The sequence below is a fragment of the Schistocerca piceifrons genome, chromosome 10 (assembly GCF_021461385.2).
Source record: "Schistocerca piceifrons isolate TAMUIC-IGC-003096 chromosome 10, iqSchPice1.1, whole genome shotgun sequence".
Taxonomy (NCBI): Eukaryota; Metazoa; Arthropoda; class Insecta; order Orthoptera; family Acrididae; genus Schistocerca; species Schistocerca piceifrons.
The window spans coordinates 40,386,410-40,674,767 of NC_060147.1; the positions used below are offsets into that span (position 1 = coordinate 40,386,410).

The following is a 288,358-nucleotide window of genomic DNA, read 5'->3' on the forward strand; positions in this document are numbered from 1 at the left end:
GAAATGGAGAAAACCAGAATACCAAAATTGATACTGGAGTGGGAACCAGAGGGGAGAAGAAGAAAACGACCTATGACCACCTGGCTCCAAAATATACAGCACACAATGAGGAGAATGGACGCAGAGGAAGAGGACACACAAGATCGAAACACCTGGAGGAATATTTTGAAAATCCAGTTTAAGAACGTTTATTCTTTGTATAGTTATTTAGGAGTACGAGGGTCACTCCAAAAGCAATGCGCACTATTTTTTTTTAAATCCATCTTTTATTCTACATGTTTGAAAGTTTTACAATGTATAGATACATCCCTTAGGAACAATATTTTCATTTCTCCACATAATTTCCCTCCCTCTCAACTGCCTTAAGCCATCTTGGAACCAGAGCCTGTATACCCGCACGGTAAAATTCTGGACCAACCTGTTGGAGCCACTGTTTGGCAGCGTGCACAAGGGAGTCATCATCTTCAAACTTTGTTCCACGAAGAGAGTCTTTCAGTTTGTCGAAGACATGATAGTCACATGGAGCCAGGTCAGGACTGTAAGGCGGGTGTTTCAGTGTTGTCCAGCCGAGTTTTGTGATCGCTTCCACGGTTTTTTGACTGACATGTGGCCGTGCATCGCCGTGCAACAGCAAAGCATCCTGCTTTTGCCGATGCGGTCGAACACGACTCAGTCGAGGATGAAGTTTCTGCAGTGTCGTCACATATGCATCAGAATTTATGCTGGTTCCACGTGGCATGATGTCGGCAAGCAAGAGTCCTTCGGAATCGAAAAACACCGTAGCCATAACTTTTCCAGCAGAAGGTGTGGTTTTGAATTTTTTTTCTTGGGTGAATTTACACGATGTCACTCCATTGATTGCCTCTTCGTCTCTGGTGAAATATGATGGAGCCATGTTTCATCACCTGTCACAATTCTTCCAAGAAATTCACCTCCACCATTCTCGTACTGTTCCAAAAGTTCGCTGCATACCGTGTTTGTTGTTTCTTTGTGAGCCACTGTCAACATCCTGGGAACCCACGTGGCACAAACCTTTTTTAACGCCAACGCTCTCAGTATTCTGTAAACACTTCCTTCCCCTATCCCAACGTAGCGTGACAATTCGTTCACTGTGATACGTCTGTCAGCAGTCACCAATTCGTTAACTCTCTGCACATTGTCTGGAGTGTGTGCAGTACGAGGCCTGCCGCTGCGAGGACAATCCTCAATATTGCCGTGCCCGCTTTCATCACGTAACCTGCTTGCCCACCGGCTAACTGTACTGCGATCGACAGCAGCATCTCTGTGCACCTTTTGCAACCACTTGAGGATGTTTCCCACTGTCTCGTTTTCACAGCACAAGAATTCTATGACAGCACGTTGCTCCTGACGAACGTCAAGTGTAGCAGCCATCTTGAAGACATCTTGTGACGGCGCCACTCACGGGAACAGGTTGAACTAACAAGGGGAAGGCCTCAGACACGGCTAACGGATTCGGCTCAAATTTGGCAGGTCGCTTGTGTACAACCTAAAACGAAGGAATCTAAGTTATTTTGGGTCAACACCCCCGCGTTTTTGAAAAAAATCACCCCTAAAGGTTGTGAAGAGCAATCGACTCAAAATTGGAGGGATTGATAGATAATTGTAAATAGAGCACTTTTCATCATCGGGTATGAGGTCCGAAAACGCAAACTTTTCCAGAAATCGAGGAAAGAAACTTTTATAACTGCCGCTTCTGTACCCACATGGTAAACGCTATTCGGCGACAGCACTGATAGTGCACCGGCCAAGGTAACTGGCTGGGTCTCGAAGAACCCGGGTTTGAATCTCGAAAGATACGACACAACAAACAATAACTAGTTACTACAGCATAAACAGACGAGCTAATTACTACAAACTACGTACAATACTCGTCATATGTTACTTACGGAAGGGCACGGTATTCATTCACAAAACGTATTTCATTTGGTGCATTAACGATGGAAAAATCACTACATGTATCCGCGAAGTTCGCGGCAGCCTAATGACGGAAAACAACTCTTTCCGAATGACTTCTATAAGGCTCGTGATGGACACCTTCACTCTTCCAGGTTCACAACTATGATATGACGAAGAGGCAACCGGGACAACTTAACTCTCCGCGCGTGCATTCCGTCCCATGTCTCACTGTAAACAAGCGTCGCGCGGTTGGCTAACTGTGATCCCTCGTGAGGAATTGAGATATAGAAAGATACAAACGAAAAGAATAACATCCGCTAGGTTTCTTCGAGATTCAAACTCGGGTTCTCCCATTCCGAGCCAGTTACCTTGGCCATTGCGCTATCGGCGCTGCCGGCGAAAACCTTTTTGCATGTCGGTACAGAAGCGGCAGTTGTAAGTTTCTTACTCCCATTTCTGGAAAAGTATGCGTTTTCGGACGCCATACCCGATGATGAAAAATGCTCTATTTACAATTATCTATCGAACCCTCCAATTTTGAGTCGATTGCTCTTCACAACCTTTAGGGGTGATTTTCTCAAAATCGCGGGGGTGTTGACCCAAAATAACTTAGATTCCTTCGTTTTAGGTTGTACAAAAGCGACCTGCCAAATTTGAGCCGAATCCGTTGGTCGTGTCTGAGGCCTTCCCCTTGTAAGTTTGAAAACAAGCGGGAAGGATGTATCTACGCACTGCAAAACTTTCATACATGCAGAATGAAAACTGTATTTTTACAAAAGTTGTGTGCATTTCTTTTGGAGTGACTCTCGTAATTGTACGTGGGCGGTTGCGCTAGGACATTGCGTTTTTCGCGTTAATAAAGTGTGTTCAGCTCGAAATCTGTCGCTGATCCAGCGAGGTGGCGGGAGAGAGGGGGGGGGGGTGCGACTGACTGCACAACCCCTCACAGTCCGGTTTATCTTGTTACATCTACTTGACACGCTAGCTGTCAATCGCTGTGAGGCTGGTAACAACGGTGTCGCAAGAGAGGGCGGGAGAAGAAAAGACGGCGTATCCGCGAGGAAGAGGGAAGAAGGATGGGAGGGGGGGGGGGGCGGTTGAGGGGAGCAACGGCGACACATTTTCCGCACCTTGGGAACCAAATTGCGGTTCTCTCTTAGCCCCTCCCCCTCCGACACACACAGACCTGGCGCAGCCATAAATATTAATGTTCCGCCCTCCACCCCCGCAGCTCCCCACCCCCATCCCCGCTCGTGTAGCCGCCATGAATTCATAAGCACCCTCTGGCAGCCTGCGAGGCTCCAAATTGAAGGAAGCACATGCGGACACATCCAGAGCCGGGGTGTGGGGGGGAACACAACATTTCGTTTTAGATGCAAATCCGCCACGGCTTCCTTTCTGCGCCTTTTCCTCCGCCTTTCACGTGCCGACAGGCGCGGCGGGGGCGCTATTCGATTGAGTCCGCCGCCCCCGCGCTGCACCTCGCAGCTGGAGGCGGCAGCTGTCATCGTGCGTGCGGGGACGAGCACCAGGGCCGAGGTACGGACAGCGGTAGCTCCGTCCCCTGTCTGCCGTGCTTCTGCTTTCCTTGTCCTCTGATCCGCACTTCGCCCAGTTTCTGCCAGTGACGGCCTCATCTCTACTGTAGCCCTCAAGCACTTAAAAAGAAAACCCCAGCCCGGACAGAAGGAGACATTGTAAATTCGAAAAACGTTGATATTTCCCATACTCTACAAACTAGAGTGAGATTTTCACTCTGCAGCGGAGTGTGCGCTGATATGAAACTTCCTGGCAGATTAAAACTGTGCACTGGACCGAGACTCGAACTCGGGACCTTTGCCTTTCGCGGGCAAGTGCTCCACCATCGTAGAGCCCCAGGGAAGTGTGGTAGGTCCGCTGTTGTTTTCTATCTACATCAATGATCTTTTGGGTAGGGTGGATAGCAATGTGCGGCTGTTTGCTGATGATGCTGTGGTGTACGGGAAGGTGTCGCCGTTGAGTGTGTAAGTAGGCTGTTTAGGTTTTTATATTGGTAACGCCACGTAGCGCTCTGTATGAAAATCACTGGCTGTGCTGTGTGCAGTCTGTGGCTGGTTAGCATTGTTGTAATATTCGCTATTGTAGTGTTGGGCAGTTGGCTGTAAACAGCGCGTAGCGTTGCGCATTTGGAGGTGAGCGGCCAGCAAGTCGTGTGAAGTTAGCACCCCTTTTTCAAGAAATATACATTTTTTTCACAGTTCTTGATAGATGTAGCATAGTTCTAGAGTTCTTTGTACAAATTTTCAATAGTTCTGCAGAATTTAGCGACGAAAACAATAATAATCGAAAAATTTTCGTATCGAAAACATTCTTTGGCAATTTCCGCAAAATGTAAATAAGTACAAGAGTTCTGCAAATAGTTCTGAACAGAGTCCCAAGAGTTCTTTCGAAAATCCAAGTAACATTTTTTACTGCAGCTACTATTTTACGAGATAATTGCATTTTAATGAGAAAATCTTTCCACTTTCTGTGAAGTTGGCACCCTTTTTTTCAGAAATGTATACTTTCTTCAGAGTTCTTGATAGATATGCCATAGTTCTAGAGTTCTTTGTACAAAATTTCAATAGTTCTGCAGAATTTGGCGAGCAAAACAATATTCGAAAAAATTTTCGTATCGAAAACATTCTTTGGCAATTTTCGCAAAATGTAAATAAGTACAAGAGTTCTGAGCATAGTTCTGAACAGAGCCCCTAGAGTTCTTTCGAAAATCCAAGTAACATTTTTTACTGCAGCTACTATTTTACGAGATAATTGCATTTTAATGAGAAAATCTTTCCACTTACTGTGAAGTTGGCACTATTTTTTTCCGAAATATGTATTTTTTTCAGAGTTCTTGATAGATATGGCATAGTTCTAAAGTTCTTTGTACAAAATTTCAATAGTTCTTCAGAATTCAACGAAGAAAACAACAATACTCGAAAAAAATTTCGTATAGCAAACATTCGTTATTAATTTTCGCAAAAAGTAAATTCGGACAACAGTTCTGAGGGCAGTTCTGAACAGAACCCCAATAGTTCTATCGAATATCCTAATTACAATTTTTTGTGCAGCAAACATGTTACGAGATAATTGCAGTTTAAGGAGGGAACCTCTTCACATGCTGTGAAGTTGGAATCCTTTTCTTCAGAAATATATATTTTTTCAGAGTTCTTGATAGAAATGCTATAGTTCTAGGGTTATTTGTACAAAATTTGAATAGTCCTGCAGAATTTAGCGAAGAAAACAACAATACTCGAAAAAAATTTCGTATCGAATACATTCTTTGTCAATTTTCGCAAAAAGTAAATTCGTTCAACAGTTCTGAACAGAACACCAAGAGCTCTATCGAAAATCCTAATAATATCTTTTTGTGGCGATGATAGTTTATACGGTAACTGCTTTGATGTTAGACCCACTTTCTCCACAGAAAAAGTAAATTCGTTCAACAGTTTTGGTGAACAGTTCTGGTTAACACCTCAAGACTTCTATCGATAATCATAACAACATTTTTTATGGTTATAATAGTTTGTATGGTAATTGATTAATTGTGGGGCACACTTACTCAAAAAAAATTATGTCTGTTCGTATGTTCTGATACCAGCTCTGGGTAGCATTGTAAGAGTTCTATCGAAAATACTAGTAACATATTCTGTGCAGGTAATTGTTTACGTAGTAACTGCCTTTATTAAGGAATGCTTATGAGCATTTCCCGTGAAGTTTGAACCCCTTTTACGATAAATATACATTTTTTTCATAGTTCTTGATATACAGGGTGATTCAAAAAGAATACCACAACTTTAAAAACGTGTATTTAATGAAAGAAACATAATATAACCTTCTGTTATACATCATTACAAAGAGTATTTAAAAAGGTTTTTTTTTCACTCAAAAACAAGTTCAGAGATGTTCAATATGGCCCCCTCCATACACTCGAGCAATATCAACCCGATACTCCAACTCGTTCCACACTCTCTGTAGCATATCAGGCGTAACAGTTTGGATAGCTGCTGTTATTTCTCGTTTCTAATCATCAATGGTGCCTGGGAGAGGTGGCCGAAACACCATATCCTTAACATACCCCAATAAGAAAAAATCGCAGGGGGTAAGATCAGGGCTTCTTGGAGGCTTTCATCACTCGTTCTCGGCCATCCAGAACTTTTCCCTTTGCACAAACACCCATTCTCTGTAAACTGTTTATACCAACGTTTAATACACCACCTATCAGGAGGTTTAACACCATACTTCGTTCGAAATGCACGCTGAACAACTGTCGTCGATTCACTTCTGCCGTATTCAATAACACAAAAAGCTTTCTGTTGAGCGGTCGCCATCTTAGCGTCAACTGACGCTGACGCCTAGTCAACAGCGCCTCAAGCGAACAAATGCACAACTAAATGAAACTTTATAGCTCCCTTAATTCGCCAACAGATAGTGCTTAGCTCTGCCTTTTGTCGTTGCAGAGTTTTAAATTCCTAAAGTTGTGGTATTCTTTTTGAATCACCCTGTATATGCAGGAGTTCTAGATTTCCCTGCTCAAAACACGAATAGTTCTGCAGAATTTCGGGAAGAAAACAATAAGTCGGCAAAATTTTGGTATGGTAAAAAATTATTTGTCAGTTTGGAAAAAATGAATTTGTATAACAGTTCTGTTGGCAGTTCTGGATAGCACCGGAAGAGTTGCATTGAAATTGATAAGAACATTTTTGTGGCGATAATAGTTTATATGATAATTGTTTTAATTTGATACTCACTTTCTCTACTATAGCAAAATTCGTAGAATAGTTCTGATGACAGTTTTGAATATCACCCACAGAGTTCTACCAAAAACTATAATAATATTATTTGTGATGATGACATATGAGATAATTAATGTGGGACTCACCTTTGTCATGTAAAATTAATAAATTCGTACAAAAGGTCTGATGGCATTTCTTAATACGACCCTAAGAGTTCTACCGAAAACTGTAATCACATTTTTTGTGGGGATAACAATTAATGAGATGATAGCATTTTCGAGAGACCCACTTGGTCTACATTATAATAAATTGGCACAACCCTTTTGCTGACAGTTCTGGATAGCACCGAAAGAGTTATTTTAAAAACCCTCATAACATTTTTATGGTGCCAGTAGATTATGAAATAGATTGTGTGTTCACTCTGCAGTGGGTGTGCGCCGATGTGAAACTTACTGGCAGACAAAAACTGTGTGCCGGACCGGGTCTCTAACCCCAGGCTATGACGAAGGAATATCGTCACAATATCCTTTCGTCCAGGAGTGTTTCGTCTGCAATTTTCGTAGGACAACTTCTACGAAATTGGGAACGCAGGAGATGATGTACTGCTGGAAGTACAGCTATGAGGACGATCGTAAATTCTCACTTTTATTTTGGAAAACCGAAAATCGAAAACCCGGATGTATATTCTACTAAATACAAAAAGTCTAAATGTTCAGCACTATACAGATGCCAGTACACCTTCTTAAGACTGACTGTAGTAACTGTAGGTGGAAGCGTGGGATGTGCACGCTTAGATGATTCAAGGAGAGAAGGCTCGTCAGCGCAAAACAAACAGATGGCTGAGAGAGCAGATACATTCACACGCGCCACTAACCAGATGGTGTCACACCTGTCGAGAATCGCACCAGAGGTACAATGAGCTGTGGTGGAGTGCTGTTGGCGTGGTTACTATGCAACTTACTTGATGGGCATCAATACACCGTTATATTAATGTACAATACTTGAGAAACAATGTCATTCACACACTCCGAGTTCCTTATCACTCAGTACTAGACTAAATTACCGGCCTAGTGATAAGCAGCCTATGTACCTCACCGACTACACATCTTCGTGGTACAAGAAAAAAAGAGAAAAATACCAAGGACACAAAATATGAATCCGGATAAACCGGAAATCCGGATTACTGAGGACCAAATAAACGAGGTTCTTATTTACAAATTTCTAACTTCTTATTAACTTTAATACTGTATTCCCTCAACATAACACATCTATCAGTCATGTATTGAATTAGGATTTAAAGATACTACTTAGTTCGCTTGTACAATATATTCAGTAAATATACTTACATTTCTATACATTGTAAAGACTTTTAACTCTCGCTGTAGTGTAACTCATCAAACTTCCACACTTCCTTTCTAACTAGAACAAATGATTGCAACAATATTAACGACAGCAATTTCAAATTTATTCGTTACACACAGCAGATGTTTTTATGTATCCTAGCGTCTGGTGATGTTGCCACATAACTTTCATCCATGAGGGTCCTGGGCATATTTTTAGCTGTTAGTGGGTCCTGGATGTCATGAGAGCTCAAAACAATTACTGTTTTACGTAATAAAGTTCATCTGGCTCTTCCTAATTCTAAAAATATACACTTCATGTAAAGTACCTCGTAATTCTAGTGCTTAAATGTCATTTTGTTTAATTTGGCGTGCCGCGCCGTATTAGCCGAGCGGTCTAAGGCGCTGCAGTCATGTACTGTGCGGCTGGTCCTGACGGAGGTTCGAGTCCTCCCTCGGGCATGGGTGTGTGTGTTTGTCCTTAGGATAATTTAGGTTAAGTAGTGTGTAAGCTTAGGGACTGATGACCTTAGCAGTTAAGTCCCATAAGATTTCACACACATTTGAACACTTGAACATTTAATTTGGGCGCCGCAGTTTCCGTAGAACCTCGTTTATGTAATACCTTTGAAGAACCTGTCGACTGTCGTATGTGCAGGAAAAATGTTTACATGGCATAAAACAAAATCAGAATGCGTTTCAACAGTTGCAATACGTTTTAATGGTGGAGTAAAAATGGTTCAAATGGCTCTGAGCACTATGGCACTTAACTTCTGAGGTCATCAGTCCACTAAAACTTAGAATTACTTAAACCTAACTAACCTAAGGACATCACACTCATCCATGCCCGAGGCAGGAATCGAACCTGCGATCGGAGCGGTCGCGCGGTTCCAGACTGTAGCGCCTAGAACCGCTCGGCCACTCCAGCCACCCTGATGGAGTAAAGATTAAAAACAATGAGCAGAACAGGCATCAAAACTAGGAACAACACGAAAATTGTGCTGGTATGGGCGGACAGGCAACATGTTACATAAACTGAAAAAGCTGCTAAAAGCATGAAAAAGGAGGCCAGAATAACAAAGAAAAGAAGCAAAACTAAAGAAAATGAAAAGGACATGAAAGGTATCAACAAGATTATGGAGCAGGAATGGTTTGCAATGACGTCATTGAGAAGAAAATGACATACAAATTTTTAGTTTCAATTTTCTGCAATCAACGTGTTTGCATACAGAGATACTGTTACCCGTATCTCATCCACTATTAAAGCTACATAAACAAAGCTATGGATGAATAATAATATAGAGCTTGCCTACACACTGAACCACATTATTCTAGAATGGATTAAATATTTTAAGCTGCAGTATGTCATATTATGTTCTAAAATTATTCGGAGAAAAAATTTTCTCTTAAAATACATTGTTTTTAAAATAATCAAAACATGAAACTGAAAAATATTACTGGTTTGCTGTTTCAACAAGGTAATAATTCAAAGAATAAAATTTGTTTTTTATCTTTTATTTGGAATAGCGTGTAAGTACATTGAACCTAAAATAACAATTACGTATAGTTCTGTATGTAAGAAAAACATCAATATTCACTCCACAATGTATTCCACAGATTTACAATGTATTTCACCTAGAGCTCACAATATACCAATTCTTTGATAAAAGTTTCATTCCTGAATCTATTGACAGTCTTGCATTATTAAATTTCAAAGTACCAGGAAAAACTACAGGCCGTGATATACAGGTCCCCTTAACAGCTCTTCTTCAGGATACACTAAAACCCAGAAGGAAATACATATGTAGGGAATCCAGTAATAAATAAGCATAGAATTTATGAGGTGTGAAACAACTATGAAAAATAAGTACAAAAAATATATAAGTGACATTTCGGGCATAAAATGCTCTTATGCTAGTAACTAAAACAGGAGGGCTGTGGTTCCAGAAACAAAGATACGAAGAACTAACATAAGAGCTGTATTTGTAATATTTACATATCAACTTTTAGCAATTGCTTACCTTTTAAAGCAAAGTTCCTATGTAGGAACTACTTGTTTCGTCTCGTCGGTCTTGTAGCTGCCATTTGAAAATTTTCATGTCTTGACATACATGAACAGGTGTGGAGAAATTATCGTTTCTTTTGAAACTCTCTGTACTTCTTTATACAGGTCATCGTACTGCTTCCAGTAGGTTCCATCGAAGATATATGCCGTGTAGTGTTTGATGGAGCTATTATAATGAATGGCACCAATGAGAGTGTACTCTTGATTGTCGACTACGATTTCTTTCGTGGTCGTTTGCAACACACATTTCTTCCTTTGATTCGGTGGAAACTGATCTTCAGTTAGTGGACAAGTTGTTGTACTAGTATCCATCATCAAGTAGCATCCGAATTTCTTTTCTTCGACTGCTTCTCCTTTACATTTCTTGCATTTTATAATAGTCTTGAGACCTCCGTTTGTTGCATCTACAGCCTCTTGTATGAAATTATAACCAAGTCTGAAAAGCACATACGTATCAACGGAAATATAATGTAGTTTCACATAGCGTGAATTTAGGCACGTCAGACACGATATCTTTTTGTTGCAAATCGGGTTATCTTTTAATATTGTCTCGTATAATTCCCCAACATTCGACTCTGCATTCAGAGACAATATTTTTCGAGAGATTACTCCTTTTTTTAGGAACAGTATCACATATAAAATATCAAATATCTGGTTAAAATGCTGGGAGTTTATAATTTTTTTGTCCAAACATCCAAAGCCAGATCCAAAAATGGATGGCTCACCATTTGAATGGTACTTTTGAAATCATCACTGAGTGATATTGCTTGCATGAATAAGGTTATCAAAGAATCGAAACCGCACGTTCCCTTCAAGTTGTAGGTAGCAGATTTGAATTTGCTTGAGGACCCATTTAGGAAAAGTGGCAAATTAATGTCTATGAATTTCTTAGTCGAATTCCAGTTTGGGCAATCATCTAAGTAGTTTTTCTTGCTCTTAGTTTGCATGCTTGATGTGACAATGATTTCATTTTGAAGCTTTTTCAGCATTGCACTCTCCTCCATTTTATTGTTACAGGTCTCTCGATTTTCTTCTGTTTTCGAGCCACAGGATGAAATTTCATTGACATCCCTGGTGAAGCATGATTCTCGGTAGTCTTTTGTGGAATGACATATCTCTTTAGAGTCCAAATTCGGCAGTAAATTATTATCTGAAGAGCGCTGAAAACACACACTCTCACTATTGATTCAGACACAGTTCTTCTCCGCATTCATAACAAGTGCGCTCGAAGTAGGAGAAAATCTGTGTTCAAGACTATTAAAAATTTTGTTTAACTTTGTCTTATTGGCATCATCGAGTTGTGTCTCACTTCTTAAGGTATTGTTCAGTGTGCTCTCAGAATTATCAAGGATATGATTGCTTTTGGGGTTTGTTATCTTCAGCTTCTTATTTTTTCCTCTCCAGTTTTCTTCTTCATGGTAAGGCAACGATGCTTCAGTTGGTTTGTGCTTCACAGCTTGCTTTGAATCTTGTTTTTCCATCATAAGTGGCGCTAACAGTTTCGTTTCCTCACGTAGCCACTTCAAATGTTGAAAAATGAATTTGTCTACTCGTAAAGGCAGCTTGTCAAAGCCCATTGTCTTTAATTTTGAAAATTGTCCTTCTGTCGCTGCTGACGAACGAATAGATAAAGGAATATGGAAAGAAGGATACATCATAGCTGTCCACAGTGGTATATAGTACATCAACTCTTTCAGCATCTCTGCAGCATTAGGAATGTTGTACGGATTCACATCAAATAGATTGTCATCCTTAGTCTGATTCGCAATGACTTCAGCTTCATTGTAGATACGTTTTGCCCTATCAATCCACCCGTTTGCAGTATATTCCTTAGAGTTCAAAACTGATTCCAAAAGAGAGTCATCATTGTTTTCAACATCATCAGTTTTCTTGTCATCATCTTTCTTTTCGTCAATATATGAATGACGTGGACCACCTCTGATAATGTTATCAAGGTGGCGCTGATGTTCCATTGATGCATATTCTTGACTGCACTCATCAATACCAAGATGTTCACTTAACGCAACAACCAAAAGTGAGCGCAAAGCACTTTCAATATCACGAAAATCAGTCATCATGTAAATATGGGCCAAAACTCGAAGATAAAGTTGTTTGACTTGTGATTTAACTCTCGAGAAGCATTTCCACCTCGAAATCATAACCATAAAATGGTTTAAATCTATTCTCAAACAACACGAGGGTAGAATTACTCTTTCATGCTAAACAATATGACTATAACACCTATTCAAATAATCTGTTAAGTCCGAGCAATTGGCTATTGCTCTAGAAATGGCAACCAACAAAGCCTTACCAAAATCAGTTACCATGATTTTTGGTCTGGGAGCTCCAGATCTGACGATTTCCATAAAGAAAAATGACAAGAATGATGCGTCATGCCTAGAGGATATCATCTGATAAGTTGGGCAACTGATTGATGATCGATTGACGATATTTGGATCTTTACTAGTGACGTTTACTTCGCAGATGCACATGTACTGATACAGGTATATGTACTTTGACTTAATTTCCACACAGTCAACCCTGTTTGACAGATCCCCAAATCGTGAAATAACTCGAAATGCAACGCCACCTGTAGCATCTATTGAATCGTATACACTGCTATTGATTTGATGACAATATTTGTGCAACTGACTTTGATCTTTCAGCCAATATATACAGAAGAATGGGTCCAATCCGATTGCGTGAATTTCGTCCCGATGGGTTGTATGTTTTGCAATTTGCAGGTTTTCAACAGGCTTATTGGTTGTTATACCAAAACGTTTGTCCCTTTCCTCTTCTTTAGCCTTTCTCAAGACATCAGCATTTGGTAAATTTGGAGGAATCATATCTCCGAAAGACATATTTTTCGCTTCATAATTTCGCCAAAGAGCTGCAGGCATCCTGTTAGCAACCAATTTAGCAGCTACTTGTTGTCTTCTCGTGCCACGAAGTTGTCTTCTTTTAAGGTGAATACTATCGTCTGAAAAGTTTGAAAGTCTGCAGTTTATAATAACATCGTTGTCCTTTTTTGGCTTCTTCAGAGCAATCCCTTCGAAAGTGGCTCCGCATTCTGTGCATCTTCCTTTGATCTTCAAGAGATACTTTGAACTTCAACTTTCACATACTTTCGCGTATTTGAAAGAAAAGGCACATGGAATTTTGTGATGTTCATAAATTTTATCAGCCATCAAATCGGTCCATTTCCCTATTTCCAGTCTTGAAGGCTTTCCAAGTTTCCTCTTTGTTGGTTTTATGGTAGACTATTTTTCTGCTGACAGTAGTAAGTCGAATTGCTTTGTCATGTCCTTGTTGCACGAAGAACCAAAACATTCCACGACTCATCTTTGCTGTTGTCGTCTTTTTCTTCAACGAAACATTCCAGCCTGAAAGTGTTTCTAACAAAAGCAAGCAGATCGTGACGATCTTCTTTAATTGTTGTGTAAATATGTTTCGAAGACGTTTTCGAGCTGATGTCGGCCATGGCATCGGACAGTTTTTGGAAGACCGGATGAGACGGAGTGAATTGAATGCCTCTATCATCGATTACTTTAAATTCCTCCATGCTGAGAAGACGTTTCAATTCTGGTAGATTGTACATTTTTATGGGTGTTCTGGTTCATAAATATCACTTACACAACAGCACCGGCTGCACAACAGGCAACGACTGCACAAGAGCTCTGACAGAACGAGCATAACGATTATTCCATGAGAGTGAGCAGTATTGTTACGTTTAGTCATTAGGGGCAGATCAAGGAGCGAAATGCAGCGCTGGCGGGCGGCTTCACACGACGCGGCGCGCGCCACCCAAAAAGTGCAGCTGTTGTTGTCATTAGCTTTGAGGCCACCTCTATTGTAACTACTACACTGACGTCATTTGCCGATTGTTTAAAAGACGCAGTACACGTGTTCATTGTTTCCAGATGTAGTGCCACGACTTTTGCATTGTTGTTGTGCATTGTTTATTATTTTTTGGTCTTGAGAGGTCTCAGGGACCTATCATAGTTTTCATTATCCTTCCATCGGGCGCAGCTGTTCAGATTGACACGTGTCGAAATTTTCTGTAAATTACTTTTCAACAATTTGCAGTATTGGCGCTGCTTCGTTAACACCTTCCCTTCTCCGTATGCTTTTCATTGATGTGTGTTGTGAAATACGAAAGGGCGTAGTGGATAAAAACAAGCAATTACTTGTCAACAATTGGCAACACTGGCGCCTTTTCGTTATAGCTTCTTTTCTCTGTATACCTTTCATTTTCTTTGATTCAGTATCGACGTTAATGCTCTCTTGATGAGATATGAGCCGATTGCTCGTTTTTATCCACTGTGCCCTTTCGTATTTCATTTCAGCGATTAATTTATTTGTTTATCAACGTAGTGAGTAGTACAAAGCAAATCCAGAATGCAAACTGCACTTAAATTCTGTTTGAACTGTTTAACCATCAGTGTCCGCTGTCTGAACGTCAAATATCAGATTAATACAGTGCACCTGGTTGCGTTATTTTATAGGAATTTTATTATTTTAAGTGGGAAGTACTAGATAATGTTGAAGAAATCCAAAGCATATTGTTCGAAGAGCATAATATTATTCGAAATTTACCTGTACCAATAGGTGAAGCCAAAACAGCCTTTGTGATTGAATTGAAAGCCTTCATCAGTCTCTTGTTTTTAATTGTTGTTAACAAAAGTAACAGATAAAGCCTGGAAGATCTATGTGGAACTGATGATGATGGCATTGAAAAATTTTACCTCGCAAATGAACATAAAACGTTTCAAATTTATTCTGGAGAGCCGTAATTTTACAGTCGCGCTATTCGTGATGAAAGGAGACAATTAGACAAGCTAACAGCTATTCGGGAAATATTTACTGTGTTTGTACGCAACTACCACAAATCTTACACCCTTGGAGAAAATGTTACAGTAGACAACAAGCTGGAAGGATTCTGTGGAAGGTACAGTTTTCGCCAATATGTATCAATCAAAACAAACGAGTATGGATTCTTAAGTGTGGATTCTTAAGTATTTTACCTGTACAATTTGGAAATATACTCTATGTTGCAACCAGAAGGATTTACCAACTGAGCAATAAACATTTTGATGTTGTTCTGTGACTGCATAAACCTATATATCAGTCAGGTCGAAATGTGAAAGCGGACAACTGGTTTACTAGTACTGGAATGATAATAGAGCGATGAAGGGAGAATTTTTCTTTTGTTGGCATGATGAAGAAAAACAAGCGTGGAGATTTCTCTAGAGTTTGCTATCAGTAAAAGAAGGGCTGCCCACATATCCTTTTTTGGCTTCCACAAGACTGTGCTCTAGTTTCCTCCGTACCTAAAAAGGGGAAGAGAGTGATCCAGGCATCACGTTTGTACGAAGATAATTCGATAGATGCTGACATTGTAGATGAACGGAAGCCATCCACCGTAAATTTTACAATAGCGTTAAGTGTGGTATTTTCACAGCGGATCAGCTGAATGCTTTGTACAACGCTGCAAGAAATGTGCGTCGCTGGTCAATGGTTATATTTTTGTAATGATCAGTACAGTTGGAATCTATGCACAAGTGATTTATTGTGGCAACAGTAAGAATTGTATCAGAAGGAAAGGGTTCCTGAATCAGCTATGTTATACAATGTTGTTTTCTTCGCTAAATTCTGCAGAACTATTGAAATTTTGTACAGAGAACTCTAGAACTATGACTTATCCATCAAGAACTCAGAAAAAAATACATATTTCTGAAAAAAAGGGTGCCAGCTTCACAGTAGGAGCTCTTATGGGGTTCTTAATTAAGTTGCAATTACCTCTTAAACTATTACCTGCACAAAAAAATTCTACTAGGATTTTCGATAGAACTCTTCACGTGGTGTCCAGAACTGTCATCAGAACTGTTGTACGAATATATTTATATTGTCCGTAGAGAAAGTGTGTCCCACATTAAATCAATTTATCTCAAACCATTATCGCCATAGAAAAATGTTGTTGGGATTTTCGATAGAGCTCTTGGGGTTCTGTTCAGAACTGTCCTCAGAACTGTTGTACAAGTTTAATTTTTGCGAAAATTGACAAAAAATGTTTTCGATACGAAAATTTTTTCGAGTATTGTTGTTTTCTTCGCTAAATTCTCCAGAACTATTGAAATTTTGTACAAAGAACTCTAGAACTATGGCATACCTGTCAAGAACTGTGAAAAAAATATACATTTCTGAAAAAAAGGGTGCCAACTTCACAGTAAGTGAAAAGATTTTCTCCTTAAATTGCAATTATCTCGTAAACTATTAGCTGCACAAAAAAGTGTTACTTGGGTTTTCGATAGAACTCTTGGAGTTCTGTTCAGAACTGTGCTCAGAACTCTTGTACTTATTTACAATTTGCGAAAATTGCCAAAGAATGTTTACGATACGAAAATTTTTTCGAATATTGTTTTCATCGCCAAATTCGGCAGAACTATTGAAATTTTGTACAAAGAACTCTAGAACTATGGCATATCTATCAAGAACTCTGAAGAGAGTATACATTTCAGAAAAAAAGGGTGCCAACTTCACAGAAAGTGAAAAGATTTTCTCCTTAAATTGCAATTATCTCGTAAGCTATTAGCTGCACAAAAAAATGTTACTTGGGTTTTCGATAGAACTCTTGGAGTTCTGTTCATAACTGTGCTCAGAACTCTTGTACTTATTTGCAATTTGCGAAAATTGCCAAAGAATGTTTCAACACGAAAATTTTTTCGAATATTGTTTTCCTCGCCAAATTCGGCAGAACTATTGAAATTTTGTACAAAGAACTCTAGAACTATGGCATATCTATCAATAACTCTGAAAATAATATACATTTCTGAAAAAAGGGTGTCAACTTCACAGTAAATAAAAAGATTTTCTCCTTAAATTGCAATTATCTCGTAAACTATTAGCTGCACAAAAAAATGTTACTTGGATTTTCGAAAGAACCCTTGGAGCTCTGTTCAGAACTGTGCTCAGAACTCTTGTACTTATTTACATTTTGCGGAAATTGCCAAAGAATGTTTTCGATACGAAATTTTTTTTGAGTATTCTTGTTTTCTTCGTTACATTTTGCAGAACTATTGAAATTTTGTGCAAAGAACTGTAGAACTATGGCACATCTAACAAGAACTGTGAAAAAAATATATATTTCGCGAAAAAGGGGTGCTAACTTCACATGACTCCGCCAGCAGTGGTGGATGTGGGGAGAGAGATGGCAGAGTTTTGAGAGCGGATGATCTGGATGTGGGTCCATCAGAGACAGTAGATTTGTAAGACTGGATGTCATGAACTGATATATATATTATGACTTTTGAACACTATTAAGGTAAATACATTGTTTGTTCTCTATCAAAATCTTTTATTTGCTAACTATGCCTATCAGTAGTTAGTGCCTTCAGTAGTTTGAATCTTTTATTTAGCTGGCAGTAGTGGCGCAAGCTGTATTGCAGCAGTTCGAGTGACGAAGATTTTTGTGAGATAAGTGATTCATGAAAGGTAAAGGTTAATGTTAGTCAGGACCATTCTTTTGTTGGGATTATTGAAAGTCAGATTGCGTTGCGCTGAAAAAATATTGTGTGTCAGTTTAGTGTTGATCAGAATAAGTAAAGAGCGAAATGTCTGAGTACGTTCAGTTCTGCTCAGCTGTTTGAAAATCAAATAACGTAAGGGGTTTACCAGCACAGTAATTCATTAATTTTTCTAAGGGGACGTTTCAAGTGACTGTAGCAGGATACAAGAAGGCTTGCACAGGATTTGTGATTGGTGTAAAGAATGGCAGCTAACTCTAAATATAGATAATTGTAAATTAATGCAGATGAATAGGAAAAAGAATGCTGTAATGTTTGAATACTCCATTAGTAGTGTAGCGCTTGACACAGTCACGTCGATTAAATATTTGGGCGTAACATTGCAGAGCGATATGAAGTGGAACAAGCATGTAATGGCAGTTGTGGGGAAGGCGGATAGTCGTCTTCTGTTCATTAGTAGAATTTTGGGAACATGTGGCTCATCTGTAAAGGAGACTGCTTATAAAACACTAATACGACCTATTCTTGAGTACTGCTAGAGCGTTTGGGATCCCTATCAGGTCGGATTGAGGGAGGACATAGAAACAATTCAGAGGCGGGCTGCTAGATTTGTCACTGGTAGGTTTGATCATCAAGCGAGTGTTACGGAAATGTTTCAGGAACTCGGGTGGGAGTCTCTAGAGGAAAGGAGGCGTTCTTTTCGTGAATCGCTACTGAGGAAATTTGGAGAACCAGAATTTGAGGCTGACTGCAGTACAATTTTACTGCCGCCAACTTACATTTCGCGGAAAGACCACAAAGATAAGAGTGATTGGGGCTCGTACAGAGGCGTATAGGCAGTCATTTTTCTCTCGTTCTGTTTGGGAGTGGAACAGGGAGAGAAGATGCTAGTTGTGGTACGAGGTACCCTCCGCCACCCACCCTATAGTGGATTGCGGAGTATGTACGTAGATGTAGATGAGGCAAAGGTCCTGACTTCGAGTCTCAGTCCGGCACAGAGTTTTAATCTGCCAGGAAGTTTCATATCAGCGCACACTCCACTGCAGAGTGAAAATCTCATTCTGGAAACAACCCCCAGGCTGTGGCTAAGCCATGTCTGCGCAATATCTTTTCTTTCAGGAGCGCTAGTTCTGAAAGGTTCGCAGGAGAGCTTCTGTAAAGTTTGGAATGTAGGAGACGAGGTACTGGTAGAAGTAAAGTTGTGAGGACGGGGCGTGAGTCGTGCTTGGGTAGCTCAGATGGTAGAGCACTTGCCCGCGAAATGCAAAGGTACCGAGTCTCGCTCCGGCACATAGTTTTAATCTGCCAGGAAATTTCAGTGTACAAACTCTTAAGTGACCGATCGATGACAGGATACGGAACAAAAATGTCTAATGAACTTAATCCTGAAACGCACGGTGTCCATGCTAGAGACCATTCATTCAATCATTACAGAGACTGCGTTCTAATACACGCTGTACCATGCAGTCCGCAGCCCGTGGTCGTGCGGTAGCGTTCTTGCTTCCCACGCCCGGGTTTCCGGGTTCGATTCCCAGCGGGGTCAGGAATTTTCTCTGCCTCGTGATGACTGGGTGTTGTGTGCTGTCCTTAGGTTAGTTTGGTTTAAGGAGTTCTAAGTTCTAGGGGACTGATGTCCATAGATGTTATGTCCCATAGTGCTCAGAGCCATTTGAACCATTTGTACCGTGCAGTCACACATTATCGATGCTTTCCTCCTAGAGGGTGATACTGTTCCTCATATGCCATTCCGTAGCGCCCTCTCCTGCCGTAGTCATTGGTAATGTTGTCCTGGTTCACTTCTCTTGATGACTCATCTTGTAGTGGATGTGATACAGCGTTGTACACAATGGTTGTGTATTCGAATCAAGAGCTTGCCGACATGGCGTTTACTTACAGAGAGGCAAATCGCAACGGGCGTCGGGCAGCAAGGTTGTATCCGGAGACGTATCGCCGCCAACAACAACCATAGCATTCAGTTTTTGCAACAGTGTTTCGCCGTTTGAGACAGTGTCGTATCTACATCTACGTGTTTACTCTGCTATTCACTATAAAGTGCTTGGCAGAGGGTTCAATGAACCACCTTCATGCTTTCTCTCTACCGTTCCACTCTCGAACGGCACGCGGGAAAAACGAGCACTTCAATTTTTCCGTGCGAGCCCTGGTTTCTCTTATTTTATCATGATGATCATTTCTCCCTATGTAGGTGGGTGCCAACAGAATTTTTTCGCAATCGGAGGAGAAAACTGGCGATTGAAATTTCATGAGAAGATCCCGTCGCAACGAAAAACGCCTTTGGTTTAATGATTGCCATACCAGTTCACGTACCATATCTGTGACACTGTCTCTTCTATTTCGCGATAATACAAAACGAGCCGCCCTTCTTTGTACTTTTTCGATGTCTTCCGTCAGTCCCACCCGATGCGGATCCCACACCGCACAGCAGTACTCCAGAATAGGGCGGACAAGCGTAGTGTAAGCAGTCTCTTTAGTAGACCTGTTGCACATTGTAAGTGTTCTGCCAATGGATCGCAGTCTTTGGTTCGCTCTACCCACAATTTTATGTATTTGATCGTTGCAATTTAAGTTATTTGTACTTGTAATCCCTAGGTATTTAGTTGAATTTACAGCCCTCAGCTTTGTGTGACTTATCGCGTAATCGAAATTTAGCTGATTTCATTTAGTATGCATGTGAGTAACTTCGCAGTTTTCTTTATTCGTTGTCAGTCGCCAATTTTAGCATCATACAGATATCTCATTTAAATCATTTTGCAAGTCGTTTTGATCATCTGATGACTTTACAAGACGGTAAATGACAGCACAGTCTGCAAACTAAAAGGACTACTCAGATTGTCTCCTATGTCGTTAATATAGATCAGGAACAATAGAGGGCCTATAACACTTCCTCGGGGAACGCCGGATATTACTTCTGTTTAACCCTTTCATGGATAAAATTCATTTTTTACAGATTTTTTAAAATATTAAGGTGGTAACAGTTTCTTTTCAGTCCCATTATTATATTTTGACCACCAAAATATTTTTTTAAGTTCTCCATTTTTTCACAACAGGAAGTGGGACACACGTGTCCCATGAACCAACGCAAGATACCTTTTCTGCTGACTGACTGATTTTGTAATTTTTTTTTTTTAGCCGTAAACAGGATTTTGCAGAGAATAAAATAACTACAAATTATACATGCATGTAATCTTTTTATTTGTGTAGAGCCAGTGTAAAAAATATGCATTACACTTCAGTTTTCATGATACATGATCAATACTTACAAAACTTTATATGCCATGAAACTTGGAAAAACATGGTGTGGTACAGAGTGCTACACAACAAGCAGGGAAAACAACTTTTGTTCTCTTCTCTTTAGAGTTTGTGCTGCAGAATTATAAGATAGTACAGTCGCTGAGAAGTACATTCCACACTGTATTTGTACTAAAAAATGATTATTAAGTTAATAATAAGATGAATTACTTACTTCAGACATCGCTGGAAAGTGAGAAATGATGAAAACTGAAGAATGACACAAATAAGTGGCGTTGCAGCGGCCGTATATACACGCTAGTCAACAAAAGTAGTCACCGCTTCTCTATTGCCTTTGCAGTGCAGTCCCGATTTTTTTCTTAGGTTCAGTACAGTCGTCCCTAGATGGCAGCACCGTGCAGAGCTGGGTAACATATATCCCGACACTCGATCTGGCGCTCAAAGTTAGTGCGACATGTACAGGGTGTTTCAAAAATGACCGGTATATTTGAAACAGCAATAAAAACTAAACGAGCAGCGATAGAAATACACCGTTTGTTGCAATATGCTTGGGACAACAGTACATTTTCAGGCAGACAAACTTTTGAAATTACAGTAGTTACAATTTTCAACAACAGATGGCGCTGCAAGCGATGTGAAAGATATAGAAGACAACGCAGTCTGTGGGTGCGCCATTCTGTACGTCGTCTTTCTACTGTAAGAGTGTGCTGTTCACAACGTGCAAGTGTGCTTTAGACAACATGGTTTATTCCTTAGAACAGAGGATTTTTCTGATGTTGGAATTCCACCGCCTAGAACACAGTGTTGTTGCAACAAGACGAAGTTTTCAACGGAGGTTTAATGTAACCAAAGGACCGAAAAGCGATACAATAAAGGATCTGTTTGAAAAATTTCAACGGACTGGGAACGTGACGGATGAACGTGCTGGAAAGGTAGGGCGACCGCGTACGGCAACCACAGAGGACAACGCGCAGCTAGTGCAGCAGGTGATCCGACAGCGGCCACGGGTTTCCCTTCGCCGTGTTGCAGCTGCGGTCCAAATGACGCCAACGTCCACGTATCATCTCATGCGCCAGAGTTTACACCTCTATCCATACAAAATTCAAACGCGGCAACCCCTCAGCGCTGCTACCATTGCTGCACGAGAGACATTCGCTAACGATATAGTGCACAGGATTGATGATGGCGATACGCACGTGGGCAGCATTTGGTTTACTGACGAAGCTAATTTTTACCTGGACGGCGCATATGGGGAACCGAAAAGCCCCATGTTGCAGTCCCATCGTCCCTGCATCCTCAAAAAGTACTAGTCTGGGCCGCCATTTCTTCCAAAGGAATCATTGACCCATTTTTCAGATCCGAAACGATTACTGCGTCACGCTATCTGGACATTCTTTGTGAATTTGTGGCGGTACAAACTGCCTTAGACGACACTGCGAACACCTCGTGGTTTATGCAAGATGGTGCCCGGCCACATCGCACGGCCGACGTGTTTAATTTCCTGAATGAATATTTCGATGATCGTGTGATTGCTTTGGGCTATCCTAAACATACAGGAGGCGGCGTGGATTGGCCTCCCTATTCGCCAGACATGAACCCCTGTGACTTCTTTCTGTGGGGACACTTGAAAGACCAGGTGTACCACCAGAATCCAGAAACAATTGAACAGCTGAAGCAGTACATCTCATCTGCATGTGAAGCCATTCCGCCAGACACGTTGTCAAAGGTTTCGGGCAATTTCATTCAGAGACTACGCCATATTATTGCTACGCATGGTGGATATGTGCAAAATATCGTACTATAGAGTTTCCCAGACCGCAGCGCCATCTGTTGTTGAAAATTGTAACTACTGTAATTTCGAAAGTTTGTCTACCTGAAAATGTACTGTTGTCCCAAGGATATTGCAACAAACGGTGTATTTCTATCGCTGCTCGTTTAGTTTTTATTGCCGTTTCAAATATACCGGTCATTTTTGAAACAACCTGTATGACCCATCAACCACGAAAGGGTTAACTCGATGACTTTCCGTCTATTACTGCGAACTGTGACCTTTCTGAAAAGACATCACGAATCCAGTCGCACAACTGAGGCGATACTCCGTAGGAAGCAGAAAATTGTGAAGAACGTACCCGAAACGTTCGGATACCAGACTTGGAGGAAAATATGACTATCAGTGTGGAAGGCGACCCCCGTATCTGTGCAAGTACAACAGACGACTGCGTGGAACATTCTCCATGAAAATTGTTGCTACCCTTATAACTTACAGCGTGTGCAGGGCGTACTAGCCACAGAATTTCCGCATCTGGAGCAGTTTTGTACTCAGATTTCTTGTTGTAGAATGAAGGCTTTCACGACAGGATGACATGGCTGTTGATATACTTTCCGGGATGTGAGGTCGTGGTCCAAGAACTTTTCTGCTCCTTACGTTTCGTCCAGGACTGCGCTGGACTTCCTCAGAGGCGCTGCTCCGCTGAGTCTTGCCGTCTCACTGGTCGGGTGTCTGAGATAACAGAATACCTTTCTTGAATGTCTTAGTTATGAGACGGTCCGATAGAAGCTTGGAATATAAAGTTTTTCGGAAGGCAACACATACGGACAGATATTTACATAAAAATTCTAATCATCATCCTCAACAAAAAAGAGGTGTCATAAAAAGTCTTGTCGATCGAGCGGAACCGATATGTACACGTGAACATTTGGATGCTGAAGTGAAACATTTGAAGCAGGCTTTTGAAAAAAACGGCTACTCAAGAAAAGAGATAAATAGAATTTTGGGTCCAAGGAAGAGAAAACCAAAAGATAAGAATGAACCACAACGACAGAAAAATACAGTAGTTCTCCCTTTTATTAAAAAAGTAACAGATCGGATCGGTAGGATTTTACGAAAACATGACACAAAACCGGTCTTTAAACCAACAAAGAAAATAAGTCAAGTACTACGATCTGTGAAGGGTAAACGCCCTCCCCTGTCGACATGTGGTGTGTATAAAATTCCATGTACGTGTGGTAAAGTTTACATTGGTACTACCAAAAGAAGCGTAAACACGCGACTGAATGAGCATAAAAGTCTTTGTCGACTTGGAAAAATAGAAAAATCAGCTGGAGCGGAACATGCTCTTCAACCAGGCAACCACCAAGTGAAGTTTTCGGATACCGAAGTTTTATCTACAACGTTAAATTGCTATCCACGGCTATATAGAGAAGCTATTGAAATTTATAAACATCAGGATAATTTTAATAGGTAAGAGGAGGCTATGAAACTTAGCGATATATGGACAGTGGCTCTACAAAATTGCTAACAATTTTTATCTTTGACAAGGTGATAATCGATAGTCAACCATATCTTTCCTATGGATTATCACTGCTCATCACGTGTCACCTGAACCACGCCCCCCCATTCACACAATATACAGGGTGAGTCACCTAACATTACCGCTGGATATATCTCGTAAACCACATCAAATACTGACGAACTGATTCCACAGACCGAACGTGAGGAGAGGGGCTAGTGGAATTGTTTTATACAAACCGTACAAAAATGCACGGAAGTATGTTTTTTAACACAGACCGAAGATTTTTTTTAATGGAACCACGTTAGTTTTGCTAGCACATCTGAACATATAAACAAATACGTAATCAGTGCCGTTTGTTGCACTGTAAAATGTTAATTACATCCGGAGATATTGTAACCCAAAGTTGACGCTTGAGTACCACTCCTCAGCTGTTCGATCGTGTGTATCGCAGAGCACTGCAACGTACACCGCGTTTCTACAGAATGATCGGCCAACGTTGCTCGAAAATGTCCCACTGGAAACGTGTCGACGTATGTGGTATCAGCATGATGGTGCACCTGCTCATTCCGCAGTTAACACTAGGCTCACCCTTGGCAGGATGTTCGATGGGCGTTTCATAGGACGTGGAGGACGCATAAATTGGCCAGCCCGTTCTCCTGATCTTACACTTCTGGACTTCTTTCTGTGGGGTACGTTAAAGGAGAATGTGTACCGTGATGTGCCTACAACCCCAGAGGATATGAAACAACGTATTGTGGCAGCCTGCGGCGACATTACATCAGATGTACTGCGGCGTGTACGACATTCATTACGCCGGAGATTGCAATTGTGTGCAGCAAATGATGGCCACCACATTGAACATCTATTGGCCTGACATGTCGGGACACACTCTATTCCACTCCGTAATTGAAAACGGAAACCACGTGTGTACGTGTACCTCACCCCTCATGCTAATGTACATGTGCGTCAGTGAAAAAGACCAATAAAAAGGTGTTAGCATGTGGACGTAATGTGCTGTTCCAGTCTCTTCCGTACCTAAGGTCCATCACCGTTCCCTTTGGATACCTACGTAATTCGGTGCTCTCTGATACACACGATCGAACAGCGGAGGAGAGGTAATCAAGCGTCAACTTTAGGTTACAATATCTCCGGATGTAATTAACATTTTATAATGCAACAAACGGAACTGATTACGTATTTGTTTATATGTACAGATGTGCTAACAAAACTAACGGGGGTCCATTAAAAAAACGTAGGTTTGTGTTAAAAAACATACTTCCGTGCATTTTTGTATGGTTTGTATTAAACAATTCCACTAGCCCCTCTCCTCACGTTCGGTCTGTGGAATCGGCTCGTCAGTATTTGATGTGGTTTACGAAATATATCCAGCGGTAACGTTAGGTGACTCACCCTGTATAAGTCGCTCTCAGACACGCGACCAGTCAGTCGGCAAGACTCAGCGGAGCAGCGCCTCTGAGGAAGTCCAGCGCAGTCCTGGACGAAACGTAAGGAGCAGAAAAGTTCTTGGACCACGACCTCACATCCCGAAAAGTATATCAACAGTCAGATTTCTTCACCAGGAAACCACAATTACCGGATTCGTGTCACCCATCCTATTCACAGATGAGGTCACCTTTATGCACTTCGGTAAGAGTCATCTGAGGGATAGTATGCAGAACCTCGATCGTATGGTGACAGCGGATCATAAGCTTCGATTTAGCCTGAATGTGTGGACCGCGGTAATTGGTGACAGTATCCCTCCCATGTCGCTTAACAGGCCGGAGCTATCGGCTTTCCTTGCGGCTGACTTTGTCTCCCCTGCTGGAACAAATGCCATTCATGATTAGAAGGGTTATGTGGCTGCTACATGATGGCGCTCCAGCCCACTTCGCCGTTAACGTCCAGACGCATCTCAGTCGTGTCTTCCCTGGTCGATGCATCGGACGAGGGGGTCCAGTTGTATGGCCTGCTCGTACAGCGGATCTCAACCCCGTGAGATTTCTGGTTATGGGGCCATCTCGAAACTGCTGTGTATGCAGAGCCCATTCCATATGTGGAGTCACTGGAGCAGCGTATTCAAACTGCCTTTCGACTTTTCGGATGCAGCCCGGCCGATGTTCAAAATGGTTCAAGTGGCTCTGAGCACTATGGGACTTAACATCTGAGGTCATCAGTCCCCTAGACTTAGAACTACTTGAACCTAAATTAGCTTATCACACACATCCATGCCCGAGGCCGGATTCGAAACTGCGACCGTAGCAGCAGTGTGGTTCCGGACTGAGGCGCCTAGAACCGCTCGGCCACAGCGGCCAGCTGGGCCGATGTGAACGTGCGAGACAGAACATGCTACGGCGCGTACACGCGTGCTTTGAGGCACATCGTGTCCAGCACATACTATAACTGCGGCTGCACGGTACAGTTCGCATTAGACTGCAGTCTCTGTAACAATGTATGACTGAATAAATGGTGCCTCAGCATGCAAACCATGCATTCCTGGACAGAAGTTGATTACACCTTTTTTGTTCCATATCCTCTCATCGATCAATCGCTAGAGTTTGTACACCGTGGGAAATATTACCCTGTATGTTTCCAAATGATGATGATGACGAGGTCCCATACTCCTTGACAGAGCGTAGGGGACAATGCGGGAGACACACGCCGCCGTTATAGGTAAGGTCCTAGCGGAGGTGGTTTGCCATTGCCTTCCTCCGACCGTAATGGGGATGAACGATGATGATGATGACGACACAACAACACCCAGTCAGCTCGAGGCAGGTGAAAATCCCTGACCCCGCCGTAGATCGAACCCGGGAGCCCCTGCTCGGGAAGCGAGAACGCCACCGCGAGACCACGAGTTGCGGACATGTTTTCAAATACTGCAGGAAAATTCAGATGCTTTTTTTATCTAATACGGGACGGATTCCGCAATTCGAGGTTATTAATAGTTCTGACTCCATTGCCAGTACCATCTCATAGAGCCGGGTGTACTGCCGGTGGTCCATGTCTTTCCAGCACGACATTTCATCACGCCTGAGAGGATACTCTCAGGCGACGGCCTGTTTCAGGCCTCCCTCCTCACACTTTAACTGAATTTGCATGTGAGACACTTTTGCTTCACTTACTTTCTCATTCAGTTTCTACTTGCCAACTTTTCACGAAAATGGTTGAAATGGCTCTGAGCACTATGGGACTTACATCTGAGATCATCGATCCCCTAGAACTTAGAACTACTCAAACCTAACCAACCTAAAGACATCGCACGCATCCATGCCCGAGGCAGGATTCGAACCTGCGACCGTAGCTTCCAGACTGAAGCGCCTAGAACCGCTCGGCCACAGCAGCCGGCTAACTTTTCACTAGCATTGTGCGGTGATTACATGGTTCGTTACTGGTAGGTTGTAGCAACTTGGCCGACCGGAGTGGCCGTGTGGTTCAAGGCGCTGCAGTCTGGAACCGAGCGACCGCTACGGTCGCAGGTTCGAATCCTGCCTCGGGCATGGATGTGTGTGATGTCCTTAGGTTAGTTAGGTTTAATTAGTTCTAAGTTCTAGGCGACTGATGATCTCAGAAGTTAAGTCGCGTAGTGCTCGGAGCCATTTGAACCATTTTTTGTAGCAACTTGAGTTACCCTCCTCTCTGTACCCAACACTTCATTCCTTTAGTAGTTTTTTCCAATTCAATGCAGTTGCTCTTGACCAGCAGAACTCCCTTAGGTCAGGTGAAAACAGCTTGTCACTAACCTTTGGGTGGATTCTTCAGCTGTCCGCTTGCCGCCACCCTGCTCTGTACAAGGTCTCTAGACATGCTTTCTCGAGCAAGATAAGTAGCCACTCGTGCGTATGCAAATTTCCAATCCTTCCTGTGGAAAAGATGAGCGGAGCCCAACAAAGTTACCAGAATCTCCGACAAACAAGTCTGTACACGGGAACGTGGTGAAACTCATCTACATCTACATCTACATGGATAGTCTGCAAATCACATTTAAGTGCTTGGCAGAGGGTTCATCGAACCACCTTCACAATTCTCTATTATTCCAATCTCGTATGGCGTGTGGAAAGAATGAACACCTATAGCTTTCCGTACGAGCTCTGATTTAACTTATTATAAATTGGTGATCGTTCCTCCCTATGTAAGTCGGTGTCACCAAAATGTTTTCACATTCGGAGGAGAAAGTTGGTGATTGGAATTTCGTGAGAAGATTGCGTCGCAACGAAAAACGCCTTTCTTTTAATGATTTCCAGCCAAAATCCTGTATGATTCTATGACACTTCCTCCCATATTTCGCGATAATACAAAACGTGCTGTCCTTCTTTGAACTTTTTCGATGTACTCCGTCAGTCCTGTCTGGTAAGACTCCCACACCACGCAGCAGTATTCTAAAAGAGGACGGAGAAGCGTAGTGTAGGCAGTCTCCTTAGTAGGTCTGTTACATTTTCTAAATGTCCTGCCAATAAAACGCAGTCTTTGGTTAGCCTTCCACAAAACATTTTCTATCTGTTCGTTCCAATTTAAGTTATTCGTAATTGTAATACCAAGGTATTTAGTTGAATTTACGGCCTTTAGATTAGACTCATTTATCGTGTAACCGAAGTTTAACGAGTACTTTTTAGCACTCGTGTGGATGACCTCACACTTTTCGTTATTTAGGGTCAACTGCCACTTTTCGCACCGTTCCGATATTTCTTCTAAATCGTTTTGCAGTTTGTTTTGATCTTCTGATGCCTTTATTAGTCGATAAACTACAGCTTCACCTGCAAACAACCGAAGACGGCTGCTCAGATTGTCTCCCAAATCGTTTATATAGATAAGGAGCAGCAAAGGGCCTATAACACTACCAAGGGGAACGCCAGAAATCACTTCTGTTTTACTCGATGACTTTCCGAACTGTGATCTCTCTGACAGAAAATCACAGATCAAGACACGTAACTGAGACGATATTCCACAAGCACGCAATTTCACTAGGAGCCGCTTGTGTGGTACAGTGTCAAAAGCCTTCCGGAAATCCAAAAATATGGAACCGATTTGAAATCCCTTGTCAGTAGCACTCAACAGCTCATGTGAATAAAGAGCTAGTTGTATTTCACAAGATGTTTTCTAAACCCATGTTGACTGTGTCAATAGACCGTTTTCTTCGAGGTAAATCATTATGTTCGAACACAATATATGTTCTAAAATCTTGCAGCATATCGACGTTAACGATATGGGCCGGTGATTTAGTGGATTACTCCTACTACCTTTCTTGAATATTGGTGTGACCTGTGCAACTTTCCAGTCTTTGGGTACGGATCTTGTATATGACTGTTAAGTATGGAGCTAATGCATCAGCATACTCCGAAAGGAACCTAACTGGTATACAGTCTGGACCAGAAGACTTGCTTTTATTAAGTGATTTAAGTTGCTTCACTACTCCGAGGATATCTACTGCTAAGTTACTCATGTTGGCACTTGTTCTCGATTCGAATTCTGGAATATTTACTTCTCCTTCTTTTGTGAAGGCATTTCGGAAGGCTGTGCTTAGTAACTCGTTTCTCTTTCTCATTTCCTTACACACGTATCTCAATCGCAAACACATCTTCAACTTTACGGTGGGAGCCAACGAACGGACTTCCAAATTCCAGATTGGAATAGTACTTAGGCCCTTTCTGGGACTGGCTAGAGCTGCGCGGTGTGGCCGCGCTGTTTGAGGCGCCATGTCACGGATTGTGCGGCCCCTCCCACCAGAGGTTCGAGTCCTGGGTGTGTGTGTGTGATGTTCTTAGCATAAGTTAGTTTAAGTAGTGCGTAAGTCTAGGAACCAATGACTTCAGCAGTTTGGTCCATTAGGAATTCACAAACATTTGAACATTTTGGATTGGCTAGAAAGGCTGTGCGGCGTGCCTTTCTGAGGTGTAAAGGAAGGCTGCTAGAAACAGAGAGAGGCATTCATAGTTGTGTTGAAATTCGTATGGCTATTCTGACTGTAACTTCTGCTTGGTGAGGCTACTCTGGATTCTGCGCTCGTACGTGTCTCTCTTGACTTCGGTCCTCTGCCGAGACCGCGATGTTTCACTTAGAACTCACACACATCGGCAGCGTCGATATCAGTAACCTAGCACGATTGAACATGAATGTTGGTCAGCTTAGAAGCTGCATGCTCAGTTACTGAGCATTATTGGAGAAGAGGTCACAAAAAGGATCAAGGCTCAAAAGAGGGCTGACCCTCCAAAGGTGACATATGCGTCGCAACCCCAATAACTGTAAAGATTGTCGCCAGATATAATAGATGGTATGACATGATGTGTTTCGTCAATGGGTACTTTTACTACAACTACAAGGCCTATCAGCGTTTCGAGAGCAATGAAGAAAAGTTTGATAGCTAGGATCAATCCCAGACAGTGAAACGTCCCCTTAGAAAAATTATACATGACTGTGCTTAAACTGACACACAATATTTTTAGCGTAACGCAATCTGACTTTCAATAATCCCTACAAAAGAATGGCCCTGACTAACATTAACCTATACCTTTCACAAAACACTTACCTCACAAAAATCTTCGTTACTCGAACTACTGCAATACAGCGAGTGCCACTACTGCCAGCTAAATAAAAGATTCAAACTACTGAAGGCACTAACAACTGATAGGCATAGTTAGCAAGAGAAAGATTTTGATAGAGAACAAACAACGTATTTACCTTAATAGAGTTCAAAAGTCATAATATATATAGCAGTTCATGACATCCAGTCTTACAAATGTACTGTCTCTGATGGACACACGTCCAGATCATCCGCTCTCAAAACTCCGCCATTTCTCTCCCCACATCCACCACTGCTGGCGGCTCACCTCCAACTGCGCAACGCTATGCGCTGTTAACAGCCAACTGCCCAACACTGCAATAGCATATACTCCAACAATGCAAACCAACCACAGACGGCACACAGCACATCCAGTGACTTTCATACAGGGTGCTACGTGGCGTTACCAATATAAAAACCTAAACCGCCTACTTACAACAGAACTAACAAGACATTTGTTGACAATCAGCAGTACATCGTCTTAGCGGAAGAACAACTGAAGGACAGGGCCCAAAGTGTTGGGAAAAAGAGACATCCCTGCATATAGAATGTTTTGGTCATATGCCATATTGTGAATGCGAATATAACAGGAGCCGACAAGATATCGCACGTGATGAAGGGTGTCAGAGAAGAAATGTAAAATGCTCTTTTGGTAAAAAGTGTCATAAAATCGATGAATTCGTCAAGTGTTGGAATGTGTTGAGGAAATTCTACATAAAAGAGCCGGATGAAAAAAGTATGTCCAAATCGCGAATGTGGTCCAATGCGACCTCGGCCCCCTCATATGCTAGGTAAATAAACATGGGCACCTGCAGGAATTTTTCCAGGCATGAGATCCGCGATTCGCATTCACGCTGTGGCGAAACAAGCGCTGTATCATGTGAGAGACACGGGGGCGAGCGAGTGTGCCGGGGATTACCTCAGTTCACTGCTACGTCAACATAACGCGGCTGTGCGTAGCACACAAAATATTGCGCCACAATATGAGAATAAAATTAGAAATTAAAGTAGCTTTTTCCGAACTTTGTCGATGTATGGTTCAGTGAATTAATGTTTAAACTGTTATGTTTCAGAGTGATCGGATTAATACGTTTCCCTAAATACAATGTTTAAAAGAAACAAGTAGCGCTAAATAATAGTGCTACAAAGCCGAAAATTGTTCCGAATGTGCTAATGTATGTCAAAATCAACTGTTACAAGTCTCAACTTGATAGAAGGAATATTTTGGTCAAAATCGGCGTTTTTACGAAAAATTTAAGGCGCTAAAATATTGGACTTGGAAATTGGTATGGAGCGTCAGTCCGACATAAAAACATTAACTATGTGACCGCATTTACCTATCACTCAAGTAATTTATTGAAAACAAAATGTTGAACAAAATCGTCCTTATTTGTAATAGATTAAGTATTATTTATATTAAGGGGGGTTAGGACGTCAAACGGGCCGACTTGGAGCAGGAGAGGCACCACAGGACATTTTAATTTCTACTGTCTATACTTTTACAAATAAATTCATAAAACTTTGTCAGCATGACCAGGAAGGATTCAGGATTCATACTCATAGCAGTGGAAGCTCACAAACGTAACAAAATACATTTTTACATGTGAAATTTCATCACTTTTTCACTTACTACTGGCTGCATTTGTTGCTATAGGTACACTTTTCTTCCTAAGTAAGAGAGATCCTTTGATGAATTTTGCACAGCATACTAACTATAGTTACATGTGTATGACACTCTACAGTTTATTTAATTTATGAAAAAATGAATGAACTGTTACATTTTAATCTTCATGTTTAGAAAAAACTCAAATTTTGTAGTTAATTATCTCAATTTTTACCACAGTTTTTCATAGATTTGGAAAATTCTAGAGTTTCATTCACATGTAAGCACTGGTTGTATGCTGTGCAAAATTCATCGAAGAATTTCTCTTACTTAGTAAGAAAAGTGTACCTACAGAAACAAATGCAGCCAATAGTAAGTAAAAAAATTATGAAACGCCTAGACGTAAATGGCTCTCACGTGCTACGGAGACCCGCTCGCCTCGGTCAGCCGGCGATTTCAGTTCCCTCAGTAGGAACAAAAAGAAGTTTTGTCCTCGTTGCTTTAATGCTCATACTCGCTCTAATTGTCCTTGTCTGAGACTTGCTTTACATGTGGCAAAGTGGGCCATATTGCTACTGTATGCTTGCAGGCTTCTAGGTCGCCGCCCCGTGCTCACATTCGCTGTAAGAAGACACTTAAGTCGTGTAACCATATTAACACTATAACAGGGCATCGACACTGTTGTGCCGGCCGCGGTGGTCTAGCGGTTCTTAGCGCACAGTCCGGAACCGCGAGACTGCTACGGTCGCAGGTTCGAATCCTGCCTCGGGCATGGATGTGTGTGATGTCCTTAGGTTAGTTCGGTTTAAGTAGTTCTAAGTTCTAGGGGACTGATGACCACAGCAGTTAAGTCCCATAGTGCTCAGAGCCATTTGAACCATTTTGAGCCAAACTTTCAGGAAACATTCCTCACACACAAAGAAAGAAAATATGTTATGTGGACATGTGTACGGAAACGCTTACTTTCCATGTTAGAGTTCATTTTATTACTTCTCTTCAAATCACATTAATCATGGAATGGAAACACACAGCAACAGAACGTACCAGCGTGACTTCAAACACTTTGTTACAGGAAATGTTCAAAATGTCCTCCGTTAGCGAGGATACATGCATCCACCCTCCGTCGCATGGAATCCCTGATGCGCTGATGCAGCCCTGGAGAATGGCGTATTGTATCACAGCCGTCCACAATACGATCACGAAGACTCTCTACGTTTGGTACCGGGGTTGCGTAGACAAGAGCTTTCAAATGCCCCCATAAATGAAAGTCAAGAGAGTTGAGGTCAGGAGAGCGTGGAGGCCATGGAATTGGTCCGCCTCTACCAGTCCATCGGTCACCGAATCTGCTGTTGAGAAGCGTACGAACACTTCGACTGAAACTCCATCGTGCACGAACCAGAGTATCCCGTATGAAATCATGATAACGTGCTCCATTGAGCGTAGGTGGAAGAACATGGTGCCCAATCAAGACATCACCAACAATGCCTGCCCAAACGTTCACAGAAAATATGTGTTGACGTGATTGCACAATTGCGAGCGGATTCTCGTCAGCCCACACATGTTGATTGTGAAAATTTATAATTTGATTACGTTGGAATGAGGAAGTACAGAACATACTGGCGCCGTCCGTAGTGGCCGTGCGGTTCTAGGCGCTACAGTCTGGAACCGAGCGACCGCTACGGTCGCAGGTTCGAATCCTGCCTCGGGCATGGATGTGTGTGATGTCCTTAGGTTAGTTAGGTTTAATTAGTTCTAAGTTCTAGGCGACTGATGACCTCAGAAGTTAAGTCGCATAGTGCTCAGAGCCATTTGAACCATCTGAAGTACATACTGACGAAACTAAAATGAGCTCTAACATGGAAATTAAGCGTTTCTGGACACATGTCCACATAACATCTTTTCTTTATTTGTGTGTGAGGAATGTTTGCTGAAAGTTTGGCCGTACCTTTTTGTAACGCCCTGTATACCTAATATGTTTTGGAACAGTTAGTTTAATTCTGAAGACGACGCTTATAGTAGCGTCCAAACCTGGTCAGTTTTGACTTAATATTTGTCACAGAGGGCTTATTTGTTCTAATATAATTCTGACACGGTCACTGAACCTTAGCAGCTATGTTCAGAGTTTTTCACCGCATAGTGTTTCGCACAGTGTTTCCGACTCCAGTAACGTGTCCACACGCACACAGCACAATGACGTTACGTTGCTACTCATTTCCAGTATCTCTCCAGTGTGCCGTAGTCCTAGAACATTTTACATTTACCTAACTGTTTGTGATAAAGCTGTTCAGCTTCAGCTGGACACAGGCGCTACCGTATCACTGCTCAATTATTCTACATATCTGTACTCAGGTTGTCCTAAGTTAGGGAAATCTCAGACAGTGCTGACTACCTACAATGGAGACGAGATTAAAAGTTTTAGTTCTTGTGTTTTGCCTGCTATGTATCTCAATATGACGAAGTTGTGTTCAAATGTGTGTGAAATCTTATGGGACTTAACTGCTCAGGTCATCAGTCCCTAAGCTTACACACTACTTAACCTAAATTATCCTAAGAACAAACACACACACCCATGCCCGAGGGAGGACTCGACCCTCCGCCGGGACCAGCCGCACAGTCCATGACTGCAGCGCCTGAGACCGCTATGACGAAGTTTCTTCTGTTTCATATTGTCCGTTCTAAGTAGTGTGCAAACATTTTTGGTATGGACTTATTTAATATTTTCAATCTGTCTATCCACAATTTAAAGAGACCTTTGGAGAAAAGAGAACGACTTGCATGAATATCAAGTGCTCAGATGGAAACCCAGTACCAAAAAGAAGGGAAAGCAGAAAGGTGGAAGGAGTATATAGAGGGTCTATACAAGGGCGATGTACTTGAGGACAATATTATAGAAATGGAAGAGAATGTAGATGAAGATGAAATGGGAGATATGACACTGCGTGAAGAGTTTGACAGAGCACTGAAAGATCTAAGTCGAAACAAGGCCCCAGGAGAAGACAACATCCCATTAGAACTAATGACGGTCTTGGGACAGCCAGGCCTAAAATAAACTCTACCATTTAGTGAACAAGATGTACGAGACAGACAAAATACCCTCAGACTTCAACAAGAATATAATAATTCCAATCCTAAAGAAAGCAGGTGTTGACAGATGTGAAAATTACCGAACTGTCAGTTTAATAAGCCACGGCTGCAAAATACTAACACGAATTCTTTACAGACGAATGGAAAAACTGGTAGAAGCCGATCTCGGGGAAGATAAGTTTGGATTCCGTCGAAATATTGGAACACGTGAGGCAATACTGACCCTACGACGTATCTTAGAAAATAGATTAAGGAAAGGCAAACCTACGTTACTAGCATTTGTAGACTTAGAGAAAGCTTTTGACAATGTTGAGTGGAACACTCTCTTACAAATTCTGAAGGTGGCAGGGGTAAAATACAGGGAGCGAAAGGCTATTTACAATTTGTGCAGAAACCAGATGGCAGAGTCGAGGGGCATCTAAGGGAAGCAGTGGTTGGGAAGGGAGTGAGAGAGGGCTGTAGCCTATCTCCGATGTTATTCAATCTGTATACTGAGCAAGCAGTAAAGGAAACAAAAGAAAAATACAGAGTAGGTATTAAAATCCATGGAGAAGAAATAAAACTTTGAGGTTCGCCGTGACATTGTAATTCTGTTAGAGACAGCAAAGGACTTGGAAGAGCAGTTGAACTGAATGGACAATGTCTTGAAAGGAGGATACAAGATGAACATCAACAAAAGCAAAACGAGGAAAATGGAATGTAGTCAAATTAAATCGGGTGATGCTGCCGGAATTAGATTAGGAAATGAGACACTACAAGTAGTAAAGGAGTTTTGCTATTTGGGGAGCAAAATAACTGTCGATAGTCGAAGTAGAGAGGATATAAAATGTAGACTGGCAATGGCAAGGAAAGCGTTTCTGAAGAAGAGAAATTTATTAACATCGAGTTTAGATTTAAGTGTCAGGAAGTCGTTTCTGAAAGTATTTGTATGGAGTGTAGCCATGTATGGAAGTGAAACGTGGAGGATAAATACACTCCTGGAAATTGAAATAAGAACACCGTGAATTCATTGTCCCAGGAAGGGGAAACTTTATTGACACATTCCTGGGGTCAGATACATCACATGATCACACTGACAGAACCACAGGCACATAGACACAGGCAACAGAGCATGCACAATGTCGGCACTAGTACAGTGTATATCCACCTTTCGCAGCAATGCAGGCTGCTATTCTCCCATGGAGACGATCGTAGAGATGCTGGATGTAGTCCTGTGGAACGGCTTGCCATGCCATTTCCACCTGGCGCCTCAGTTGGACCAGCGTTCGTGCTGGACGTGCAGACCGCGTGAGACGACGCTTCATCCAGTCCCAAACATGCTCAATGGGGGACAGATCTGGAGATCTTGCTGGCCAGGGTAGTTGACTTACACTTTCTAGAGCACGTTGGGTGGCACGGGATACATGCGGACGTGCATTGTCCTGTTGGAACAGCAAGTTCCCTTGCCGGTCTAGGAATGGTAGAACGATGGGTTCGATGACGGTTTGGATGTACCGTGCCCTATTCAGTGTCCCCTCGACGATCACCAGTGGTGTACGGCCAGTGTAGGAGATCGCTCCCCACACCATGATGCCGGGTGTTCGCCGTGTGTGCCTCGGTCGTATGCAGTCCTGACTGTGGCGCTCACCTGCACGGCGCCAAACACGCATACGACCATCATTGGCACCAAGGCAGAAGCGACTCTCATCGCTGAAGACGACACGTCTCCATTCGTCCCTCCATTCACGCCTGTCGCGACACCACTGGAGGTGGGCTGCACGATGTTGGGGCGTGAGCGGAAGACGGCCTAACGGTGTGCGGGACCATAGCCCAGCTTCATGGAGACGGTTGCGAATGGTCCTCGCCGATACCCCAGGAGCAACAGTGTCCCTAATTTGCTGGGAAGTGGCGGTGCGGTCCCCTACGGCACTGTGTAGGATCCTACGGTCTTGGCGTGCATCCGTGCGTCGCTGCGGTCCGGTCCCAGGTCGACGGGCACGTGCACCTTCCGCCGACCACTGGCGACAACATCGATGTACTGTGGAGACCTCACGCCCCACGCGTTGAGCAATTCGGCGGTACGTCCACCCGGCCTCCCGCATTCCCACTATACGCCCTCGCTCAAAGTCCGTCAACTGCACATACGGTTCACGTCCACGCTGTCGCGGCATGCTACCAGTGTTAAAGACTGCGATGGAGCTCCGTATGCCACGGCAAATTGGCTGACACTGACAGCGGCGGTGCACAAATGCTGCGCAGCTAGCGCCATTCGACGGCCAACACCGCGGTTCCTGGTGTGTCCGCTGTGCCGTGCGTGTGATCATTGCTTGTACAGCCCTCTCGCAGTGTCCGGAGCAAGTATGGTGTGTCTGACACACCGGTGTCAATGTGTTCTTTTTTCCATTTCCAGGAGTGTAGTTTAGAGAAGAAGAGAATAGAAGCTTTCGAAATGTGATGCTACAGAAGAATGCTGAAGATCAGATGGGTAGATCAGATAACTAATGAGGAGGTATTGAATAGAATTGGAGAGAAGAGAAATTTGTGGCACAACTTGATTAGAAGAAGGGATCGTTTGGTAGGGCATATTCTGAGGCATCAAGGGATCACCAATTTAGTACTGGAGGTAAAAAATCGTAGAGGGAGACAAGAGATGGGTACACTAAAATGATTCAGAAGGATGTAGGTTGCAGTAGGTACCGGGAGATGAAGAAGCTTGCACAGGATAGAGTAGCATGGAGAGCTGCATCAAACCAGTCTCTGGACTGAAGACCACAACAACAACAACAACATCAAATTTATTCCAAACGCAGCTCAAGTCGCAGCTCCCTTGCATTGACTTCACTGAAAGATTGTGCCTTTCGTGTGGTCTTCAGATTATGACATTGCTTTCTGCAAGTTAAAAGACGCTCTGCTGAGTAATCGATGCTTTTATCCGTCCGACGTGTCCAAACCGCTTGTCTCAGTCACACACGCATCCTCGTTTGGATTTGGTGCGGTTCTCTCCCATATGACTGGTAATGCAGATGGATCGACTGCTTTCGCCTCCCATATCCTGACGAAGACACAGTGTAATTACTCTATCATTGAGAAAGAGGCTCTTGCAATTATTTATGGAGTTTCGAAGTTCCACCAATACATCTATGGTCGGAAGATTTACTTGGTTACCGATTACAAGCCTTTACAATTCCATCCGGCGAAGCCTATCCCTAACCACCCCGCTCAGAAACTTCAACGTTGGGCTCTGCTGCTGTCTAATTATCAGTACATCTACAGGCCGACATCAAAGCATGCCAACGCAGACACGTTTCCCGGCTTCCTTCGGGTCCTGATTCTGATTTTGATTCGTCTGAAGCTTCCTGTTGCTATATCGACGTTCAGGATACCGATGTGCTCGAACAGTTTCCGCTGGATCACAGAAGGACCGCGCAAGCCACAGCTTCCGATCATCATCTTCAGATTTTGTCTCGGTACGTTCGTACTGGTTGGCCTCGTACCTTAAAGCAGATGTTGTTGTGGTCTTCAGTCCTGAGACTGGTTTGATGCAGCTCTCCATGCTACTCTATCCTGTGCAAGCTTCTTCATCTCCCAGTACCTACTGCAACCTACATCCTTCTGAATCTGCTTAGTGTATTCATCTCTTGGCCTCCCTCTACGATTTTTACCCTCCACGCTGCCCTCCAATACTAAATTGGTGATCCCTTGATGCCTCAGAATATGTCCTACCAACCGATCCCTTCTTCTGGTCAAGTTGTGCCACAAACTTCTCTTCTCCCCAATCCTATTCAATATTTCCTCATTAGTTATGTGATCTACCCATCTAATCTTCAGCATTCTTCTGTAGCACCACGTTTCGAAAGCTTCTATTCTCTTTTTGTCCAAACTATTTATCGTCCATGTTTCACTTCCATACATGGCTACACTCCATACAAATACTTTCAGAAAAGACTTCCTGACACTTAAATCTATACTCGATGTTAACAAATTTCTCTTCTTCAGAAACGCTTTCCTTGCCATTGCCAGTCTATATTTTATATCCTCTCTACTTCGACCATCATCAGTTATTTTGCTCCCCAAATAGCAAAACTCCTTTACTACTTTAAGTGTCTCATTTCCTAATCTAATTCCCTCAGCACCACCCGACTGAATTCTACCACATTCCATTATCCTCGTTTTACTTTTGTTGATGTTCATCTTATATCCTCCTCTCAAGACACTGTCCATTCCATTCAACTGCTCTTCCAAGTCCTTTGCTGTCTCTGACAGAATTAAAATGTCATCGGCGAACCTCAAAGCTTTTATTTCTTCTCCATGGATTTTAATACCTACTCCGAATTTTTCTTTTGTTTCCTTTACTGCTTGCTCAATATACAGATTGAATAACACCGGGGAGAGGCTACAACCCTGTCTTACTCTCTTCCCAACCACTGCTTCCCTTTCATGCCCCTCGACTCTTATAACTGCTATCTGGTTTCTGTACAAAATGTAAATGGCCTTTCGCTCCCTGTATTTAACCCCTGACACCTTTAGAATTTGAAAGAGAGTATTCCAGTCAACACTGTAAAAAGCTTTCTCTAAGTCTACAAATGCTAGAAACGTAGGTTTGCCTTTCCTTAATCTTTCTTCTAAGATAAGTCGTAAGGTCAGTATTGCGTCACGTGTTCCAGTATTTCTACGAAATCCAAACTGATCTTGCCCGAGGTCGGCTTCTACTAGTTTTTCCATTCGTCTGTATAGAATTCGTGTTAGTATTTTGCAGCTGTGGCTTATTAAACTGATAGTTCGGTAATTTTCACATCTGTCAACACCTGCTTTCTTTGGGATTGGAATTATTATATTCTTCTTGAAGTCTGAGGGTATTTCGCCTGTTTCATACATCTTGCTCACCAGATGGTAGAGTTTTGCCAGGACTGGCTCTCCCAAGGCCGTCAGTAGTTCCAATGGAGTGTTGTCTACTCCGGGGGCTTGTTTCGACTCAGGTCTTTCAGTGCTCTGTCAAACTCTTCACGAAGTATCGTATCTCCCGTTTCATCTTCATCTACATCCTCTTCCATTTCCATAATATTGTCCTCAAGTACATCGCCCTTGTATAGATCCTCTATATACTCCTTCCACCTTTCTGCTTTCCCTTCTTTGCTTAGAACTGGGTTTCCATCTGAGCTCTTGATGTTCATACATGTGGTTCTCTTGTCTCCAAAGGTCTCTTTAATTTTCCTGTAGGCAGTATCTATCTTACCCCTAGTGAGATAAGCCTCTACATCCTTACATCTGTCCTCTAACCATCCCTGCTTAGCGATTTTGCACTTCCTGTCGATCTCATTTTTGAGACGTTTGTATTCCTTTTTGCCTGCTTCATTTATTGCATTTTTATATTTAAAGCAGATAGTCAGCCCTATTGTTCGCCTATACTTCGCCCGTCGCGATGATGTTTCAGTTCAACGTGGCGTTATTTTACTTTGGACTGATACGGACACTTCCCTTGTGGTGATTGCACGGGTTCTTCAACAGCACGTGTTAATGCTACTTCATCAGGGCCACTGCGGTGCTGTTCGCAACAAGCAACTCTCTCGTAGCCATTGTACTTGGATGGGTTTAGACAGCGACATTGGACAGATGACTTCTAAGTGTAGAGTTTGTAACACAATAGCTCTAATGCTCTACTGATTTATTTTGCTTTTGTTTCATTTAATATTACATCGTTAAGCTTCTGTAAATATTGTTTGATTGAAAGATAACACAAAATTTTTTACTCCTTTCCTTGTTAAAACTTTGAAGTCATGATTTGATTCTGTGCTGTATAGTGTATCTGTCATTTAAATTCTTTGTCTCAACTGGAGGGAACAAATCCTACTGTACATAATTGTAATTTCTGTGTGAATAATTATTCGTAGAAATGTCAATATGCGCAAATGTTCTGTTTCATTTAATGTATTTGGTTGCTGTTATGTAAACTGCTGATCCTCACTTAGGATTCTTAGTTCTTTAATGTATAAAAGGTGTAGTGGTTCCCCTAGGGAACGGAACTGTGTAGCGCGCGCAAATTGTGGTTGGCCTATGTAGAAAAGGTGGAACTGATAGTCAGTCGGGGACGAACTACGAGTCGGGGACGAGCTACCAAACCGTATACTGCCATGTAAAAGATGCATATTGTGCTGGTTCCGAGAGAGGCTTTTTCTGCTTCTTTCCAATGCCTCGGATGGTTGGATAAATAGCTGGAACTATTCTGGAATTTGTATCCATCATCGCCACCAAGAAATGACAGAGTCCAGAAATTCTGCCTGCAATTCCACCTACCAACATTTAATTGCCACCACATTGCGCAATCATTGCATCGGAATGCTATAATGATGTACAGTGAAGGATCAGCTTAATGGATGTGTTAGTGTGTTCAAATATAAGGTAATTTATATCTGAATTTATATACCAACCTTGATTTTTCTCCTCATCATAACACCTCTCAGGTTCCTCTCCGTTTGAACTAAAGTGATTTCCGAGTGTCCTTACTGAAAGAAATTAAAGCCTAGAGTTTTGCTAATTGATGCCTCTTGAACATAGTAAAAAGAAAGCTAAAGTTAATGTGGCAAGAGAGTGGGTTAAACTTAATGATTCCAGAATGAGATTTTCACTCTGCAGCGGAGTGTGCGCTGATATGAAACTTCCTGGCAGATTAAAACTGTGTGCCCGACCGAGACTCGAACTCGGGACCTTTGCCTTTCGCGGGCAAGTGCTCTACCATCTGAGCTACCAAAGCACGACTCACGTCCGGTACTCACAGCTTTACTTCTGCCAGTATCCGTCTCCTACCTTCCAAACTTTACAGAAGCTCTCCTGCGAACCTTGCAGAACTAGCACTCCTGAAAGAAAGGATACTGCGGAGACATGGCTTAGCCACAGCCTGGGGGATGTTTCCAGAATGAGATTTTCACTCTGCAGCGGAGTGTGCGCTGATATGAAACTTCCTGGCAGATTAAAACTGTGTGCCCGACCGAGACTCGAACTCGGGACCTTTGCCTTTCGCGGGCAAGTGCTCTACCATCTGAGCTACCGAAGCACGACTCACGCCCGGTACTCACAGCTTTACTTCTGCCAGTATCCGTCTCCTACCTTCCAAACTTTACAGAAGCTCTCCTGCGAACCTTGCAGAACTAGCACTCCTGAAAGAAAGGATACTGCGGAGACATGGCTTAGCCACAGCCTGGGGGATGTTTCCAGAATGAAATTTTCACTCTGCAGCGGAGTGTGCGCTGATATGAAACTTCCTGGCAGATTAAAACTGTGTGCCTGACCGAGACTCGAACTCGGGACCTTTGCCTTTCGCGGGCAAGTGCTCTACCATCTGAGCTACCGAAGCACGACTCACGCCCGGTACTCACAGCTTTACTTCTGCCAGTATCCGTCTCCTACCTTCCAAACTTTACAGAAGCTCTCCTGCGAACCTTGCAGAACTAGCACTCCTGAAAGAAAGGATACTGCGGAGACATGGCTTAGCCACAGCCTGGGGGATGTTTCCAGAATGAGATTTTCACTCTGCAGCGGAGTGTGCGCTGATATGAAACTTCCTGGCAGATTAAAACTGTGTGCCCGACCGAGACTCGAACTCGGAACCTTTGCCTTTCGCGGGCAAGTGCTCTACCATCTGAGCTACCGAAGCACGACTCACGCCCGGTACTCACAGCTTTACTTCTGCCAGTATCCGTCTCCTACCTTCCAAACTTTACAGAAGCTCTCCTGCGAACCTTGCTGAACTAGCACTCCTGAAAGAAAGGATACTGCGGAGACATGGCTTAGCCACAGCCTGGGGGATGTTTCCAGAATGAGATTTTCACTCTGCAGCGGAGTGTGCGCTGATATGAAACTTCCTGGCAGATTAAAACTGTGTGCCCGACCGAGACTCGAACTCGGGACCTTTGCCTTTCGCGGGCAAGTGCTCTACCATCTGAGCTACCGAAGCACGACTCACGCCCGGTACTCACAGCTTTACTTCTGCCAGTATCCGTCTCCTACCTTCCAAACTTTACAGAAGCTCTCCTGCGAACCTTGCAGAACTAGCACTCCTGAAAGAAAGGATACTGCGGAGACATGGCTTAGCCACAGCCTGGGGGATGTTTCCAGAATGAGATTTTCACTCTGCAGCGGAGTGTGCGCTGATATGAAACTTCCTGGCAGATTAAAACTGTGTGCCCGACCGAGACTCGAACTCGGGACCTTTGCCTTTCGCGGGCAAGTGCTCTACCATCTGAGCTACCGAAGCACGACTCACGCCCGGTACTCACAGCTTTACTTCTGCCAGTATCCGTCTCCTACCTTCCAAACTTTACAGAAGCTCTCCTGCGAACCTTGCAGAACTAGCACTCCTGAAAGAAAGGATACTGCGGAGACATGGCTTAGCCACAGCCTGGGGGATGTTTCCAGAATGAGATTTTCACTCTGCAGCGGAGTGTGCGCTGATATGAAACTTCCTGGCAGATTAAAACTGTGTGCCCGACCGAGACTCGAACTCGGGACCTTTGCCTTTCGCGGGCAAGTGCTCTACCATCTGAGCTACCGAAGCACGACTCACGCCCGGTACTCACAGCTTTACTTCTGCCAGTATCCGTCTCCTACCTTCCAAACTTTACAGAAGCTCTCCTGCGAACCTTGCAGAACTAGCACTCCTGAAAGAAAGGATACTGCGGAGACATGGCTTAGCCACAGCCTGGGGGATGTTTCCAGAATGAGATTTTCACTCTGCAGCGGAGTGTGCGCTGATATGAAACTTCCTGGCAGATTAAAACTGTGTGCCCGACCGAGACTCGAACTCGGGACCTTTGCCTTTCGCGGGCAAGTGCTCTACCATCTGAGCTACCGAAGCACGACTCACGCCCGGTACTCACAGCTTTACTTCTGCCAGTATCCGTCTCCTACCTTCCAAACTTTACAGAAGCTCTCCTGCGAACCTTGCAGAACTAGCACTCCTGAAAGAAAGGATACTGCGGAGACATGGCTTAGCCACAGCCTGGGGGATGTTTCCAGAATGAGATTTTCACTCTGCAGCGGAGTGTGCGCTGATATGAAACTTCCTGGCAGATTAAAACTGTGTGCCCGACCGAGACTCCGCAGTATCCTTTCTTTCAGGAGTGCTAGTTCTGCAAGGTTCGCAGGAGAGCTTCTGTAAAGTTTGGAAGGTAGGAGACGGATACTGGCAGAAGTAAAGCTGTGAGTACCGGGCGTGAGTCGTGCTTCGGTAGCTCAGATGGTAGAGCACTTGCCCGCGAAAGGCAAAGGTCCCGAGTTCGAGTCTCGGTCGGGCACACAGTTTTAATCTGCCAGGAAGTTTCAAAGTTAACGATGCTTGCTGAAAATAATTTTCCTAGTAAAACTGCTTATTAATGTGTTGTTGCCAACTTCAAATTAAAAGTTCTTAAGACTGAGGCTTATAAAGTTTTGCTTAGTGAATGATCACATTACTGCCTGTTGTAAATCGCAGAAGGTGAGTAAGTATCTTACGTATATGTTAATTTTGTGTTTCACTGTAGTAAAAATGGAAAACTGCAGTTGTGAAACGTTATATACTTATGTTTGCTATGTGTATGTTTCCCTTGTGTATAGGAAGTGCATATTAATAACATAACAGGATCCACAGTTTGTCTATTGTATTAATGCTGGGTAATTAGTAATGGAAAGACCACTAATTATAAAAAACCATGATTTCTTTAAAGCCTGAAAGTAATACGGTGTTTCGGTATCTCTTATAACTTTGCAAATAGTTTCTGCTGCTCTAACTGTTGGTTTCAATTTTACCGTAAACATATGTATGTGTCAGAGTTCATTGCACTCGCGTGTGACAAAGTAAAGGTTGTGTTTATTCGTTAAAATTACTAATAACTATTTTCTTAAACGAGAATGTTAATCATTCTCTCGCCTAGTTAGGCTGGCGACCGTTTTCTTTATCAGTTGAACAGTACAGATAGGCAAAATTTTGTTCGTACTGTTCAAATATTTACGTAATTCTGGCTTTCATTTTCGATAAGCCATTCCCGTTAGGTACAGCACGGTCAACCTAGCAAAATTCCTCTCAGAGGGTAACACTGCTCTGTTGCTTTATACTATAATTGTTTTTACTAGATAATTATATTTCACGACCTGCCTCCTACTTTAAGGTTATGGTGTAGCAGTAGCAGACAAGAGTGTTATAAGTTTGTGCTGAACATCTGTCTAATCCCCCGTCACGACTTCACGATTGGCCAAAGGCCTCAGGCCCTTGGCAACGTGTCCATCTTGACTTTGGTGGACCTTTCTGGAATACAAGATGGTTAATCGTATTTGATGCGTACAGAAAGTTCCCGTTTGTCATTCTTATGCCGTCCACCTCTAATCGCGTCTTCTATAATTGTCAACCAACAGATCATGGACTACAGCGAAGTTCAGTAATAAATACTGTCTTATTTTGTACTCCTGCTGATTAATTGTGTTTTCCTGTTGTAGCTACCAAGCAGTCTTGGTATAGTAGCCGGTCGCTGTGGCCGAGCGGTTATAGGTGCTTCAGTCCGGAACCGCGCTGCTGCTACGGTCGCAGGTTCGAATCCCGCATCGGGCATGGATGTGTGTGATGTCCTTAGGTTAGTTAGGTTTAAGTAGGGGACTGATGACCGCAGATGTTAAGTCCCATAGTGCTCAGAGCCATTTGAGCCATTTGGAATAGTAGAACCCACATTTCCACCTCCTTGGCTACCTCATATTTGCCACCTCATGTTGATGTACTCGAATATGGTGGAAGATCGAGAGCCATCATTTAGTGCCAATTGCCATCTTTCGCTAAATACAGAAATCTCTCTAGATCATTTTGTAATTGGAATTGATCGTCTGATGATTTTACTAGACGGTAAATTACAGCGTCATCTGCAAACAACTTAAGGGGGCTGCTCATATTATCACCTAGATCATTTATATAAATCGGGAACAGCAGAGAGCCTATGACACTACCTTGCGGAACGGCAGATATCACATCTGTTCTAGTCGATCTACTACGAACTGTGACCTCTCTGAGAGGAAATCACAAATCCGATCACACAACTGGGACGATACTCCATATGCACGCAATTTGATTAATAGTCGCTTGTGAGGAACGGTGTCAAAAGCCTTCCGGAAATCTAGGAATATGGAATCGATCTGAGATCCCTTGTCGACAGCACTCATTACTTCATTGAAATAAAGAGCTAGCTGCGTTGCACAACAACGATATTTTCTGAATGTGTGTTGGTTATGTATCAATAAGTCATTTTCTTCAAGGTGAGTCATAATGTTCGAGTACAGTATATGCACCAAAATCCTACTAAAAATTGAGGTCAGTGATATGGGTCTCTAACTCAATGGGCTACTCGTATTTCCTTTCTTGAATATTGGTGTGACCTGTGCTACTTTCCAGTCTTTAGGAACAGATGTTTCGTCAAGTGAGCGGTTGTATATGACAGCATACTCTGAAAGGAACGTGGTTGTTATACCATCTGGACCGGAAGACTTGCCTATCTTAAGTGATTTGAGTTGTTTCGCAACACCTAAGATATCTACTTTTATGCCACTCATGCTAACAGCTGTTCTGGTTTCGAATTCTGGAATATTTACTTCGTCTTCTTTCGTGAAGGAATTACGGAAAACTGTATTTAGTAACTCCCCTTTAGTGGCACCATCATCGGTAACATTTCCATCGCTATCGCGCAGTGACGGCATTGATTGTTTCTTGCCACTGGTGTACTTTACATACGACCAGAATCTGTTTGGGTTATGTACTATATTTTGAGATATTGTTTTATTGTGGGAACTATTAAAAGCATCTCGCATTGACGTCAGCACTAAATTTCGAGCTTCCTTGGAACTTAACCAGTCTTGGGGATTTTGCGTTCTTCTGAATTTGGCATGCTTTTTCCATTGCTTCTGCAACAGTGTTCTCACGTGTTTTGTGTACCGTGGTGGATCAGTACCGTCTGTTATTAACTTATGCGGTATGAATCCATGTATTGCTGTCGATACTGTATCTTTGAATTTGAGCCATATCAGGTCTACACTTACATAATTAGCTTGGAAGGAATGGAGACTCTGTCTTAGGAAGGCATCAAGCGATTTTTTAATCTGCTATTTTAAATAGATATATTTTGCGTTTGTTTTTAGTGGTTTTGGTTGATATGGTTTTGAGCCTGACGTGTGGTGAATGCTTTTCGCCGATTTCGTGATGGTGTTCCTTGCGCAATCGGAAAAAAAGTCAATATGCATGTTTAATAACTTTTGTCCTGCATTTCCAAAATCAAATAAACAGTAGGTTCGAATCGTCCCCGGGACATGTTTGTGTGTGTGTTGTCCTTAGCGTTACTTTAAGTTAGATTAAGTAGTGGGTAAACCTAGGGATCGATGACTTCAGCAGTTTGGTCCCATAGGAAATTACCACCACACCAAATAAACAGTTTTCCCGCCAAATAAAAGAGAGACCCAGTATGGAAACCGAATTTTATAAATTAACAATATATTAGTGTTACTACCGATGTAACTGAATTTCCTGTCATGGGATCGTTCCACTCCGTTAGTTCAGCGACTTTTTCCGCAAAAAGGTTCTGTCATTGGTGAAAGCTAGATAACCTCGCTATTCTCTGACAAAGGTACTTACTGCGGCTCCAAAGGCGTAGCCATTAACTAGTATTTGTAATTTAGACATTCACCGTCGAAGTGCGTGGATTTGTTTCTTAGAAGTTTAAGGGATCGACGTTACCAGCAGGGACCCACTAATAAGACTGTCAGATGAAATACAGAAGATCCAAAGAAGAGTTGCGTGTTTCGTTACAGGTTCATTAAGTAAGTGTGAAAGCGTCACGGAGATAATCGTCTGATTTCTTTTGACAGGCGATGCAAAAAAGGCGCTCTCCAGCACGCTATGGCCTACTGTTAAACTTACCAGAGTGTACGTTTCTTGGAAACTCAACTCCTTCTACGCGTATGCCACTAAAACATCACGAACGTAAAATTAAAGAGATTCGACACCACACGGAGGCTTGCCAGATGTCGTTCTTCCCATGAACCATTCCTTACTGGGGTAGGCAACAGAGCGGGTGGGATGGAGCGCCAGTAATACACGATGTACTCTCCGCCATACGCCATAGGATGGCCTGCAGAGTACATATGTAAGCGTAGATTACAGGGAATGTTGTGTCATTTCAGTCATGTGCAGTTCTTCTGACACTAATGTCGACGGTGTTTCTATCTCTGTTGATCCCTTGTATAAAGGGTGTAAATTTTAAGTTGTCAAACCAGAACAACTCGAAAAATAATCTTCACACGAATAAATGTGAAGAATCCAGAGTTGATTATTTTTGAGGGGGACATCTGCTGGTGCTAAAATTAGCCCGCCATCCCAGCCCCCTGGGGGTGGGATGGGAACTCCCATTTTTCATTGCAGAATCAGATTTTACATAAAAAAACTACGTCCATTTTGTCTTAAATTTTTGTTTGGATTCTTCGTAGTTGGTACTGTAATTCAAGAAAATCCATGTTCTCATTTTTGCGTGGAAAATGGTTACAGATAAATAAAAAAAAAAAATACTTGTTTACTTCACAAATTTTGATTCGCTAAAACTAAAACTCTCCCTCTCTCCCCATGGGGTGGGGTTTGAGAGAGAGGAATTAGATTTTTACGAATGTGGACCAAAATATTAATTTTTTCCGCAGATTCGGATAAGTTTCGTTTGTTTGGGTCATTCTTTGTAAAAGTATTTAACAAGGAAATTCATTTAGCTAGAATAACCCATGATTAGTTTGGCACATTCATTTCTAGACATTACGTGTCATTTCTGCGTTTTTAGTAGATTTCCTATTGTTTATTTGGCTTGTAGGTTTTAATTTTGTTCACCTATATTTGTATACCTCTGTATTAATTCAAGTGTCTATGTGTTTGACCATTTTGTTTCTGATAATCTGCACTTATAGTCATCTGTAATTCTGTGTATACGATCCTTAGTATGCATGTATACTTTCTTACTTGTACTGTAGTGTACTGATTTGCTTGGCTGTGGCATACTGTAAGTCCCCTTACTGTGAGTATTGTATTAGCTCGTAGACCTTGGGTGTTTCCGCAACTCTTTGTATCTCACTTTGTAGCACTCTAATCTGTTGCCGTGTGGCACGTTTTTATTATTGACCATGTTTTCGTTTCTTTTTGTCGGTTGTTAGCTTGTACGCTGTTATTATACAGGGTGATTCAAAAAGAATACCACAACTTTAGGAATTTAAAACTCTGCAACGACAAAAGGCAGAGCTAAGCACTATCTGTCGGCGAATTAAGGGAGCTATAAAGTTTCATTTAGTTGTACATTTGTTCGCTTGAGGCGCTGTTGACTAGGCGTCAGCGTCAGTTGATGCTAAGATGGCGACTGCTAAACAGAAAACTTTTTGTGTTGTTGAGTACGGCAGAAGTGAATCGACGACAGTTGTTCAGCGTGCATTTCGAACGAAGTATGGTGTTAAACCTCCCGATAGGTGGTGTATTAAACGTTGGTATAAACAGTTTACAGAGAATGGGTGTTTGCGCAAAGGGAAAAGTTCTGGGCGGCCGAGAACGAGTGATGAAAATGTAGCACGCATCCAGCAAGCATTTGTTCGCAGCCCAGGAAAATCGACTCGCAGAGCTAGCAGAGAGCTGAAAATTCCACAATCAACTGTATGGAGAGTCCTACGAAAAAGGTTGGTTATGAAACCTGAACGTCAACTACCCGAGGCGATGGATCGGCCGCCAGGCAGCCCGTGACAGAGCTCTTCATCACTGGCCTCCAAGAAGCCCTGATCTTACCCCCTGCGATTTTTTCTTATGGGGGTATGTTAAGGATATGGTGTTTCGGCCACCTCTCCCAGCCACCATTGATGATTTGAAACGAGAAATAACAGCAGCTATCCAAACTGTTACGCCTGATATGCTACAGAGAGTGTGGAACGAGTAGGAGTATCGGGTTGATATTGCTCGAGTGTCTGGAGGGGGCCATATTGAACATCTCTGAACTTGTTTTTGAGTGAAAAAAAAACCTTTTTAAATACTCTTTGTAATTATGTATAACAGAAGGTTATATTATGTTTCTTTCATTAAATACACATTTTTAAAGTTGTGGTATTCTTTTTGAATCACACTGTACTTGGTGAAGTTTTTACTGGTTCCATATGGTGTGATTTGGTGTTATCTACAAGGTGTACAGCTCTGCCTCCGCCGTTTTTTCCCCAACATTAGAGGCTTTAATGAAACAAATTGGTTACACACGTATTATTCAAAGTATTTTCCATCGCTGGCCACTACTTTCTCCCATCTTTCGGGCAGTGTACGAATCCCACGTCGAAAAAAATGGTTCATTTTTTGAAGCGATCCACGAATCGGTCCAATCTGTGACTTCTTCATGAGATCAGAAGTGTTGGTCAGCCAGGCCTTTCGCCTTTGATCTAAACAGGTGATGGTCAGAGCGAGCAATGTTCGGAGAATACAGCGGGGGTAGGATTTCCCATTTTATCGTTCCCAAGTACGTTTTGACCTGTTTTGCAACGTGGGGTCGAGCGTTCTCGTGTTGCAAAATCATTTTATCGTGCATCTCGCTGTATTGCGGCCGTTTGTCTTTTAATGCTCTGCCGTAACGCATTAATTGCGTTCGATAGCGAGCACCTGTGATTGTTTCACTTGGTTTTAACGCCGAGCTGGTCACACGAAATGCAGAGCATAATCTTGGAGCCGTGAATATTCGGTTTGACCGTCGACGTGGAAGCATGGGCGGGATATCCCCATGATTGTTTGCGTTTATGGGTATCGTCCCCGGTCACAATGCGATGCAGAAATACCTTCCGTTTTTGCCTCTGAAGCAGCTGTTCACAAACACGCAAACGCCATTCAACGTCTCTGGGTTTCAGCTGAAACGGGACCCAACTCCTTCTTTCTGAATCATGTCCATAACCTTGAGACGTTTTGAAATGGCTTGGTGTGTCACTCCTACTAATCGTACCAAGTCTTCTTGAGTTTGACGCGAGTCTTCACTCAGCAATGTCTCCAGTTCTGCATCTTCGAAAACATTCCCTTTTTCATCACTATGCCGGTCTACGACTTTGAAATCATCGTTCTTCAAGCGTTGAAACCAATCAGGACACGTTTTTCACTAATAGTGTGGCTCTGAGCACTATGGGACTTAACTTCTGAGGTCATCAGTCCCCTAGAACTTAGAACTACTTAAACTAAGGACATCACACACATCCATGCCCGAGGCAGGATTCGAACCTGCGACCGCAGCGGTCGAGCGGTTCCAGACTGAAGCGCCTAGAACCGCTCGGCCACTCCGGCCGGCCACTAATAGTGTCCTTAAAACACGTACTTGAGAGCATTCGATGAGACTCAGCCGATGTATTCTTCATACTGAAACAAAACAGTAACACCTCCCGCAAATAACGAGAATAAGGCTCGTAAACTGACATTTTCAAGCAAGAACAACTTTATGATTCACAAAAATCGACTAATGTCTGAATGAGGTTATGTTGACCGAGGTCGAGGCTAACTCCCTGACGTCTGCGATCTGTTTCTTTCGACCGCTACTTACCGCTGTAGCCACCTATCAGCAAACGGCGGAAGCGAAGCTGTACACATTGTATTTTCCAGATTGCCAGTTTTTAGTAGTTACATTTTCATATCAAAACTGACACATTCCCCAGATCATTTGTGGGATATTCAATGCGTCTTGACTGCAGCTCATGAGTGGGATTGAGGTAGTTTATCAGTGTTTCAGCGTTGTCCTTTACTTCTCCACACAGCCTATAGGGAATACTGCGATGTTCTTACCAGATTCGCCTTTATGGAGGTCTGACTGATGCTGACTTGACGTTAGTTATAAGTTTTAAGGTTATGGGTTACTGGTATGGGACTCTATACAGATTTAGACTTCTACCAACACTTTGTTTCATTGCCTTGGGCTGCTCCATTACTTACCATATTTTGAGCAGTATTGTCCACTCCATGAGCACGTTATATTATGATTCCAGTTAATAAATTCACTTTCACGCACAACCATTGCCCCCCATTTGATGTGCAAGTATGTTAATTAGTGGGCTTAAACTGTAGTGTTGGGTTGGTCTTTGCACACTCACCTATCTTTTAGCTTTCTCGATACCTGCAATACTTACTCTGTGTCAGTTCCTGTTTAGATGGGTTCGTCATTTTATAGAAAAGTAGCTAGGATGGTGCCTTATACTCCCAGGGATATAGTATGAAGTTGTCAGCTGAGAATTTGGAAGACTCCACTTAGTTAAGTTAGATTTTAAATCCTAGATTGTTTCACTATGGTATTGTCCATTTGTTAAGCGATATTAAGGACACCAAGTCATATCTTTTCTTTTCGAGTTGGTGCATGCTCTTTGCAGTCTGTTTTTCTCTTAATATATTGTCTGCCGGTGGGTTTTGTGTCAGCTTGAATTTATGGTGCTGTATCAACAAATTATACCACCAAGTGTGATAGTACTTAGATATGCACATTATTGTACTTCATTGATTACAGTGTGACTTTTGCTTTACATGAGGGCAGGTCGTCATATATAGTAGGGGTTTTGTCATCTATAAGATATATATACAATTTTTATATTACAAAAAAAGACAAGTTTTGTTTGGCCGAGCTTCTGATTGGATACTAGCTAGTTCAGGTATTTTTAATGTTTTGCATGTTCTCTTATATACCTGTGACTAACAAGTATGTACTATAACACCCCAACGACCTCCTTAAAGTCAATTAAGACAGAGTATCATAATATGAAGTAGGGAAGAGTTATCTTGGCAAATACGACATCTTTGCCGATAAGCTAACACCAAGAAGTTTTGATAACAACAACATTATACAACACTGAGTGTTTTTGTTATGAAAGGAAGAGGAAGAGACCTCTGATTTAATTAATGGACAAATATCCACGTGATAATTGCAATCAATATCTTGAAAGCTAAGTACAAGGTGATGTTAGTCAGAGATAACTTTTATGTGGAAGAGAGTTGTAAGCGCAACGAAGAAATTAAATGCGCCTACAATACTCATTCACAGAAGAAGTCGCTTGCTGGCTCTCGTCCTGTAAAGACGTGCGAGAACAATTCTTGTCTCAGTTATTGAGAGTACGGAACGCGGCGAGATTGTTTTGCGTTCAGAAGTGTTTCTTGCGTGACGTGATTCACGGACTTCTGAAACTGATTTTTTAAGCAGAGGCAGGAGCTGATAGACGCGCTTAACCGTGCATAGCGGGTTAATTGAACTTTATTGACGAAACTAGTGAATATTGAACTTGACTTTCAAATAGTTGGAACTAAAAGAAGAGTGGATAGTATATCAAAGGACTACACTCAATTAGTTTCGAGTAGGACACAATTACACGACTCCACGAAGATAATACAATTACGCTGAAGAGTCAGGTTGTCGTAATTGTCAGGAAACTTAATAGAATTGACTTTACCAACCAACTGCGTATGCGTGTGGTGCGAAAGTTATAAAGTATTTAGTGGCCAAGGAACAATAAACTGTTCGTTCCAAGTGAAATATCAAGCGTGGACCACATTATTAAGTGATTTAATCAATGACAGTTAACCAACGACTGTTCAGCAGGGACAATTTAATCTGACTATCAAAATACCTACTTCATTAATTGAAGACAGAACTTTTGAATATTTTTTTTAAACATTACGGCGTAGGTTCACTCAGACGTGATCAAAGAGTGTCTGTGGATCTCGCTTCATACGGGTTCAACAACTCCATAGCAACGAGCTAACAACGTACGAGAAGACTGATAATTACAATGTTTCGTCGTAATTGGTGGTGTGTACGATGCGGATGAGATAAGATTTAACAACTACAGCATGTCCGAGCAATGAATCATTCAATCTTAAATCAGAAGAAGCATCCATCGTACGACTTCGCATTTCTGTCTGCCGTTCACCTAACGGGGACCTACGTCATCGCGCATCGTGTCTTAACTCCACTGCGAGAGCTGCGGCAGTAGCAGCTCTACGGCGTCAACAATATCAGCACGCGGTTGGAGTGCGGGGACGCCACAGTACACATGTTTTATTGTGCTGTGCTCGATATACACACAGATTTGTCTTAAAGCTGCGCCGGCTGGTGTGGCCGTGCGGTTCTAGGCGCTACAGTCTGGAACCGAGAAACCGCTACGGTCGCAGGTTCGAATCCTGCCTCGGGCATGGATGTGTGTGATGTCCTTAGGTTAACTAGGTTACATTAGTTCTAAGTTCTAGGCGACTAATGACCTCAGACGTTAAGTAGCATAGTGCTCAGCGCTAACCATCTTAACGCTGCTACTTTCATTTTGTAGCTTTAAGTGCTTTTATTATTATCCCAGTGGCGGCTGTTGTGTAAGAGCACATGAACACCCCAAGTTTTGACACCTCGCAGTTTTATTGGTTATCTTCCTGTGAATGCTGTTAAACGCAATGTAGATGTGGCAGTCTGAAGCACACGGCACTAAATCTACCGCGCTGTGCTACATTGCTCCTCTAGACTTGAAGAAACTTGCTTATCAGGGTCGCGAGCACACCTTCACTTGTGCACGTTTTAAGGAGCTTCTGCTCATGCGCAACTTCTGGGACGTAATGCAAGAGTCACGTTTCACAGGGAATTTGCAGTCTCCCCTCCACAACGGTCACACGCCGGTCACGTGATTCCACCTCCACGAGGCGGGGCGTGACTGCCAGCGCTCCTGGTTTTACTTGAATGTACTATGTTGCCTTTCCCGCCAGAAAACAAACACTATCGCCTGCTTTGTGTCTGTAAGCAAAACCAGCAAAGTGCACTACAGCCAGATTGCGCAGATTCTTTTCAGGTTTTTACCACGAGTTGTTTAAAAACGTACAGCCCAAAAAAGAGCGTAGAACATTAAGTGACATAACAAAAGTTTGTACTCTTTTTCCGTTTTGTTTCTCAAAATAAACATTTTTCTTATTAACTTTCGTGTGTAGCGAACATGAGTTTCTACTGTGATGTTTTTATTGTTAAAAATAAAATGTCTGTGACAAAATTGCCGAAGGAGTCAGGCTTAACTTCGTGAAATTTTCACTAACGCGCTGTAGCGAGTTGGCTATTTGTACACAAACATTTAGCAGATGCAAACAGTTCATTGTTCGTTTCGTTTCTTTATTAAAGTTGCTGTCTGCTGGAGTTCTTGTGAGATTTTATTCCGCATACTTCAAGCATCATGTTCATAATATATCCATGTCTTAGGCTGATATAACATTTGTTGCATAGTTTGGCAACACATGGGATATGACTTTTCAGAGTTTTACAGTCGGGTGAAGAATAAGTTTCCAACATTTTGTCCATTTGCTGCTCAAATAGGATACAATAATTATTAAACTGTCAATATTTTCCATACAGTCGTCCTCAGCAAACTGCTGAATGGTTTTAAAGCATTGTACAATAACCACATATATTTGCTGCCGTGACAAACTCTGTTGCCATTATTATGAATTACCTTATGTATCTATTTCATATCCAAAATATGTGTGTGTTATTAGTTTCGGAAACTTGTTCTTTTGAATAACATTGCACAGAAGTATGTTTCTAGTACACACTTACATTTATCTAAAGAAACGAAAAATGTTGGTGGACACAATGTGAAATTCAAATAGCGAAATACGGAAATGCGCTTTAATAACCAATTTCTTCTGCACGGATTACAATTAACAAAGCAACTAGCCCAAAAGAATGTGGACTTCGAAGCACGAATTCTTGCCACTGCCCTTCAACAATACATTTTCGAAGTTTAGTAAACGCCTATACAAGTTAGTACAACCATCTGCACGAACATTTCGACGACGTTACCCTTGACGCTGCATCACAGACAGGAACACCTGCGATGGTGTACTCAACATAGTACACTGAAGTAAAACCAGGAGCGCTGGCAGTACGCCCCGCCTCGTGGAGGTGGAATCACGTGACTGGCCTTTGGCCGTTGTGGAGGGGAGACTGCAAATTCCGTGTGAAACTTGACTCTTGCGTGACGTAATTGCCTTAAAGGCCAAATACTTACGGGTTTAATAAACAATGTGCGCGGTTTACGCCATCCCCTACCACTCAACTACAAGTTTGCGTCATTGCCACCAGGCGGCAGCACACTGCAGCAGACTTTTAGCCCTGTTCGCTTGACATAAATCACGCCAGGCTGTAGCACACGCTACAGATATACCAATTCACTCATAGTACTAGTAAAATTAGATCGGACATCAGTATGTTATACTGATGGAAAAACCTTTTTTCTTGTGGGATTCTGAATGAGATATAATACAATAAGTTTTGGATTTTGTCATACAGTAATCCATTTCTGGCGCTGAGAACCATAAAGCACATCACCATCGGTTATGGGACTGAAGCATTTCCCAGACCTCACACCTTGTGACTTCTATATGAGACCGCGTTTCTATCTACTGAAAGTCTGCGACATCGCATTGTTGAAGCCGTGAATTCGATTACGGGAGACCAGCCAGGAAATGTGCCATCGTTTTGATATTTGTCGTTTAACGCATGCTGCTGATGAAGTCTGTTGATCTTATGCTGCGTCAAGTTTACCTGTACAATTGGCCCACATTGAACGTATATCTATACATTCACAAAGAGCTATTTCACTGATTTCTCTGATATTCACTTAAGCATAGGGGAGAGGGGGGGGGCGGGAGTGGTCAAATACGGTGTGCTTTTGGCCCCTTATAGTTCTCAGAGCTTCATTTGTATGTTAGTCAAGTAACCTTACTGGCAGATAGTACTATTTGAGTTAAATAATTTCCGCAAACGACAGTTTGTGTTTGGCGTTGGTTGTTTACTGTGCAGGAACCGGCTTTCCTGTGCAGTTTCAACTTGAACTCTGTTGAATCTGTGCCGGCCGCTGTGGCCGAGCGGTCCTGGGCGCTTCGGTCCGGAACCTAGCAGCTGCTACGTTCGCCAGTTCGAATCCTGCCACGGGCATGGATGTGTGTGATGTCCTTAGGTTAGTTAGGTTTAAGTAGTTCTAAGTCGAGGGGACTGATGACCTCAGATGTTAAGTTGCATAGTGCTCAGAGCCATTTGAATCTGTTTAGTCAGTATTAAGCGCTAACAGAAAAGAAAATTACCAGGAAAAGAGAGCCACAAAAGAAAAACGGCCTTCCAGACGAGATCCGTTGTCTGAGAACGTGACGAAATCAACTAAGCGCGACTACAAGCGAACGTTTAACAAAGAATTGTACTATACAAGTAGGTTGTCGTGAGGCTGATTTTCAGCCCGGAAGTTAATTCGTTAACTAATACGTGAATTAGGCATCTTGCACATTTGTCCGAGAAAATAAAAAAAAGCACGAAAAAGTACACAAAACTGCGAAACGGAGAGTAGTGAAAGCTTAAACATTATTTCGTTCTTCCCGTACACTGTACCTAGTGACATACAAAACAACAAAATACCACAAAAAGAATTCTTCTTTTCTTTCACACAAGTTATGGATATTATTATTATTATTGTTATTCTTTACTTTCTCAGACGTTAAGTCTGGTTAAAAATGGAAAGTGACGCGGACCTTGATCAAGCGTCACTTCGTTTTAACTGTATGGTATGTGTTACATTGCATTTAGGAACTTTCGGGTAATTGAACATGTATCAATAATTACTGATTTCTGTAGTTGTATATGTAAGTTTGGATGTAGCTGTATTGCATTGATGTACTGGTGGATATTGTGTGGTATGACTCCTGTAGTTGATAGTATAATTGGTATAATGTCAACTTTATCCTGATGCCACATATCCTTGACATCCTCAGCCAGTTGGATGTATTTTTCAATTTTTTCTCCTGTTTTCTTCTGTATATTTGTTGTATTGGGTATGGATATTTCGATTAGTTGTGTTAATTTCTTCTTTTTATTGGTGAGTATGATGTCAGGTTTGTTATGTGGTGTTGTTTTATCTGTTATAATGGTTCTGTTCCAGTATAATTTGTATTCATCATTCTCCAGTACATTTTGTGGTGCATACTTGTATGTGAGAACGTGTTGTTTTATTAGTTTATGTTGTAAGGCAAGCTGTTGATGTATTATTTTTGCTACATTGTCATGTCTTCTGGGGTATTCTGTATTTGCTAGTATTGTACATCCGCTTGTGATGTGACCTACTGTTTTTATTTGTTGTTTGCAAAGTCTGCATTTATCTGTTGTGGTATTGGGATCTCTAATAATATGCTTGCTGTAATATCTGGTGTTTATTGTTTGATCCTGTATTGCAATCATGAATCCTTCTGTCTCACTGTGTATATTGACTTTTCTTAGCCATGTGTTGGATGCGTCTTGATCGATTTGTGACTGTGTTAGATGATACGGGTGCTTGCCATGTAGTGTTTTCTTTTTCCAATTTACTTTCTTCGTATCTGTTGAAGTTATGTGATCTAAAGGGTTGTAGAAGTGGTTATGAAGTTGCAATGGTGTAGCCGATGTATTTATATGAGTGATTGCTTTGTGTATTTTGCTAGTTTCTGCTAGTTCCATAAAGGATTTTCTTAAATTGTCTACCTGTCCATAATGTAGGTTTTTTATGTCGATAAATCCCCTTCCTCCTTCCTTTCTGCTTAATATGAATCTTCTTTTATTATTATTATTATTATTACTGTTAATAATATTACTATTATTAATATATACAGCAGCTGAAATTGTGTAAATGTGTTGGTTGATAAGCGTAACTGTTATACGGCAAATGCTATTAATTTCGTACTCTCATATTTATCTGAATTCAAAATTTTTTCAACATCCAGAATGTATACCTACGAGCCACCAGTGTATTACCCGTCACTTTCTGTAAAGTGTGCTGTAGTACACCTTGATATAGACTTTATTATGCAGGAGCCTGAAGATGGCTTAATAGAATATCGAATCGGGTAGTAAAAGTTAAATAAAATAACATCTCAACTGTAGCGCTGTTGGCGAATTTCATTATTAAAGAGTGTTTCTACTGTCATCAGAAAAACATTCACGATTGGATTGAACTGATGGTTTGGTGTGCGAGGAATTTTAAGAACCTGCATAGCAAAATTATTTTTTTGTGAATTTTGACTATTAATACCAGGGCCGTTATCAGCCAGTGCGCCTGAATAAAATTCATCTGAGGAACTCAGTCCTACTCGCACAAACGAAATCCCTCTCACTGTCAGCATTTTGTGTAGTGTATTTTGAATCACTATTAACTATTACTTTTCCCAGATCGGTAAGTTTCCCCACCTAGATTAACAGCCTAAATTTTCCAGAATGAGATTTTCGCTCTGCAGCGGAGTGTGCGCTAATATGAAACTTCGTGGCGAATTAAAACTGTGGGCCGGACCGAGACTCGAACTTGGGACCTTCGCCTTTCATATCAGCGCACACTCCGCTGCAGAGTGAAAATCTCATTCTGGAAACATTCCCCAGGCTGTGGCTAAGCCATGTCACCGCAATATCCTTTCTTTCAGGAGTGCTAGTTCTGCAAAGTTCGCAGAGGAGCTGCTGCAAAGTTTGGAACGTAGGAGACGAGGTACTGGCAGAAGTAAAGCTGTGAGGACGGGTCGTGAGTCGTGCTTGGGTAGCTCAGGTAGAGCACTTGCCCGCGAAAGGCAAAGGTCCCGAGTTCGAGTTTCGGTCCGGCACACAGTTTTAATCTGCCAGGAAATTTCAGCCTAAATTTTGTTTTGTAATGTTACGAATGTGATCAGAAAATGTAACAGCCGTTTAGGTACAAGGCTAGTGCTGAGTTTTCTGTAGCGAAACCAAACCAGCATCATGTGTCGTGTTTAACTGAAATTACCTAGCGTTTTAGTTTGGTGCAGAACAAAATATGATGTATTCTTAAGATTTGGTACGTACATTGTCTTCACGCAAATTCAATAACAATAATGTTTCCCGCATGTTGAAAATTCGGTAGAGTTGTCAGGAAATGTATTTTCATAAACTTTTCGTGTGTCATCTTAAAGATCAATACGCAAATAAAACTAAAATGAAAACAAAATTCAGCTCATCCTAAATACAGCGTTGCCTGCTTAAACATAGTACATGGAACAGTTTGTGCATTTCTGGGAGCGAAATGAAGTGTGAGGACACGTGTGTGTTGTGTACGGGATATGGCAACATTGCTTGGCGCCTCCACATGTTCCGGCCAAAATGTCACTCAAAGAGGAATTCAAAACAGACTACATTGCAGTGCAGTCTGTTAAATATTTAACTATTCTAAGAAAACTCGTTTTTCACTTTTTGCAGAATAATTACATTGGGTTGCTTACGTCATTTAATAAAATGATTTTAATGAACATTGGCGTTGCAACTGAAAGGCGAGTGTTCGTCACCCTCTGCATTGCTTATAGAGGCTAAGAGCAAAAAGGTTGAAATGAGGGGCGACGTTGTCAAGGTGGAGACAACGCGCCGGAAATGAAGGAAGAAGAAGGAAAGGGAGAAAGTGGAACTGAATGTAACAACGACGGATATAAAATCTCAAAACTGCTGTTGTGTTTGACTTCTATTATGCTGATACCTTTATTTCTTTTTGAGCAAAATTACAATGATATAAAAAATAGAATTCTGGTAAATAAAACAGAGTAAATATCAGTCATCACACATTTTTCGTGACGTATCGTTTTCAGATTGTCCCATTAACATTGTCCGGTTTTCAGATACCGTCTGGAAATTCTTGCAGATGCACCTTTCCACCTGTGCTATCTAATTGTGGCAAGCACATTCAATATTGTGTTTCGCAACTTATTAGGATTCCCTTCATCTTCCAACTTTCACAGACTAATATCGTCACACGACATCACAGAAAGTACGGTGCTTTTGAAACTGTAAAGGAATAGTTGTGATTGGAGAGTTCTGTAATTGCAATAATTCAAAGTCACCAGCAGAAAATCCAGGTGAACTTATGAAAAAAATTGTCACTGCGAGCAACAGCGAATAATGTAAAATAGCTCTATCTTTCTTTGAAGTATTTGATCACACAGATTTCGAGAGAAATCGCTATATTTATGTAAAGGTACAAAAGGTTTGTTGCCAGGTGTGGTCTTGCACTTCAGGTTTCATTAAGGCGTGTCATGCTTGTTAATCGCTGACTGAAATAAGGAGTACAGGGAAAAGCTTAAAATATTTTATGAGACGATGTATTTGATCTCAGTAAAAGGAATGATATTGCAGCGAAATTCTGACAGTTGCATTAGTAACGGAGGAGGGACCTCAAGAACTCAACCTTTTAACTCAAACCTACTGTACTGTACATGCAACTTCGAAAGCAACAGAGAGGAAACACTGTTAGAAAATGAAATGTAGTAATAATAAGTGCACACAGACAAAAAGACAAAATGGTGCAAAGGACAGGTGCTTATATTACGCCTACCATTGAAGACCTGTTGTGGAAAAGAAATGGAGTTGTAATAGTAATGCAGAAGTATGAAGGTTGCAATGATGGTGATGTCACCCGGGAAGAAAGGGAAGAAGATGTAGGAGAACTGGTACGCAGGAAGTGCAACTTAAGGAAAATAGTCAGCCCAAAGCTCAGATTAGAAGAAACTACAATGATGAGCAGATGAAGATCTGCACTGCAAAAGACAATAAGAGAAGTGAAAAGTATCTAGTTAGAACGTGTATATAGCTTGATGCTTATCTTTTTAAATATCTTTTGTTTCATATACTGAAGGGGTAATTACATTAGCACGGATATATGGACAGCAAATAACGAGGGATAGAAGGAAATCAGTGAAAGACATGGAACCAGAGAAAGATATTGTGAATTAGTTACAGAGTTGAAGTATGAAATAGTGCAGTTAAAGATGACACTGAAATATTAAATAACGAAGAAACAAGAAAGGCTGGGGAGACATACAGTTTTTGATGAAAGATTTGTACTGGTATCGAAATAGCTCAATTAGATGGGTACAGCACCCTAAGTGAGAAAGTTTGAATTCCATTTCAGTGATACTTGCACTGTGAAATCTGATATATATAAGCATTATTATGAGTGAATTGCTCCTCCACTTCATTGATGTTTCATGCGATAATGCTATAGTAACATCTTCGGATTGACGAACTGATAGGTGTAGAGGCATCGTCAGCTGCAGTGGTAGAATTCAGTACCAAGTTTCATCAAAAGATGTACCTGGTCAATATCTAGGGTTGCGAGAAGCTGGTGAATAAGGTAAAACTCGTTGAGAAACCATCAATACATTCAACTAATAGCAATGTTTGAAATGATTCTTCATGAAACATCATTAGCTGTAGCTACTGGTAATTGGTAAGGTGATGCTTGATAAAGCAATGGGAGATTCGTTAACTGAAGATGGCTGAGCTGACGGATGTAGAGTCACCATCAGTTCAGGAGTCATAAAACAGCTGATATCGTAGGTGGTTGAGATGCACTGGACCAGAAGCTGGTCCAAATGTTAATCATTGCAGTTACTAAAGACTACCAAGGTGATGTGTGGCGAAACAGTGAGCAATTCATTGGCTGATGATGGCATAGCAGGTGGATGTAGGAACGTCTTCAGCCCTGGTGCCAGAATTGAGCTGTAGAGACATTGTCAGCCCCAGTGGTAGAATTCAGCACCAAATTTCATCAAACTACATACTTGGCCAATATGTAGAGTTACGAGAAGCTGATGGCTAAGATAAAACTGACTGAAAAAACATCAATACATTTAACAAATACTAATGGTCGAGGTGATGCTTCAGAAAAGATCGTTAGCTGTAGCTATTGGTGATTGCTGAGTCAATGCCTGTCAAAGCAGTGGAAGGTTCATTAATTGAAGATGACTGAGCTGACGGATGTAGGATCACCAGCAGTCTAGGAGTCAGAAAGCAACTGATGTTCAAGCTGGTTGAGACATATTGGTCCCCAAGCTGATACAAATGTTGACCGTTGCAGTTACTGGAGACTGCTAAGGTGATGTGTGTCAAAACAGTGAGCGATACATTGGCTGATCATGTTTTAGCAGGTGGATGTAGACACGTCTTCAGTCCTGGTGCCAGAACATAGCTGGTTGAGATGCCAGGCAGTCAGAATAGAGTTCAGCTGTTGAACAGTGGATTTACTGGTGACTGCTTAGATGATGTGTGTCAAAACAGTGAGTGATACATTGGCTGATGATGATTTAGCAGGTGGACATTGAAACGTCTTCAGCTGTGGTGCCAGAATACAGCAGCTTGAGATGCCAGGCAGCCAGAATAGAGTTCAGCTGTTAAACAGTGAATTCACTGGTGACTGCTTAGATGATGTGTGTCAAAACAGTGAGTGATACATTGGCTGATGATGATTTAGCAGGTGGACATAGAAACGTCTTCAGCTGTGGTGCCAGAATATAGCAGCTTGAGATGCCAGGCAGCCAGAATAGATTTCAGCTGTTGAACAGTGAATTCACTGGTGACTGCTTATATGATGTGTGTCAAAACAGTGAGCGACACATTGGCTGATGATGATTTAGCAGGTGGACGTAGAAACGTCTTCAGCTGTGGTGCCAGAATATAGCAGCTTGAGATGCCAGGCAGCCAGAAGAGCATTCAGCTGCTGACCACTGCATTTAGTTACTGCCGAGGTGCTACTTCTCTAACGACTGAGAGGTTTACTGGCTGATGATAGCTGACATGATGGATACATAAACATCTTCACACCAGGTATTGGATGGTTGGGACACCAGGCAGCCAGAGCAGCGTCCTGGTGTTGACCACTGAAATTACTCGATCATTAGTGAGTTGCTGCTTGTTAAAAGACTAAGGGATTCATTGGCTGATCATGACTTAGCTGGTGGATGTAGAAACGTCTTCAGCTGTGGTGCCAGAATATAAGAGCTTGAGACGCCAGGCAGCCAGAAGAGAATTCAGCTGTTGAATAGTGGATTTACTGGTGACTGCTTAGGTGTTACTTGTCAAAACACTGGGATTGATCGATGGTGGCTGAGGTGATGGGAACTGAAATGTCTTCAGTCCCACTACCAGAAAGACATCGTAGCTGGCTGGGACGTCTGGCAAGCAGAGGGGGTTCCTGGTGTTGACCATAGCAGTTATTTGCACATCCAAAGATTGTGAGATTCGTTGGCTGATGGTGACTGAGGCAATGGATCTAGAAATGTCTTGAGGGTTGGTGTCAAGAAAGCGTAGCTGTTTGAGACTCCAGGTTGTGGGTACACTCTACTGCTGGTCCTTCTTGTAGAAGCGGTGCGGCACGAATGGCAGCCGGCACACCTCTACGGGCACGTCGCGGCCGCGCACCTGGACAGCCAGTGAGGTGCCGGGCCTCGAGTACTGCGAGTCCACATAGGCGAGGGCGACGCTGCCGCCCAGCGAGGGCGACGGGCAGCCGCTCGTGACGCGGCCCACCTGCGCCGGGGCGGCGTCGCTGAGGGCGGCCACCACCGCCGCCCCCGCTCGCGCTGGCGGTCCAGCCTCCCAGCGCAGCCCCACGCGCCTCCTCGGGGGCCCAGAGCGCAGCTGCTCCAGGATCACGCCGGCGCCGGGGAAGTCCGCCGAAGCTCGCCGTCTCTTAGCTGCAAGGACAAAACGCACTCTCCCAGCTGCTGCACACATCTACAGAAAACTAGGCATCTCCATAGAAACACACACACACACACATATATATATATATATATATATATATATATATATATATATATACAGGGTGAGTCACCTAACATTAGCGCTGGATATATTTCGTAAACCACATAAAATACTGACGAATCGATTCCACAGACCGAACGTGAGAAGAGGGTCTAGTGTAATTGGTTAATACAAACCATACAAAAAGGCACGGAAGTATGTTTTTTAACACAAACCTACGTTTTTTGAAATGGAACCACGTTAGTTTTGTTAGCACATCTTAACATATAAACAAATACGTAATCAGTGCCGTCTGTTCGGAGAGCACTGCAACATACATCGCGTTTCTACAGAATGATCTGCCAACGTTGCTCGAAAATGTCCCACTGGAAACGCGTCGACGTATGTGGTATCAGCATGATGGTGCACCTGCACATTCCGCAATTAACACTAGGCTGACCCTCGACAGGATGTTCGACGGGCGTTTCATAGGACGTGGAGGACGCATAAATTGGCCAGCCCGTTCTCCTGATCTTACAACTCTGGACATCTTTCTGTGCGGTACGTTGAAGGAGAATGTGTACCGTGATGTGCCTACAACCCCAGAGGATATGAAACAACGTATTGTGGCAGCCTGCTGCGACATTACACCAGATGTACCGCGGCGTGTACGACATTCATTACGCCACAGATTGCAATTGTGTGCAGGAAATGATGGCCACTACATTGAACATCTATTGGCCTGACATGTCGGGACACACTCTATTCCACTCCGTAATAGAAAATGGAAACCACGTGTGTACGTGTACCTCACCCCTCATGCTAATGTACATGTGCGTCAGTGAAAAAGACCAATAAAGAGGTGTTAGCATGTGGACCTAATGTGCTGTTCCAGTCTCTTCTGTACCTAAGGTCCATCACCGTTCTCTTTGGATCCCTACGTAATTCGGTGCTCTTCGATACACACGATCGAACAGCGGAGGAGTGGTACTCAAGCGTCAACTTTAGGTTACAATTTCTCCGGATGTAATTAACATTTTACAATGCAACAAACGGCATTGATTACGTATTTGTTTATATGTTCAGATGTGCTAACAAAACTAACGGGGTTCCATTAAAAAAACGTAGGTTTGTGTTAAAAAACATACTTCCGTGCATTTTTGTATAGTTTCTATTAAACAATTACACTAGCCCCTCTCCTCACGTTCGGTCTGTGGAATCGGTTCGTCAGTATTTGATGTGGTTTACGAAATATATCCAGCGGTAACGTTAGGTGACTCACCCCGTATATATATATATATATATATATATATATATATATATATATATATATATATATATCCTCAATAAATCACAGTCTGCCCTATATGGGGCAGAAACATGGACACTGAGACGAGAGGATGAAAAAAGGTTAGAAGGATTTGAGATGTGGATGTGGAGGAGAATGGAGAGGATAAGCTGGATGGAAAGGGTGTGTAATGAAAGGGTATTGGAAAGGGTTGGTGAGGGAAGATGTCTGCTGAAGGTTGTAAGAGAAAGGAAAAAGAACTGGTTGGGACATTCATTGAGAAGGGAGTGCTTGCTAGCAGATGCTTTGGAAGGATTGGTTTGTGGGGGAAGACTGGGAGGAAGAGGGAGATGCAAGGTGATAGACGACATAAAGGGAAGAGGAAATTATGCAGACCTGAAGAGGATGGCAGAAGACCGGACAGCCTGGAGAACTACCATGTGGGAACCTGCCTTTTGGCAGAACACTGATGATGATGATGATGATGATGATGAACAAATCTCAGTTTGGGGTCAGAAGGGTTGCTCTACTGAGAATGACATTTACATGTTCACACACCAGCTATTACATGCAAAACAAAATAGCAATGATAGGTATTTTCTGTGACCTACACATGGCATTTGATTGTGTTAATCATAGTATACTCCTACGTAAGTTGCAGGTTTACGGGACTGGTAGTATAGCCAACCAATGGATCACGTGATACCTAACCAAAAGAATGCAGGAAGTTGTAGTTGACAATAATTCAACCAACAAAATCCAGGGACATAATTCTGACTGGGGAGAAATCACGTATGGGGTTCTCCAAGGCTCAATCTAAGCTCCACTACCGTTTCTCATATACGTAAATGATCTACCATGTAATGTACAACAAGAAGAATTATTTCTTTTTGAAGATGACACCTGTATTGCAATCACTCCCAGTAGACACACAGAAGTGGAAGAAATGGTGAACAAAGTTCTCAAAAGTATCATTGACTAGTTTTCTGCGAATACTCTCACCCTGAATTTCACAAAGACACATCACATTCAGTTATGCACCTGTAGGGGTACTGCACCAGTGATAAGTGTAACAATGGTGATGAAGTAGTACATAGGGTGGAAGCTTCAAAATTGTTATGTGTCCATATTCATGAGAATTTAAATTGGAAAAACAATTTTGGACCTCCTAAAACAATTTAGTTCAGCCACATTACTAGATGTTCTGGAAAACTACTGCAGGTACACATCCGGGGTATGTTTTATTAGATTCGCCAGACTAATAGCGACAAAATAAATGGAAATCTTGCTTTACTTGAACCTCATATAGTTTTGCGATGGGTTCATATTAGCGAAGTTGCTAAAGTTCAGGCAAAATCTTTTGTTAGCCATAACTCCATAACTAAATATTTGCGGACCTGTGTTTATATGAATTTTTCTTTAGTTTTACTTTTAGAATAACATATCAAAATATTTGCATGTGTTCTCGCATCGCCTGTAACTTCGACGCTCTGTAGCATCGTCGGATGACGTTCCTGGTCATGGGTTCCAATGTACAACTTGATCTGCTAAGTCTCGTCTACACCTCTAGAAGTGTGAAACATGAAATGTGAAACAGTCTGTACAAGGAGATATTAGACAGCGTGGTTCTTATTGCTTTCGAATGTAGTTAGTCTAGAAGAAGAGCGTGTGATGCGTGTAAGACATAGAAACATACAGGGGACACCTGCCTTAAGCGTGCCAACTTTTAAATTCTTTATTTATTATAGCATAAGCAGTAAGTTAAAGAACTATTTGAATAACTTTATCCTCAACAGCCGACTACTGCTCATGGTTTATGATTTAAAAAATGGAAAGTCTGACAAAAATAAGCTGACTTCACTTAAATTTCTAAACATCTGCAAGTGGTACAAATTCGGAATCTCGTTTCCTAACTTGTACCTGTGAATTGATAAGTTGTACCACACTTATAAATTATGTCCCTGAGCTTGAAGACATACATTAGTCAAAGTTTAAGAAAATGTTTCATATTTTAGTTCTTACATAACGTTTTGACTTCTTCTACCCATCCCACACTTTGCATGAATCCACATTTTGCACTTCATGTAGCTGATCCTTTTTTGCACCCAGTCTTCCTCCTGCGACTCGCAAAACCATTCCCCTGTTTTAGCAATGATTTTCTGAGGTGACTTCCCTGTAGAATGCCTGAAACACCTCCTTTTGACAGTTTAGCTGTAGCTTTAGATCTCGCGTACTTTAATTCGGTTAACTCTTTTTTTTTTTTTTTTTTATTTTAGCAGCTCGTCAGCTTACTGTCCCCTTGGCCAGATCGTTATGCCTTCCTTCGAGATTTCATAATTGCCCTCGGATTCGGCGATATTTCTCGGACAGACACGTTCGTCCCACTTTTTGCTCACCATGGCTTCCTCTGCTCTGAAATTATGGGGGCAATCCGTTAGTTCCGAATTCTCAAAGCAACTTTTCTTACATCCGATATGCTCGAATCGAAAATCACCTCTGCAAATGTCAGAATGTACTGTTCCAATTAATTTTCACCTTCGCTGCAAAACACTTTAAAGGGGTCATACAATATTATATCTCAATCTGAATTTTCCTTTTTATTTTCATCATGCCTGCTAATTGTTGGTTAAGGGATATTTTATAGACATGCAGATTCATTCAATCCATGACAGCAAATGTCGGTATAGTGTTGGACCTAAATGCAATTCATTTCTGCTTCGCTTCCAATAATGCCTTTCTGTGCTATACGTGATACTGCAATGCAAAATAATTATTTAATAAATAATTTAGGGTAAACAATGTGTTAGAAAGTTCACCATTCTATTTGTAAACATAACACTGCACAAATAATGGCAAACGAATTTCTTATAGCTCAGTTTACAAGCAATTTCGGAAACTTATAGTGGTTTAAATGAATTTTATCCATAGTGGATGCTGTCGAACTCCGTGACTGTTCCTTTATAAGGTGTAGAAAAATATCTGCTACCAGTCACAATAAAAGGTTATTTATTTGTCACATGACCCGTTCGGGTCGTTTATACTGCTGGAGATCAATCGAGATGAAGCATCATTATTATAGTTACCCTGTGGTGACAGTTTTGCCACTTAGTTACACACTTATTATCATTTGCACTGAAAATTATCCTACAATGGTATTACAACCAATAAATATTCATGACTGTCTTAGATCTAGGTTTATCGTACGACTGGGTTACCAATTATTGAACTAAATGCAAAATAAACATAAATTAGTTACAAACTATTGCGTGCACACCGTTTATTCAACAGGCAAACAACACTACAGATATTCAGATTTAGGTCATGACATGTTCGATATGCCTGCCACCATTGGCGATGATGTGGCGCAGACGAATAGCGAAATTCTGCATGACCCGCTGATGACCTCTCGAATGGCTGTTTTCAGCTCAGCGTGGTTTTGGAGTTACTGCTGTACACCTTGTCTGTAATACAGACCCACAAAAAGGAGTCGCATGTGTTCAAATCCGCCGGCCCGGGTGGCCGAGCGGTTCTAGGCGCTACAGTCTGGAACCGCGTGACCGCTACGGTCGCCGGTTCGAATCCTGCCTCGGGCATGGCTGTGTGTGATGTCCTTAGGTTAGATAGGTTTAAGTAGTTCTGAGTTCTAGGGGACTGATGACCTCAGACGTTGAGTCCCATAGTGCTCACAGCCATTTGAACCATTTGTGTTCAAATCCGGAGGATGTGGCAGCAGTCGAGGCCCAGCCAAGTAGCCTCTGGGTACCCTATAGCCAGAATGCGGTATCCAAAGTGCTGCTCCGGGACATCAAACACTCTCCTGCTTCGATAGGGTCGATCTCCATCTTGCATGAACCACATCTTGTCAAAAATAGGGTCACTTTGGATAATGGGGATTAAATCATCTCCCAAAAACCTTCATATACCGTTCGCCAATCACCGTGCCATCAAGGAATGTCGTCCCGATTGTTCCGTGACTGGGCACTGCACACCACACAGTCACCCATTGAGCATAAGGAGAGCCGGCCGGGTGGCCGAGCGGTTCTAGGCGCTACAGTCTGGAACCGCGCGACCGCTACGGTCGCAGGTTCGAATCCTGCCCCGGGCATGGATGTGTGTGATGTCCTTAGATTAGTTAGGTTTAAGTAGTTCTAAGTTCTAGGGGACTGATGACCTTAGAAGTTACGTCCCATAGTGCTCAGAGCCATTTGAACCATTTTTTAGCATAAGGAGACTTCTCGATCGCGAAATGCGGATTCTCAGTCCCCTAAACGCGTCAGTTTTGCTTTTGACGAACCCATTCAAATGAAATAGGCTTCGTCGCTAAACCGAACCGCACAGCGTGTCCAGAATGAGATTTTCACTCTGCAGCTGAGTGTGCGCTGATATGAAACTTCCTGGAAGATTTAAACTGTGTGCCGGACCGAGACTCGAATTCGGGACCTTTGCCTTTCGCGGGCAAGTGCTTCACCATCTGAGCTACCCAAGCACGACTCACGCCCCGTCCTCACAGCTTTCCTTCTGCCAGTACCTCGTCTCCTACCTTGCAAACTTTACAGAAGCTCTCCTGCGAACCTTGCAGAACTAGCACTCCTGAAAGAAAGGCGGAAGATGGCTTAGCCACAGCCTGGGGGATGTTTCCAGAATGAGATTTTCACTCTGCAGCGGAGTGGGCGCTGATGAAACTTCCTGGCAGATCAAAACTGCGTGCCGGACCGAGACTCGGTCTGGCACACAGTTTTAATCTGCCAGGAAGTTTCATACAGCGCATACTAATTCCCATAATGCCCCGCGGCCCACCGTGCAGTTTGAAAGTCCTAACGCAAACCGTCCAGAAGGTATGGTGATTTTATTTCATATTGGTCAATAATTGTCACCCTGTACATACACTGTAACAGAAAAAAGAGCCGACGAATCTCGAAGCAACCACCTGAATGGGGCGGAAACAAGCAGATGTGATGTACATGTGCAGAAAAACAAATTGTTACAATTTCAGAGAAAAAGGATTATTTGTTCAAGAGGAAGAGCTTCACAAACTGAGGACGTAAACAAGCCGTTGGTGCACCTCCTGGCACTTATAGAAGTAGTTATTCGGCTTGGCATTGATTGATAAGAGTTGTTGGATGTCCTCCTGTGATATACCGTGCCAATTTCTGTCCAATTGGCGTGATAGATCAAGAAAGTCTCATCCTCGTATGAGGGTCTTGAGCATGTAGCTCGAAAAGTTCTGAGTTGGAGAGAGATTTGGTGGCCTCGCTGGTCAAGGTAGAATTTGGCGAACACGAAGAAAAGCAGCAGACTCTCTCTAGTAGAATTTGTGCATCAGATCGTCGTCTATACGTCCGTGGCATTTCGAAATTTTCCGCTCCTGATACCAAAGTTGTATTTTACACGTTTTATTCACAACTGTAACGAGAGCGTGAAGAGAATTTTCTCATTTACGCCGAGTGTAGCGGTTCCATTGGGTAATCCCATTCCCAGAATTCACTCACCAATCAGCCATGAGAGTCCAGCTTCCACAGGCGTCGTCGTCTCATCCAGGTCGGACCCGTACAGGCAGAGTCCAGCTTCCAGTCTGGAACACACGGTAAGCAGGCGTTAGCCCATTACATGACAGCAGTTACTTAGCAGATGTATACCCTACGTCCTTACGTCATACAACTAGTTGCGTTAGCTGCAAGCAGTTTTTTTCTCAAGAATTTTCAGCACGCTGCCGACGTGTAGTGAGTACCTCCCCTTATGAACTATTGTCGACAAGTCATGTGATACCAGGACAACGCAGAAAATAGTTTACTCGTAACGTGTTTACTAATGGCCAAACAGCATTACTGTGGCAAGTGTTTCATTGTAAAGATATCCGATACTAAGGGATATAAATCAAACATCTTTCTGTGTGAGTCGCATATTTCGGACATCACTAAGTGATTCTGTTGATAACACCATAATCTTCAGGAGCAGAATTACATACTTGCATTTTTCATTCGTGCAACGCACAGACGTGTTTTGACAGCAGAAAAGCAAGTGAGAAACTAGTTATCTTGCATCTTACTCTGGGAATGAGAATCTGTGTCTGTTTTTCTTTTCAGCAACGGCAGTATTATAATTAAAAACTAAAAATACTCAAGATTAGTGTGTAGTCTCAGTAAAGTTGAATCTAGTACACGCCACACACTGCTAGTTGTTGCATGGGCTCCCCTCTGGGCATGGGATGATATACTGCATATTTTTCGATTTTTTACACAGGCGGATAAACTGTATGTTGTATGTGCTCCCCACTGGGCATGAGATGATATACTGCATATTTTTCTATTTTATACAGAGGCCGAACTAGCAGTTTAGTAAGTCACAGCTGCAAAATACTAACGCGAATTCTTTACAGACGAATGGAAAAACTGACAGAAGCCGACCCCGGGGAAGATCACTTTGGATTCCGTAGAAATGTTGAAACACGTGAGGCAATACTGACCCTACGACTTACCTTAGAAGAAAGATTAAGGAAAGGAAAATCTACGTTTCTAGCATTTGTAGACTTAGTGAAATCTTTTGACAGTGTTGATTGGAATACTCTCTTTCAAATTCTGAAGGTGGCAGGGGTAAAATACAGGGAGCGAAAAGGTATTTACAATTTGTACAGAAACCAGATGGCAGTTATAAGAGTCGAGGGGCATGAAAGGGAAGCAGTGGTTGGGAAGGGAGTGAGACAGGGTTGTAGCCTCTCCCCGATGTTATTCAATCTGTATATTGAGCAAGCAATAAAGGAAACAAAAGAAAAGTTCGGAATAGATATTAAAATCCATGGAGAAGAAATAAAAACTTTGAGGTTCGCCGATGACATTGTAATTCTGTCAGAGACAGCAAAGGACTTGGAAGAGCAGTTGAACGGAATGGACAGTGTCTTGAATGGAGGGTATAAGATGAACATCAACAAAAGCGAAACGAGGATAATGGAATGTAGTCGAATTAAGTCGGGTGATGCTGAGGGAATTAGATTAGGAAATGAGACACTTAAAGTAGTAAAGGAGTTTTGCTATTTGGGGAGCAAAATAACTGATGATGGTCGAAGTAGAGAGGATATAAAATGTATAATGGCAATGGCAAGGAAAGCGTTTCTGAAGAAGAGAAATTTGTTAACATCGAGTATAGATTTAAGTGTCAGGAAGTCTTTTCTGAAAGTATTTGTATGGAGTGTAGCCATGTATGGAAGTGAAACGTGGACGATAAATAGTTTAGACAAGAAGAGAATAGAAACTTTCGGAATGTGGTGCTACAGAAGAATGCTGATAGATTAGATGGTTAGATCACATAACTAATGAGTAGGTATTGAATAGGATTGGGGAGAAGACAAGTTTGTGGCACAACTTGACCAGAAGAAGGGATCGGTTGGTAGGACATGTTCTGAGGCATCAAGGGATCACCAATTTAGTATTGGAGGGCAGCGTAGAGGGTAAAAATCGTAGAGGGAGACCAAGAGATGAATACACTAGGCAGATTCAGAAGGATGTAGGTTGCAGTAGGTACTGGGAGATGAAGAAGCTTGCACAGGATAGAGTAGCATGGAGAGCTGCATCAAACCAGTCTGAGGACTGAAGACCACAACAACAACATGGAGATCATGGCATATGAGGCAGACCATCTGATAAAATCATTGTCAAAACCAATAAAAAATAATTCAAAAATAATAAAAAAACTGCTCTCATGGTCGTTCTTTCCATAAAATATAAAACTGAAGTCACCAGATTAAACTACCACTGCTCGCCTGACACCGGTAGACATCATCACTGCCGTATTCCGTGCAGACCTGCTGTGATTCTAGCGGTTCACAACCGGCCACCAGATAGAGCTGTCCAAGCAGTGCACACACAGTCCCATGGTATAACCTCTCATTACTTCTAAAACACAACTTTACTCTAACTGCTTGTTACATAACGATGCAGAGCCCACACTTGCGCATATATTTCCTGTACATGCTACAATCACTATAAAGTACGTCAATTACAAAAGTAAAAGCATCTGAGGCACAGACATTATCTATTAGCGCCTTACAAAACTACATATTATAATTTACCTTTATTCATATAAGGACGTCAGGAATATGCACACAGTGAGATGTTCATAACACGACGTGACGTGACGAGCGATAAAAACCTGTATGCTGGGCGTTACCTGTCTAGGTATTGAAGCGCTAAAGAAAGAACATATTCACTTGGTATAAAGTCTCTCACCATCTATACATTCGTTATGAGCAAGGTACGAATCAACTACGAAAACCTGCATAGGCACATGCAATTAAGGAATGCCAGGCCAGAAGCAAACCAAGGGGCACAAGAAGACTTTGTAATTGACGTACTTTATAGTGATTGTAGTATGTACAAGAAATATATGCGCAAGTGTGGGCTCTGCATGGGTATGTGACAAGCAGTTATAGTAGAGTTGTGTTTTAGTAGTAACGAGTGGTTATACCGTGGAACTGTGTATGCGCTGCTTGGACAGCTCTATCTGGTGGCGGGTTGTGAACCGCTAGAACCACAGCAGGTGGGCCTGAGCGGAATAGGGCAGTGATGATGCCGACCGGTTTTAGGCGAGCAGTGGTAGTGGTGAAAGGATATCAATGATACGATTCGCTGATGACATTTCTATCCTGGGTGAAAGTGAAGAAGAATTAAATGATCTGCTGAACGGAATGAACAGTCTAATGAGTACACAGTATGGTTTGAGAGTAAATCGGAGAAAGACGAAGGTAATGAGAAGTAGCAGAAATGAGAACAGCGAGAAACTTGACATCAGGATTGATGGTCACGAAGTCAATGAAGTTAAGGAATTCTGCTACCTAGGCAGTAAAATAACCAATGACGGACGGAGCAAGGAGGACATCAAAAGCAGACTCGCTATGGCAAAAAAGGCATTTCTGGCCAAGAGAAGTCTACTAATATCAAATACCGGCCTTAATTTGATGAAGAAATTTCTGAGGATGTACGTCTGGAGTACAGCATTGTATGGTAGTGAAACATGGACTGTGGGAAAACCGGAACAGAAGAGAATCGAAGCATTTGAGATGTGGTGCTATAGACGAATGTTGAAAATTAGGTGGACTGATAAGGTAAGGAATGAGGAGGTTCTACGCAGAATCGGAGAGGAAAGGAATATGTGGAAAACACTGATAAGGGGAAGGGACAGGATGATAGGACGTCTGCTAAGACATGAGGGAATGACTTCCATGGTACTAGAGGGAGCTGTAGAGGGCAAAAACTGTAGAGGAAGACAGAGATTGGAATACGTCAAGCAAATAATTGAGGAGGTAGGTTGCAAGTGCTACTCTGAGATGAAGAGGTTAGCACAGGAAAGGAATTTGTGGCGGGCCGCATCAAACCAGTCAGTAGACTGATCACCAAAAAAAAAAAAATTCTTGAGTACTGCTCGAGCGTTTGGGATCCCTTTCAGGTCGGATTGAGGGAGGACATAGAAGCAATTCAGAGGCGGGCTGCTAGATTTGTTACTGGTGGGTTTGATCATCAAGCGAGTGTTACGGAAACGCTTACGGAACTCGGTGGGAGTCTCCAGAGGAAAGGAGGCATTCTTTTCGTGAATCGCTACAGAGAAAATTTAGAGAACCAGCATTTGAGGCTGACTGCAGTACAATTTTACTGCCGCCAACTTACATTTCGCGGAAAGACCACAAAGATAAGATAAGAGAGATTAGGGCTCGTACAGAGGCATATAGGCAGCCATTTTTCCCTCGTTCTGTTTGGGAGTGGAACAGGGAGAGAAGTTGCTAGTTGTGGTACGAGGTACCCTCCGTCACGCACCGTATGGTGGATTGCAGAGTATGTATGTAGATGTAGATGAATATCAAGTTTATGCCCTTTTTTCCCACTAACACTTTGATGTACCAACTACTTTGCAGATTCAGAGATACCTTTTCTTTCTACTTTTTTACAGCTCATGTACGTAAATTAAAAACTAAAAAAAAATAAAAAAACTTTTGTAGTTTTCATAACGTATCTATTATTGTAAGCAGTAATGTCATCTAATGGATTATCTTCTTTATGCATTTATTATGGAATTTTTGTACTACAGCCAGTCATTCATTAGTTGTATTTTATATCATGCAGTATCCCGCTGTTGTAATTACTTCATGTACACCGTTCAGGTGTTTGTTTATTTCCCTCTCTGCAGTTACGAGAGATGTTTACAAAATAGCTTGTTTTACCAATTATCCACCAGATGGCAGTACTGTCTTGAAGTTGCCGTGGCGCACAAGTCACATGGTGTTTCAGTTTTGTGTTGACTGTAGCAGAGGACACATGGCAGCCCCTAGTGGCTTGCACCTCTATTGCATTTCATTTAAATTCTGTCTATCTGACGCTGTCAGCTATGACCGCAGCTTTCGTATTTTTTGGTACGTTATGCTGTAACATTTAGTTTTAATTTTGTCCGAAGAAGGTGTCCCTTGTGACACCGAAACCTGGGTTACAAATTAATTATGTTTTTCAAAATTTTGGGGGTAAATATGTTGGTCACAGTCTCCTCTTGAGCCATATACTGGGTGACAGTTATTGAACTACATGAAATAAAATCGTCATAACTTCTGAACTGTTCGCGTTACGACGTTCAGACAGTACCGTTGACCATGGGGCACGATCAGAATTAGCATGGTTTTATTTAGCGTCGAAGCTCAATTTCATTTAGATGGGTTCGTCAATAAAGAAAATTTGCGCTTTTGGGGGACAGAGAACCCGCCTTTCGCGATCAATAAGTCTCTTCACCCTCAACGGGTGACTGTGTGTTGTGCAGTGTCCAGTCACGGAATAATCGGTGCGATATTCCTTGATGGCACGGTGACTACCGAATGGCACGTAAAGGTTTTGGAAGATGATTTCATCCCAATTATAAAAGTGACCTTGATTTCGACAAGATGTGGTTCATGCAAAATGGAACTCGACCCCATCTAAGTAGGAGAGGTTTAATGTCCTGGAGGAGCACTTTGGGACCACATCCTGGTTCTTGGGTAACCAGAGGCCACTGGCATTGGCCTCGATTGGCCGCCATATCCTCCGGATCTGAACATATGGGACTCCTTTTTGTGGGGCTACATTAAAGACAAGGTGTACAGCAATAACCCCAAAACCATTGCTGAGCTGAAAACATCCTTTCAGGAGGTCGTCGACGGCATCTATGTTCCGATATTTCAGAATGTCATGCAGAAGTTCGCTACTCGTCTGCGTCAGATCAGCGCCAATGATGGCATTCATATCAAACATGTCATAATCTAAATCCGAATATCTGTAAGATTTTTGAAAACATAGTCAGCGATCTTAAAAGTAGTTAAAATTAAAATTTAAAACAATCTTGATCGCAATATTGTTAAAATATTTTTTTATTTGAGTGAGTAACCGGTTTCGACTCTATGAAAGAGTCATCTTCAGACTCTAGAGCGGTGGATGGACATTGCTAGATGAATTCCGTCGACCCTCGACGTGAGTCAATGGAGGGTTTCGTGTATTTATTAGTTGCTAAGTGGATCCTAAGTTAACACTGTTCTGAGCACCACTGACACTTGCCATGCATTGAGGGCGTTGTATGGTACTGTTCGCGGCCAAATGCAAACCTGCTGGTTTATTTTCGATTACGCATTTCTGACGGTGTTTCCATATTTTTGTGCATCTACATGTACATCTACATACACACTCTGCAATCACTCATACGGTGCGTGGTGGAGGGTACCTCGTACCACAGGTAGCATCTTCTCTCCCTGTTCCATTCCCAAACAGAACGATGGAAAAATGACTGCCTATATGCCTCTGTACGAGCCCTAATCTCTCTTATCTTACCTTTGTGGTCTTTCCACGAAATGTAAGTTGGCGGCAGTAAAATTTTACTGCAGCCTCTGAATTGCTTCTATGTCCTCCCTCAATCCGACCTGATAGGGATCCCAAACGCTCGAGCAGTACTCAAGAATAGGTCGTACTAGTGTTTTGTAAGCGGTCTCCTTTAGAGATGAACCACATCTTCCCAAAATTCTACCAATGAACCGAAGACGACTATCCGCCTTCCCCACAACTGCCATTACATGATTATCCCACTTCATATCGTTCTGCAATGTTACGCCCAAATATTTAATCGACGTGACTGCGTCAAGCGCTACACTACTAATGGAGAATTCAAACATAACGGGATTCTTTTTCCTATTCATCTGCATTAATTTACATTTATCCATATTTAGAGTTAGCTGCCATTCTTTACACCAATCACAAATCCTGTCCAAGTCATCTTGTATCCTCCTACAGTCACTCAACGACGACACCTTCCCGTACACCACAGCATCATCAGCAAACAGCCGCACATTGCTATCCACCCTATCCAAAAGATCATTTATGTAGATAGAAAACAACAGCGGACCTACCACACTTCCCTGGGGCACTCCAGATGATAACCTCACCTCCAATGAACACTCACCATCGAGGACAACGTACTGGGTTCTATTACTTAAGAAGTCTTCGAGCCATTCACATACTTGGGAACCAATCCGACATCCTCGGACCTTAGTTAGGAGTGTGGAGTGGGGCACCGAGTCAAACGCTTTCCAGAAGTCAAGGAATATGGCATCCGTCTGATACCCTTCATCCACGGTTCCCAAATACCATGTGAAAAAAGATCGAGTTGCGTTTCGCAGGAGCGATGCTTTCTAAAGCCGTGCTGATGCATGGACAGCAACTTTTCTGTCTCAAGAAAATTCATTATATTCGAACTGAGAATATGTTCGAGAATCCTGCAACAAACCAATGTTAAGCATATTGGTCTGTAATTTTGAGGATCCGTCCTTCTACCCCTGCACGTTGTAATGGTACTTGAATTACATAACCATTACGGCACCGCAAGTCAACCTCTCGATACCAGCAATATTCTACTGTGTTTCTGTAAAGTAGTTAACATATTTCTGAGACAACATTCAGATCTGATTTCATTAATGTAGAGGTACTTTGATTGATCAGAATTCAAATGGCTCTGAGCATTATGGAACTTAACATGTGTTGTCATCAGTCCCCTAGAACTTAGAGCTACTTAAACCTAACTAACGAAAGGACATCACACACATCCATGCCCGAGGCAGGTTTCGAACCTGCGACCGTGGCGGTCACGCGGTTCCAGACTGAAGCGCCTAGACCCGCACGGCCACACCGGCCGGCTTTGATTTATCGATATGTTTATATTGCAATGATATTATTCTTATGTGAATTCTTTCTTTTGTCACAATGATCTTTGACGTACTTGTAACTCTGATTTTTGAGCGCGTAAGCGGTTATTAGAGAGTCAAGTCTTGGTCGTCATATTGAAAAGACGCAAATTGTAGTCAGTTTATAAAATGTGAACTTTAACAGTGAGGAAGATATTTTCAAGTATGTTTTATATTGTGAAGTGATGTTTTGTGAGTTATGTGATATTGCAACAAAAGTAATAAAAAAAGAAGTGTAGCTTAAATGCGGAGTGCTGATCACTTTTTTGCATCACCATCGCGCAAAAGTTTAATCTTCAAGAATGGTTTATGAAACACATCTATAAAACTTTTTAATATCGCAGAATAACACCTAGGCCTCTTTGCATTCGAGCTTGGAATCATCACTCCCTAGATTTTCGACGATTGAGCCATGAGTTCACAACGAGACCAAAGCGACCAGCATGGGAAACACGAAAAGATGAGTGCCTAGTTTATACATTATTTCATGAAATGACTTTATTAACTGTGCTCTAATGACACCTGCCACATAATATAACTTTGTTGCTGCCCGAAAATGCAATATGTAGCAGCGTGAGCAACACTGCTACTACTACTACTACTACGTGATCAGGCCCAGTGGACCGCACGCATCTACAAGATTCCTCCTCCACTGTATTCTGTCCATTGCTGCTATCCGCCATCCGTCCACATCTATTGACGCTTGGTTTAAATCTTCATGGAGTCCATCCCTCCAACCGGCCGCGGTGGTCTAGCGGTTCTAGACGCGCAGTCCGGAACCGCGAGACTGCTACGGTCGCAGGTTCGAATCCTGCCTCGGGCATGGATGTGTGTGATGTCCTTAGGTTAGTTAGGTTTAAGTAGTTCTAAGTTCTAGGAGACTGATGACCACAGATGGTAAGTCCCATAGTGCTCAGAGCCATTTGAACCATTTTTTTCCATCCCTCCAACGCTTCTTGGGTCTCCCTGGCCGTCTATTTTCCTGTAGGTGTGAAATCCAGGAGCTTCCGAGACCATCTGTGATCCTCCATCTGGGCCACGTGGCCGGCCCTCTGCATTCGTTTGGGTTTGACAGTTCCTGCTATGTTGGGCTGCTGGTACAGTTCCTCAAGCTCTTGGTTGTATCTGATCCTCCATTCCCCTGTATCTGCATCATACTTAATTTTTTTACCTTTGTTGTGGTAGGCTTGTTAGAACGTGTAGAAAGAAGAAGAAGATGAAGAACTAGTGTGTTGACAGTGCGCGAATGAGTACCTGAGCGAGTCCCTGGCGCCGAGCCCCGCCGGCCTGACGGGAACCTTCCTGGACCCGAGCAGCTTCTGGGCCACCTGGGTGGCAGAGGCGGAGGGCACGGAGAGCTCGAAGCCGTCCTCCCCCGTGTAGCCGCAGCGAGTCACCCTCACTCGGGGCACACCACACACCGTGGCCAGCGTGGAGCGCATGAACCCCAGCGCCGACAGGTCCACGTCCACACAGGGTTGCAGCGCCGCCGCCGACTCCGGGCCCTGCAGCGCCAGCAGCGACATCTCCGAGGGCTCCAGGAACCGCACCTCCACGTCCAGACCAGCCGCGCGCAGCTCCGCCTGCAACGCCGTACCTCTCTCACTCACACGTGTCACATGTCTGCAACTGCAGGAGGTAAAATGTACTACAGGGAGCCAAAACGGCAGGTGACCCACAAGGGTTAGTACTCGGACCAAAACTATTGGGTGATGTGGAACATTAGGAGAACTAGTGCGAGACAATCATTCAGATGATAAGGAACAATTGGGTCTCATATACAAGGTGGTCCATTGATCGTGGCCGGGCCAAATACCTCACAAATAAGCATCAAATGGAAAAACTACAAAGAAAGAAACTCGTCTACCTTGTAATGGGAAACCAGATGGCCCTGTGGTTGGCCTGCTAGATGGCACTGCCATAGTTCAAACGGATATCAAGTGCGTTTTTGTAAATAAGAACCCTCATTTCTTATTACATATTCGTGTAGTACGTAAAGAAATGTGAATGTTTTAGTTGGACCACTCTTTTTCTTTGTGATAGATGGCGCTGTAATACTCACAAACGTGTAAGTACGTGGTATCAGGTAACATTCCGCCAGTGCGGACGGTATTTGGTTCGTGATACATGATCCGTGTTAAAATGGACCGTTTACCAATTGCGGAAAAGGTCGATATCGTGTTGATGTATGGCTATTGCGATCAAAATGCCCAACAGGCGTGTGGTATGTATGCTGCTCAGTATCCTGGACGACATCATCCAAGTGTCCGGACCGTTTGCCAGATAGTTACGTTATTTATGGAATGAGGCAGCGCCAGCAGTGACATCTCTGAGGGCTCCAGGAACCGCACCTCCACGTCCAGACCAGCCGCGCGCAGCTCCGCCTGCAACGCCGTACCTCTCTCACTCACACGTGTCACATGTCTGCAACTGCAGGAGGTAAAATGTACTACAGGGAGCCAAAATGGCAAGTGACCCACAAGGGTTAGTACTCGGACCAAAACTACTGGGTGATGTGGAACATTAGGAGAACTAGTGGCAGACAATCATTCAGATGATAAGGAACAATTGGGTCTTATATACAGGGTGGTCCATTTATCGTACCTGGGCCAAATGTCTCACGAAATAAGCATCAAACGAAGAAACTACAAAGAACGAAGCTCGTCTAGCTTGAAGGGGGAAACCAGATGGCCCTGTGGCTGGCCCGCTAGATGGCGCTGCCATAGGTCAAACGGAAATCAACTGCGTCTTTGTAAATAGGACCCCCCCCCCTCATTTTTTACTACATACTCGTGTAGTACGTGAAGAAATATGAATGTTTCATTGATTGGCGACTCCATGACGTATTGTGTGCACCACAACCAAATAGTGGATAGAATTGGAAGGAAAATCAGAATTGGCCGTATTTTGTAGTTTTATTGCCAGCAAAATTGATTTTCGGTCACTTAGTGACCATCCTCAGTGCTAGAAGTTAAAAATTTTCACATAACGGTCAGAGAGTATAAAACCGAAAATCACATCTACACCTGTGTATGAATATAACAGTTGGTAGGAACATACCTCTAATATACAATTAAAATTGGTAGGCACTGGTATCAAGCTATAACCACAAGAATGAGATTTTCACTCTGCAGCAGAGTGTGCGCTGATATGAACTTCCTGGCAGATTAAAACTGTGTGCCCGACCGAGACTCGAACTCGGGACCTTTGCCTTTCGCGGGCAAGTGCTCTACCATCTGAGCTACCGAAGCACGACTCACGCCCGGTACTCACAGCCTTACATAACCACAAGCTTAGAGCGATCACATAAACTGAGGCCGCTGTTTACATGCGCCTGTACAGCAGACCTCGGTGTGACAGGGCTTGGAACGCCCTCTATGTGACGTGTCACGTGAAGACTTAACATTACTGGTTTTGCAAGATATTAACACAAAATACCTCTTGTGCATTTGTGACTCATGAGGTAATCCAGATTTAAAATGTACGTAAAAGAAATAGCAGACGAAGGGGGAAGGAAACATCTAAAATAGACTGGCGTAATGTTTTTTTAAAAAACCAACTTGCAAAAACATAAAACAGATCGATAATAAGTTGTCAAAGTGCAGAACAATTCAAAGAGAAAGAGAAAAGGAAAAAGAATAATATATGAATAACATGAAATGAGGTATAACACAGTTTTTTTAAAAAACATAGTACCCACCATCTGGCGTGGGAAGTTAGAAGTATAACGTTCGTTATAAAACACCGAAAAACTAATTTTCCTTCCAATTCTATGAATGTTTTAGTTGGACCACTTTTTTCGCTTTGTGGTAGATGCCGCTGTAATAGTCACAAACGTATAAGTACGTCGTATCACGTGACATTCCGCAAGTCCGGACGGTATTTGCTTCGAGATTCATTGCCCGTGTTAAAATGGACCGTTTACGAATTGCGGATGGCTATTGTGATCAAAATGCCCAACGGGCTGGTGCTATGTATGCTGTTCGGTATCCTGGACGACATCATCCAAGTGTCCGGACCGTTCGCCGGATAGTTACGTTACTGAAGGAAACAGGAAGTATTCAGCCACATGTGAAACGTCAACCACGACCTGCAACAAATGACGATGCCCAGGTAGGTGTTTTAGCTGCTGTCGCGGCTAATCCGCACATCAGTAGCAGAAAAATTGTGCGAGGATCGGGAATCTCAAAAACGTCGGTGTTGAGAATGATACATCAACATCGATTGCACCCGTACCATATTTCTATTCTCCAGGAATTGCATGACGACGACTTTGAACGTCGTGTACAGTTCTCCCACTGGCCACAAGACAACTTACAAGACGATGACTGAATTTTTGCACGCTTTCTATTTAGCGACGAAACGTCATTCACCAAAAGCGGTAACGTAAACCGGCATAATATGCACTATTGGCCGCGCGGGATTATCCGAGCGGTCTTAGGCGCTGCAGTCATGGCCTGTGCGGCTTTTCCCGGCGGAGGTTCGAGTCCTCCCTGAGGCATGGGTGTGTGTGTTTGTCCTTAGGATAATTTAGGTTAAGTAGTGTGTGAGCTTAGGGGCTGATAACCTTAACAGTTAAGTCCCATAAGATTTCACACACATTTGAGCATTTTTGCACTATTGGGCAACGAAAAATCCACGATGGCTACGACAAGTGAAACATCAGCGACCTTGGCGGGTTAATGTGTGGTGAGACATTATGGGAGGAAGTATAATTCGCCCCCATTTTATCGATGGCAATCTAAATGGTGCAATGTATGCTGATTTCCTACGTAATGTTCTACCGATGTTACTAGAAGATGTTTCACTACATGACAGAATGGCGATGTACTTCCAACATGATGGATGTCCGGCACATAGCTCGCGTGCGGTTTAAACGGTATTGAATAGCATATTTCATGACAGGTGGATTGGTCGTCGAAGAACCATACCGTGGCCCGCACGTTCGCCGAATCTGACGTCCCAGGGTTTCTTTCTGTGGGGAAAGTTGAAGGATATTTGCTATCATGACCCACCAACAACGCCTGAAAACATGCGTCAACGCATTGTCAATGCATGTGCGAACATTACGGAAGGGGAACTACTCGCTGTTGAAAGGAATGACGTTACACGTATTGCCAAACGCACTGAGGTTTACGGACACCATTTTGAGCATTTATTGCATTAATGTGGTATTTACAGGTAATCAGGCAGTAACAGCATGCGTTCTCAGAAATCATAAGTTCACAAAGGTACATATATCACATTGGAACAACCGAAATAAAATGTTCAAACATACCTATGTTCTGTATTTCAATTTATAAAAACCTACCTGTTACCAACTGTTCGTCTAAAATTGTGAGCCATATGTTTGTAACTATTACAGCGCCATCTATCACAAAGTGAAAAAAGTGGTCCAACTAAAACATTCATTTTTTTTCGTACTACACGAATATGTAATAAAAAATGGGGGTTTCTATTTTAAAAAAACGCAGTTGATATTCGTTTGAGCTATGGCAGCGCCATCTAGCGCGCTAACCATAGCGCCATCTGGTTTCCCCCTTCAAGCTAGACGAGTTTCGTTCTTTGTAGTTTTTTCGTTTGACGCTTATTTCGTGAGGTATTTGGCCTGGTCACGATCAATGGACCACCATATATATATATATATATATATATATATATATATATATATATATATATATATATATAGATATATATATATATATATATATTGCCAGCAGGAAGGGGACCTCCACATCCAGGCCTCTCTCAGTCACATGTGTCACATGTTTGCAACAGTAGGAGGTAAAATGAACCACAGGGCTACACCAAAGCAGCTGATCCACTGGGATTAATTCTTGCACCAAATATACTTTCACTGCATATTGGACATCATCAAACATTGGGGAGAAATGATGGTAGACAATCATTTATATGATAAGAAATGAATTAGGTCTTATATATACTGGGCCCTGTAGTGCCAGCAGCAACACCTCCGAGGACTCCAGGAAGTGCATCTCCATGTCCAGGATCGCTGCAAACAGCTCTGCCTGCCACTGCACGCCTCTCTCATTCACACATGTTCACATATCTGCATTAATAGAAGGAAAAATGTACCACAGGGAGACATAACAGCAGCTGACCCTCAGGGGTTAGCACTAGGGCCAAAAATATTTCGCTATGTACTGGGTGATAAATATTGGGGAGATCTTTTAAAAGACAGACAATAAGGAAGGAATGGGTTATATATGCTGGGCCCTCATGCACCAGCAGTGGCACCTCAGAAGGGTCCAGGAAATCCTCATTAAGATCCACAATTGCTCTGTGGAACTCAACCTTACGATTATGTCAGCCAGCCATTGCACATGTCTGCAGTTCTAGATGTCAAAATGTCCTACACAGAGGCAATAACATCAAATCACCCACAGGGATTAGTACTGGGACCAAAGCTACATTGACTGAGGAAAAAAATCGTAATTTCAACAAAGAATTGTGCAATGCAAACAGAAGTTGCTAGGTGAGTTTCTACATCTGAAAGCTTCAGGCACAAATTTAAATTAATTACTTCAGCTTCTGTCCTTATCGTAGATAAATGTTGAGACCCATATGTCTCCAGAAAAATATACAGGGTGTTACAAAAAGGTACAGCCAAACTTTCAGGAAACATTCCTCACACACAAAGAAAGAAAAGGCTTACTTTCCATGTTAGAGGTCATTTTATTACTTCTCTTCAAATCATATTAATCACGGAATGGAAACACACAGCAACAGAACGTACCACCGTGCTTCAAACACTTTGTTACAGGAAATGTTCAAAATGTCCTCCGTTAGCGAGGATACATGCATCCACCCTCCGTCGCATGGAATCCCTGATGCACTGATGCAGCCCTGGAGAATGGTGTATTGTATCACAGCCGTCCACAATACGAGCACGGACAGTCTCTACATTTGGTTCCGGGGTTGCGTAGACAAGAGCTTTCAAATGCCCCCACAAATGAAAGTCGAGAGGGTTGAGGTCAGGAGAGCGTGGAGGCCACGGAATTGGTCCGCCTCTACCAATCCGGCGGTCACCGAATCTGTTGCTGAGAAGTGTACGAACACTTCGACTGAAATGTGCAGGAGCTCCATCGTGCACGAACCACATATTGTGTCATACTTGTAAAGGCACATGTTCTGGCAGCACAGGTAGAGTATCCCGTATGAAATCATGATAACGTGCTCCATTGAGCGTAGGTGGAAGAACATGGGGCCGTCAAGACATCACCAACAATGCCTGCCCAAACGTTCACAAAAAAACTGTGTTGATGATCTGATTGCACAATTGCGTGCTGATTCTCGTCAGTACACACATGTTGATTGTGAAAATTTACAATTTGATCACGTTGGAATGAAGCCTCTTCCGTAAAGAGAACATTTGCACTGAAATGAGGATTGACACGTTGTTGGATGAACCATTTGCAGAAGTGTACCCGTGGAGGCCAATCAGCTGCTGATAGTGCCTGCACACGCTGTACATGGTACGGAAACAACTGGTTCTCCCGTAGCACTCTCCATACAGTGACGTGGTCAACGTTACCTTGTACAGCAGCAACTTCTCTGACGCTGACATTAGGGCTATCGTCAACTGCACGAAGAATTGCCTCGTCCATTCTACGTGTCTTCGTCGGTCTAGGTCTTCCCCAGTCCCGAGTCATAGGCTGGAATGTTCCGTGCTCCCTAAGACGCCGATCAATTGCTTCGAACGTCTTCTTGTCGCGACACCTTCGTTCTGGGAATCTGTCACGATACGAATGTACCGCGCCACGGCTATCGCCCCGTGCTAATCCATACATCAAATGGGCATCTGCCAACTCTGCATTTGTAAACATTGCACTGACTGCAAAACCACGTTCGTGATGAACACTAACCTGTTGATGCTACGTACTGATGTGCTTGATGCTAGTACTGTAGAGCAATGAGTCGCATGTCAACACAAGCACCGAAGTCAACATTACCTTCATTCAATTGGGCCAACTGGCGGTGAATCGAGGAGGTACAGTACATACTGACGAAACTAAAATGAGCTCTAACATGGAAATTAAGCGTTTCCGGACACATGTCCACATAACATCTTTTCTTTATTTGTGTGTGAGGAATGTTTCCTGAAAGTTTCGCCGTACCTTTTTGTAACACCCTGTTGTTTCATAACACCAATAAATCATCTCGGTGTTAGCTATCCAACAAGCGGCTGTGCTGACATTTTTGCACATCCAAGCAAGCAGTAAACTGCCCAACAGTTTGACGTACACTCCTGGAAATTGAAATAAGAACACCGTGAATTCATTGACCCAGGAAGGGGAAACTTTATTGACACATTCTTGGGGTCAGATACATCACATGATCACACTGACAGAACCACAGGCACATAGACACAGGCAACAGAGCATGCACAATGTCGGCACTAGTACAGTGTATATCCACCTTTCGCAGCAATGCAGGCTGCTATTCTCCCATGGAGACGACCGTAGAGATGCTGGATGTAGTCCTGTGGAACGGCTTGCCATGCCATTTCCACCTGGCACCTCAGTTGGACCAGCGTTCGTGCTGGACGTGCAGACCGCGTGAGACGACGCTTCATCCAGTCCCAAACATGCTCAATGGGGGACAGATCCGGAGATCTTGCTGGCCAGGGTAGTTGACTTACACCTTCTAGAGCACGTTGGGTGGCACGGGATACATGCGGACGTGCATTGTCCTGTTGGAACAGCAAGTTCCCTTGCCGGTCTAGGAATGGTAAAACGATGGGTTCGATGACGGCTTGGATGTACCGTGCACTATTCAGTGTCCCCTCGACGATCACCAGTGGTGTACGGCCAGTGTAGGAGATCGCTCCCCACACCATGATGCCGGGTGTTGGCCCTGTGTGCCTCGGTCGTATGCAGTCCTGATTGTGGCGCTCACCTGCACGGCGCCAAACACGCATACGACCATCATTGGCACCAAGGCAGAAGCGACTCTCATCGCTGAAGACGACACGTCTCCATTCGTCCCTCCATTCACGCCTGTCGCGACACCACTGGAGGCGGGCTGCACGATGTTGAGGCGTGAGCGGAAGACGGCCTAACGGTGTGCGGGACCGTAGCCCAGCTTCATGGAGACGGTTGCGAATGGTCCTCGCCGATACCCCAGGAGCAACAGTGTCCCTAATTTGCTGGGAAGTGGCGGTGCGGTCCCCTACGGCACTGGGTAGGATCCTACGGTCTTGGCGTGCATCCGTGCGTCGCTGCGGTCCGGTCCCAGGTCGACGGGCACGTGCACCTTCCGCCGACCACTGGCGACAACATCGATGTACTGTGGAGACCTCACGCCCCACGTGTTGAGCAATTCGGCGGTACGTCCACCCGGCCTCCCGCATGCCCACTATACGCCCTCGCTCAAAGTCCGTCAACTGCACATACGGTTCACGTCCACGCTGTCGCGGCATGCTACCAGTGTTAAAGACTGCGATGGAGCTCCGTATGCCACGGCAAACTGGCTGACACTGACGGCGGCGGTGCACAAATGCTGCGCAGCTAGCGCCATTCGACGGCCAACACCGCGGTTCCTGGTGTGTCCGCTGTGCCGTGCGTGTGATCATTGCTTGTACAGACCTCTCGCAGTGTCCGGAGCAAGTATGGTGGGTCTGACACACCGGTGTCAATGTGTTCTTTTTTCCATTTCCAGGAGTGTATTTCGCTGTTACTGCGTCACAGATTTAATGGTCAGCGGCGTACCTCCTTCGTTTGGACCCTCTGTAAAGCCCTCACTTAATTAGGCAACGGCCCAACAGCAATTAATGTTTGCAGGCTCTGTAGCTACCCAAATAAGCTGCCACTTTTTTTTTTCTTTTGGAGACCGTGCCGTGATGCGATTTCTCTATTCACGGCGCTCTCCATCTGGAAGAGCAGAACTAGGAGGTGGGTGGGCGCGTTACGAAGCCCGCACGGTAATCTCGCGCGGAGAATTATGGGGCCTTTTGTGGCCGTCAGCGTCCGCCGTTTGTCTGTCCGGGAGGAGAGAGGGGAGAGCAGGGGATACGGCAGCCAATGGAGAGCGCAGGTGTTAACCCAGGCAGCGGCCTAAATCTCCCGCGCAGATAAATTTGTCGGCGAGTCCGCCGCTTTAATGAAGGCGAAATTTATTCCCCGCAGTGCGATAGCCGAGCGCTTCTGCCCGGGAAAAAAAAGAATAAAAAATGGGGAAAAAAGCCACTGTGTAACGTTCATGAAGTGGGCGATGACGCGGGAATATCGTCGAGCACATACTCACCTCCACACCCATATGGTACATACACACACACACACACACACACACACACACACACACACACAAATTTCGTCCTAACAGGTGGTCGAATCATAAAGCCCTTTTCAAAATCTTGCACAAAACGCAATTTAAATCGGAAAACACTTGTCATGATCGCAATACGAGTATTTATATGTCCTTCCTTTTGACTCGAGGTCTTGGAGACCACAGCCGTTCACTGTTGTGAGAAAATGAAATGCCTACAGCTGTCTAGTCCAGTCAAATAGCATATATACCTTGCAAAAGGTGGGGTAGAAGAGTTTATTCTTTCAACTCGTTCATATGGTTGGAAAGATTAGAAAACCGAGTTTCGATTAGAAAACCGAGTTTTGCCAACAGAATTTCTCTTGGGAAAACTTTCTGCAGTCAAAAAACTTCGAAAATTTCGCACTTTTTTCAGTTTTTTCAAAATATCTCAGTTTCATTTGCTACTATCGCTTTGACGTCTATTTTCTTTTTTAAAGAGCACAAAATTCTCTACAAATTTGATTGTTACCATTTTTTTCTACTCCCAGTACCTAAGGCGCTACAGCGCGTCAAAAAATACCAATTTTTCAAATTTTGAGCATAGTGGCAAGATACCTTATTTTTGAATACAATTTTCTCAGTTTCAGTTTGTGTAGTATAAATACATTATACATCATGTTAGATGTTGGAAATTACCACCTCACTTTCAGGTATTCAGTTTCTCTGTATGCAACATGAGGATTGCTGGGCACCCAACTATTGTGATTCTTATATCACTACCTGAAGTTCACTATGGGACACCTCAGCCCTGGTATTTGTAAAATTATAAATATAAAAATACATCATTAAGAGACATAGACACACACACACACACACACACACACACACGCATACACACATACACAAAATAAATTGTCTCAGGAACCTCAACTATTATTAGCTGCAATAGGCAACCAAATTAGGTAGGTAATTATTCTTGTGTATAAAAGCCACACAGTTGACATTAAAAATAAGTAGCTTTATTACAATTAAAATGAATTGTCAGTAACTAAAAAATGTTGACAGTTCTGGGTGTGTAATACCTGTAATATCGCACATTAGCGCACTTGAGACAGATATGAACACCACTTCCAACGTTTTGATGGGCCAGGTTCCTCAGTGTCACCAGAAATACCTTGAGTTACGGATTCAGGGTCTGTACATAGAGTTGATCGCAGATTGACCTCTTGTTTAAACAGCTATCAGCAAGATCGTTGGTTTCGTCAGCGGTTTCCTCAACATCCTCCATAACATCTTCTTCACTGTCTTCATATAAAAATTTTGGCACGTTTTCACAGTTGACCCCAATACATTTCTTGCAAATTGAAGAACATTTCAAACGCGCTTTTCTGCAGGAGCACGCTCCGCCACAGTTCAGCTTGCATGAGCGTTAAACAATGTGAAGAAGTGCTTCAGGTGCTGGATCTTGGCTCATTATAACGGGTATTGGACCGTGGTCACTGTGATTCCAGCCCCATTTCTCAGGAGGTTTCCAGTTTCCCATCCAACTTTGGACTTGTTGGTAAGTCCGCAACGAATGATGTTGTGCAGCATCTTGTGTAGGTGGCAACTGTGCAAGATTCAGTTTGCTTTTTGTGGCAGACTTGGCGAATAGCTGGTACCGCAAATGGTCTGGTGTGTGGGAACTGCTGACACCTCCACTATACAATGCGATAGTAACCTGTTCTCCGGCTGTTATTACTTCTTCACGGGTAGCATGTGGTTTATTGGACGTGCAAAGCGCTGAGGCTATGTCTTCATTTTTCGCAACAATATTGCAGCACTTAATTTTTCCCTGACCAAAAAAAGCGGATGCTGTATCACATCCGCTAAATGCGTGAGTGAACAGAATATATTCACTGTCGAACTTGTAAGACGCAGTGAAAAACCACTTGTCTTCTGCATTTCCTCTTCCTGGCTTTAAGAAAAATAAGTTTTCAATGCCTTGCCCCAAACCGGTCATGAGCAAAAGAAGGTCAACATCTTCTCCTACAATGACAACACTTCCAAAATCTTTGGTTCTTGAAATGGCAGATGTTACAATCATAACGTCAGCATCTTCTTGTGCCTGGTGCACTTCAATGCTACACTCCAGAAATTCCTTTTTAAGAAGTGTGATCAAACGCATCTTGTTTCGTTCGTTGTACAAGAACTTGTCCTGAGGGACTTGGTTCACCATCTCTGATTCAGCCACAACGTCAACCGCAGAATGTTTTTGGACCTACGAATCCTCTCAGCACTCTTTGTGCTACATTTGTCTCCCTCACATCGATACCCATCAAATACAATAGCAAATTGAGATCCAAAATTACGCTCCAGGTAAGAAACATAGCTTTGGGCTATTGACTTGAAGCAAACATTTCGAGTCCCAGTCACTTTGTGGATAAGGTACCCTCCATCAATGACAAAAAGTTTACTCGGTCCACCTGACTTCGTATCTTCCACTGAAACGAAGGCATTGTAGAATGCAGATTTTGTTCCTTTTCGCGTGCCTTTTTCTGAGAATAGGGGCATTGGGTAAGGAGCAAGTTCATATTTCAGAAAGGCTTTTAATTCTTCTTCACTTTGTTTCATTAAACAAATCCTTTGAAAAAGAGTTAAAGGATCAACAGGAGTAATTTTAGTGCTCCCAGCTTTTACAGAATTGAACGCAGAAAGGAGAGTCACAGCTTTATCTTTTCTACGGAACTTTACATCGTGAAAATTGTCACCAACTATTTTTTCATGCCTTTTTCCCCCTCTTCGTGACACATATGACAATTAACATCCTCCGTTCCGACAACACCACTGCTGATAGACATTATAAAATGACTTTCAGGGAAGGGAGGGTGCACTGAAAACCAATCACGCAGCTTACGCAAGTCTATGCCATCTCGTTCGATGCGACAACTTCTTGCATCTACATGCTGTTCTGATGTTACTAATTAGGTTGCCTATTGCAGCTAATAATAGTTCAGTTTCCTGAGACAATTTATTTTATGTGTGTGTGTGTGTGTGTGTGTGTGTGTGTGTGTGTGTGTGTGTGTGTGTCTGTGTCTCTTAATGATGTATTTTTAGATTTACAGTTTTACAAATACCAGGGCTGAGGTGGCCCATAGTGAACTTCAGGTAGTGATGTAAGAATCACAATAGTTGGGTGCCCAGAAATCCTTATGTTGCATACAGAGAAATTGAATACCTGAAAGTGAGGTGGTAAATTCCAACATATAACATGATGTATACTGTATTTATACTACACAAACAAAAACTGAAAAAATAGTGTTCAAAAATAAGGTATCTTGCCACTATGCTCAAAATTTGAAGAATTGGTATTTTTTGACGCGCTGTAGCGCCTTAGATACTGGGAGTAGAAAAAATGGTAAGAATTAAATTTGTAGAGAATTTTGTGCTCTTTAAAAAAGAAAATAGACGTCAAAGCGATAGGAGCAAATGAAACTGAGATATTTTGAAAAAACTGAAAAAAGTCTGAAATTTTCGAAGTTCTTTGACTGCAGAAAGTTTTCCCAAGAGAAATTTTGTTGGCAAAACTTGGTTTTCTAACCTTTCCAACAATATGAACGAGTTAAAAAATTAAAATCTTCCACCCCACCTCTTGCAAGGTACAGGCTTTTTTTCTGACAGTTTCACTGGACTAGTCCTTATGATCTGCTTTATTGTGTAGCTAGCAGTTCCGGCGCTGCAGTGCGCCATCTTCAGGCCGTAGTTGATGCTGAAGGGGTTATCATGATCCATATACACATTGCATAAGTGGCCAATATAACTGCTTCACGCAGTATGTCTGTGAGTGTGCTGTCAGGGCTCCAAACATCACCTTTCGCAGATGATAGTTGTCGAGCTGACACCACAGTTACAGATAGTCTGTGTGAAACAGTTATGCAAACATGCATGCATTGTGTTGTACAAGTACTGTACGTCAGTTTGTGGAATGGAATTCCACGCCTGTTGCATTTCGTTGGGCGGTACAGTTCTACATCTACATCTACATGACTACTCTGCAATTCACGTTTAAGTGCTTGGCAGAGGGTTCATCGAACCACAATCATACTATCTCTCTAGCATTCCACTCCCGAACAACGCGCGGGAAAAACGAACACCTAAACCTTTCTATTCGAGCTCTGATTTCTCTTATTTTATTTTGATGATCATTCCTACCTATGTAGGTTGGGCTCAACAAAATATTTTCGAATTCGGAGGAGAAAGTTGGTGACTGAAATTTCGCAAATAGATCTCGCCGCGACGAGAAACGTCTTTGCTTTAATGACTTCCATCCCAACTCGCGTATCATATCTCCCACACTCTCTCCCCTATTACGTGATAATACAAAACGAGCTGCCCTTTTTTGCACCCTTTCGATGTCCTCCGTCAATCCCACCTGGTAAGGATCCCACACCGCGCAGCAATATTCTAACAGAGGACGTAGTGTAGTGTAGTGCAAGCTGTCTCTTTAGTGGACTTGTTGCATCTTCTAAGTGTCCTGCCAATGAAACGCAACCGTTGGCTCGCCTTCCCCACAATATTATCTATGTGGTCATTCCAACTGAAGTTGTTCGTAATTTTAACAGCCAGGTACTTAGTTGAATTGACAGCTTTGAGAATTGTACTATTTATCGAGTAATCGAATTCCAACGGATTTCTTTTGGAATTCGTGTGGATCACCTCACGCTTTTCGTTATTTAGCGTCAACTGCCACCTGCCACACCATACAGCAATCTTTTCTAAATCGCTTTGCAACTGCTACTGGTCTTCGGATGACCTTACTAGACGGTGAATTACAGCATCATCTGCGAACAACCTAAGAGAACTGCTCAGATTGTCACCCAGATCATTTATATAGATCAGTAACAGCAGAGGTCCCAGAACGCTTCCCTGGGGAACACCTGATATCATTTCAGTTTTACTCGATGATTTCCCGTCTATTACTACGAACTGCGATCTTCCTGAGCGTAAATCACGAATCCAGTCGCACAACTGAGACGATACCCCATAGGCCCGCAGCTTGATTAGAAGTCGCTTGTGAGGAACGGTGTCAAAAGCTTTACGGAAATCTAGAAATACGGAATCAACTTGCGGTTAATGCTGTTTGTGGATGATGCTGGAGTTGTCGTCCGTTGATGTCCCCAGTGTGCTCGATGGAGACAGATATGGTGATCAACCAGGTCAAGGCAACACGTCCATACACTGCAGAGCATGTTGGGTAACAACAGTGCTATGCGGGCAAATGTTCGTCTGTTGGAAAACACCCTTTGGAATGCTGTTTATAAATGGCAGCACAACAGATTGAATCACCAGACTGATATACAAATTAGCAGTCAGGGTTTATGGGATAATCACGCGAGTTCTGCAGCCATCATAACTCAAAAGAGGAAAGACCGCTGGACCTGATGGGATACTAGTTCGATTTTACACAGAATACGCGTAGGAACTTGCTCCCCTTCTAGCAGTGGTGTACCGTAGGTCTCTAGAAGCGCGTAGCGTTCCAAAGGATTGGAAAAGGGCACAGGTCATCCCCGTTTTCAAGAAGGGACGTCGAACAGATGTGCAGAACTGTAGACCTGTATCTCTAACGTTGATCAGTCGTAGGATTTTGGAACACGTATTATGTTCGAGTATAATGACTTTTCTGGAGACTAGAAATCTACTCTGTAGGAATCAGCATGTGTTTCGAAAAAGACGGTCGCGTGAAACCCAGCTCGCGCTATTCGTCCACGAGATTCAGAGGGCCATTGACACGGGTTCCCTGGTAGATGCCGTGTTTCTTGACTTCTGCAAGGCGTTCGATACGTCTTCACAGTCGTTTAATGAACAAAGTAAGAGCATATGGACTATCAGGCCAATTGTGTGATTGGATTGAAAAGTTCGTAGATAACAGAAAGCAGTATGTCATTCTCAATGGAGAGAAGTCTTCCGAAGTAAGAGTGATTTCAGGTGTGCCGCAGGGGAGTGTCGTAGGACCGTTGCTATTCACAATACATATAAATGACCTTGGGGATAACGTCGAAAGTTCACTGAGGCTTTTTGCGGATGATGCTATAGTACATCGAGAGGTTCTAACAATGGAAAATTGTACTGATAATGCAGGTGGATCTGCAACGAATTGACGCATGGTGCAGGGAATGACAACTGGATCTCAATGTAGTCAAGTGTGATGTGCTGTGAATACATAGAAAGAAAGAACCTATATCATTTAGCTACAATATAGCAGGTCAGCAACTGGAAGCAGTTAATTCCATAAATTATCTGGGAGTAGGCATTAAGAGTGATTTAAAATGGAATGACGATAATCGTCGGTAAAGCAGATGACAGACTGAGATTCATTGGAAGAATCCTAATGAAATGCAGTCCGAAAACAAAGGAAGTAGGTTACAGTACACTTGTTCGCCCATTGCTTGGATATTGCTCACCGGTGTGGGATCCGTACCAGATAGGGTTGATAAAAGAGATGGAGAAGATCCAACGGAGAGCAGCGCGCTTCGTTACAGGATCATTTAGTAATCGCGAAAGCGTTACGGAGATGATAGATAAACTCCAGTGGATGACTCTGTGGGAGAGACGCTCAGTAGCTCGGTACGGGCTTTTGTTGAAGAACATACCTTCACCGAGGAGTCAAGCAGTATATTGCTCCCTCCTACGTCGCGAAGAGACCATGAGGATAAAATCAGAGAGATTCGAGCCCACACAGAAGCATACCGACAGTCTTTTTTTCCACGAACAATGCGAGACTGGAATAGAAGGGAGAGCTGATGGAGGTACTCAAGGTACACTTGGTGTTGTTCTTCCGCTTATGAATGCCAATTTTCGGTTTTTTTCCCACATTCCGCAGCACTATGGACTGAACGCTTGTTTCAATGCAATGTTTTTCACTTTTGCATTGAAACAAGCGTTCAGTTCATAGTGCTGTGGAATGTGGGAAAAAAACCGCAAATTGGCATTCATAAGAAGAAGAACAAACCAAAAATGCAACAGGAGCGTATAATGTAAGAAGTTGTCCACGCAACCTGCCACTGATGTTGCCTTGCAGAAAATAAGGGCGAAACGCGTATGGCACTACAATTGTGTTTTATTCAGTTGCTGTCAGACCGTCCATAAGTAAAAACTATCAATATACCGTAATATTGCAGGACAGTGCTCAAGGACGTAGAGTGCAAGCTGTTACGGATTTGTTTGACTGATGGGGCTGCTAAGTGCAATACCACTTACTGCATTCCACTGACTTCCGATTTCTAAACTGAAGGAAACACTTCACAGCATTCGCTTCACAGCTGCTACAAATTCGTCAGGCAATAGACCGCGCCGCTCGAACTGTCAACACAGCTGGCGCTGCTAAGACTACCCTACGACTTCCATATCGCTGGCAACTACTTTGGTGACTACTTTGAAGGTGAGTAAAACTTTGAAACACGGATCTATTTTGTACGAGCAGTAAGTAAATAGTTGCCCTATTAAATGGTTCAAATGGCTCTGAGCACTATGGGAGTTAACATCTGAGGTCATCAGTCCCCTAGAACTTATAACTACTTAAACCTAAGTAACCTAAGGACATCACACACATCCATGCCCGCGGCAGGATTGCAACCTGCAAGCGTAGCGGTCGCGCGGTTCCAGACTGAAGCGCCTAGAACCGCACGGCCTCGCTGGCCGGCCCACTACTAAAGTTCCAACCCTCATATTAATGTGAATAACAAGTTGTTTCTCAAGTACAGCTCTTCACCAGGTATGCTTTGTGGGTGACAACAACAACACGTGGACAGCTGTGTTTTTTGTTATGGTGGCTGTTGTTTACCTCTGCATCCCTGAGCAGCTGCTGGTCGTGGTCGCGGCGCGCGGCGTTGGAGACGAGGTGCAGGTAGCCCAGGGCCGTCTTGGTGACGACCAGGTCGTCCAGCACGCCCCCCGTGTGTGGGTGGGTGAAGACGGACAGCGCGGCCGCGTTGTCGGGCAGCGACTGCACGTCGGCCGGAGTCAGGCGCTCCACCAACGCCACACGGTCCCTGCCGCGCACCTGCAGGCACACACGTAAACACACCAAGTCAAAACACACCGCCGTACACCACACTCAGCTGCCGGACATCACCTGTCAGTTCGATATCGGAAGACGAGAGACCAGCCCACTGTTTGACTGTCCACTGAGAACAAATACACTAGTGGCCATTAAAATTGCTACACCATGAAGATGACGTGCTACAGACGCGAAATTTAACCGACAGGAAGAAGATGCTGTGATATGCAAATGATTAGCTTTTCAGAGCATTCACACGAGGTTGGCGCCGCTGGTGACACCTACAACGTGCTGACATGAGGAAACTTGCCAACCGATTTCTCATACACAAACAGCAGTTGACCGGCGTTGCCTGGTGAAACGTTGTTGTGGTGCCTCGTGTAAGGAAGGGAAATTAGTACCACCACGTTTCCGACTTTGATAAAGGTCGGATTGTAGCATATCGCGATTGTGGTTTATCGTACCGCGACATTGTTGCTCGGGTTGGTCGAGATCCAATGACTGTTAGCAGAATATGGAATCCGTGGGTACAGGAGCCCTGACTCAACACATGGGGACGTTTGCAAGACAACGACCATCTGCACGAACAGTTCGACGACGTTTGCAGCAGCATGGACTACCAGCTCGGAGACAACGGCTGCGGCTACCCTTGACGCTGCATCACAGACAGGATCGCCTGGGATGGTGTACTCGACGACGAACCTGGGTGCACGAATGGCAAAACGTTATTTTTTCGGATGAATCCAGGTTCTGTTTACAGCACCAGGATGGTCGCATCTGTGTTTGGCGACATCGCGGTAACGCACACTGGAAGCGTGTATTCGTCGTCGGCATATCGGCGTATCACCCGGCGTGATGGTATGGGGTGCCATTGTTTACACGTCTCGGTCACCTCTTCTTCGCATTGACGGCACTTTGAACAGCGGACGTTGTATTTCAGATGTGTTACGACCCGTGGCTCTACCCCTCATTCGATCCCTGCGAAATCCTAAATTTCAGCAGGATAATGCACGACCGCATGTTGCAGCTTCTGTCAATGGTGGCCGAGCAACTGGCTCGTCACTACTCTTGATGAACTGTGGTATCGTGTTGAAGCTGCATGGGCAGCTGTGCGTGTACACGCCATCCGAGCTCTGTTTGACTCAAAGCCCAGGCGTATCAAGGCCGTCACGGCCAGAGGTGGTTGTTGTGGGTACTGATTTCTGAGGATCTATGCACCCAAATTGCGCGAAAATGTAGTCACATGTCAGTTCTAGTATAATATATTTGTACAATGAATATCCGTTTATCTTCTGCATTTCTTCTTGGTGTAGCAATTTTAATGGCCAGTAGTGTAGGACGTGACCAATTGTGTATCCAACAAGTGATTCCCATTGTCCCTTCCAGCCTGACTGCTGACACGGACGAAAGCTTACACATACCATACCCACAGCAACATCCTACGGAGGGCGATGCTGCTGCGGGAATGTCACGTTGAGCTACCACATCCAAAATTACTGACACTGCTTGAGAATGACATGGTGGTCGGTCGGTACAGTTGGGTCTTCACGGCCTGCTTTTTTTTTTTTTTTTTTAAGGTAGCAGTGATCACAACACAGATAAATCAAATATTATAAAATATTTAGGATTTTGAAAATATACAAAGAAATATATTCTGAAATTAGTACAGATCAATGTACTCTTAACTGGGGCAGTCTCTACTGACATGAAAAAAAAAACCGTTCGCAGAAGGACATATAGAGAAAGCATTGGCATATAGCTATACAAGTTTAAGTCGAGAACAGTTGAAGACAGAGTACTGAACCACGAGAACTGGCAATAAAAGGGAGGTGGACGGTGCAGACTTTGGTGAAGCTAACGGCATGGCTGGCGCTGCTACTCTCCCGTAGTATCGCGAAATACTCGCTGCTATGTACAGTGCGCGTAAAATCCCTTGGCCGGTAGATGCGCAGTCGATTTGGCAAGCATGGGAAGAGCAGCAGTGGTGGGAGGGGGGGGGGGGGGTCGCTCAGAGCGCTGTAGGGGAAATGGTGAGTGCTGGAGAAGAAGTCCCGTCCTATACTGAAGCCTACACACACATTTTCTGTAAATATTACAGGGGGCCCGTCCAGGCCCACACTTGGATGGTGACCATTCAAAAAGATCTGCTGTCACCTCTGCTTTCGTTACTATCTAAAAAGAATTAAGCTGAAAATGCAGCGATTTATTTTCACCTAGCTTATTAACAGATTGAAACTTTGAGAAAAGCGTCATGAGTAGCGAATTTTGAGTAAAGCGTACACTTTTCTCTGGTTTCCATGTCAATATTTGCCTCTGTTGCCAAAACACGGAGGATTTTACACTGTATCACGTCATTAACGTGTTGTGCAGACACAATTGTGAGACAATTCTGAAACAGTGGTTTATTACTTTATTTAGTAAGGTGCCGAGGAAAAGTAAAGTCAGTAGCTTATGAAAAAGCACATCCTCGGCACAGAAAAACCTGTAATGTCTTCAGATATGTAGTTCCAAAACCCATAGCGTTTCTCGAAAAAGCTGTAATTATTGTAATAACATGGTAGGTAACGAAATTTTACATAAATACGATATGGTAAAACCTCACTTCGATATCTGAAACCGTTCGCTAAGTATAAGGAGTGTTACGGATATTTCACTCTGGCTTTGTTGCTGGCGCGGCGTGACCGAAAATGAGTGTGCTACATCAGATCAATTTTCTCAAGATTGGTGACAGGTAGATACTGTAAGTAGGCTGTTTAGGTTTTTATGTTGGTAACGCCATGTAGCGCTCTATATGAGAATCACTGACTGTGCTGTGTGCAGTCTGTGGCTGGTTTGCATTGTTGGAATTTGCTATTGTTGTGCTGGGCAGTTGGATGTGAACAGCGCGTAGCGTTCCGCAGTTGGAGGTGAGCCGCCAGCAGTGGTGGATGTGGGGAGAGAGATGGCGGAGTTTTGAGAGCGGACGATCTGGACGTGTCTACTTCAGAGAGAGAGTAAATTTGTAAGACCGGATGTCATGTACTGATATATTTATGATGACTTTTGAACATTATTAAGGTAAATACATTGATTGTTCTCCATCAAAATCTTTCATTTGCTAACTATGCCCATCAGTAGTTAGTGCCTTCAGTAGTTAGAATCTTTTATTTAGCTGGCAGTATTGGCTCTCGCTGTATTGCAGTACTTCGTGTAACGAAGATTTTTGTGAAGTAAGTGATTCATGAAAGGTATAGTTTATTGTTAGTCAGGGCCATTCTTTTGTAGGGATTACTGAAAGTCAGATTGCGTTGCGCTAAAAATATTGTGTGTCAGTTTAGTGATGATCAGAACAAGTAAAGAGCGAAATGTCTGAGTATGTTCAGTTTCGCTCAGCTGTTTGAAAATCAAATAACGTAAGGGGTTTACCAGTACAGTAATTCATTAATTTTTCTAAGGAGACGTTTCATAATACATCTACCCATGTAATATGCGCCAGGAACAAAATCATAGCGACCTCTGCTTTTCATTGCACACTTTCTCGAATTTCAAAAAAAAAAAAAAAAATGGCTCGGAGCACTATGCGACTTAACTTCTGAGGCCATCAGTCGCCTAGAACATAGAACTAATTAAACCTAACTAACCTAAGGACATCACACACATCCCTGCCCGAGGCAGGATTTAAACCTGCGACCGTAGTGGTCGCTCGGCTCCAGACTGTAGCGCCTAGAACCGCACGGCCACTCCGGCCGGCTTTTCGAATTTCGTGTAATGTCTTACTTTCACGTAAATATCACAATACCTACGACCATTAACAAACTGATAGGTGCATCATCATGAACCTGACATACAAAGCTGTAAGTAAAGCAAAAATTAAATTTTTTTTACCGAATAGTTTTTGTAAAATCGTTTTCGAAAGACTGTAGGGGGCGCGCCTCGATTCTATCATCGCTGACCGGCCGAAAGGTGCTCAACACTTGTCGGCCTCCCCTTCCAAACAAACGAATGAACTCGCCCAGGGCTTTGGACGAAAACTGGTGAGTGCGCATCGGCCACCGTATCCTGCACGAGATATACACGACGTTCGCCTACAACTATCGGCAACCCTTCACGCACTGCTGCATCACAGTGTTACATCCGTACAAGGCGTTGCCTTCGAGGACTGCATCGATCACGATGACTGCAGACAGCGGGAGAAGCGCCACCAGAGATCCTCCGTGACGGGACTCATTTCCTCCAACGTGCCTAGTGTGGGGCACTGGAAGGGCTCGAATTCCTCCGCGCTCTCGCTATACAGGGCGTTGCAAGCTGTGGCGGTAATTTTTAAGTTGACTGAAAGACGCGCTCTCTGACCGCTAGATGGGGATACTATCTGTGACAACGATGAAAGATAGCGAGGCCAGGGATAATTTTTAATGAGAAATTAGGCGCGCACTAATTAGTTAGTAGCTGTCTGTCCGTCTGTGTTCACATCTTAAAGAGACTAGACATATGTCTACGCCCACCAAGTATTAATACCTTGTGAATGTAGCACATAAACGTTGTGTGTGAAAATTTATTCAGGACAGCTTTAAACAGTTGCTTGAATATTTATTTACTAGTCATTAAAAGTACATCGTTGTGTTGGGGTGATTCTGAGGATCTGCAAGGCCACCAGCAATAATGGAGGGAAACACCAAAGTGCCACCGGAGCGCTGGAGAGGTATACTTAAATTATTTCAAGAACAGACATAAAAACATTTTATATTTTTATATTGACATATTCTTATCGAAATCTTATTGTTCTATTTTTCCTTCATTATCTACAGTGACTGGATAGCCAAAACCCCTCCTTTGTCCGATAATATAGACCGGAATAATCTTAAAAAAATAATTTACCCCGTTTAAATAACATTTCCCCGATCGTTTGCAAATCCTTTTCCCCACAATAAATTACCCTACAAATGGCGACCATGACAGGACCTGCAAGGACATCAAAAATATCGGAGGGAAACACCAAAGTATCACTGCAGTGCTGAAGAAGAATAAAAAAGAAAATTATTTCAAAAAGGGAGATAAGAACATTTTAATTTTTTATATCTGTGTATTCTCATCGAAATCTTATTGTTCAATTTTTTTCTTCATTAGCTACAGTGACGGGATAGCCGAAACCCCTCCTTTGCCCAAAAATATATTCCAGAATTTTAAAAAATCGTTTAACCCTTTGAAATAATATCTCCCCGATCATTTCCGAATCATTTTCCCACAAATAATTACCCTACAAAGCCAACACGCCGGCAATTCGCTACACCAAAGCTCTGGGCCAGTTCGTGTGCCAGCTCTTAGCAGCTTAACGGTCAGAACTCGGTCGGAAGCCACCGCAGCGGTTTGGATCGCTACCTGGAATGTCTGCGCGCGCTTACAGCGACTTTGCTAATCTCTGGACTTTGCTTCTGGCTAGCGAGTATTCATCGAACAAAGGGACTGCCTGTTTGTTCTGTCAGTCTCAGCATCAATGTCAGCGCGAGTGTTAGTAAACTGTGTTCTACCTATGCCGAGCAGGAGGAAAATACAGAATACACAACAGTTTAGTGAGACCTTTGATGAACAGAGGAAATGTACATTAAAAAAACTATGATTATTCTCTTGTTGCCACCTTGTTATGTAAAACCGCCATAAATACTCTTGCTCTCTGCGACCCCAGTAAACAAATAAACTAAACTAACCAACTAACCCTGCCCGAACAGGTCATGAAGGCCCAACAGACCGACCGGCCGCCATGTCATCCTCACACTACAGGTATCACTGGATGCGGATACGAAGGGTCATGTGGTCAGCACACCGCTCTCCTGACCGTATGTCAGTTTCCGAGGCTGGAGATGCTACTTCTCAGTCAAGTAGCTCCTCAGTTAGCCAACAGCGCTCGGCAGACCAGATGGTCACTCATCCCAGTGCTAGCACAGCCCGACAGCGCTTAACTTCGGTGATCTGCCACGAACCGTTGTTACCATTGCCGCGAGGCCGTTGGCGTAAACAAAATAAAGTTTTTTACATGTGAAATTTCATCATTTTCTAACTTACTATTGGTGTGGCATAACACTATCACCACTCCCCAACGATAGCTTGAATGCTGGTTTTTGAGGCAACTGATTCTTTGAGGAAAGTGTGCGAAGTGATTTTGCTACAAGTTGACAACCTGCAGTACACGTTCCCTCAGAGGCTGTAGTTGTTGTTGTTGTTGTTGTTGTCTTCAGTCCTGAGACTGGTTTGATGCAGCTCTCCATGCTACTCTATCCTGTGCAAGCTTCTTCATCTCCCAGTACTTACTGCAACCAACATCCTCCTGAATCTTCTTAGCGTATTCATCTCTTGGTCTCCCTCTACGATTTTTACCCTCCACACTGCCCTCCAATACTAAATTTGTGATCCCTTGATTCCTCAGAACATGTCCTACCTACCAACCGGTCCCTTCTTCTGGTCAAGTTGTGCCACAAACTCCCCTTGTCCCCAATTCTATTCAATACCTCCTCATTAGTTATGTGATCTACCCATTTAATCTTCAGCATTCTTCTGTAGCACCTCATTTCGAAAGTTTCTATTCTCTTCTTGTCTAAACTATTTATCATCCATGTTTCACTTCCATACATGGCTACAATCCATACAAATACTTTCAGAAACGACTTCCTGACACTTAAATCTGTACTCGATGTTAATAAATTTCTCTTCTTCAGAAACGCTTTCCTTGCCATTGCGAGTCTACACTTTATATCCTCTCTACTTCGACCATCATGAGTTATTTTGCTCCCCAAATAGCAAAACTCCTTTACTACTTTAAGTGTCTCATTTCCTAATCTAATTCCCTCAGCATCACCCGACTTAATTCGACTACATTCCATTATCCTCGTTTTGCTTCTGTTGATGTTCATCTTATACCCTCCTTTCAAGACACTGTCCATTCCGTTCAACTGCTCTTCCAAGTCCTTTGCTGTCTCTGACAGAATTACAATGTCATCGGCGAACCTCAACGTTTTTATTTCTTCTCCATGGATTTTAATACCTAATCCAAATTTTTCTTTTGTTTCCTTTACTGCTTGCTCAATATACAGACTGAATAACATCGCGGAAAGGCTACACTCCCTTCCCAACCTCAGAGGCTAAGGAGTACAAAAACGTCATCTATGTGACCACCAACGCGTTCCAATGGAGACACGCCCACTTGAAGGTGGAGATAAAAGACCTTTGACAGTGTATATTATAACGATTGAAATCACACACGAGGGCACATCAGACAAGTGAGAATGTGGCAGTCTTTTGCCTTCACGCTCAAGGAGGCAGTGAGTTGCAGCACCACCATGCAGCACACACCCAAAGTCATGTCTTGCAGCAGGAGACACAGAGTCACCAGGAGGGTACCTCGGCTGTAAGGCTTTTGGGAAGGATCACCAGTCCCACAAGGCAATTATCAATAATCCCCACCCACACTGATGCTGACCTGGTGCTGACTGTTCGCTGCCACCACACTGCAGTGATTCTTCATAACCCATAAATGAGTGTCGTGTAGCTTGGTGATACCGCTTCTCACAAAGGTAGCCTCATCTGTGGATACAACGGATGAGAGAAATCCCAGCACCGTGGTGGCCTGTGCGACGAACCAGCGACAAAACTGTTGCTGACAAGAAAAGTCCGTAGCTAATAAGGCCTGCATTCACTTTAAGCGACTCGAATAGTAGCAGCTGTCAAGGGGAACGTTCCCCACACTCGTCTGGCTTACCCCATCCTGATGCGCTACCTGCCTGGTGCTGATGGCAGGGTCACCATCGAAGACCTTTTACCTCCATTTTCAAGTGGGAGCACCTTCCTCGGAATGCATTTCCAGCCGTATATCCATACTGACCTTTTCTGCTTCTTATCCTCTCAAGGATAGTGTCCTGTAGTTTGTGTCAGGAAGTAGAGATGAATCGCTATTAATTCTAGCGACGAATTGGACTAAAAATGGGAAAATTAGATGACATAAACTACTTTGACTGGCGCTTGTGAACGAGCACCTCGAAATTGGCGAAGCTGGTAGGCTGAAAAGGAATGCCGCGTGGTGAGGGCCTCCCGGCAGGGAGACCCGGTCGGCTTTTGAGGTGACGCCACTTCGGTGACTTGCGCGTCGATGAGGATAAAATGAGGATGATGACGACACAACCATCCAGTCCCTGAGTGGAGAAAAACTCCAATCCAGCCTGGAATCGAAACCAGGCCCTCTGGCATGACAAGTAGGCCCGCTGCTCACTCAACCACTGTGGCAGGCGCTGGTAGGCTGTTTGCATGCTACTGTGGTGAGAATATGTGGAAAGCAGTTCAAGGATGCTAAAATAATGAGTAGGGGAGAAGATTATACATGCCAAGGCCTCGTCACATACGGTGAGGTCGTAGGCTTGCCCATTCTGTAAGTCATGAAACGATCTGTGGTACATACACTATATGATCAAAAGTATCCGGACACCTGGCTTTCACGATTCACCTCGGTCTGCGTGGGAGATGTCAAACAGTGTGCAGTGGCGCCTCACGTGCAAGTGGCGGCAGGGTCTAGGTGGTCGCGGTATGAGCATCAGTGTAAACAGACAAGACACAAAGTGGCATTCAGTGACTCACTTCGGTCTGCATCATGTGGGAATGTGGGAGATCTCGAACAGTAAGCTGTGCCAAAGGGCGGGGGGGGGGGGGGGTCTCTATGGTTGCGGTATGACCATCAGTGTAAACAGACAAGACACGCAGCAGCATTATGTGACTCACCTCAGTGTGCATCATGTGGGAGACGTCAAACAGCGAGCAATGGCGCCCAGTGTGCAGGGTCTGGTTGATTCTGGTTCGAGCATCAGTATAAACAGACAACCAGACTGTGGTGTTCTGTTACTCACTTCAGTCTGCATCATGTGGGAATGTGGGAGATCTTGAACAGTAAGCTGTGCCAGAGGGCGGTGGGGGGGGGGGGAGGGGTTGTCTGTATGGTTGCGGTATGGCCATCAGTGTAAACAGACAAGACACACAGCAGCATTATGTGACTCACCTCAGTGTGCATCATGTGGGAGACGTCGAACAGCGAGCTATGGCGCCCAGTGTGCAGGGTCTGGGTGATTGTGGTACGAGCATCAGTATAAACAGACAACCAGACTGTGGTGTTCCGTTACTCACTTTGGTCTGCAGCATGTGGAAGATCTTGAACAGTAAGCCATGTCAGTGGGCTGGGCGGTCCGTGTGGTTGTGGTACGAGCATCCGTGTAAACAGACAAGACACACAGCAGCGTTCTGTGACTCATCTCAGTCTGCATCATGTGGGAAATGTCAAGCGAGCAATGGTGCCTGGTGTGTAGGTGGGTGGTGAAGTTCAGATGGTCACAGCAAGTACAACAGTATAAACAGACAAGACAAACAGTGGCGCTTCACAATTCACCTCAGTCTGCATCATGTGGTAGATGTCAAACAGTGTGCAGTGGTGCCTCATGTGCAGGTGGCAGTGGGGTCCAGGTGGTCACAGTGCGGTCATCAGTGTAAACAGACAAGACACAAAGTAGCATTCTGTTACTCACCTCAGTCTGCATCATATGGAGGACGGCAAACAGCGAGCAGCGGCCCCTGGTCTGCAGATTGGCAGGGGTATGTGTGGCTATGGTACGAGTATCAGTATAATCAACCAGACACACAGTCGCATTCTGTGACTCACCTATGGATGCATCATGTGGGAGACGAACAGCGAGCAATGGCGCCCGGCGTGCAGAGTCTGGGTGATTGTGGTACGAGCATCCGTGTAAACAGACAATGCACGCTGTGGTGTTCTGTGACTCACTTCAGTCTGCATCATGTGTGTGTTGAACCATGGCTGAGTGTGGAGGGGTGACGAGCTGACTCTCAGAACCACCGATGATGCCTCTACATGGCTCCTGGGACACCAGTGGTGAGAAGGGAATGTTGGAGGGCAGAAATACCAGTACATGGATAGGAATTGGCCGAGATCCTGGGAAACTGGTGATCGACAGCATGTGGGCCTCGCCAGCCTGGGGGCTACAGGTTGTTCCCCTGAGCGTAATTACGATTATGCTGTATGTGGATGCTATACTGCTGATGAAAAGGGTCGCCATCAGCAGTGGCGGCGCCGCCTCTACGTGGTTCCCCGTGGGCACCCAAAAGGGTGGCTAAAGGCGCTCTTCAGATGGAAGGTCCATTCCCCCACAAAGGGGGTAGTTTTTCCGAGCTGGTTTCCTTCGTTGTGGCGGAGTTGGGTAGTGGATGCATGGGTTGGACTTGAACGGAGTATGAGCAGAAGCTCGGGGATCCCTATATCTCTGACGTCGATCTGTTGTAGAATTTTAGAACATGTTTTTTGCTCGAGTATCATGTCGTTTTTGGAAACCCAGAATCTACTATGTAGGAATCAACATGGATTCCGGAAACAGCGATCGTGAGAGACCCAACTCGCTTTATTTGTTCATGAGACCCAGAAAATATTAGATACAGGCTCCCAGGTAGATGCTGTTTTTCTTGACTTCCGGAAGGCGTTCGATACAGTTCCGCACTGTCGCCTGATAAACAAAGTAAGAGCCTACGGAATATCAGATCAGCTGGATTGAAGAGTTTTTAGCAAACAGAACACAGCATGTTGTTGTCAATGGAGAGACGTCTACAGACGTTAAAGTAACCTCTGCCGTGCCACAGGGGAGTGTTATGCGACCATTGCTTTTCACAATATATATAAATGACCTAGTACATAGTGTCGGAAGTTCCATGCGGCTTTTCGCGGATGATGCCTTAGTATACAGAGAGGTTGCAGCATTAGAGGATTGTGGCGAGGTGCAGGAAGATCTGCGGCGGATAGGCACTTGGTGCAGGGAGTGGCAACTGTCCCTTAACATAGACAAATGTAATGTATTGGGAATACATAGAAACAAGGATCCTTTATTGTATGATTATATGATAGCGGAACAAACACTGGTAGCAGTTACTTCTGTAAAATATCTGGGAGTATGCGTGCGGAACGATTTGAAGTGGAATGATCATACAAAATTAATTGTTGGTAAGGCGGGTACCAGGTTGAGATTTATTGGGAGAGTGCTTAGAAAATGTAGTCCATCAACAAAGGAGGTGGCTTACAAAACACTCGTTCGACCTATACTTGAGTATTGCTCATCAGTGTGGGATCCGTACCAGATCGGCTTGACGGGGGAGATAGAGAAGATCCAGAGAAGAGCGGCGCGTTTCGTCACAGGGTTATTTGGTAACCGTGATACCGTTACGGAGATGTTTAATAAACTCAAGTGGCAGACTCTGCAAGAGAGGCGCTCTGCATCGTGGTGTAGCTTGCTCGGTAGGTTTCGAGAGGGTGCGTTTCTGGATGAGGTATCGAATATATTGCTTCCCCCTACTTATACCTCCCGAGGAGATAATGAATATAAAATTAGAGAGATTAGAGCGCGCACGGAGGCTTTCAGACAGTCGTTCTTCCCGCGAACCATATGCGACTGGAACAGGAAAGGGAGGTAATGACAGTGGCACGTAAAGTGCCCTCAGCCACACACCGTTGGGTGGCTTGCGGAGTATAAATGTAGATGTAGATGTAGATGATAATCCACCTCTGGCCAGGGGAAACCCAAACCAGAGCAGCCATGTACAGTATTGTCTGCATCATGTGGGAGATCTCGGACAGTAAGATGTGCCAGTGGGCAGGGTGGGGGGTGGGTCCATGTGGTTGTGGTACGAGCATCAGTGTAAACAGACAATGCACGCTGTGGTCTTCCATGACTCACTTTGGTCTCCATCATGTGGGAGATGTCGAACAGTAAGCTGTGCCAGTGGGCGGGCGGGCGGGGGATGGGGGGGGGGGGGCGGGGATGTCCAGGCGGTCACGGTACGAGCACCAGTGTAAACAGACAAGACACAAAGTAGCATTTCTGTAACTCACCTCGGTCTGCATCATGTGGGAGACGTCAAACAGCGAACAGTGACGCCTGGTGTGCAGGTGGGCGGCGGGGTCCGGATGGTCGCGGTACGAGACGGGCAGCAGGAAGCCCGCGAAGTCGACGAGGCGCGCTCCTAGCGAGCGGTGCAGATCCAGGAGCGCCGTGGGCCGCGGGGGCGGCGGTGCTCGCGGCAGGGGCGGCGTCGGCGTGATGATGCAGAAGCGCCTCCTGGCGGGGGCGGCGCCGGAGGCGGCGGCGGGGGCGGATAGCGCCGACACCTGCCGGTGGAGCAGCGCCCAGCGCACGGCGCTAGGCATGGTCGGGCAGTCTGCAACACCGAGGAGGCCCAACACTGTAGTCTCCCGCACTCAACAGCCCAAGATAAACTGATCATGAAGTGTTTTGACGACAGATGTCATTGCTCCAGGTACGTCTTCCACGATTTATGGTCGTGGTCCATGAACCTATTTTTGTCCCTGAAATTTTGTCCTGAGCTGCCCTCGATATTTTCAGAAATTAAACAACACTTAAAGTAGTAAGGGAGTTTCGCAGTCCGCACCTCGTGGTGGTGCGGTAGCGTTCTCGCTTCCCGCGCCCGGGTTCCCGGGTTCGATTCCCGGCGGGGTCAGGGATTTTCTCTGCCTCGTGATGACTGGGTGTTGTGTGATGTCCTTAGGTTAGTTAGGTTTACGTAGTTCTAAGTTCTAGGGGACTGATGACCAAAGATGTTAAGTCCCATAGTGCTCAGAGACATTTGAACCATTTTTTTGGAGTATCGCTATTTGAGGAGCAAAATAATTTATAATGGTCGAAGTAGAGAGGATATAAAATACAGACTGGCAATGATAAGGAAAGCGTTTCTGAAGAAGAGAAATTTAACATCGAGTATAGATTTAAGTGCCAGGAAGTTGTTTCTGAAAGTATTTGTATGGATTGTAGCCATGTATGGAAGTGAAGCATGGACGATAAATAGTTTGGACAAGAAGAGAATAGAAGCTTTTGAAATGTGGTGCTACAGAAGAATGCTGAAGATTAGATGGGTAGATCACATAACTAATGAGGAGGTATTGAATAGAATTGGGGAGAAGAGGAGTTTGTGGCACAACTTGACTAGAAGAAGGGATCAGTTGGTAGAACATGCTCTGAGGCATCAAGGGATGACCAATTTAGTATTGGAGGGCAGCGTGGAGGGTAAAAATCGTAGAGGGAGACCAAGAGATGAATACACTAAGCAGATTCAGAAGGATGTAGGTGGCATTAGGTACTGGGAGATGAAGAAGCTTGCACAGGATAGAGTAGCATGGACAACTGCATCCAACCAGTCCCAGGACTGAAGACCACAACAACAAAAACAACAACAACAGTTAAAAAGCAGTCTTGATTGCATAAACACATTTATTGAAAAATCGAGACCGGTTTCAATCTGTTTTAGACCACCATCAGACCATACTCCACAGGTGGCAGATGCAGACAATGGCACGGAGCAGACACGAGATATCTTTGTCTTATATATGTGGCTCCTGCTTGTGTCAGACATCTATGTCTTGTACGTACAGTTCCTTCTCCGTGTCACTGTCTCCACCTGCCATCTTTGAACTATAGACTGATGGTGGTCTAAAACAGATTGAACTGGGATTTAAATGAATGTCTTTATTTGATCAAGGCTGCTTTGAAATTTTTATTACTTATTGCCTTTCCAATTATATTTACAATAATCTTCACAGGCATTACTGGTTCCCATGGGTCTCGCTGCTTGACAGGCGAAGGTATGCAGTAGACATTTACATGTGGTCAAGCGAGATAATACTAGTCAGAACTGAAACTAAACTACTGCACTGCCGTTTGTCAAAGGTAAACTTTGTCTATCGATTCTGTAGAGCAGCTGTCCATATATGTCTTAAGTTTGTTGGCTTCTGATTTTGTGATCAAAAAATGGGTCCAAATGGCTCTGAGCACTATGGGACTTAACACCTGAGGTCATCAGTCCCCGAAAACTTAGAACTACTTAGACCTAACTAACCTAAGGACATCACACACATCCACGCCCGAGGCAGGATTCGAACCTGCGACAGTAGCGGTCACGCGGTCCCAGACTGTAGCGCCTAGAACCGTTCGGCCACACTGGTGTGAGGGGTGGTAGGGGGTGCACTCAACCCTATTGGAGCCAACTGAGGAGCTCCTCAACTGATCGATGCTGCATCCGAGAACACCACTGGCAGAGGACGACACAGGAATTTTTCGAGCCCGGCTGGCCCATCTAGAGCCAGAACGCCGAACTTTACCAGCCTAGCAAGAGAAATGATCAGGGATATTACAGGAACGCTCAGTCGAAGTACAAAGCTCTGTCGAACATGGGTAGTAAAATGCTTACCTTACAAGGCATCTATAAGTGTACTGCTTCACCTTCAACACCGTGAGACAAATGTCGACCACTACAAGCTCTTTAATATTTCCGAAGTATTAGTACGGACCAAAACTTTAAAAAAAGCTATTCGTAAAAATGGGCTCCAAAATGGGCTTTAAGATGAGGAAATGTGCTACACAGCATTGAATATAAACAACTGCTTATAGCTTTTAAGGCTGCACTTCAGAATGCAAGATAACTTGACACGTTTTTCTTATTGTGGTCCTCTCAAAGTACAGAAAACAAATAGTTTCCTGCAAGATTTGTTTCACAGTACTGAAGTGAAGAAGAGCTCCTGGGTCTTGTTGTTGTTGTTATTGTTGTTGTGGTCTTCAGTCCGAGACTGGTTTGATGCTGCTCTCTATGCTACTCTATCCTGCGCAAGCTTCTTCATCTCCGAGTAACTACTGCAGCCTACACCCTTCTGAATCTGTTTAGAGTATTCTTGCCTTTATCTCGCTCTACGACTTTTACCCACCGCCCTTCCCTCCAATACTGAACTGATGATCCTTTGTTGCCTCAGAATGTGTTCTAGCAACCGATCCCTTCTCTTTCTTCTGTAGCACTACATTTCAAAAGCTTCTATTCTCTCCTTGTCTAAACTATTTATCGTCCGTGTTTCACTTACATACATAGCTACACTCCATATAAATACTTTCAAAAAAGACTTCCTGACACTTAAATCTATACTCGACGTTAACAAATTTCTCTTCTTCAGAAATGCTTTCCTTGCCATCGCCAGTCTGTATTTTATATCCTTCCTACCTCGACCATCATCGGTTATTTTGCTGCCCAAACAGCAAAACTCATCTACTACTTCAAGTGTCTCATTTCCTAATCTAATTCCCTCAGCATCAGCCAACTTAATTCGAATACATTCCATTATCCTCGTTTTGCTTTTTTGATGTTCATCTTATAACCTTCTTTCAAAACGCTGTCTATTCCGTTCAATTGTTCTCCCAGATCCCTTGCTGTCTCTGACAGAATTACAAAGTCGTCGGCAAACCTCAAAGTTTTGTAATGTGTTTATCTGACATGTCCACATCCAGGAGGATTCGCTCTTTTATGGTTCTTTGGAATGAATAATTAATCTAATCTAAATCTAATCTAATCTCTTTATTCTTCGTGCCTAAGTATTTACAAGCGTCTCCCGCTCGAAGTCTCCTAATTGAAGCGTGTGACATGACGGTGTGCGACGTAACTATGTTGGTGCGTGAAAAACAGCGTGACAACGTGCTGTAATCGAGTTTCGAATTCGAAAAGTTCGTCCGCATATGGAGCACCCTTTCATTCTGCATGACAATACGAGATCACACATGAACACTGCGACATCCTCAACTATCCGACACCTTGCGTTCACTGTCATCGATCAGCCTACATACAGTCCCGATTTGGCCCCATCCGATATTCATGCGTTTGCAAAATTTGTAGAACACCTTCGAGAACTTCACTTTGATAGTGATGAAACGGTGCAAGCAGAGATGAGGGTGCGGCTCTGTCAACAATGCCAAACATTCTACAGTTGCGGCATCAACAAACTGGTTTCTCGTTGGGAGAAATGTGTTCCTCCCCAGCGTGACTATGTTGAGAAATAAATCTGTAGACATGAAGAACGAAGACTGCGAATATTAATTAACATTTGTTTTATTTCAAAAGCTTGAAGAGTTTTCACGTGCGTTCGGAAGCATTATATTTCTGCAAGCCCTAGAAGTTCCAGTTTAGACCTTACCACACGTATATGCTATTTTATATACTTCACATGTCTGTAGAGGAGAGCGCTTACCCTTTAGAGGTCTGAGGGCTTAACATCGGTCTGCTGCTATGTTCTGAAAAATTTTTCCGAACTGATAAGCTTATTTTATTACAAGTAAGGGAAGCAGTTGCTTAGACCAATTTATATCACTTTGGTAGCTTCGTTGTGTACGGGGTAGCGTCTTTGATTACTAATCAAACCGCGCTCGAAACCTGTCACCGGTTAAATTTTGATTAATAAACAGCATTGGTGACCGAAGACTTCCGACATAAGAAGTCACCCTCATTCCGCTGAAGGCCTTGTCAAAGATGGCGGAGATGCGGATAGAAGTTCAGGGCTCTGTCTTGTCCTTGGGGTGGGAAACTGCCCATGAAGGAGGAGGAATCAGCAATGATCAACGGCAAGAGGATACAGAAGGCAATGTAAACCACTGCATTAAAAACACATATCGTGTGTACAGAGGGCATGTGGTGTGCAATTGAAAAACTATCATGACGATCCAGAATGAGATTTTCACTCTGCAGCGGGGTGTGCGCTGATATGAAACTTCCTGGAAGATTAAAACTGTGTGCCCGACCGAGACTCGAACTCGGGACCTTTGCCTTTCGCGGGCAAGTGCTCTACCATCTGAGCTTCCGAAGCACGACTCACGCCCGGTACTCAGATGGTAGAGCACTTGCCCGCGAAAGGCAAAGGTCCCGAGTTCGAGTCTCGGTCGGGCACACAGTTTTAATCGGCCAGGAAGTTTCATATGAGCGCACACCCCGCTGCAGAGTGAAAATCTCATTCTGGAAACATCCCCCAGTCTGTGGCTAAGCCATGTCTCCGCTCTATCCTTTCTTTCAGGAGTGCTAGTTCTGTAAGGTTCGCAGGAGAGCTTCTGTAAACTTTGGAAGGTAGGAGACGAGATACTGGCAGAAGTAAAGCTGTGAGTACCGGGCGTGAGTCGTGCTTCGGTAGCTCAGATGGTAGAGCACTTGCCCGCGAAAGGCAAAGGTCCCGAGTTCGAGCCTCGGTCGGGCACACAGTTTTAATCTGCCAGGAAGTTTCATATCATGATGATATCTTCCAGAATAGTCCCCCATTCGGATCCCTGGGAGAGGACTATCAAGGAGACGTCATCATGAGAGCAAGATTTAGTAACCAACCGAAGGATAACTTTCTGTAAGTCAGGCCGTGGAATGTCGGAAGCTTGAACGTGGTAGGAAAACTAAAAAATCTAAAAATGGAAATGCAAAGGCTCATTCTAGAAACAGTGGGGGCCAGTGAAGTGAAATGGAAAGAAGAGAAGGGTTTCTGATCAGATGAGTGTATGGTATATCATCAGCTGCAGAGAATGGTATAATGGGAGTAGGATTCGTTATGATTAGGAAGGTAGGGCAGAGAGTGGGTTATTGTGAACGATTCAGTGATACAGTCGTTCTTATCAGAATCGACGGCAAACCAACATCGACAAAGATAGTTCAGGTATACATGCCGACGTTGCAAGCTGAAGATGAAGAGATAGAGAAAGTATATGAGGATATTGAAAAAATACAGGGGAGATGAAAATCTAATAATCATGAGCAGAAGAAAAGGTTACAGGAGATATAGTGTCCCTTTTGAAATATTCAAGCCGATATATTTGAAGTAAATAATAAAAGGACTCTGAATAATATTACGTGGACATAAACGACAAATTAATTATGAAAATGTATTAAATTAGCTTCAAAGACAGACTATACCGATTGCAATGTAGTAAAAAGACGTTATTTATGTTAGATGCGATCATAGTGCATAACGTTCTCGAAACTAACATTATTATCTTTGTCATTATACATAAGAGAAAAAAAAATTAAAAATCACTTCGAGTCACATCATTTCTTCTGCTGTATGTAAGGTACACTTGCTATTGTAAAGCGGTAGCTTTTGTTCTATTTGTTCTCGTACGTAGCGAGTAAGTGTGTATTCTGTGCTTAGTGGGAATATACACTCCTGGAAATTGAAGTAAGAACACCGTGAATTCATTGTCCCAGGAAGGGGAAACTTTATTGACACATTCCTGGGGTCAGATACATCACATGATCACACTGACAGAACCACAGGCACATAGACACAAGCAACAGAGCATGCACAATGTCGGCACTAGTACAGTGTATATCCACCTTTCGCAGCAATGCAGGCTGCTATTCTCCCATGGAGACGATCGTATCGATGCTGGATGTAGTCCTGTGGAACGGCTTGCCATGCCATTTCCACCTGGCGCCTCAGTTGGACCAGCGTTCGTGCTGGACGTGCAGACCGCGTGAGACGACGCTTCATCCAGTCCCAAACATGCTCAATGGGGGACAGATCCGGAGATCTTGCTGGCCAGGGTAGTTGACTTACACCTTCTAGAGCACGTTGGGTGGCACGGGATACATGCGGACGTGCAATGTCCTGTTGGAACAGCAAGTTCCCTTGCCGGTCTAGGAATGGTAGAACGATGGGTTCGATGACGGTTTGGATGTACCGTGCACTATTCAGTGTCCCCTCGACGATCACCAGTGGTGTACGGCCAGTGTAGGAGATCGCTCCCCACACCATGATGCCGGGTGTTGGCCCTGTGTGCCTCGGTCGTATGCAGTCCTGATTGTGGCGCTCACCTGCACGGCGCCAAACACGCATACGACCATCATTGGCACCAAGGCAGAGGCGACTCTCATCGCTGAAGACGACACGTCTCCATTCGTCCCTCCATTCACGCCTGTCGCGACACCACTGGAGGCGGGCTGCACGATGTTGGGGCGTGAGAGGAAGACGGCCTAACGGTGTGCGGGACCGTAGCCCAGCTTCATGGAGACGGTTACGAATGGTCCTCGCCGATACCCCAGGAGCAACAGTGTCCCTAATTTGCTGGGAAGTGGCGGTGCGGTCCCCTACGGCACTGCGTAGGATCCTACGGTCTTGGCGTGCATCCGTGCGTCGCTGCGGTCCGGTCCCAGGTCGACGGGAACGTGCACCTTCCGCCGACTACTGGCGACAACATCGATGTACTGTGGAGACCTCACGCCCCACGTGTTGAGCAATTCGGCGGTACGTCCACCCGGCCTCCCGCATGCCCACTATACGCCCTCGCTCAAAGTCCGTCAACTGCACATACGGTTCACGTCCACGCTGTCGCGGCATGCTACCAGTGTTAAAGACTGCGATGGAGCTCCGTATGCCACGGCAAACTGGCTGACACTGACGGCGGCGGTGCACAAATGCTGCGCAGCTAGCGCCATTCGACGGCCAACACCGCGGTTCCTGGTGTGTCCGCTGTGCCGTGCGTGTGATCATTGCTTGTACAGCCCTCTCGCAGTATCCGGAGCAAGTATGGTGGGTCTGACACACCGGTGTCAATGTGTTCTTTTTTCCATTTCCAGGAGTGTATTTACAAAATGTGAGTGCACTGTATTACTTAAAGAACCCATCCAAACTCTTCTTCCTGAATTAATAACTGCAAGAAGTTATTTACCATTTTTTCAGTCTCTGCGAAGCGAGCAGCGGTGATTTTTGCAATCGGCCACCATTACGTGGCGTATTTAAATTTCTTTTTTCTTGTGTAACATATCACCACGGTCGGAGCAGAAAGAATCATTTCAAGTTATTCAATTAACTTAAGTGCAAAGCTTAACTAATTTTATTTCGTCAAAAAGTGCATACTTTCAAAGATACGATTTATTCTAGGTCCGTGCACTTAGTCTGCATTACGTTTCGCCGAAAGCATTTGAAATAATTTGTAGGGAGCCTGGCACTTATTTGAAACATAATTTAATATTTATCTTTGGCCACCTACAAATCTATATATATTATATTATCAATTTCTAGTGTTTCACTTAATACTAATAACAATAATTAATAACGACAGAAAGGAAGGGATAATATAGAGAATATGGGCTTGGGACAAGGAATGAGAGAGGAGAGAGACTAATTGAGTTCTGTAATAAATTTCAGCTAGTAATAGCGAATACTCTGGTCAAGAATCACATGAGGAGGAGGTATACTGGGAAAAGGCCGTGTGATACGGGAGATTTCAGTTAGATTACATCACGATCAGACAGAGATTCCGAAATCAGATAGTGGATTATAAGGCGTATCCAGGAGCAGATATAGACTTAAATCACAATGTAGTAGTAGTGCAGAGTATGCTGAAGCTTTTTTAACAGCCTGAAAGAATCAATACACAAATAAGTCCGATACGGAAGTACTAAGGAATGACGAGAGGATAGATTGCATGCAACCGGAGGTGGCGTGTTTGTCGCTGTTAGTAGTAGTTTATCCTGTAGTGAAAGAGAAGTGGATAGTTCCTGTGAATGATTATGGGTGGAGGTTACACTCAACAACCGAGCTAGATTAATAATTGGCTCCTTTTACCAGCATTAGTGGCGGAATAACTGAGAGAAAATCTGGAATACATTTCACATAAATTTCCTCAGCATGTTATAGTCTTAGGTGGACATTTCAATTTACCAGATACAGACTGAGACAATCAGATGTTTAGGACGGGTGGTAGGGACAGAACATCGAGTGACATTATGTAAGTAGGCTGTTTAGGTTTTTATGTTGGTCACGCCATGTAGCGCTCTATATGAGAATCACTGACTGTGCTGTGTGCAGTCTGTGGCTGGTTTGCATTGTTGGAATTTGCTATTGTTGTGCTGGGCAGTTGGATGTTAACAGCGCGTAGCGTTGCGCAGTTGGAGGTGAGCCGCCAGCAGTGGTGGATGTGGGGAGAGAGATGGCGGAGTTTTGAGAGCGGATGATCTTGACGTGTGTCCATCAGAGACGGTAAATTTGTAATATATATATATATATATATATATATATATATATATATATATTGAACACTATTAAGGTAAATTCATTGTTTGTTGTTTATCAAAATCTTTCATTTGCTAACTATGCCTATCAGTAGTCCCTTTTATTTAGCTGGCAGTAGTGGCGCTCGCTGTATTGCAGTAGTTCGAGTAACGAAGATTTTTGTGAGGTAAGTGATTCATGAAAGGTAAAGGTTATTGTTAGTCAGGGCCATTCTTTTGTAGGGATTTTTGAAAGTCAGATTGCGTTGCGCTAAAAATATTGTGTATCAGTTTAGTGTTGATCAGAATAAGTAAAGAGCGAAATGTCTGAGTACGTTCAGTTCTGCTCAGCTGTTTGAAAATCAAATAACGTAAGGGGTTTACCAGCACAGTAATTCAATAATTTTTCTAAGGGTACGATTCATAATTACACTGAGTGCACTATCCGAAAATTACCTCTCGTGGAGATAACACCTTGGATCAACTGATAACAAACAGACCCGAACTTTTCGACTCCGTAAGTGCAGAACAGGGAATCAGTGATCATAAGGCCGTTGCAGCATCCCTGAATATGGAAGTAAATAGGAATATAAAAAAAGGGAGGAAGGTTTATCTGTTTAGCAAGAGTAATAGGAGGCAGATTTCAGACTACCTAACAGATCAAAACGAAAATTTCTGTTCCGACACTGACAATGTTGAGTGTTTATGGAAAAAGTTCAAGGCAATCGTAAAATGCGTTTTAGACAGGTACGTACCGAGTAAAACTGTGAGGGACGGGAAAAACCCACCGTGGTTCAACAACAAAGTTAGGAAACTACTGCGAAAGCAAAGAGAGCTTCACTCCAAGTTTAAACGCAGCCAAAATCTCTCAGACAAACAGAAGCTAAACGATGTCAAAGTTGGCGTAAGGAGGGCTACGCGTGAAGCGTTCAGTGAATTCGAAAATAAAATTCTATGTACCGACTTGACAGAAAATCCTAGGAAGTTCTGGTCTTACGTTAAATCAGTAGGTGGATCGAAACAGCATATCCAGACACTCCGGGATGATGATGGCATTGAAACAGAGGATGACACGCGTAAAGCTGAAATACTAAACACATTTTTCCAAAGGTGTTTCACAGAGGAAGACCGCACTGCAGTTCCTTCTCTAAATCCTCGCACAAACAAAAAAAATGGCTGACATCGAAATAAGTGTCCAAGGAATAGAAAGGCAACTGAAATCACTCAACAGAGGAACGTCCACTGGACCTGACGGGATACCAGTTCGATTCTACACAGAGTACGCGAAAGAACTTGCTCCTCTTCTAACAGCCGTGTACCGCAAGTCTCTAGAGGAACGGACGGTTCCAAATGATTGGAAAAGAGCACAGGTAGTCCAAGTCTTCAAGAAGGGTCGTCGAGCAGATGCGCACAACTATAGACCTATATCTCTGACATCGATCTGTTGTAGAATTTTAGAACATGTTTTTGCTCGCGTATCATGTCATTTCTGGAAACCCAGACTCTACTCTGTAGGAATCAACATAGATTCCGGAAACAGCGATCGTGTGAGACCCAGCTCGCTTTATTTGTTCATGAGACCCAGAAAATATAAGATACAGGCTCTCAGGTAGATGCCATTTTCCTTGACTTCCGGAAGGAGTTCGATACAGTTCCGCACTGTTGCCTGATAAACAAAGTAAGAGCCTACGGAATATCAGACCAGCTGTGTGGCTGGATTGAAGAGTTTTCAGCAAACAGAACACAGCATGTTGTTCTCAATGGAGAGACGTCTACAGATGTTAAAGTAACCTCTGGCGTGCCACAGGGGAGTGTTATGGGATCATTGCTTTTCACAATATATATAAATGACCTAATAGGTAGTGTCGGACGTTCCATGCGGCTTTTCGCGGATGATGCTGTACTATACAGAGAAGTTGCAGCATTAGAAAATTGCAGCGAAATGCAGGAAGATCTGCAGCGGATAGGCACTTGGTGCAGGGAGTGGCAACTGACCCTTAATATAGACAAATGCAATGTATTGCGTATACATAGAAATAAGGATCCTTTATTGTATGATAATATATTTGCGGAACAAACACTGGTAGGAGTTACTTCTGTAAAATATCTGGGAGTATGCGTGCGGAACGATTTGAAGTGGAATGATCATATAAAATTAATTGTTGGTAAGGCGGGTACCAGGTTAAGATTCATTGGGAGAGTGCTTAGAAAATGTAGTCCATCAACAAAGGAGGTGGCTTACAAAACACTCGTTCGACCTATACTTGAGTATTGCTCATCAGTGTCGGATCCGTACCAGGTCGGGTTGACAGAGGAGATAGAGAAGATCCAAAGAAGAGCGGCGCGTTTCGTCACCGGGTTATTTGGTAAGCGTGATAGCGATACGGAGATGTTTAGCAAACTCAAGGGGCAGACTCTGCAAGAGAGGCGCTCTGCATCGCGGTGTAACTTGCTGTCCAGGTTTCGAGAGGGTGCGTTTCTGGATGAGGTATCGAATATATTGCTTCCCCCCACTTATACCTCCCGAGGAGGTCACGAATGTAAAATTAGAGAGATTCGAGCGCGCACGGAGGCTTTCTGGCAGTCGTTCTTCCCGCGAACCATACGCGACTGGAACAGATTGGTTCAAATGGCTCTGAGCACTGTGCGACTTAACTTCTGAGGTCATCAGTCGCGTAGAACTTAGAGCTAATTAAACCTAACTAACCTAAGGACATCACACGCATCCATGCCCGAGGCAGGATTCCAACCTGCGACCGTAGCGGTCACGCGGTTCCAGACTGAAGCGCCTAGAACCGCACGACCACACCGGCCGGCTACGACTGGAACAGGAAAGGGAGGTAATGACAGTGGCACGTAAAGTGCCCTCCGCCACACACCGTTGAGTGGCTTGCGGAGTATAAATGTAGATGTAGACGCTTGAATTCTTTAAGGCTATAGATACAGCAATAAGGAATAGCTCAGTACGCAGTATAGTTGAAAAGGCTAAAAAGGGCAATCACACAAGTTGGCAAGAAAGACATATGTACAAAGAAGGTAACAACGAAGAAACCGTGGGTAATAGACGAAATACTTCAGTTGAGCGATGAAACAAGGAAGTACAAAAATGTTAAGGGAATACAGCAAAACAGAAATACAAGTCGCTGAGGAATGAAAAAAATACGAAATGCAGGGAAGCTAAGACGAAATGCCTGCATGAAAAGTGTGAAGCAATCAAAAATGAAGTGATTGTTGGAAGGATTGACTCAGCATGTAAAAAAGTAACAACAACTTTCCGTGAAATTAAAAGTAACACTGGTAACATTAAGGATAGAGTGTACTTAGAAATGGTGGAAAAATTTTTATGACTTTATTAAATTCTATAGTCTTTCCTGATTACATTGATACATACGTTACAGGGTTTCAAATGAAAAATGACCTACATATAATTTTAAAGTTTCGGTCATGTATGCCACCATGCCCTCTTTATTTCTGTTACAGAAACCAGTATTATTTCGAAAAGAACTTCGAACTTCCTGCTTCAAGCGCTTATACATATGATATATTGTATATGTTTCTAACAGTGCAGGTTTCTAGTGTCTGTAAATGATTATCTTTTCTAGTATTTACTTTCGTTTCGCTGAAGCAGTTTGTTCACGTGTTACTGAATGTTTGGTGCCCAAGTGCTACATATATATTTGTGCAAGTACATATCCTTTAGTGTGGAATACATACGAACTATGCCACGCATCAAGAAATTCATTACAAGGAAATTCCATGGTAACCTGTTCACAAATAAAGCAAGCCACACTGTTGAAAGTAACCTATGTATCAGTTCTTCACGGAAGAAACTCCCACATGGCACGCCTGCTGGTGATTAAAATGTTTGTCTTAACAATGACGCTGTTTTTAGTGGATTTGTTGTTGTTGATGTAGGAATCTTATCTTCTTTGATAAAGGAAGTGGCGAAATGTAAACAATGTGATGGTGTAAGCTGTCCGGAAATAACTGAACGACAATGTATCAGGAAGGGTTTAGCATCAAAATTAGTTGTTCTATGTAGATCCTCCAATAAACCAACATCGGAAATGACTTCAAACATTTCGCATAATTCATGTGACAAGAATTTGAAGTTAGTGTATGCAATGCGTGCAATAGGAAAAGGAAAAAAGGCTGCTCAAATGTTTTGTTGTTTGATGGACCTTACTCCTCCTCCCAGTAGGTTCAGCAAGTACATAAAAATACTTTTAGGTGCCTTGACGGTTGTGACTAAAGCATCGCCCGCATCTCGTGGTCGTGCGGTAGCGTTCTCGCTTCCCACGCCCGGGTTCCCGGGTTCGATTCCCGGCGGGGTCAGGAATTTTCTCTGCCTCGTGATGGCTGGGTGTTGTGTGCTGTCCTTAGGTTAGTTAGGTTTAAGTAGTTCTAAGTTCTAGGGGACTTATGACCACAGCAGTTGAGTACCATAGTGCTCAGAGCCAATTGAACCAAATTGAACTAAAGCATCTATGAAACATGAAGTAGAAGAAACTGTAAATATTACTGGAATCAGGGACATTGCTGCTGCACTTGATGGGACATGTCAACGTCGAGGAAATTGTTCCTCGAGTGGTGTTGTAAGTGATACTTCTCTGGCGAATAGTAAAGTTGGTGATGTTGAGTGCTTATCTAAGTACTGGCACGCCTGCCATGGTAGCACTGAAGGACGTATTGAACATCAGTGTTCTAAGAATTATGATGGTTACAGTGGAGGTATGGAGTGTGATGGTGATCTACAAACACTTCAGAGGTCGGTGCCCGTTTATAACGTTAGATATACGAGGTACCTAGACGATGGGGACTCTAAAGCTTTCAATAAAATTAATAAGTTCAATGATTATGGTGATACCTCGGTAACCAAACCGTAGTGTTGTGGACTAGTGCAAAAGAGAATGGGTGCTCGATTGAGGGAGCTACGAAGAGAAATGAAAGTTGCTATCTGATGGAAAATCTCTGTCTCGCCGAGGCAGATTGACGGAAACTAAAATACACATTCTTCAGAGTTATTATATACTGGCCATTAGTCGAACTGCACCTCTGAATGATGTTACAGTTATGAGAAAAGCTGTGTGGGCCACCTACTTTCGTAAGTTGTCCACAGATGACCAGCCTGTTCACAGACTTTGCCCTAAAGGAGAAGATTCTTGGTGTGGTCACCAAAAAGCAAAAGAAAATGGTCTAATATACCATCATAAGCATTCTCTTCCTGAGTCTGTTATGAATAAAATAAAACCAATTTTTAGAGACCTGAGTGACCCTGTTTTGCTTAGTAAATGTCTTCATGGGAGCACTCAGAATACAAATGAAAAGTTTCAGCCATTGCATATGGGAAAGGTTACCCAAGAATGTTTTTGTAGTACTAAATACATTAAAAGTTGGTGTGGTAGATGCAGTGACATGTTTCAATGATGGAGTGATAGGAATGTTGGAAGTCCTGAGAAATTTAGGCATAAAATGTGGCTCTAATATGGAAGATCAACTGCTTGCATGGGACAGACAATGGCTGCATGAAGCTGAAAGATTCGCTCTTCAAGTTACCAAAGAAGCAAGAAGTGCTAAAAGGAATGCCAAGAGGAAGCTTAAAGATGAAGAAATGCTGCAGGATGAAGACTATGCTTCAGGAATGTTTTGAGGCACAGTTTAATTGGACTCATATCTTCATTTGAAATTACCCTTAAGTTGTATTTTTCAGAATTCAGGTACAAATATTTCCTAAAGTTTATGCAGCATTGGTCTAATTTTTTTCTGTAATTTGCAATAGTTCATATTTATGTAGTAGACCTAAGCTTTATTGAAGAATCAACTAAATTATAGAAAAAATATTATTTTTATTAGGAAAAATATTATAAAAATTATAATGTAAGGTGTGATATTTTTTATTCTTGTAATATACATAATAGGTGGAATTAAATAGGTCTAGTATCTCAGCCATCATGTCATGATATCTGGTAAAAATTTGGTCTCCTTCGAATGTATAACATTGGATTGAATGGTACCTCAATTTGAAGAACCATTTTGGGGAAAAATGCGTCGATTTCTTTGTAATTTTTTAATAACCCTAAGCAGGTTCAAAAATATTCAAAATACTTCTAATTTGTTTAGAAAGTGTGCTGCATTACCTGATATCAACAAAAAAATCTGTAAAACGTATACATTATAAACAGTGCCTGAAAGAAATAGGTGTTGGTTTTTACGTAATATTGAGCCGGAAAAGTACCCTGTTACCTTGCAAAGTGAATTTCACTGTTAAATGGAGACGTGAGAGAGGATAGGTGGAAAGAGTACACCAAAGTCTCTATGAGAGGGAAGATTTGTGTGATGTGATAGAAGAAGAAACTGGAGTCGATTTAGATGAGGTAGGGGATCCAATCATAGAATCACAATTTAAGAGAGCTTTGGAGGACTTAACAACAAATAAAGTAGAAGGGATAGATAACATTCCAAACGTTGGTGTGTAGAACATAGGAGTCTGGCGACATACCACCCGATTTTCGAAAAACTATCGTCCACACGATTCCGAGGACTGGAAAAACCAACAGGTGAGAGAATTACTGCACAATCAACTTAACAGCTAATGCATCCCACCTGCTGACTAGAATAATATACAGAAAAATGAAAAAGAAAACTAATGATGTGTTAGATGTCCATTAGTTTGGCTTTAGGAATGGCAGAGGCACCGGAGAGATAATTCTGACCTAGAGGTTGATAACGGAAGCAAGATTAAAGAAAAAAGAAAGCAAGACAAAATTATAGGATTTGTCACCCAGGAAAAAGCGTCCGACAATGTAAAATGGTGCAAGACGTTCTAAATTCTGAGAAAAATAGGGGTAAGCTATGAGGAGAGACAGGTGATATACGATATGTACAACAACTAAAAGGGGATAATAAGATTGGACGACCAAGAACGAAGTGCTGGGGTTAAGAAGGATGTAAGACAGGGTTGTAATATTTCGCCCTACTGTTCAATCTGTACATGGGAGGGTCATGATAGAAATAAAATAAAGGTTCAGTAGTGGAATTAAAATTCAAGGTGAAAGGATATCAGTGATACGATTCGCTGATGACATTGCTATCCCGAGTGGAAGTGAAGAAGAATTGCATGATACGCTGAAGGGAATGAACAGTGTAATGAGTACAGAATATGGACTGCGGGTAAATCGAAGACAGACGAAAGTAATGAGAAGTAGCAGATATGAAAACAGCGAGAAATGTTACGATTGATGGTTACGAAGCAGATGAAGTTAAGAAATGCTGCTACCTAGACAGCAAAATAACCGATGACGGACGGAGCAAGGAGGGCATCAAAAGCAGACTAGCACTGGCAAAAAGGGCGTTCCTGGCCAAGTCAGTAGACTGATGACTCACAAAAAAAATATCACGCTTGACTGGACTTATGGGAACCACAAGCACCTGTGAAGACGTCCAAAGCAGCTCTAGACAAAACGCTAGTGAAGCACGGTCATACATCATAGACGATTCACCATGACGTAAAATAAATCGGTCAGTAGTTAAATACTTCAAGTTTATTCATGTACAAAACTTCTTAACAGTGTTACAATTAGAAATATACGCACATGTGGATATATGTGGTAACACTCGTCGATAAATGAAGTAACAGGCTAATTATTTACGGATAAAAACCTCCGCCAGTGTGAATATCTGCAAGTACCATCTAAAGTAGTTACTTTCTGGTTAGAAGTTAAATGGTAGTCTTGACATTAAGAATGTAATCTGTTTGCATTACAACTGATGGATAACATAATGTTTATTCTTGACTAGGGACTCGCCCTGGCTTCACACAGATGCCAGCTTCTATAGCCAGATGACCTGTTCACAACGTAGTTTGTTTGTGTAGTAATGTACAGAAACGTTGCTCGTCAGTCAGTCTAAAAGTAAAAACAATTTCAGAAGCCCTGTAGTAGTTCCTGAGACTAACCTAACATAAAGAAAAATGCGGTGGGGTACTTTACTTTGCAATATGTATGGAGCTCGCGTTACAGTTTGTACGTATATTTCATACTTCATTATTCTTATTTTATTGACATTTTCATTACACATTGTACTGTTTCTCCTGTGTGGACTGGGGTTTTAAAAAATGTAAACTAAATATTACGATAAATCTTACAAATAATCGACAAGTACGCCATAGAAGAAGAGATAGAACTACAATGGACATGTCAATCCATGGACTCTTGCGCGTCTATGCATGAACTATCTTTCCTTTGTCTTTCACTTACCGTATCTGCTTGGATTCGGACCTAAGAGGACGTTGTTGTGTAAAGGTCATCTTGCTGTACCAGCTGATAATGTAAGTTGTACTTAAAACCCGAAAAATATAATGGTTATTTTGACAAAAGAATTTGTGTATGTGGTCAATCTATTGTTAGTCTGATGCCTGTATTACCTTAAGTAGATATGGGCCTTAACAAAGAATTTTCATTGTTAGGCGCCATCTTAGAAAAATATTTAACGTTTTTCTTTTAGCTCATCTAGGAGCCGTGCCGTCGGTTAGGACAATTAAGTTTATTTCAGATCCCACGAGACCGGAGACAGCTACTAATAATTTAACAATCTTATTTACAGATTTTCTTTATATAACGAGATAACATCCCAGGCAGAAAAGGTCTGGTCACAGGATTCCAGTTTCATTATAGAAATTCATTTGTTAATGCTACTCTTGTTATCTATATTGGGGAATCGAGACGAAACCACGATGTTACGTATTACAGTAGTGCAATACTGGTGCAATAAGTACACAACTTCTCACGAGCCTGGAATAATATCTGTGGTATTGGGTAAATAAGAAAAGGACAATTAATTATGGACGATTACTTAACTACCCTGAGAACTGAGCTAATTTACTGAGTGCTTATACACGTCGGGCTAAATTAAACAACATATTGTTAATAATATTCCTACATTAGTTATTTCTCTTTTATGCTGAGGCATTGCATTAAAGTGTGTTCCATTTTTTATATACGTCACGGCTCATATTCATTCTATTACATTACACTGATAGCAAAGAAAAAGAGTCACAAATAAAAAAAAATTATTTTATTACATTACAACATCCTTATATACGATATCGTTGAAGTGCTTCACATGTATCATTGCACACATCAGAAACTGGGATGTAGTAGCTAATAAAATGTGAAGCCATTAACATAAATTTCTCCACTTGCAGCCGCGCCGAGTGGCCGAGCGGTTTGAGGCGCCTTGTCACGGATTGCGGGGCCCCTCCCGCCGGAGGTTCGAGTCCTCCCTCGAGCATGGGTGTGTGTGTGTGTTGTTCTTAGCGTAAGTTAGTTTAAGTAGTGTGTAAGTCTAGGGACCAATGACCTCAGCAGTTTGGTCCCTTAGGAATTCACACACATTTGAACATTTTCCACTTGCAATAAATCAAAGAGTATAAAGACTACTCTTTCTTCAGGTTATATTGGTCGTCTGTAAATAGTGTTCAGCTTTGAAGTTTCTCCCTTAGCTGTAATGAGAAGCCAGGGAAAACCGTCAGCCGACATATCTTCAAACTTTTGGACTAATACCAAGGAGAGCTGGAGATGATATTCAGTGTTAAGTCAGTACAGCCACAAATTTCACATTTAGGTACACGTCGAAGCGTAATTGTACCTAAAATGTGGATCGTCCATGATGCATGCCGATAGTCCGCGCAGTTACGATAACGCTGTGTTCTGGATGGCGCAGCGTTTAACGCACCTGCGTTGTAAGTATGTAGTCCCGGGTTCGAATCCCGGTCTGGTACACATTGTCACACGTCGCCGCTGATTCCCGACACTGCAGATAGCAGTGATCCCCTCCCTTTCTTTTCCATTCTCCCGCTCTCCAGGTTCAATATATACAGGGTGGTCCATTGATATTGACTGGGCCAAATATCTCACGAAATAGGCGAGAAACGAAAAAACAACAAAGAACGAAACTCGTCTAGCTCGAAGGGGAAACCAGATGGCGGTATGGTTGGCCCGCTAGATGGCACTGCCAAAGGTCAAACGGATGTCAACTGCGTTTTTTTTTTAAATATTACATATTCCTATATTACGTGTGATAGGTGGCGCTCTAATAGTCACAAACATATGGCTCACATAGACGAACAGTTGGTAATAGGTAGGTTTTTTAAATTAAAATACAGAACGTAGGTACGTTTGAACATTTTATTTCGGTTGTCCCAATGTGATACATGTACCTTTGTGAACTTATCATATCTGAGAACGCATGCTGTTACAGCGTGATTACCTGTAAATTCCACATTAATGCAATAAATGCTCAAAATGATGTCCGTCAACCTCAGTGCATTTGGCAATACGTGTAACGACATTCCTCTCAATAGCGAGTAGTTCGGCTTCCGTAATGTTCGCACATGCATTGACAATGCGCTGACGCATGTTGTGAGGCGTTTTCCGTGGAGCACGACAGCAAATACACGTCAACTTTCCCCACAGAATGAAATCCTGGGACGTCAGATCCGGTGAACGTGCGGGCCAATCCATCTGTCATGAAATATGCTATTCAATACCGCTTCAACCGCACGCGAGTTATGTGCCGGACATCCATCATGTTGCAAGTACATCGCCATTCTGTCATGCAGTGAAACATCTTGTAGTAACATCGGTAGAACATTACGTACGAAATCAGCATACATTGCACCATTTAGATCGCCATCGATAAAATGGGGGCCAATTATCCCTCCTCCCATAATGCCGCACCATACATTAACCCGTCAAGGTCGCTGATGTTCCACTTGTCGCAGCCATGGTGGATTTTCAGTTGCCCAATAGTGCATATTATGCCGGTTTACGTTACCGCTGTTGCTGAATGACGCTTCGTCGCTAAATAGAGCGCGTGCAAAAAATCTGTCATCGTCCATAATTTCCCTTGTGTCCAGTGGCAGAACTGTACACGACGTTCAAACTCGTAGCCATGCAATTCCTAGTGTGTAGAAATATGGTAGGGGTGCAATCGATGATGTAGCATTCGCAACAGCGACGTTTTTGAGATTCCCGATTCTCGCGCAATTCGTCTGCTACTGATGTGCGGATTAGCCGCGACAGCAGCTGAAACACCTACTTGGGCATCATCATTTGTTGCAGGTCGTGGTTGACGTTTCACATGTGGCCGAACACTTTCTGTTTCCTTAAATAACGTAACTATTCGGCGAACGGTCCGGACACTTGAATGATGTGGTCCAGAATACCGAGCAGCATACATAGCACACGCCCGTCGGGCATTTTGATCACAATAGCCATACATCAACACGATATCGACCTTTTCCGCAATTGGTAAGCGGTCCATTTTAACACGGGTAATGTATCACGAAGCAAATACCGTCCACACTGGCGGAATCTTACGTGATACCACGTACTTATACGTTTGTGACTATTAGAGCACCATCTATCACAAAGCGAAAAAAGTGGTCCTAAACCCTTCTTATTTCTTTACGTTCTACACGAATATGTAATTAAAAATGGGGGTTCCCATTTTAAAAAAAAACGTAATTGATATCCGTTTGACCTATGGCAGCGCCATCGAGCGGGCCAACCATAGCACCATCTGTTTTCCCCCTTCAAGCTAGACGAGTTTCGCTCTTTTTAGTTTTTTCGTTTGACGCTTATTTCGTGAGATATTTGGCCCGGTCACGATCAATGGACCACCCCGTATACATCGGGATGTACCCTATGGGTTTTGGGGTGGGAGTTTAAGGGACTGTAGGCCTCAATATTCGACATAAATTTCAACTGATTCGTCTAGCATTGTCTAAGAAAGAGTGTTTTTAACAGTCGGACAGAGAGACGGACATCAAAGCGATCCTAGAAGGCAAGCGGATGCCAACCAATTGGCTGCGGCCCACTTGAGGGCAGTGGGCAGCGTGGGACTGGATCGTGAACGCTGGTCGAGAGTCCAAGACAAGGCAAAAAAATATCGGGAACTTCGGGGTCTCGTCAGAGTCAGCGTCAACGAGTACACAGTGGAATAAGAATTAATGCGACCTGTTGCTGTCCCAACCACTCACAAGGGAATGATCCATTATGACATGTCGAAAACTACCCAGTTTTTGTTTTTAATACACGGAAAAAATGGGTCAAAAGCAGCTGCTAAGACCGACTACCAGTATTTCAGTAATTCTTAAAAAATTTTTTAGTGTTCAAAATTACCAATGCCGTTTACCGTCAGGTGGCTGGAAGTGTAGACCTCTACAGACTGTGATACAGGGACAGCGCACGGAATTGGCTGCCTAGTCATGGCATAAGCATACAACATACCGCAATCCGATCGTAATTAGTAGAGTTGGTAGTTTCTCGTACGCCAACAGCCTTGCCGCAGTGGTAACACTGGTCCCCGTCAGATCACCGAAGTTAAGCGCTGTCGGGCTGGGCTAGCACTTGGATGGGTGACCATCCGGTCTGCCGAGCGCTGTTGGCAAGCGGGGTGCACTCAGCCCTTGTGAGTCAAACTGAGGAGCTACTTGATTGAGAAGTAGCGGCTCCGGTCTCGGAAACTGACATACGGCCGGGAGAGCGCCGTGCTGAACACGCCCCTCCACAACCGCATTCATTGACCCCATTGGGCTTAGGATGACACGGCGGCCGGCCGGTAACGTTGAGCCTTCATGGCCTGTTCGGGAGGAGAGTTTCTCGTACAGAAGTGTTCGTAAGAACGACTCGCTTTGATTTCGCTCATTTAATACCCTGACCCAAAAAGATGGAAGAACGATGTTCCACGGCCCGTCTAGAGCCGAAATTACTAGAGAGAGAGCTTTGCTCAGATCTATTGATACTGGAGCGATCATGGTCCTTTTAAGCAACTATCCCAGTATTTGCCTGGAGTGACCTGGGTGACTGCAGGAAACCGACATTTGGACGGTACACCCGGGAATTGAACCCAGGTCTTTCGAATGTGAGGTAAGGGCGTTAGCCACTACACCATATCACATGGTGATAGTGCTGAATTACTACACACTGAGACGCTTGATGGGAATTCCTAGAAACTATCTCTCTGATCGAGGCTTTCCAACTTTTTTTCTTTATTTCCTTTTTTTAAAAAAAAATAAGTGCCGTCATGAGAGGACTAAATGAAGCTACTGATCTGAGGCTAAAATGCATTTGTATTAATACGGATATCAATTCTCTCGTAGGCGACAAAGAATGGCCAAAAGCCAATGCGTTCTTTCTAACATTGACCACTCGATTTTGAGTTTTTATCTAGTTGAGACAACCAAACGAATATAATACAAATCTTTTCTTTATAAAAAATATAAATACTGAAACCAGGCCTCAAAGCTTTCCTTACAAAACAGGTGGTCCGCACAGCTAAAAAGTTTGGGATCCGCTCCTGGAAGGGTTTCCTTTTCTAATAATTAGGGACCCTAAAAGTAAACTCGGTTGTGCAATTCTCTGGAGGAGAACCAAATAAACTACACTGAAGCGCCATAGAAACTGGTACAGCCATGCATATTCAAATACAGAGATATGAAAACAGGCAGAATATGGCGCAGTGGCCGGCAACGCCTGCATAAGACAACAAGTGCATGGTGCAGTTGTTAGGTCGGTTTCTGCTGCTCCAATGGCAGGTTATCAAGATTTAAGTGAGTTTGATTGTGGCAACAATGGGACACAGCACCTCCTTGGTAGCGATGAAGTGGGAATTTCCCCATAGCACCATTTCACGAGTGTACCGTGAGTATCAGGAATTCAGTAAAACATCAGATCTCCGACATCGCTGCGGCCGGAAAAAGATACTTTTGGAACAGGACTGAAGAGAATCGTTGAACGTGACAAAACTGCAACCGACCCGCAAATTGCTGCAGATTTAAACGCTGAAGCATTAACTTCAGCGTGCAAATCATTCAATGTACCCTTGATGACTGCGTGTCACAAAGCTTTAAGCCTCGCCTCGGCCCGTCAACACAGACATTGGACTGTTGATGACTGGAAACATGTTGCCTGGTGGGATGAGTCTCGTTTCAAATTGGATGGAGGGGATGGATGGGTACGGGTATGGAGACAAGCTCATGAATCCATGGACCCTGCTTTTCAGCAGCGACTGTTCAAGCTGGTGGAGACTCTGTAATGGTGTGGATCGTATGCATTTGGAGTGACATGGGAACACCTGATACGTGTAGATATGACTCTCACAGGTGACAAGCATTCTGTATGATCGCCTGCATCCGCTCATGTCCATTGTGCATTTTGACGGACTTGGGCAACTCCAGCAGGACAATGCAGCATCCTACAAGTCCAGAACTGGTACAGAGTGGTTCCAGGAACATTTTGCTGAGTTTAAGCACTTCCGCTGTCCACCAAACTCCCCAGACATGAACATATTTGAGCGTATAAGGGATGCCTTGCAACGTGCTGTTCAGAAGAGATCTCCATCCCCTCGTACTCTTACGGATTTATAGACAGCCCTGCAGGATTCATGGTGTGAGAGTTCCTGCAGCACTACTTCAGACATTATATTGTATTGTATGTTAAACGGGGGCCTAGAAATGACGGAGAGGCTCTGTCCCCGCCGCAGCCGCAGTGGTCCACAACCCCACGACGACTGCCGCAGTCCACTTCACCCCTCCGCCGCCCCACACCGAACCCAGGGTTATTGTGCGGTTCGGCTTCCAGTGGACACCCCAGGGAACGTCTCACACCAGACGAGTGTAACCCCTTTGTTTGCGTGGTAGAATAATGGTGGTGTACGAGTGCGTGGAGAACTTGTTTGCGCAGCAACCGCCGACGTAGTGTAGCTGAGGCGGAATAAGGGGAACCAGCCCGCATTCGCCGTGGCAGATGGAAAACCACCTAAAAACCATGCACAGACTGGCCAGCTCACCGAACCTCGACACAAGCCCCCTGGGCGGATTTGTGCCGGGGAACAGGCGCTCCTACCCGCCCGGAAAGCAGTGCGTTAGACCGAACGGCTAACCGGGCGGGCACTTTAGACATTAGTCGAGTCCATGCCACGTCGTGCTGCGGCAGTTCTGCGTGCTCGCGGGGGGCCCTACACGATATTAGCCAGATGTACCAGCTTCTCTGCCTCTTCAGTGTGTGCTGTTCTCACAACGCCGCAGAACGAGTAAGTAACGCTTAGCTATGAAAAGAAACATTCCATTTACTTATTATTCTATAAGCTGCAGAGAGGGAAACGCTTCGTGTGAACACAGCTTTTATATGACGCAGCTAGCGTCGCCTGCAGTGCTTTCGGTCACGTCGCCACTGAGTGCAGAACTTTCCGCGCCTCTGAGCTTTCCGGCGCGGCAGCAGTGGACAGCAGAGCCCCCTGCCACCCCCTCCCCTACCCCCCCGCCACAAGCCCGACACAGTGTGACGCAGACCCTTTCCAGCTGGAGGCCTGGCCTGGAGACACGCGCCCGGACTGTAAATTCCAGCGCAGCGCCACGGTGGGGTGGGGTAGGGGGAGGGGGGATCCTTAATGGATCGTTAATGGGCTGGGAGGCGGCGGCCAGCCGGCAAACACACAGTGGGAAGCCGAACCTGTGTCTGGGGCCCCACCAGTAGCTGGCTGCCGGCTGCCAGCTGAGAGAGCGCTGTTTGCTGTTTCTGTCGCTGCCCGCAAAACAGCGAGACAGCGGAACGTCGTCCACTGTAGCTCGCTTCTGCAGAAATGTGCGCGCCAAGGTACACTGAAGAGCCAAAGAAACTGGCACACCTGCCTAATATGGTGTAGGGTCCCCGTGAGCGCGCAAAAGTGCCGCAACAGGACGTGGCATGGACTCAATGTCTGAAGAACTACTGGAGGGAACTGACACTGTGAATCCTGTAGGGCTGTCCATACATCCGTAAGCGTACAAGTGGGTGATCTCTTCTGAACACCTCGTTGCAAGGCATCCCAGATACGCTCAATAATGTTCGTGTCTGGGGAGTTAGGTGGCCAGCGGAAGTGTTCAGACTCAGAAGAATGTTCCTGGAGCTTCCCTGTAGCGATTCTGGACGTGTGGTGTGTCGCATTGTCCAGCTGGAATTGCCCAAGTGCGTCGGAAAGGACAATGGAGATGAGCGTATCTACAGTTCCTTCTCTAAGTCACCGCACGAACGAAAAAATGGCTGACATCGAAATAAGTGTCCAAGGAATAGATAAGCAACTGAAATCACTCAACAGAGGAAAGTCCACTGGACCTGACGGTATACCAATTCGATTCTACACAGAATACGCGAAAGAACTTGCCCTCTTTCTAACAGCCGTGTACTGCAAGTCTCTAGAGAAACGGAAAGTACCAAATGATTGGAAAAGAGCACAGGTAGTCCCAGTTTTCAAGAAGGGTCGTTGAGCAGATGCTACATCTCTGACGTCGATCTGTTGTAGAATTTTAGAACATGTTATTTGCTCGCGTATCATGTCGTTTCTGGAAACCCAGAATCTACTCTGTAGAAATCAACATGGATTCCGGAAACAGCGATCGTGTGAGACCCAACTCGCTTTATTTGTTCATGAGACCCAGAAAATATTAGATACAGGCTCCCAGGTAGACGCCATTTTCCTTGGCTTCCGGAAGGCGTTCGATACAGTTCCGCACTGTCGCCTGATAAAGCAAGAGGCTACGGAATGTCAGACCAGCTGTGTGGCTGGATTGAAGAGGTTTTAGCAAAAACAGAACACAGCATGTTGTTCTCAATGGAGAGACGTCTACAGACGTTAAAGTAACCTCTGTCGTGCCACAGGAGAGTGTTATGGGGCCATTGCTTTTCATAATATATATAAATGACCTAGTAGATAGTGTCGGAAGTTCCATGCGGCTTTTCGCGGATGATGCTGTAGTATACAGAGAAGTTGCTACATTAGAAAATTGCAGAGAAATGCAGGAAGATCTGCAGCGGATAGGCACTTGGTGCAGGGAGTGGCAACTGACCCTTAACATAGACAAATGTAATGTATTGCGAATACATAGAAAGAAGGATCCTTTATTGTATGATTTTATGATAGCGGAACAAACACTGGTAGCAGTTACTTCTGTAAAATATCTGGGAGTATGTTTACGGAACGATTTGAAGTGGAATGATAATATAAACTTAATTGTTGGTAAGGCGGGTGCCAGGTTGAGATTCACTGGGAGAGTCCTTAGAAAATGTAGTCCATCAACAAAGGAGGTGGTTTACAAAACCCTCGTTCGACCTGTACTTGAGTATTGCTCATCACTGTGGGATCTGTACCAGGTCGGGTTGACAGAAGAGGTAGAGAGATCCAAAGAAGAGCGGCGCGTTTCGTCACAGGGTTATTTGGTAGGCGTTACGGAGATGTTTAGCAAACTCAAGTGGCAGACTCTGCAAGAGAGGCGCTCTGCATCGCGGTGTAGCTTGCTGTCCAGGTTTGGAGACGGTGCGTTTCTGGATGAGGTATCGAATATATTGCTTCCCCCTACTTATACCTCCCGAGCAGATCACGAATGTAAAATTAGAGAGATTCTAGCGCGCACGGAGGCTTTCCGGCAGTCGTTCTTCGCGCGAACCGTACGCGTCTGGAACAGAAAAGAGGTAATGACAGTGGCACGTAAAGTGCCCTCCGCCACACAGCGTTGGGTGGCTTGCGGACTATAAATGTAGACGTAGATGTAGATGTGGATGAGTGAATGCAGGTCATCAGACAGGATGCTTACGTACGTGTCACCTGTCACAGTCGTTTCTAGACGTATCACTCCAACCGCACACGCGCCAAAGCATCACAGAGCCTCCACCAGTTGAACAATCCCTAAGGACATGCAGGGTCAATGGATTCACGACGTTGTCTGCATACCCGTACACGTCCATCCGCCCGATACAATGAGACTCGTCCGGTCACGCAACATGTTTCCACTCATTAACAGTCTAATGTCGGTGTTGACGGATCCAGGCGAGGGGTAAAACGTTGTGTTGTGCAGTCATCAAGGGTACACGAGTGGGCCTTCGGCTCTGAAAGCCCATATCGATGATGTTTCGTTGAATGATTCGCACGCTGACACTTGTTGATAACCCAGCATTGAAATCTGCAGCAATTCGCGGAAGGGTTGTACTTCTCTGACGTTGAACAATTCTCTTCAGTCGTCGTTGTTCCCGTTCTCCCAAGACCTTTTTCGGCCGCAGCGAAGGCGGAGATTTAATGTCTTGCGGGATTTCTGATATTCACCGTACATTCGTGAAATGGTTGTACTGGAAAATCTCCAATTCGTCGCTACCTCGGAGATGGTGTGTCCCATCGCTCGTGCGCCGACTACAACACCACGTTCAAACTCACGTATTATGTGGTAGATTTAATATGTTATTACGTTGATTCTAACCTAAACAACAAGAGCAAAATGGCTCTGAGCACTATGCGACTTAACTTCTGAGGTCATCAGTCGCCTAGAACTTAGAACTAATTAAACCTAACTAACCTAAGGACATCACACACATCCATGCCCGAGGCAGGATTCGAACCTGCGACCGCAGCGGTCACGCGCTTCCAGACTGAAGCGCCTTTAACCGCACGGCCACACCGGCCGGCAAACAACAAGAGCAAAACACGACAAAATGTAACATAGCAACACATTGTATTTACCACATAATACGTTTATTGTATGTATTAAAAGAAACATGTCTTACAGTCCACTGAAGACGCTTCCCAAATACAAGAAGAAAAACGCGTATGGCAATAAACAAACTCACCAACTACGACATGGTCGCATATACAAACAGTGATCCAATACTGTCAAATGTTTTTTATTCCACTCTTTGATCACAATATCAATTCTTTAGACGATGACCGGTTTCAGTCCGCAATGACCATCCTCAGGTCTTTTTTACACCATGTCCTACAGTGATACGGCCATAATGGCATCGTCAAAACATATCAATATAATCACCACAGCATCGTCACATAGATCTAAAATAATTGCAATAATGACTGCGTGAACGATGTGGCCTATTCTACACCTAATTTTAGATCTATGTGACGATGCAGTGCTGATAATATTTATGGGCTTTGACGATGCCATTATGGCCTTATCACTTTAGGACATGGTGTAAAAAAGACCTGAGGATGGTGATTACGGACTGAAACCGGTCATCGTCTAAAGAATTGATATTGTGGTCAAAGAGTGGAATAAAAGTCGTTTCAATAAACAAACTGCCTTCAATTAGTTGCATAGACGGAACATACCACCACGACAATAATACTTGTTACACAGATCATGAATACGACACTTCATGACGATGTGGATTGCGTGAATTTAACGTAACTTTTCATTACACTATATGTGTCACAATTACTGCTTCATATATAAAAATTCTTCCATTGAGTACGAGTTGTCATTCAGAAATTCTTAAAATTAGTTTTTAAATGTTGCTTGCCTGTCTGTCAGACTTTTAATACTATTTGGCAAAGATTTCTGTGGCGGCGAAATTCACCCCTTTGTGTGCCAAATTTAACCCAGAATAGTGTAGAACATTCTTTATTCTAGGATTATTTTTGTATTGGGATGGATTATTAATGACAAATTTCGTATGAGGATACACGTATTGCGAAGGTACTTTGAATATCCAGAGTTTCTTAAATAAATGTCTGCAAGGTGATCTTGGTTCGGCTCCAGCTACTATTCTGAGTAGACCCATTTGCGCAATGAATACTTTTGCTCTTAATGATGGATTACCCCAAAATATTATGTTATATGACAGCAGTGGATGAAAAAATGTGTAGGAGGCAAATTTGCTGACCTGTGTATCGCCAAAATTTGCAGTAGCCCTAAGAAGCATAAATATCTCAACCTAACCGTTTCAGGAGATCATCAATGCGTTTCTTCCAATTCAATTTCACAGCAATGCACACATTTGTAGCGTCGCATGCTCTGCGAATAAAATGCGGTCCTTCGTTCGCCTTCCCCACAATATTTTCTGTGACGGTTCCAGTTTCACTACTTCGTAATCGTCTTGCCTAGGAATTTAGATTAACAGAAATCTTTTAAATTTTATGCAAGTTACTTTGTAATCGAAATTGAAGGCAATTTTTAAGTACTCTTGTGGAGTACATCACATGTTCTATTTTTCAGGGTCAACTGCAGCATGGAGATGTCTTGAATAAATCTTTTATAATTGGAATCGACCTTGTGAGGGGTTTATTCGTCGGTAAATCTATCTAAGAAGGCTACTCGGATTGTTCCTAAATCGTTTTTACAGATCAGGAATAGCACAGGGCCTTTAACTCTTCCTTGGAGAATCGCAGATATTCTCCTGTTTCACTCTATCTGTAGCCTGTAGCGAATTGTAATTTATTATCCTCTCTATTATGAGTTTCAGGGGAGTGTAGGTCACTGATGAGGAGAATTTATGTATTGTACGTATGATTTGTGGGTAACGTTGTGATTCTACATTTATTTTGTTACGGAAGTAGGTTACAGGTTAAAATGCAAAGCACTTTTTTTAGGCTTGACGTAGCGCGACTGCATTAGAGATTTCCTTTCAGAAACATCACAGTTCGTAGTGACTGACGGAAAGTGATCGAATAAAACAGAAGTAATATTTGGCGTTCCCCGAGAAAGTATTATAGGCTTTCTGGTTTTCCTGATCTACACAGACGATTTAGTAGACAATGTGTGTAGCACTCTTAAATTGTTCGCAGGTGATGCTGTCATTTACCGTCTTATAAAGTGATCAGATGATCGAAACCAAATGAAAAATATTTAGACAAAGGTATATGTATGGTGGGGGAAAATTGCCTCTGAATCAGGAAACATGTGAAATCATCAATATAAGTTCAAAAAGAGATCCGTCAAATTTCGATTACGCGATAACTCACACAAATTTAAAGGCTGTAAATTCGACTGAATACCTAGGTATTACAATTACGAACAAGTTAAGCTGTAACGATAGCATAGGTATATGATGTGCGAATTGGGGTGGCACTCAATAATACAAAGACGTTTTACGTTGTGGCAGAATCTTCTCATGAAACTTCCATCACCAACTTCCTCCTCAAAATGTGAAAACATGTTGTTGGTAACAGCCTACGTGGGGTGAAATGATCATTATAATAAAAGAAGAGAAATGACGTCTCACGCAGAACGCTTTATACGTTTGTTTCTACCACGCGCTGTTCCACAATGGAACGTTAGAGAAATAGCTTGTAAATGGTTCGATAAACTGTCTGCCAGGCACTTAACTGTGAATGGCAGAGTAATCACGTAGATATAGATGGAGATGTGGTGTCAGTTGCCTAATTACTACACATATTTACATCACCAGTTGAAGCAAGTTATTGTCATCTTCAGATATGATAAATATCCACAAACAGTTACACCATGATGTATAAACTCTACTTATATATATTGAATATCATGAAAATATTACAAAACATGCGGAACTATACATTAGGCAAGGAATTTAATAATTTTTTCAAAATGATTTATGTTCACTGGCGTAAATGAAGATATTCCATTCCCTAGTTGGCCCTTCCAGGCACCGACATTTTTTTAACATTGTAGAGTAACCCTTGTCCTTTCTCAGGGTTCGAGCTTTCTCGATACAGAAATTCATCGAAATCAATTCAGCGGTTTAATTGTGGAAAACAGAGTTACTTTTGCATTTATAGTATTATCGTGGAAGTATGGGTTGAATACGACGATGATTGTATAAGCATTTTATTCATTAAGTGGCATCGTATTACGTAGAACATATCAAACAATAAGGACATTTTCACAAATACGGTAAAATTCAAAATGCAAATAATATTTACTCGAGAATGTACTGTGGTTGAAAGTATGATCTATGTTTGTGCCAGTGGGACACCATGACAGACGATCTAACAGCATCTTTGGTTTTGTTCAACGACTTTGTTTGAGTTATCCATCTGGTTTTTTTCCTGAGTTTTTTGTTCCTTGACATTTACATCTGTTATAGTAATAAAGTGTACAATACTTACGCCGCATTAATTGAACTGTGGATCATAGTGCCTTTTAAAAGAGTAAATACGTATTTTTCCGTAAATCGCGTTAGATTATTCAAAACAATAAACATCCTGCGTTAAACAGTTTCCAAAATAGTCTATTTGTTCCTCAGCTGTCTCCACATCCAAATGTCATCGAAATTAGTTCACAGGTACAGCAGTGAAAACGTATCAGAGTTACTTCCGCAATCGTATTATTACGTATGGAAGTATGAATTATCGTCTCTGTATGAATTTTCATTTGTTACAAAACGGGACAGCAACACTCTTAAGAAGCAATGTTAGTTGACGGTTTGGTGTAGGCTGTTAGTTGCTGGATGATGTAGAGACACAATTTGCCTTTGGGGCTTATTATTACGTTGGCAGTTAGTATTTTTGTATGATAAAAAGAGACCTGTGTAGTGTGTAAACTTCAAATATTGATAACTCTGGAAACTTCTTCTTTTCTTGGCTTATCGCATTCGCCTGTCATTCTGTTTGTTATCTGTTCTCGTCGTAGACAGTATCCGTATCGACGAACATCATTATGTAAATTATCTTGGATAACGGGGAATAGTTTGAAGCAGACTATTGCATCATGCTTCCACATTTTCTAACAACAATTCTACATTTTGAAATTGTCGGTTAGTTTTGTTTCATGATCACAATTAGCCGACTTGGACCTGATCTGTTTAGCTGCCATTACGGCTATCTCAGCGATACTAATTGCAGTAATTACACAGAAACTGTTTGTTTCTATAATCACTAAGTCTGACGCACAAGTGCTAACAAGATTGTCGCAGTTGAGATATTTAAAATTCACGGTCGCGGGACAACTAACCATGTCAATCACTTTTGAAACACAAGATTTCGTTCTTCATCTGTGTGGTCATATTGTCCGTAGGTGCTTTACAATTCCTGAGGGTATTTTCGTTTTGTCGTTGCAACTACGAAGAAATGCGTGCTTCTTTTTTTTTTTTTCACCGGACGAGTTTCGCTTTATTGAAGCAATGCATCTTCAGTGGTCTGTAATTAAAGATATTTATAATTTGATTTGTTTTTAAGATCGAAAAACAATTCGTTAACAATCTGTTGCTTTTTACTTACGGCGATTTCCACTTGGTTTCTCCCCTACATCGGGAAATGTCGTCTGCTATCATATTTTTGGAATTTTTCTTCGTTAGACACTCATACTTTTAGTCTAATTTTGCGGCGGAACTATGCATTTCTCACGTTCAACACAGCAAGTTTTCTCGCACACCACTGTTTCCTGTTCACTTTTATACTTCTAACAAGGGAATGGTCAGACTTGTCATGTCGAAACATGTGTTGCTTTTTTTTACCACTATGAGTTAACATTGCAAGAAGTCTGTACGCAGAATTTTAGCTGCTGACATGACCTGGAAGTCTGTCAACAATTTTATGAAGTAAGACATTATTGTCGCATGCAATAACTGCCTCTTGTACAACCCTGACCTCTCTCGCTACGTTATACCAACGCCATCTAGGGACCTCTCGCTACGTTATACCAACGCCATCTAGGGACAAGGTGGCGTTAGCTACGCGACGCTCTCTTGCCACAGCAGTGAGTGAGCTGATTCCCCCAGTGAAAGCGATCGTATGGTAATTAAACATTCGTTGATAAATATGGCTGATATGTTATCCACTGTGTAAGTATGTACTGTGGTCTGTGTTATGACGTGCTGGCAACATAACATTGCCACTAGTTTGTCTACTACTATAATCTCCGTTTTTAATTTTAGTTAATTGTGTGTGTGTAATTCTATTTAAATATGTTTCTGTGTATTTATATACAATATAAGAGTGGTAAAGGAGTATCGATTTTCGTTTTTGAGGGAGTGAGAAGCCATGATGAGTGGACGTAAGCGTATAGTAGTGTGATGGAGTGTGAGGAGAAAGTAAGGAGCAAGAAAATGAAGGGAGAAACCATACGGAAATCACCGTAAGTAAAAAGCAACATAATGTTAATGAACTCCTTATCGATCTCAAACACAAATAAAATTATAAATATCAATAATTACAAACCACTGGTGATACTTTAGCTCAATAAAGGGAAACGCATCCGGTGGAAAAAGAAACAAGATTTTCTTGTAGCCGCAAACACATCATGACAATATTTCGTGATTTTCTTTTAATACTTCATCTGAGCCGTCCATTTTGTGACCTTCAGTCCAGAGACTGATTTGATGCAGCTCTCCAAGCACTATAACCTGTGCCAGCCTCTTCACATCCGAATAGCCACTGCAACCTATATCCTTCTGAATGTGCTTACTTTATTCTTCTCTTGCTCTCCCTCTACGATTTTTACCCTGTGTGCTTCCCTACAATACTAAATTCCTGATCCATTTATGCCTCATATTGTGTTCTACCAATCGATCTCTTCTTCTAATCAAGTTGTGCCACAGATTCCTCTTCTCTCCAATCCTATTCGGGACCTTCTCATTAGTTCGTGATCTACCAATCCAGTCTTCAGCATCCGTCTGTAGCAGCACATTTCGAAAGCTTCTAATCTCTTCGTGTCTAAACTATTTATCGTCCATGTTTCACTTACATACATGTCTACATTGCATACAAATACATTCAGAAAAGACTTTCTGACACTTAAATCTAACTCGATGTTAACAAATTTCTCTCCTTCAGAAACGTTTTTTTTTTTTTTTTTGTTTTTTCCCATATCCAGTCTACACTTTATATCTTCACTACTTCGACCATCGTCAGTTATTTCGCTTCCAAAATAGCAAAACTCATCTACTACTTTAAGTGTCTCATTCCCTCAGCGTCACCTGATTTAATTCGACTACATTCCATTATCATCATTTTGCTTCTGTTGATGTTCTTCTTATATCCTCCTCTCCACACACTGTCCATTCTGTTCAGCTGCTCTTAGAAGTCCTTTGCTATCTCTGACAGAATGACAATGACTTCGGCAAACCTGTAAGTTTTTATTTCTTCTCTATGCATTTTAATTCCTACTCGAAATATTTTTCTTTTCCTTTATTACTTGCTCAATATACAAATAGAATGACATCGGGGAGAGGCTACAACCCTGTCTCACTCCCTTTTCAACCACTTCTTCCCTTTCATGTCCCTCGACTCTTGCAACTGCCATCTGGTTTCTGTATTGTAAACAGGCTTTCGCTTCCTGTATTTTACCCTGCCACCTTGAGAATTTTAAAGAGGGTATTCCAGTCGACACTGTCAAAAGCTTTCGCTAAGTCTACAAATGCTATAAACGTAGGTTTGCCCTTCCTTCAAGTGGCTTTTAAGGTAAGTCGTAGGGTCGGTGTTGCCTTGCGTGTTCTTACATTTCTACGGAATGAAAAACTGACCTTCCCAAGGTCGGATGCTACCAATTTTTCCATTCTTCTGTAAGGAATTCGCGTTAGTACACTACTGGCCATTAAAATTGCTGCACGACGAAGATGACGTGCTACAGACGCGAAATTTAACCGACACGAAGAAGATGCTGTGATATGCAAATGGTTAGCTTTTCAGATCATTCACACAAGGTTGGCGCCGCTGGCGACACCTACAACGTGCTGACATGAGGAAAGTTTCCAACCGATTTCTCATACACAAACAGCAGCTGACCGGCGTTGCCTGGTGAAACATTGTTGTGATGCCTCGTGTAAGGAGGAGAAATGCGTACCATCACGTTTCCGAGTTTGATAAAGGTCGGATTATAGCCTATGGTGATTGCGGTTTATCGTATAGCGACATTGCTGCTCGCGTTGGTCGAGATCCAATGACTGTTAGCAGAATATGGAATCGATGGGTTCAGGAGGGTAATACGGAATGCCGTGCTGGATCCCAACGGCCTCGTATCAATAGCAGTCGAGATGACAGGCATCTTATCCGCATGGCTGTAACGGATCGTGCAGCCACGTCTCGATACCTGAGTCAAGAGATGGGGACGTTTGCAAGACAACAACCATCTGCAACAACAGTTCGACATCGTTTGCAGCAGCATGGACTCTCAACTCGGAGACCATGGCTGCGGTTACACTTGATTCTGCATCACAGACAGGAGCGCCTGCGATAGTGTACTCGACGACGAACCTGGGTGCACGAATGGCAAAACGTCATTTTTACGGATGAATCCAGGTTCTGTTTACAGCATCATGCTGGTCGCATCCGTGTTTGGCTACATCGCGGTGAACGCACATTGGAAGCGGGTATCCGTCATCGCTATACTGGCGTATCACCTGGCGTGATGGTATGGGGTGCCATTGGTTACACGTCTCGGTCATCTCTTGTTCGCATTGGCGGTACTTTGAACAGTGGACATGTGTTACGACCCGTGGCTCTACCCTTCATTCGATCCCTGCGACAGCCTACATTTCAGCAGGATGATGCACGACCGCATGTTGCAGGTCCTGTAAGGGCCTTTCTGGATACCGAAAATGTTCGACCGCTCCCCTGGCCAGCATATTCTCCCGATCTCTCACCAATTGAAAACGTCTGGTCAATGGTGGCCGAGCAACTGGCTGGTCACAATACGCCAGTCACTACTCTTGATGAACTGTGGTATCGCGTTGAAGCTGCATGGGCAGCTGTACCTGTACACGTCGTCCAAGCTCTGACTCAATGGCCAAGCGTATCAAGGCCGTTATTACGGCCAGAGGTGGGCTGTTCTCGGTACAGATTTCTCAGGATCTATGCACCCAAATTGCATGAAAATATAATCACATGTCAGTTCCAGTATAATATATTTGTCCAATGAATACCCGTTCATCATCTTCGTGTGTAGCAATTTTAATTGGCCAGTAGTGTAGCTCAGGAACAGTAGAGTGCCTATAACACCTTGGGGAACGCCTGCTGAGAGGCGTCGCAGCATAACAGCGTAATGGCGGTGTCGCAGCACTTACATTCCATTCGCGCGGCCATCGCGCCGTCATGGAGTAAGATATTAATGCTCCGTCAGCGCCTCTCGCTCCGAGACGCCCCACCGCCGCCCTTTTATATTTTTTCGGGAACTATTTTTCTCGTTCCGCGCTCTGTCAACCCGGCCTCGGTTCGCCCCCCGTGATCCCCCCGCCTGCTGGGGCTGCTCCAGCGCTCTCGCCGCTAAAGACGTTTTGCGGGTAACGAGGACGCAAAGTGTCGTCGGGCCAGAGGTGGGTCCCCCGAATAATTCATGAGGCGCGCGCTCTGCTGCGGTTCTCGTCTGGTCGCACGGGCCAAAACCCACCGCATTGCGGAGCAGCCGCGGCCCCAGGTCCCGGCTGCGTGGGCGGCGGGAAAACTTTTTTCATCACTTGCCGAACCTGAGAGGAATGGCCGAGAGGTGTGCCTGTCACCTCCCCCCCCCCCCCCCCCCCCCCCACCACCTGGGGCGCCATATTAAAAAGAAACTGCGCAGGCGCGGGACCAGAGCTCGTCTCGACATCTTGGGTGGAACCTCTGACACACACACACACACACACACACACACACACACACACACACACTTGTACCTCGGCCCTTTCAGACCGTCTTCGTCACTCGACTCTCACACCACGGATCAGCGGTCGTCAAACTGAGCCCCGTGGGACGCATGCGACCCCAGTCGCGTATTACTGCCGCCCGCGGTAACATACATTGTAATGTCATGCGAATACGAATTTAATATTTCTAACCCCCAAGAAAGCACGTGTTGACAGATGTGAAAATTACCGAATTAATACACCACTAGCCATTAAAATTGCTACACCAAGAAGAAATGCAGATGATAAACGGGTATTCATTGGACAAATATATTATACTAGATCTGACATGTGATTACATTTTCACGGAATTTGGGTGCATAGATCCTGAGAAATCAGTACCCAGAACAACCACCTCTAGCCGTAATAACGCCCTTGATACGCCTGGGCATTGAGTCGAACAGAGCTTGGATGGCGTGTACAGGTACAGCTGCCAATGCAGCTTCAACACGATACCACAGTTCATCAAGAATAGTGACTGGCGTACTGTGACGACCTACTTGCTCGGCGACCATTAAATGAAGGGTAGAGCCACGGGTCGTAACACAACCGAAATGTAGCGTCCACTGTTCAAAGTGCCGCCAATGCCAACAAGAGGTGACCGAGACGTGTAACCAATGGCACCCCATAACATCACGCCGCGCGATACGCCACTATGGCGATGACGAATACACGCTTCCAATGTGCGTTCACCGCGATGTCACCAAACACGGATGCGACCATCATGATGCTGTAAACACAACCTGCATTCAGCCGAAAAAATAACGTTTTGCCATTCGTGCACCCAGGTTCGTCGTTGAGTTCATCCTCGGAGGCGCTCCTGTCTGTGATGCAGCGTCTAGGGTAACCGCAGCCACGGTCTCTGAGCTGATAGTCCGTGCTGCTGCAAACGTCGTCGAACTGTTCGTGCAGAAGGTTGTTGTCTTGCAAACGTCCCCATCTGTTGACTCAGGGATCGAGACGTGGCTGCCTGATCCGTTACAGCCATGCGGATAAGATGCCTGTCATCTCGACTGCTAGTGATACGAGGCCGTTGTGATCCAGCACGGCGTTCCGTATTACCCTCCTGAACCCACTGATTCCATATTCTGCTAACAGTCATTGGATCTCGACCAACGCGAGCAGCAATGTCGCGGTACGATAAACCGCAATCGCGCTAGGCTACAATCCGACTTTTATCAAAGTCGGAAACGTGATGGTACGAATTTCTCCTCCTTACACGAGGCATCACAACACCGTTCCACCAGGCATCGTCGGTCAACTGCTGTTTGCGTACGAGAAATCGGTTAGAAACTTTCTTCATGTCAGCACGTTGTAGGTGTCGCTACCGGCGCCAACCTTGTGTGAATGTTCTGAAAAGCTAATCATTTGCATATCACAGCATACTCTTCCGGTCGGTTAAATTTCTCGTCTGTAGCACGTCATCTTCGTGATGTAGCAATTTTAATGGTCATTAGTGTATGTTAACGACATAGGAGACAATCTGAGTAGCCGTCTTAGATTGTTTGCAGATGATGCTGTTATTTACCGTCTTGTAAAGTCATCAGATGACCAAAACGAATTAAAAAATGCTTTAGACTAGATATCTCCATGGCCCGAAAAGAGGTAATTGACCCTGAATGAAGAAAAGTGTGAAGTTATTCACACGAGTACTAAAGGGAATCCGCTAAATGTCATAAAGGCAAGGCCTCTGGTCGAGACTGTATACCACTCAGCTTCCTTTCAGAAAATGCTGATAGAATAGCTCCATAATTAGGAACTATATAGAACTGCTCGCTCATAGAAACATCCGTACCTAAAGACTGGAAAATTACTCAGATCACCAACACGCAAATACGGAAATAGGAGTAATCCGCTGAATTACAGGCCCATATGACTAACGTCGATTTACAGTAGGGTTTTGGGACATACGGGCATAAGTGTTGCGAACATTGTGAATTACCTCGAAGAGAACGATTTATTGACATATAGTCAACACGGATTCAGAAAATACCGTTCTTGTGAAACACAACTACGAGGCGTATTTTTTAAGTCAGTTGCGTTTTGAAATTTAAAAAAGACGTACTAAGATAGTTCAATAATTCTATTTTTACATGAAAGCCAGTACCTTAATCTACGCACTGACGCCATTACAGTCTGATTCTTCCTTGTTTACGTTGTGTACTGAGTGTTTAAGATGCCTCCGATAATCGTGAGTCCCGCCGACTGTGAAGTACGGGCTGTTACAAGATTTCTTAGTGCTAAAGGCCTAAAAGCGATCGATATTCATCGTGAGATCTGTGCAGTTTACGAAGAAAACATTATGAGTGACGGAATGGTAGGAAAGTGGGTGAGAGCATTTAAAGATGGCCGCACAAATGTGCACGATGAACAACGGAGTGGGCGTCCTTCGGTCGTTAATGAAAGTTTGGTGCAGGAAGTGGACAATAAGGTGAGAGAAAACAGACGCTTTACGATTTCCTCCATGCGGGATGACTTTCCTAATGTTTCTCGTAGTGTTTTGTATGGCATTGTGACCGAGCACTCGAATTACCGAAAATTGGGCGCACGTTGGGTTGACGGATGTGCACAAAACCAAACGTTTAGACAGTGGTACATTGACTTTCCTTGAGCGGTACCACAACGACGGTGATGATTTCTTAAGCCAAATTGTTACGGGTGACGAAACGTGGGTGGGCTACGTCACATCAGAATCAAAACAACAGTCCATGAAAGTTGAGCAAGGGCATCGTTTTGCTGCAAGACAATGCCCGTCCGCATGTGGCGAATCAGACCAAACATCTCATCACATCTTTTCGATGGGACACTCAAGGTCATCCTCCGTACAGCCCCGATCTTGCGCCCAGTGACTACCATCTGTTCCTGCACTTGAAGAAACACCTGGGCGGTCAGCGTCTTCAAGACGATGGCGAAGTCAAAACAGTGGTGATGCAGTGGTTAACAAGTCAGGCGGCAGACTTCTATGAGGAGGGTATTCAAAAACTGGTACAACGTTATGACAAGTGCCTCAATATTGACGGCAATTATGTAGAAAAACAGATTAAGGCACACGCTTTCATGTAAAAATAAAATTACAGAGATATCACAGCACGCCTTTTTTTAAATTTCTGTACGGTACTTACTTAAAAAACACGCCTCGTAGTTCTTTATAGTCATGAAGTAATGTGTGGTATCGACAGCGGATGTCAATTTAATTCCATATTTTTAGATTTCCAGAAGGCTTTCGACGCCGCTCCTCACAAGCGTCTTCTATCCGAACTGCGTGCCTATGGAGTATCACTTCAGTTGTGCGAATGGATTCGCGATTTCCTGACAGAAAGGGCGCAGTTCTTAGTAATAGACGGAAAGTAATGGAGTAAAACAGAAGTAATATCCGGCGTTTCCCAAGGAAGTGTTATAGGCCCTCTATTGATGCTGATCTGTATTAACGTCAAAGGAGATAATCTGAGTAGCCCTCTTAGATTGCTTGCAGACGATGCTGTCATTCACTGTCTTGTAAAATCATCAGATGAACGAATTGCAATACGATTTAGATATATGTGTGGTCTGAAAAGTGGCAATTAACCCTGAATAAAGAAAAATGTGAAGTTATTCATATGAGTAGTAGAAAAATCAACTAAATTTCGATTACGCGATAAGTCAAACAAATCTGAAGGCCGTAAATTCAACCAAATACTTAGGGATTACAATTACAAATACCCTAAACTAGAACGAACACATAGATGTTGTTGCGGGTAGAGCAAACCAAAAACTGCGATTCATTAGCAGACGGTGCAACAGGTCTACTAAACAGACTGCTTACACCGCGCTTGTCCGCTCTATTCTGGAGTATTGCTGTGCAGCGTTAGATCCGCATCAGGAGGGACTGACGGCTCACGTCGAAAAAGTTCAAAGAAGGGCAGCTCAATTTGTATTATCGGGAAATAGGGGAGATAGTGCCACAGGCTTTATACGTGAATAGTAGTGGCAATCATTAAAACAAAGGCGTTTCTCTCTGCGACGGGATGAAATTTCAGCCACCAGTTTTCTCCTTCGATTGCGAAAACATTCTGTTGGCATTGACCTAGATAGGGAGAAAAGATGATCACGATAAAATAAGAGAAATAGTGGCTCGCACAGAAAAATTTAAGTGCCCATTTTTCTCGCATACCATTTTTTGTGGACTGGCAAGACAGCCAATTCACAAGGACGGGAGGCCGAAGGGCACGCGTTTAAGCTCACGGAGAATGGCGTGAGGTCTGGAACAGGATAAGGTCTTTATAGCAGCAAAAATAGTACGTAGTTTCTGGAATACTTAACTTTAATCCATAATTGGTGAACATCGGTCTGACGGTACATCCAGCACAAGATAAATAGCAATTGATAATGGCGCCTTGCTAGGTCGTAGCAAATGAAGTAGCTGAAGGCTATGCTAACTATCGTCTCGGCAAATGAGAGCGTAACTTGTCAGTGAACCTTTCCTAGCAAAGTCGGCTATACAACTGGGGCGAGTGCTAGGGAGTCTCTCTAGATTAGACCTGCCGTGTGGCGGCGCTCGGTCTGCAATCACTGATAGTGGCGACACGCGGGTCCGACGTATACTAACGAACCGCGGCCGATTTAAAGGCTACCACCTAGCAAGTGTGGTGTCTGGCGGTGACACCACACCATTCGGGAGTGGGACGGTAGAGAGACAACTTGGAGGTGGTTCACTGAACCCTCTGCCAGGCACTTGATTGTGAATAGCAGAGTAATAATGCAGATACAGATGTAGATCGATGGTGTTGTCGGAAGGAGGCAGCGTAATCTGCGGACCTGAGCTTGTCTGTCTTCTACAGCCGGGCGGTGTGGCCGAGCGGTTCTAGGCGCTACAGTCTGGAACCGCGCGATCGGTACGGTCGCAGGTTCGAATCCTACCTCGGGCTTGGATGTGTGTGATGTCCTTAGGTTAGTTAGGTTTAAGTAGTTCTAAGTTCTAGGGGACTGATGACCTCAGCAGTTAAGTCCCATAGAGCCATTTGTCTTCCACATCTACAGGGTAGGGCAGAAGTCACCACCGAAAAGAGTTCAATTGACATACACAAAGAAGTAAGAAAAGTCATGCGATACCTCCTAATATCTTATCGGACCTCTTTTTACCCAGAGTAGTGCAGCAACACGACGTGGTATGAACTCAACAAGTCGTTGGAAATCCCCTGCAGATATGCCGAGTCACGCTCCCGCTATAGCCGTCTATACTTGACACAGTGTTGCCGGTGCAGGATTTTGTGCACGAACTGAACCTCTACATTATGTCTCACAAATGTGCGATGGGATTCATGTCGAGCCATCTGGGTGGCCAAATCATTCGCTCGAATTGTCCAGAATGTTCTTCAAAACAATCGTGAAAAACTGTGGCCCAGTGTCATAGCACCTTCTTAGCCATAAAAATGTCGTAGTTGTTTGGGAACATAAAGCCCGTGTATGCCTGCAAAAGGTCTACAAGTAGCCGAACGTACCCATTTCCAGACAACAAGCGGTTCAGTTGGACCAGAGGGCCCAGGTTATTCTTGTAAACACAGGCCGAACCATTTTGGAGACACCGCCAGATTGCACAGTGCCCTTGGGTCCATGGCATAGACCCCACCAACACCTCATACCAACAGAAATCGGGACTCATCTGACTAGGCCACAGATTTCGACTCGTCTAGAGCCAAATAATATGGTCAAGAGCCCAGAAGAGGCGCTGCAGGCGATGTCGTGCTCTTAGCAAAGAGACTCGCGTCGGTCGTCTGCTGAGATAGCCCAGTAGCGCCAAATTTCGCCGCATAGTCCTAACGATACATTCGTCGTACGCCTCACATTGATTTATGCAGTTATTTCACAAAGTGTTACTTGTCTGTAAGCATCGACAACACTCCACAAACGACGCTGCTCTCGACTGTTAAGTGAAGTCTGCCGACCTCTGCCTTGACCGTGGTGAGAGGTAACACCAGAAATTTAGTATTCTCGGCACACTCTTGACACCTTGGATTTCTAAATATTAAATTCCCTAACGACTTCCAAAATGGAAAGAATATCCAGTGCGTCTAGCTCCAACTGTGGCAACGGCCTTTTCGCAGTGGATACACCGGTTCCCGTGAGATCATCGAAGATAAGCGCTGTCGGGCGTGGTCGGCACTTGGATGGGTGACCATTCACGCAGCCATGCGCTGTAGTCATTTTTCGGGGTGCACTCAGCTTCGTGATGTCAATTGAGGAGCTACTCGACCGAATAGTAGCTGCTTCGGTCAAGAATACCATCATAACGACCGGGAGAGCGGTGTGCTCACCCCAGGCCCCTCCTATCCGCATCCTCCACTGAGGATGACACGGCGGTCGGATGGTCCCGGTAGGTCACTCGTGGCCTGAAGACGGAGTGCTCGTTTTTCCCTGGGTGAGCATAGAGGTGTTTGATTGTGATCCGTCGATCACTTCCCGTGAGACTGTCCGCACGTCCCAATGTTGCGGGAGTCGCAGCTGTGTGGTCGCGACCGGCACGCGGGAGAGCAATGAGGACAGACGTCTCGCCCAACGACTCACCGTCCTTTTGTTCACTGGTAGGTCTCCGCAGACATTCTGCAGGGCCCTATGAATATTTCTGATGCTACATTTTTGCGCCAAATGAAACTCAAGAACAGCTCTCTGCTAAGAACGCTACTCCGTTATGGGCACCATTTGAAAGCTACACTACCAGCCATTAAAATTGCTACACCACGAAGAAGACGTGCTACAGACGCGAAATTTAACCTACAGGAAGAAGATGCTCTCATATGGAAATGATTAGCTTTTCGGAGCATTCACACATGGTTGGCGCCTGTGGCGACACCTACAACGTGCTGACATGAGGAAAGTTTCCAACAGATTTCTCATACACAAACAGCAGCTGACCGGCGTTGTCTGGTCAAACGTTGTTGTGATGCCTCATGTAAGGAGGAGAAGTGCGTACCATCACGTTTCCGACTTTGATAAAGGTCGGATTGTAGCCTATCGCGATTGCGGTTTATCGTATCGCGACATTGCTGCCCGCCTCGGTCGAGATCCAATGACTGTTAGCAGAATATGGAATCGGTGGGTTCAGGAGGGTAATACGGAACGCCGTGCTGGATGCCAACGGCCTCGTATCACTAGCAGTCGAGATGACAGGCATCTTATCCGCATGGCTGTAACCGATCGTGCAGCCACGGCTCAATCCCTGAGACAACGGATACGGACGTTTGCAAGACGTCAACCATCTGCACGAACAGTTCGACGACGTTTGCAGCAGCATGGACTATCAGCTCGGAGACCATGGCTGCGGTTACCCTTGACACTGCATCACAGACGGGAGCGCCTGCGATGGTGTACTCGACGACTAACCTGGGTCACGAATGGCAAAATTTCATTTTTTCGTATGAATCCAGGTTCTGTTTACAGCATCATGATGTTCGCATCCGTGTTTGGCGACATCGCGGTGAACACACATTGGAAGCGTGTGGTATGGGGTGCCATTGGTTGCACGTCTCGGTCACATCTTGTTCGCACTGACGGCACTTTGAACAGTGGACGTTACATTTCAGATGTGTTACGGCCCGTGGCTCTACCCTTTATTCGATCCCAGCGAAACCCTACATTTCAGCACGATAATGCACGACCGCATATTGCAGTTCCTGTACGGGCTTTTCTGGATACAGAAAATGTTCGACTGATGCCCTGGCCAGCACATTCTTCAGATCTCTCACCAACTGAAATCGTCTGGTCAATGGTGGCCGAGCAACTGGCTCGTCACAATACGGCTGTCACTACTCTTGATGAACTGTGGTATCGTGTTGAAGCTGTATGGGCAGCTGTACCTGTACACGCCATCCAAGCTCTGACTCAATGCCCAGGCGTATCAAGGCCGTTATTACGGCCAGAGGGGGTTGTTCTCGGTACTGATTTCTCAGGACCTATGCACCCAAATTGTGTGAAAATGTAATCACATGTCAGTTCTAGTATAATATATTTGTCCAATGAATACCCGTTTATCATCCGCATGTCTTCTTGGTGTGGCAATTTTAATTGCCACTAGTGTACCACGTCCACAGCTCGTGGTCCAGTGGCTAGCATTGCTGGCTCTGGATCACTGGGTTCCGGGTTCGATCGCCAGCCGGGTTGGGGACTTTCTCTACTCCGGGACTGGGTGATTGTGATGTCCTCATCATTTCATCATCATCATCATCATCATCATTTGTGATAGTGGCTCGATGGGATTGTGTAAAAATTGGGACTTGGTACGGGCCCTGATTACCGCGTACTTGATCGCCCCATAAACCAAACATCCAACTACCATTCCGCGTTCAACTTCTGTTAATTTTCGTCGTGTTGCTTTAATCACGTCGGTAACCTTTTCACATGAATCACCTGAATCCAAATGACAGTTCTTCCAATGTACTGCCCTTTTATACCTTCTGTACGCGATACTACGCGATCAGTATACGTATATATCGCCGTCCCCAGTGTAAGTACGAGGGTCACTCCAAAAGAAATGTACTCTATTTCTGGAAAATTATAGTGTTCATTCTGTATGCGTTAAAGTTCTACAGTGTGTAGATACGTCCTTCCGGCTTATTTTCAAACTTAGATCAACCTGTTTCCGTGAGTAGCGATGTCACAGCATGTCTTCAAGATGGCTGCTACACTTGACGTTCGTCAGAGGCAACGTGCTGTAATAGAATTCCTGTGCTGTGAAAAAAGTAGAAAACATCCACAAGAGGTTGAAAAAGGTGTACGGAGATGCTGCTGTCGCTCGCAGTACAGTTAGTCGGTGGGCAAGCAGGCTACGTGATGAAAGCGGACACGGCAATATTGAGGATTGTCCTCGCAGCGGCAGGCCTCCTACTGCACACACTCCAGACAATGTGCAGAGAGTTAACGAATTGGTGACTGCTGACAGACGCATCACAGTGAAGGAATTGTCACGCTACGTTGAGATAGGAGAAGGAGGGTGTTTGCAGAATACTGAAAGTGTTGGCGTTAAAAAAGGTTTGTGCCAGCATGTTGACAGTGACTACAAAGGAACAAGAAAAACGGTATGCAGCGAACTTTCGAACAGTACAAGAATGGTGGAGATGAATTTCTTGGAAGAATTGTGACAGGTGATGAAACATGGCTCCATCATTTTTCACCAGAGACGAAGATGCAATCAATGGTGTGGCATCATGTAAATTCAGCCAAGAAAAACAAAAATTCAAAACCACACCTTCTGCTGGAAAAGTTATGGCTACGTCGTTTATCGGTTCCGAAGGACTCTGGGTTGCGGACATCGTGCCAAGTGGAACCACCATAAATTCTGATGCATATGTGACGACACTGAAGAAACTTCGAGCTCGGCCGGCCGGAGTGGCCGTGCGGTTCTAGGCGCTACAGTCTGGAGCCGAGCGAACGCTACGGTCGCAGGTTCGAATACTGCCTCGGGCATGGATGTGTGTGATGTCCTTAGGTTAGGTAGGTTTACTTAGTTCTAAGTTTTAGGCGACTGATGACCTCAGAAGTTAAGTCGCATAGTGCTCAGAGCCATTTGAACCTTCAAGCTTGACTGAGTCGTGTTCGACCACATCGGCAAAAGCAGGATGTTTTGCTGTTGCACGACAATGCGCAGCCACATGTCGGTCAAAAAACCATGGAATCGTTCACAATACTCGGATGGACAACACTGAAACACCCGCCTTACGGTCCTGACCTGGCTCCATGTGACTATCGTCTCTTTGGGAAACTGAAAGACTCTCTTCGTGGAGCAAGGTTTGAAAGATAGTGACTCCCTTGTGCACGCTGCCAAACAGTGGCTCCAACAGGTTGGTCCAGAATTTCACCGTGTGGGTATACAGGCGCTGGTTCCAAGATGGCGTAAGGTAGTTGAGAGGGATGGAAATTATGTGGAGTAATGAAAATATTGTTCCTAAAGGATGTATCTACAAACTGTAAGACTTTCAAACATGTAGAATAAAAGTTGGATTTTAAGAATAATAGTGCGAATTACTTTTGGAGTGACCCTCGTATTAACAGCTTGTTCTTGCCGTACCTGCTGGACCTACACAACCTAAAAGCATACGACTTGTAATGGGTACAATTACGAGTCTGCTAATGACGTAAATGCGCTGTAGAGTACACCGTTCTAAAGTCAACAACAGAAATATGCGGAGTTACATCCGTTACACGCTGTGTATGTCCCAGGCGGCCCCACGTCGGCGTTAGCTGCCCTTGCCATCAGGCATGCGCATTAATCCGGCCGCTGACAGGGCGCTCCATCAATATGCATGACGTAATGGCCTGTGTTTGCGCCTCCGCCTCCGCCTCTTCAATTAGCCCCGGCGACCCGACAGGGTTGGACTTCCGAAAGCCGTCGCCCGTTTCCTGGCTCTCTGCGCCTGCTCGGGCCGAGGTCTACGCCTCGGACACACAATGTGCGCGCCGTGGAATGCTTTCACCTGAATTTGTTCGCGGTTGCTCAGAGTACAGCGAATGCTTGGAGCAGCAAATGTCGAGACACGGGAGTCTCCTTGGGGGATGGAACCTTGTACGCAACCCCATGCAATGCCGAGGATGTTATTGTAGAGGGAAAAGAGGATGCCGGCTGGAGTGGCCGAGCGGTTCTAGGCGCTACAGTCTGGAACCGCGCGACCGCTACAGCCGCAGGTTCGAATCCTGTCTTGGGCATTGACGTGTGTGATGTCCTTAGGTTAGTTAGGTTTAAGTAGTTCTAAGTTCTAGGAGACTGATGACCTCAGATATTAAGTCCCATAGTGCTCAGAGCCATTTGAACCATTTGAAACGAGGATGATACTAACGACTAGAACGTGGCAAGTGCCATTCGTAACAAACTTCGCTCAGTGAAAGAGAAGTCAAAAGAACCGTACACGTGTCTCATCCTTGGAGACTTGACCGTTTCTAAAAGATCGATGGTCAAAGTTTTCGAGGTATTTTGCGGGTACTTTATTTGCCTTTTACCGCGCGACGTCGTCAGACCCCCCCCCCCCCCCTCCACCCATGAACCATGGACCATGGACCTTGCCGTTGGTGGCGAGGCTTGCGTGCCTCAGCGATACAGATAGCCGTGCGTAGCTGCAACCACAAAGGAGGGGTATCTGTTGAGAGGCCAGACAAACGCGTGGTTCCTGAAGAGGGGCAGCTGCCTTTTCAGTAGTTGCAGGGCAACAGTCTGGATGATTGACTGATCTGGCCTTGTAACATTAACCAAAACGGCCTTGCTGTTGTGGTACCGCGAACGGCTGAAAGCAAGGGAAAACTACGGCCGTAATTTTTCCCGAGGGCATGCAGCTTTACTGTATGGTTAAATGATGATGGCGTCCTCTTGGGTAAAATATTCCGGGGGTAAAATAGTCCCCCATTCGGATCTCCGGGCGGGGACTACTCAGGAGGACGTCGTTATCAGGAGAAAGAAAACTGGCGTTCTACGGATCGGAGTGTGGAATGTCAGATCCCTTAATTGGGCAGGTAGGTTAGAAAATTTAAAAAGGGAAATGGATAGGTTAAAGTTAGATATAGTGGGAATTAGTGAAGTTCGGTGGCAGGAGGAACAAGACTTTTGGTCAGGTGAATACAGGGTTATAAATACAAAATCAAATAGTGGTAATGCAGGAGTAGGTTTAATAATGAATAAAAAATTGGAGTGCGGGTAAGCTACTACAAACAGCATAGTGAACGTATTATTTTGGCCAAGATAGATACGAAGCCCACGCCTACTACAGTAGTACAGGTTTATATGCCAACTAGCTCTGCTGATGATGAAGAAATTGATGAAATGTATGATAAAATAAAAGAAATTATTCAGATAGTGAAGGGAGACGAAAATTTAATAGCCATGGGTGACTGGAATTCGAGTGTACGAAAAGGGAGGGAAGGAAACATAGTAGGTGAATATGGATTGGGGCTAAGAAATGAAAGAGGAAGCCGTCTGGTAGAATTTTGCACAGAGCATAACTTAATCATAGCTAACACTTGGTTCAAGAATCATAAAAAAGGTTGTATATATGGAAGAATCCCGGAGATATTATAAGGTATCAGATAGATTATATAATGGTAAGATAGAGATTTAGGAACCAGGTTTTAAATTATAAGACATTTCCAGGGGCAGATGTGGACTCTGACCACAATCCATTGGTTATGAACTGCAGATTAAAATTGAAGAAACTGCAAAAAGGTGGGAATTTAAGGAGATGGGACCTGGATAAACTGACTAAACCAGAGGTTGTGCAGAGTTTCAGGGAGAGCATGAGGGAACAATTGACAGCAGTGGGGGAAGAAGTACAGTAGAAGAAGAATGGGTAGCTCTGAGGGATGAAGTAGTGAAGGCAGCAGAAGATCAAATAGGTAAAAAGACGAGGGCTAGTAGAAATCCTTGGGTGACAGAAAAAATATTGAATATAATTTATGAAAGCAGAAAATATAAAAATGCAGTAAATGAAGCAGGCAAAAAGGAATACAAACGTCTCAAAAATGAGATCGACAGGGAGTGCAAAATGGCTAAGCAGGCACGGCTAGAGGACAAATGTAAGGCTGTAGAGGCTTATCTCACTAGGAGTAAGAGAGATACTGCCTACAGGAAAATTAAAGAGACCTTTGGAGAAAAGAGAACCACTTGTATGAATATCAAGAGCTCAGATGGAAACACATTTCTATGGAAAGAACGGAAAGCAGAAAGGTGGAAGGAGTATATAGAGGGTCTACACAAGGGCGATGTACGTGAGGACAATAGTATGGAAATGGAAGAGGATGTAGATGAAGATGAAATGGGAGATACGATACTGCGTGAAGAGTTTGACAGAGCACTGAAAGTCATGAGTCGAAACAAGGCCCCGGGAGTAGATAACATTCCATTAGAACTACTGACGGCCTTGGGAGAGCCAGTCCTGACAAAACTCTACCATCTGGTGAGCAAGATGTATGAGACAAGCGAAATACCCTCAGACTTCAAGAAGAATATAATAATTCCAATCCCAAAGAAAGCAGGTGCTGACAGATGTGAAAATTACCGAACTATCAGTTTAATAAGCCATGGCTGCAAAATACTAACGCGAATTCTTTACAGACGAATGGAAAAACTGGTAGAAGCCGACCTCGGGGAAGATCAGTTTGGATTCCGTCGAAATATTGGAACACGTGAGGCAATACTGACCTTACGACTTGTCTTAGAAGAAAGATTAAGGAAAGGCAAACCTACGTTTCTAGCATTTGTAGACTTAGAGAAAGCTTTTGACAATGTTGACTGGAATACTCTCTTTCAAATTATAAAGGTGGCGGGGGTAAAATACAGGGAGCAAAAGGCTATTTACAATTTGTACAGAAACCAGAGGGCAGTTATAACCGTCGAGGGGCATGAAAGGGAAGCAGTGGTTGGGAAGTTAGTGAGACAGGGTTGTAGCCTCTCCCCGATGTTATTCAATCTGTATATTGAGCAAACAGTAAAGGAAACAAAAGAAAAATTCGGAGTAGGTATTAAAATCCATGGAGAAGAAATAAAAACTTTTGAGGTTCGCCGATGGCATTGTAATTCTGTCAGAGACAGCAAAGGACCTGGAAGAGCAGTTGAACGGAATGGACAGTGTCTCGAAAGGAGGATATAAGATGAACATCAACAAAAGCAAAACGAGGATAATGGAATGTAGTCGAATTAAGTCGGGTGATGCTGAGATAATTGGATTAGGAAATGAGACACTTAAAGTAGTAAAGGAGTTTTGCTATTTGGGGAGCAAAATAACTGATGATGGTCGAAGTAGAGAGGATATAAAATGTAGACTGGCAATGGCAAGAAAAGCGTTCCTGAAGAAGAGAAATTTGTTAACATTGAGTATAGATTTAAGTGTCGGGAAGTCGTTTCTGAAAGTATTTGTATGGAGTGTAGCCATGTATGGAAGTGAAACATGGACAAAAAATAGTTTGGACAGGAAGAGAATAGAAGCTTTCGAAATTTGGTGCTACAGAAGAACGCTGAACATTAGATGGGTAGATCACATAACTAATGAGGAGGTATTGAATAGAATTGGGGAGAAGAGGAGTTTGTGGCGCAACTTGACTAGAAGAAGGGATCGGTTGGTAGGACATGTTCTGAGGCATCAAGGGATCACTAATGTAGTACTGGAGGGCAGCGTGGAGGGCAAAAATCGTAGAGGGAGACCAAGAGATGAATACACTAAGCAGATTCAGAAGGATGTAGGTGGCAGTAGGTACTGGGAGATGAAGAAGCTTGCACAGGATAGAGTAGCATGGAGAGCTGCATCGAACCAGTCTCAGGACTGAATAGCACAACAACAACAAGAACAACAACAACGTCGTCAGACTAAAACTTTGGTTAGGGTCGGGCTTCATAATTTTGCGCCTTTGTTTCGAAACCCGATTATTACTTACAGTTTTTCATCTATAGAGTTAAGAGCCAAAGATACTGGTACACCTGCCTAATATCGTGTATGGTCCTCGCGAGCACGCAGAAGTGCTGCAACACGACGTTGAATGGACTCGACTGATGTCTGCAGTAATGCTGGAGGGAAATGAGATCGTGAATCCTGCAGGGCTGTTCATAAATCCGTAAGGTGATATAGATCTCTTCTGAACAGCACGTTGCAAGCCATTGAAGATATGCTCAATAATATTCACGTCTGGAGAGTTTGGTGTAGAGTGGACGTGTTTAAACTCAGTGTTCCTAGGGCCATTCTGTAGCAGTTCACGAAGTGGGTGTGTCACATTGTTCTGTTGGAACCGCCCAAGTCCGTTTGAATGAAAAATGGACATGAATGGATGCAGGTGATCAGACAGGATGCTTACGTACGTGGCACCCGTGAGAGTCGTATTCAGACATACTAGACAGATAAGATGTTTTACGGAATTCGTGGTATTCACGATTTACTCGTGCCGGCCGCGGTGGCCGAGCGGTTCTAGGCGCTTCAGTCCGGAACCAAGATGCTGCTACGGTCGTGGGTTCGAATCCTGCCTCGGGCATGGATGTGTGTGCTGTCCTTAAGTTACTTAGGTTTAAGTAGTTATAGGGGACTGATGACCTCCGATGTTAAGTGCTATAGTGCTCAGAGCCATATGAACAATTTGGATACACTCGTGAAATGTCTTACAAGAAAATCCCCACTTCATGGCCACCTCGGAGATGCTGTGTCCCATAGCTCGTACGCCCACTATAACACCACGTTAAAAATCGCTTAAATCTTTGTGAGCTGCCATTGTAGCAGCAGTAACCGATCTAACAACTGCGCCAGACACTTGTTGTCTTGTATAGGGGTTGCCGAGCCCAGTACCCTATTCTGTCTGTTTACATATCTATTTGAATACGCATGCCTATACCATTTTCTTTGGCGCTTCAGTGCATATTACGTCTGTAGGAGATTACGACACGAATGTTTTCAAGTGTATATTGAGATAACGTTGTCCTTATTCGTCTACTAATTGTATGGCAGATGAATGAATTTTTAAAAACAATGAGAAAATTATTTGAAACTCTTTTCGGTGAATTTCATGCAGTGTACTTCGATTGCCGGCCGGAGTGGCCGAGCGGTTCTAGGCGCTACAGTCTGGAATTGCGCGACTGCTACGGTCGCAGGTTAGAATCCTGCCTCGGGCATGGATGTGTGTGATGTCCTTAGGTTAGTTAGGTTTAAGTAGTTCTAAGTTCTAGGGGACTGATGACCTCAGATGTTAAGTCCCATGATGCTCAGAGCCATTTTGTACTTCGATTCACAATCAACTGCAAGCTCCAGTTTTCGGAAATATGAACCGTTATGCATGGATAGCCGCAACATTATTGCCAAGTCGCGAAGTCTTTAGCAATGTTAACAAAGTTTCTTTCCCGAGTGAGATTTATATGAGGAAATGTCACTGCGACAAACCTGTCCTCACACGATGTTCTTGGTGTTCGAATTATCTGTCCTCCGACTGTTTCTACGATCGGTACCATCCAAGAGAATGCACCAAATCTTTCTGAATAATAAACATACGAATAAAATATAAGAATTAATATAAGAATTGATATGAGACACAAATATGAGAACATGAGAAATTAAAAGAGATAGTAGCCCTGAACATACGAGAGCTATCCACAAAGTACATTACGTTTTGGAATTAAAAATAAATAAAGTATTGAAATTTTTTTAAATATATACAGATGAAAGCCACACTTAAATACTACTTTTCTACATAGTTGCCATTTAAATTAAGGCACTTATCGTAGCGATGGACGAGATTGGAAATTCCTTCGTCGTAAAATTCGGCCGCCTGCGCTTTCAACCACGTGGTTGCCTCTTCTTTTGGGACAGAAAAGGTGTGATTTTTGTGCATTTCCTGGAAAGAGGCACTACAATAAACTCTCAAAGGTATTGCCGAACTCTGCACAACCTCAGAAGAGCAATACAAAACAAGCGCAGGGGAAAGTTGGGCTCAAAGATCTTGCCGATTCACGACAACGGCTGGGCCCACACGGCAAATGCCACTCGTGAAGTTCTCGAATCTCTTAAGTGGGAGTTGTTTCCTCATCCGCCGTACAGTCCCGACCTGGCACCGAGCGACTTCCACTTATTCCCAGCAATGAAGAAGTGGTTGGCTGTGCAGCGTTTTGATGACGACGCATAGCTTCAAGAAGAGGTAACCACGTGGTTGAAGGCGCAGGCGGCCGAATTTTACGACGAAGGAATTTCCAAGCTCGTCCATCGCTACGATAAGTGCCTTAATTTAAATGGCAACTATGTAGAAAAGTAGTATTTAAGTGTGGCTTTCATCTGTATATAATAAAAAAAATTTCCAATACTTTATTTATTTTTAATTCCAAAACGTAATGTACTTTGTGGATAGCCCTCGTACTACATACACATATGTTATACACTGAAGAGCCAAAGAAACGGGTACACCTGCCTAATATCTTGTGCGGCTCTCGCGAGCACGCAGAAGTGCCGCAAGACTTCGTGCCATAGCAAGCACTTCAAACTGAACATGCTACTGAACGACTACGCCCATAGGCTTGGTACAGCGGCTACAATGCAAGTATGAAGTATTCTCAGAACGCAGCAGCCTACTGCGACTTAGTGTTGCGTCGTATTACAGAACATTTACTAATACCCTTTGTATTAACCGAGTGAAAGCCGCTAGCCCTTGGGAATGAGCTTACGTTGTTAAGAACATATGACATTAAAGAAAATCAATATCAAGAGGCCAGTATCAGGATTCCGAGACTCCTCAACAGGGCCAAAAAGAGGTTCAGAAACCTATACCTTATCTAATGTTTTTTATTCCAGTCTTTGATCACAATATCAATTACTTTGACAATGACCAGTTTCAGTCAGTAATGACCATCTTCACATCTACAATATATTATAGATCTACAATACAGGGTGATTCAAAAAGAATACCACAACTTTAAAAATGTGTATTTAATGAAAGAAACATAATATAACCTTCTGTTATACATCATTACAAAGAGTATTTAAAAAGGTTTTTTTCACTCAAAAACAAGTTCAGAGGTGTTCAGTATGGCCCCCTCCAGACACTCGAGCAATATCAACCCGATACTCCAACTCGTTCCACACTCTCTGTAGCATATCAGGCGTAACGGTTTGGATAGCTGCTGTTATTTCTCGTTTCAAATCATCAATGGTGGCTGGGAGAGGTGGCCGAAACACCATATCCTTAACATACCCCCATAAGAAAAAATCGCAGGGGGTAAGATCAGGGCTTCTTGGAGGCCAGTGATGAAGTGCTCTGTCACCCATTCTCTGTAAACTGTTTATACCAACGTTTAATACACCACCTATCAGGAGGTTTAACACCATACTTCGTTCGAAATGCACGCTGAACAACTGTCGTCGATTCACTTCTGGCGTACTCCAAAACACAAAAAGCCTTCTGTTGGGCGGTCGCCATCTTAGCATCAACTGACGCTGACGCCTAGTCAACAGCGCCTCAAGCGAACAAATGTACAACTAAATGAAACTTTATAGCTCCCTTAATTCGCCGACAGATAGTGCTTAGCTCTGCCTTTTGTCGTTGCAGAGTTTTAAATTCCTAAAGTTGTGGTATTCTTTTTGAATCACCCTGTATATCGTAGATCTGAAGATGGTCAATACTGACTGAAACCGATCATTGTCAAAGGAACCGATACTGCGCCTGGAATAAAAAACATTTGACATTATTGGATCACTGTTCATATTTGCGACTATGTCACACCGGGTGAAACTTATAGTTTATGTTGCTACAGCAGCATGTTTCTGAGCCAGGAATATCCCCTTTGTGAATGCGAACAGTTGCCACAGAATATAATGCTGTAAGACACAAGTGAATGACAATGAATAAAGTAGACCAATTTTCGTGTTCGATCCTCACTTTTTGAAGATACTGTTCTCCATGCTTGCTCTATGAGGTCATATTACTGTCAAGAATTATGGTAACCACTTTGCCTGATCAGGTTCATCCCATGGTACGATGTCTGCTTACCAATGGTGATACTGCATTCCAAAATGACACGGCCCCTGTTCATAGAGCTCGCATTGTCCAGAATTGTTTTTGTGAGCACCAGGATGAATTGTCACATCTCGTCTGACTACCCAATCATCAGATCTCAGTATTATTGGGCCTTTGTGTTCTACTTTGGAGTGAAAGGAGTGCTATCGCTATCAACCTGTATCATCATTGCCAGAACTTACAACTACTCTGCAGGAAAAATTCACTTGAAAACCTTGCAAGACATGTATTCATCGATTCACAGACGGGTGGAAACTGTTTTGAATACCACTGGGTTTCTTACGCTGTTAATGTATTTTTGTCAAATCGTTGTCTCAAGTTATAATTTTAGTCAGTCTTTCTACTGTGATGATACAGAACCGACCGGTTTGTAATTGCGCCGTGGTTACTGCAGTTATCACTAATATTTTTTAAATACTGTTTGGATGGTTGGTTGGTTTGGGGAAGGAGACCAGACAGCGTGGTCATCGGTCTCATCGGATTAGTGAAGGATGGGGAAGGAAGTCGGCCGTGCCTTTTCAGAGGAACCATCCCGGCATTTGCCTGGAGTGATTTATGGAAACCACGGAAAACCTCAATCAGGATGGCCGGACGCATGATTGACCCGTCGTCCTTCCGAATACGAGTCCAGTGTCTACCACTGCGCCACCCCGCTCGGTACTGTTTGGAAATAAGACTTTCACTCTGCAGCGGAGTGTGCGCTGATATGAAATTTCCTGGCAGATTAAAACTGCAGAGGGAAAGTCTCATTCTGGAAACATCCCCCGGGGTTTGACTAAGTCACGTCTCCGCAATATCCTTTCTTCCGGAAGTGCTAGTTCTGCAAGGATCGCAGAAGAGCTTCTGTGAAGTTTGGAAGGTAGGAGACGAGGTACTGGCAGAATAGAAGCTGTGAGGAGGGGTTGTGAGTCGTGCTTGGGTAGCCCAGTGGTAGAGCACTTGCCTGCGAAAGCTCGAGTCTGGGGTGGCACACAGTTTTAATCTACCAGGAAGTTTCATACTGTTTGGAAGCTCTACGAGGTACAGTAGCTGTAGTATTACTGAAATTATATGTCTTAAATCACTGATCGATTTTTTTTTTCGATTAACTGGTGTAAAAGTGGTTATTTATTTTCAGCAGCTTTGCTCACTGAGTACTTGCATGATGTTAAGAAAAATATTTATTCATTGGCTTAACAGTCTGTATTCAGTTATTTCATTAGGCGAGGAACATTTCCTTAATGCACCCAAGATGTAAATTCTGGGCTCTAGTTACGACTTATATGTTGCTAGCTTACTTTTCTCTGGGGAGTATTATTTAGGCCCGTTTTTCCTGTGGTTAATGCAAGAGATAGTATAACAATCAAAAATAACATTTTATATAAATTCAACATTCATCGTAAGAAAGGGGCTGTAAGACAGAGGAATCGCATTCACAAGGATGCCGGTTCATATCTTGCTCTGGCTAACCACATTTATACTTTTCGTGGTTTCCCAGAATCGCTTAAGGAGAACAGATTGGTGAACACAGAGTTGTCGTAGCGAGACTGAATATTGTAATCCCCAAATCCTCGAAAAATAAGCGAAAAATATACCTATTCAGAAAATCGGATAAAAATTCACTTGCCTTCCTAAGAGACAATATCCACTCATTCCAAATTAATAATATAAGTGTAGACCAGATGTGGCTTAAATTCAAAGAAATAGTATCGGCAGGCATCGAGAGATTTATACCAAATAAATTAACAAACGACGGAGCTGATCCTCCTTGGTACACAAAACGGGTTAGAACACTTTTGCAGAAATAACGAAACAAACATGCCAAATTTAAACAGACGCAAAATCCCCAATATTGGCGATCCTTTACAGAAGCTCGAAATTTACCGCGGAGTTCAATGCGAGATGCTTATAACAGTTTCCACAACGAAACTTTGTCTCGAAACCTGGCAGAAAATCCAACGAGATTCTGGTCGTATGTGAAGTATGTTAGCGGCAAGAAACAATCAATGCCTTCTCTGCACGATAGCAATGGAGATACTATCGAAGACAGTGCTGCCAAAGCAGAGTTACTAAATACAGCCTTCCGAAATGTCTTCACAAAAGAAGACGAAGTAAATATTTCATAATTCTAATCGAGAACAGCTGCCAACATGAGTAACGTTGAAGAAAATATCCTCGGAGTAGTGAAGCAACTCAAATCACTTAATAAAAGCAAGTCTTCTGGTCCAGACTGTATTCCAATTGGGTTCCTTACGGAGTATGCTCATGCATCAGCTCTATACTTAACAATCATATACAACCGTTCGCTCGACGAAAGATCCGTACCCAAAAACTGGAAAGTTGCACAGGTCACACCAATGTTCAAGAAAGGTAGTAGGAGCAATCCACTAAATTACAGGCCCATATCGTTAACGTCGATATGCAGCAGGATTTTAGAACTATTGTGTTCGAACATTATGAATTACCTCTGACACACAGTGAACGGGGGTTTAGAAGACATCGTTCCTGTGAAACACAACTAGCTCTTTATTCACATGAAGTGCTGAGTGCTATTGATAAGGGATTTCAGATCGATTCCGTATTCCTGGATTTCCGGAAGGCTTTTGACACTGTACCACACAAGCGGCTCGTAGTGAAATTGCGTGCTTATGGAATATCGTCTCAGTTACGTGACTGGATTTGCGATTTCCTGTCAGAGAGGTCACAGTTCGTAGTAATTGACCGAAAGTCATCGAGTAAAACAGAAGTGATTCCAGGCGTTCCCCAAGGTAGTGATATAGGCCCTTTGCTGTTCCTTACCTATATAAACGATTTGGGAGACGATCTGAGCAGCCGTCTTCGGTTGTTTGCAGACGACGCTGTCGTTTATCGACTAATAGAGTCATCAGCAGTTAAAAACAAACTGCGGAACGATTAAGAAAACATATCTGAATGGTGCGAAAAGTGGCAGTTGACCCTAAATAACGAAGAGTGTGAGGTCATCCACATGAGTGCTAAAAAGGAACTTCGGTTACACGATAAATCAGTCTAATCTAAAAGCCGTAAATTCAACTAAATACTTAGGTATTACAGTTACGAACAATTAAATTGGAAAGAACACATAGAAAATGTTGTGGGGAAGGCTAACCAAAGGTTGCGTTTTATTGGCAGGACACTTAGAAAATGTAACAGACCTACTAAGGAGGATCCTTACCAGATAGGACTGACTCGAGTACATCGAAAAAGTTCGAAAAAAGGCAGCACGTTTTGTATTATCGAGTAATATGGGAGAGAGGCACAATGGATAGGACTTGAAAAACTGAACACAGATCAATCGAGGAAACAGGAAGAAGTTGAGTGGAACTATGAAAAAATAAGCAAAATATGCAAACTGAGTAGTCCATGCAAAGATAGGCAACATCAAGGACCATCTGAGTACAGGAGTGTCGTGGTCCCGTGGTTAGGGTGAGCAGCTGCAAAGCGAGAGGTCCTTGGTTCAAGTCCTCCCGCGTGTGAAAATTTTAACTTCTTTATTTTCGCAAATTTATGATCTCTCCATTCGTTCATTGACGTCTCTGTTCACTGTAATAAGTTTAGTGTCTGCGTTTTGCGACCGCACAGCAAAACCGTGCGATTAGTAGACGAAAGGACGTGCCTCTCCAATGGGAACCGAAAACATTTGATCGCAAGGTCATAGGTCAACCGATTCCTCCACAGGAAAACACGTCTGATATATTCTATACGACACTGGTGACGGCATGTGCGTCACATGACAGGATTATGTTGTCGACCCACCTAAGAATATGTTGTCGACCCACCTAACTTGTACACTTGGCGAATGGGTAAAAAGATTCTTCTGCGTTGCCCAATTTAGGTTTTCTTGTGGATGTGATAATTACTCCCAAAAAAGAGATGAAAACATAAGAGTTTGTCACATAAACTGAAACAAATGAATCCAACAGTTTCACAGTCACACACTTTTCCCTGTGCTCTGTCAAAACATATGTTTTTAACGTTTTCAAATTTTTCCATGTGTAGACCGTCAAATCCTGCATATTTCCAAGCAAATCTGAACATGTCCTGCAATTTTGGAAAGCGAAGTTGATTATGTGTGAGTGTCTGAACTTTGATAATTGACTGAAAATAAAAACTAAACTTTTCGCTCGAAAAAAGACCTGAACCAAGGACTTCTCGTTCCGCAGCTGCTCACGCTAACCACGGGACCACGGCGCTCCTGAGTTCAGTCTGCCCTTGATGTTGCCTATCTTGCCCATGGACTACTCAGTTTGTATATTTTGCTTATTTTTTCATAGTTCCACACAACTTCTTCCTGTTTCCTCGACTGATCTGTGTTCAGTTTTTCAAGGCCTATCCACTGTGCAACTTGTAACTAAATCTGAGGGGGGTGCGATGGGGAGGTTCCCTTGTCAGAGTTCACTAAACGACGTTCCCTGTCTAAGTCAGCCCTGGTCTATGATCTACAACGGAGTGGGCGAGAGCTGCTCTTCTATCTTCTGAGTAGGCTACTGTCCTTTGTCGTCCGGTCACTGGCGGATTGTACTCGGCCGGCAATTGGCTGACGTGAATTCGATATCTGTATCCTCAGCGCCGCCCGTGGCTCTGGTGGAACTCGCGCAAGTGGAGACTCTCTATGGCACTGCCACCAGCTCACATCTTTCTGGGCTGTGGTGCTTCTGCGTTGGGTTGGATTGTTTTGGGGAAGAGACCGAACAGTGAGGTCTGGCTATCATCCCCTAGCAGGAGAGTTGGAAAATCAATAACAAAGGGACGCCCACAGGGTTCCGTATTAGAAGTCCTGTTTTGGGACACCCACATGGAACAGCTACTGTGTGGTGTGCGTACTGTAAGACCGTCGGTACACACACCATCAGATTATTTGACTTGTCGCTCTAACGAAGCAGGCGAGTGTCAGCAATATGTCTCGTGGTCTTATCGTGGTGTGTTCATCTTCTGCCGTTAGGTCAGACGATAGAAATGCCACTTGCACGCTTTGAGTAGCAGATTGACGGTGACCAACTTTAAACAGAACTCGATTAATTTTCACACACATTTATTAAAATAATAACAAGCATAAACATTACTTAACTTGATTCTGGATGCTATTTACAGTTGACAATCTGAAGATCCTTTCGTCTTGGTACGTTAATCTTATTCTCACATATCTCTGATACTTGACAAAGTGTCTATTCATTTATCTTCATGGCTAAGTACAGGAATATGATAATTTTATTAGGCGCAGATTGAAACATTAATGCAGACTAATGCAGGCTGACTAATTGGAGGTCTGTACACTCGTTATAATACCTCGAGTGTTCAGGTATCACTGCACGAGTGTGATCCGCGAGGAGAAAAGGTTCTACATTAGCAGCAATCTCATTGGCTGCGTTACATATTAATACGCGGATCGGCGGAAGCACAATTTGGTCCGTCTCTAAGGCAGCGCCATCTCGTAGTGCGGAGACGGACGAGCGCTGCGCCTGCGCTGTTGTGCTTAGCGGGGCGCGCTCTAGTGGGAAAGTTGTGTACGCGCTGACTACGTGGAACTATGTACACAACATCCTGGATACCTTACAACAAAGTGAAGACGTGCTAGAGGTGATAGGCTACACAGATGACCTCCTCCTGTTGGTTGGCGGCCGTAGTTGCGAAACATAGAGCCCAAAATAGAAAGGGCTGTGAATAAATTGCAACTATGGTGTCAAAACACCAAAATGAAAATATACCTATTACTAAAAGGACACTTAATTAGAAAACCAACTGTAAGAATCGAGGGCTCACCGGTTCTTCGGCGACGTGAGACATGGTACCTGGGAATCATCGTTGACGAAAGGTGGAACTTCGGGAAACACACCGTAACCCAGAAAGCCCTCCAAACACTAAACAATCCTATCTCCATTGGACATAAAAGATTTCATTTTCCCCCTCACCTCATAAAACTATATCACAACAGTATCCTAACATCAATAGTATGTTACTGCTCGGAAGCCTGGGTACACAGGCTCATGAGGGTTGTGTCCACCATGACAGTGAGAAGGGTTCAGCGAAACATGATACTGAAATCTGTGGGGGCCTACAGATCATCCCCAGGGGGAGCCCTATTACTCGTAATGGGGCTCTGCCCCCTGGACATCAAAGTTCGAGGTCTGCTTGGTCTGGGCTAAAAAAGGGAATACCGCGAAGATAGAAGAGATATTAGGCATTAGGGTTGAGGATAAGGGTGAGATAAGGCGAAAAGGCGAGCAATTATGGCAAAAATTATGGGAAGCAGAAGAAACAGGTCGCAGAACATTTGAATTTCTTCCTAACGTCAGGGAACGACTGGGCATGAAATCCTTTGAAGCTACCCGAGGACTGATCCATTTTCTCACTGGTCAACGGCCATACCCGACATACACACCTGGAAATGGAAAAAAGAACACATTGACACCGGTGTGTCAGACCCACCATACTTGCTCCGGACACTGCGAGAGGGCTGTACAAGCAATGATCACACGCACGGCACAGCGGACACACCAGGAACCGCGGTGTTGGCCGTCGAATGGCGCTAGCTGCACAGCATTTGTGCACCGCCGCCGTCAGTGTCAGCCAGTTTGCCGTGGCATACGGAGCTCCATCGCAGTCTTTAACACTGGTAGCATGCCGCGACAGCGTGGACGTGAACCGTATGTGCAGTTGACGGACTTTGAGCGTGGGCGTATAGTGGGCATGCGGGAGGCCGGGTGGACGTACCGCCGAATTGCTCAACACGTGGGGCGTGAGGTCTCCAAAGTACATCGATGTTGTCGCCAGTGGTCGGCGGAAGGTGCACGTGCCCGTCGACCTGGGACCGGACCGCAGCGACGCACGGATGCACGCCAAGACCGTAGGATCCTACGCAGTGCCGTAGGGGACCGCACCACCACTTCCCAGCAAATTAGGGACACTGTTGCTCCTGGGGTATCGGCGAGGACCATTCGCAACCGTCTCCATGAAGCTGGGCTACGGTCCCGCACACCGTTAGGCCGTCTTCCGCTCACGCCCCAACATCGTGCAGCCCGCCTCCAGTGGTGTCGCGACAGGCGTGAATGGAGGGACGAATGGAGACGTGTCGTCTTCAGCGATGAGAGTCGCTTCTGCCTTGGTGCCAATGATGGTCGTATGCGTGTTTGGCGCCGTGCAGGTGAGCGCCACAATCAGGACTGCATACGACCGAGGCACACAGGGCCAACACCCGGCATCATGGTGTGGGGAGCGATCTCCTACACTGGCCGTACACCACTGGTGATCGTCGAGGGGACACTGAATAGTGCACGGCACATCCAAACCGTCATCGAACCCATCGTTCTACCATTCCTAGACCGGCAAGGGAACTTGCTGTTCCAACAGGACAATGCACGTCCGCATGTATCCCGTGCCACCCAACGTGCTCTAGAAGGTGTAAGTCAACTACCCTGGCCAGCAAGATCTCCGGATCTGTCCCCCATTGAGCATGTTTGGGACTGGATGAAGCGTCGTCTCACGTGGTCTGCACGTCCAGCACGAACGCTGGTCCAACTGAGGCGCCAGGTGGAAATGGCATGGCAAGCCGTTCCACAGGACTACATCCAGCATCTCTACGATCGTCTCCATGGGAGAATAGCAGCCTGCATTGCTGCGAAAGGTGGATATACACTGTACTAGTGCCGACATTGTGCATGCTCTGTTGCCTGTGTCTATGTGCCTGTGGTTCTTTCAGTGTGATCATGTGATTATCTGACCCCAGGAATGTGTCAATAAAGTTTCCCCTTCCTGGGACAATGAATTCACGGTGTTCTTATTTCAATTTCCAGGAGTGTATCTATGTTGGTTCGGGAAAAGGACCACACCCGCGTGTGAATGTGGTGTATCAGAGGGTACTCCCAATCATGTGGTCTACGAGCGCCCCCTTTTCCAAGATGTAGCATCCACATTACGCGACCAATTACCTGACCATGGCACATACCACGTACTAAGACAAGAAGACGCTTTTCAAACTCTTAACCAATTGGCGGATGAGTTATCACGAAAAATGTTGAAAGAATACCTGAGGGACATAAATTAAATTAACAATTTGAGACACACCAAACACTGAATCTAGCGCCCGATTCCCATAATGCCTGTGCGTGGGCAGGCCGACTTTCCTTATAGTCTGGAATCTGCCGCGTACAGGACTAGGGGGAGTGAGGTACGACACCATCGATAAAGGACAAAGAACCGGACTTGACTTAGATTAGAACTAGTTAGTAGGACCTAGATTAGGAAATTAGTTAGTTAGGAACCTGCAGCAAATAACATCTTGGCCTGCCCATTGTAAGGGGCATGCTCATGGGGATTAGCTCGATGAGCAAGGCTCTAAAAAGTAGGTTTATAAACAACTGACACACCTGTGACGCTGCAGGCAGTAGAGTTTGGTTAAGCGTAGGTCATATAAAGCTAACATTAATAATAATAAATAAGTCAGTTGCCCATGTTATCTACTTATAGTTGGAGCTCACTAATTAATTAAATTTGTATCTAGCTGCAATTAATGTTTGGATAAAATTAGGACCCACTAATCATTTAATAAGGAAGTGGGCTAAGTATGTATAATTATTATAAATTAGTAATAAAGATTTTAAAAAAACAGGGAGGTCATCGGTCTCACCGGATTAGGGAAGGGCGGGGAAGGAAGTCGGCCGTGTCCTTTCAAAGGAACCGTCCCGGCATTTGCCTGGGTGCGATTTAGAGAAATCACGGAAAACCTAAATCAGGATGCTCGGACGTGGCATGGCGCTTCTGTCCTGGCTGTGTCTTGTTCGGACGACACAGTAACGCCCACTTAAATACTGGGATGGTTCCTTCGAAAGGTCACGGTCATTTTCCTTCCCAGTCCTTCCGTGATCCGAGTTTGTGCTCCGTCTCTAATGGTGCTGCTGTCTACGGGGCTTTAAAGCCTTCACGGCTTCGACGCACTGTTTCGTAGGGAGAAAAAGGTGATACGCAACTTGTGGGACTCCCACACTGTAGATGGGGCCCTAGAAGTCGCTGTTACTTCGGTATCTCGCGTCGTGATGCTAAAAATATCAGACGCCTGGCTGTTTCCCAGCTGACGCTTAATAGCAAATACTTCTGTTGATTACATGCACGGGTCAAGGGCCGACAGATTACGCGCAGCAGACTTTGCCCGAACATCGGCCGTGCGTTGCGAAATGATAGCGGTCACTCCACTCCGCGTAGGTCGTTTGAGGACTCGTAAGCAAGCTGAGCGTAGGTGAATATTGCCGTGGGCCGGTGCATAAGATCGCGTCGTTTCTACAGTGCTAATAACTCTGCTTTAACAGGTGTTTCATTTTCAACAGCGAGAGCGATTCGGCCGCCCGATGTGACCGAGGTGTTCTAGGTGCTTCAGTCCGGAACCGCGCTGCTGCTACGGTCGTAGGTTCGAATCCCGCCTCGGGCATGGATGTGTGTGATGTCCTACGTTTAAGTAGTTCTATGTCTAGGGGACTGATGACCTCAGATGTTAAGTCCCATAGAGCCATTTGAATCATTTTTGAGTGCAATTCGTCTCTGTTCTGCATACGAAGCATCTTCCATCGTTCCATTTTTTGGTGGTAATTCGTGATGAAGCATGCCAATATGGTTCCACCAAACGCACATCGGTGTACAGCGTGCGCTACTTAACATGTTACGAAACGCGCGCATAGAAACGGGATGCTTCCGATGATGATGATGATGATGATGTTTGGTTTGTGGGGTGCTCAACTGCGCGGTCATCAGCGCCCGTAAAAAGCCCCAATTTTGTCACACTCCAATTTTTTAAGCAGTCCAATCTAGCCACTAGCCACTATCGCGAATGATGATGATGATGATGAAATGATGAGGACAACACAAACACCCAGTCCCCAGGCAGAGAAAAATCTCCAACCCAGCCGGGAATGGAACCCGGCACCACGTGATCCAGACGCAGGAATGTTAGCCACTAGACCACGAGCTGTGGACGGGGTCCTTCCAAGTGCATAAGTCACATTCTGTTTGTGACAGAAAGGTAGGATCTATGTTCGGGCTAGAGATCAATTGTACACCCAACAGGAGGGTCATCGTACTGTCACAGTACACTGTCAGAGTACGAATATTACACACTTCCTCGCGCTAAGGAAACTGGAAGAAAATCGATTGGTTGCTTTGCATTCGATACGGTCTACGGTGGCGTTAAGGGGCTGGTTTTAATGGGTCTGAGCACAATGGGATTTAACACTGAGGTCATCAGGCCCCTAGAACTTGGAACTACTTAAACCTAACCAACCTAGGGACATCACACACATCCATGCCCGAGGCAGGATAAGAACCTGCGACCGCAGCGGTCGCGCGGTTCCAGACTGTAGCGCCTTGAACCGCTCGGCCATAAGGGGCTAGTGAAGACAGAATTGTTTCATGTGTGGTTCCTTAGAAAAACCCAAGAAAACTATTTTTCCGTTCCAAAACCGAGCAGCAGGTTCCAAGACGGCTATGCACAGCAAATGGCTTTTTACTATCTTCTCCCAAGATCTTGATCTCGAACAATCTTCAGAAATTTATTGATAAACTTATCCGTTTCCCGCCAACGTCCTTGCCGCATTGGTAATACCGGGTCCCGTCAGAAGTTAAACGCTGTCGGGCTTGACTACCTCTTGAATGGGTGACCATTTGGTCTGCCGTGCGCTGTTGGCAAGCGGGGTGCCCTCAGCCCTTGTGAGGCAAACTGAGGAGCTACTTGACTGAGACACAGAGGCTCCGGAAATACGACCGGGAGAGCGGTGTGGTGACTACATCGCCCTCCATATCCATATCCAGTGACGTCTATGGGCTGAGGATGACACGGCGGCCGGTCGGTAGCATTGGGTCTTCATGGCCTGTTCGGGAGGAGTTTAGTTTTTAGTTTTATCCGCTTTCAAGTTTACCCTGAAAAAAATGAAATGAAGTCCCATGCTTCTTTACAGAGCGTAGGGGAACGATGCGGGACACCCGCACAGCTTCACTAGACAATCCTAATGGAGGTGGTTTGCCATTGCCTTCCTCCGACCGTAATTGGGATGAATGATGATGATAAAGATGACACAACAACACCTAGTCATCTCGAGGCAGGAAAAGTCCCTAACCCCGCCGGGCATCGAACCCGGACCTCGTGCTCGGGAATCGAGAACGTTACCGCGAGACCACGAGCAGCGGACAAACTTCTGTACAAAAAGTACGAACGTAAAATACGATCTGAGGTGAAAACGTAGTTTATAAAATGAGAAATTTGTTCTGTCTCCTTTATCACCAGAAGGGCTCTGCGTACCCCATGTTGATGTACTTCAGCACAAGGGGAGTTTTCGTGCTTGTAAAATCCGATCTGAAAGGGTAAAATTCGTTTTCGTTTATTTCAATTGCACGTAAGTGAAGTACCTAAGTTTTACTGACCCGGACGTTCTTTTTATATGAGTGAGAGAAAAGGAAGGAACCACAGCAAAACTGATCCTACTGGAGCACAAATAATCACTGTTTAAAAGTCTCTAATTGAAAAGTGAGATACTGGCTGTCTCATTCCACCTTCTTCAGAAACTTTGGTTCAAATGGTTCAAATGGCTCTGAGCACTATGCGACTTAACTTCTGAGGTCATCAGTCGCCTAGAACTTGGAACTAATTAAACCTAACTAACCTAAGAACATCACACACATCCATGCCCGAGGCAGGATTCGAACCTGCGACCGTAGCGGTCGCTCGGCTCCAGACTATAGCGCCTAGAACCGCACGGCCACTTCGGCAGGCTTCAGAATCTTTAAAAATTTTCCCAAAAGTTTTGGTATGCTAATCTATTCGCGCTTTTTTATGCTGAGAGAGATATGGAGACAGGCAGCAATGGGATGAGGATGGAAAACTAATAAATATTGGAGGACAGCTGACAGTGGTTGTGGTGTAGAAAGAGCAACAAACAACGACATTTTGAGAGAAAGAAAGGGATACAGTGGCAGTGGAATACAATTGTCAATAGCACACCAGTGCTAAAAAAAAAGAGTGAAGGAGGCAGCATTCGAACCTGCCTCTGTAGCAGCAGTGCGATTCCGGACGAATTTATCAGGCTGGTCGGCACTTACGTTGGTTCCACGGCGATTGCTGCGGATGTAGTCTTAATGTTGTCACACTTAAGGTTGTATAAAATTCTGGTCCGCTGACTGGAATCAAGACACAGACACTAAAGGCTGGCGCTCCTTCTTAGCTGGTTACACACTAAAGACAGCGTTTCGTGTTCACGGCTCGGATAGCATTTAGCAGCACACGTCTGTTCCACGCACCGGCCCGGTGACATGTGTACTCGACCTGACAGGCAGTTACATCCGGCTGACGCGTGTTGTACTGCCGTCTGCGTCCAGAATAGCCCGTGTCGCAGCTGCCATTTACACACAAAGCGCCAGGTGTCTACTGTGTCCCAGGCTACGTCACACCTGTCTAAGCGACCTGCCTTTCACCCTACAGCCTGTAGTCGGCGGTGTGCAAGACACTTTGCGTTATGCGAGTCGTGAGCACAGCGGACAAAAAACTGGGCTGGTGACATTTCGCCCAAAAATGGTTCAAATTGCTCTGAGCACTATGGGACTTAACTTTTGAGGTCATCAGTCGCCTAGAACTTACATGGGAACCTCCCCATCGCACCCCCCTCAGATTTAGTTATAAGTTGGCACAGTGGATAGGCCTTGAAAAACTGAACACAGATCAATCGAGAAGACAGGAAGAAGTTGTGTGGAACTATGAAAAAAATAAGCAAAATATTCTCTTCTTGTCCAAACTGGTTATCGTCCATGTTTCACTTCCATACATGGCTACACTCCATACAAATACTTTCAGAAACGACTTCCTGACACTTAAATCTATACTCGATGGTAACAAATTTCTCTTCTTCAGAAACGATTGCCTTGCCATTGCCAGTCTACATTTTATATCCTCTCTACTTCGACCATCATCAGTTATTTTACTCCCTAAATAGCAAAACTCCTTTACTACTTTAAGTGTCTCATTTCCTAATCTAATCCCCTCAGCATCACCCAATTTAATTTGACTACATTCCATTATCCTCGTTTTGCTTTTGTTGATGTTCATCTTATATCCTCCTTTCAAGACACTGTCCACTCCGTTCAACTGCTCTTCCAAGTCCTTTGCTGTCTCTGACAGAATTACAATGTCATCGGCGAACCTCAAAGTTTTTACTTCTTCTCCATGAATTTTAAAACCTACTCCGAAATTTTCTTTTGTTTCCTTTACTGCTTGCTCAATATACAAATTGAATAAAATCTGGGATAGGCTACAACCCTGTCTCACTCCCTTCCCAACCACTGCTTCTCTTTCATACCCCTCGACTCTTATAACTGCCATCTGTTTTCTGTACAAATTGTAAATAGCCTTTCGCTCCCTGTATTTTACCCCTGCCACCTTCATAATTTCAAAACTTTCTCTAAGTCTACAAATACTAGAAACGTAGGTTTGCCTTTCCTTAATCTTTCTTCTGAGATAAGTCGTAGGGTCAGTATTGCCTTACGTGTTCCAACATTTCTACGGAATCCAAACTGATCTTCGTCGGCTTCTATCAGTTTTTCCATTCTTCTGTAAAGAATTCGCGTTAGTACTTTGCAGGTGTGACTTATTAAACTGGTAGTTCGGTAATTTTCACACCTGTCAACACCTGTTTTCTTTGAGATTGGAATTATTATATTCTTCTTGAAGTCTGAGGGTATTTCGCCTGTCTCATACATCTTGCTCACCAGATAGTAGAGTTTTGTCAGGACTGGCTCTCTCAAGGCTGTCGGTAGCTCTAATGGAATGTTGTCTACTCCGGGGGCCTTGTTTCGACTGAGGTCTTTCAGTGCTCTGTCAAACTCTTCACGCAGTATCCTATCTCCCATTTCCTCTTCATCTACATCCTCTTCCATTTCCATACTATTGTCCTCAAGTACACCGCCCTTGTATAGACCCTCTATGTACTCCATCCACCTTTCTTTTTTCCCTTCTTTGCTTAGAACTGCGTTTCCATCAAAGCTCTTGATATTCATGCAAGTGGTTCGCCTTTCTCCAAACGTCTCTTTAATTTTCCTGTAGGCAGTATCTATCTTACCCCTAGTGAGATAAGCCTCTACATCCTTAGATTTGTCCTCTAGCCATCCCTTGGTTTAGCCTTTTTGCACTTCCTGTCGATCTAATTTTTGAGACGTTTGTATTCCTTTTTGCCTGCTTCATTTACTGCATTTTTACATTTTCGCCTTTCATCAATTAAATTCAATATTTCTTCTGTTATCCAAGGGTTCCTACTAGCCCTCGTCTTTTTTCCTATTTGATCCTCTGCTGCCTTCACTATTTCATCCCTCAAAGCTACCCATTCTTCTTCTACTGTATTCCCTAATTCCTGTCAATTGTTCCCTTATGCTCTCCCTGAAACTCTGTACAACCTCTGGTTTAGTCAGTTTATCCAGGTCCCATCTCCTCAAATTCCCACCTTTTTGCAGTTTCTTCAGTTTTAATCTACAGTTCATAACCAATAGATTGTGGTCAGAGTCCACATCTGCCCCTGGAAATGTCTTATAATTTAAAACCTGGTTCCTAAATCTCTGTCTTACCATTATATAATCTATCTGATACCTTTTAGTATCTCCAGGGTTCTTCCATGTATACAACCTTCTTTTATGATTCTTGAACCAAGTGTTAGCTATGATTAAGTTATGCTCTCCACAAAATTCTACCAGGCGGTTTCCCCTTTCATTTCTTAGCCCCAATCCATATTCACCTACTACGTTTCCTTCTCTCCCTTTTCCTACTCTCGAATTCCAGTCACCCATGACTATTAAATTTTCGTCTCCCTTCACTACCTGAATAATTTCTTTTATCTCATCATGCATTCCATCAATTTCTTCGTCATCTGCAGAGCTAGTTGGCATATAAACTTGTACTACTGTAGTAGGCGTGGGCTTCGTGTCTATCTTGGCCACAATAATGCGTTCACTATGCTGTTTGTAGTAGCTTACCCGCACTCCTATTTTTTTATTCATTATTAAACCTACTCCTGCAATACCCCTATTTGATTTTGTATTTATAACCCTGTATTCACCTGACCAAAAGTCTTGGTCCTCCTGCCACCGAACTTTGGTAATTCGCTCTATATCTAACTTTAATCTATCCATTTCCCTTTTTAAATTTTCTAATCTACCTGCCCGATTATCTGACATTCCACGCTCCGATCCGTAGAACGCCAGTTTTCTTTCTTCTGATAACGACGTCCTCCTGAGTAGTCCCCGCCCGGAGATCCCAATGGGATCCGAATGGCACGATAATATGAAACATACTGTAGATAAATTCACTGAAGATTTTGACGGAATAACGACGTGCTACACCTGGCCCCCGTAGAATGTCACGTTTATTCGCAGCGGCGGGAGTAGCCAAAGTGCTGCTCCTGGTGGAAAACAAGTGACGTGTGTGCAAACATATGAAGAGCGCAAACGATCGGGGATGCACTGTACTCAGGCGGAGACGTCGCGTGTCGGTACCTCTAGCATTTCCCATAAACAATAAACAAAGCCAGAAAGTGGTGTGGGCGCAGCGCGTTAGCGTCCGTTAACAGATTATACAAGCTCTCGCCTCACCACCGACCAGGGACTGCATACCTGCGATAAACCGTGCCTTCGCAGAATGCTAAGCGTCGTCTCTCAAGCTCACTGCCAACTTATCTTACTCTGCCGTTTGTATTTTATTCAGCTCGTATATTAGTGACAGCTTAGGTTCTAGTTAAATTGAAAAAAACCTGAAAGGGACAGAAGAGAGAGCACATTAACCTTGACAAACTGAAAGACAAAGGCAATTGTGAAAAATTAGCGAATGTACCGGGAGATCAAAAAATCAGTATAAATTTGAAAACTGAATAAATCACGAAATAGTGTAGATAGAGAGGTACAAATTGACATACATGCTTGCAATGACATGGGGTTTTATTAGAACCAAAAAAATACAAAAGTTCAAAAAACGGCCGACAGATGGCGCTTCATCTGATCAGAATAGCAATAATTAGCATAACAAAGTAAGACAAAGCAAAGATGTTGTTCTTTACAGGAAATGCTCAATATGTCCACCATCATTCCTCAACAATAGCTGTAGTCGAGGGATAATGTTGTGAACAGCACTGTAAATCATGTCCGGAGTTATGGTGAGGCATTGGCGTCGGATGTTGTCTTCCAGCATCCCTAGAGATGTCGGTCGATCACTTCAGGTAACCCCAAAGCCAATAATCGCACGGACTGAGGTCTGGGGATCTGGAAGGCCAAGCATAACGAAAGTGGCGGCTGAGCACACGATCATCACCAAACGACGCGCGCAAGAGATCTTTCAGGCGTCTAGCAATATGGGGTGGAGGGCCATCCTGCATTTTGGTACTAATAAAACCCCATGTCATTCCAAGCATGTGTGTCAATTTTTACCTCTCTATCTACATTATACCGTGGTTTATTAAGTTTTCAAATTTATACTGACTTTTTGATCATCCGGTATATTGTGAAATCATAATGAAAGGACAGGAAACGGAATGCACAGAAGTAAGATGGGATTGTTTTAAAAATGGGATCAAAAAAGCAGCTAAGGAAACGCTTGGTGTCAAGGAGAGGAAAAAAGTGAGGAAATAATGGGTAACACCAGATATGATAACCAAGATGGATGAAACAGGAAATGGAAAACTGTAAACACAGAAGAAGGGAAGCGCAACTACAGGATGTTAAATAATGAATTAAGAAGGGAGACAGAAAAAGCAAAGGAGAAATGGCTGACAGAAAAGTCAGACAAGATAGAGAAATTAGAGAAACAAGGAAAATATGATTTGATGTACAAAGAAGCAATGGATTTGACATTCGGGAAAAGAGGAACAACAATGAACTAAAGGAAGTAGAGGCAGCAGACGGTAAAATGGTGAGTGAACCCCAAGAAATAATGACAAGATGCGAAGAATATATAGAATGGCTATACGCTGCAGACATCCGACCAAGTGAAGAAGACCCTGGGATAGAAGAAGAAGATAAAGTTGCAAATGATGACAAAGGAAATGCAATACTAACTAGTGAGATTGAAGAATCTATGAAGGAGATGAAAAATGGAAAGGCAATGGGATGATGAGATTCCCGCGGAACTGTTGAAGTGATTGGAGAAAGAAGGAAAAGGGAACTGATCGAACTGTGTAATCAAATATACATGACAGGAAAATGGCCAAAGGACTTTACAGAAAGTATCTTAATATCTATAGAAAAGAAAAAGAACAGCAAAAAGTGTGAGAAACATAGAACAGTGAGCCTGATATCGCATGCAGCCGAAGTCTTGCTGAGAACGCTCAGCAGAAGGCTATATAGAAAGCTGAAGTGCGTAATAGGAGATGAATAATTTAGTTTCAGGCGAGGAGTGGGAACTAGAGATGCCATTGGGCTTCTGAGAGTGATAGGGGAGAGGTACATGGAGAAGAAAAGGGAGGTGTATGCTGTGTTCATTGATCTTGAGAAGGCTTTTGACTGTGTCAGATGGAACAAACTCATGGAAATCATAAGGAAACATTAAGTTGACGACAGGGATAGACGGCTAATTAGAAATTTATATTTGAACCAGAGAGCAAGAGTAAGAATAGGATGTGTGATGCGTGAAGAAATTGAACTGGGAAAAGGTGTAAGACAAGGTTGTTGTTTATCACCAACACTGTTCAATATATATCTGGAGGAAATTATTAGTGAAAGTTCTGATGGAAGGAGAGGAGTTTGTATAGGGGGTCGGAGAGTGGAGTGTATAAGATTTGCAGACGACATGGTTGTGATGGCAGAGAGTGCAAGAGAGATAGAACAAATGTTAGATGGTCTAAACACAAAATTAGAAGAATATGGAATGAAGGTTAAAAAGAAGAAAACGAAAAGCATGGTAACTGGAGGAAAGGGCAGAAAATGCCGTATGAAAATAGGGGTAGAGGAAATAGAGCAACTGAGTAACTTCAGTTATTTGGGAAGTGTAATAATGAAAGATACGTATTGCTCAACAGAAATTAGAAAAAGAATTGCAATGGCAAAAGAAGGATTCAAGAGGAAACAAAATTTACTTTGTGGACCAATAAACAAATACGTTGCCAAATGTTATATCTGGAGTGTTGCACTATATGGTGCGGAGACCCAAACATTGAGGAAGGAAGATGAAAGAGGGTTGGAGGCACTTGAGATGTGGATATGGAGAAGAATGGAAAAAGCAAAATGGGAAGACCAAGTAAGGAATGAAGAAGTACTAAGAAGAGTTGGAGAAGAAAGTAACATGCTGAAATCCATCAGAAACAGGAAACGGAACTGGATTGGACAATGTTTGAGGAATGACTGTTTATTGAAGGAAGGAATAGAAGGAATGGTGGAGGTTAAAAGGGGACTATCAAAGGAGACAAATATTCAGAAATGAAAAGACTGGCTATGGACAGACGAAAGTGGAAGAGGCTTAACCCATGACATGACCTGCCGTAAGGCAAATACCATACTGCTACTACTGTACTGCTTGCGCTTGGTATTCACTGCCTTACAGCATGTTTCATGAATATATTCTTACGGCTTATTGTAATTTTTTCATCAAAACAGCACATGAGATCCCAAATAACTCGATCTTGTAACATCACGAGATCGCTGTTGAACTGGCCTCCAAAGAACCTTCAACCATCAGTACAGGGACGGGAGAGACGTAGACCTGAGTTCCTTTATCAAGAAATATGGCAACATCACTTGGGTACAACACTTCAAGCACTTAGGCAAAATTATAGGGAATACTGGAACCGACAGTCGTAATATTTCTGGCTTAAAAGCCAGAAGCGCTAGCTAAAAGGGTCCAATATCACTCCAACTGAACATGCCCCACACAGTTACAGAATGCCTATCACCTTGAACACGGCTCACATGCAGGGTTTATGGATCCATGAGCTTGTCTCCATACCAGTAACCCATCCATCCACTCGATGCAATTTGAAACGAGACTAATCCGAACAGGCACCATGTTTCCAGTCATCAACAGTCCAATGTCGGTGTTGACGGACTGAGACGAGGCTTAAAGTGTGTCGTACAATCATCAAGGGCACACGAGTGTGCCTTCTTCTCCGAAAGCCTGTATCGATGATGTTTCACACACTGACACTTGTTGGTGGCCCACCACTGAAACCAGCAGCAATCTGCGGAAGGTTTGCACTTCTGTCACGTTCAACGATTCTCTTCAGTCATTGTTGGTACCATTCATGCAAGATCTTTTTCCGGCCGCAGCGATGTCGGTGATTTGATGTTTTACCTGATTTCTGATATTGACGGTACACTCTAGAAACGGTCGTACGGGAAAATCCCCACTTCATTGCTACCTCGGAGACACTACGTCCCATCGCTCGTGCGCCGACTTTAACACCACGTCCAAAATCACTTAAATCTTGATAACCTACCACTGTAGCAGCAGTAACCGATCTAACAACTACGCCACCCACTTGTTGCCTTGTGTCGGCGTTGCCGACCGCAGCGCCGTATTCTTCCTGTTTAAATCCATTAGAACTACTGATAGTCTTGGGAGAGCCAGCCCTGACGAAAGTCTACCATCTGGTCAGCAATATGTATGAGACAGGTGAAATACCCTCAGACTTCAAGAAGAATATAATAATTCCAATCCCAAAGAAAGCAGCTGCTGACAGATGAGAAAATTACCGAACTATCAGTTTAATAAGCCACGGCTGCAAAATATTAATCTGAAGTCCCTACAGACGAATGGAAAAACTGGTAGAAGCCGAACTCGGGGAAGATCAGTTTGGATTCCGTAGAAATTTTGGAACACGTGAGGCAATACGACTTATCTTAGAGAATAGATTGAGGAAAGGAAAGCGTTCGTTTCTAGCATTTGTCGATTAGAGAAACCTTTTTGACAATGTTAACTGAAATACTGTCTTTCATATTCTGAAGGTGGCAGGGGTAAAATACAGGGAGCGAATGGCCATTTACAATTTGTACAGGAACCAGATGGCAGTTATAAGAGTGGAGGGGCATGAAAGGGGAACCAATGGTAGGGAAGGGAGTGAGACAGGGTTGTAGCCTCTCCCCGATGTTATTCAATCTGTGTATTGAGCAAGCAGTAAAGGAAACAAAAGAAAAATTCGGAGTAGGAATTAAAATCCATGGAGAAGAAATAAAAACTTTGACGTTCGCCGACGACATTGTAATCCTGTCAGAGACAGCAAGGGACCTGGAAGAGCAGCTAAACTGAATGGACAGTGTCTTGAAAGGAGGATATAAGATGAACATCAACAAAAGCAAAACGAGGATAATGGAATGTAGTAGAATTAAATCGGGTGATGCTGCGGGAATTAGATTAGGAAATGAGACACTTAAAGTAGTAAAGGAGTTTTGCTGTTTGGGGAGCAAAATAACTCACTATGGTCGAAGTAGAGAGGATATAAAATGTAGACTGGCAATGGCAAGGAAAGCGTTTCTGCAGAAGAGAAATTTGTTAACATCGAGTATAGATTTAAGTGTCAAGAAGTCGTTTCTGAAAGTATTTGTATGGAGTGTAGCCATGTATGGAAGTGAAACATGGACGGTAAATAGTTTAGTCAAGAAGAGAATAGAAGTTTTCGAAATGTGATGCTACAGAAGAATGCTGAAGATTAGGTTAGTACATCACATAACTATTGAGGAGGTATTGGCTGGAGTTGGAAAGAAGAGAAATTTGTGGCACAACTTGACTAGAAGTAGGGATCGGTTGACAGGACATGTTCTGAGGCATCAAGGGATCACCAACTTAGTATTGGAGGGCAGCGTAGAGGGTAAAAATCGTAGAGGGAGACCGAGAAATGAATACACTAAACAGATTCAGAAGGATGTAGTCTGTAGTAGGTACTGGGAGATGAGGAAGCTTGCACAGGATAGAGTAGCATGGAGAGCTGCATCAAACCAGTCTCTGGACTGAAGACCATAACAACACATATCTCTGTATTTGAGTACGCATGACTGCACCAGTTTTTCCGGTGCTTCCCGTAACTGATTAAAACTGTCTTCAAGAACCCCGGTATTCGTTACTGCTTAACAGAGCAGAGGTGAAAACGCAATGAACGCTGATCCGTGACGACAGACAGTAAAGTATATTTGCCCACTACATAATTACTGGACGCTTCCACAAACAGGACCGGGGCCATCGTTTCGCACGCATGAAAACCTTGGCTTGCGTATGCGAATAATCCGGTTTATCGCCGTTAACGACCGTGCTTCGCCTGAAAGCTAATCAATCTGATGACTGTTGCTGCGGACGGTTTCCGAAGTGAATGGGCCGCCGTTTTTGGTCGCCACGCGCCATCGCGTTTCACGATAACCAGAAGCGATTTTCGGCTAATGGGGCATCGCGGTTCGCGCGCGATTAGGTCAATCCTCAGCCAGCGGGACGATGGGCGCTAAATGGCTTCCACAGCCGGGGAACAGTGATTCAGATGAGGGTACACACTGTCTGTCCGATGCCGTACACCTAATTGGTAAGCACTCTCTGCCACTCACCGGGCCACGAATGGCGATGTACGAGGATTGCCCAGAAAGTAGGCCCTAATGCACCGCATTTTTTTTCTTCAACAATTCTTTATTGTTGTTGATAATTTTTACGGGTTATATGGCCGTGGTCCATGGAATTCTTCTATTCCTAACGTTTCGTCCAATACTACGTTGGACATCGTCAGAGGTATGGCTGGTCCTGCTGAGTCCTGTCGGATGTCCGACGTTGTATTGGACGAAACGTTAGGAATGGTAGGACTCAGCAAGACCAGCCATACCTCTGAGGATGTCCAACGTTGTATTGGACGAAACGTTAGGAATGGCAGGACTCAGCAAGACCAGCCATACCTCTGAGGATGTCCAACGTTGTATTAGACGAAACGTTAGGAATGGCAGGACTCAGCAGGACCAGCCATACCATCCGGTCGTGAAAGCCTCCATTGTATTATTCTTTATTGAAGATAATGACAATTACACACACGAAAGAGTGATGTTTTATCTATGAGTCGTGTTGACCCTGGCTTATGCTTTGCTTTAAACCTTGACTGTTACTCTGCCTTTGGTTTCCCGCGGTTATTGCGGTTCTACCTCTTTCTACGTGTGGCAGCAGCGGCGTGTATTGATATTCGCACCTTGCACTATCTTTGGTCTGGTGCTTATAGTCTCCGGCCAGCCGGTGTGCGGCAGTCGGTCGGTTGGTGTGGATCAGCCAGGAAATCTCCCAGCGGCGCAGTGGGCCGGGCCCGCTGGCGGTCTCTACGCAGTGTTGGAGTGTGTGGGTGCTGTTCCGATTGATACGAGGTTCGTGGCTCACCGACCCAGGACATCAAAGTTGAGTGGTGAGTTAATTACTGAAGCCAGTCTGTTCACACTGTGCCGTTTGTGGAAATACGGAAGCGTCCGATCCCGCCCGTTGCTTTGACCCATGACGTCACAAATATGGCGGAAACAAAAACATACACACACACTTTCCACAAGAAGCCTAATGACACTAACGGGACAAGCGCGGGAAATGGGGTGTTTTGGGCGGGGGGCAAACGAAATATAAACAAATTTAGACGCCTAGCGTAGTTACAACGTGTAAGTGAAGACAGCCATGCATGAATACCCACCCACCTCCCCAGGGGTCGTAACCCCTGCAACCCATAGAAGATAAAGGTGCTTCAGTAGCTGATTTTTTGTCTTTTTTAAAAAAAAAATCTCACGGGATAGAACGAACAGATCAGAAAGATAAATATAATAAACTAAAAGAGAAATTGTAGGAAACAGATAATTAGAATAAGTAATGTGTGTTTTTAAATTTAAAAAAAAATCTCACGAGATAGAACGAACAGATCAGAAAAGTAAATAAGATAAGATAAAACAGAACTGAAGACAGCCACACTCAAACCAAACTCCGCACCGTCATGACGTCACACACGACAACACCCTTACGTCACGGGTCAAAGCCGACGCGTGGGATCGGACGCTTCTGTCGACCCCCGTTTGTTTTCATAGTTGGCTGTTGGGGGCTATTTCCGTGAGCAACAGCGATTGCTCGAGTTGGCGAAAGTTTGGCCACCATCCCGTGGAGTTTAACTGTATTTTGGTTATTTGAAGTGCAAGTGCACCAGTTAAATTTTCTACCCTGTGGCTGTTAGCGTTCCGGTTACCTGCCCTGGCCGCTGACGTGAGATTTATGCAGTGACTTTTCCTCAGCGTGTTGTCGCGGTCCAAAACGTGTGTGTAGTTTTGACAGCTTATGCGTACTTGGTTGTGGGCGACTACATCTTTTACGTTTGCCTTTGGAGTTCCTTGTGTACTGGTCGGGTGGAAAGGAAGTCGTCGATGGGTCCGTTGACTGTCTCTTGGTTGGGTTACCGGCGGATCGGATATAGTTGGGCTGACTACCTGTCTCTCCTAAGCGGACGCTAATGTTTCAAGTGCAGACCGACCCCCGGATAACTTCTGAGAGCCACTGGCTGTACTGCCTCTTTCTTCTAGGTGTTTTATTGTGTATTTTAATGACGCATAGCCGATGTTTGAATCTGTATGCTTTTAGTTGGGTTTTAAATAATGGGCCTGTAGCCATTTTAAAACTGAAAGTTCCTTGTTGTTGATGTTGTGGTCTTCAGTCCTGAGACTGGTTTGATGCAACTCTCCATGCTACCCTATCCTGTGCAAGCTCCTTCATCTCCCAGTACCTACTGCAATCTACATCCTTCTGAATCTGCTTAGTGTATTCATCTCCTGGTCTCCCTCTACGATTTTTACCATCCACACTGCCCTCCAATGCTAAATTTGTGATCCCTTGATGCCTCAAAACATGTCCTACTAACCGGTCCCTTCTTTTTGTCAAGTTGTGCCACAAACTCCTCCCCAATTCTGTTCAATACTTCATCATTAGTTATGTGATCTACCCATCTAATCTTCAGCATTCTTCTGTAGCACGACATCTCGACTTCGTACAAATACTTTCAGAAACAACTTCTTGACACTTAAATCTATACTCAATGTTATCAAATTTCTCTTCTTCAGAAACAGTTTCCTTGCCATTGCCAGCCTACATTTTATATCTTCTCTACTTCGACCATCATCAGTTATTTTGCTCCCCAAATAGCAAAACTCCTTTACTACTTTAAGTGTCTCATTTCCTAATCTAATTCCCTCAGCATCACCCGACTTAATTCAACTACATTCCATTATCCTCGTTTTGCTTTTGTTGATGTTCATGTGTCTTCAGACCCAACTAAAAGCATACAGATTCAAACCATCGACTATGCGCCATTAAAATGCACAATACAACACCAATAAGAAATAGGCAGTACAGCCAGTGGCTCTCAGAAGCTATCCGGGGGTCGGTCTCTACTTGAAAGGCACTGTCTTGAAAGGAGGATATAAGATGAACATCAACAAAAGCAAAGTAAGTTCCTTATTTGTCAAGTATTGCATTTTTTTGGCCTTCAGACTCATTTAAAATATTTTTAGATAAAGCTTTGGGCTTTCTGCCTTTTGAAAATTTATTGTAGTTCCGTTTTTCAATCATGGGTCTTTAGCCGTTTTAATAATTAAAGAGGTTGTGCCCTAAACCCATAAGATTGTGTGACACATTCAGTCGATAGTTAACCTCGGAAATTTGCGATGTAATGTCCGGGCAACTAAATGTAAATGTCGTGTGACTAGGGCCTCCCGTCGGGTAGACCGTTCGCCGGGTGCAAGTCTTTCGATTTGACGCCACTTCGGCGACTTGCGCGTCGACGGGGATGAAACGATGATGATTAGGACAACCCAACACCCAGTCCCTGAGCCGAGAAAATCTCCGACTCAGCCGGGAATCGAACCCGGGCCCTCAGGGTTGACATTCTGTCGCACTGACCACTCAGCAACCGGGGTCGGACGGGCAACTAAATAAAGTTGTATGTGTTCGAGTGTAACTGACAGCCGCTCATTTTTGGCCCCTTTCCACAATTCCAACTACCTGTTCTGTCCTGCGGATTTAACCAGGCGTTTCAATCTATACACCATATTTTTCCGCGTAATCACCATTCCGTTCTACGGCCTTCCTCTAGCGCGGAACAAAGGTGTGTATGCCCTGTCGGTACCAATCCTTGTCCTGGTGGCGGAGCCAGTAATTCAGTGTGTGGAATCACCTCCTCATCGTCCTCAAAATGTCTTCCAGGAATGGCTTCTTTTAATGGCCTCACCAGATGTAAGTCGGGGGGGGGGGGGGGGATGGGGAGGACGACTACTAGGTCAGGGCTGTAAGGTGGATGGGGTAACACTGTGCATTCCTGTTTTGCGATGGGTTCAGCAGTCCTCAGACTTGTGTAGGGTCGAGCGTTATCGTGTTGAAGCAAAACATCTCCTGCGTTGATGTGGCGCCGAAGTCGCCGGAAGCGCGTTTCGAGTTTTTTTAATGTGTTTACGTATGCTTCTGAATTAATGGTACCGCCTCTTGGCATCACATCAACGAGGATCACACATTCACAGTCCCACAACACGGTGATCACGACCTTACCAGCGGAAGCAGTTGCTTTGAGTTTTTTTCTTCTGTTGGGAGTGGGAATGGCGCCATTCCATCGACTGTCGTTTTGTTTCGGGCACAATCCGGGACAAGAAGGCCTCCCCCTCAGCTTCAAAATGTTGCAAATCGAGACTAATGTTTTTTCTGTGCGATTTGTGATCCACCGTTAGACACCGCGGGACCCATTTTGCACACCTTTGAATACCTGAGAATGCAGATAATTGCATCCACACTTCCTTTGCTGATTGAGACATGCAGCGCCAACTGCCGAGTCGTAATGCGTGTGTCTTTCCGAACCACAACATCAGCTCGCTGCAGCATGTCAGAATGTGGCAGCCGTGGATGGTCTCCCCGACCGCTGCAAATCGTGGAGCTCCACCGAACCGCGACCTGATGACCTCACCCTTCGTGCCCAGCGACTAACTGTACTTCTGTCGACAGCAGATGCTCCATAGACTTTGCTCTAGCGTTTGTGAATATTCCCCACAGTTTCTTTCTCTGCAGTGAGAAATTCAGTAACGGAACATTGCTTGTAACGTACATAACCTCCAAACTGTCTAGCAGCTACGCTATCTGTCGGAAGTGGCGGAATCTTGGCGAGCTCACTCAAGCGACTTGAAATAATACTTACGTAGCGTTTCGCATTCGTAGCATTGTTTTCGGCTGAGAAAAAAAAAGATGGTGTATTACTTTCTGGGCAACCCTCGTAACTTAACGAAGGTACAAGTGTATGGAATAGACGCTCAGTTACGTCGGAATCTCAAAGATCAGGCCCGGACGTAGGGGTGGTGAGGGGGCGGGGGGGTGGAGTGGGGATGGGAGGCAAACCGGGGTACTTGCGCCGAGCGGTAATTTCAGGTGGCGCCAAATTCACTTTTGAAGAAAAAACCTTGTTTCACAAAGTGCCAAGCATCCAGCGTACGTTGGTCTATCGATTATTCATATAATTTTGAAATGCATACCTGTTGGTTTTTGAACAGTTCTGAACAAAGTTGATTTCTGGACGAATCATAAGTTGATGCGTGCATAGTGTGCGTGATGTCTCTGCCAGGGGAATCCCCGTCGCTTCAGGAAATAAAAAACTTCCCGCAGACAAAAGAGGACTGCGCTGTACGAGCCGAGCCGAATAAAACCGAACCAATTGCTGAAACTTCCTGGCAGATTCACCGTCCATAGTGAAATACTACGAAAAGACTTAAAAACAGTATTTATAAAGAAGAGAGATTTAAAAACTGAATAATAAGTGGACACTAGCCGCTCAGGCGAACATGTATTTTTCTCACGTATCCGTATTATAATAATATCTCTGGGTAAGTTTCGAGGGCAAAGAAATATAAAAATGCACTCGAAACAAAATGATCTAGAGAGACGACAAGATGCTCCCTTTTGTTAATTATTTAGTCGTCTTCACTTCTTCTCTTGTCTTGGTTGCGTGTAGACTAACATCTTGCGAGTGCTGGCAAATGTAAGCATATTTGTACTAATTAGACAGATAATATATTGATTTAACATTATTGTTCACTTTTCATTTGTAAGAGATGATCCCGATTTCATGTCCGCCTTCCTTGAATTAACCTGCATTCGAATAATCCACAGTGCAACAATCGCAGCGGGCGATGCAGCCCACGACGCCATTACGTGGCGATATTAACTTATAAAAATTAGCGGAAGCGAAAAACTCGCCTGCTATTAACATAATATACATTTTTCTCCACAGTCGCCCGACGTTGCAGAAAATACGTAGCTTTAAGATTCTCATTTTCAGTACAACAGCCGATAGCCAGAGCCAGGACTCCGACTACAATGCAGTGGTTAACGGAGGTAAGAAAAATATTTTCGCGCGTGTGTGGGCCGCAATTGTAATTAATAACTAAAGATTTTTTGCTTTAAACTGAACTGACTAGCCGAGGAAACTAATATGAAACGTTTATTCCATTGTTCAACTTATATGCTCATGTTATAAGATTCAGCGAGTATTACGACATTAACATAACAAATTGTTTACTATTAAAAGTCTTGATCACGATTTATTTATCAAGATGACCGGTTTCGACCACTACTGTGGTCATCTTCAGACTATTGAGTAGGAACCTCTTTCCGACAGAAAGGTTTTAATAGTAAATATTTGTAAGACATTGATCACTGCTTTTCCCGTAATGTATTCAAAAGTAACAAATTATTAATCTTCAGTGGTAATTTGGTTAAAAAAGAGACAACTTAACAAAAGCATTTAATTGCAAATCAGAATTGAATGAAATATCATTTTGATTAAGGCCCACCACGTAAGTCGGCAACAGTCACCATTACCAATCAATTTCTGTAGTAAATAATAAATTAAATTACGACGACCGACGAACGCAGAAAGATTAAAACTGTGTGCCGGGCCGAGATTGGTTGACTGGGTCTGCGAATGACAAGCGTTGCTATAATTACTAGCGAAATCCATAGATTCAGACTACCAGAGTGGAAATAAGCGAAATCAGCAATAACAGGTAAGAAAGATTATATTTTATCTCGTCGGTGTATCCAAGAAATTGAAATTTTGACAGAAAATTTTTGCCAGATCGCTACACTAGTAAGGGCCAGTTGTACAGTTCTCTTTTGTTGTTGTGGTCTTCAGTCCTGAGACTGGTTTGATGCAGCCCTCCATGCTACTCTATCCTGTGCAAGCCTTTTCATCTCCCAGTACCTACTGCAACCCACATCCTTCTGAATCTGCTTAGTGTATTCATCTCTTGGTCTCCCTCTACGATTTTTACCCTCCACGCTGCCCTCCAATACTAAATTGGTGATCCCTTGATGCCTCAGAACATGTCCTACCAACCGATCCCTTCTTCTGGTCAAGTTGTGCCACAAACTTCTCTTCTCCCCAATCCTATTCAATACTTCCTCATTAGTTATGTGATCTACCCATCTAATCTTCAGCATTCTTCTGTAGCACCACATTTCGAAAGCTTCTATTCTCTTCTTGTCCAAACTATTTATCGTCCATGTTTCACTTCCATACATGGCTACACTACATACGAATACTTTCAGAAATGACTTCCTGACACTTAAATCAATACTGGATGTTAACAAATTTCTCTTCTTCAGAAACGCTTTCCTTGCCATTGCCAGCCTACATTTTATATCCTCTCTACTTCGACCATCATCAGTTATTTTGCTCCCCAAATAGCAAAACTCCTTTACTACTTTAAGTGCCTCATTTCCTAATCTAATTCCCTCAGCATCACCCGACTTAATTAGACTACATTCCATTATCCTCGTTTTGCTTTTGTTGATGTTCATCTTATATCCTCCTTTCAAGACACTGTCCATTCCGTTCAACTGCCCTTCCAAGTCCTTTGCTGTCTCTGACAGAATTACAATGTCATCGGCGAACCTCAAAGTTTTTATTTCTTCTCCATGAATTTTAATACCTACTCCGAATTTTTCTTTTGTTTCCTTTACTGCTTGCTCAATATACAGATTGAACAACATCGGGGAGAGGCTACAACCCTGTCTTACTCCCTACCCAACCACTGCTTCCCTTTCATGTCCCTCGACTCTTATAACTGCCATCTGGTTTCTGTACAAATTGTAAATAGCCTTTCGCTCCCTGTATTTTACCCCTGCCATCTACAGAATTTGAGAGAGAGTATTCCAGTCAACATTGTCAAAAGCTTTCTCTAAGTCTACAAATGCTAGAAACGTAGGTTTGCCTTTCCTTAATCTTTCTTCTAAGATAAGTCGTAAGGTCAGTATTGCTTCACGTGTTCCAGTGTTTCTACGGAATCCAATCTGATCTTCCCCGAGGTTGGCTTCTACTAGTTTTTCCATTCGTCTGTAAAGAATTCGTGTTAGTATTTTGCAGCTGTGACTTATTAAGCTGATAGTTCGGTAATTTTCACATCTGTCAACACCTGCTTTCTTTGGGATTGGAATTATTATATTCTTCTTGAAGTCTGAGGGTATTTCGCCTGTTTCATACATCTTGCTCACCAGATGGTAGAGTTTTGTCAGGACTGGCTCTCCCACGGCCGTCAGTAGTTCCAATGGAATATTGTCTACTCCGGGGGCCTTGTTTCGACTCAGGTCTTTCAGTGCTCTGTCAAACTCTTCACGCAGTATCATATCTCCCATTTCATCTTCATCTACATCCTCTTCCATCTCCATAATATTGTCCTCAAGTACATCGCTCTTGTATAGACCCTCTATATACTCCTTCCACCTTTCTGCTTTCCCTTCTTTGCTTAGAACTGGGTTTCCATCTGAGCTCTTGATATTCATACAAGTCGTTCTCTTATCTCCAAAGGTCTCTTTAATTTTCTTGTAGGCGGTATCTATCTTACCCCTAGTGAGATAGGCCTCTACATCCTTACATTTGTCCTCTAGCCATCCCTGCTTAGCCATTTTGCACTTCCTGTCGATCTCATTTTTGAGACGTTTGTATTCCTTTTTGCCTGTTTCACTTACTGCATTTTTATGTTTTCTCCTTTCATCAATTAAATTCAATATTTCTTCTGTTACCCAAGGATTTCTACTAGCCCTCGTCTTTTTACCTACTTGATCCTCTGCTGCCTTCACTACTTCATCCCTCAAAGCTACCCATTCTTCTTCTACTTTATTTATTTCCCCCATTCCTGTCAATTGCTCCCTTATGCTCTCCCTGCATCTCTGTACCACCTCTGGTTCTTTTAGTTTATCCAGGTCCCATCTCCTTAAATTCCCACCTTTTTGCAGTTTCTTCAGTTTTAATCTACAGGTCATAACCAATAGATTGTGGTCAGAGTCCACATCTGCCCCTGGAAATGTCTTACAATTTAAAACCTGGTTCCTAAATCTCTGTCTTACCATCATATAATCTATCTGATACCTTTTAGTATCTCCAGGGTTCTTCCATGTATACAACCTTCTTTCATGATTCTTAAACCACGTGTTAGTTATGATTATGTTGTGCTCTGTGCAAAATTCGACCAGGCGGCTTCCTCTTTCATTTCTGTCCCCCAATCCATATTCACCTACTATGCTTCCTTCTCTCCCTTTTCCTACACTCGAATTCCAGTCACCCATGACTATTAAATTTTCGTCTCCCTTCACAATCTGAATAATTTCTTTTATTTCATCATACATTTCTTCAATTTCTTCGTCATCTGCAGAGCTAGTTGGCATATAAACTTGTACTACTGTAGTAGGCGTGGGCTTCGTATCTATCTTGGCCATAATAATGCGTTCACTATGCTGTTTGTAGTAGCTTACCCGCATTCCTATTTTCCTATTCATTATTAAACCTACTCCTGCATTACCCCTATTTGATTTTGTGTTTATAACCCTGTAGTCACCTGACCAAAAGTCTTGTTCCTCCTGCCACCGAACTTCACTAATTCCCACAATATCTAACTTCAACCTATCCATTTCCCTTTTTAAATTTTCTAACCTACCTGCCCGATTAAGGGATCTGACATTCCACGCTCCGATCCGTAGAACGCCAATTTTGTTTCTCCTGATAACGACATCCTCTTGAGTAGTCCCCGCCCGGAGATCCGAATGGGGGACTATTTTACCTCCGGAATATTTTACCCAAGAGGACGCCATCATCATTTAACCATACAGTAAAGCTGCATGCCATCGGGAAAAATTACGGCTGTAGTTTCCCCTTGCTTTCAGCCGTTCGCAGTACCAGCACAGCAAGGCCGTTTTGGTTATTGTTACAAGGCCAGATCAGTCAATCATCCAGACTGTTGCCCCTGCAACTACTGAAAAGGCTGCTGCCCCTCTTCAGGAACCACACGTTTGTCTGGCCTCTCAGCAGATACCCCTCCGTTGTGGTTGCACCTACGGTACGGCTATCTCTATCGCTGAGGCACGCAAGCCTCCCCACCAACGGCAAGGTCCATGGTTCATGGGGGGGGGGAGTTCTCTTTTAGCAGCGGCTTAAGTTCTACTCTCAGAATAGCGCGGAAAACGTAATAACGGCTAATTCTGGTAGGGCTAGTGAAGACAACGAGAATACGTTTTGACAATGGCAGGTATAGTTACAGAATTAGTGATGACAATACTACTTCCCGGCAAATTAAAACTGTGTGCCGGACCGAGACTCGAACTCGGGACCTTTGCCCTTCGCGGGCAAGTGCTCTACCAGGAAGTTTCATATCAGCGCACACTCCACTGCAGAGTGAAAATCTCATTCAGGAAACATCCCCCACGCTGTGGCTAAGCCATGTCTCCGCAATATCCTTTCTTTCAGGAGTGTTAGTTCTGCAAGGTTCGCAGGAGAGCTTCTGTAAAGTTTGGAAGGTAGGAGACGAGGTACTAGCAGAAGTGAAGGGCGTGGGTCGTGCTTGGGTAGCTCAGTGGTAGAGCACTTACCCGCGAAAGGCAAAGGTCCCGAGTTCGAGTCTCGGTCCGGCACACAGTTTTAATCCGCCAGGAAGTTTCATATCAGCGCACAATCCGCTGCAGAGTGAAAATCTCATTCTGATGACAATACTGTTTGTCAGAACGAGGAAGGAGAAGAAACTGGGACATCACACAAATTATATGGAAGAATATGACCATTGCAAATTTAGATAAAAATTTCGTGATTCTACTTTTCGATCTCATGCTTGAGAAACTAGAGCGTATGAATGAAATGTGAAACTATTTCCTAACACAAAACTTTTTACTTGTAGTAGGCCTAACAGTCGTTTCATATTGGTACTCCGTGAATTCCATTCTGTCTTGTTATTTATGTAAATGAGGTAGATAAAAATGACCATTTGTGCCAAAACAGTCTTGCTTATTTGGCGAGTGTTACAATTGGTGCTTTATTAGAAAGGCCTGTTTCGTTTTATCTAGCAGACAGTGACAAAATAGAAGTAATCAAATCGAGAAACGGCGCCACACATTAGTTTGAGGTGCATACAAGTTCTAAGGCCTCCGACTTTTTTTCTCCGGACTGGAACGAGATAGAAACACGCGCATTGTTTTCAAATGACGCCGCGTTCATTGTCAATACGTCCCAGAGATGGCAGCACTGTACGGCAGATAGATTTTTACCGCCAGCGGCGAGAATGAGAACTGTTTTAAATACTTAAAATGACGACGTTTTCCTTACTTGAACAGCGTGCAATCATTGGTTTTCTGAATTTGCGTGGTGTGAAACCAACTGAAATTCATCGACAGTTGAAGGAGACCCGTGGTGATGGAGTTATGGATGTGTCGAAAGTGCGTTCGTGGGTGCGAAAGTTTAATGAAGGCAGAACATCGTGTGACAAGAAACCGAATCATCCTCGGGCTCGCACAAGGCGGTCGGACGACATGATCGAGAAAGTGGAGAGAATTGTTTTGGGGGATCGCCGAATGACTGTTGAACAGATCGCCTCCAGAGTTGGCATTTCTGTGGGTTCTGTGCACACAATCCTGCATGACGACCTGAAAATGCGAAAAATGTCATCCAGGTGGGTGCCACGAATGCTGACGGACGACCACACGGCTGCCCATGTGGCATGTTGCCGAGCAATGTTGACGCGCAACGACAGCACGAATGGGACTTTCTTTTCGTCGGTTGTGCCAATGGATGAGACGTGGATGCCATTTTTCAATCCAGAAACAAAGCGCCAGTCAGCTCAATGGAAGCACACAGATTCACTGCCACAAAAAAAATTTCGGGTAACCGCCAGTGCTGAAAAAAAGATGGTGTCCATGTTGTGGGACAGCGAGGGCGTAATCCTTACTCATTGCGTTCCAAAGGGCACTACGGTAACAGATGCATCCTACGAAAATGTTTTGAAAAACAAATTCCTTCCTGCACTGCAACAAAAACGTCCGGGAAGGGCTGCGCGTGTGCTGTTTCACCTAGACAACGCACCCGCACATCGAGCTAACGTTACACAACAGTTTCTTCGTGATAACAACTTTGAAGTGATTCCTCATGCTCCCTACTCACCTGACCTGGCTCCTAGTGACTTTTGGCTTTTTCCAACAATGAAAGACACTCTCCGTGGCCGCACATTCACCAGCCGTGCTGCTATTGCCTCAGCGATTTTCCAGTGGTCAAAACAGACTCCTAAACAAGCCTTCGCCACTGCCATGGAATCATGGCGTCAGCGTTGTGAAAAATGTGTACGTCTGCAGGGCGATTACGTCGAGAAGTAACGCCAATTTCATCGATTTCGGGTGAGTAGTTAATTAGAAAAAAAAAAAAAAACGGAGGCCTCAGAACTTGAATGCACCTCGTATTAACAGCTTCTTCAGTGTTAGACAAGAAATAGTATCGAGTTTTCCTCAAACCCGCTGTACGCACAGTGGCTGGCATTTGACCAGATGTGGTCATCGGGAGCTAGGGTCGGTTTGCCAGATTGTCAGTCCTCATCTGGGTCTGGCGCTCGCCCAGCGATCGTTACACGCACGTGCACGCGCGTGGCTGGGTGGATAGACCGCCAGTCGGCGATTTGCCCACCCGCTGGGCAGAACGCTGTTAAGCTATGTTCTCCTAGGTGCGCAAAATTTATCGCAGCACGCTACGGAATCCGCTTGCGTCTTGTTGTGCTATGAGGTCCGCACTGAGCTACTGAAAACGTTTCCCTAGGCGTTTAGCGTGACAACGTAAAAAACAGAAATGGTAATTTTTATACTTCGGCAGTTGTACACGATTGAGTGACACAACAACAGTCTTCTGACGTCTGCTTTTCTTTTTAATTCAATAGAAATTTTATGCTACTGAAATAGAGAAATGTTCAAGCTTTTCAGAAAAGTTCATTTTTCAGGCTACTCAATATTTTGTGTTAGGTGAAGAGCCAACACCGTGTTACGAGTGGAGGCCGAAATGCACGCGTTTTAGCTCACGCAGGCTGGCGTGAGGAGAGAAGAACTATACTGACGTGAGGTCTGGAACGTTATAGTCCGCAGCTCGTGGTCGTGCGGTAGCGTTCTCGCTTCCCGCGCCCGGGTTCCCGGGTTCGATTCCCAGCGGGGTCAGGGATTTTCTCTGCCTCGTGATGACTGAGTGTTGTGTGATGTCCTTAGGTTAGTTAGGTTTAAGTAGTTCTAGGGGACTGATGACCCTAGATGTTAAGTCCCATAGTGCTCAGAGCCATTTTTTTGGGAACATGACAAGGAATGTGAATTCAGAAAGCGGACGTAATTAGTTTGATACTTAGCTTTAATCCATTAATGATGAACGTCGCTCTTGACGGTACATGATTCACAATATTATCTGTTCAGAATACATTCTTGAAGAATATGGTGCCGTGCTAGGTCGTAGCAAACGACGTAGCTGAAGGCTATGCTAAACTGTCGTCTCTGCAAATGAGAGCGTATGTAGTCAGTGAACCATCGCTAGCAAAGTCGGCTGTACAACTGGGGCGAGTGCTAGGGAGTCTCTCTAGACTAGACCTGCCGTGTGGCGGCGCTCGGTCTGCAATCACTGATAGTGGCGACACGCGGGTCCGACGTATACTAACGGACCGCGGCTGATTTAAAGGCTACCACGTAGCAAGTGTGGTGGCTGGCGGTGACACTACACAATATTTATCGCGCTACATCTACTAAACTACACTGAAAACCCAAAGTAACTGGTACACTTGCCTAATATCGCGTAGGGTCCCCGCGAGCACGCAGAAGTGCCGCAACAGGACGTGACATGGACTCCACTATAGTCTCAAGTAGTGCTGAAGGGAACTGACACCATGAATCCTGCAGCGCTGCCCATAAATTCGTAAGAGTACCAGGATGGAGGGTAAATGTCTTCTGAACAGCACGGTGGAAAGCATCCCAGATATGCTCAATAATGTACATGTCAGGGGAGTTTGGTGCCCAGTGAAATTTTTTAAACTTAGAAGAGTGTGCCTGGAGCCACTCTGTAGCAATTCTGAACGTGTTGGATGTCGCACTGTCCTGCTGGGACTGCCCAAGTCAGTCGGAATGCACAGTGGACATGTATGGACGCAGGTGACCAGACGGGATGCTTACGTACGTGTCACAGTCGAATCTAGTCGTATGAGGGCTTCGATATCACTCCAGCTGCACACGCCCTGCATCTTTACAGAGACTCCATCAGCGTGAACAGTCCGTTGATGACTTGCAGGGTTCACGGATTCATGAGGTTGGTTGTCTTCATACCCCTACATGTCTATCCTATTAATACGAGGTGCATTCAAGTTCTAAGGCCTCCGATTTGTTTTCTCCGGACTGAAAGAGATAGAAACATGCGCATTGTTTTAAAATCAGGCCGCGTTCATTGTCAATACGTCCCAGAGATGGCAGCACCGTACGGCAAATGGAATTTTACCGCCAGCGGCGAGAATGAGAACTGTTTTAAATACTTAAAATGGCGACGTTTTCCTTACTTGAACAGTGTGCAATCATTCGTTTTCTGAATTTGCGTGGTGTGAAACCAATTGAAATTCATCGACAGTTGAAGGAGACGTGGTGATGGAGTTATGGATGTGTCGAAAGTGTGTTCGTGAGTGCGACAGTTTAATGAAGGCAGAACATCGTGTGACAACAAACCGAAACAACCTCGGGCTCGCACAAGCTGGTCTGACGACGTGATCGAGAAAGTGGAGAGAATTGTTTTGGGGGATCGCCGAATGACTGTTGAACAGATCGCCTCCAGAGTTGGCATTTCTGTGGGTTCTGTGCACACAATCCTGCATGGCGACCTGAAAATGCGAAAAGTGTCATCCAGGTGGGTGCCACGAATGCTGTCGGACGACCACACGGCTGTCCGTGTGGCATGTTGCCAAGCAATGTTGACGCGCAACGACAGCATGAATGGGACTTTCTTTCCGTTGGTTGTGCCAATGGATGAGACGTGGATGCCATTTTTCAATCCAGAAACAAAGCGCCAGTCAGCCCAATGGAAGCACACAGATTCACCGCCACCAAAAAATTTCGGGTAACCGCCAGTGCTGAAAAAACGATGGTGTGTATGTTCTGGGACAGCGAGTGCGTAATCCTTACCCATTGCGTTCCAAAGGGCACTACGGTAACAGGTGCATCCTACGAAAATGTTTTGAAGAACAAATTCCTTCCTGCACTGCAACAAAAACGTCCGGGAAGGGCTGCGCGTGTGCTGTTTCACCAAGACAACGCACCCGCACATCGAGCTCACGTTACGCAACAGTTTCTTCGTGATAACAACTTTGAAGTGATTCCTCATGCTCCCTACTCACCTGACCTGGCTCCTGGTGACTTTTGGCTTTTTCTAACAATGAAAGACACTCTCCGTGGCCGCACATTCACCAGCCTGCTATTGCCTCAGCGATTTTCCAGTGGTCAAAACAGACTCCTAAAGAAGCCTTCGCCGCTGCCATGGAATCATGGCGTCAGCGTTGTGAAAAATGTGTACGTCTGCAGGGCGATTACGTCGAGAAGTAACGCCAGTTTCATCGATTTCGGATGAGTAGTTAGTTAGAAAAAAAATCGGAGGCCTTAGATCTTGAATGCACCTCGTACAATTTGAAACGAGACTCGTCCGACCAGGCAACATGTGTCCCGTCATCAACAGTGCAATATCGGTGTTGATGGGCCCAGGCGAGGCATATTAAGCTTTCTGTAGTGCACTTATCGAGGGTACACGAGTGGGCCTTCTGCTCCGAGAATCCATATACATGAAAGTGCAGCACTGAAATCTGCAGCAATTTACGAAAGGGTGGGACGATGTTTGGTTTGTGGGGCGCCCGACTGCGCGGTTATCAGCGCCCGTACAAATTCCCTACTTTTGCTCAGTCCAATCTCGCCACGTGCATGAACGATGATGGAATTATGAGGACAACACTAACAGCCAGTCATCTCGATCCAGGTGAAAATCCCAGACCCCGCCGCGAATCGAACCCGGGTTCAAATGGTTCAAATGGCTATGAGCACTATGGGACTCAACTGCTGAGGTCATTAGTCCCCTAGAACTTAGAACTAGTTAAACCTAACTAACCTAACGACATCACAAACATCCAAGCCCGAGGCAGGATTCGAACCTGCGACCGTAGTGGTCTTGCGGTTCCAGACTGCAGCGCCTTTAACCGCACGGCCACTTCGGCCGGCAATCGAACCCGGGACCCCGCGCTCGGGAAGCGAGAACGCGGCCACGAGACCACGAGCTGCGGACTCGGAAGGATTGCACTTGCGTCACGTTGAATGATTCTGTTCAGTCAGCGCTGGTCCCGTTCTTGCAGGATCTTTTTCCGGCAGCAGCGATGTCGGAGATTTGATGTTTTACCAGATTCCTGATATTCAGAGCACTCTTTGGAAACGGTCTTACGGGAAAATCCCCACTCTGTAGCTACCTCGGGGATACTGTGTCCCATCGCTCGTGCGCCGACTATATAATCACGGTCATACACACTTAAATCTTGACAACCCGCCAGTGTAGCAGCATCTAACAATTGCGCCAGACACTTACTGTCTTATATAGGCGTTGCCGGCCGTAGCGCCGTATTCTGCCTGTTTATGTATCTCTATTTGAATACACACGCCTATACCAGTTTCTTTGGCGCTTGAGTGCATTTTCAGCAGTTGTTTGGACTCTGCTACTCACTCCAATTGCCATCTAGTAGCAGCTTCAAACTGGGCAGGTCAGACTGTCCAGTATAGCCTGTTCCCTATCGAAAGAATTTGCAACCTCTGTACAGAAGTGGATCTCCCAGGTCCTTTGTGCGCGCAGGTAGGATTAGCCGTTGTAATGGCCGAAAAGGTAGCTGCGAGACCCCGTAGCGGACGGGCGTGTATGTCTTCCAGCTAAGCCAAGAGCCGCAGTTGGCGCGCTGCCTGTGCAAGTTGTAAAGTTTAATGTAATACAACACTTACGCCAGACAACTTGTTCCGTCTAGTTAATGAGAGTGGAAACAAGGGGAGGGCAGTAAGTCCTCTCGCACTATACATTCACACTCCAATCTGCCACCACCGGAGGAAGAGACCGCGTGCACAACAGTTCTACGCAATTTTTTTTAAATTTTGAATGGCTGCGGGCTGGCCCACACAATCGAGTACAAAGTTCACAAACATGAGACAAAATTACTATTAAAAACAGTCTTGATCACGATTTATTTAACAAGGTGACCGGTTTCGACCACTACTGTGGTCATCTTCAGACCATTGAGTAGGAACCTCTTTCTGTTGGAGATTCTGTAGTAGTGATTCTCCAACAGAAAGAGGTTCTTACTCAATGGTCTGAAGATGATCACAGTAGTGGTCGAAACCGGTCACCTTGTTAAATAAATCGTGATCAAGACTGTTTTTAATAGTAATTATTTATAAGACATCGACCACTGCTGTTGCCATAATGCATTCAAAAGTAATTCCTTTGCATTTACGAGGGGCGTCTGAAAAGTCCGTGCAAAAATAAATACTACTTACGTGTTTTGGGTAAACCTTTTTATTTTTCAACGTAGTCTCCTTTTAGACTTATACACTTCTTCCCAGGGCTTTTCTGATTTGTTGATCCTGTCCAAATAATAGGAACTGTCCAAGTCTGCAAATTAGCTGTTAGTTGAGGGAGCCAAGTCTGGAGAAAAGGGGGGATGTGAAACGAAGTGGGATCCTGTTTCCAATAGTTCTGCGACCACAACTGGTAAAGAATGTACTGGTGCATTGTCGTGATGGAAAATGACTTTTTTCTGGTCCAATCGCCGGCGCTTTTCTTACAGCTCGATTTTCAAACGGTCCAATAACGATGAATAATATGCACCTGTAATAGTTTTAAGCTTTTCCAGATAGTCGATGAGCATTATCCCTTGCGAATCCATATGACAGTCGCCATAACCTTTCCGGCAAAAGGAATGGTCTTCGCGTTTTTGGTGCAGATTCTCCCTTGGTAACTCATTGTTTAGATTGTTCTTTGGTCTCAGGAGTGTAGTAATGTATCCATGTTTCATCCAGAGAGACGAAAAGATGCTTAACGTCCTGCAGATTCTTCCTGAACAGCTGCAAGCCATTTTTGCGACACTTCACACGATTCCGTTTTCGGTCAAGCGTGTGCAGTCGCGGAACCCATCTTGCGGATAGCTTTCTCATCTCCAAATGTTGATGGAAAATATTATGTACCTGTTCACTCGACATGCGCACAGCACTAGCAATCTCACGCAACATAACTCTTCTGTCATCCATCGCAATATCATGGATTTTATCAATGATTTCTGGAGTCGTAACCAACACAGGGCGACCAGAACGTTCAACATGACTTGTGCCGATATGACCACTCCAAAAATTTTGAAACCACTTATAGACTCTTCTAATCGAAGGTGCAGAGTCACTGTAATGTTTATGAAGCTTCTGCTTAGTCTCCTGAGCCGTTTTGCCTTTCATAAAGTGATGTTTAACTACCACACGAAATTCTATTTCGTCCATTTTTTTGACAATCACTCGACTTCCTTCATTCACACAAATACCAAACACAAATAGACCAATATCGCTGAAATCTGGTGTGCGTTCTTTCCAAAGATGCTACTAAATGGTTCAAATGGCTCTGAGCACTATGGGACTTAACATCTGTGGTCATCAGTCCCCTAGAACTTAGAACCACTTAAACCTAACTAACCTAAGGACATCACACATATCCATGCCCGAGGCAGGATTCGAACCTGCGACCGTAGCAGTCGCGCGGTTCCGGACTGAGCGCCTTAACCGCGAGACCACCGCGGCCGGCAGATGCTACTAACTAAACACGAACTCGATACACGTCGGTGGTGCCATTCCTCGGACTTTGCACGGACGTTTCAAACGCCCCTTCGTACTTTATACGCAGCATATGAACATCCTAAAATTTCTGTAGCTGTAAGAGTCTAACAACACTAACCAGTCCCCGATATTTCTCATACTGAACCCTGAGTATGCGGTAAGGGAAACCCAAGCAGAAATTAGGGACGGGAATAGAAGATCAGGGGGAAGAAATAAGAACTCTGAGGTCTGCCGATGAGACTGTAGTTCTGTCAGAGACGGCAAACGACTTGGCAGCGTAGTTCAGTAGGCGGCAAGTGACGCCTGCGTTGGGTCCCCTACCGCTGCCGACGTGTTTATGGACTGATACCAGGGCGGCGATAACGGAGACGCAACCTACTGACCCGCGGCCAGCAGCTGACTTCTTCGCAGGACGGCAGCGCATAAATTCGTCAACGTCGTTTTCTGCCTGCCCGTTACCTCACTACGCAGCTGGAGATTGAAATTCGAACACAATAAATGCGGCGTGCAACGGCTGTTACATGTGTCCAGAGTCTTGTACGAGATCTGTTCAAATAATTCCGGAACTTTTTCCACAAAATTTTTCTGAGCCTACCTTCTACTTACTGTTATTTATTTACACTATTGGCCACTAAAATTGCTACACCAAGAAGAAATGCAGATGATAAACGGGTATTCGTTGAACAAATATACTAGAACTGACATGTGATTACATTTTCACGCAATTTGGGTGCATAGATCCTGAGAAATCAGTACCCAGAACAACCACCTCTGGCCGTAGTAACGGCCATGATACGCCTGGGCACTGAGTTAGAGCTTGGATGGCGTGTACAGGTACAGCTGCCCATGCAGCTCCAACACGATACCACAGTTCATCAAGAGTAGTGACTGGCGTATTGTGACGAGACAGTTGCTCGGCCACCAGATGTTTTCACTTGGGGAGAGATCTGGAGAAAGTGCTGGCCAGGGCAACAGTCTAACATTTTCTATATCCAGAAAGGCCCGTACAGGACCTGCAACATGCGGGTCCTGTAGGGTTTCGCAGTGATCGAATGAAGGGTAGAGCCACGGGTCGTAACACATCTGAAATGTAACGTCCAATGTTCAAAGTGCCGTCAGTGCGAACAAGAGGTGACCGAGACGTGTAACCAAAGGCACCCCATACCATCACGCCGGGTGATATCCCAGTATGGCGATGACGAATACGCGCTTCCAATGTGCGTTCACCGCGATGTCGCCAAACACGGATGCGACCATCATAATTCTGTAAACAGAACCTCGATTCATCCGAAAAAATGACGTTTGCCTTTCGTGCACCCAGATTCGTCGTCGAGTACACCATCGCAGGCGCTCCTGTCTGTGATGCAGCGTCTAGGGTAACTGCAGCCACGGTCTCCGAGCTGATAGTCCATGCTGCTGCAAACGTCGTCGAACTATTCGTGCAGGTGGTTGTTGTCTTGCAAACGTCCCCATCTGTTGACTCAGGGATCGAGACGTGGCTGCACGATCCGTTACAACCATGCTAATAAGATGCCTGTCATCCCGACTGCTAGTGATACGAGGCCGTTGGGATCCAGCATGGCGTTCCGTATTGCCGTCCTGAACCCACCGATTCCATATTCTGCTCACTGTCATTGGATCTCGATCAACGCAAGCAGCAATTTCGCGATACGGTAAACCGCAATCGCGATAGGCTACAATCCGGCCTTTATCAAAGTCGGAAACGTGATGGTACTCATTTCTCCTCCTTACATGAGGCATCACAACAACGTTTCACCAGGCAACGCCGGTCAACTGCTGTTTGTGTATGAGAAATCTGTTGGAAACATTCCTCATGTCAGCACGTTGTAGGTGTCGCCACCGGCGCCAACCTTGTGTGAATGCTCTGAAAAGCTAATCATTTGCATATCATTGTATCTTCTTCCTGTCGATTAAATTTGGCGTCTGTAGCACGTTAACTTCGTGGTATAGCAATTTTAATGGCCAGTAGTGTAGTGGAACCTAACTAACCTAAGGACATCACACACATCCATGCCCGAGGCAGGATTCGAACCTGCGACCGTAGCAGCAGCGCGGTTCCGGACTGAAGCGCCTAGAACCGCTCGGTCACAGCGGCCGGCTTTCTCACATTTTCTCGCAGTCTTCGCAACGCGTCCCGATAGTACCACCGATTAACTGTTTGTTCCTGTGGCACGAATTCATCATGAAATAATCCTTCAAAGTCAAAGAAAACTGTAAGTATGGTTACGACATTTCACCCGACATGACCTGACAAGCTTTGTTTGGTTTTGAAGAACCTTTCCCGACCCATTACCACGACTGAACCGTGGGCTCAACATCATAAACATAGATCCACGTGTCATCACCAGTTGTGATTCTCTTAAGGAATATCTCGTTCTCATTTGAGCGAAACAAACGCCCTTCAGAGATTGCGAGGTGAAGGTCTTTCTGCTCATTATTCATGAGTCATGACACGAACTTGGCGGCAAAACGATGCATTCCAAGGTGCTCCGTCAGGATTTCGTGACATGATCCAACTGAAATGTTACATTGGGACAGTCACTCTTCGATTGGTGCTCACAATTTCGTTGACGTTCCTGACCTGAGCGTCGGCGTCATTTTTAACTTTGCAAAAACAGACATAATGTCCGTAGGGAGACCGCAATCACTTTTTATACAATGTTACTTATAATCCGTCTTGATTGCAGAAATGTTTATTCACATGAGCGGGGTCGGTTCCACTAGAACCATCTTCAGATCTGCAATTTCGGTTACAGGAGTAACCCGTCCATACTCACAAGGGAACATCCCCATCACACCCCCCTCAGATTTAGTTATAAGTTGGCACAGTGGATAGGCCTTGAAAAACTGAACACAGATCAATCGAGAAAACAGGAAGAAGTTGTGTGGAACTATGAAAAAATAAGCAAAATATACAAACTGGGTCGTCCATGTGTAAGATAAGTGATATTAAGGGCAATGTGAGGCGAGGAGCGCCGTGGTCCCGTGGTTAGCGTGGACAGCTGCGGAACGAGAGGTCCTTGTTTCAAATCTGCACTCGACTGAAAATTTTGCTTTCTTTATTTTCGCAAAGTTATGATCTGTCCGTTCGTTCGTTGACGTCTCTGTTCACTGTAATAAGTTTAGTGTCGGTGTTTTGCGACCGCACCGCAAAACTGTGTGATTAGTTGACGAAAGGACGTGCCTCTCCAATGGGAACCGAAAACATTTGATCGCAAGGTCATAGGTCAACCGATTCCTCCACAGGAAAACACGTCTGATATTTTGTATACGACACTGGTGACAGCATGTGCGTCACATGACAGGAATATGTTGTCGACCCACCTAACTAGTACACTTGGCGAATGGGTGAAAAGATTCTTCTACCTTGCCCGATTTAGGTTTTCTTGTGGATGTAATAATCACTCCAAAAAAAGTGATGAAAACATAAGAGTTTTTCACATAAACTGAAAATAAAAAGTTAAAATTTTCGGTCGATGGAAGGTTTGAACTGAAGATCTCTCGTTCTGCACCTGTTCACGCTAACCACGCGACCACGGCGCTCCTAGTCTCATACTGCCCTTAATAGTGCCTATATTACAAATGGACGGCCCAGTTTGTATATTTTGCTTATTTTTTCATAGTTCCACACAACTTCTTCCTGTTTTCTCGATCGATCTGTGTTCAGTTTTTCAAGGCCTATCCACTGTGCCAACTTATAACTAAATCTGAGGGGGGTGCGATGGGGATGTTCCCTTGTCAGCATCCTTCACATGCTGAGTCACTGCGGAAGGTGACGCAGCATGTGAAGGTTGCAGAGTGTGGACGGGTTACTCCTGTAACCGAAATTGCAGATCTGAAGATGGTTCTAGTGGAACCGAAACCGGTCATGTGAACAAACATTTTTGCAGTCAAGACGGATTATAAGTATAATTTTTAACTTCCGACCGGCCATTTTTAAACCGTGTGAAGCATTCGTAACACCGAGTACGGCTTAACCACTCATCACCGTAGGCTTCCTGCATCATTTGTTGTGTCTCTCTACATGTCTTCTTGCGTTTCACGCAAAATTGAATGCAGACACGATGCCACCTCGAAAATATCAAATTGTCAACACAACGTTCTTCTCAACACAGCACTGAAAATAACTAACACACATACAACAATGAAACTTCCGGAAGTTACACATTAAACACAGACGTGTGCAGGGATGCCAACCGCATTTCGCTGCAACATACCACTGACGCGAAATTACGAATGATTCGGAAATTTCTAACAGACCTCATACGTGCTGGGATATTTTTCTTCATGTAATTTTATTTGCCGCCATTTTGTCTTTTCCCCTACGTCCTAGCGACAGGTCGTCTTTTCACAAAAGTAAATGGCGCATGTTCGTAAAATTAACTCTTTTAAATACAAACGTTTTAGGTTAGGCTGTACCATGCCTGCTGTTAATATCGAATGAAGCAATAAATTTACTGTTACCGGCGCTGTTTATTTACATCCACAACGCGTTTCTAAGATTTAAAGTTCCATCGTCAGGTGGGTTTACATGTGTTAGTATGAGATATGTGTGCACTGTGTTATGATTTTGGTTAAAAAATGACAGATTTACACTTCCATCGTCATGTGGATTTGTATGTCTTAGTATGAGATATGTAATATTTTTTTCATAATTGGGGGGCGGGGGCACAGTCATAATATATTAACATATTTCTTTAAAGTCAGTACCGCCATTAGACTGTTTTTTATTTGCAGTGTTGCATTTACACGATCATGATTTCGGCTTCAGAGGGCTATTATCAAGTCTTGTAAGTGTTACACAGCGCCTAAGATGGCATACAGTCGCATATAAAATACACTATTAGACACATTGTCTAAGGGTCGATATTTCTCGTAAGCCTACTGCTTTGTTTTATCACTGAGTATACCATCTTGACTGAATGACAGTTGGCTAAGTGTCATTCAGTCAAGATGACACACTCAGTGATAAAACAAAGCAAACCTTTACCAGATATATCGACCCTTAGACAATGTGTCTAATAGTGTATTTTATATACGACAGTATACCATCTTAGGCACTGAATAACACTTAAAACATTTGATAATGGCACTTTGAAGCCGAAATCATGATCGTGTAAATGTAACACTGCAAATCAAAAACAGTCTAATGGCGGTACTGACTTTAAAGAAATATGGAATATGAGCGCACTGTGTTATGATTTTGGGTTAAAAAATGACTATTTACATGTGATATGTTACGACAGTGAAAGGACCCTGCGACCGCTGGAAACAGCCAGTGCTACAAGCTACCCCAGAATCACTATACAACGCACACATATCACATACTAATACACGTAAATCCAACTGTTAATGAAGGTTAAAATCTTCTAAACACGTTGTGGATGCAAAAAAAATAGTCGCTCTTATCAGTAAAGTTGTTGTTTCATTCCAAAATGAAGCCTATTTGGCTTCTTCATGTTTTAACAAAGTCTCCGCTGTATATACCTGGGCCGTTCAAAAATGATTGGCGCTATAATTTAATTGTGATCACAGGAGACAATTACTGAACAAAATAATGAAGATAGGCCCTTTGCTGTTCCTTATCTATATAAACGATTTGGGAGACAATCTGAGCCGCCGTCTTCGGTTGTTTGAAGATGACGCTGTCGTTTATCGACTAATAAAGTCATCAGAAGATCAAAACAAACTGCAAAACGATTGAGAAGAAACATCGGAATGGTGCGAAAGGTGGCAGTTGACCTTAAATCACGAAAAGTGTGAGGTCATCCACATGACTGCTAAAAGGAACTCGTTAAACTTCGGTTACATGATAAATCAATCTAATCTAAAAGCCGTAAATTCAACTAAATACCTAGATATTACAATTACGAACAAGTTAAATTGGAAGGAACATATAGAAAATGTTGTAGGGAAGGCAGGACACTTAGAAAATGAGACAGACCTACTAAGGAGACTGCCTACACTACGCTTGTCCGGTTTTTTTTATATATATATAATACTGCTGCGCGGTGTGGGGTCCTTACCAGAAAGGACTGACTGAGTACATCGCAAAAGTTCAAAGAAAGAGAGCACGTTTTGTATTATCGCGACATATGGGACAGAGGGTCACAGAAATGATACAGGATTTGGGATGGACATCATTAAAAGAAAGGCGCTTTTCGTTGCGACGAAATCTTCTCACGAAATTCCAATCTCCAACTTTTTCCCCCGAATGCGAATATATATTATTGACACTATTTTATATAGGGCGGAACGATCACCACGATAAAATAAGGGAAATAAGAGCTTGTACGGAAAGATGTAGGTGTTCATTCTTTCCGCGTGCTATACGAGATTGGAATAATAGAGAATTGTGAAGGTGGTTCGATAAACCCTCTGCCAGGCACTAAAATGTGATTTGTAGAGTATCGATGTAGATGTAGATAATACAGCTATTCCCACGAATGTCTATGCGATTTCGCCATCGTTGTGTGAGCTCCCATGATAACGTTGCTAACCATTCTTTAGGCGTGTTCCAATGCCGCTGGTGGATAACTGCATGAAGTTCGTCATCAGTGTTTAACTCACACCACACGACGTTTTTCATTGCAACGAACAGGTCATAGACGCTCGAAGTCAAATGTGGCAAATACGGACGCTGTGGCAGCACAATAAACCATAGATACGACTCTGACAGGTGACACATACGTAAGCATCCTGTCTGATCACCTGCATCCAATCATGTCCATTGTGCATTCCGATGGACAATTCCAGCAGGACAATGCGATACCCCACACGTCCAGAATTGCTACAGAGCGGCTCTAGGAATACTCGTCTGAGTTTAGACACTTACAATGGTCACAAAACTAAACCGGACATGAACATTACTGAGATCTGGGATGCCTTGCAACATGCTGTTCAGAAGAGATCTCCACCCCCTCAGACTCCTACGAATTTATGGAGGGCCCTGCAGGGTACATGGTGTCGGTTACCTTCAGCACTACTACTTCAGACATTAGTCGAGTCCATGCCACGTCGTTTTACGGCACTTCTGCGTGCTCGCAGGGGCCGTACAAGACATTAGGCAGGTGTACCAGATTCTTTGGCCCTTCAGTGTACGTTTGATAGACAGATTGGTCCTCATGCTATAAACCAGGCGAAATATTCTGACCCGGGCAACATCGGGTATTGTGGCTAGTGAATAAATAAAACGTTCGTATTTAATGCTACCGACACCTTTCTTCCGACGCACCATTGGCAAACTGGAAGGCGGGAAACGATAGCATCTCGCCAGTTACTCAAGCATTCTCCCCAGTGCGCCGTAATACGGCCTGTTGGAGAGAGCGGCTGTAGACGCGCACTTCCTTAACACACCCGGTAGCAGAAATATTTGTTTTGTGAATAAAAACAGCCCCGCCTTTTCTTGCTGCACTGTCTTTTGTTTCTCCCAGGCGCGTTTCGTCTTTTCGCCCTAAGGCATCTTCAGTGTGACAGTTCTTTGCGCTTTTCGCCTTTTTCACTTTGTAAAGTTCTTTAAGTAATCTTCTTTGTATTATGTTGAATAATAGTTCTAAATGGTTCATATGGCTCTGAGCACTATGGGACTTAACATCTGAGGTCATCAGTCCCCTAGACTTAGAACTACTTAAACCTAACTAACCTAAGGACATCACACACATCCATGCCCGAGGCAGGATTTGAACCTGCGACCGCAGCGGTCGCGGGGTTCCAGAATGTAGCGCCTAGAACCGCTCGGCCACCGCGGCCGGCTGAATGAAAGTGTAACGTTCTTTAAAATTCTATACCGGAACACACTGAATGACTCCATGACTGTGGAATGGATACATAACTGGAGTTATCGTGTTGCGTGTTGTAACTGCAACTTGTCTGCTTACTCTGTGCTATTGTTAGCAGAAACTTACACGAACCAATTGGACAATGCAGCTCCCAATACCAATAAAGAAATACAATTACTGCAAAATACATTCAGCCCCTTAGGCACTGAATTCTCTGGCCCTGTTCAAAACTGATAACTTTGGTCCCTCTGCACACAACAAATAAATTGCATTGTCTTACCTCAAAAGCAGCAACGGTGGAACCCGAATGTTCTGGTCTTCCACAAAAAATAAAAATATCCTACCTACACGCTCAGCGATGTGCAATGCTGGCCGTAAGACTTTGGAATGCACATGAAATTCCTTTGGCGGATAAATGAAAACATTTAAGAAAAAGTCGATGTCTTTGAAAAACATGTGACCTGGACAGGGATGTAGTACTGATTTGGGTGAACTACTAATACTGACATTTTCAATACTGAAATTGTCTTCGAAGATAAGTTCGACTTTCCAAAACATCTGACAATTGATTTGTGACTTGGCAAGACAGCCAAGCCACTCTGAGGTAGCCGAAAGGCACGCGTTTAAGCTCACGCTGACTGGCGTGAGGTCTGGAACAGGACAATGTCTTGAGAATTGCAAATAAAGTACGAAGATCTTGGAATACTTAACTTTAATCCACAATTGGTGTACATCGCTCTTGTTGATACGTTAATAACAATCTCAATATAAACTGGTAATGGCACCTTGCTAGGTCGTAGCAAATGACGTAGCTGAAGGCTATGCTAACTATCGTCTCTGCAAATGAGAGCGCATATGTCAGTGTAGCATCGCTAGCAAAGTCGTCTGTACAACTGGGGCGAGTGCTAGGAAGTCTCTTTAGACCTGCCGTGTGATGGCGCTCGGTCTGCAATCACTGACAGTGGCGACACGCGGGTCCGACGTATACTACCGGACCGCGGCCGATTTAAAGGCTACCACCTAGCAAGTGTGGTGTCTGGCGGTGACACCACATTGAAATTACATTACTCAGAGAAATTACATCCTTTTTACTAATCGATTAACAAGCGATGAGATTTATACAGCAAGTATTATCTAACCTCACTAAAAAAGCATAAATACAAATCATAAAGTTACATAGACCTGAGTTAACAAATCTTACGAACGTTAGAAAAGGGAAACACTTAACTAGCAGCCGGCCGGTGTGGACGAGCGGTTCTAGGCGCTTCAGTCTGCAACCGCACGACCGCTACGGTCGCAGGTTCGAATCCTGTCTCGGGCATGGATGTGTGTGATGTCCTCAGGTTAGCTAGGTTTAAGTAGTTCTAAGTTCTAGGATACTGATGACCTCGGATGTTAAGTCCCATAGTGCTCAGAGCCATTTGAACCATATGCGAGAAGACTTCTGCTTCCATGTTCTCGTAATTCCTACATTCATCTAACACTTGGGGCTTCACAGAGCATACCACAAAACCTGCCTGCTCCATCGTCTTTCTCTCACAGACATCTACTTGCTACTGTGCTCCAAGCGATCTCTTACTCCAACACTACAATCTCAGACCAGACGCAGTATCTTTGGCTCTGCGGTCGTGCATAGTCAGCTATTCGCATTATAAAGGCTATCGGAGACTTAATTCGCTTATAATACAGGGTGTCCATAAAGTCCCATTACAACTTCAAAATTTTATTACAACGGCAGTTGTTGAAATGTTTTAAGAAATTTCTTTTATTGTAATCACTGTTTACTAAACGTTTAATTGTTGTTGTTGTTGTTGTTGTGGTGGTGGTGGTGGTCTTCTGTCCTGAGACTGGTTTGATGCAGCTCTCCATGCTACTCTATCCTGTGCAAGCTTCATCATCTCCCAGTACCTACTGCAACCTACACCCTTCTGAATCTCCTTAGCGTATTCATCTCTTGGTCTCCCTCTACGATTTTTACCCTCCACGGTGCACTCCAATACTAAATTGATGATCCCTTGATGCCTCGGAACATGTCCTACCAAGCGATCCCTTCTTCTAGTCAAGTTGTGCCACAAACTCCTCTTCTCCCTGATTCTATTCAATACATCCTCATTAGTTATGTGATCTACCAATCTATTCTTCAGCATTGTCCTTCTTGCCTAAACTATTTATCGTCCATGTTTCATTTCCACACATGGCTACACTCCATACAAATACTTTCAGAAACGACTTCCTGACACTTAAATCGAAACTCGATGTTAACAAATTTCTCTTCTTCAGAAACGCTTTCCTTGCCGTTGCCAGTCTACATTTTACGTCCTCTCTACTTCGACCATCACCAGTTATTTTGCTCCCCAAATAGCAAAACTCCTTTACTACTTTAAGTGTCTCATTTCCTAATCTAATTATCTCAGCATCACCCGATTTAATTCTACTACATTCCATTATCCTCGTTTTGGTTTTGTTGATGTTCATCTTATATCCTCCTTTCAAGACACTGTCCATTCCATTCAGCTGCTCTTCCAAGTCCTTTACTGTCTCCAACAGAATTACAATGTCATCGGCGAACCTCAAAGTCTTTATTTCTTCTCCATGGATTTTAATACCTACTCCGAATTTTTCTTTTGTTTCCTTTGCTGCTTGCTCAATATACAGATTGAATAACATCGGGGAGAGGCTACAGCCCTGTCTCACTCCCTTCCCAACCACTGCCTGCCTTTCATGTCCCTCGACTCTTATAACTGCCATCTGGTTTCTGCACAAATGGTAAATAGCCCTTCGCTCCCTGTATTTTACCCCCGCCGCCTTCAGAATTTGAAAGAGAGTATTCCAGCCAACATTGTAAAAAGCTTTCTCTAAGTCTACAAATGCTAGAAACGTAGGTTTGCCTTTCCTGAATCTATTTTCTAAGATGAGTCGTAGGGTCAGTTTTAATATATACTAAATTTTTGTGTTCCAGATTGTTGATGGAAGAAACTGAACCTGTATAAAATGGCAACTCCTCAAGAGAAGGCACAATGTGTGTGCTGGTTTATTGAGGCAAAATCGGATGTTCAGACTCAACGAAACTTCAGAACGAAGTGTGGTAGAGATCCACCATCGCGCCTTTCAATCCGTGCATGGCACAAAAAAATTTATGTAGACGGAGACAGTGTCGGATAAAGGGAGGAGCGGGCGACGAAGAACATCCGAGGAAAACATCGATCACGTTTTAAACGTCTCCACTCGTTCACCTACGCAGTCCATCCGAACTGCTGCAAGACAGCTGCAGCTACAACGTTCAACTGTGCATAATGTCCTCCACAAGAACTCACGGTTGTACGATTCAAAGTGCATCTGCTACAGAAACTTGAGCCAAATGACAAGCCAAAATGGACAGTTTGCACTCACCATGCTGGAACGCCTTTTGGAGGATGAAACATTCCTCAAGCGAGTTTGTTTCAGTGACGAGGCAACTTTTCATGTTTCTGGGACATAAAACAGACACTGTCTGAGAATCTGGGGATCTGAACACCCCCATGTGACTAGGAAGCTTCACCGGGATAGTTCAAAAGTGGATGTGTGGTGTGGCATCATGTGCGACCATGTTACTTCAACGAATCAACAATTACTGCAGATGTTTACCTCGACCTTCTGACCGAATATTCAGCACCACAATTGATTGACTTACAACCAGCTGTCATTTTCCAGCAAGATGGTGCACCACCACACTGTGGACTGCATGTTCGTCGGTTCCTCAATGAAACATTTCCAGGCTGATGGATTGGGAGGAATGAGTCAATTCCTTGGCCACCGCGTCGCCGCCAGATATCACTCTCTTGGACATTTTTTATGGGGGTGTAAAAGATACCGTGTATCAAACACAGATACGGGACAATGCTTACTTGAAGCAAAGGATTCGTAATGCTATTGCCACCATTGGTGACGCTATGCTACAGCGGACATGGTAAGAAATCTACATCTACATGGTTACTCTGCAGTTTACACTTAAGTGCCTGGCATAGGGTTCATCGAACCCCTTTCATACTACTTCTCTACCATTCCACTCTCGAATGGCGCGTGGGAGAAAAGAACACCTAAATCTTTCCGTTCAAGCTCTGATTTCTCTTATTTTATTATGATGATCATTTCTCCCTGCGTAGGAGGGTATCAACAAAATATTTTCGCATTCGGAAGAGAAAGTTGGTGATTGAAATTTCGTAAATAGATCTCGCCGCAAAGAAAACCGCCTTTGTTCCAGTGACTGCCACCCCAACTCGCGCATCATATCGGTGACACTCTCACACCTATTGCGCGATAACACGAAACGAGCTGCCCTTCTTTGCACTTTTTCGATGTTCTCCGTCAATCCTACCTGGTAAGGATGCCACACCGCGCAGCAATATTCAAGCAGAGGACGGACAAGTGTAATGTAGGCTGTCTCTTTAGTGAGTTTGTCGCATCTCCTAAGTGTTCTGCAAACAAAGTGCAGTCTTTGTTTCTCCTTCCCCACAATATTATCTATGTGGTCTTTCCAATTTAAGTTGCTCGTAATTGTAATTCTTAGGTATTTAGTCGAATTTACAGCCCTTAGACTTGTGCGATTTATCGTTTACCCTAAATTTATCGGAATTCTTTTAGTGCCCATGTGGATGACCTCGCACTTTTCTTTGTTTAGTGCCAATTGCCACTTTTCGCACCATACACACATTCACTCTAGATCATTTTGTAATTGGAATTGATCGTCTGATGATTTTACTAGACGGTAAACTACAGCGTCATCTGAACAATCTAAGGTGGCTTCTCAGGTTATCACGTAGATCATTTATGTAAATCAGGAACAGCAGAGGGTCTATGACACTACCTTGCGGAACGCAAGATATCATTTCTTTTCTGCTCGATGAATGACCGTCTATCACTACGAACTGTGACCTCTCTGAGGGGAAATCACGAATCCAGTCACACAACTGAGACGATACTTCATATGCACGAAATTTGATTAATAGTCACTTGTGAGGAACGGCATCAAAAGCCTTCTGGAAATCTAGGAATATGGAATCGATCTGAGATCCCTTGTCGACAGCAGTCATTACTTCACGGGAATAAAGATCTAGATATGTTGCACAAGAACGATATTTTCTGCATCCGTGTTGGTTATATATCAATAAGTCATTTTATTCAAGGTGATTCATAATGTTAAGAGTACAGTACATGCTGCAAAATCCTACTGCAAATTGAGGTCAGTGATATGGGTCTGTAATTCAATGGGTTACGCTTATTTCCTTTCTTAAATACTGGTGTGACCTGTGCTACTTTCCAGTCTTTAGGAACACACCTTGCTAAGAAAGGAGTACCGCCTTTTTGTGCTTCGAGCAACTAAAGGCGCCAAAATAGAGGTGTATTAAACACTGTCAAAAAAACACTGATTACAATAAAAGAAATGTTGTTAAAATATTTCAGCAACTGCCGTTGTAATAAAAATTTTAAGTTGTAAAGGGACTTCATGGGCACCCTGTATAATAGTTTGATTTTAGTTTACATTAATATTATTATCATATTCAGGTGCCACGTACAAGTGTACCAAGCAGACTCCTTTCAACTTTAAGGCAGAAGATACCTTAAGGTAGATAAGCACAGTGCAGCCAAAAAGACGGCTTTCCTTTACAAAATAAATATTTCCGTGCTTGCTGCAGAGGATGGCCACGGGAAGAAACTTGCTACACAGGGCAGCAGACTAAACGTCTGACAACGCTGCTCTGTCTTTATTGACTGTTAGTGGCCGCTGTTTAGGCACCGCAGGACTTCGGTCTGATATGGCTTACGGCTGTGAGTCACTCGCAGCGGGAAACAATGAGATGCCTCCTCAGATAGACTGTTTACGCGGCCCGGTGAAAGCTGGTGTTTAGACTGGCGTGACGTCACGCGCCGAGATTCCAGCGGCGGGGATCCAGGAGGTGGAAGAGTGCTGTCATGCCTGGCTCTCCCAAGACTATCAGTACTTCTAAACGTCTCCCTAATGTTCCTATAGGCGGTATCTATCTTATTTCTAGTGATGATTCTAAAACCTTAGATTTGTCCTCTAGCCATCCCTGCTTAGCGATTTTGCGCTTCCTGTCGATCTCATTTTGGAGACGTTTGTATTCCTTTTTGCCTGCTTCATTTATTGCATTTTTATATTTTCTCCTATCATCAGTTAAATTCAGTATCCCTTGTGTTACCCAAGGATACCTACTAGCCCTCGTCTTTTTACCTACTTCATCCTCTGCTGCCTTCACCATTTCATCTCTCAAAGCTACCCATTTTTCTTCCGTATTCATTTCACCTGTTCTTGTTAATCGTTTCTCTACAACCTCTAGTTTTTTCAGGTTATCCGTTTCCCATCTTAATTTCCTACCTCCTTGCAGTTTCGTGAGTTTTAATCTCTAGTCCATAACGAATAAATTGTGGTCAGAGTCCAGTCGGTCCCTGGAAATGTATTACAACTTAAAATCTAGTTTTGAAATCTCTGTCTTGCCATTATATAATCAATCTGAAACCTTCCGGTGTCTCCAGGTCTCTTGCAGGTATAAAACGTTCTTGCGTGATTCTTAAACCAACTATCATGAAATTATGCTCTGTGTAAAATTCTACCAGGCCGCTTCCTCCTTCACTCCTTTCCCCAATCCACATTCACCTACTTTTCCTTCTCTTTCTTTTCCTACTATCGAATTCCAGTCCCCCATGATTATTAAATTTTCGTCTCCCTAAACTACCTGAATAATTTCTTTTATCTCATCATATATTTCTTCAATGTGTTTATCATATGTGTAGCTAGCTGGCATATAGACATTCCATTGTGGTGGGTGTGGGCTTTATGTCTAAGCACAGTGAGCGTATTATTGTAGCCAAGATAGGCACGAAGGCCACACCAATCATAGTAAGGAAAGACGGTATTATGGAAGTTCAAAAACATAACGAAATGATTTTTTTTTACATGTGAAATATTATCATTTTTTTCAGTTTTGGTTGCGTTTCTTGCTGTAGGTACACTTTTCTTCATACATAATAGAGATTCTTTGATGAACTTTTTCACAGCATCAAACCATACTTACAAGTGTATGAAACTAGAATTTTCCAAATATATTAAAAACTGTGGCAAAAATTGAAATAATTAACTATAAAATTTGAGTATTTTCTAAATATCAAGTTTAAAATGTAACAGGCTCATTCATTTTTTCATAAATTAAATAAATACTACAGTTTCATACACCTGTAAGTATGGTTTGTACGCTGTGCAAAATTCATCGAAGAATCTCTCTTACTTTTGAGGAAAAGTGAACCTTTAGCAACAAATGCAGCCAATAGTAAGTGAAAAAATGAAATTTCACATGTAAAAAGGGTTTATTTTGCTATGTTTTTGAACTTTCACTGCTGTGAGTGTGAATCCTGAATCCTTTCTGGTCATGCTGACAGTTTTGTGAATTTATTTGTAAATGTATAGACAGTGGAAAGCCGTGCTGCTTGATTTCCGCAAGGCATTCGATGCAGTTCCGCGTTACCGCCAAACGAACAAAATACGAGCGTACGGAATGTTAGACCGGCTGTGTAACTGGATTGAAGAGTTTCTAGCAAACAGGGCATAGCCTGTCATCCCGAGTGGTGACGTAAAAGTAACTTCGCGCGGGCCCTAGGTGAGTGTTAAGAGAAGCGTTACTTTTCACTATCATCTAAATGACCCAGTAGATAACGTGGCCAGTTGCAGCAGGCTTTTCGCGGCTGACGCTGGTGTATACAAAGAAGACGCGAAGCTAGAAAATTGCAGCGAAATACAGGAAGACCTGCACTGATTACTCGATTGGTACATTTTGTGACAATTGACCCTCAGCATATATAAATGTGAAGTGATGCGGTTACATAGACAGGAAGAGCATTTACTATATGATCACAAAATTGCAGAACAATCACTGGATGAAGTTGCTTCTATGAAATAGCTAGGAATATGAGTACAGCGCGAAATGAAGTGGAATGATCTAGTAAAATTAATCGCTAGTAAGCCACTTGCAGACTGTGGTTCTTTGGAAGATTCGTCAGGAAATTTAGTCCGTCAACGAAGGAAGTATCTTAGAATACACTTGGTCGATTAACAGTTGAATACTGCCCGTCAGTATGGCATGCCCACCATATAGAACTGACAGAGGAAGTAAAGAATATCCAAAGAAGAGCTGTGCGTTTCGTCACAGGTTCACTTAGCAAGCACCTAAGCGTCACAGAGGTAATCACTCAACGACAGTAGCAGACACTGCAAGAGAGGCGTTCTGCACCACAGTGTGCTTTATTATTGAGATTCCGACGCCGTTACATTCCTAGAAGAATCAAAAAGTAGATAAAATTAGAAATATTTCAGCCCACATGGAGGCTTAGCAGCTATCGTTCTTACCGCGAACTATTCGCGACTGGAACGGGAAAGGGGGAAGCGGCACTGGTACAGAAATTACCCTCCACCACGCACCTCAAGATGGTTCGCGGATTATAGATTTAGATGCAGAAATATTCCATAAATTTCTTCATGATTCACAACGTGTCCTATCAACCAGTTAGTCAAATTGTGTCATAAATTTCTTTTCTCCCCAATTTAATTCAGTAGTTATTCGTTATCCGATTTACTAACCTAATATTCAGCATTTCTCTCTAGTAGGCCTACCACAATTCAAAACCTGTTCTCGTCTTATCTTAGCTGCTCATGGTTACATCCGCACAACGCTACACACCAGAGAAATACTATTAAAAAAGAAAAATTTATAGCCTGAAAATTATCTTTAAATAATAAAAACATAGTCAAAGTTATCTAAATGAATAAGATATGACTGAAGTATTCAGCTCCTAATTGTAAGCTCTGAGCTGTAATAATAAATGAACTGTCGTAATGAAACTTGTACTGCCGTAATGTGAAAGCAAAGCTGCACTGTAACAATAACTAATTGTCGTAATGAAAAGTGAAGTCTTTCATACTGTAATAGTTAGCAATCTGACTGCAAGAATTTTGAACATTATAAACAGCCTGAATAAAACCCTTTAGCGCCGTTTGTAACACTTTTTAAAAATCGTTGATTCCACGACATCAACGAAGCGAGTGGAGTGTGTTGGATTCCGTTCTGCAAGACTGTAAAGATAACTACAATGCAATAGTTTTAACAATACATTTAAATTCTGCGGCGTAAGCAGTGTTGGAACTCGTTGTTCGCTGAATGACGAAGAAAATGGAATATAAGTTCGAGTATGTATGTTTGACACAGTAACTTACGATATATAATTTGGTTTTTTAGTATGGTTGTGCTTTAAATACTTATATATATATATATATATATATATATATATATATATATATATATATATATATTCTTTGGAGGTTACTGCTTGCTGTGAAATAAATTGCGTTCATTTAGGCCGTTTGAACGTCGGAGTTGCCATATGGCAACGCTAGGCGCTTGTACTCACTAAAAGGGCGAATTTTCTCTTTTTTTGTTTTAGAAGAGATTCTCGCTTGCTGAGACGCTGGAGATTCTTTATAATGACGATATTGAAGGTGATGTGTTTGTTGAGCCCCCAGATCCGAATGTAGACACAGATGAAGATTGTGTATGTGTGGTGGCTGGACAACTCAGTTGTCACAATGACCTCTTCTTCATATGCTGCACAAGAAGTTAGCCAAGTCAAGAGATTCCCGCAACTTAAAAAGCGAAATATAATGATTCCCAGACCAAAACTGGTAGCCAGATATAATACATATATGGGAGGTACTGATCGGTTGGGTCAGAATCTAGCATGCTATCGCATTGCAATAAGAAGCAAGAAATGGTACTGGTGTCTCTTTACATGGATGTTAGATGTCGCCATACAAAACAGTTGGCTTTTGTATAATAAAGCAAGAAACCAAACTATCTCTCAGCTTGATTTCAAGAGAGAAGTAGCAACAGTGTACTTGCAAAGACACCAAGCTTTACCAAAAGGACCCAGGAGACCATCTGCATCAAGGGCATGTTCCGACAGCCGCATATCAGATTCAATTAGGTTTGATAAGGCTGACCACCTTGTCCAGCACACAGAAGGAAAGAAGAAGAAAAGGTGTGCACACAAGGACAGTAAATCTATTGTGAGAACAATGTGTTCAAAGTGTAATGTGGGACTGTGTATTGACTGTTTTATTCCACTTCATGTAAAATAATAAGGTTTGATTTTTGATTATTAATTGTACTGTGTTATAAGGTATCAATTGTATGATGAAGACTGAGTAATAAATTTGCACATAACTTGTATATGTAATAAGAAATTTCAATAACCTACTTATTTTAGTTGAAGTTGTAATCCATATAAATTTAGGTAGTGAAAGCGCCTAGTGTTGCCATATGGAAACATCAAATATCTCGCTAATGGCGGTAATGACTTTCGTCAAAGCAACTCTGTTGTGTAATTTATGCCTTTTACTGACATAATAATGCATTTTTTTAAAAAATCACGAAAAAATTAATTCCGGCGCTAATGGGTTACTTCGACATGAAACCTACAGTAACTGGCTTTGAAAAAATTTAATCACAAAAACTGTCTCTGAATAATACAAGTTTGGCCTGATTGAATAAACAAAAAAAATCATAATATTTTCTCCTTGAATCTATTCTGCGTAAATCTGGATAACGCGCTGCAGCACAGCTCTGTCTTCCGCGCCGCTATGCTAAAACTGCAGATTGCTGTATTTTCACAGAGACACTATAGAGGTGGAAATCGAACATTTATCGAACATACTTGCTTCGATGAGCCATTAAAAATAATTGTAAGAGAAAGATAGGTAAGAAAATGAAATATGCGAAAAATGACAACACTATGTTGTTTTCGTAGATTGGCAAAAATTTCTCAAGGCTGATTTTAAATTTCACGAACTTCTCAACATCCAAACAATACACTTTCCTATCTCTCAAATCTAACAATTTTCAGTACAATAACCAAGTAAGTTTAATGACGCAGCAATAGTAAAAAAAAGTAACATTATAATCATCTTTACCTTATATTCCACTAAACTTCCTCCTTCACAAAAAATTAATTGATAAATTGAGATTTTAAATTTCCAATATAATACTGCCATCGCTTCCTCACTCTAACATAGGTTAACATTGTCAGCTTCCCCACTCTAACCCTGCTTAACCTTATCAGCTTAGAGATAATTAACTTCTGCGATACAGCTTCCAGCATCACTGCTTGCTCACAATCGATTCAGATACCAAAAATTCAGGAACCAAAATTATACATGACACCTATCAAACCATTGTTAACAAATTTCTCTTTTTTAGAAACTCTTTAGCACTATCGCTAGTCTGACTTTCATATTCCCTCCACTTCCAACAATCTTCAGTTACAGCAAAACTCGTCCATTACCTTTAGTATTTAATTTCTAATTCAATTCCCTCATCATCGCCTGTATTTTATTCGACTACATTCGATTACCGTTTTACTTTGTTGTCAGGGATAATATAAAGCGTGCGAAAACCATTTACAGACTGCAGTTGTAAGAGTCGAAAGACATGAAAGTGGATGAGCAGGAAGTGAGGCAGAGTTGCAGCCAATCCTCCATATTGTCCACACTGCACAAAGAGTTGGCAGTAAAGGAAGCTAAGGGAAAATGCAATTTCAGAGAGACTTTTAAGGTTTGACAACGTCATAATTCCGGCAGAGTTGGTAAAAGACTTAGAAGAAACCGAGTGGAATGGATAGTGTCATGAAAGGAGGTCATAAGATGAAATCGCCAAAACTAAAACAAGGGTTTCACAACGTCGCATATCGAACAGTGATCCGATAGTGTAGAATAAATTTCTTTGTTTCACGTCTATGATCACAGATAATGCAGGTCCTCAGACTACAGGTTTCGGTCAGCAATGACCATCTTCAGATCGGCGGCAAAAACATAAATACAACTAGTGGATGTCTACAGCTTAAAACAATGAAATAGGCGTTGACGAAAAATATTACTGATATGCACTTGAAAATCATGTTTCAGCCGCATAATTTTCCCATGTATGTCAGTAATATTTTTCTTCATAGCTTATTTTATTGTTTTAAGCTGTAGACACCCACTAGTTGTATTTATGGTTTTGTTGCTGATCTTAAGATGGCCATTGCCGGCCGAAACGGATAGTCTGAGGACGTACAACATTTGTGATCACAGGCGTGAAACAAAGAAATTTATAATAAAATGGTGGTGGTTAAGTTCCTATGGCACCAAACTGCTGAACTCATCGCTCCCTAGGCTTACCTTCGACAAAGGGAGCCAAGCGAACCGTGGCAAGGCACCTTGGACCACGCGACTACCCCGCGCAGCAAAGAAAGTTATAGAACATAGGTAATGGAATGTAATCGATTTATAAGACATCAGGTTATACCGAGGGAATTAGATTAGGAAATGAGAGACTTAAAGTAGTAAATGAGTTTTGCTATTTGGGCACCAAAATAATTAACGACGAGAAAAAGTAAGAAACGATATCAGATGCGGACTGGTAATGGGAAGAAAAAGTTTTCTAGAAACCTATTGCCTTCAGTATAGCGTTGTGTGGCAGAGAAACGTGAACAACAAACAGCGGAGACAAGAGCATATTAGTCGCGTTACAAGTGCGGTTTTTCAGAATAGTACTAAATATCGAGTGACTAGTGAATAGGCATTGAGTCGAATTGGGCAGAAATCACCTTTATGGCAGAATTTGACTTGAAGAGGGCATAATTTAGGGGGACACAAGGTAAGGCATGACCATTGCAGGAAAGTTTGCGATGTTAAAATTTGAGAGGGATACGAGGACTAGCCTAAAATAAGCAGGTTCAATTGGACGTGGCCTTCAGAAGTACAGCAGAGATGAGATTAAGGTGCTTGCGAAGGATGGAGCAGCATAGAGAGATGCTTCAAAACACAATTATTACTGGTAACACATTACTTGCTTAACCAAAAGTCTTTGCCCTTACTTGAAGACACTTTGCTTGAATCAGATATTTGATCTCTGATAAGAACTACGATTCGTTCGTGTGGACTAGACATCAGCAGATAATGTGCTATTCAGCTCTGTGCAAAATGCGTGTCTCCACAAAAATTTCCATGCCCCAAACCACGGCAAGGCATCTATCGCTAGAGCATACTTAAGTCGGATCTTCTTGTTTACATTCGTGTCGGCCACATTAGCCTTTCTACCTAAAGACATCTTTCGTCGACGCTAACACCAGAAATACTGGGTGATCAAAAAGTCAGTATAAATTTGAAAACTGAATAAATCACGGAATAATGTAGATAGAGAGGTACAAATTGACACACATGCTTGGAATGACTTGGGGTTTTATTACAACCAAAAAAATACAAACGTTCAAAAAATATCCGACAGATGGCGCTTCGTATGATCAGAATAGCAATAATTAACATAACAAAGTAAGACAAAGCAAAGATGATGTTCATTACAGGAAATGCTCAATATGTCCACCATCATTCCTCAACAATAGCTGCAGTCGAGGAATAATGTTGTGAACAGCACTGTAAAGCATGTCCGGAGTTATGGTGAGGCATTGGCGTCGGATGTTGTCTTTCAGCATCCCTAGAGATGTCGATCGATCACGATACACTTGCGACTTCAGGTAACCCCAATGCACGGACTGAGGTCTGGGGACCTGGGAGGCCAAGCATGACGAAAGTGGCGGCTGAGCACACGATCACCACCAAACGACGCGCGCAAGAGATCTTTCACGCGTCTAGCAATATGGGGTGGAGCGTCATCCTGCATAAACATCATACGTTCCAGCAGGTGTTTATCAGCCAGGCTGGGGATGATGCGATTCTGTAACATATCGGTGTACCTCTCACCCGTCTTGGCAGCAGTTTTGCTGTCCAGCGCCAACTGTAAGACATTTTGTGAGCTGTTTTTTTTTCTTTTTTGTTCTAATAAAACCCCATGTCATTCCAAGCATGTGTGTCAGTTTGTACCTCTCTATCTACATTATTTCATGGTTTATTAAGTTTTCAAATTTATACTGACTTTTTGATCACCCAGTATTTTCGCGCTGCTCAGTTACAGTCAGGTACAAGAAAACAAGTCGAATGCCGAGCGGGGTCGGGCAGCGCTTGCGCAGAACAGACCAAGGTCGGCCGGTTCTCGATGCTGCTACGTTGTGTGGGAGGGCGTCTGGTCAACAGCTTCGTTACGTGACGTGTGTTTACCAACACACTGCTCTGCGCCAAGAGCAGCTGACGCAGGAAGACAAAGTAGTATCCTCCACATTTTTACACCTCGCCCTCCCCCCTCCCACCTAACACTTCTTCACGGTGTGTGGCTGAGGGTGCTTTCTACACACCAGTCACCTCCCCCCCCCTTTTCGTATTCCAGTCATGAATACTTTGTATAACGAACGTCACATAGAATGCCTCTTGCCCTCGTGGTATTTCTGCGAGATACTAGATGTGGCGGTTATAACATGTCACACTCTTAGAGAAACTCAGGTTTTGTACAATTGAAGGCTATAAATGCAGCTGGTTTGAATCATACTTAACGAACAGAAAGCAACAAAGTTGTGCTGAATAGCACAAATAATGTTGGGAGGGTGGTAAATTCTAGTGAATGGGAAGTCCCACAGGATTCAATTTTGGGTCCTTTGCTATTCCTTATTCATGATAATGACCTCTGACTTAACGTCCAGCAAGCAGAACTATTTCTTTTTGCAGATGACACGAATGTTATAATAAATCCATCTCCAGAGAAAGCAGCTGAAGATATTGTTAAGGATGTCTTTCGAAGAATTATTAAGAAAATGGACTCTCCCTTCATTCTGAAAAAACTCACTATATCCACTTCTGTACACCAAATAGAGTCATATCGGCAATTTATGTAGCATTTGAACAGGGCTCAGTTAACAGCGTAGATTTCTCCAAATTTTTGTGTGTTCACATTGATTATGACCTGAACTGGAAGAAGCATATTGCTGAGCTTCTCAAACAATTAAGTTCAGCTTCTTTCGCTCTTCGTAAGGTCGCTAGTCTTGGTAATAAAGAGATCAGCCTCCTAATATACTTCGCATATTTCCACTCATTATGTCTTATGAAATAGTTTTCAGGGGTAACTCACCACTTAGACATAAAGTATTAATTGCATTAAAGAGCCGGCCGATATGGCCGAGCGGCTCTAGGCGCTTCAGTCTGGAACCGCGCGACCGGTACGGTCGCAGGTTCGAATCCTACCTCGGGCATGGATGTGTGATATCCTTGGGTTAGTTAGGTTTAAGTAGTTCGAAGTTCTAGAGGACTGATGACCTCAGAAGTTAAGTCCCATAGTGCTCAGAGCCATTTGAACCATTTTGCATAAAAGAGAACAGGGAGAATAATTAGTGATGTTCGCCCAAGGACGTCATGTAGGCACCTATTCATGGAGTTAGGTATTTTAACTGCACCATCAGAGTACATAGATTCGCTAATGAAATTCGTTATAAATAAGCCATCTCAATTCGGGAAGAACAGTGATGTTCATACGTACAACGCTAGAGGGAAAAATGACCTTTCCTATCCGTTATTGAAGCTGTCAGTTGCTCAAAAAGGGGTCACATAACTCAGCAACAAAAATCTTTAATCATTTGCCCAACAACATAAAGTGTCTGGCAGGTGGCAAATCAAATTTTAAATGTAGTCTAAACTCAGTTCTTTTGGACAACTCCTATTGCATGCCGGCCGGTGTGGCCGGGCGGTTCTAGGGGCTTCAGTTTGGAACCGCGCGACCGCTAGGGTCGCAGGTTCGAATCCTGCCTCGGGCATGCATGTGTGTGATGCCCTTACGTTAGTTAGGTTTAAGTAGTTCTAAGTTCTAGGGGGCTGATGACCTCAGATGTTAAGTCCCATAGTGCTCAGAGCCATTTTTCTATTGCATGGTCGAGTTTCTGTTTCAGAACTGGTAAAAAAATGTGCCTTTAAATGTAGTTTCAAGTGTAGAACTAAAAATTTCAGTAATATTAATACTAGCGCTATTCATGTGTGTGTATATATATATCTTGTAATCTGACTTTTTCCACACCATGTCGATAAAATAATCGTGAAAATAATCAACGGAACATGACATAACTAAACTAAAGTAAACTAGGGTTCTGATCCTGTCGCAGAGTAAGTACGCATGCACCATAGACGAATGACCAGTAGCTGTTGCCTGTAGATAATCCGTGCGGTCATGGCCTTCATTTCTGTACGAGCTGTTCCTCCGTAAAAATGATAAGTGTAATAACAGAGCAGTGAATTGTCGTGAAGTTGCACATGAAACTGCTACTGAACCCCGTTGTTGTTGTGGTCTTCAGTCCAGAGACTGGTTGATGCAACTCTCCATTCTACTCTATCCTGTACAAGGTTCATCTCCGAGTAACTACTACAACCTACATTCTTCTGAATTTGCTTACTGAATTCATCTCTTGGTATCCCTCTACGACTTTTACCCTCAGCGCGTTCCTGCACTACTGAATTGGTGATCCCTTGATGTCTCAGAACGTGTTCTCCCAACCGATCCCTTCTTTTAGTCAGGTTGTCACACAAATTCCTCTCAGTACCTCCTCATTAGTTACGTGATCTACCCATCTAATCTTCAGCATTCTTCCGTAGCAACAAATTCTTCTGATGTCAACAGATTTGTGTTCTTCAGAAACGCTTTCCTTGCCAGTCTACATTTTATATCGTCTCTAACTTCGAACCATCATCAGTTATTTTGCTCCCGATAGCAAAACTCATCTAGTACATTGTTTCATTTCCTAATCTAATTCCCTCAGCATCACCTGATTTAATTCGACTATATTCCACTATCTTCGTTTTGCTTTTGTTGATGTTCATCTTATATCCTTCTTTCAAGACACTGTCCATTCCGTTCAACTGCTCTTCCAGGTCCTCTGCTATCTCTAACAGAATTACAATGTCATCGACAAACCTCAAAGTTTGTATTTCTTCCACCATGGATTGTAGTTCCTACTCCATATTTTTTGTTTGTTTGCTTTACTGCTTGCTCAAAATACAGATTGAATGACATCGGGGCTGTAGCCATACTCCTTGGCATTTCATCGACGTAACTGCTTTCACTTTTCGTTCAATAATTTTGAGATCATGTAATAAGGAGTCTTTCTGTCTATGGATTCGCATCACGTTACATTAGTTTACGTTGAGGGTGAGTTGTCGCACCCTACACAAAGCGTCGCTTCCTGTATTTCGCTGCAATTTTCTAGCGTCGCGACGCCTCTGTATGCAACAGAATCATCCGCTAGAAGCCTGCTGGAACTCGCGACATTATCTGCTGGGTCATTTATATGCTTCGTGAAAACTAACGCTCCTCTAATACTCACCAGGAGCACGCGCGAAACTACTATTACATCCCAATTCAGAACGACTTGCTGTATTCGGTTTGGTAGATACTCTTCAGTCCAGTCAGCTGACCTAACATTCCATACACTCGTATTTTCTAGTTTGGCGGCAACGCGGAACTGCATCGGATGCCTTCCGGAAATCAAGGAGGACGGCATATATCTGGGCGCCTGTATCTACTGCTTTTTGGCTCGGTAGGGGGGGGGGGGGGGGTGTAGGACGTCAAACGAGCCAACTTGGAGCAGGAGAAGCACCAAAGGACATTTTAATCCGCACTGTCCACATTTTTACAATATATTCGTAAAACTTTGTCAGCATGACCAGGAACGATTCAGGATTCACAGTCATAGCAGTGGAAGTTCAAAAACATAGCAAAATAAATCTTTGTTACATGTGAAATTTCATCATTTTTTCAGTTACTATTGGCTGCGTTTGTTGCTATAGGTACGCTTTTCTTCATAAGTAAGAGAGATTCTTAGATGAATTTTGCAGAGCATACAAACCATACTCACAGGTGTACGAAATTCTAGAATTTATTTAATTTATGAAAAACTGAATGAGGTCTTACATTTTAAACCTCATGTTTAGAAAGAAACTCAAATTTTATGAAAGACATATTTACGCCAGTGACTGTAACACTTTCTTTATTTCACGATTGCACTTTCGTCCTTGGGCCATTATCAATTGAAGATTTAGTGGCTACTAGGCCATGGCACCCTAAAATGAGCTGACACATTTATACAAAAAAGTCAAATTTTATGGTTAATTATCTCAGTTTTACCACAGTTTTTAACAGATTTGGAAAATTCTAAAGTATCATACACCTGTAAGTATGGTTTGTTATGCTGCGCAAAATTCATCGAAGAATCTGTCTTACTTCTGAAGAAAAGTGTCCTATAGCAATAAATGCAGCCAATAGTAAGTGAAAAAAATGATGAAATTTCACATGTAAAAAAATTTATTTTGTAATTTTTTTGAACTTCCATTTCCATGAGAATGAATCCTGAATCCTTTCTCGTCATACTGACACAGTTTTATGAATTTATTTCTAAAAGTATAGACAGTGCAAATTAAAATGTCCTGTGATGCCTCTCCTGCTCCACATCGGCCCGTTTGACGTCCTACCCTACCCTCAGAAACTTTGTAGGTATTATGTGTTGTATGCCTTCGTTTCCTACAATGTTTGGTTTGGGCTTCCACCATGTATGAGACAGGCGAAATACAATGAGGCTTCAAGAAGAATACGATAATTCCCACACCAAAGAAAGCAGGTGCTCACAAGTATAAAAGTTACCGAACTATAAGTTTAATAAGTCACAGCTGCAAAATACTAACACGAATTCTTCACAGACGAGTGGAAAAACTGGCAGCAGCCGACCTCGGGGCAAGATCAGTTTGGATTCCATAGAAAAATATGAAAACGGGAAGCAATACTGACCCCACGGCTTCTCAAAGAAGATAAGTTACGGAAAGGCAACCCTTTTTTAATAGTATTTTTAGACTTAAAGAAAGCTTTGGCAACAATAATACACTCTCTACGCTGAGACAAGAAGTCCACACTCACCACAGCAATGCAAGTTCATGTGCTAGCTAGCTCCGCAGATGATGAACACACTGAACAAATATATGTAAAAAAAATAAAAGAAATTCTTCAGATAGTTAAGGGGACAAAAATTTAATAGTGATGGGGGAGTGGAATTCGATAGTAGGGAAACGAAGAGAAGAAAAAGTAGTAGGTGAATATGAACTGGGTGAAAGGAATGAAAGAGGAATCCGCCTGGTCATAGCTGTTTGCACACAGCATAATTTCATGATAGCTAACACTTCGTTTATGAATCATAAGACCAAGTTGTATACGTGCAAGATACCTGGAAACACAGGAAGGTTTCAGATTGATTATACGTATAGTGGTAAGACCGAGATTTCAGAACTATATTTTAACGTGTAAGGCATTTCCAGCGACAGGTTGGACTCTGTCCACAACTTATTGGATATGAACTGTGGGTTAAAACTGACTAAACTACAGAAAGACAGGAAATTAGCGAGTTGCGTCCAGGATAAACTGATAGTACTAGAGATTGTAGAGGGTATCGCGAGGGGGGGGGGCAGGGGGGGAGCATTAAGGAAAGATTGACAAAAACAGGGGAATGGAATACAGTAGAAGAAGAATGGGTAGCTTTGAGAGATGAAATAGTGAGTGAAGGCAGCAGAGAATGAAGTAGGTAAAACGACGAGGCCTAGTAGACATCCTTGGGTAACACAAGATATATAGAATTTAATTGATGAAAGGAGAGAATATTAAAATGCAGTAAATGGAGCAGGCAAAAAGGAATACAAACATCTCCAAAATGAGATTGACAGGAAGCGCAAAATGGCTAAGCAGAGATGGGTAGAGGACAAATGTAAGGATGTAGAGGTATATATATATCACTGCGGGTAAGATAGATACTGCCTACACGAACATTAAAGAGACCTTTGGAGAAAAGAGAACCACCTGTGTGAATATCAAGAGCTCAGATGGAAGACCAGTCCTAAGCAAAGAAGGGGAAGCAGAAAGTTGGAAGAAGTATATAGAGGGTCTGTAAAAGAGCGATGTACTCGAGAGTAATGTTATGAAAATGGAAGGCGACGTAGGTGAAGATCACATGGGAAATATGATACTGCGTGAGGAATTTGACAGAGCACTGAAACACCCAAGTCGAAACAAGGCCCCGGGACTAGACAACATTCGGCTAGAGCTACTGATAGCCTTGGAAGAGACAGTCATGGCAAAACTCTTCCATCTGATGAACAAGATGAATGAGACAGGCGAAATACAATCAGGCTTCAAGAAGAGTATGGTAATTCCCACTCCAAAGAAAGCAGGTGCTGACAAGTATAAAACTTACCGAACTATAAGTTTAACAAGTCACGGTTGCAAAATACTAACACCAACTCTTTACAGACGAGTGGAAAAACTGGTAGCAGCCGACCTTGCGGAAGATCAGTTTGGATTCCATAGAAAAACACAACACGCGAAGCCGGCCGGAGTGGCCGAGCGGTTCTAGGTGCTTCAGTCTGGAACCTGCCTCGGGCATGGACATGTGTGGTGTCCTTAGGTTAGTTAGGTTTAAGTAGTTCCAATTCTACGGGACTGATGACCTCAGAAGTTAAGTCTCATACTGCTCAGAGCCATTTGAACCATTTTTGAACACGCGGAGCAATACTGACCCTGCGACTTCTCATAGAAGATAGGTTAAGGAAAGGCAACCCTACTTTTATAGTATTTTTAAACTTAGAGAAAGCTTTGGACAATGTTGACTGGAATACTCTATTTCAAATTGTAAATGTGGCAGGGGTCAAACACAGGGCGCGAAAGGCTATTTACGATTTGCACAAAAACCAGATGGCAGTTATAAGAGTCGACGGGCGTGAAAGGGAAGCGGTGGTTGAGAAGGTAGTGAAACAGGGTTGTAACCTCTCCCCGACGTTATTCAGTCTGTATGTTGAGCAATCTGTAAAGGAAAAAAAATGGAGCATGAATTTAGGTCCAGGCAGAGGAAATAAAAACTTTGAGGTTTGCCGATGACATCGTAATTCTGTCAGAGATAGGATAGCACATGGAAGAGCAGTTGAACGGAATGGACAGTCTTGGAAGGAGTGTATAAGATGAAGATCAACAAAAGCAAAACGAGGGTAACGGAATGTAGTCGAACTAAGTCGGTTGATGCTGAGGAAATTAGATTAGTAGTAAATGAATTTTGCTATTTGGGGAGCAAAACAACTACTGATCGTCGAAGTAGAGAGGATATGAAATGTGGACTGGCTATGGGAAGTAAAGTGTTTCTGAAGAAGAGAAATTTGTTAAATCCAGTGTCGGGAGGTCTTTTCTGAAAGTATTTGCGTGGCATGTAGCCATATAAGGAAGTGAGACATGGACTATAAACAGTTTAGACAAGAAGGGAATAGAAGCTTTCGAAATGTGGTGCTACAAAAGAATGCTGAAGATTAGATGGGCAGACAGCGTAAATCAGGAGGTACTATATAGAATTGGGAAGGAAAGAAATTTGTGGCACAATCTGACTAGAAGAAGGTTGGTTGGTTGGTTTGGGGAAGGAGACCAGACTGCGTGGTCATCGGTCTCATCGGATTAGGGAAGGAAGTCGGCCGTGCCCTTTCAGAGGAACCATCCCGGCATTTGCCTGGAGTGATTTAGGGAAATCACGGAAAACCTAAATCAGGATGGCCGGACGCGGGATTGAACCGTCGTCCTTCCGAATGCGAGTCCAGTGTCTAACCACTGCGCCACCTCGCTCGGTCTGACTAGAAGAAGGGATCGGTTGGTAGGACACATTCTGAAACATCGAGGGATCAACAATTTAGTACTGGAGGGAAGCGTGGAGGGTGAAAATCGTAGAGGAAGGCCAAGAGATGAATACACTAAACAGATTCAGAAGGCTGTAGATTGCAGTGGTTATTCGGAGGTGAAGAGGCTCGAACGCGATAGAGTAGAATGGAGATCTGCATCAAACCAGTCTTCAGACTGAAGACCACAGCGACAACAACTCAGAAATTTAGTAGGGTTTATTCGAAACCTTCTTCGAAATGTAGTAATGGTGCAATTACGATATTATATAAATGATGGTAACCTAGTGCACGCTACATCTCCGCTTACCATATGTCATTGGAAACGTTGCCGACATCGTGAATACCAATTCAAATTGAATAGATTTCTTTTATTTACTTTGACTTTCTTTCCAAAACTCGTTAGGCAAACACGGAAAAACGGAAAGCTTTTCAAATAACAAGATTGAACAGATTGTACTTAACCTGATTATTCCGAAACAGAAACGTTATTAACGCTGTTTGGAGATGATTAATGGATATCGACAGTGATCAGGGTACCTGAATAAAGACGAGAGTTTCGATTAAAGAGACAAACGACTTCAGTGTCATTAGGACCGAGTCAATAACTCCATCGCACAAGCATAGGAAAGGAATAGCATTCCAGCATTATCTTAGTTCAGACCCTTCAGATGTCAGGTAAGCAAGAGACAAAAGCGCAGTCCTCCCTCGTACATCAGTAAGGGAAGTGAAATCCACGCGACTCAGAGATCAAGTTGGCCTGAATTCTTTGCTACAGTTTCCGTCTAGATCGCAATTGCAACCACTTATATGTTTCCCGAAATCAGCACAGCCTCTCTAAGATACAGTAAATGAAATAAAGTACCATTTTCGTTTCGGACTAGCGTCGTCCAGACATCCAGATACAGTTTTTTTTTTAGAGATTTCTGTGAAGAAAAAGTGGTCAGTGGCGCTATATTTTTTTAATAGATGTTACGGACACTTCCTCTTACATCAACATAAGCGAAGGCGGAGGGTATTCGTTATATGTGTTAAGGTTTCTTCCCCTTCCTTCCACTTATGAAGAGTTACAAGCTCAGCCCGTGTGTCAACATCTACAGTGAGTCTGAGAAGTTTTCGTGATACCTGCTTATTTTTTTAAAGTAAGTCTATACAAAACTACGGGCATTGTACTAAACACAGATAGGAATCGATTAAAAGAAATAATTGTTAACCAGGGTGTTAGACACAGGCGTGGACTATCACCTAACATTTTTAATATTTACACTGACTTCGTTGTTCACAAATAGAAATGTAACACAAAGAAAGAAACTAGGACAACGAATGCGAAATTCCTGTATGTACTTCTGTCTCAGATGATATCGTTGTTATTCTAAAAAATGAATATGACATCCAAGCATAAGTATACCAAATGAATGAAATATGCAATAAATACTTTAGAATTTCTAGCATTAAAAAGAAAATAATGGCATTCCGAGAAAAATATCCAATCAAAAATTATTTTGGATACCTGTGTTTTAAAGCAAGTCTCCCAAATACTGTAAGTTTCGATCTTGTCTCTAACGGTGAAAATGAAATACACAAATTCCAAGCTGTCTGTGCTACCATTAGCGGAACACTGGGCTATAAAGTATAAAAAAATTCTGTAAAGTGATGGCGGTTCCTGCTTTATCCTATGGAAGCGAAAGCTGGGTTAGCACAAAAAAAAAAAAAAAGAATGGCCAGTTTTGGGTAGGGATGGTGCCTTCGACCATAGATATTGGTAGACTGGTCATGACGTATATTTCGTGGCACCAACATCTCTACCGCTATACCACGTGACTATTGGCAAAACAATGGTGGTATCCTGTTGTGCTTATGGTTGTACCGAGCGTTTTGTGAAGGGAAGTAACATTAAATTTCACGTGTAAGTATTATTAGTATAATTTAGCGGCATTTCTTGAATACTGATAAACTATTGTGTGTATCATATCCTTATCCAGAACGCCACAGTTACGTAAATTGGCGGTTTGAAGTGCTGTGTGTGTTTCCAGGCGCACATTGCAATCGTATATATTTCTTGAAATGGTAAGCTACAAAGCTGCTTTTTATCTTTCGTATAGGTTTCCAAAGGATGAAGGGCGCAGGCAATATATATATATATATATATATATATATATATATATATATATATATATATATATATATATATTCTTCAAAGTGCTTCGAACAGATGCGTGTGTGCGCAGTAGGCTTGAAATCTTTTCGTTTCAATGGCTGTATCCACATCTGCCTGCGCCCTTCATCCTTTGGAAACCTATACGAAAGAGAAAAAGCAGCTTTGTAGCTTACCATTTCAAGAAATATATACGATTGCAATGTGCGCCTGGAAACACACACAGCACTTCAAACCACCAATTTACGTATATATATATAAACAAAGATGATGTGACTTACCAAACGGTCTCGCGGTTCTAGGCGCGCAGACCGGAACCGCGCGACTGCTACGGTCGCAGGTTCGAATCCTGCCTCGGGCATGGTTGTGTGTGATGTCCTTAGGTTAGTTAGGTTTAAGTAGTTGTAAGTTCTAGGGGACTAATGACCACAGCAGTTGAGTCCCATAGTGCTCAGAACCATTTGAACTTACCAAACGAAAGCGCTGGCATGTCGATAGACACACAAACACAAACATACACACAAAATTCAAGCTTTCGCAACCAACGGTTGCTTCGTCACGATAGAGGGAAAGAGAGGAAAAGACAAAAGGATGTGGGTTTTAAGGGAGAGGGTAAGGAGTCATTCCAATCCCGGGAGCGGAAAGACTTACCTTAGGGGGGAAAGAAGGACAGGTATACACTCGCTAACACACACACATATTGCCAACATATTTATTGCCAACATATTTATTGCCAACAACCCTTCCCACTCCAAAAGCAATGGCAGTGTGCATTGCTACTACATAAGAAGAAAGAATGATTTTTACTATCCTGGATTAAATCCGACTTTGGTACAAAAAGGGGTGAATTATGCTGGTATTATTTTAAAGAACAATTTGCAAAAACAAGTTAGGGGTTTGATTTCTCATCTGGGTTTAGTTTTATTTTGTACTTCCCAGTTACAAAACATACGAATATCAGAAACAAATACTGAATACCATTTGCAAAAAGGTAGTTGTATGGCCTATGTGAGTTTCCAGATAATAAGCTGTAATGTATGGGATAAATAATACGCTGCTACAAAAATCTTTGGTCATTTACCAAAAAGCATTAAAAGCCTGACAGATAGCCAACCAGCATTTAAAATCAAACTAAAAGAATCTATGAATGACAGCTCCTACTCAGTAGACGATTTTTTAGGTATAAATAAGTGATTGGAAGAATTGTCATGTAATGATAGGTCTACCTTTCATTAAACTGACACATCATTGTGAAGTATCGTATTCATGATCTGTGGAACAAGTATTCATGTAAGTAGCTACTGATTTTGTAGATATCTTATTTGGTACATTTACGAAACAAACTATTTAAACCAAAAAAGAGCTTTCAAATGAAACTGCTTTACGTTTTGTGGGTGAACGACACAATTGTGTTCGTTACATTCGATGTGAACACGTGTGTTTACGTTACAGGTTTCGTTGTTTATGCCGGTTTACGAAGTCTGTAACACTTTCTACAACCAAGGCACTAAAACACACACACGCAATATTTACATTTTATGCAGTGCATAACGCGTATTGTTAGTAGAGAATGCATCTCATAATTGGTAACACTGAAATATTCGCGGCGAATATATTGCCGAACATCGAAAGTGCTTCAGCAGTTCACAAAGTTCATTGTGAAGTAATGGCTGTAAAACTAAATTTGTACAGTGGTTACGCAATAATTTATCACTTCTAGCTGTGTTTACATAAGCTACATTTAATGTGGTGAAGTTAGCAGGAAATCCACTGAGAAATACTGGAAGTGAAATCAGGAATCAGAATGCTGCCTTGAACTCCCGCCGACGTTCTGCCAACAGTCACGTGATTCTATGTTGCAGCCACGCCAGATGTATAGCCGCTGCACTGTTTGCCCAGTCTATTAGTATCTATGGTCGAAGGCTGGTGCTCTCTGTAGATGCACAGAAATTCATACATTCCTGGCATCGCCACTGATACTGCCAACAAACTAGTCACTGGGAGAATGCTTTTATTTCAAGTTTCAAATCTGATAACAAACGAGAAAATAAATATTTTTTAATATCCTTAGAAATTAACAATTCCGGGTTTTTCCATTTACTTAGACTGTGAAACCTCGCGTCTTGCCAAATTTCATGTCAACGGGAATTACCCTATGGCTTTTGATAGCCAGTTTTCGAGTATCAAAATGCCTAACGTAAAAGGCCGTATCTTTTGAATGCATTGACATAGAAGCTCAAAATTTGTACACCCATAATGAACCATCGACCTTAGTATGCGGCGTAAATTTGAACTGGATATGCGAAACTGTTCCACAGAAAAAGGGTCTTAGCAGACGGAAAAACAAAGAGAAAGACGGATAAATAATAACAAAAAATATTCTTTGGGAAGCGAGACGCTACCGCAAGACCACGAGCCGTGAACATTCTACACAGTTGATTCACAAAGATACGCAAATATTTTAATACGTTATTCTGCAAGTACAACCAAACAAAAAAGTTCATTTAAACATAGGTCTGCAAATGTTTTGTTACAGAGTTACGCCTAATAAAAGATTTTTCCTGAAACTTAGGAACTTGGCTAATACAAAGGCATCGCAAAACTGTATGAGGTGAAAGTAAAGCACGATTTCCATTTATTTTCTTGTTATTGATCTGGTGAATCTAATAAAACATGTCCCAGGCGTGTGTCTGCCGTAGTTTTCCAGAACATCCAGAGAAGCAAAGATTATTATACAAGTAAATTTGTTTCCTTTCTGTTAATAATGTAGGAAGGTTTATTTCATTGTTGGCAACCGTTAGTGAGCTGTTTCAGTCGTTTCCAAGCCTCGAACGAGTTAGTTTTCTGCATTGTTCAGTGGAAGAACATAATAACAACAGTGTATTTAAGTGAAACCACATAGTAACTGTTGTAGTTTGTAGATTATTTATGAAATAGGGATGCCTTTCAAATTTACGACAGAGGAATACGCAGATATGGTGTTTATTACATCATTTTTCCAAAATTAAATGCTCTACACCTTCTGTTGAAAACTTGGTGCAGTTGCCTGGAACTGGGCCAAGCAGTTAGTAAATAAAAACTTTTACGAAATTACCTCTTTGATTCCCTGGATGTTCTGGAAAACTACAGCAGATACAGGTCTGGGACATGTTTTATTAGATTCACCAGATCAATAACAACAAAATACATGGAAATCGCGCTTCACTTTCACCTCGTACAGTTTTTCGATGGCTTCATATTAGCGGAGTTGCTAAATTCCAGGCAAAATCTCTTACTCCGCAACTAAAGATTTGTGGACCCATGTTTATACGAACCTATTTCTTTAGTTTTACTTGTAGAATATCATATTACAATATTTGCGTATCTTAGTGAATGACCCTGTATAGGGGTTTCTCTTTTGGACGTGATGCACGGAATCCAAAATAAGAAATAACAAAATTCAAGCGGGAGAGATGTGATTTCTAAGATAGGGGAAATGCTGGACAGGAAGAGACGTGATTAGAAATGGAGGTATTATAATAGTATTAAATATTTTAAATATGAACGAAAAAGTTCGAAAATATTGTGAAGGCTGGAGACAACGCCTCGTGAGAATGCCAGGTCCCAGAATTCCCCAAAAGATCCTGAAATAGCAGCCGAATGGGAGAAGAGATAGTGGAAGATCTGGAAAAAGATGGGAGTGATTTTGTGAGTTCAGAACAGGGAGCGGTCTCATCCGGGAAAAGATGATGGTGTTATAGTTCCCTCTGCCTCGCACTGCGCAGCGATTGCGGAGTACACGGATGGATACTCTGTTGCTGAGCAGGGAGCTTAAGCCGTGTAGGTACAGCCAGTGCTTAGCTTGCTTACCTTTGGCGGCCTGGTCTTCACAAGACGAGCAGCAGGTGGTCCAGTGGATTCCTAGATGGCGCGGATCGCTGGTCTGTAGCGAGGGCCCTGCGCTACTGTGTGTGCATGCGAGACACGCTCTTCCCAGACTGGTCCGCCCAGCTATCAGCTGAGGAGCAGCGATGCACGGCACTGATTGGACGGCGAGGTCAGGCGCCCATGCTTCCTTCTCGAGCCACCAGAAGTCGCCAGCGAGCTAACCGGTCTCCGTGTGTTGGAGCGGCCACTACACGGCAACGCCGCGTGCTGCCCCTAGGCTAGATGCGGTTACGTACAGTACACTCTGACACTGCTGCCGGTAGTAGCTGCCTATCACCGTGAGTCATCACAGCCGCTTGGCGGTCAGGTACAAGGGGCGCAGACGTTCTTCCGACATCCGCATACAGAGAGTGGTCCTAAACTACACTGAAGCGCCAAAGGAACTGGTACAGGCATGTTGTTGTTGTTGTTGTTGTAGTCTTCAGTCCTGAGACTGGTTTGATGCAGCTCTCCATGCTACTCTATCCTGTGCAAGCTTCTTCATATCCCAGTACCTACTGCAACCTACATCCTTCTGAATCTGCTTGGTGTATTCATCTCTTGGTCTCCCTCTACGATTTTTACCTTCCACTCTGCCCTCCAATGCTAAATTGGTGATCTCTTGATGCCTCAGAACATGTCCTACCAACCGATCCCTTCTTCTAGTCAAGTTGTGCCACAAACTTCTCTTCTCGCCAATCCTATTCAACACCTCCTCATTAGTTATGTCATCTATCCATCTAATCTTCAACTTTCTTCTGTAGCACCACATTTCGAAAGCTTCTATTCTCTTTTTATCCAAACTATTTATCACCCATGTTTCACTTCCATACGTGGCTACACTCCATACAAATACTTTCAGAAACGACTTCCTGTCACTTAAATCTATACTCGATGTTAACAAATTTCTCTTCTTCAGAAACGCTTTCCTTCCCATTGCCAGTCTACATTTTATATCCTCTCTACTTAGACCATCATCATTTTGCTCCCCAAATAGAAAAACTCCTTTACTACTTTAAGTGTCTCATTTCCTAATCTAATACCCTCAACATCACCCGACTTAATTCGACTACATTCCATTATCCTCGTTTTGTTTTTGTTGATTTTCATCTGATATCCTCCCTTCAAGACACTATCCAATCCGTTCAACTGCTCTTCCAAGTCCTACGCTGTCCCTGACAGAATTACAATGTCATCGGCAAACCTCAAAGTTTTTATTTCTTCTCCATGGATTTTAACACCTACTCCGAATTTTTATTTTGTTTCCTTCACTGCTTCCTCAATATTTTTTTTTTTTTTTTTTTGGTCATCAGTCTACCGACTGGTTTGATGCGGTTCGCCACGAATTCCTTTCCTGTGCTAACCTCTTCATCTCAGAGTAGCACTTGCAACCTACGTCCTCAATTATTTGCTTGACGTATTCCAATCTCTGTCTTCCGCTACACTTTTTGCCCTCTACAGCTCCCTCTAGTACCATGGAAGTCATTCCCTCATGTCTTAGCAGATGTCCCATCATCCTGTCCCTTCCCCTTATCAGTGTTTTCCACATATTCCTTTCCTCTCCGATTCTGCGTAGAACCTCCTCATTCTTTACCTTATCAGTCCACCTAATTTTCAACATTTGTCTATAGCACCACATCTCAAATGCTTCGATTCTCTTCTGTTCCGGTTTCCCACAGTCCATGTTTCACTACCATACAACGCTGTACTCCAGACGTACATCCTCAGAAATTTCTTCCTCAAATTAAGGCCGGTATTTGATATTAGTCGACTTCTCTTGGCCAGAAATGCCTTTTTTGCCATAGCGAGTCTGCTTTTGATGTCCTCCTTGCTCCGTCCGTCATTGGTTATTTTACTGCCTAGGTAGCAGAATTCCTTAACTTCATTGACTTCGTGACCATCAATCCCGATGTTAAGTTTCTCGCTGTTCTCATTTCTACTACTTCTCATTACCCTCGTCTTTCTCCGATTTACTCTCAAACCATACTGAGTACTCATTAGACTGTTCATTCCGTTCAGTAGATCATTTATTCTTCTTCACTTTCACTCAGGATTGCAGCGTCATCAGCGAATCGTATCATTGATATCCTTTCACCTTGTATTTTAATTCCACTCCTGAACCTTTCTTTTATTTCCATCATTGCGTCCTCGATGTACAGATTGAAGAGTAGGGGCGAAAGGCTACAGCCTTGTCTTACACCCTTCTTAATACGAACACTTCGTTCTTGATCGTCCACTCTTATTATTCCCTCTTGGTTGTTGTACATACTGTATATGACCCGTCTCTCCCTATAGCTTACCCCTACTTTTTTCAGAATCTCGAACAGCTTGCACCATTTTATATTGTCGAATGCTTTTTCCAGGTCGACAAATCCTATGAAAGTGTCTTGATTTTTCTTTAGCCTTGCTTCCATTATTAGCCGTAACGTCAGAGTTGCCTCTCTCGTCCCTTTACTTTTCCTAAAGCCAAACTGATTGTCACCTAGCGCATTCTCAGTTTTCTTTCCCATTCTTCTGTATATTATTCTTGTAAGCAGCTTCGATGCATGAGCTGTTAAGCTGATTGTGCGATAATTCTCGCACTTGTCAGCTCTTGCCGTCTTCGGAATTGTGTGGATGATACTTTTCCGAAAGTCAGATGGTAAGTCGCCAGACTCATCTATTCTACACACCAACGTGAATAGTCGTTTTGTTGCCACTTCCCCCAATGATTTTAGAAATTCTGATGGAGTGTTATCTATCCCTTCTGCCTTATTTGACCGTAAGTCCTCCAAAGCTCGTTTAAATTCCGGTTCCAATACTGGATCCCCTATCTCTTCTAAATCGACTCCTGCTTCTTCTTCTGTCACATCAGACAAATCTTCACCCTCATTGAGGCTTTCAGTGTATTCCTTCCACCTATCTGCTCTCTCCTCTGCATTTAACGGTGGAATTCCCGTTGCACTCTTAATGTTACCACCGTCGCTTTTAATGTCACCAAAGGTTGTTTTGACTTTCCTGTATGCTGAGTCTGTCCTTCCGACAACCATATCTTTTTCGATGGCTTCACATTTTTGCTGCAGCCATTTCGTCTTAGCTTCCCTGCACTTCCTATTTATTTCATTCCTCAGCGACTTGTATTTCTGTATTCCTGATTTTCCCGGAACATGTTTGTACTTCCTCCTTTCATCAATCAACTGAAGTATTTCTTCTGTTACCCATGGTTTCTTCGCAGCTACCTTCTCTGTACCTATGTTTTCCTTCCCAACTTCTCAATATACAGATTGAATAACATCGGGGAGAGGCTACAACCCTGTCTCACTCCATTCCCAACCACTGCTTCCCTTTCATGGCCCTCAACTCTTATAACTGCCATTTGGTTTCTATACAAATTGTAAATACCCTTTCGCTCCCTATATTTTACCCCTGCCACCTTCAAAATTTGAAAGAGAGTATTCCAGTCAACATTGTCAAAAGCTTTCTCTAAGTCTAGAAATGCTAGAAACATAGGTTTGCCTTTCCTTAATCTAGCTTCTAAGATAAGTCGTAAGGTCAGTATTGCCTCACGTGGTACAGGCAGAATACGGCCCTGTGGTCGGCAACGCCTGCACAGGGTGGTCCATTGATCGTGACCGGGCCAAATATCTCACGAAATAAGCATCAAACGAAAAAACTACAAAAAACGAAACTTGTCTAGCTTGTAGGGGGAAACCAGATGGAGCTATGGTTGGCTCGCTATATGGCGCTGCCATATGTCAAACGAATATCAACAGCGTTTTTTAAAAATTGGAACCCCAATTTTTATCACATATTCGTGTAGCACGTAAAGAAATACGGATGTTTTAGTTGGACCAGTTTTGCCGAGGGGGTCTAAGGCGCTGCAGTCATGGACTGTGTGGCTGGTCCCGGTGGAGGTTCGAGTCCTCCCTCGGGCATGTGTATGTGTGTGTGTTTGTCCTTAGGATAAATTAGGTTAAGTAGTGTCTAAGCTTAGGGACTAATTACCTTAGTAGTTAAGTCCCATAAGATTTCACACACATTTGAACATTTGGACCACTTTTTTCGCTTTGTGATAGATGGTCTGTAATAGTCACAAGCATATGGCTCACAATTTTGGTAACAGGTAGGTTTTTTATATTAAAATACAGAACGTAGTTACGTTTAAACATTTTATTTCGGTTGTTCCAATGTGATACATGTACCTTTGTCAACTTATCATTTCTGACAACGCATGCTGTTACAGCGTGATTATCTGTAAATACATCAACAATGCAATAAATGCTCAACATGATGTCAGTCAACCTCAATGCATTTGGTAATACGTGTAACGACATTCCTCTCTACAGCGAGTAGTTCGGCTTCCGTAATGTTCGCACATGCATTGACAATGCGCTGACGCATGTTGTCAGGCGTTGTCGGTGGATCATGATAGCAAATATTCTTCAACTTTCTCCACAGAAAGAAATCCGGTGCTTCGACAACCAATCCAGCAGTCATGAAACATGCTATTCAATACCGCTTCAACCGCACGCATGTGCCGGACATCCATCATGTTGGAAGTACATCCCCATTCTGTCATGCAGTGAAACATCTTGTAGTAACATCGGTAGAACATTACGTAGGAAATGAGCATACATTGCACCATTTACATTCCATCGATAAAATGGGAGCCAATTAACCTTCCTCCCACAATGCCGCACCATACATTAACCCGTCAAGGCCGCTGATGTTCGACTTGTCGCAGCCCTCGTGGATTTTCCGTTGCTCAATAGTGCATATTATGCCGGTTTACGTTACCGCTGTTGGTGAATGACGCTTCGTCGCTAAATAGAACGCGTGCAAAAAATCTGTCATCGTCCCGTAATTTCTCTTGTGCCAAGTGGCAGAACTGTACACGACGTTCAAAGTCGTCGCCATTCAATTCCTGGTGCACAGAAATATGGTACGGGTGCAATCGATGTTGATGTAGCATTCTCAACACCGACGTTATTGAGATTCCCGATTCTCGCGCAATTTGTCTCCTACTGTTGTGATGATCAGCCGCGACAGCAGCTAAAACACCTACTTGGGCATCATCATTTGTTGCAGGTCGTGGTTGACGTTTCGCGTGTAGCTGAACACTTCCTGTTTTCTTAAATAACGTATCTGTTCGTCGATCGGTCCGGACACTGGGATGATGTGGCTCAGGATGCGGAGCAGTATACATAGCATATGCCCGTCGGATATTTTGACCACAATAGCCATACGTCAACACGATATCGACCTTTTCCGCAATTGGTAAACGGTGCATTTTAACACGGGTAATGTATCACGAAGCAAACAGCGTCCTCACTGGCGGAATGTTACCTCATACCACGTACTTATACTTTTGTGAATATCACAGCGCCATCTGTCACAAAATAAAAAAAGTGGTCCAACTAAAACATTCATAATAGCACGTTGTCAAGACTTAAGTGAGTTTGAACGTGGTGTTATAGTCGGCACACAAACGATGCGAGACAGCATCTCCAAGGTAGCGATGAAGTGAGGATCTTCCTTTACGACAATTTCAGCAGTGTACCGTGCGTATCAGAAATCCGGTGAAGCATTAAGTTTCCGACACCGCTACGGCCGGAAGAAGATTCTGCAACAGGACCAACGACGAGTGAAGAGTGTCTTTCCACGTGGCAGAAGTGCATTCCTTCCGCAGTTTGCTGCAGATTTCAATGCTCGACCATCAATAGGTGTCAGCGTGCGAACCATTCAACAAAACGGCGTCGATATGGGCTTTCAGACCCTAGATGACTGCACGACACAAAGCTTTACGTCTCGCCTGGGCCCGTCAACACCAACATTGCAGTGTTGATCAGTGGAAACATGTTGCCTGGTTGGCGCCGCTTGTTTCAAATTGTATCGAGCGGATGGACATATATGGGTATGGAGACAACTTCATGAATCGGTGGACCCTGCATGTTAGCAGCGGACTGTTAAAGTTGGTGGAGGCTCTGTAATGGTGTGAGGCGTGCACAATTGGAGTGTTATAGGACTCGTTATACGTCTAGATACGACTCTGATAGGTGACACGTACGTAAGCATCCTGCCTGATCACCTGCATCCATCCATGTCCACTGTGCATTCAGACGGACTTGGAAAATTCCAGCATGACAATGCGACACCCCACAGGTTCAGAACTGCTCCAGGAACACTCACTTCCGCTGGCCGCCAAACTCCCTATTATAGAGCATGTCTGGGATGCCTTGCAACGCCCTGTTAAGGAGAGATCTCCACACCCTCATACCCTTAAGGATCTAAGAACAGCCCTGCAAGTTTGTTGGTGTCAGTTCCCTCCAGCACTACTTCAAACTTTAGTCGAGTCCATTCCACGTTCTGTTGCGGCACTACAGGATAGGATATTACGCAGGTGTCCCAGTTTCTTTGGCACTTCAGTGTATATGTCAAAAATGGAGCAGTAGATACAGCGCGTTAACTGTAAGACGGCAGAGTTGTGAGGGGAGTGCGGGGAGAGAAGGAAGCAAGCATTCGCCGGCGAGGGGGAGGAGCCGTTGGGGGGGGGGGGGGGCGACAAGGCACGCCTGCCAGTTGCAGTGCTGGCACTACAAATTGCGCGTCATGCTTACACGAAAGCAGACGAAAGGCTTGGAAGTAAAACTCGCTTTAAATGTTGTTCGTAAACGAAACTTAAATCGTCATGTGCATTAATATATGTATGTATGTTTGTCTACTATGCGCTCACAAACAATTCATCCGATTGCAATGAAACTTTGGTGAGGTGTTCTCCGAACGTCCGAAAAGAGTAATGGACAATGTTTCAACAGTACGATCACGTAGCAAGCGGAGCGCAATTGTTTAGGTAAAGGCTTGTTATGCAGCGGACCCGGGTTCAATTCCCACTGCTCGCAATTTTTATTTAATTTCGTTCCCCGCATAGGTTAAACTATTAGTTATAAAATTTAAATATACTTAAACAGGTCATATTACGTAACTGTCAATCTCTATATATAATAATGAATGTATGTATGTCTGCCCTCTGTGCGTTCCCAAACCATTCATCCGATTGCGATGAAATTTTGATGATTTGTTCTCCGTACGCCCACGAAGGGTCCTAGCCGAAAAAAAAGAAGTAATACACATCCTTGAGGAGATATGACGTCATAAACAGTGAGATGCCATCGCGGGAAAATACACAGATTTATGGATGAGAGCACTTAGCGACTAGCAACAAACGTTGCATACAATTTCAAACCTTTACGAAAATTTTTCTCCCCCACAAAATAATGAAGGGAAAAAAGGTTGTCGCTTACTACGTTTTCTCAGTACATACCGTAAATCTGCCGCAGCAGGCATGACGTTTTAATGTATTATTTCGTTACTATTAACTCTAATCGCAACGTATTTCGCGTACAGTACCCACATATATCAGTAAATGCGCCGGCAAATTTATGTCTCTGTACGACATATAATTCAGGAGACATGACATGGTAAACATCGAGATCCGTGGAAAAGTGCCGCGTCAGGCATGGCGTTTTGTTCAATTATTTCTTCACTACTAACACTATTCGCAACACGTTTCGCAAACATGTTAAAAAAAGTGTATAAAACCACGGGCGTATTCCTAAAAAACTCTCGAGATGAGCCAGCAACTGCCTCTTCACTCATTTTGATAATGTTTAGCACAACCGCACAATAAAACTACGCAGAACAGTACAGCGCAGAACAATAACGAAGCAGACGACTATGGCTACCTGGTACAGGGTGGCGCAGGGGAATGGAAATTTTTGAACGTTACAGTTGGCAGCACTGTAGCGCCGGCAGATGTTCGAAACTTTGCACAATTGATGTGAAAGCATTGCCATTTAGTAATCATGGAGAAATGGACTGGTGCGGAACGTCCGGTAGCTGTGAGAGGGTTTTACAAAAATGGTGATAGTGCGACTGCCGCGCAGAGAACATTTCGACAGCATTACCAGCTTGGACGTCACGGACGTGTCCCATCTGCGCATGCGATTACAACGTGGGTGCGTAATTTTGAAGAAACAGGATCTGCTTTGAAAAAGAAACCTGCAGGCGGCATTCCAACGGTACGTACCCCAGAGAACATTGCAGCTGCTGCTAGAGCTGCAATCGAGAGAAGTCCTCGCCGCTCCGTTCGACAGCATGCATCTTCGCTAGGGATTAAGCGACGAAGCTTACAAAGAATACTGCACGAATTAGACTTCCATCCCTGTAAGTTGCAGATTGTGCAACACTTACATGAACGAGCCCCAGCGTCACGTATTGGCTAAAATCAACGAGGACGCGAATTTCCTTGGTAACTTATGGATATCAGACGAAGCCCATTCCCACCTGAACGGATTCGTTATTGGGTACGGGACAACCCTTGTGTGTTTCACCAGCGACCACTACATAGCGCCTAGGTCGCAATATGGTGTGCTGTATCATGTCATGGTGTTATCGGCCCTAATTTTTTTGAACTTGAGGATGGTAGTGCAGTGACAGTAACATCCTCTCGATATGTTGAAATGCTTCAAACATTCTTTACACCGAGACTGTACGAGCTTAATCTTATCGTCGAAAACATGTGGTTTCAGCAGGACGGAGCCACATCACACAATGCTCGAGAATCGATGGCAGCAGTTCGTCAATTGTTTGGAAGACACATTATTTCACGTAACGGTGACATTGCATGGCCTGCGAGATTCCCTGGTCTTCGTGTGTGCGACTTCTTCCTGTGGGGATATTTTAAAGGCAAGGTGTACCGTACACGTCCTGCAACAATCCATGAACTGAAGGAGAACATTGAAAACGAAATCACTGTCATTCCCCAAGATTTGCTACACCGCGCGTTCCAGAGTTTTCATAACAGGCTGTTACAGTGTGAACGCCGAATGGGAGCACATCTTTCCGGTGTCATCTTTAAAAAGTAAAGAGACACTTTTGGACATTTTGATTGTAAAGACATACTGAATAATGGCATACTGAATACATTCACTTTCGTTAGTAAATTATCAGTTTTATGAATTTATTCATGGAAATGACGTTGTTTCGAAATTTCCCGTTTCCCTGCGCCACCATGTACAACACAGTCAGCTACGTAATGTTGGCAGCAGTCGAAACTGCGTACCTACCGAAGCCTCCCGACGTTTACCGACTTCTGCCGATTCAGGACTAGGGAGAGGTCTGCCATCTAAAAGTTTACACACTAGAGGGGATTGAAATAAGCAGATGTGTAGGAATGTGTATGCGGTAACGTCACCTTGAGTCGGTAGAGAGCGCTGCTAACTGCGGCGTAAAAAGGCTCTTCTCTGGCTGGATTCATCATTTCCGACATGGATCTCGAGCAGCATCGTTTCACCAATGCGGAGCTGGCCGACATGCATTTGGCCGGTATTACACTATCAAATTTCTTTGTCAAATATCTTTGTCAAAGATATTTGATGGTGTAATAGGAACTTTGTCAAATGTCGTCCAATATTTGATCAAATCTAGGGCCTCGCTGTATATTTGATCAAAGAAACCGCTTGTCTTCTGTTTACTGCAATGTGACATGTTACCACATGGAGCGCTAGCATCGCTGCAGCGTTCTGTCGTCTGTAGTGTTTTCATAAACATTGCCGGTAAATACAATTGGTGTGTGCCGACAACTAAAAAATTAATAGAGATGTATGAAGCTGATGAGGCGCTTTACAACGTGAGGCACCCTGAATACAAAAATAGATTAAGAACATTGGAGGTGGTGGTTTTTGGGGGAAGGAGACCAGACAGCGAGGTCATCGGTCTCATCGGATTAGGGAAGGACGGGGAAGGAAGTCGGCCGTGCCCTTTCAAAGGAACCATCCCGGCATTTGCCTGGAGCGATTTAGGGAAATCACGGAAAACCTAAATCAGGATGGCCGGACGCGGGATTGAACCGTCGTCCTCCCGAATGCGAGTCCAGTGTCTAACCACTGCGCCACCTCGCTCGGTCTAACAACACTGGAGACCTGACCTGACCTAACCTAACATAACCCTCTACTGTAGCAAGGAATCGGAGTGTTACAGTGAGCCTGTCATCTGCAGATGTAGCAGTTCTTAAGTGAATATTGTGCTTTGTGATATGAGGATACACTTCACTGAGCATATACAGAAATGTATGCTCATCCATTCTTAAGTAATTGATGTACGACTTGACGTCTTCCACTATAAGCTCACATAACAAGTTTTGTTGAATGCTTTTATCGTGTCGTCGTAAAACCCACGGCTTCACCCAGATTAGATTCGTTTTTCGTTCCATAGATCCGTGCTGAGGAGATCCTCGTGGATGTGGAACATGTCGATTTTTTTAAGCTGAAATAACAATACTAATAGTATGAATAAATACAATACATCATTTGTTTCTATTAAAAATTTCGTCAATGGAGTAGGAGTTGGCCACTAATAAGTCTTTCAGGCTCCTTTTAAACTGATCTTTGTTTGTAACTAAATTTTTTATGATTGCTGGCAAACTATTGAAGATGAGTGTTTCTGAGTAGTGGACCCCTTTTTGAACTAAAGTAAGTGCTTTTAAGTCCTTGTGCAGATCATTTTTGTTCCTGGTATTGTATGTATGAACTGAGTTGTTTGTTGGAAAAAGAGATATATTATTTACGACAAATTTCATTAAGAAGTAAATATACTGAGAGGCAGTAGTTAGTATATCCAGTTCTTTGAAGAGGTTTCTGCAGGAGGTCCGTGAATTTACTCCACAAATAATACGTATTACACGCTTTTCGACCTTGAAAACTTGTTTGACTTCAAGATTTACCCCAAAATATTATCCCATATGACATTATGGAATGAAAGTATCAAGCTTTTTCATTTTTATGTTTCCTATGTCTGCTAACACTCGAATTGCAAATACAGATTTGTTAAGGCCTTTCTGCAGTTCTGTGGTGTGCTCCTCCCAACTGAAATTATTATCAAGTTGTAATCCCAGGACTTTTAAGACTGTCAACCTCGTATGTATGGTTCCATTTTTTCCCCCACTTCTTTTCCACATGTGCACACAATGCAATTGGAGTACGTAGAACTGCTGCGGTTAATAACAAGTTGTTGTCAGCCATCTTGAACTTTGACGAAAAATTTGATGACAGTGTAATAGCCCTTCTAGCGCTACGCAAAGATCTTTGTTAAATATACACTCCTGGAAATGGAAAAAAGAACACATTGACACCGGTGTGTCAGACCCACCATACTTGCTCTGGACACTGCGAGAGGGCTGTACAAGCAATGATCACACGCACGGCACAGCCGTCACACCAGGAACCGCGGTGTTGGCCGTCGAATGGCGCTAGCTGCGCAGCATTTGTGCACCGCCGCCGTCAGTGTCAGCCAGTTTGCCGTGGCATACGGAGCTCCATCGCAGTCTTTAACACTGGTAGCATGCCGCGACAGCGTGGACGTGAACCGTATGTGCAGTTGACGGATTTTGAGCGAGGGCGTATAGTGGGCATGCGGGAGGCCGGGTGGACGTACCGCCGAATTGCTCAACGCGTGGGGCGTGAGGTCTCCACAGTACATCGATGTTGTCGCCAGTGGTCGGCGGAAGGTGCACGTGCCCGTCGACCTGGGACCGGACCGCAGCGACGCACGGATGCACGCCAAGACCGTAGGATCCTACGCAGTGCCGTAGGGGACCGCACCGCCACTTCCCAGCAAATTAGGGACACTGTTGCTCCTGGGGTATCGGCGAGGACCATTCGCAACCGTCTCCATGAAGCTGGGCTACGGTCCCGCACACCGTTAGGCCGTCTTCCGCTCACGCCCCAACATCGTGCAGCCCGCCTCCAGTGGTGTCGCGACAGGCGTGAATGGAGGGACGAATGGAGACGTGTCGTCTTTAGCGATGAGAGCCGCTTCTGCCTTGGTGCCAATGATGGTCGTATGCGTGTTTGGCGCCGTGCAGGTGAGCGCCACAATCAGGACTGCATACGACCGAGGCACACAGGGCCAACACCCGGCATCATGGTGTGGGGAGCGATCTCCTACACTGGCCGTACACCACTGGTGATCGTCGAGGGGACACTGAATAGTGCACGGTACATCCAAACCGTCATCGAACCCATCGTTCTACCATTCCTAGACCGGCAAGGGAACTTGTTGTTCCAACAGGACAATGCACGTCCGCATGTATCCCGTGCCACCCAACGTGCTCTAGAAGATGTAAGTCAACTACCCTGGCCAGCAAGATCTCCGGATCTGTCCCCCATTGAGCATGTTTGGGACTGGATGAAGCGTCGTCTCACGCGGTCTGCACGTCCAGCACGAACGCTGGTCCAACTGAGGCGCCAGGTGGAAATGGCATGGCAAGCCGTTCCACAGGACTACATCCAGCATCTCTACGATCGTCTCCATGGGAGAATAGCAGCCTGCATTGCTGCGAAAGGTGGATATACACTGTACTAGTGCCGACATTGTGCATGCTCTGTTGCCTGTGTCTATGTGCCTGTGGTTCTGTCAATGTGATCATGTGATGTATCTGACCCCAGGAATGTGTCAATAAAGTTTCCCCTTCCTGGGACAATGAATTCACGGTGTTCTTATTTCAATTTCCAGGAGTGTATTTGACGGAATATTTGATCACATCTTAGATCAAATCTTTGACAAAGAAATTTGATAGTGTAATACCGGCCTTTGATGTATGTGGCTGCACAAACAAATGGTTTAGTTGCTCAGAGAATGAGGGATTGAGTCCTGGTTAGGAATCTGCCGGATCACCGAACATAAGAGGGACTTCATCGGGAGTTACGCACGAGTGGATCGTTTTCTGCTTCCAAGCGTGGAACTGGTATTGGAAAATTTCGCACCCTGCATTAGAAGAAAGAAGTAAAGAAGTAAACACAGTAGAGAACAAGCGTTCGACAAGCCCGAGAACTGTAGGACACGCGTTGGGTGTGAGCCATCAAAGTGTTTTGACGCTGGAATGCATCCGTATCAGTCCAGAGAGTGGAAGCAATGACCTCTGAAGATTGTCTTCCACATTGCAGCTTCGCTTTTTGGAGCCTGCAGCAGAATGCAGCTAATGACACCTTCCCTGCAGATGTTTTATTCGCTGATGAGGCTACTGTACCGCTGTCAAGTATGTTGAACATCTATAATTCTTACGTGTGGGCTGATGATAGCCCACATGACATAATAGCACACGCCTACCAAGAAAGGTTTTCCATTAATGTTTGGGCAGGAATGGTGCATAATAACTTGGTATACTCCGTTCATCATACGAATAAACCTGGCGTTGTTACGCTCTTGGAAGTAGGTCCTACTTGTATATTAGATACCGGGTGATCAAAAAGTCAGTATAAATTTGAAAACTTAATAAACGACGGAATAATGTTGATAGAGAGGTAAAAATTGACACACATGCTTGGAATGACATGGGGTTTTATTAGAACTAAAAAAAACACCCCATATTGCTAGACGCGTGAAAGATCTCTTGCGCGCGTCGTTTGGTGATGATCGTGTGCTCAGCCGCCACTTTCGTCATGCTTGGCCTCCCAGGTCCCCAGGCCTCAGTCTGTGCGTTTATTGGCTTTGGGGTTACCTGAAGTCGCAAGTATATCGCGATCGACCGACATCACTAGGGATGCTGAAAAACAACATCCGACGCCAATGCCTCACCATAACTCCGGACATGCTTTACAGTGCTGTTCACAACATTAATCCTCGACTACACCTATTGCTGAGGAATGATGGTGGACATATTTCCTGTAAAGAAGATCATCTTTGCTTTGTCTTACTTTGTTATGCCAATTATTGCTATTCTGATGAGATGAAGCGCCATCTGTTGGGCATTTTTTGAACTTTTGTGTTTTTTATGGTTCTAATAAAACCCCATGTCATTCCAAGCATGTGTGTCAATTTGTACCTCTCTATCTACATTATTCCGTGATTAATTCAGTTTTCAAATTTATACTGACTTTTTGATGACCCGGTATATTATCGCTAAGTTAACTTAAATGAAACTTTAAGGTATTCAAATTATTAATCACGCTTTAGCTATGTAGTTTTTATTTTAAAAAATTCTTTACAGTGACAGCATCTGTATTGTTGTGCTCAGATTGTCGCGCTGTTAATACGCAGTATGAAAATGGCCGAGGCTGCCTCCTGTTCCGTAGTGGAACACGGTTAAAAAGTGCCGAGAAATTGGTTCTTCTTAATCTTTTTCATAAATTTACAGAGATTATCGGCCTTGAAGCTCTCCGAGGGAGTTATATTACATACAGTTGACTCATAGTATCACATCAGATTTGTAGCGGAATCGATAGCGTAACAGATTTATGGACAAGTGCAGTTCGCTGGTTCAAACCGTAGACTTACTAAATAAAAACTAGACCGCGCATTGGCGCTAATGTCGCGTCCCCACATTGAACATGACAGAAGCCGCCATTTGGAGGGAAACAGTGCGTAAACATGGTACGCTCGTGTGCTGGTTTTAATTGTAACAGTAAGAATTGAAGCAAAGACGAAGACGGAAACAATGTTATATTTCACAGATCAGTCATTTCTGGTTGTTTGTTACTTTCTATTACTTGTATATAATATTTTCATGGAGAAATAATACATCATGAGCGTTTGTTTTTGTATAGGTTTCCCCTTACAAATGATTTTCTAAATCGGAAATGGATAGTTTCTACTCGGAGAGACAACTTCCAACCGACAACAAATCATTTGCTGTGGTCTCTTCATTTTGAAGAGAATTGTTACATGGAAAACTATGTAAATAGACGTCAACTGAAGGACAATGCTATACCGACAATATTTGGATTTCCAACTCATTTGAAAAAGGTATAGTGTCCTGAAAATCGTGCAGTATAGGCCTAGGTTAAATAGTGTGGAAATACTGTCAGTGTGTATAATTTTGAACGTTCCTTTTCCAGTTTACCAAGGCAAGCAAATATATATTAAGTATGAATCAGAGGTCGGTCGAATAATTGCGTTTAGATGCTTAACATGCGTTGTCAGGTGGTGACTATACTTCGTAAATGGTCAAATATTCGATCAAATGTTGCAAACTCAACCACATTCAGAGGTGCTATCAGTGTTAAAAACTAATGTGCGAATGAAATTCCTACGGTATTTAAAGTGATATGGGTTATTACAATTAATCATACCAAAATTCGAGTGTAGACAATACTGTGCTAAACAAAAGTAAGCGTGCAAAATGTACACAGTAGTCGGCAAAAAGTAAACAGGACCTGACAGGAAAACTACGTGAATTAAATAATAATCGTACTGTCTGCTACTTCAAACGTTTCAGGTAATTATCTAATGCAAATAACTCGATGTAAACTCGCTCCACCTTGTCAGGAAAGAGTCTTACATTCTTAAATTCCACGTCTCAATGCAGACGTACTTCGGAAATTAGGAAACTTCATTCATTTAAGTATAGTTTTAAAATAGACTTGACTACTCAGTACTTTTTTAAACAAACATGTGTTTAATTTGTGGTTCAATTTGCTCTTGTTGCGTCTCATATACTTCAAATCACAACCCCAGTACTAGGATTCATCCCTGCAAATGGCGCCGATCAGCTGCTTCAACTGGGGGACAGTTGCCTCGCTTCTCCGCTACGGCGTGGTAGGGGCTTGGTTCAAACCTCAACTATGTCTTTTGTTCCCCCTTCAATGTGAAATATCTTAATCTCATAATTGTAAAATTCATCATGTTTTTATGAACAGTGCACATCTTCCTCTTTCTAATCACATGCTGCACGCGAAATTCCTGATTTCATTTCAAATATAAATGCTTAATTATCAATATTTTATGAAAGACTGTTGATGAAAATTGCTTAACTTAAGGAAAAATAACAATTTAATTTTGAAGGCAAAAATGAAAAACGTAATACTCTTTATTTGGACTATGTCCATCGTTTTATACCACAGATAAACGAATATCGTAGAAACATGAAAAACAATCATTTTAACAGCGTCGACCACACCACACAAATGCTGGATTTTCACATTTTCCAATGCACCATTACAATATGAATCCAAAAGAAGTGATCTGTAGGCAGGTTACGGGATTTGGCCGGAGAAATAACGACTCTGTTTAGCTGCCACACGTAATGGAACTAACGCACGCAGCTTTTTCACACGTCACTGCCTAACGCTGGCGGGATATACAGGGTGTTACAAAAAGGTACGGCCAAACTTTCAAGAAACATTCCTCACACACAAAGAAAGAAAGTATGTTATGTGGACATGTGTCCGGAAACGCTTACTTTTCATGTTAGAGCTCATTTTATTACTTCTCTTCAAATCACATTAATCATGGAATGGAAACACACAGCAACAGAACGTACCAGCGTGACTTCAAACACTTTGTTACAGGAAATGTTCAAAATGTTCTCCGTTAGCGAGGATACATGCATCCACCCTCCGTCGTATGGAATCCCTGATGCGCTGATGCGGCCCTGAAGAATGGCGTATTGTGTCACAGCCGTCCACAGTACGAGCACGAAGAGTCTCTACATTTGGCACCGAGGTTGCGTAGACAAGAGCTTTCAAATGCACCCATAAATGAAAGTCAAGAGGGTTGAGGTCAGGAGAGCGTGGAGGCCATGGAATTGGTCCGCCTCTACCAATCCATCGGTCACCGAATCTGTTGTTGAGAAGCGTACGAACACTTCGACTGTAATGTGCAGGAGTTCCATCGTGCATGAACCACATGTTGTGTCGTACTTGTAAAGGCACATGTTCTAGCAGCACAGGTAGAGTATCCCGTATGAAATCATGGTAATGTGCTCCACTGAGCGTAGGTGGAAGAACATGGGGCCCAATCAAGACATCACCAACAATGCCTGCCCAAACGTTCACAGAAAATCTGTGTTGATGACGTGATTGCACAACTGCGTGCGGATTCTCGTCAGCCCACATATGTTGATTGTGAAAATTTACAATTTGATCACGTTGGAATGAAGCCTCATTCGTAAAGAGAACATTTGCACTGAAATGAGGATTGACACATTGTTGGATGAACCATTCGCAGAAGTGTACCCGTGGAGGCCAATCAGCTGCTGATAGTGCCTGCACACGCTGTACATGGTACGGACACAACTGGTTCTCCCGTAGCACTCTCCATACAGTGACGTGGTCAACGTTACCTTGTACAGCAGTAACTTCTCTGACGCTGACATTAGGGTTATCGTCAACTGCACGACGAATTGCCTCGTCCATTGCAGGTGTCCTCGTCGTTCTAGGTCTTCCCCAGTCGCGAGTCATAGGCTGGAATGTTCCGTGCTCCCTAAGACGCCGATCAATTGCTTCGAACGTCTTCCGGTCGGGACACCGTCGTTCTGGAAATCTGTCTCGATACAAACGTACCGCACCACGGCTATTGCCCCGTGCTAATCCATACATCAAATGGGAATCTGCCAACTCCGCATTTGTAAACATTGCACTGACTGCAAAACCACACTCGTGATGAACACTAACCTGTTGATGCTACGTACTGATGTGCTTGATGCTAGTACTGTAGAGCAATAAGTCAACATTCCCTTCCTTCAGTTGGGCCAACTGGCGGTGAATCGAGGAAGTACAGTACCTACTGACGAAACTAAAATGAGCTCTAACATGGAAATTGAGCGTTTGCGGACACATGTCCACCTAACATCTTTTCTTTATTTGTGTGTGAGGAATGTTTCCTGAAAGTTTGGCCGTTCCTTTTTGTTACTCCCTGTAGAACGGCTCGCATGGAAAGGAAAGTTGCCACAACTGCAGCCAACAAAAGCGTGACAGGCTGGAAATGTACTTGTCTGGCCGGACACGACCGTAAAAAGCTGAACATGTCCGGCTAAAGTCTGACACCTGGCAACCCTATCTATAATTAGCGTGAGGTGCTCCAGACACTCATTATTTACTGCCGAATAATATTGTCTCAGTATATTACGCGAAAATGCAAGGCCAAGGACGGCACAATATTACTGCATAACATTTGTGCCGGGGACGAGTCAGTACGAGTAGGTAGGCGCTCGACGTTATAGAACTCGTATGTAACACGACTGAGTAGCTTGTCTTGCAGAACTTACGCAGAACAGGCAAAGTAAGTGGAAAGTTTCCAGTAAACATCTCAGTGGACCAGCGGCTCATACATTATAGAATAGATTCGTCGACCACAGCTACTAATTACAAATCGAACAAAGGAACACTATAATTCATCGAGTACACGTGCTGGTTTCTATGTATTTCTCTACTGTAAACAACCGTCGCAAAAGAAATAAAACAGTGATTTGCTGATTACTGACTGAAAGCTTTCACGATCTTATGTCACAACTGGAGAAATAAAATAAAAACGTTTCAGGAATTGCTGCAACCGATCACCGTTTCTTCTTCAATTTTTATTTATTCATGACCGGTTTCGAATCGCCTGGCGATTCATCATCAGATGATGCAATTTAGCTTGGAGTATTGTGGGGTTCGTGCATCTGTGACAAATATAGAGACGAAAAAGTGAGCTCTGGATGTGGGAAGAATATTGAGACTGTAACATTAATTTGATGGTATTACTCACTGTTTTTATTCTTGTTGCAAGCACTGCTCTGGAACACGTAATGTATGCTTCCCAGAATCGTTAAATATCAAGTGAAACAGGTACTTTCCACCGATGGCGACTCCCACACACTTTACAAAATATAAACAAACCAAAGAGTGTGGCTGTTGTTGTCTCCAAAGAGTTTTGTGGAGGCAGGTATTTTCTTTGCTCATTTTTCATTTTGTGTGGCATTCGTAATAAAATATATATTTATTACATTACTTTCTTTATAAAAAGTAGTATTACATTTTTACATTGCACACACACACAATCTCTTTCTCTCTCTCTCTCTCTCTCTCTCTCTCTCTCTCTCTCTCTCTCTCTGCCTCATTCCCTCCCTCCCTTCCCCCACCCATTCCTCCCCCTCCTTCCCCCCTTCCCTCTCCACAAGTATACTATCCTCTTTATTGAGCTATGAGAAACATGCCAAACATAACTTCACTACCAGAAATATTGTCTTACACACTTTGTTGTAGATTTTGTAAACAGCATAAAAATTTGCAAAGTAAAAACATAATAACAATTTTTATAAAGAAAGTAATGAAATAAATACGTATTTTATTACGAATGCCATACAAAACGAATAATGAGCAAAGAAAATCTCTGCCTCCACAAAACTCTTTGGAGACAACAGCCCCACACTTTGGTTTGTCTACATTTTGTAAAGTATGTGGTAGTCGCCAACGGTGGAAAAGTGCCTGTTTCAATTGATATTTAAAGATACTGGCAAGCATATATTACCTGTTCCATAACAGTGCTTGCAACAAGAATAAAAACGGTGAGTAATACCATCAAATTAATCTTTCAATCTTAATATTCTTTCCACATACAGTGCTCACTATTTCGTCTCTATATTTGCCACAGATGCATGACCCCCACGATGCACCAAGATAAATTGTCTCATCTGATGATGAATCGCCAGGCGAGTCGAAATCGGTCATGAATAAATAAAAATTGAAGAAAAAACGGCGGTCGGTTGCAGTAATTACTGAAACCTTTACAAGACAGCCACAGTGCTCCAAATCCAGAACGGATAAAAGTTTTAAAGAAAAACGTTATGCTTACTGAGCAAACACTGCCGGCCCTTACCTACATAATCGCCGATAATGTTAACCTTACGTGAAAAATTTAACCCGACTCTGACTCTACCTAATGACAAGGAATCGGATTAAAATTTCGTAATTGCGAAGTAAATGAAACAGTAACAACGGCAAAGCAAACGGGTTGTGAGCTGACGTGCTACCAATACGAAAGGAAATTGTAATTAAATATACACGCGATCGCCAACCTGATTAGGCAATGTGGTATCATGTTTTATGGTAAACCGGAAATAAACTTCACCTATGAAAACTAACCTCACTTAATTCACTAGTATATCTGTCCTAGCAAACAACACAACAGTTAACCCTTGTGCAGAACGTAGACTGGCCAATTGATATTTCAATACCCACTGCCTCACAATAACAGTTGTTATTGGTAAAAACTATTATGTGGTATAATGGACAAATGTAGATGGGCGTAAGGAACTCCTAACAAATGGCAGTGGGCTGAACTACTATGATTTTAATTAACTAACATGAAGACAAGATCATGATTTGAAACAATACTGATTACTACGGGTTTCAAAAATTTACACATGAAGTTACTGTACACAAATGGACAGTACAGTTGCTATACTTCCCCAGAAGGTGTCTTTACTTTCTTTTATCACACAAATTGTTTATGGGGTTCCTTAAACTCGTATAGATAGAAGAATCACAATAACTTGCAAATAGTAAAGCACAAAATTAAGAAAATGGCAAATACATTTAGTAAGAACTTTAAGTATAATGAATAATACAAAATTAATTCAACAGTTAAGAAGGAAACCTATCAGCTAACCTGTCACTGAACTCAAACTGTCCTTGTAAATGGCTTGAAAAACTACTCTAAAACAGCATCTAAAAAAACAAGTGAAAGAATACTGCTGTCTTTCTATAAATTTTATTTACAGACAGCTGTTGTTGTTGTTGTGGTCTTCAGTCCATACACTGGTTTGATGCAGCTATCAATATTACTCTATCCTGTACAAATCTCTTCATCTCCCAGTACCTACTGGAACCTAAATCCTTCTGAATTTCCTTCATGCATTCATCGCTTGGTCTCTTTCTACGATTTTTACCCTCCACGCTTCCCTCCAATACTAAATTGGTGATACCTTGATGCCTCAGAACATATCCTACCAACTGATCCCTTTTTCTAGTCAAGTTGTGCCACAAATTTCTCTTCTCCCCAATTCTACTCAATAGCTCCTCATTAGGTACGTGATCTACCCACTAATCTTCACCATTTTTCTGTAGAACCATATTTCGAAAGCTTCTATTCTCTTCTTGTCCAAATTATTTATCGTTCATGTTTCACTTCCATACATGGCTACACTCCACACAAATACTTTCAGAAACGACTTCCTAACACTTAAATCTATACTCGTAGTTAACAAATTTCTCTTCTTCAGAAACGCTTTCCTTCCAGTTGCCAGTCTACATTTTATATCCTCTCTACTTCGACCATCATAAGTTATTTTGCTCTCAAAACAGCAAAATTTATTTACTGCTTTAAGTGTCTCATTACCTAATCTAATTTCCTCACCATCACCCGACTTAATTCGACTACATTCCATTCTCTTTGTTTTGCTATTGTTGATGTTCATCTTATATCCTCCTTTCAAGACACTGGCGATTCCGTTTAAGCCCTCTTCCAGGTCCTTTGCTGTCTCTGACAGAATTACAATGTCATCGGCGAACCTCAAAGTTTTTATTTCCTCTCCCTGGATCTTAATTCCTACTCCGAATTTTTCTTTTGTTTCCTTTACTGCTTGCTCAATATACAGATTGAATAACATCTGGGAGAGGCTACAACCCTGTCTCACTCCCTTCCTAACCACCGCTTCCCTTTCATGTCCCCTCAGCTCTTATAACTGCCATCTGGTTTCTGTAGAAACTGTAAACAGCCTTTCTCTCCCTGCATTTAACCACCGCCACTCTTCATTCCACTTTTTCCATTCGTCTGTAAAGAATTCGCGTTGGTATTTGGCAGTGTCGGCAGACTTGGCAACACTACGTACACTAATAGTAAGAGGCGGCCAAGATGCACGCGCTAACTCACGTAGGGTTGCGTGAGGTCTGAAACAGGATACGTAATGAATGCTATAAAGAAAAGTACGTAGCTGCTGGAATACTCAACTTTAATCCATCATTCGTATACAGCGTTCTTGATGACACAAGTGAGACTCTCTCTAGATAAATGCAATGTAATGCTAATGGCGCCTTGCTAGGTCGTAGCCATGGACTTAGCTGAAGGCTATTCTAACTATCTGCTCTGCAAATGAGCGAGTCTTCGTCCGTGTAGTCGCTAGCAAAGTCGTCCGTACAACTGGGACGAGTGCTCGTCCGTATCTCGAGACCTGCCTTGTGGTGGCGCTAGGTCTGCGATCACTGACAGTGGCGAAACGCGGGTCCGACATGTACTAATGGACCGCGGCCGATTTAAAACTACCACCTGGCAAGTGTGGTGTCTGGCGGTGACACCACATTCCTCCCCCGCAAATCGGCGAACGGTCGTGTTATAAGGCTTCCGCCCGCCGTGGGGAGGACCCCATGTTGACGTATGCGATGAGGTGGGGAGCCTAACAACAGGCGAGGCTGTGCCACCCGCACCCGGCCATTCGGTCCGAGGGGAGCTAGGAAACGCCTGAAAACCTAGTCCAGGGTGCACGTCAACATGCGGTGTATGCGCCCGTAAAGAGACAGGAAGGGCCGAAGGGTCGACCTCCATTGCGTCGGGGTACCCGACGCGCGAAGGCGCCATGTGGTCCGGAGCGGGCAAGAGTTCCACTGCGGGCGGCGCCGGCGGGAGACCAAGCGGCGGCGGCGGCGGCGGCGGCGGCGGCGGCGGCGGCGGCGGCGACGCGTCGCCATGGGGCAAAATGGAAGGCAGCGTCGGTAACACCTGGGGATGAGGCGAGCCAGTAGATGGGTCCCCAGGGCGCTGACCAGACGGCACCGTCGCTGAAAGCAGACGGGGAGCGGCAGAACCCAGGCGACGACAGAGGCGCAGCTGATTGAGATGCTGACGCACCTCACCAGAGGCCCCCAAAACCAAATACATCGCGCGGCCGAGGCAGCGAAGAATGCGCCCTGCGAGCCAACGCCGTGAACCTCGATAGTTGCGATAGAATACAACGTCGCCTGGAGCAAAAGCAGGAGTCTGCCGCTGCACAGGAACCTGATGCGGCGGATACAGCAAAGACATCAAGGTTCGATGAAGACGACCGTGGAGCAACTCAGCCGGCGAGCGACCATCTCGGGGCTGGGAGCGATACGAGGACAAAAATAGAAATAACGCGTCCTCCCGAGAATGCGACTCTTTCAACTTCAACATCTGTGACTTGAAAGTCCCGACCAATCGTTCAGCGGCACCGTTTGAGTGTGGCGAAAACGGCGCGGTTGTCAGATGTTGAATACCATTGGCCTTGCAGAAAGACTGAAATTCTGCGGACATGAATTGTGGGCCATTGTCGGAAACAATAGTCTGTGGAAGACCTTCAATGCAAAAGATAGCGGACAACGCTTGGATGGTGGCAGATGACGTCGTGGAAGACATCCGGACAACAAAAGGAAAATTACTGAAAGAATCGACCACAACCAACCATCGAGCATTCCAGAATGGACCAGCAAAATCGATGTGCAAGCGTTGCCAAGGGGAAGTGGCTTTCGGCCATGCAAAGAATTTCCGCGGCGGTGCGGATTGTTGTTCGGCACACGCCATGCAAGAAGAGCACAGTCTGGTTCACTGATAGGACCTGATTGACTATTGACAAGTTAAGCAACTGAAATAAATCTAAACCAAACAAGTTCACTGCAGAAGAAGAACGAAGGACGTAAAAAGACACAAGTTTTGTTTGTCCCTCGTATGTTGCAAGAAGGCTGCACTGTCCTAACACAGGGATCGTGTGACCTGAATATGTAGTTAGCTGAACATTTGCGGCACGCAACAGAGGAGTGCCCAGTTGTTTGTACGTGTCTTTATTGATCAGAGGAACCGCAGCTCCGGTATCGAGCTGGAATGGGATCACATTGCCATTAATGTCCAAGTCCACAAAAAGTTTATTGTCCTGCTGACGACAAGAGCGACTGTCTCGTGCAACGTGAACAGATACTGGTACAGAATCACTCGCGACTTGACGTGATTTCCGTCGACGTCGACGCACACTTTTTGTGGGACGAACACGGTCACCGTTAGAGAGAGTGGCACTGGGTGGAGTGGAATGAACTACATGAATGTCCATGGGTGAAGGTTCACGAGCCTGAGTATTCTTGGTTCGATTCCGGCGCGAAGCAAAGGGCCTGGAATCGTTGTGAGTGTCCGATCTGAGCTTATTCTGGCAAACACTCTGAACATGTCCTTTTTTATTACAGAAAAAGCAAATAGCTTGGCATGACGGGCAATTCTCACGCGAATGTCTAGTAGCACACTGCGGGCATGATTTCACTGCATTTGCGTGCTTGCACGGGACACGTAGCTGCGCGGACGTGCGCGAGGGCTGTTTACAGTTCTGTGCAGCTCGCCTGGCGGGCCAGTTAAGCTGACACACAGCTGGCGAAGTTGCAAATGATTCCTGAGCAAAGTCAAGTGTGTCTTGCCTATCCAATATGTCTATCACTTGTTGAAAGGAGGGATTGACGAGTTTCAAAATTTGCTCCCGTTTACGAACATCAGAAACGTTCTGTGCAATTGCATCACGGACCATAGTATCTGAATAAGGGAGTCCACATTCACACTCAAAAGCACAATCCCTTGTAAGGCCTTGCAAAGTTGCAACCCACTCCCGATTAGTTTGACCGGCCGTACGTTTTGTAGGAAAGAACGTATACCTTTTTGCAACTACATTAACTATTTCCTTGAAATAGGCATCTAAAGCAGACAAAATTTCTTCGTAGGACAGAGTTGCTACGTCGCGTCGGGGAAATAATTTCACTATCACACGGTACGTTTGCACCCCTACACACGACAATAAGTGAGGCTGCCGCTCGTTACCTTGAATTCTGTAGGCGGCGAGATGAAATCCAAATTGGCGTGACCACTCCGTCCATGTTTCCATCGCTGCCGCATCGCTTTGCATTGCACGTTGACCCTGGACGAGCTGTCCAAGGGCATCCAATAACGCCTGCGTCTGCTGATTCTGCAAGCGATAAAATTCGGACAGTACATCTGGAGATTGTGGCGAAGGCATGACACAAGTAAATTAGGGCAATACGAACGCTAATTCCTCTTTTAAGCCTCGTCGCCAAATATGTGTAGTGTCGGCACTAATAGTAAGAGGCGGCCAAGATGCACGCGCTAACTCACGCAGGGTTGCGTGAGGTCTGAAACAGGATACGTAATGAATGCTATAAAGAAAAGTACGTAGCTGCTGGAATACTCAACTTTAATCCATCATTCGTATACAGCGTTCTTGATGACACAAGTGAGACTCTCTCTAGATAAATGCAATGTAATGCTAATGGCGCCTTGCTAGGTCGTAGCCATGGAGTTAGCTGAAGGCTATTCTAACTATCTGCTCTGCAAATGAGCGAGTCTTCGTCCGTGTAGTCGCTAGCAAAGTCGTCCGTACAACTGGGGCGAGTGCTCGTCCGTATCTCGAGACCTGCCTTGTGGTGGCGCTCGGTCTGCGATCACTGACAGTGGCGACACGCGGGTCCGACATGTACTAATGGACCGCGGCCGATTTAAAACTACCACCTAGCAAGTGTGGTGTCTGGCGGTGACACCACATTTATGATTGAAATTGTTTTAGTCTTCTTGAAGTCTGAGGTTATTTCGCCTGTCTCACACAACTTGGTCACCAGATGGTAGAGGTTTGTCAGGGCTGGCTCTCCCAAGGCTCTCAGTATTTCAGATGGAATGTTGTCTACTCCCGGGGCCTAGATTCGACTAAGGACTTTCAGTGCTCTGTGAAACTCTTCACGCAGTATCATATCTACCATTTCATCTTCATCTACATCCTCTTCCATTTCCATAATATTGTCCTCAAGTACATCGCCCTTGTATAGACCCTCTACATATTCCTTCCACCTTTCTGCTTTCCCGTCTTTGCTTAGAACTGGGTTTCAGTCTGAGCTCTTGATATTCATACAAGTGGTTCTCTTTTCTCCAAAGGTCTCTTTAATCTTCCTGTAAGCAGTATCTATCTTACCCCTAGTGATTTATGCCTCGACATCTTTACATTTGTCCTCTAGCCATCCCTGTCTTGCCATTTTGCCCTTTCTGTCGATCTCATTTTTAAGACGTTTGTATTCTTCTTTGCCTGCTTCAGCTACAATCAGTTAATATTTTTGTCATTGATAACTTTAAAGGCAGCTTCTTATGCATTGAAAAAGATTTCTTTATGAACACACTTTAGCGAAGTTTAAGATGAAAAATTATGTGGCGTAAATCATTTACTACTTGCAGAACTTAACCAAACTTCATACTCCACACATTGTTAAATGTTTTACTGCCAAAATTGTCAGTTTAATAAAAACAGGATAGCCGGAATTAATTCACTTGGTAAGGACCCTGTCTCGGAATGTGACAGGGCCAATAATGATACCATGATCGACAGAACACTTTACATTCCATCCTAGGCTAATTTACATGCTAGCAAGCTCTTCTTGCCTCAATTTATGTAGCCAAATTAACAGCAGTAGCTGAGCAAGGCTTCCGCTGACCACTCAGTATCACAGTCAGAACTCGAGCACGCCAGTCGCCACAAAGGAACGAAGCGCTTTGGGCACCAAGTCCACGTTTTGCAGTCCCGCCAAACTACTTCCTTAGCGGCGGGGCTGTAGTGCAGGTTTTACGTTTAGCTTCCTTACAATGGATCAGTAAAATATACAGTTTCTTACAAATTATTACTTTCACAAAATACTACATATGAAACCAGAGGTACAGGTCCAAAATAATGTCTTAAAACGCCAAAATAAATGACATAATTATTACATATTTACACAACAAAAGTAGTTGTGTACATACACTCCTGGAAATTGAAATAAGAACACCGTGAATTCATTGTCCCAGGAAGGGGAAACTTTATTGACACATTCTTGGGGTCAGATACATCACATGATCACACTGACAGAACCACAGGCACATAGACACAGGCAACAGAGCATGCACAATGTCGGCACTAGTACAGTGTATATCCACCTTTCGCAGCAATGCAGGCTGCTATTCTCCCATGGAGACGATCGTAGAGATGCTGGATGTAGTCCTGTGGAACGACTTGCCATGCCATTTCCACCTGGCGCCTCAGGTGGACCAGCGTTCGTGCTGGACGTGCAGACCGCGTGAGACGACGCTTCATCCAGTCCCAAACATGCTCAATGGGGGACAGATCCGGAGATCTTGCTGGCCAGGGTAGTTGACTTACACCTTCTAGAGCACGTTGGGTGGCACGGGATACATGCGGACGTGCATTGTCCTGTTGGAACAGCAAGTTCCCTTGCCGGTCTAGGAATGGTAGAACGATGGGTTCGATGACGGTTTGGATGTACCGTGCACTATTCAGTGTCCCCTCGACGATCACCAGTGGTGTACGGCCAGTGTAGGAGATCGCTCCCCACACCATGATGCCGGGTGTTGGCCCTCTGTGCCTCGGTCGTATGCAGTCCTGATTGTGGCGCTCACCTACACGGCGCCAAACACGCATACGACCATCATTGGCACCAAGGCAGAAGCGACTCTCATCGCTGAAGACGACACGTCTCCATTCGTCCCTCCATTCACGCCTGTCGCGACACCACTGGAGGCGGGCTGCACGATGTTGGGGTGTGAGCGGAAGACGGCCTAACGGTGTGCGGGACCGTAGCCCAGCTTCATGGAGACGGTTGCGAATGGTCCTCGCCGATACCCCAGGAGCAACAGTGTCCCTAATTTGCTGGGAAGTGGCGGTGCGGTCCCCTACGGCACTGCGTAGGAGCCTACGGTCTTGGCGTGCATCCGTGCGTCGCTGCGGTCCGGTCCCAGGTCGACGGGCACGTGCACCTTCCGCCGACCACTGGCGACAACATCGATGTACTGTGGAGACCTCACGCCCCACGTGTTGAGCAATTCTGCGGTACGTCCACCCGGCCTCCCGCATGCCCACTATACGCCCTCGCTCAAAGTCCGTCAACTGCACATACGGTTCACGTCCACGCTGTCGCGGCATGCTACCAGTGTTAAAGACTGCGATGGAGCTCCGTATGCCACGGCAAACTGGCTGACACTGACGGCGGCGGTGCACAAATGCTGCGCAGCTAGCGCCATTCGGCGGCCAACACCGCGGTTCCTGGTGTGTCCGCTGTGCCGTGCGTGTGATCATTGCTTGTACAGCCCTCTCGCAGTGTCCGGAGCAAGTATGGTGGGTCTGACACACCGGTGTCAATGTGTTCTTTTTTCCATTTCCAGGATTGTAGATACACAAGCGTATGTAACATCCACGAGATAAATTTTAGCTACTAACAGTTATAAACATTATCTATCCGACATATGGAAAAACAGTGAAATAAAACAAAACGATAATAAATATTAATTATTTATATTATATTTTATGATGTAAATTCCTTTTATGATCTGCGTTTTTCTTCCTTTGGTTTTACCTTTTTTTGGTTGGCTTTTGTAGGTTGCGAACGCAAGACGCATATCAATTGAGGTCTGTTAAGAAATTGTAGCCGCGCGGTATCAGCCGAGTGGTCTCAGCCGGCACGGGAGCTCAGCGTGTTCGGCCAGAGGGCTGCGTGCTCTCTGGAATAAAAAACTGAGTCAAGGAACCAACGATCAATTTGAACGGATGTCTTGTGACGTCCGCCCCGACCAAACGCAACGAACTATATCGAAAAAAAAAAAAAAAAAAGAGCGGTCTAGGGCGCTGCAGTCATGGACTGTGCGGCTGGTCTCGGCGGAGGTTCGAGTCCTCCCTCGGGCATGGGTGTGTGTTTTGGTCCTTAAGATAATTTAGGTTAAGTAGTGTGTAAGCTTAGGGACTGATGACCTTAGCAGTTAAGTCCCATAAGATTTCACACACATTTGAACATTTTTTTGAAGAAATTGTAATTATTTGTTAGTTATTACTTGAGAAGAGTTCATTATTATTATAAATATGACTGAATAATTACTTGTAATTTTAATTACTCTCCCAATAAGCATTATCTGTGTTAATTATTTCTTTCCGCTGCAAGGAGAGCAGCAATTGAGGATAGCGATTTGTATCGCATTTTTGTCTGTGTTTCTTATGAAAGTATGAAAGGTATGCTTGATGAGAATTAGTCTAACTAGGGCACAATATAAAAGTAAAAATTAATCGCCATTAATTCAAATACTTACCCTGTTAAAAGGAAATTTGCTCTAACAATAGAAAGTCTCTGTCAATTGTCTGCCGCCATCTTAACAATTAATTGTCTCAGCGGCAAATTCAAAGTACGCAACTCTGCAGACATAAATGCCGAAGGTAATAAAAACGTGTAAAACTAAATGTGTACCGGTGGTCCCGAACTCATTTTAATGAAATAACACGAATCAGATTGGTTCTTTAAAATAGTGCTCATAGCACGATCCATATAACAAACTTTTTCTTGCTGATGTATGGAGCCGAAATTAATAACGCACGAGTTGCGAAGAATATTGTTTCAGGTAACAAACGTCAGTGTTGTGCGCGGCTGATATTCAGTGGTTTTAATGATCATTTTGCTGAAGATAACTGTTTCCATCATAATCAATAGTTGTACAGAATCTGTTGTGTGAACTGTGACTTATACAACTTACAGATAACACTTTAGCACAACGTTAACTTGGATTTTTTTTAGCAACTTGACCAAATCTTTAGCCGGGAGTAAAAATTATTTTGTAATTACTCACTGTAATGAAATAACATTATCATTTTCATTTAAAAATCAGATAAACAGCAAACCACTGAATAACACAGCGAACGCCACACGTACAACGTCAGCAGAGAACTTATACGGAATATACATAAATCTATCGATTATTATCTATGATCTTATTTGCCAGTTTCGAAAACTGCTACGAGTAAAATAAACATTTCTGATGATTGTCATGATACTATGAAATTCAGTTTGCTATTGTGGATAACGGGGTATGGTTCAGAAATAGTTCAAATGGCTCTGAGCACTGTAGGACTTAACATCTGAGGTCCTCAGTCCTCTAGAATTTAGAACTACTTAAACCTAACTAACATAAGGACATCACACACATCCATGCCCGAGGCAAGATTCGAAACTGCGACCGTAGCGGTATCGCGGTTCCAGACTGAAGCGCCTAGAACCGCTTGGCCACACCGGCCGGAATAACGAGGTATCTTCCGTTTGCTAATCGCTGATGAATTCCATTTCTCAAAGTACTGCACGGTGCTTTCGCATACGTCCTCAAACACCCTCCCTCATCTTTTGTGCTTTTCTTTTTTTTTCAGCTGTCTGCGGAAATTCGTTGGGGGCGAAATGAATATCCCTCGGACTCGGCAGGAGCTGCTGTTTATTGCCCGATACTACCTTAACACGGTACAATACACTTGATGATGATGATGATGTCCCATACTCCGTGACGGAGCGCAGGGGAACGATGCGGGAGACCCGCACCACCGTACTAGGCTAGCGGAGGTGGTTTGCCATTGCCTTCCTCCGACCGTAATGGGGATGAATGATGATGATGAAGACGACGCAACAACACCCAGTCATTTCGAGGCAGAAAAAAGTCCCTGACCCGTCCGGGAATCGAACCCAGGACCCAGTGCTCGAAAAGCGAGAACGCTACCGCGAGACCACGAGCAGTAATTCACAATACACTTAGTTGACAAAATTCATAAGATACTTCCCATTATCGTGTCGGACCTTCGTTTGCCTGGCGTAGTGTAGCAACATGACGTGGCAGGGGCTCAACAAGTCGTTGGAAGTTCCCTGAAGAAATACTGAACCATGCTGCACCTTATCTTTTTTTTTTCTTTTTTTTTTTTTCTTTTCCTTGTGCCTGTTTCCCGCAGTGGCGCAGGGTCGACATGGTTAACCGGATTTTGGCAAGGTTATTTCAAGGGGTGGCCGGATGCCCTAATCCATGGAATAGTGTGGATGTGTGTGAGATGTCTGCGAGCCGTGTAACTGACGCGGGACTTGGGAACCATCCCAGTATTAACCTAGAGGAATGTGGAAAACCGCCTAAAAACCACATCCAGGCTGGGCGGCACACCGACCTCCGTCGTTAATCCACTGGGCGGATTCTATCCGGGGCCAGCGCGGTTACCAGGTTAGACACTGGATTCGCATTCGGGAGGAGGACGGTTCAATCCCGCGTCCAGCCATCCTGATTTAGGTTTTCCGTGATTTCCCTAAATCGCTCCAGGCAAATGCCGGGATGGTTCATTTCAAAGGGCACGGCCGACTTCCTTCCCCGTCCTTCCCTAACCCGATGAGACCGATGACCTCGCTGTCTGGTCTCCTTCCTCAAAACCAACCACCAACCGCGGTTACCAGAGTCCAAGCGCGTTAGCGCTCTCTGCTAACCTAGCGGGTGAGCCATGCTGCATCTATTGCCGCCCATAACTGCGAAAGCATTGCCAGTCCAGGATTTTGCGCACGAACTGACCTTTCGATTTTGTTCCATAAATGATCGATGGGATTCACGTAAGGGATTTGGATAGACAAATCATTCCCTGGAAGCGTTTACAGTGTTCTTCAAACATTTGGGGTCTGGTGACATGGCTCATTGTCATCCACAAGAATTCTACCGTGTTTGGGAGCACGAAATCCATATAAAAGTCGTGTAACTAGGGCCTCCCGTCGGGTAGACAGTTCGCTGGGTGCAGGTCTTTCGGTTTGACGCCACTTCGGCGGCTTGCACCTCGATGAGGATGAAATGATGATGATTAGGACAACACAACACCCAGTCCCCGAGCGGAGAAAATCTCCGACACAGACGGGAATCGAGCCCGAGACCGTAAGACTGATATTCGGTCGTGCTGACCACTCAGTTACCGGGGGGCGGACACGAAGTCCATGAATGGCTGCAAAAGGTCTTCAAGCAGCACACATAACCACTTCCAGTCAATGATTGGTTAAGTTGGATCAGAGGACCCAGCCCATTCCATGTAAACACATACCTGTCATCTCGACTGCTAATGATACGAGGCCTTTCGGATCCAGCACGGCGTTCCGTATTACCCTCCTGAACCCACCGACTCCATATTCTGCTAACAGTCATTGGATCTCGGCCAACGCGAGCAGCAATGTCGCGATACGATAAACCGCAATCGCGATAGGCTACAATCCAACCTTTATTAAAGTCGGAAACGTGATGGTACGCATTTCTCATCCTTACATGAGGCACCACAACAACGTTCCACCAGGCAACGCCGGTCAACTGCTGTTTGTGTATGAGAAATCGATTGGAAACTTTCCTCATGTCAGCATGTTGTAGGTGTCGCCACCGGCGCCAACGTTGTGTGAGTGCTCTGAAAAGCAAATCATTTGTATATCACAGCATCTTTTTTCTATCGGTTAAATTTCGCGTCTGTAGCACGTCATCTTCGTGGTGTAGCAGTTTTAATGGCCAGTAGTGTATTTGGGCAGTGGAACTGGATGTCACATGAATAAGATAAAATTTTCTACATACATTGTTTGCTGTACAACAAAATCTTACTTTGGCTAACCATATGCCTCCTAGTATAGTAGTTAGACACTTTTTCTTTAGCTGGCCGTTGTTGTTACTTGCAGCAATTGCTGTACTTCGTGGTATAACGATTTTCAGTGAGGTAAGCGAGTTATAAAAAAGATTGGGGGTTTCCACTATCGGGATTCGTGATTGAAATGAGTTTAGGCAATTAAGAGAGTTCGAAGTAGTGTCATATTTCTTTAATTTCACTTTTTTTTATTTGTATTATTGTTAGGATTTCTTGCAATTCAGGGCCATTCTTTTGTATTAATTATTGGAAGTCATGTTGTCACTGTCACTTTGGGTTGGGCTTGTGTATTGTGGGTAATAAATGAATAGGTTAAGCTTGAGTTGGCTTTGTCAGGGAAAGTTCTGTAGGTCGGTGTTTAAATGATAAAAATAATTAAAGAGTTAGTTTCACTGTCAACCAATATGGTCAGGAGTCCAAGAGAGGCGCTGCAAGCGATGTTGTGCTGTTTACAAAGTCACTCTGGTCGGTCGTCTGCTGCCATAGCCCCTTAAATGCCAAATTTCGCTGCAGTTTCATAACGGATACGTTCGGCATCCTTCCCGTAATGATATCTGCGTGTACTAGACGCAGTGTTGATTGTCTATTAGCACTGACAACTCTACGCAAACACCGCTGTTCTCGGACGTTAAGTGAAGGCCGTCGGCCATTTCGTTCTCTTTGGTGAGAAAAACTAAAACATTGTGTTCTGCCTTACGGCAGGTCTTGTCATGTGGGAAATCTCGTCAGACAGGCCCACCACATGAGCGTCTAGGGAAGTGATTCTAGTGGTGCTTCCCCGCTGCCTTCCTCTGATGATGATGAAATGATAATGAGGACAACGCAACACCCAGTCCCTGAGCGGAGAAAATCTCCGACCCAGCCGGGATTCGAACCTGGGCCCCTTGGCGTGACACACCACCGCGCTGACCACTCAGCTATCGGGGCTTCTACATCTACATCTACATCCATACTCCGCAAGCGACCTGGCGGCGTGTGGTGGAGGGTACTTTGAGTACCTGTATCGTTCTCCCTTCAATTCCAGTCTCGTATTGTTCGTGGAAAGAAATATTGTCGGTATGCCTCTGTGTGGGCTCTAATCTCTCTGATTTTATCCTCATGGCCTCTTCGCGAGGGAGCAATATACTGCCTGACACCTCGGTGAAGGTAGGTTGTCGAAACTTCAACAAAAGCCCGTACCGAGCTACTGAGCGTCTCTCCTGCAGTCTTCCACTGAAGTTTATCTATCATCTCCGTAACGCTTTCGCGATTACTAAATGATCTTGTAACGAAGCAAGCTGCTCTCCGTTGGATCTTCTCTATCTCTTCTATCAACCCTATCTGGTACGGATTCCACACTGCTGAGCAGTATTCAAGCAGTGGGCGAACAAGCGTACTGTAACCCACTTCCTTCGTTTTCGGATTGCATTTTCTTAGGATTCTTCCAATGAATCTCAGTGTGGCATCTGCTGTACCGACGATCACCTTTATGTGATCATTCCATTTTAAATCACTCCTAATGCGTACTCCCAGATAATTAATGGAATTAACTGCTTCCACTTGCTGACCTGCTATATTGTAGCTAAATGGTAAAGGATCTTTCCTTCTATGTATTCGCAGCACATTACACTTGTCTACATTGAGATTCAATTCCTGCACCATGCTCCAATCCTTTGCAGATCCTCCTGCATTTCAGTACAATTTTCCATTGTTACAATCTCTCCATATATTACAGCTTCATCCGCAAAAAGCCTCGGTGTACCTCCGATGTTATCCAAAAGGTCATTTATGTGTATTGTGAATAGCAACGGTGCTACGACTCCCCTGCGGCACACCTGAAATTACTCTTACTTCGAAAGGCTTCTCTCCATTGAGAATGACATACTGCATTCTGTTATCTAGGAACTCTTCAATCCAATCACACAACTGGTCTGAAGTGATGCTCTTACTTTGTTCATTAAACGACTGTGGGAGAACTGTATGAAACGCGGAAGTCAAGAAACACAGCATCTACCTGTGAGCCCGTGTCTATGGCCCTCTGAGACTCGTGGACGAATAGCGCGACCTGGGTTTCAGACGATCGTCTTTTTCGAAACCCATGCTGTTCCCTACAGAGTAGAATTATAGTCTCCAGAAAAGACATTATACTCGAACATAATACGTGTTCCAAAATTCGACAACTGATCGACGTTAGAGATATGTGTCTGTAGTTCTGCACATCTGTTCGACGTCCCTTCCTGAAAACGGGGATGACCTGTGCCCTTTTCCAATCCTTTGGAACACTACGCTCTATGGTACACCGCTGCAAGAAGGGTGGGCAAGTTCCTTCGCGTACCCTGACTGTGGTAAGAGGTAATGCCTAAAATTTGGTATTTTAGGCATACTTTTGACACTGTGGATCTCATAGTATAGAAATCCCTGACGGTTTGCTAAGCCAACAACCTTGCCGCAATGTTAACACCGGTCCCCGTTACATCACCGAAGTTAAGCGATATCTGACCTGGCTAGCACTTGGATGTGTTACCGTTCAAAAAAATGGTTCAAATGGCTCTGAGCACTATGGGACTCAACTGCTGTGGTCATAAGTCCCCTAGAACTTAGAACTACTTAAACCTAACTAACCTAAGGACAGCACACAACACCCAGCCATCACGAGGCAGAGAAAATCCCTGACCCCGCCGGGAATCGAACCCGGGAACCCGGGCGTGGGAAGCGAGAACGCTACCGCACGACCGCGAGATGCGGGCTGTTACCGTTCAAATCTGCCGAGTGCTGTTCTGAAGAAGGTTACACACAGTCCTTGTGAAGCCATTTGAGGAGCTACTAGATTGCGAAGTAGCCCCGTCGGTCACGAAAACTGACATCGACCGGGAGAGCCCATCTGTATCAGCATCAGGTGATGCCCAAGGCCTGAGGGTGACACGGCGGCCGGTCGGTAAAGTTAGGCCTTCAAGGCCTGTTCGGACAGTGTTTGTTCTTTAACGATTTCCGAAATGGACTGTCCCATGTGTCTAGCTCCCACTACCATTCCGCTTTCAAAGTCTATTAACACCCCTAGTGCGCCCATAATCACGTCGCACCCCTTTTTTTCACACGGATTAACTGAGTACAAATGACAGCTCGTCCAAGGCACCCTGCCCTCTTATACTCTGTGTGCGCGATACTACCGCCATCTGTATACGTGCATATCACTATTTCGTGATTGCTGCACCACGAAGATGACGTGCTACAGACGCGAAATTTAACCGACAGGAAGAACATCCCTGTGATATGTAAATGATTAGCTTCTCAGAGCATTCACACAAGGTTAGCGCCGGTGGCGTCACCTACAACGTGCTGACAAGAGGAAAGTTTCCAGCCGATTTCTCATTCACAAACAGCAGTTGACCGGCGTTTGCCTGGTAAAAAGTTGTTGTGATGCCTCGTGTAAGGATGAGAAATGCGTACCATCACGTTTCCGAGGTCGGATTGTAGCCTATCGCAGATTGCGCTTTGTGGTATCGCAACATTGCTGCTCGCGTTGGTCGAGTTCCAATGACTGTTAGCAGAATATGGAATCGGTGGGTTCAGGAGGGTAATACGGAACGCCGTGCTGGATCCCAACGGCCTCGTATCACTAGTAGTCGAAATGACAGGCATCCGCATAGCTGTAACGGATCGTGCAGCCACGTCTCGATCCCTGAGTCAACATATGGGGACGTTTGCAAGACAACAACCATGTGCACGAACAGTTCGACGACGTTTGCAGCAGCATGGACTATCAGGTCGGAGACCACAGCTGCGGTTACCCTTGACGCTGCATCACAGGCAGGAGCGCCTGCGATGGTGTACTCGACGACGAACCTGGGTGCACCAATGATAAAACGTCATTTTTTCGGATGAATCCAGGTTCTGTTTACAGCATCGTGATTGTCGCATCCGTGTTTGGCGACATCGCGGTGAACGCACATTGGAAGCTGAAACACGTATGTAACATAGCAGCGATGGCGAGGCATTGTAGCATCTGTGACCAGAGAGTATGCGCTTGACCGCGCGAGTGTTGTCGCTATGCAGAGCGGTTCTCAGTCAGGTAGTCAGTCGTTGCGAGTCTGTCAGTTCAGTCGTTGCGAGTCTGTAGCTCTGTCTAGTTGAGAGCAGTACTCAGTCTGTAGTCGTCATGCAGAGCGGTCGGTCAGTAGTAGCAGCCCAGTGCGGTTGTGTGATGTAGGCGGTCGGCAACACTGGTCAAGATGAGGAATAAGGTATACTGTTAATTAATATAATCATTAGATAATGAAAAATTTTATTTATTGTAATTATTCTCCAACAAGTCTCCCAATAATAATTTTTTTATTTCAAAAGCATTTTCTCAAAAATTTAATTTTTTATTGAACTCAAGATTTCGTTGCACTTCCCATTTCATTCCACTTCTTTTGAAGAAAAATTCCACTAAAATCACAAAAAAAGAGAATATTATTATTTGCAATGCAGTTCCTCCAAGCGGTGCGCAACAACAAGAGCAGATATGTGACATCCATTTATTCTGAGGTAAGACTTTAATTCTGATTGTTTTACACAGGGCCAAAGACCGATATTTCGGTTTAATTGAATTTTCTTGTCACTGAACGGACTTTAAATTTTGTGAAGAATTTATATTTGAGTCAGATTGCGTATTTCACATTTTTGTTGCCATTGTCAGTACATTTGATTGTGGGCAAGTTACGCTTAGAGCAGTGTCCATTAGCATTCTTAAATAATATTGCCCATACGTTTTCAAAATTATTGTGGGGAGGTTACACTTGGCGACACCCAGTCCAGGATCGTATTTCGTTGAGAGTCTTTTGAGCAACAGTCAGATATCTGCTCTTATTTGCTTAGATATAATTAGGATTTAGCGCAACGCTTTTAATAATATTGTGACTTTCTTTCTACAGGTCAACGGCAATTTGTTGCTCTGTTGTATTTGTGTGTTGCTTTTGCATTGTGGTGATTTATTTTGTGAAAAATTTTGACTTTTGTAAAAATGCCGCGAAAGACTGTGAATAGTGTATCGCGAGGTATTATGAATGAAATTACCGACTCAAACAACTTTATCGATAGGACATGTGACACGCAGTGTAATGATGACAATCCTGCGTCCACTAACAATCAGTGCATTACAACCACTAATGATGACTTTCACCTTAATGATGAACAAACGAACTCAATTGTCTCGTCTATTAACTTGACGACAATTGATGACGCAGAGCGGTCTATAGTAATGAGCGCTGTCGAGCTTAACACACCCGATTCAGAAAATCCAAGTAATGTACAGACAAATTTGTCTAATGAAAATGAACAGGATACACAAAGTACGACGGATTTATTTAATTCCGAAATAGTGAGTGACAGTGTAGGTCCGACTGATAATCCTTTTTGTAAGTTACGGAATGACCAAATGGTCACACAGAACGTGACAATTGCATGTACTCCATCACAGAGCACTGAGAATGCAACTGCTACTTGTGATGTGAATCAATTTATGGCAATAATGCTACAGTTTAAGAACGACCTTACTGCACATTCCAATCAACAATTTAGTGAACAGGATAAAAAATTTAATAAAATTAATGAAAAACTTGACAATAATGACGAAAATTTCAAACAACTTAGTGAACAAATTACAGCCGTTGCCGCGCAGTGCCATGACACTAAGGAACAGTTGCGCGTGGAAATTGAGGCTTGTTCACAAAAAAATAGCGAAGAAATAAAGTCTGTTGCGCAAGAATTAAGGGAAATGCAAACAGCCGCGACAGATACACTCAGAGACGAAATTAGCAGAGTCGCTAAACAATGCTCTAAAAAAGCTGCACAACTACGGGACGAGTTTAGAACAATGACGGTAGAACTGTCGCGCACTATGGACGCAAAGATAGACGCGAAATTCGAACAGCAGAACACTCAGATTAACGAGCGCTTTAGTCAGCACATACAGAACAGTGATACGCGTTTCCGCAAATTTATTCAAGATCAAAATAAAGTCAAACGTCAGGTTATGGAAACAATCACTGCACAAAGACAAGAGGACAAACGTAAAATGTTCGCGAAAGCGAAGACGTATGTAGACAATAATATTACTACAGTGTCCGACAAAATTAATACCATAGAACAATTGAACGCGGAATTACGGGATGAAATTTCTGACCTTAAATCAAAAACAGATACACACACAGTAAATATTCAAACAGTGACAGATAGATTCGAACAATTAGATCTAACACAGGATTGTGATGTTATCAAAGCTGATGTTAAAAAACTGAGCGAAACTACGCGTAAGTTGCAAAAACAGATTAATGCGTCCGATTCTAAAACCGATGATCAGGTTAAGATACTGACTGAAAAATGTGATGAATTGGCCAGTCGTATTGATGTTATCGAAAATGCTAATGACAATAAATCAGACGATACTGCACCGGTTTCATTTATCCAAACACCTGAATTTCAAAATTTACAGCAGACAATTAATGAGATCGATTCATCTCACAATACGTTACGTAGGAAGTTGTCAAATTTACAACAAGAAGTAACAGAAATGAAAAACACTTCTGTTAATAATACACAACAGACGCCACTTTATGAACATGTGTCAGACTCACGCAGCGCGTATAATTTGGGTAATCTGCAGAGAGTACGGGACTTAGATTCCGAACAACCACAGTTCAATAGATACTCTTACGATCCTGAACCTGTTCCATCATGCAGAGATGATAACTTCGACTACAAACACTTTCTGTCAGTGAGAAAGTTTAAGGTTTTCAAAAACGATAGAACGCAGATTCACCCACTGGATTGGATTCAACAGTTTAGTTTTGCTCTTCCACCGACTTGGCCTGTAACACATAAACTTGAATTTATTTGCAGTTTTTTGGAAGGCGAACCGGCAACTCGTATGAGACCGATCGCGAGACAGTGTTACTCGGTAGAGGAATTTCAGAATGCTTTTCTGTCAGCGTACTGGTCGAAGACGACACAGCGCGGAATTAAAGACCAACTAATTAGTTTGCCAAACTATGAAAACTCAAATTTTCCCAGTGTAACGCAATTTTTTGAGCATATGGTACAACAAAACCAGTACCTAAGTGAACCGTACAGTGAATCCGCACTTATACAACTATGCATCTCTAAATTACCACGGTCATTACGAGTGTCACTTCTAACGGGCCAGCAAAAAGAAAACATTTCAGCATTCAGAGATCTTTTACAGCTCTTGGAAGTACAACAATCTGATTATTCTTTTGTAAACAAAAACTTTTTGAGTAACAACCAAGGTCAACAACAGTACTACAATTATGATCAGGGACGTAATTCCAATCGGAAAGATAACAGACGTTTTAGGAACGACAATTACCAAAACTTTAATAACAGGCAAAATTCTAATTATCAATACCGTCAAAATTTTCAGCAACAGGAACAACACTTTAGTAACAATAGAGGTGTTTCACAACAACAACATCAAAACCAGCCGGTTAACATACCTAACCAACAATGGAATACACAAGGTCAACCAGGCTTTAATGTTTCGCCGCGTGGACGTATAGCCCCTGGTCCAACAAATAGTAACGTACGTCAGCAAGGAAACAACTACGTACAGAGAAGACAGTATTTCAATTCCTATCGTAATGCACCGTATAGGAATGACTATTACGACAGACGTAAAAATAATGAAGACAATTTTCAGCGAACATCTAACAACAGTCGGTCATACCAACAGCAAAATCATACGCAAGAACATATTCTCATGAATGAACCCGACAGTAGGTACCATCCAGAGCGTAACACGCCTGGAAGAAGTAATAGGACGGTTCAAATAGTCGAAATGCCACAGAATCCTCCTAATAATAATAACACGTCAGATAGAATCTGACTAAATACTGCACAAGACGCATCTTCCAATAATACAAGCACTACCTTAGACACGCAAAATGTTGTTCACGAAAATGTAATTACTTTTGACGACATCAGAGACACTCTTTTACAGGAAAGACCAGTTATTCAGAAAACCATTTCACATCCTGTTATCGAAATTAAAATTGGTTCATCAAAATTCTCAGCAGTAATTGATTCCGGCTCACCTATCAGTAATAAATGAGGAGACTTTTAATGAGTGCAACAAAGAGAATACCTATCCGACATTACCTTTAGGCAAAACAAAAGTGAAGGGAGCAGTATCGAGTAAAGGAGTAGACGTTAAATTACAGACGCATTTATCATTTTGTATTGGAGGTCATACTTTTCACTCTAATTTTTGGATTGTGCCTTTATTAACAACAGACGTTATTTTAGGTACGAATTTTCTGGTACAACACGACGCAGTCATTGATTTTCAGAATTCTTATTTAACGTTAAAGGATGAAAATATACAATTGGCCTTAGAATTTGAGCACTCTTTATCTGCGGAAGAACAAACAATTAACCGCACAGAGGTCATTTCCGCAACACGTAACATAGACTGTAATCCCACATTGTTCACGGATACGTACGTACATAACTATAATACTCCAGACGAAGCTGACTACGACGTTATGCAGTTAATTTCTGATAAGGTTAAAGAGAGCAGTGCAACTACAGACGACGAACGAACGCAATTACACAAAATTCTTTTACAGCAAGCTCCAGTTTTTGACAACATTCCTGGTACTATGTCCGGCTTTATGTATGAATTTCAAGTCAAACCGCACGACACATTTAAAGCAAAGCATTATCCCATTCCATATATTCACAGAGAACAGGTTAAAAAAGAGCTGCAAGATATGCTTGATCAGGGAATTATTGAACCAGCAGTTAGTCCGTACATAAACCCGCTACATATTGTTAAGAAAAAAGATGGCTCACTTCGCCTTGTACTTGATTCACGTCATATTAATGACATTATTATTAATGAAACAGATCGACCACAGACACTAGAGGAACTTTTACAGAAATTTCACGGTACAGCTATTTATTCCACATTAGATTTGAAATCGGGATTTTGGCAAATTCAACTTCATCCGAACTGCAGAAAATATACAGCTTTTCTCTGTTTCGGCGACTGTTATCAATTTTGCAAACTACCGTTCGGCTTAACTATTTCTTCTGCAGCTTTTATTCGCGGTTTGAATACTATACTTCCGACAGAACTTAAGGACAGAATTACGACGTATGTAGACGATATTCTTATCGCAGAAGCTAACTGGTCTGAACACAATCTGATTCTTGAACAACTGTTACAAACTTTTCATGCACAAGGACTTACAGTTAATCTTAGTAAATCGCACTTTGGCAAAACTTCCATAAAATTTCTTGGACATGTAATTTCAGCAGAAGGCATTGCACCTGATCCGGAAAAACTTCAAGCTCTACGTGACATTACTGTTCCTACGACAAAAAAGCAACTACGCAGTTTTTTAGGCTTAATTAACTTTTTTCGCAAATTTATTCATCACTCTGCTTTAGACACGCCTAGACTATGCCAATTAACAGGTAAAAACACTATTTGGTCTTGGGATAAGCAAGCACATTCTGAATTCATGAACCTGAAACATGCTTTGTTGAATGCTCCACTTTTATCGCACCCCGATCTTACTAGAAATTTTTCCATTGCCACTGACAGTTCCAACACCGCTTTAGGCGTACACATTTTCCAGGAAATTGAAGAAGATGGTTCAACAGTTATTAAAAACATCGCATTTGCAAGCCGCATTCTGTCACCTGCTGAACGAAATTATTCCGTCACAGAACTTGAAACATTATGTGTTGTATGGGCTTTCACGAGATTTAGGCATTTTCTTTATGGCAGACATACCACAGTTTACACAGACCACAGAGCAATACAATTTTTACTTTCAGCTAAATTTACTCACGACAGATTAAGCAGATGGAAACTTTATTTGCAAGAATTTAATTTTACGATTGTTCACATTCCCGGCACACAAAATGTTATAGCAGACGCACTATCGCGTTCTCTCGGCAACAATCAGCAAGACGTAGCAACCAACTTCTGTAAAACAAATTTCAGTGTCATGTACATTCAGCAAGTTGCATTTGAAAACTTTATTTCATCGTCATTACAGGACATAGCACAAGAGCAAAATAAAGACAATGTTTGGAAAGAAATTAAACACCTTTGGCAAGATAGGAAAAATGTTACGATTAGGAATCACTACACTGTACGCAATGACATTCTGTTTCGCCGCTCTCATCCTGACAGCAACAATTGGTTATTATGCATACCTGACGAACTGGTTAACAAATTAATTTGGTACACTCATTTAAGTTACGCACATTACGGAGCACGAAAATGTTTTCTTATACTGAGACAGAACTGTTATTTTACTAACATGGAAAAACGTATACGACGAGTTTTAGCGTCTTGTAAAATCTGCCAGAAAGCTAAATCAGACACCACTTCACATATTCCTCCATTATATCCCATTATACCTGTTAAATTAAGACACATGGCCGCAGTAGATATTTTTGGTCCGATTCCGAGAACTAACAGAGGTTTTTGCTACATCTTTGTCGCTGTTGAGCTCACTTCAAAATTTGTTACTTTCACTCCGTTACGCAAAGCTACTGCTAAAACTGTTTCGAAAGCATTTGTAAAACATTTTCTATCTCAGGTAGGGCATGTAATGAAAGTAATTTCTGACAATGGATCTCAATTTCGTAGTAGCGTATGGACACGCATGTTACGAGCTAGAAACATTTCTCCGATCTATATATCCAAGTACCACGCTTCTTCGAACCCCTGTGAACGATTAATGAAAGAAATTGGTAAACTGTGCCGAATATACTGCCACAGAAGACATATTGATTGGGATACACACATACTCTCATTCCAAGATGTAATTAATTCCATTCCAAATGAATCCACTATGCTATCTCCGACTGTTATACTGAAAAACGTTGAACCACCGAACAAAATTAAAGAATTAATAGAATTTCCCAAAAGTCGTCGCCTACGACACCACGAAATAATTGACATTGCGCTGAACAACCTCAAACGTGCCGCAGAGCGCCGGAGAAGACAGCAAAAACAGGTTTGTACACGCCGCGACTTTCACGTTGGACAGAAAATATTAGTACGTACACATTATTTATCCAGTAAATTAAAAGGTAAGTGCAGTAAATTTGAACTTCTATACGCAGGTCCATATCGGATTCGCAGCATCCCTCACCCCAATGTTGTACATGTCGAAACTTTGAGAACTAGAAAATCGAAAGGCAATCACCATATATCAAACATTAAACCGTTTATTGAGTGAAACCACTGTATGATTCAACACACTATGATGCCATTTACTAATGCAATTATTTCACGTGACTAATTACTGATGATTATCGTATTTTTTCTTGGCAAGTGCCCGGCAAGGTAAGGTTAGCAGGTCGCTCTTCTTGTCGTTACACATCAGACCGTGCATATTTTTCCAGATGAATTTACACATTTACGACTATTTCTGCAATTATATTTATGTGACTACTTATTGATGATTAGCGTATTTTTTCTTGGCAAGTGCCCGGCAAGGTAAGGTTAGCAGGTCGCTCTTCTTGTCGTTACACATCAGACCGTGCATATTTTTCCAGATGAATTTACACATTTACGACTATTTCTGCAATTATATTTATGTGACTACTTATTGATGATTATCGTATTTTTTCTTGGCAAGTGCCCGGCAAGGTAAGGTTAGCAGGTCGCTTTTCTTGTCGTTACACATCAGACCGTGCACATTTTCCACTTTTTGTGTATATGATTGTACTCCAGTTTTGTTTGTATGTATTGTGAAATAGTTAAGATATAACACACACCAGTCGACTTTGACATTTTTTGTTGCCATATGACACCTCAAGATGGTGACTGTTTAACATTTTTTTTTGCTGCTGCATTGTATTATTCTGTGTATATTTTTGCATTTGAACACTGTCAATGTTTTTGACATATTACGTTTTTCTGTCATGTTATACTGTATGGTTAATTATGTTACCATAAACCAGTCATTATCTAGTGGGTATATGATTTAAATGCAAGACATTAATCTCTGTTCATCAATTTCAGAAAGAAATGATGTATGTAAGAAATAAATTCAACAGAAATGGGAATTTCACCTACGGAATAAACGAAAGGAGATGCGATAACTTTATGAGGAAGAGTAAATGGATCAGGATTAACAAACATTAACAAGAATATACTATACTCATCACAGAATAGCAGTCTTAACTAATTTTTTTCTTTCAGAATACAAGGTGATTGATGCAGGCTGTCAGAGAGAACTACACATCTTAGTTTTAGTGATGAAATATGCTAGAGATAAGGAATAGTTATGTAATGAGTAATGAAGTGATTTTTTGCAGATGATAATGAATACTGATGAATCATGATGAAGGATATGATGTTATGAATAATGAAGTTTTTCTTTACAGGTGATGATAATGGTGAAGTTATGATGATATGGATAATGAAGTTTTTTTCTTTACAGATGAGGATAGTGTTGAAGTTATGTATTTATGCTACGTAGTTATTTAAGTATTTGTTGCAGTTTGCTTTGACAGCAGGTGTTACATTGCATAGTAGGATGACTGAAAGTTTTGGAAAGGACAGCTATGGAACACATTTTTATACACACTTCACTGCCTGTTAATTCGAAGTTCACTACTTTTCAGCATAGTGTGCGTTTCTTCTTTCAGGTCAATAATCCGTTTTTGTATTTTTTTTTTTTTCCAGGAGAAGTTTTTCATGACACTTACTAAACCTGTTACTTATTATACCTGTTCTAGTACTTGCATTTTTATATTTTTTACCCATTTGTGTTTATCATTTATAAATGTGATCACATGTACTGCCTTGTTACATAATCTTGCTACAGCTGACTCATGACGAATGACGTTACCTATCCTCATTTGCAGCAATAGGTCAAAAGCAAAAAGTATTATGCCTCAGCAATTAATTATCGATCCCAACGCAATGCATTGCTACCAAAAAAATGTATTACCAGTCCCACATAATGTCACTAGTTTATGATAATTCTGAATAATACTGATCAACTCTGAATAGCATGTCACTTGAGTAATGACCTCTTAATGAGACTATATTCAAAATAATGCTTTGTCACTAGCTAATAACTGCCACTTTTTGTTGTAATGATACTACTTATAATGCTTGTGATTACTAATGATTTGACTGTAATTAACTGATTTTAATAATGCCTTTGTAATGATCTGAATACTACTGAATGAGGAACACTGTTTATTGTAATGAGTACTTGTAATGCCCATGATTATTAATGCTATGACTGTAATTAACTGATTTTTAATAATGACTTCGTAATAATCTGAATAATACTGAATGATGATTTTATTCAATACTTGTTGGCCACTGAGTGCCAATAATTAATGTCACTCCACGAATTGTTATTAATTATGCCATTGATTAGCTCTTGTTCCCAATGTTGATACTTTGTAATTTGAAATGAATGTGACTGTTTAATAATGCTTTGTAATTAGGAGAAGGCTAATAATTCTTACTATATTGGAATTTCAAATGATTAATTAACGATGCCATACTTTGTTGTTGGAAATGAATGTGACTGTTTCATAATGCTTTGTAATTAGGAAAAGACTAATGATTCTTAATAGATTGGAATGACACATAATTAATTAACTATGGTACTGTTTAATAATGCTTTGTAATTAATTAAGGCTAATAATTCTTACTATATTGAAATGACAAATGATCAATTAATTAACTGTAATTAGACAAATGATTAATTAACGACAAATGATTAATTAACTGTAATTAGACAAATGATTAATTAACTGTAATTAGACAAATGATTAATTAACGACAAATGATTAATTAACTGTAATTAGGCAAAGGCTAATGATTATTGGAATGACAAATGATTTATTACCTGTAATTAGGAGAAGGTTAATGATTCTTGATTATACTCTGTAACTGAAAAGAATGCGATTATTTCATAATGCTTTGTAACCAGGAAAAGAAGGCTACTGATTCTATGTACAACAATTAATGAACATTTTTCTGTAATACTACATACTTGGTACAGAAATGTTCAATAACTGGGCTATGAATGCCACAAACTACTAGTTAAGTCTGTAATTGTCAATATTATATGACTTGATGTCCTTCACCTCATAAGCTAACTACCCTGAATTACTGCAATGTCCATTTGTCCTGTTTATCTCAGTGATCATGGAGCACTATATTTGGTTTTGCACTAATTCTACGTTGGTGTGCCTTGTAAGAGTGTGGTGTTGACAAGACATGCTGTCCACCACCATTAGCGATGAAGACATTATTATGGTCCCACTGTTTGGTGTACGTAATGTACTGCCAAAATGAAAACATGGAACATTACTACGACAGTTCAGTGTCTTGGCTACACTGATAAATTCTGATGGGAAAAGAACTTCAAGTTGTGTCACTTGGTGTTGTACTTCTGTGGAAAGATATGGACTTTCAGAGCAGCTGTGTGCAATCTAAAGTGCTACAACCATGATGCAATCCTTCCCTTCCCTATCCTGATTCTTGTCACATGAAGAAAAAATTTTTTGGTAACATCATTTATGTTCATAGGTTATACATTTTTCGATTCGCTAAACTCCAGTGTGAGTACACTTATGTCACTGGTCGACATGATGTTTGCCATTATGTTTATTTGTTGTGAAAATGCTAAAGACATTTTTCAGTGCATGTGCACTTTGGACATGATTTTTTTTGCCATTATGTTTATTTGTTGTGAAAATGCTAAAGACATTTTTCAGTGCATGTGCACTTTGGACATGATTTTTTGCTAAAGACATTTTTCAGTGCATGTGCACTTTGGACATGATTTTTTTTTGCCATTATGTTTATTTGTTGTGAAAATGCTAAAGACATTTTTCAGTGCATGTACACTTGTCAACATAATATCTTTTGCCAGTCTGTTTATTTGTTCTGAATATGCTAAAGAATTTTCAGTGCCTGTGCACTTTGTTATCTGTCAAATAATTTGTATATACTTTTCTGATTTGCTACTATGTTTTGTACTCACATTTTGTCTTTGTCTGATATATTTTGTACTTAGTGCGTGTGCACAACATTTACTTTATGTACTACATCTAATTATTCTTGCCAGTCTGTTTATTTGTTCTGCATATGCTAAAGAATTTTTTTTCAGTGCCTGTGCACTTTATTATCTGTCAAAAAATTTGTATATACATTTTTCTGATTTGCTACTATGTTTAGTATTCACATTTTGTCTTTGTCTGATATATTTTGTACTTAGTGCGTGTGCACAACATTTAAATATTCTGTAAGTTGTAGGATTTTGTTAATTAAAGAAAAATTTTGCCGCGATTGGCAAGTCCAAATGACTCACCATCGCTGCCAAATTTTTGCCCCCCCAGTGGAGGGTTATGAAACACGTATGTAACATAGCAGCAATGGCGAGGCATTGTAGCATCTGTGACCAGAGAGTATGCGCTTGACCGCGCGAGTGTTGTCGCTATGCAGAGCGGTTCTCAGTCAGGTAGTCAGTCGTTGCGAGTCTGTCAGTTCAGTCGTTGCGAGTCTGTAGCTCTGTCTAGTTGAGAGCAGTACTCAGTCTGTAGTCGTCATGCAGAGCGGTCGGTCAGTAGTAGCAGCCCAGTGCGGTTGTGTGATGTAGGCGGTCGGCAACACTGGTCAAGATGAGGAATAAGGTATACTGTTAATTAATATAATCATTAGATAATGAAAAATTTTATTTATTGTAATTATTCTCCAACAAGTCTCCCAATAATAATTTTTTTATTTCAAAAGCATTTTCTCAAAAATTTAATTTTTTATTGAACTCAAGATTTCGTTGCACTTCCCATTTCATTCCACTTCTTTTGAAGAAAAATTCCACTAAAATCACAAAAAAAGAGAATATTATTATTTGCAATGCAGTTCCTCCAAGCG

At 43.3% G+C, this 288,358-nt stretch overlaps 1 protein-coding gene and 1 pseudogene across 1 annotated transcript; one reads left to right on the forward strand and one right to left on the reverse strand.

Annotated features, from left to right (window-relative positions):
- Positions 1-60,876: 60,876 nt before the first annotated feature.
- Positions 60,877-240,280, reverse strand: LOC124718923 (aminomethyltransferase, mitochondrial). The gene is made up of 6 exons (XM_047244577.1): positions 240,123-240,280; positions 109,656-109,981; positions 97,544-97,762; positions 80,710-81,038; positions 71,717-71,799; positions 60,877-64,890 (listed from the first exon to the last, which is right to left on the reverse strand). The coding sequence occupies exons 2-6, from the start codon at positions 109,968-109,970 to the stop codon at positions 64,535-64,537; spliced, it is 1,302 nt and encodes a 433-aa protein (XP_047100533.1). The 5' UTR covers positions 109,971-109,981; positions 240,123-240,280; the 3' UTR covers positions 60,877-64,534.
- On the forward strand, positions 130,945-131,062 carry LOC124719340 (annotated as a pseudogene).
- Positions 240,281-288,358: the final 48,078 nt, after the last annotated feature.

Bases quoted from the DNA above. Each gene is read 5' to 3' on its own strand.
- LOC124718923 (XM_047244577.1), bottom strand. From the start codon at position 109,970: ATGCCTAGCGCCGTGCGCTGGGCGCTGCTCCACCGGCAGGTGTCGGCG. The intron at 81,039-97,543 runs GTAAACAACAGC...ACGGCGTTGCAG, and splicing joins AGCTGCTCAGGGATGCAGAG to GCGGAGCTGCGCGCGGCTGG. The intron at 71,800-80,709 runs GTACTCATTCGC...CGTGTGTTCCAG, and splicing joins GGCGCCAGGGACTCGCTCAG to ACTGGAAGCTGGACTCTGCC.